The 286,388-nt window shown below is 48.8% G+C and overlaps 6 protein-coding genes across 14 annotated transcripts; 3 read left to right on the top strand and 3 right to left on the bottom strand.

Annotated features, from left to right (window-relative positions):
• Positions 1-3,831: 3,831 nt before the first annotated feature.
• On the bottom strand, positions 3,832-26,101 carry c20h10orf90 (chromosome 20 C10orf90 homolog). Of its 2 annotated transcripts, none has more exons than XM_023830844.2 (11): positions 25,890-26,101; positions 24,700-25,425; positions 21,751-21,823; positions 17,098-17,177; positions 15,434-16,352; positions 14,240-14,386; positions 11,927-12,066; positions 11,231-11,384; positions 9,273-9,336; positions 8,331-8,433; positions 3,832-5,160 (listed from the first exon to the last, which is right to left on the bottom strand). In XM_023830844.2, the coding sequence occupies exons 2-11, from the start codon at positions 25,264-25,266 to the stop codon at positions 5,122-5,124; spliced, it is 2,286 nt and encodes a 761-aa protein (XP_023686612.1). In that variant the 5' UTR covers positions 25,267-25,425; positions 25,890-26,101; the 3' UTR covers positions 3,832-5,121. The 2 variants fall into 2 exon arrangements, with proteins under 2 accessions (XP_023686612.1, XP_023686611.1); XM_023830843.2 differs by having other exon boundaries at positions 11,927-12,069.
• Positions 26,102-30,693: 4,592 nt separating this feature from the next.
• dock1 (dedicator of cytokinesis 1) lies at positions 30,694-164,795 on the top strand. 2 transcript variants are annotated; one of them, XM_023830845.2, is made up of 52 exons: positions 30,694-30,924; positions 46,610-46,693; positions 47,181-47,221; positions 48,243-48,298; positions 49,099-49,195; positions 49,460-49,608; positions 50,019-50,154; positions 51,443-51,600; positions 51,840-51,921; positions 52,643-52,778; positions 53,809-53,881; positions 54,955-55,094; positions 57,933-58,058; positions 58,149-58,273; positions 62,255-62,353; positions 62,806-62,878; positions 64,536-64,639; positions 64,722-64,905; positions 68,764-68,861; positions 70,377-70,466; positions 71,565-71,665; positions 73,456-73,584; positions 76,972-77,080; positions 80,650-80,720; positions 83,163-83,269; positions 86,217-86,344; positions 87,460-87,555; positions 118,671-118,772; positions 120,056-120,150; positions 134,073-134,151; positions 135,081-135,181; positions 137,236-137,294; positions 137,653-137,801; positions 138,888-138,973; positions 139,135-139,291; positions 140,486-140,526; positions 141,341-141,431; positions 142,835-142,954; positions 144,216-144,305; positions 144,622-144,726; positions 147,386-147,527; positions 148,105-148,186; positions 150,039-150,123; positions 150,643-150,729; positions 152,809-152,985; positions 153,693-153,776; positions 160,072-160,209; positions 160,669-160,820; positions 161,656-161,860; positions 162,341-162,509; positions 162,913-163,055; positions 164,018-164,795. In XM_023830845.2, the coding sequence occupies exons 1-52, from the start codon at positions 30,882-30,884 to the stop codon at positions 164,105-164,107; spliced, it is 5,664 nt and encodes a 1,887-aa protein (XP_023686613.1). In that variant the 5' UTR covers positions 30,694-30,881; the 3' UTR covers positions 164,108-164,795. The 2 variants fall into 2 exon arrangements, with proteins under 2 accessions (XP_023686613.1, XP_023686614.1); XM_023830846.2 differs by having other exon boundaries at positions 55,015-55,094.
• On the bottom strand, positions 90,336-110,182 carry LOC111853666 (inhibitory synaptic factor 2A-like). Its single transcript, XM_023830847.2, has 4 exons — positions 110,030-110,182; positions 101,446-102,505; positions 96,715-96,786; positions 90,336-91,816 (listed from the first exon to the last, which is right to left on the bottom strand). Exons 2-4 carry the CDS (start codon positions 102,498-102,500, stop codon positions 91,633-91,635), a joined length of 1,311 nt encoding a protein of 436 aa, XP_023686615.1. The 5' UTR covers positions 102,501-102,505; positions 110,030-110,182; the 3' UTR covers positions 90,336-91,632.
• Positions 164,796-188,636: 23,841 nt separating the features above from the next.
• foxi1 (forkhead box i1) lies at positions 188,637-190,406 on the top strand. The gene is made up of 2 exons (XM_023831027.2): positions 188,637-189,490; positions 189,727-190,406. The coding sequence occupies exons 1-2, from the start codon at positions 188,893-188,895 to the stop codon at positions 190,281-190,283; spliced, it is 1,155 nt and encodes a 384-aa protein (XP_023686795.1). The 5' UTR covers positions 188,637-188,892; the 3' UTR covers positions 190,284-190,406.
• A 27,135-nt stretch (positions 190,407-217,541) lies between these two features.
• On the bottom strand, positions 217,542-220,865 carry clrn3 (clarin 3). 2 transcript variants are annotated; one of them, XM_023831008.2, is made up of 3 exons: positions 220,473-220,865; positions 219,363-219,521; positions 217,542-218,632 (listed from the first exon to the last, which is right to left on the bottom strand). In XM_023831008.2, the coding sequence occupies exons 1-3, from the start codon at positions 220,720-220,722 to the stop codon at positions 218,364-218,366; spliced, it is 678 nt and encodes a 225-aa protein (XP_023686776.1). In that variant the 5' UTR covers positions 220,723-220,865; the 3' UTR covers positions 217,542-218,363. The 2 variants fall into 2 exon arrangements, with proteins under 2 accessions (XP_023686776.1, XP_023686775.1); XM_023831007.2 differs by having other exon boundaries at positions 217,544-218,632; positions 219,336-219,521; positions 220,473-220,860.
• Positions 220,866-224,482: 3,617 nt separating this feature from the next.
• On the top strand, positions 224,483-286,350 carry ptprea (protein tyrosine phosphatase receptor type Ea). 6 transcript variants are annotated; one of them, XM_072703371.1, is made up of 22 exons: positions 224,483-224,703; positions 253,146-253,463; positions 265,719-265,793; positions 266,259-266,355; positions 266,707-266,780; positions 267,718-267,780; positions 270,831-270,967; positions 271,467-271,557; positions 273,052-273,128; positions 274,199-274,235; positions 274,327-274,424; positions 275,213-275,332; positions 275,907-276,070; positions 276,387-276,522; positions 276,788-276,937; positions 277,207-277,300; positions 277,928-278,004; positions 278,921-279,055; positions 279,808-279,933; positions 280,402-280,553; positions 284,073-284,208; positions 284,643-286,350. In XM_072703371.1, the coding sequence occupies exons 3-22, from the start codon at positions 265,724-265,726 to the stop codon at positions 284,715-284,717; spliced, it is 2,109 nt and encodes a 702-aa protein (XP_072559472.1). In that variant the 5' UTR covers positions 224,483-224,703; positions 253,146-253,463; positions 265,719-265,723; the 3' UTR covers positions 284,718-286,350. The 6 variants fall into 6 exon arrangements, with proteins under 6 accessions (XP_072559472.1, XP_072559475.1, XP_072559474.1 ...); XM_072703373.1 differs by lacking the exon at positions 224,483-224,703 and adding an exon at positions 224,754-224,868; XM_072703372.1 differs by lacking the exon at positions 224,483-224,703 and adding an exon at positions 251,963-252,327.
• The last annotated feature ends 38 nt before the right edge of the window (positions 286,351-286,388 follow it).

Here is a 286,388-nt window from a genome sequence, read left to right on the forward strand (position 1 = left end):
TGATTATTAGAGTCTATCCCTCAATTATTACTCCATCCATCCATCCATCGTCCAAACACTTATCCCGGCCAGGGCTGTAGTTGGGCCTGGTGTCTACTGCAGGCACTACAGCGATCAAGCCTGGGGTACACCTTGGTCCGGATGCCAATGAATCACAGAATCACACTCACACACACAGCGATGCACCACAGGCGAGTTAGAGGTGTTAATTCACCAGACTGCATGTCTTTGGCCGGCTAGAGGGTACTGGGTTACCTGGAGGACAGGAAACTTGCGCTACATGAATCATTTACCCATATTTCAACGGTTTATCATGGATAGGGTCACGGGTATTCATCTTTCACATTCAATTAAAAAACGCTTTCATAAAGCATGAAGCAGCTTCCTGTTTGAACTAACCAGCCACTGCAAACGTGCAGAAGTGCTGCGGAGCTCCTGGTGTGCTCAGGAGCAGCTAGCCGGCGCCCCATGCAGTGCACCTCCACAGGCCAGCAGATGCTGTGGTTCCACTCTGTTTAATACAGAGCTGCGTGACGTGACGACCGCATGGCTGCCCATTCTCCCACGTCTGGGGCTGAGCTCACACCTGAGGCACCTTGGAAATGGTGAAGATGGAGCGATTCCAGGGAGTATTGATTAACTCAAGCTTAAGCCACAAGTTAATTCACAACGTGACATCAAGTAAAAATTAATCACTTTATAACATTTTTTAATCAATTATATTAGAGTACTGCCCTGTGCCGGGTACCCCGTCCTGAATTATTCACTGCCTTGCGCCCAAACACTGCCAGGAAAAAGGGTACAGCCCTGGTACAAACAGCGTTAATGCAGCCCAAAGGTACAAGAATGTTCCTCACAGTCCATTTCTGAACCTTAAATTAGACTAAAAGGCACATTTACCTACAGCTATGGTACAACTGGCTGACCCTTGAGGGTACAGCCCCAGTGACAAGTAATTGTACCCTCGAAGAGCAGTGGGGTGGCACAGTGAGTAATGCTGCTGCCTTACACCTCCAGGAGGGGGCGCCAGAGGGGGGGGGGGGGGATACTCTGGCAGATTTAGGCTGCTGCAAAGGTTGCCTCTGCTCAGCAAATCGTACCCATGCTAGACCTCATATTTCTTTATATTGAAAGTGCCAACCTTGCTTTGGGGGGGTCAAAGGTGATATTTTGTCCTGGGGGGGGGGGTTCTAGGTTACCCCCTGAGTCACAGGCCACTTTGAACACTGCGGTAAGAGGTTCGAATCCCACCCCGGCTCAGTGTGTGTGCAGTTTGCATGTTCTCACCCTGTTCAGTGGGCTTCCTGCCGGCAGTCTGATTTCCTCTCACACTCCGGAGACTGGCATCTCTAAACTGCCTGTGTGTGTGTGTGAGTGTGACGCCCGGCCATGGACTGGCATACTTGTGGAAGATGGGAGGACTAGCTTTCGGTCCACGTGATTTGTGGGCGACTAGGGACACCATTTTAATGATTTCCAGCAAATTACCTCTAAAAGGAGGCGCAGATGGTTGAAACAACACAGACTCCTATCTATCCCCCGCAGTTCCTCTCCCATCCTCTAGGGGGACTTACAGAGTCTTTATGTCAAGAAGAAACTGACAGGTGGTAAGAAACAGCCACCCATTCAGTCTGGGTACGTCCATGAGAATCCAGTGAAAGCCTCAGCGGCCGCCACATGGACTGCCCCGGAGGGGGCTGCACCTCCCAGATGGTCAGTTTTGGCTGCTTTGGGTACCTGGGGGGCCAGTGACTGCCTGGAATGCTGTGGTCATTCATCTGACTCCACTGCAAATGCCAGGATGTAAATACCTGCTCTTCTATTCATAATATGCACATGCAGTATATAATACGTTGATGCTTCGTTACCACATGTACTTAGTTAGGGTACAACATCAGGCCACAGTCCTGATTAAAGATATAATTTAGTCTTACAATCAGAACCTAATGCACCTTCTTACAATCAGAACCTGTCTTATTTGTGACCGTTCCTGTAAACTTTGGCTATTTCCAGTTACAAGGTTGTCTTTCTGAAAGTTATTTGCCCTTTGGTGCAAACAGAAATTTGGTACAGGGGATATTTCATGGCTAACCTCCACTTTTGAGCTATTTGATGCTTGATTTCCTCCGTAATGGGCTGTATGAATGGCTTTCACATTCCCCTACTCCAAGATGGATGGACCAAGGGTAAAGGGTCAAGCCTTAGGTTAAGTCAGCTGCATGTTCCAATCATGTAGGCTGATGGTATCGCCCACCCAGGATGCCCCACTGCTTTAAGAACCTCATTGCAAACAATCATTGGCTGTTGCCTTAAGAATCACTCCAGAGGACACCAATCGATGTGGAAAAGTGAAACGCATGTCAGCGTGCGAAGCATCGGCTATGAAAGTTCTGCAGTTTGATCCTAACAGGAAGTGACATCGTTGAGTCTGTGTTTTTTCACAGGTCACTCTAGCAGCAGAGATGAAAAGCATCATAAATAAACCCGCAGCAGAAATTCGCCTCTCTTTTAATGAACATGAACTCTCGCTTTACATTTGGGCAGCGCTGAAACCTGACATCTTTGGGGAAACAATCGGGGAAGGGCATGACGGCGTATGCGGGCCGCGAATGTACCCAAGTCAGCAACCGTTTGAAGCTGGAGCGGCTGGTGAAAAGAGGAAATGGCAGCACGCCGTCTTGGGCGGTGATTACGGCAGTGAGGCACGGACTGGGGGGATGTCTGCTTTTAAACATGCAAATTAAAAGAGAACAAATTCCTTCTTCTGGGTCAAATCTTATTACTGGCCAACAGAGCGGCCAAAATGATCCACTCGTCAGGAGCGTTTGTGGTCATTGTAAATCTTTCCTTGTGGTATAAGTGGACTCTTGTGACCTCAAACGCCTCTTTATTGGCTCTAAACAATTGGTCATTTATCCCCCTCACAATTAAATCCGTTCATGCAAAGTAACGACCTGCGGTTTCACTTTATTGACATATAGGGACTCATTCCGACGTCACCAAAAGGCAAACGATTGGACCGTTTGCATAGAAGTAGGAAAATTGCATCTGTTTGGAGCGTACAGATGTCTTACGTTTTCTGCATGAAAATGTTACTTTTTCACAGAGTGAAATTGCTTCTGTGTTCAATCTGAAATGTCTATCTGAAAGTACAACCTTATTTAATTAGCTGTCTGCTAATATTTAGGGTTATATTTTGATAACTGCAGGTTGACTTGTATCTTCAGGCAACAAATTCAGCGCAGTTCCTCTTTCTACAGGAATGGCTTTGAGTCGCACAGAACGAGGACAGAAACGGCTCGACTAAAAATCCCGCTGTAGACCATCACGCCGAGCCCGTCACGCCAAACGCCGCATGTGCAGCAACCAGTAAAGAATGGATTTGAAGAGTCAACACCGTCACATCGTCTGAAATATCTCTGACAGTGTCCATGCAAACCATGGGTCTCCTGAGCGTCATTAACTGGGATTTCCTGCTCAAAAGAACAGAGCCCTGGAACTCCAGGGGGTGTGATAACATTGACTAGGTGATGGTGGCAATGCAACATGGCTTGTTTTGTTACCAATTTAACCAAGAAATAACCTCATAGAACCTATTCCTGAGTGTCAAAGTTTATTTTAAACGGCGTCAAACATGGTTTATTAACTCTAGAGGACATGTTACAGTAAATATACAAGTGTTCATCCATCCATCCCTCCATCCTTCCATCCCTCTATCCATCCGTCCTTCTACCCATCTTTCAGAACCCCTAAGCCCAGGATACACAGGCCATGAAGCAGGGGACCCCTTAGCTGAGAAGCCAGTCCGGCAAAGGAATCTGCAACCAGAGATTTGTCAAAGCAAACTTTAATACAGATACATCTGAAAGGACCACATTTTTTTGTGTAAGTTTGTTGACATGCTACACTCTCATAAGATCAACATTAGGAAGTAATCTTTGAACAGTATGAAGCACAAAAGCGCTATGCAACGTGGAGCGGATTTCTAGCAGATATCTGTGTATATTGACTTATTTCATCACCTTATAAACATCAAGAACCTTGCGTTGCTGAGCCTAGAAACCCAACCGTTCTAATCTGGCTGAACCCAAGTTGGTTACATTCTTTGCCATTACGAAATCACGGTGTTGTAACACAGCACTGATAAGCCAGACGTTTTAAATTTCATTCATCTGACCCCTTCATCCAGAGTAATTTACAGTTGAAGGAAGGGTCATCATTTATGTGTGCTCTGCTGGACTTGACCCCACAACCTTTGCATTATTAGTGCAATGTGCTCCTTGCGGAGCGACAAGGGCAAGTACAAACTATCCATCCACGTATTTTCTATAACCCATCACAGGACAAACTCACATACCATTCACTCACTCCTACAGGCAATTTGGTAACTCCAATAGCCTCAGCACGTTTTTTGAGCAGGAGCGGAGCACCCAGAGGAAACCTCACGCTGATACAGGGAGAACATGCAAACTCCGGACGTGTGGAACCATAGCCAAGACTCGAACCCTGGCCTCAGCAGGTGTGAGGCAACAATGCCAACCACTGCACCACCGTGCCACCTCTAATGACTAGCTATTACACAGCATTACATTAAGGTGGCAGCACTGGGCTTGCAGAGCTGCAGGCAGCATGACTTTGGGGACGCTGGCCCGCTGGTCTGATGCTTCTCCGTGGCCACGCTCCCCTAAAACTCCCCTTGATCTGCCTGTATCTAAACCCACAGGCGCCTCCTCATAATGAATGCACAACTCCTCAGTTGAATGGCAAGCGAGCGGCGACACAAAGGGAGTGACGGGATTGGCTGATAAAGTGCCATTAGCTCTATGCGGGCCTTAATGTCCCCTCATGAGTGCGTCTCCCTCTGCACGCGCCCACCGGTGTCTCACCCCTAATAACGCGAAATGACTCCTCAAAGGGAAAAGCGATCGAGGAACTGCGGCTGGCTGAGAGCCAGGTGAATGTGGCGCATCTTAAGGCCGGGTTTTCAAAGGGAATCCTGAATGGCTTGCAGGTGAAACCGGTCTGATCTGAGCGGGGGTGGGATGGAATGGGATGGGGGGACAGAGCTGAATCGGCTCTTTGGGGAGGGTGTTCGTAGCAGCAGTCCGTCCCCAGGTCCTTTCAGTCAGTCTTCCTCCGAAGAATCTGATCCAGTAACTTCTGCAAAAAAAAAGAAAAAAGAAAAACCTATTAAAACAGATTGTAGTTGAGAGCATGTTTTATGGCAGTTCAAACCTATTTCATATCCATGGCTCCATCAGGAAGCTCAGTTTTACGGTAATGGATCTGATTGCTAGCTGGCTGTCAGTGATATTTATGCCTGTTACTATAATATCAGGCGAAGGATGGCCATGGTTTTTTAGCGCGTCCTGTGGAATTATGTCGGTATAACTAGAGGATGAAGGAAAATACTGCGTACAGATGGCCGCCCAGGGGCTGAGCTGAGATTGGGGTTGATGAGCTGCCCATTGACCCGTCCTTCAGGCTGGGCTATTTTATTTTCTCTCTTGAAAATGCCTCCACCCCGAATCTGCTTCCTGGATAAATCTGCCCCCAGACGTCCAGTCTCAGATCCTGGCGTCCTGCCCCCCCCCCTTCTCATTCCCCCGCCCCCCCCGGCCAGTCCACCTGTCCAGTCAGATCCCCGTTCTGACGTCAGAAGGCCTGATGTCTGCCTCCACAAATCCCGGCTCCTCCCCTCCAAATGTCTCGGTACGACCAGGTGCGGATGCCGTGGGGGGGCTTGGGGCAGTTTTGCTGGGGGTGAGGGGTCGGACCCTGGCTAACCTGCCAGCAACGGTCCTCCAAGCTCCTGTGTGGGTACCCACCGCAACTTGGCAGCAGAGGGCGAGGGCTGGGGGCCAACATAGCCACAAAAAAAACCCACCTTCACGCAAATATTGAGCTTATATTTAGCATTAGCCCCCCCACCCCCCCACCCCCGGGTGCCTGTTTCAAGGCGAGCCAAGCTCACGGAATTCGGAACGACGTGTGTCTTTGAAAAAAGTCCGCTTGGCGGATAGATTCCCCTGGAGGCTGTCTCAGATTAGACACATCCTTCATCACAATTTATAAACACTGCGTCGTCTGTGGACAATTTCTCCGTGAGGATTCTTTCTGGTGTCAAACGCAGCATCAGGTGACGGGGTCAGGGGATTATGTCAAATCCTGGGTTTATCCCTCCATACATTTTCTATCCATTTATCCTTGTCGGGGTCATAGGGGAGCTGGACTCTGTCCCAGGCAGCATAGGGCACGGGGCTAGAGTCTGCCTTGGACGGGAAACCAGTCAACAACCGGGCACAAACACACACACAGACTCAGCACACACACTACAGGCAATTCAGAGATGCCAATTAGCCTAGCTGCGTGCCTTTTTACTGCAGCAGGAAGCCAGAGTCGCAGGGAAAACCTGAGTGATGCAGGACGAACATGCAAACTCCAGACACAGAGGAGGGACTCGAATGCACAACCCACAGTATATCCTCCTGAGACCCAAGGGAAAAAGTGTCCTTCAATTGTAGGTTATTTGTCTTTGGAGGAAATAAGACATCTTATAATTTTGATTTTTTCAAATTTATTCTTATTTTAATTTCACAGCATGTCCTCTTTAGTGCACAACGAGAATAAATACGTTTCCCAACATCAGTGAAAAAATAAATGCAAAAATACAATGTCCACTACAATGGACATAAATGAATAGGTCGGGTCTCAGGAGGATATCAAAATATAGCGAATACAATAATTGCAATGACAATACAAGCCTGTAATTACCATATCAACAGGACAAGGTCAAAATGACAGTAGAGGTATAATGTATAGGCAAAATAAGTCACGAATATGTAATTTTACACATTTGACATCCTTTCAGTATTTCACTCAGTAAGTGTGGGTTCTAAGAGGTAGCTGTGGGAGCCTCAGGGGGTCCAGAGATTGCCAAAGGATATCTCCAGTTCTGCCAGTTTGTCAGCCTGTCACAGGCTGCAGCCATGAAATCTTACAAGAAACCCTCCTCAAGAAGCTCAACAGTGACCTCTGCTGGACAGAAAGGTAATAAACGAATTATATGTGCCTCACTATCCAAACGTTCTTAATCCCTAAATAATTTGACTACTTGCCATTTTATGCATTAAATGTCCATGAATTATTTTTAAAAATATCAGGAATGGGGGTGTGGTGAATTCCAGCATACCTTGCGATGTAAATGGAAAAGTAATGAATGAATATATTTTAAATGACCAGATGGGGGCGACACCAGTTATAGGCAGCGACACAGCAGAGTTCACGGCCAGCCAGCTGAAGGCCAATCAGATGGTCATTCGGTCACATGATGAGCGGACAGGGACAGTGCACACTCACAACTGTTGGGAATGACGGCTCTCCTACCTCCTCTACAACCTGATTGGTTATCCCTCTGAAACAATCATTTTTCATTCTGCCCTCAGAATATTTTTGTGTAATTAAAACGCCCATGAGTTGGTCCCAGAGCTGTGATTCAACAGTGCTAATCCCTGCGCAACCATTGCGCCCCCCTCTGTATAAAATGTGTTATGTAAATAAAGTTGCCTTACCTTGAATGCAATTCATGCAACACTTAATATTTGAAAACTTTTCGTTGGCACAAATCCTGCTCATTCTGCCCGAAAGGAACCTAACGCAAGAAAGTCTACCTCTTGTGCCTGGTTGGCTGTTACTGTTCACGTGAAACGGAGTGGAATGGATTTACAGTAGGCAGTGAAATATAGACACAAAGATAAAAAAAAAGAACGGCTCTCAAGTACAACTTGACTCCTTTCATCATTAATGCCAATGAGCTCGGAGAATTGGATCGTAGGCGAGCGTGACATCACTACCCTGCAGCGGGCGCAGGTAGCCCTCTGCGCAGGAAACACGGAAATCACCAAAACTCCCGTATGTCCCACTGCTTCAAACTAACTGTGGGCTTTTCACATCCGACCATTTATTTAATAGTCCTATTTCTAACAGACAATTTAAAGTGTAGAGAAAATACTTTAAATATAACTATAAAAATGTATGGCTTTTTACTTAAATTGTAAGACCAATATAAAGGATATTGCTAATCTAAGCTTGTATTGTTTTATTACAACTGATGCTACTATAGAAAACATAGTTCGCCTGTAGAGATGCATTATAATAAATGTTCATAATGTTTATAAGTAACACACAAAGTGTCTGTGGATTCAACAAGATAAACAACACAAATTATAATTATTAACGAGGACAAGACTGTCAGCTCCACTCGGACCAGACGGTCTGATTCCCGGATCCACGCCGCTTATTTGGACCCTGATGGGCTGAGACGATCTTACCTTTTTAAAAATCTCTGCTCTCATCCTGTTGGTCTGCGTCATCACTCTCTTTTTTTCCTCCTCCTCTCCCTTCTTCTTGGTTTCAGACGGGCGTCTGTCATTCCTGTTAACGTTTGGAATCAGCGCAGAAGACTTCGTTTTGGAGGGAAAAGCTAAGGGTCTCTGTTTAGGGATGCTGACACTGTTCACTCTGACAGCAGCCAGGAGATTCTGATTTTCAGTTTCAGGTTCTCATACTGGTCAATCGTCTGGCACTTTCACCCTTTGAGGTGACCTAAGATTAGGAAGTTCCCCAACTTTCCTACTTGTTCTCCCAAGGTAGTAGACCTGGTCGCATGCCACAGCCAATGAGGTGTCATGCATGTGAGTAGACTTTCAGCCAGTGTTAAAACATTAGCAATTTTGGATGCAATACTATGTGCATTAGGATGTTAGTTGGCTTTGCAACTAAGGAGAAAAAAAACTGTTAGGAAAAAGATGATTGTGGGTTATAGTCTCATGTAGAGCTCTGATGTTGTACCCTTGAGAAATGTGCTAGATCTGAATTGCTTAACTTGTGAAACTGTGAATATGTAACTGGCTTTGCATAAAAGTATGTGCTGAGGAATTATATAAATGCAATTTGATTCAGGTCACTCAGAATACAGTCACAATTATACATTTCCTGATATTTTTGACAACAGTAGAGTATATTTATACCATGGCATTACTTTCCTCAGGGGTATAAAAGCAGGTTGCTTTGGGGACCTGATCCCATAACCTTCCGGTTCCAAGTGCAGGTCTCTGCGATAACAGCTACCTGTTGGAGTCACTGTTCAGGAATTTCATAGGAGAGGTGGTCCACATCTGGGACTCCAAAACCAAGCCTGTTTGGTGTGTGTGTGTGTGTGGGGGGGGGGGGGGGGGTATTGTCATTCAGCATTCATCTGCCATGACACTCACCTTCTGCATGAATGAAGCACCTTCTCGCCGCCGATGGCTCCTTGCTTGGGCTTTCGAGGGTTACCTGCCAACACACGCAGCTACGCAATCACACCCGAGGTCATGGAGATGCTGATTTCAAACCCCACCCTCTACATCGGAACAGAAAGCCTGTCTGATCATTATCAACAAGTGGCACATATGAACTTGTACTATGAACTTCCACAGTTGCTGTGCTTGTATTTTGTATATTTTGATACCACAAATAGTTAATTACAGGAAAAAAATAATTAAAAAAAAATCAGTGTAGCTTCTGGGATAGGCTCCAGACCCCTGCAACCCAGCATAGGATGGACAGGTACAGAAAATGGATGGATGGATGGTCCATTATCTGATGTTCTCAGTTACCTGTCACCCTATAGATGGTAAAACACATCAGAATATTTTTGCACCTTTTAAAGATTTAGGGAGCCAGATGGCAAAGGGGTTTGGTAAAGCAGAATCGTTTAATTTACGGCTAAATGAGGCCGATGGCACCAGGAGAGCAAAGATGCCAGATGACACTCAGCATTCAGCAGCTGCATGTTCAAAGATTCTGTCCCTGCTGCATTTAATCAAGCCTAATTACGCAGATTTTTTTATAGAAGACTTAATCAAAAATGATATTTCATAGCGAGCCTCATCATTTAACGTTGATTATTGGGGAACTGCTATCGGAAAATGGTGTTTGGCAATAACTTTTCATAGGACACGCTTGCAGTTGTGTGAGAAACAACAAAGCATTTGCTGAAATTAAGTCATCAGGGAGACACAATGCCGCTGAATTAGAGGTGTGGATGCAATAATACAGGCACTTAAATTTGGGTTTGATTGCAATTCTTTTTTTTTGTTTCACCCAATTCATTCGCTAAGTATATCTCAAGGATTCATAATTGCCCAACTTAGGCAGAGTAGAACGTCGTATTAGTCACAAAGGACTGAACACAGAGAAAATCACAGCTACATCAGACTTTCACACATTTAAATAGGATCTTCAGTCCTACGCTGGTTGGGCTATTTAAAGGAAAAGCGCCCAGGTTTTCACATAAGTGGCTTGTAATTCTCAAATTACATGTTTATTAGATACAGTTCTGGCTAATTTTCTATCACATCCTTGACTTGTTTTCCCAGTCTGTCTTTTGTGGATATGTAAAACTGTTGTAAGTTTAATAAACTGCATAATAAACAAATATATATATATAATATAAGTGTATGAATACATCATATAAATTTTTTTATCTAATTATAAAATTGAGATAATTGATGTTGAAATACTAGAGAATAGCATCACTTTGAAATGTTGTTTTCATTTAAATGAAAATTAGTTTAAATATAGTAAATCTACATTTACTAATGTATGATGTGCAGTTAAGTTATTGGAGATTGTAAAATCTATACAATAATGAAAATAAAAGTAATTTTACTGACTAACAGAGTGACTTGAATAATGCGTAATTTTACTAGAATAATGCAAAATATCCTCTTGAGCTGTCTAATAACTAAAATTTTAGACAGGTGCAGTTCAACACTATTCCAGCAGAGGGCAGGAAACACTACAAAATAACAATTTTTGACCACGATATACTAATGCTTGTATAGGAGTTGCTTTCCATCTTGGAGAAAGGCAAATTACATTATCAACTCACTTTAAAACCATCATGGTAAATGTCCTAATTGGCAGTATATATTGGTGACGTCTTAACCGCTAATATTTCTTTCCCCGAAAATGAATTTTAAGCTGGAACGCTGCCGGAAGCCGACACAAACGTCCATTTTAACTCGCGTTTTGTCCATTTAGACAGACAGCCACGGCTTTGTGCTGCGTCGCACACAACAGGCCAGACAGTGGCATGCTGCCACTGCAGCTGCAGGTGGACAATGGGGGCCGGAGCAGAAACGGGGGAGGGGCGGACATGCGCGGACAGGACAGGGGGCCTTACTGCGGAGCGGACTGCTTCTGGTGCCACCGCGGCCCAAGGTCTGAGCGGGGTCTGGACCTCGCTGAGCCCGTCTCTCCAGCGCACGCTGCTCCAGCTCCTTCTGCCGGCCACGGGAGCGACGGATGAAATCGGGCCGGAAACGCTGCAGGGCCTCCTGCAAATCGATTGGCCGGTCCGTCAACCAATCAGGCGACAAATCAACTAATTAACCAATCAATCTTATCTATAAAATTCAACCATCAAATCAATCATACCAAGTGTGCAAATTGTCAAGGGGGTATAAACCAAACAAGCCAGTTTGAAAATAAATGAAGACAAAAGAATAATAAGAACTATATAAATGTGGGAAAGACTTGCTGGCGTTAGTCCCAGCGCCGAGGCGTGGTAGAGATGCCCCCCCACACCACCCCCACAGAATAATCACACAGTCTTCAGCAGCTGAACTCACAGACACGGTTAATTTTGTGCTGGGGCTGGGTAATCTGCATCCCAGTATTATTTTAACCATATCCTCCGCAGAGCGTTTGAGGCTGAATCACAATCTAATAGGACACATGCAGCACATCACATTACTACTCACTTATAAAAGCATGAATAAATCGAAGGTCGGATCGTAACTCCTTACTGCAGAACTCTTACATAAAGACAGGATTTGTTTTTATAGTCATGGAGGCCGAGCAAGAGCCCAAATCGTACTTGCAGGGTGAGGTCTTTCTGAGGGCTGTCCCGCACCTCAGGGTGGGAAGGGACAGGCACCTCCTCAGTCATCCGGTCACTCCCAGCATCCTCCACTTCTGGGCAGGGTCCAGAGTGGTCTGCTCCAGGGAGCCCCAGACCTGCTGGACAGAGAACATCATTTGGTACAACTAAGCTCTCCCAGTATGACCAGAAGCAACCCACTCTTTCTTTAATGAAATATGATTTGCCATTTGCACAAGTACATTAAAAATATTTAGTTGTCACATACGCCATCATGCTCTTCTCTGAGACACATACACACACAGCCAAGCTGGGAGCAAAGCTGAGCATCCAAGCATACAGTCAGCCATTCATCTGACACCCCCAGAATCTTTTTGGGGGAGTTAAAGGCCCAACAGACACTATTCTGCCGACGATGGGATTCAAACTGACAACCTTCCGGTCACAATCACAGAGGCCACATGCCACCATTTTCAAAGCGGGTTTTGGTCATATCCTTAACTCTACAAAGCAAACTTTTCACCCGTTTGCCAGTTTAAAGTCCTGTCCTGTCCATGCCTGCCACCTTTACCATTCTAATCAGCTTCTGTTTAAAGGCTTGTGGCTCCTGTCGGTTTTACAGTTCGGAATGGCCCTCTGCCCCAGTCTTTGAGATAATAACTTTAATTCACACTTATGCATGGAGCCCGGGGGGAGACGTGACCAAAAAAATGTGAGAACAATGTCATATATTAAAGGGACGATTTAATAAGTCAGGAAACATTTTATGATCTCTGAGAACATTTTTATAAATCGGGGGAATGTTTCATCGTCTTACGGGAAAAGCCACTGTTTCTGCAGAATATTTCATCAACGTAACTATCTCCTTATGAAGGATCTCCTGTCCTCCAGTCATGGAGGATCAAGCTGGTCTGGGAATATGAAGCCATTACCTCACTATGGAGTATATTTCTCTGTCTGATGTCACTGATCAGCCAGTGTATAATAAAGTACTTAAGTGAGCCATTTATAGCTGTCTTACCTCTTACGCTGCTTCTCTTTCCTCTGAGTCGCTTCTCATTAGTATGAATTCTTCTGTCTTTAGCAGAAAACCAGCATAGAATCACCTGATTTTAACTGGGAGCTGTTTGGATGTCCACCATATACCCACATGCCTACTGCTACTAGGTAATGCAGACCAGATCATATCAGCTACCAACGGCTCAGTCTGCTAAATGTAGAGTTTCCAAGGTCCTCTGTACAGGGTGGGAAGGGTTGTGCCAATCAGAGCAACCAGAACAAAACGAGAGCCTAAGGCGGGATTGAAACCCAAGCAGCAGCTGCAACACAAATTTAGCAGACCAGCCCAATTGCCTGCAACCTGCTCAGACATCCTGCCTTAGGCATTTTCACAGGGGGGAGGGGGGGGGGGTTTGGTGGCTAGGCCAGGGTGTTATTACAGTGATACCACATATCATCAGTGTTGGGGAAGTTATTCACAAAAGTAATCCAGGTGGGAAGTTCAGGTCCAGAAAGTACAAATCCAGACCAAGGTTTTGTTTCAACCAACCAGTTGAATATAAAGAGTCACAGTCACAGAGTATTCAACTGGCTGGTTGAACCAAAACCTTGGTCTGGATTTGTACTTTCTGGACCTGAACTTTACACCTCTTCCCCAACGCTGTGTATATCATGGCATTTTTGCGAACACCCCTCCAATAGCATTAGCAGAATAGCATTGCTTTTAACATAATGTCCAAAATACCATATGCCACATTATAACAGCTGGACAGGAACAGTATTTAAAATCTGATGGCAAATTTTGCCAGTCAGGGCTAGAGGGAGGTGGCAAATACTGCCAAGCAGGTGGGACGGGATTGAGGTTCTTGCTGGCTGCTGAAAACGCAGCGACAGACTTCCACTCCCTGCCCATCATTCACAGGTGGCAGGGTGCTGCCGTCAGCTTCCGGGAGACGTCCAGAACGTCCAGGAGAGCTGGGAGCTAGGAAGCCTGCTTGCTAGGTTAGGCTGTAGCTAATTGCCAAGAATACAGTATTTACCACCAGGATGTCAGATATAGGAAATCAGTTACTGTAATACATTTAGGTTGTATATTAATATACAATGTTAACTCTAGTAAGGAAGTATTCACCTTGGGGTGAGTTAATTATACATTTAACACCGAGCTGCAATATTTGATGAGTATGGGTACGAGTATGGGTACGAGTATGGGCACGAGTATGGGTACGAGTATGGGTACTCCCTCGAATCAACCAATGAGTTTGCAGATCTGATGTCAGCAGGTTTTTGGCGAGGCATGCGGAGCGTTACCCAGAGTGCAGGCGGCGTGGGGGGGCACCTCCGAGCCCTCGGCCTGGGCACCAGCTACCATCTTCCTCAGCCGACTCTGCCATTTTATATTAGCTATAACCACAGCAGCACTCAAGGCGACATCCGGACTTTGGTATGCGCCACGATCTGGGGGGGGGGGAGAGAAGAGCAGAACCTGCTAGCAAACAGAAAGGACGGAGAATATCTCATCCGACATCCGGCTTTTAGAACATTGTGGTGGAATCTCTGCATGCTTTAAACGCCAGAATGATATGAAGAGAACATGAGTCACAAAAAAGAGAGACTGTCTCACTCTCCTGCAACCATGAAGAACCTCCATGTCGCTTCAAGGTCACCTGTGAGTCCTCTCTGCCTAAATCAATGTTGATCTAAGCGACCTGGAGCCAATGGGAATCCGGGCCAATCTTCTGATGGTATAACTGGGCCTGACCAGCGTCACACCTGGACTGGTCACCTGCTGACCTTAAGAACCAACAGCCACCGCACTTGTGTAAAGGGGGTGTCCGTAACACAGTCTGCCCGTCTGTTTCCCTTCATTTCAGAGATGCATCTTTATTTACTAATTATTAAACATTCATTTCAATGGTATTTGCACTGAACCTCTAACATTTATGCCGAGAATGACAGGCAGCCAAAACATTTTGGAGGGAGAGAGCTGGAGCCTTGCGAGACATTTACCAACGAGAAAAGGACTTTTATTAAAGTTTGAAGTTAAGAACCTTTAAGTGAGTCACTCATTTTCTTTAAAGTGGCACCTTCAGCTCCGACCTGGTTATTGAAAGCTGGATCCAAGTCGCCTCTCACGCCCGCTTTGTTCTCAGTACTCTAAAACGGTTTTGCTTCCCCAGTGGCTGCACGTGAGAGAGGCGTGTGACACATTGCATGCTGGGAAATGCACAGGGATGAGAAGCATGCAGGTGGCAGCACGTTGCTGCTCCAGTGCAGCGCTGCGGCATTTATCAACCGGGGGGGGGGGGGGGGGGTCAACACTGCACGTGGGGTCAAAGAGAGAATGCAGCACCGGGCACCAGAATCAGGGAGCAAGGCACGCGACAAAACCTGCGGCCAGTTAGTTAAGTAAGGGACGCAACAAAACCTGCAGCCAGTTATGAGAGTAGTGCAAACAGGTGGAGATGAGAGCGTGTGCTTGAGGAGAGTGTCCACAGCACGTACCTCGGGCTTCAGCGAGAGCCTTTTCAGCAGAGCTGTGGGGTTGCATGGGAGTGCAGGCCGCATTGCTGCATGACAGGCCTGCCGCAGAAGCGAGTGTGTCCATACTGCAGCCTGTCCCGCCGTGCCCAGGAAGCTGGAGGCTGGCTCGCCTCGGATGCAGCATTTCTGCCTCATACGGGCCTCCGAGTCCGAGGCCTCCGGCAAAGCTCAGGGGCCTCCTGGGGCGAACTGAGGCCTCCGTCTCCTTCCCTTCCAGGGCTGACCCTCTACCAACAGGGCTTTTTAGGTAAAGGCATAAGGTGGACCTGTGTACCGTCGGTTTGCCCTCCTGCGAGACGTCTGGGTTACTCAGGAACAGGGTGGGGCGGGCAGGGGGCTCCAACGCCTCTGGAGGGGCACCGGCCCAAACACCATGCCAGGGTGACGAGTCGTTTTGTTCATCTCCCCACCCGGCGCGGCCGTGCCAGAAAGCGGGCGGGCGCATGGCGGCGAGCGGCTGCGCCGCAGGGAGACTCTGCCTGCGACCGGTCACCTTGATGATAGTCGCCTTTCTCTGACTGGTGACCGGTTGCCTTGAGGGGTCCACAGGGGTGTCGCATCGCGCTCCGGTGCGGATGGACCTTGCAGACATGACGGGCTGGCTTGTGCCCGGGGTGCCAGTTGAAAGGGGCACCTTCCGTGAGGCGATCGTGATGGAGGAGAAGCCTGACCTTGACTTGGGGCGATTCGCAGCGCCGACAGCAGGTGGCGCCACGACGGCTGATTGCCCAGGTGAGCTCGCCATTCCATGGAGAGAGTAGCCACCTGAGAGCGCTTCCTGCCCCGCCCTGAGGGAGGCGCCCTGCCAAATTCTCTGCCGCTCCTTCAGCTGACCGGGTGGAGAATGATTTGCCACCGAAGCAGGACTCCCCTCCCGTACCTACATGACGAAAACACCGATTCAGCGACGCAGGCTCATTACCGCGGAAATTCTCCGCCACCCCCGCCATTCGGACAAAAGCCCCCTCCCTCAGTGATATCAGAAAACGACGGCCGGGAACAATCAGCACTTCTCTGTCACTGTTTAGGATTCCGGCGGTTAGATCGTAATGGGATGTTGTTACCATGGTAATGTATAATCCGCCAGGGAACACTTGGGCGCTGTGCAAATTAACCCGGAGAACGATGTCTTGGGGGGGGGGGGGGGGGGCATTTCTACGATAGTTAGCAGAACGTCTGCAGTTAAATGACAATATGCTCATGCAGGCGTTTCCATCTGGGTTGACAAACCATAAACAAGATGGGCCCTTTAAAAGCAGGACAAACACTCCATTATGAGAATAGGTGCATCTTTCTCTCCTAATCATTCAGAACAGAGAATACACCACTTTGATGGTTACCACAGTACTGGTATTTAAAAACAGTTTAAAAACCAGTTCACGTGCAACGACTGACCTACTTGCATTTGCGGCCACGTCAGTCTGGGACTGTATTATTTGATCTGACTTCAAAAAGGCAATAAATAAGTAAACGAACAGAAATACACACCAGAAATGTACTTAATGTAAAATCCTGTTGACCGTTTCAGGAAAAAAAAGACTTGATCACGTAATATAGGTGTAGATTTTTTTAGGTTAGGCGTAGATAGTGAAGCGTTACATATTCATGAATTACAGAGCGTCTACCTGGTCGGTTCGGACTGGAGCCGGACCCGGCGTACTGGCCGGCCCGCGCCAGCGGGGGCACGATCCCACCATCTCTTCACCTGCGTGAAAAACGGGAGAGGCGGGGGGGTTCATGGTGACACCATAGCCGTGCTGTGACATTCGAGTAGGTGCTCTCAGATATACAGCAAGCGACCCCCCCCTTCCACCCACCCCCTGCTAAGGCCTGTGATCTGGGTTTTTCGTTGTTTTCTCCTTCCTTTGCTGTCAATCATGCGGGATGTCGAGTCCCTGTTGCCATGGCGACGCGTCGCGATACTTCGGATTAAAGCGCGCGCCGCCGGTGCGCGGCGAGGTAGGAGCTGCACATGGCTGAATATACTCCAGACCAAAATAAAGAGAAAAGCTAGACAAACAGATCACACTCTCCACCCCTATGACAAACAACCACCATCCGCGAGAATGATGAATATGGTGCCTTTGTTTTGCAGCTAGGGCATTCACTCCTTTATAATACATACCGGAATACCGCGAAGACTTTATACATCTCTCTGGCTGTTTATTTGATTTTATAATACATTCCCACCATCTATGCACAAAGAGCACCTACTTACCAGACAGAGTTCCTTTGAATTTCACTTCCTCCGCAGCTGAGATGTACTCATTACGGTATCCGTATACCCCCCCCCCCCCCTTTACTGAGACACTGAGGCTTTTTCTCTGTACAAACACTGACCCGCCCGACTATTGCTGCGAATCGGCACCGTGACACCGCAGGTACCCGCGGCTCGGCACCGCCCCGCACCTGTCAGGTGCCCGGGGATCAGCCCGCGTCCGGCCGTAATCTAACCCCAGAACTCCTCCCCCCAAGATCATAAAGTCGCCCTCTTCTTTCTCAAGCCTTTCCTCGCATCCTATTGTCTTAATAATATGCAAACTGCCTTGAGAAACGTAACATGCATAAATTAATCGCCGCATGTTGTTTAATAAACGAATTCACTTATTCACCCATTAATTGGAGTAATTTTGCAGCGGGACCCGGGAGAAGCGAAGCTGCGCTCCTGGCGTTGATTTTTAACTAAACAAGTTAAACGTATATGAAGTAAATATAAATATATGGCGCAGGAATATTAATATAAAGTGCTTCATAAGTATTAGGGCTACCTTTTGCCTTCAGATCAGAGCCAATCCTTCTCGGAACACTGTCATATATGTCCTGAACTGCAGTGAGTGAGATGTTAGAGCATTCATCTAGGACAGAGTTCTTCAAATCTGGACATCGATTCCAAATCCAGGCTTTGTTTTCAGTTCACCAAGGTAGTTAGTTTAATAATTACTGATTCTGATTGGTTAGAGGCTTCCCACCTGGCTCACAGGTAAAGGAAGGCTGGAAAAACGGCAGTGCTCCAACCTCGAGGACCGTGATTTGAATAATAGGGCTCTAGGAGAATAGCAGTTCTGAAAGAGCCAGGAAATGGAAATGTACTTTACATTCTGTGCTGTCGAACTCCCCATAAAGGTCCAGTAATGTGCACATGGGGGAGCTGGGGGCACCATGGAAGGCGTGTGACCAGGGTGCGAAATACGGGCGGGTCCTGGGGGGGGGGGGTTCCGACACCCCTGATTAACCCATGAGATCCCCTGTAAGCCTCAAAAGCAAAATTTTAAGGGGGTCTCAAAATCGGTATTGCACGACAATAAGGAGATGGGGACCCCTCCCCCGAATATTGACAGGTATTTCACACACTGCGTGTGACATCATCGGGGACTCTAAGAAGCTGCTCTTCAGTCTGTTTGGGGGGGGGGGGTTTATGGTGCAGTGGATATAGCCTGTAAAATGACCTCATATTCGTGGGATGACCGTCCTCCACTGCAGCTGACAGCTGACATTGTGAAGTGAAGGCGTCCTTTTTGTTTTTTTCTCAAAACAATAAAAAAAAAAAAGGGTGAAAAGTGACTCAGCAGATCATATTACTCTTTGCTCCAGGGTCCTGGATCTGTGCTCCTTCATCTTTGTACATTAGCCTTGGATGCAAGTAATTTCTCAGTTCCAGTCCTGCCGTTAGCAACTGCTCTGCTATTTGGTGGCAGCTCTTTGGCCTCTTGGTGCTCAGTTAGCTGCCACATTGAGGTTTTGATTGTCAGGCCTCATTCCTAGCTGACACACATGCTGCTAACTGACATTCATCCCAAAATGACTCTGCCTTTGCGGTTGTGATTTACATACATCAGGGTTAAATTCCTTTTTCTGATATATTGCTCACCCCATTATATAGTCATCAAACAAGTCTAACATCAGGCAAGTGCTGATAATTGGCTGGTCGAATTGTGACAATTATTTTTACTATAAAGACCCAAACTCTACAGGAAGTTGCATGATACGTTAAACAAAGCTAATCTGTAAAAGTATTACAGGACAAACTATTTAACTGCATTTTTAAATTCCATTCATTCTGAACGCTCCCTTTAATTAGCAGACATATGCTTTTGAAATGCAGTTGCTTAACACCTTTACATGTGCCATGGGAAAATCGTGGTGAAAAACATTTCATACAAATTAATTGTTTTGTTTTGCTTTTGATCGTGAAATACCTTTCCTTTTGGCTTTCATTTAGTGTAAAAACTGGATTTGCAATTCTCTATTAAATCAGTTTGTCCCTTGTTACCCTTCTTTTGCATTTGAATTACTTTGGCCTATTCTGTTAGGAAAGGAGGGACACAAACAGCATATAATATTTTTGAAGTTATGATACTATATTTGGGCACCATTCCAAGTTATCCAAGAGCTCATGGAACAGAGAGTGTTGTTTTTCATTTAATCGTGTGGTACCTTCCAGTTATAGTACATTTCAAAACTGCTCTCTGTATCAGTGAAGACTATTCTGGACTGCAGGAAAACCTGTTTTTAATATTAAAACTCCAAATCGTCTTTACTGTATAATCCAATTGCTAAAACCTCTACATTTGTTACCATGACTACTGGAGCATAGACAAAAATCTATCTCTGCAATAAGCACGCTCCTTTTCCTAATCCATTGCTGGCGGATGGGCCGGGCTACACTGCAGAATTCCATTTGTGGTATTAAGAAGACTGTCAGGTGACGGCTGTGGAGCTTAGGGGTCTTGGAAGTGGAAGTCTTCGGGGGGGGGGGGGCATTCTTGGTTGTAACATAGGCCAAATTGCATTATTATATATCTGCCTGTACATCTATGCCTGAGAGGACTGAATATAACTGTGACTGGTGCTAGTTAAGACCACAGTCTGCCGTCCCTCAGGACTTGATTCTCTCCCCCCCTGTTAAGACAGGGAAGCCAAGTAGTAGCATATTATATGGCTACTATTCCTCATTTACCACGTTAAGTATGTATGCAAGGTAGTTATTTGGATGTTTACAGCCTGAAGTAGCTCAGATCCTGGAGGGAGTGTAAGATTTGTTCAATACCAAAATAATTCTGAGGTCAGATGGGGTCAGATCGGCGTCTGCTCGGCAATGCGGAGGAACTCGTGGATAAGGGCTACGCAGAGACCGTGGCACGGATAATGAAAGCAGGGAGGATTTACAAAGATTCACCTGGAGAAGCAGCACATAAGGTCTGTGTGTCTATTGTAGGTGTTACAACGGCGCCAGGTGTGGCGCAGGTCAGGAGGACATCTGGGGCTCCTGGTACCAGAGAAGTTCTGTAATACACCAGACTTACCGCCCAGGGTTTCGCTGCAGCAGATAATCACAGCAATATATTCAAGACTCCTGTCCCCCACCCGACCCCCCACTCTTGAATTTGGACTAACAGCTGGCTGTCCCTGTTGCAAACACAAAGTGTTTGTTTACAGGCTCTGGGGGGGCTGCCGGCCTCCAGGTCACCAGTGTTTTCCGTCAGCACCCAAGGTCTCAGCTTGGCAATTACTATGGGGGAGGGGGGGGCACAGGCAAAGAAATGCAGTCTGTTAGACCACTTAGATGCCCATGGTGTTCTACTCACTTTGGTGAATTTCAGTCCTGAAGTAACGTGTAACGTGCCTTCAAGGAACCGTGCATGAAACCTTTGGTGACTGGTACCTGTCAATATACACTTGTCTGTTTCTCTCCGTTTCCAAACATTTGACATGGACATTCAGGGAGGGGGGTGAATCATATACAGCTACAGCTGTCCCAGCAGTGTTATTATTCAGAGCAGACATATCGAGCTGTCGGTAATTACATGCCAATATTAGATCTATAAATACTATCCCTCTGTCCATCCATCCATATCACAGGGTTAGGGTTAGGGACATCGCAGAGCACACAGTCACATACATACCACCTCTATTTAGAGAAGGTAACTGCAAGTCTTTGGATTCCAGCGGGAAACTGGAGAGCGTGGAGATAATCTGTGCAAAGACAGAGAGAATATGCAAGCTCCCCCCACGACGAGCTGGGGGTTTGAAACCTCAGCACTACCCACTGAGACACCATGCTGATTATGCATCAAACAATGCATAATGTTCTCACGAATGCATAATACATTCATATATACTGTACAGGCATAGCTTCCGCAGGGAACAGGCGACACCAATATTCAATGTGGATAAAGACGGAGCTGATTTTTCACAGCAGTGCGAAATGTTACACCGTTCCCAGATATTTTTTCTGCTCCAGTCAGTAGCATTTTTGGCAGAGAACATTAGGTGCCTACCTGTATGTCCAAAAGCATTCTTTCTTGGGAGAGCTTCAGGGATTCCTGAGGCAGTGTTAGGATTCAATGTGGCCTGAAAGTCAGAAGGTTAAACAGTAAGTTGGTGGAAGTTCTGCTAATTACAAGACTTATCAGCCTAAATAGAATATTGAATTCATACTTGATGCATAAAATAGCATACAAAATTGTTTTAGCTAAAAAATTCCAAGAGGCCGTTCTCTTCTTTGATGAATCCTCAGGCCATTTTAAACAAAGGACTGGGTTTGTTTCTTTTGCGTTTATTTAATTTAGCACCTATTAGCAGGTGTAGGGTTCAGGGTACTGTTCACCTTTGATCACATGTGAGAAAGCCATGGGGATAGCGCCTAGCCGCTAGCTCGTTAAAATAGAAGGCTGGTTAGCGACGTGCTAACGCTAACCGCACACCTCCGCAGGTTCTCTCAGGTGGGTACCCAAACCCTTGCTTTGTTGGCAGCTTTCCCCTACATCACCATAACCGGTTGCCAAAGTACCATCTCTACGTGAGTGAGCAGTTCCCGGACTGTACCAAAGGACACCTTTCCCGGGGGGAGTGGCAGCAGCTGAGCAATGGTTTTGACCAAAGCAAGAGCATTTCAAATAAAGTGCTAACTGTATTGTCCTGAAATTAAACCCCATACATGTGGTACATGCTGGAAAGAGGAGCATAACAAACAACCGTTTGAAGGACATGCTAGATGAACAGTAGAATGTACCAAATCACACCATAATTCTGAGGAGGGTGGAGATACGTTGAATGGACTTGCCCTTTCCCCTCCTCTTGCATTTTTACATTTAGTTTCGTGATGCTGCACAGGGAGTCCAACACCCAAGCTCCTGAGATGACCAGCAGGTCATGCTGGCAGCCTGAAAATCTCAGACTCTGCTGTAACACAACACAGTTAGCTGGGCGAATGGTAAGAACTCAGGCTTTCTGTCCTTTCAGTTACTGGGGGGCTCTGCTGTCGAAACATAGTCAGGCTTATCTGTGCCAACAACGTTACTGGGAAGTTTTAAACTGCATCATAAGCAAAAGGCCTTCATTTATTTTTCAGGCACTATAGCCTGGAGCAATTGGGGGTTGAGGGCCTTGCTTAGGGGTTCAACAGTGAAATCATTCTGCCAACCCTATGCTTTGAACCTGCAACCTTCTGTTCACAGGAATGGTGTCCTGACCTGCTGAGCCACACACCTCCCTATTTAACAAAAAAGTGAGGATACTACCTGAAAGGCTTGTGTGGTGGCTCAGTGTAGCACCAGTGATATCACACCGCTAGGGTTGTGGGTTCAAATCCCATCCCAGGCTCCATGTGTGTTGTCCTCATAGCTGTGTGGGCTTCTATTGGGTGATATGGTGTCTTCCCACAATCCAAAGATGCCCAATTATGTGAACAGGCCTTTCCAAATTCTCCTCCAACTGTGTCCTGTGATGGATTTGCACCCCTGCTATGGTATCTTGTGCCCTATGCTTCCCAGGCTAACCTATGTCATACAAATGCTTGTTCAGGTGCTGCATTTCTTGATATGGCTTACAGATTTTATCCATTTATACAGGCTTGTTACTTTGAAGGGTCGATGGAGGTTAAGTACTTTAGAGATGCAGGGAGACCCTTGCATGATCTGGCCGTGATGGAGTTACAGTCTTTGCCTGCAGAATTCCTTCAGAGCCCGCCTGGGAATTGAACCCAACCCTCGGGGTATTGCTGGTTTTTCACTACTGCTGACCCACTATGAATGATAAAAATCCGTTATTATAAAACGCCACATGGGAGAATGAGCTTAGTGGATTTAAATATATTAAGAATAAATAACAGATACATGTCAGAGCCGCCTAGCAGGCTGGCCTGAAACAAATGCAGCCCTCACACACCAATGGGGTGTATAAAGTATTGTAAGCTGCTTTTATTATAGCTCATAGACCACACCCCCTACAGGCCACATGTTTGACGATCGGCGTCATGTGACCCGTTTAACACAGAAAATGTTTTACCCTTTCACATTTCTATCTCTCTGTGAACATTAGTGGTGGAAAACACCACAGTTGGGTTTCTGAGGATAAAAAATCTCTTGTTTTTTTGGTTGCTGTGATCCTGTGCTAGAGAGGCAGTAATGGAAAATCTTCAAATTGCTAATCTAGTCTGGGCATGGACATTTTGGAGCCTTTCCCAGACAGCTTAGGGCACAAGGCAGGGTAACACCCTGGATGGGACATCAGTCCATCATGACAGACACACACACACACACACACACACACACACACACGGGTTTGTAATTATATGTTTGTGGGGACTCTCCATTCATGTCTATGGGAAAAACCCTAATCCCATCAATGACAACCATAACCCCTACCCAGCCCTAACCTTAAGTAACCAAACTAAGTATGAGACTTTTGGCATTGTTACTTTTTTGATTGCATTCACAGATCTTTGCGGGGACATAAAAAACAGGTTTTTATTACATTTTTTGGGATATCTTGACCCTACAATGTAATATAAACCTAATCCACATACACACACACACACACAGCCACGAACTGTACAGTCACACTCCAAGGGCAGTTTAGAAAAGCCAATCTTTGTTTTCAATGTAAATGTCAAGCCCTTGATTTGATATAATGCACTGGTTAGCTAATACATACACATTTATCTAGTATCTTGTAACAGAACAAGAAACTAAATCTGGTTTCATTCAGAATCATGGGTGTGACAGTGGACAAATGTCTGATTATTATTTTAGCAGAGTTTTTGTAGCTAATAATAGCAACTTAATTATAGAAAACTGTAGCAATTAGTATTTAGCGGAAAAGCTTACATTTTGCAAGACTAAGGGTCACTCGGCTGGGAACGGCTGCAGTGACACAGCAAGCTCAGCTCGGATGGCAGGAACACGGCCAGATGGGCCTTTTAGCCTGGCGTGGCTCTGCACTCTTACCCAGCAGTGCGGCTCCTCGGCGGGGGCGGGGCGGCCGGGGACACTGCACACCGCCACCCTCTTCTGGCTGGGTAGCCAGCCGCTCTTAATGGCGGTCATGGAGCAGGGCCTGGCCGTCTGGCTGCTGGGGAGATCCTTCACGCGGGCGGTCTCCCAGCGCCCTAAGGCCTCCAAATTCCTGCGCTGCCTCCCAGCCAATAGGAACTCTGTGTCACATGGGCTGGGTGGCCGGCGGCTCGTGGCTCTCCAGGCGCCTGTCGACTTGGGTGCCAAATCCAGGACTGGCATGGACACGGTTTTTTCAGAGAGGAACTGCCCGACACTTTGAAGGGAGGTACTGTTCCCCCTCCCTGGGGGCTGTAGCCACCCTTCCAGCCCCCCTACAGCCCCCTCTATGCAGCTTTGTGGCCTCGAACCCCGGACCCGGGCCTTGACCTGGCTCTTCAGGTACTCCCTGTACCCCTCATCCCCAGATCTTCTCCGACCCTGTGCTTCTCCACGGTGATGCCCCGCCCAGGCCCAAAGATTGGGTGACTTCCACCAGCTCTCCCAATCCAGCGCCGCCATGCTGGGCTTTCAGGCAACCAGCCAATGAGATTAAAGGAGGTGTCCCCTTGGTTACCGTGTGAAATGTCAAAAATGTCCTGTTGGCAGGGTGGTACCTTCCAGGCTGCGGTGGACGGCTCGTTTTCAACCTAATAAACCTGCAAGTTACCTACCACATATCTCAAAAGAGTAAAAAAAAAAATACAGAAAGAAGAGTTAAAACGTTAAAACATTTACAGGCAAAAGGTGTTGCAGTCCAACACATTTCCCTGTAATCCCAAGTCTAAATCTGACATGTATATTCATCTGCTAAATTGCAGAATCGTTCACTTTTTGGCCTTATGAGATTTTATATTTTTGCAAACTCACACTGTATAATTAAGATGTATATTTGAATGCTGAAAGATATTCAGAGGTTTAACATTTTTCATAGTTAGTTTTTCATAGTTAGTTTTTAACCAAAGCTTATGCCTAGATCTCTAAAGCAACATGATTTGAAACACTAACATTATATTCATTATTCATCCAACAATAAGCTAATCATCTAGGAATACATGACTTCCACACATACATTGGCATCTTTATTCATAACACTATTTAGCTGAATTCTGTGCTATCCAGGAAACAGGTCGATGTTGACTTACCAGTTAATTGCAAATGAGTATCCACTAGCTTCAGATGCAACAAAGTAATTACGTAAAAAGCTTTTTTTGAGATCATGCTAAAGCGATCCACGTACTGAGTCTTGTGTGGAAGTCGCTCCTGGTACTTCCATCTCCAGTCAAGCAAGAAAATAGCTTTGCAGCCCCCCCTGAATGAACAAAAGAGCCACAGTGGGGAGAGGGCAGGAGAAAAAGTCAGCGAAGAGGGAGCGTGTGTTTAAGGCCTTGGGGTGTTTCCTTAGATTAAATGCCCCGTTTAGATGCTTTGGTCGCTTGCCCTTCCTCTCCAACAAAAGAAAACATTCTGAAAGTTACTGCCCCCCTTCTAAACTGTAGGTCGCACTTAAACACGGCAACAAAACCTGTGACTTGTTTTCAGATGCATTACGCATTTGTGTAATAGGTTTGTGTTCTCTTTCCGTTTTTCCGCAGATGGTTCGTGTTTTCTGTCAGCTCTTGTTTCTTTTGAGCCGTAAAAGCTTGTGGCTGCCCTCCACTTGCTTACTCGCAATTCTGACTTCAGTCAGATGTAAGACATCTAAACAAAAAAAAGAGAGAAAGAGAGATAATTATGTCACTTTTAGGGGTGCTAAAATAAAGGTGCCAGAAAAGCATCACTGGAAATCAGCAGAGATATTCACGTTTAGAAAAATAACAACACAAGGAAGACTGTTACACAAAGTAGCAACATGAGTAACACTGTAACATAATGTAACAACATGAAAAGGACTGTTACAGAAAGTGACAACACAAAGAGGACTTTTACAAAAAGACAGAAGACAGGGAAGACTATTGCAAAAAGTAAAAGCACTATGAGGAATGTTTGATAAATTCTGAACAGAATGATTAATGATATATAAATTACCAACAGTGAAAGTTTAACTGTTTAATTTAACTACGCTAAGGCCGTCATTGCATGAATTAAGGTCATAAAGAGTAAGATAGCGTTGGTATGGTGACTCTATAGGTTGTGCAAAGGATTACCGGTTCAAACTATTTACATGCACATGTTCATGAGTTTCTTCATCAGTCCAAATGTGGTTTTCAGGTTCCCCTGATTTCCCTCTCTAGATGTGTGTATGCATGATTACCCTGGGGGAACCACACCTCATGTTCTCCTCCAAGGGACTTTAGATCATTATGACCCTGTTGGAATAAGCAGTCAATGGATAGATGGAACAGTATTTATAAAATAAATTAGTGGAACATAGTATAAAAGGCTTGTTGCTTTTTTGGGTCTTGTTTTTTTCCCTTTAAGTCTTGTGACTCGTGCAAGACCTGTCATTTTCAGTCCTTGCCTCAGTCTCTGGCATGTGATACAGGCAGTGACTTGTTTGGGGAGCCTGTGCAGCATTAACTTCCCTTGTTTTTGCTGGTATTGGGACGACCCCCACGGTGTCCTGAGGCTTGGCTTGGTATGCAGATGGGGAGACGCCACTCATCCGTGGGCCCCGCCCCCCTACCCCACACCTCAGACACGCTCCACAACACATCCTCTCAGTCATGCAATTTGTCACACTATCCGCCGTTTAATTTGCTCATGGAAGGAGAACAAAAACCACCCCTTGTGTTTAAACAGGCTAATGTACTGGCTTATACTTAAAGCTGGATCAACTTTGAAAAGCCCTCTTTCCCAAATCAAAATGTCAACATTCATTCACTGGCATAAACAGAATGCACTCATGCATTAATAATCCTGCAAAGGCTGGATAATTATCAGCTATCTCTGTTTAAAATAAAATAACTTTTCCCTTTTTTTTTTTGTTTTGTTGTTCTAAGAAGATGTTTTCCAAATGAATATATCTTCAGACACTCCTTGTGTCGACTGGATCACGGGTCAGGCGGCGCTGAGAGCCAAACACGCGGTCCAGACGGCGACCTCAGAGTTAGAGAGCACCCTCCAGCGTGACTGTCTCACATCGCAAAAAACTTAATGTCATTTCTATAGGCAATCACTGAAGTAGCAAAGGTGTTTGTTCTGGCACTTCTGTACTAATTAAACTGATTTTCTATTCTAATTAAACTGATATAGGGAAAGCGACATAATTAACGGCCACAGATTCACCTTATACTGTTCCTTGGTCTGCGGGCCATTGATGGTCAAAGAATTAATATTGTGCAATACCATCACATGCATAATAGCTCAATTTAAATAGTGTCTGGTCTTATAGGAATTGCATCAGTGCACTGTATTTACTATCAGAGAAAAACAAATGATTTTAGACATTTCTCACTGTGATACCTGAAAGTCTGTGACCTACATAAATGTATGGCTTCACTGTAAGGACACTCTGTATGTGTAGGCCAGGTGAATATCATTTACAGAAATGTATGAAGTGCAATATTGTGAAAAGACATTGTTACCTTTGAGAATACTGGGTCTCAACCCAATATTCAGACCTCAGCCAGTTCACGTTTTTTGTTCAGTTCCACCACCTACACACCAGATTTTATGAAGCAAATAATTATCAAGTCCTTAATTACCTGCTTCAGGTGCAGGTAGTGGGCTGGAGCAAAATAATGTATTGAAAAAGAAATTTCTTCATTGAAGGTAACTGTATAAATATATCTGTATAAAATGGTAATACTGTGAATAACTTTGGGCAAATATATAATAATAATGCTGTGAAAAGGGGATTAAAATACTTCAGTAAATAATGGCCGTAAATAATGTCATTTTTAAGGGGCACAGTGAGCAGTGGTCTCTCCAGGCTTTTCCCATAAATAAGAAAAATCGGATGTATCAGACGAAAGACTTTTCTTACAGTCTTAAGGGGGTGAGAGAAATGGTTTAATCATGAGAAATGTAAGCAGCTTCAGTTGGGTCGAACTGTTCACGGTACTGGAAATATTAATAAAAGTCAAGTTTAGCAACGCCCTCTGGTGGCCGTAGTACTGAACCATGTAACCCTGGCGCTGCCCTCAGTCATTCTACGGCAAATGTTTCATTTTACTACACTGCAACCTTGATGAAAACCCTACTGTTTTTACAAAAGAAAAATACGCAGCAAAAGGCAGCCTTAATCTGAAAAGACTGTCATTTCACTGAAGGTTCATTACAGCTTTTTTATATTACTACTAAAATCAGCAGATCTCATGGTTCAGAGACAGAAACAATTGTGGTAGTAATACATGCATGCATGCGTCCATCAATCCATCCATCCATCCATCCACCTTTCACTGCTTATTCTGGTCGTGGAGGTGGGGGGGGGATAATGCCATATATACTATACAGGTGTTGAAACAGAAATGTATTTATTTAATACATATCTATTTTGCTTGGAAAATCCTATTAAGAGTGCAGATACTCTAAAAATACACACATACACAGACACCCACATATACACACACACAGATACGGATACACAAGGGCACCAAAAAGTGTGTGTGTGTGTGGCGGGGGGGGGGGGGCACAGCAATATTCTTTCATGGGGCCCAAATCCCTAGTGCTGCTCCTGTGTATGTATTTCCTTGGTTTGTGGTTTGTGCATCTGGAGCCTTTCTTGGTTTTTTCATTGTATATATCTTTTTTTATATACTGATGTAAAAATAATCTGGTATGAGAAAATAGGCAATAATGCATGTTATTCTCCACGGTTTGAAAAACAGTCAAGGCCAACAGTCCTCATGGTTTGCGCTCAAAAAGAATATTTATGATTTATAACAATTTCTTGATAGAAAGGACATTGACTTGATGGAGAGGTTTAAAAATATACATTACAAACCTCAATGCTGCTTCAAAGCCGGCTTGATGAAAACAGCAGAACACCATTAGTTAGAAAGATCATAGTGAGAATAGTGTCAAAACATGCAGCAGATGGTGGCGAATGAAATGGAAGAAATCATTACCCTTTTTATTATTAAAGAGTGTATTCTGAAGGAAGTACTTCGATATGCTACATGTAAACGATGTATTAAGTTCAGTCACATTCAGTTGTACAAGATAGCTGTCTCGATCTTTTTTTTGGGTTTTCTTTCGGGGGAAAATGGTTTGGCTTCATGTGATACATGAAATTATGACTCAGTAGACATTGTTTTGGTGCATTCCAGCACAACAACGCGGAGACTTTAGGGAATGGAGAACTTCTGTAAATAAGCAGCCCCGCGAGCCACATTTCCGCTCAACCCTGTGAAGGCGACGTCAGCCTGATGCCGCTTCTGATATCGGTGAACGTCCTTCACCGTGGGAAGCAGTCAGACGACGTGAAAGAGGCGCCCTCTGCCTACCCTGAAACTCCGTTCCGTGCTATTTGATATGAGTATATTCGAGCCACGGATAATAATTGTCTGGGGGTGGAGTCCAGCATCCCACAGTCTTCCATTTAACCCACTATGAGTCCATCATGCATCCAGCCATGGATAGACATACCAGGCCCTAACTACTTAATGATATTGTTTCCAGAGCGAACTCATGGTCTTCGGACAGAATAGAAGAACCTGAATCGCATTACACATTTTCTATTAACATTTACACAAATTAAAATAAAATGAAATAAAATAGTATGAAGCGGAATATCTGTACTGTGACTACATCTATGATATTTTATTTTATTTTACTTGCATTTGAATGATTACACTAACTTTTGAGCTGATCGGGTTATTGTAGAAAGGGTTTTGGTGTTTTTAGGAGTAAAATAGTACTCAGAAGTTATGGATGTAAGTACAGGTGTGTGCTTAGGTAATGCATGCACGTGAAGCAGCGGCCGGGACCGGGGCCGGGAGCGCGAGCCGCCGGCTGCGAGGCTCGCGGCCGCCGCGTGACGCCCCGAGGCCACATGACACAAACTTTTCTTTTGCGCTCATTCGGGGCTTTGCTGCTACTCGCGGAAAATGGCGGCGCGGTGAGCTCCGGCCAGGCAGGAAAAAAGTGGGAAAATAAAGGGAAACAAGTAAAAGAACGGGGGAAAACGCGGCGGCTTTGTCCAGCGGACTCAGCGTATAAGAGAGAGAAGTTTTCTTTGGTAGTTTGCGAGGATGTCCCGGTGGGTCCCCACTAAGAAGGAAAAGTACGGCGTCGGTGAGTAACTTGGGCGTCCCAGCTCTCCGGCCGCGGCGGAGCTCCGCTTTGCGACGCTCTTCTCCCAAACTTCGCAAGCAGTCGGCGGACAGCTTCCGCTGCGTTTTATCCTCACTTTCTTAGCAGTTCGGCATTTTCTCCCTTCGCACGGGCAGCACCAAGCGACGGCTGCAGAATGGGGTGCGGCGAAGCCCGGCGCTTTGTAGCGGGACGGCGGGGGTCCGGGACGCCGGTGGGGGCGCGCCTGGCCGCTACCCCGTATCCACAGTCACCGGGCCCGCGGCCGGGCCGCCCGGAACGCGCAGCTCCCCGAGCACAATTAGATGGCAGGACTGAAGCGGACGGGCAAGACGGTCCGTTCGCCTTATTAACCGAACGGATGCCCCCGGTGTAGGGGCTTATGAATAAGTGCGGCACTCTGATTTTTTTTGGTCTATTACGTGTTATTTATTTTGTTTTATTCTGCAAAAAACTAAGAAAACGGTTTGTTTGTTTTTTTGCGCTTTTATCTGAGTGTAAATCCTGCTGACGGGAATCAGCCTGATCCTGGCGCGTATTATCGATCAGTTGGACGCACTAACTCAGCGCTGCTCCAGGAAAGTCCCAGCGCCGCTTGGAGAGCGAGCCGGGGCCGCATTCTCGCAGCCGCCCGCCCGGGCTGCAAACGGAGCTTTAAACTAACCAGTGTGCCGAAATTTAGTTCAAACATTTTTGTCAGACTTACTAACTAGTCCATACTGTGCAAATGGACTGTACGCTGTGCTTCAAGTCATGCAGGTGGTGTTGGTGGACTGGACAGCATGCGTAACTAGCCCAGACAGCGCCGGCAGAATGAAACCAAGCTTAAAGCAGTCCTGGGGGTGCCAGTGGGCTGGACACCATTCTTTAACCCAGGGGTCTCCAGCTCCATTCCTGGATGAGCCCCAGCACTTCTCATGTTTGGGTTTCATCTCATTTTCAGGTTCTCTGCTAATCAGCACACAGTTCTTGTGAATCAGGTGTGGTGGAACAGGGAGAGAACTAAGCTGTGCGGGGCTGTGGTTCTCCAGGACTGTTGCCGGAGACCCCTGGTTTAACTAGCCCAGGTGGTGCTGTTGCTCATGTTGTGCATCGATGGGTGGTGGTGTTGTGCTGCTTTACCACAAATTATTTGCACTTCCTCCCCTGTCCCCTGTCCCAGCCTTGGCAGCCGGTTGGGGGAGAATGTCACAGACGCTATATTCCCACAGACAGCTCAGTCTGCTAAGATACCTGCACATATTTTGCTATGAAGATGGGAGGCACTCTGACTTTGCAGGCAGGATGGGGTGCGGTAACGTGACGGGCGCCTGACGACAGGGCTGAACGCCGACTCATTTTAAAAATAAGGCCTCTGTGGTCATCCTGTACGCATCAGTGGCCTTTGAAGTCACGTTGAGGTGAAGCTGAGCCGAAGCCGCTGCGTGTGAGATATGTCAGGCTCCTGCCATAGACTTTTTACAGTACTTTGCACCTCTGGCTACACTTAATTCATCCTGTGCGTCTGCCCTCATTGGCCTGGAAGCCACCCGTGGTTCCAGCTGTCAGCAGCTACGTGTTGGAGACGTCCCCTCGTGTCTAAGCGTTTGTTCGAGGTGTCCTGCGGAGACGCTCGAGCCTCATTTGCAGCCGTGGCTGAGGAGCCAGTGTTTTCTCTAATGCTAAAAGGAGAACATTATTCTCCCCAGGAAGTGTTTCCCGGGCTTTTCAGATGGGTTTTCTCCTTGTTAGTAATGGATGATTTTTGCCTCCTGGTTGAAATTTAACTGCATTGTAGGATATTTTGCACAGAAAAAAGGTCGTTGGACATTAGAAAACTGTGACAATACATTGTTCCTCAAACAATTTTTATTTCCCCTCTCAAATATTTTGTTCTCGCTTCTTCAAAAGGGGGATAATAGTTCCTCACAAACTGACAGACTACAGGCAAAAATACATATAATTTGCTAAGATCCTTAGCTTTGTCTTAGTTGTGGTAGTTGAGAATATTTCTTCATCTGTCCCAGTTGTTCCCTCGATTTAGAAAATCTTTCTTGTGTTGTGGATTTTCAGTTGTCAGTATAAAGTTGGTGTGTTTTTGAAGTTGAGAGTGATCTTGTTAATTTAATTTGGGAACCAGACTGAGGGGATATTACACTCAGTGTTTAAGTTCCTACAGTAATTGTACGGTAGTTTATTGAAGCTCCCAAACAATGTGACAATGTTATTAGCCGTTTCATAGCTGCTGCTGTTAGTTCTGTGCGTTTGTCTGAGGTTTCTATCCCGTCTCAGTTTGCCTAAAGCACTTCCATCATCGCATTGCTACACTTTTGGGATATTTTGGGATTTTACTATCATGGAAATGCAGTGATACCATAAGAGTTGTTTTGTAAATCAGAGGAATTTACACCTCAGTTTCCAATCATTCCCCGGCGAAAATTCTGCTGTTTTGAAACGAGGATAGTAGCAGATATGCCGCTTGTGCATTCAGGCCCTTGCCAGAAATGCTTCTGAGCCGTGACTTTAAAGGGTGACTGCTTCTAGAGGGACTTTGCATCATCTGCACGACAAGCAGAACCAGAGGAAGGACTGGAATTCTACTCCCCCCGCCCCCTCCAGGGCAAAAAGCACTTCCTGTTACTTTGTATGTAGTAAATTCCACTAGCATATTTAAGATTTTGCCTGCGGACTGGATTTCCCTGCTTCCAACCCTGTATGTCCACCAGGGTCCCATTGTGATCTGTCCTAGTTGTGCACAGGCCAACTTGGGTATTAAAGGCTGTATGTCGAAACACGTGGGTTTTGGTGTTTGGCTGTCCTGCCCCGTAATATAACGGTGTGGTCGTGCGTAGGTTACGCCGTTTCTCCCGTCTGTCTGGCTGTCAGATGTTTGCAAACATGTTTATGTACGATTGCTCGTAATGCACTGAACAAAAGAGAAATCACTCAAGCAAACAAACCTTTTGTAAGCACCATGCTTCAGACATTTACTGTGGGTGATGAATTAATTTAATCTGCATTGATAAGCTTTTTTGTGCTGTGTTTTTTCCTGCAGTGTGTAATGCCTTGTCAGTAATGCCCTTGCCTAATACAGTTGAGGCTACTTTGAAGAGAATGGTAGATTCTCATGGAAGATAACTTTTAAAAGCCATTTGTCTGGGAGCCTTGACGGCTGCAGGAGAGCCTGTCTGCCCTGAGACTCTCATATGTTCCGTGGTGCAGAACGCCGTAGCGATTACAGCCATGGTTTTGTGGCCCAGTGCTGCAGTTTCACAGGAGATAAATAGCCCTGTGTAATGCGTGCTACTTTCATTTAAAAGTGAAAAAGTCACTGCACATTAGGTGAGCCGGCGAATGGATGAGAATATGACGGGAAACTGCACTGCACTGAGCAGCGGTTTGTGAGTGCCGGCAGACCTGCACGTACTCTTGGCCAGCATGTTTTGGTTTTTTTTTTTTTATGTTTTGAGGTTTGCAAGATAAGGAAATGCCTCTTCCTGCGGTTGTGTTTGCCACTTCCCTGGTCACTGGGACATTGTCACAAAACTGGGCCATTGTTATGAAGTCATTAATATCCTTACCTCTCTGCTGCTGTTGACTGTTGTGCTCTGAAGGGGTGGGCAGTTGTGCTGCCTTTGCAGGAGGTACAAATGTACACAAAAGGACTTGGGGTTGGGAGGGGTGGTGGAACACTGTGATTGGCTGATTCCGTCTGGTGACGACCTGTGCTTTTGGGCCAGTTAGACGGCTCTGGAAAACCATCCACACCCAGGCAATCTCCAAAATACTGCTGAAATTGTTTTTGGTTATTAAAATGTATTTCTTTAATTTGCTTTTTCATGTTGAATAAAGATGAAACTGCTTAGTATAAAAATATGAAAGGCAGAACACATCATACTATTGTACTCGGTATACGATACGTCTGTTGTCTTTGTTCCGGTTTTTCCCTCCATTCACGTTTTTGGCACTTTTTTCTTTTTTGCATCTTCTCCAAGGTCTTAAATTGAAATTTTTCACGAAATTCGAAAGCTAGTGACTGTTTAGTGAAACCCTTAATATAGACACCTAAGGAAGGATTAAGGAAGATTAACTCTTCGGAGAAAAAAGGTCAAATTCACAGAAATTCTTTTTCCTGTCGAGGTACCTGGTAGGAGGACGTGTATAAATAACAAAGGACTCAACATTTCTATCGGGGGGGGGGGGGAGTGGTTTGATTAGCCTGAATTCTCTGTTAAGCTCATCAAAAGCTCCTAGCTTTATGGTAGGGCTCCGCAGACCCAGTCCTGCAGGGCCAGGTTGCAACACGGTTTGCAGAGTTCCCTACTCAGACACGTTATTCGGCTCACCAGCAAATTGCCAGGTTTAGCAGGTTTGTTTCAGCACTGAAATCTGCAAACTGTCTCAAACTGGCCCTCCTGGACTGGATTTGGGAGCCGCTGGCCTATGGTAGCCGGGGGAATGTGTTATCCTTTATAAGAAAACACGCCGACCATTCTCTCATTTTTGTTCGCCCAGTGTCATTTAGTCAGCCCACATTCACTACTAGCCTTTTGCCGTGTGCTGTCATTCATGCAAATATGGTGGCATTTGTAGTGGCTGATAGAGCTGATATCTGCAGAGCCGATCTGCGTGATTGAGATTACGGGGGTCGCGGCCCCTGCTGGTGGTGCGAGAGATGCGCATACAAGGGCATTAGCCGGCCGCATGGTTTCGCTTGTTGCTGTGACTAAGCTGCTTTGCCGATGAAATTCTGGTTTTACCTGTGATGCTGGGTGGTCAGACTTTGTGAAAATTGGTGTGTGGCTAACAGTGACGCTACTGGAGTGCTGCCTTTGGGGCACAGAACAGCTGAACTATAAACCCGTAACCCACTTGTTCATGCTTGTACCTGTATCTGGTAACCTGTTTGACCCTATTTTAACCCGAAGCGATTAGGCGTCTAATTATGGGACATGGTGTACATATGTAGAAGGAAGCCTTTAGAGGAGGGCTTTTGAAGATTTTACTGGGGTTCTTTTCTCTTAGGTTGCAAGCTCGAGACGGCAGGTAGTACAGCCTTTGGGGAGCTGGGCATCTGACCCGAGGCTTGTCGATTACGCTCTCGTGTGGGACACTGCTGTTGTACCGTTGAGCAGAGTACTTGGCCTGAATTTCTGTAATAAGATATTTGTCTAATTTAAAATATTTGCTTGTTTTAAAGAGTAAAAATAGTAAGTTGCTTTGGATAAAAGTTAACACCTAATGAAAAGCATTGGATTGTTGTGGCTGTAGCCTTAAACGGTTTTGTTTAATACAAACACAAGACTGCAGGGAAGTTATTTTCTGAGTAATCTGCAGGCTAGCTCTTCTTCATAGTCTTCCTAGATACTCTGCTACGGAACATGTAGCCTTTGTACTTTGTAGCAGGCGGATGTGTTACTGCATGCAGCTTATCTTGCTGGGTGCCTGCAACTTTTTAATCAGGTTCTGTGCCGGCCTCCCATGACACATGGGAGGTGTTGGGTTGTTTTAATAGCAGTGCTTATTGTGTATTCCTCAAATGGGGCATTTGGGCTTGCCTCGCTCTGGTTGCCAGTCTGCTAGACCTATTTGTGTGTATTTTGTGTTTTGAGAAGGAAGTACAGTGACAGTGACATTCTGTTTATTAAATTTCCTAGATTACCTTTTAGGGGTGAAATACAAATTGGTTGACTCTGGTCTTGTTGTCCAGGTGCCCTGTCCAGTCTGACCAACAAACCAGTAGTTAGTGTGGTCCTCCTGGTTCCTCTTCATTGTCCCTTGCATGTGCGTTCTGCCAGCTGGCTCCTGTGCCGTTAAAGACTCTGCCCGTCGTTCTTCAACCACGGGGCAGATGGCTGGACCGGTGTTCAGAGTCAGTGTGGACACAAAAGAGCGTGACGCTGGAGCATCTTTCAACTCGCACATCAGTTATCCTTTATTTGGATAGCTTTCTTATGTCAAGTTGTATAGTGCTCATGCTGTGTAGACCTTCTCTCTTTTTCTCCCTCCCACCATGTCTTCCAAAGGTCTTTGTCGGTAAGGTGAACCATCTGTTTCTCTCCAAGGCCTACGAAGGGCTTTTCTTTATCCGTATGCGCTGCTCTGTGCTCCTGGCTCAGCCTTTCCGCTGCAATTGGCCTCTGCGGGACAGGCCTGTGCTCCCAGTGGATCTCACTTTGGCTGTCCATGCAGTCGCCCTCAAGCATCGCCACATCCAAGAGCCGCAGTTGCCTTCTGTTTATGCTGCATCCCAGTGCCATGCATTGTTGCAGCAGTTCACGCAGCATACATCTCTTCTTTCTTTATACGATTACTACGTTGCATCTGTAGATGTCATCATAATGTGACGTACAGATGTTTCCTGGGGCAGAACAATATAGAAGAATTTCAGATTTACTTGAATTATAATATCTGCAAGACCGCATTTATTCCTTCTGTAGACAATGCATTTAGTCACTGTGATTGTCTGCATCTTGTTCACTTGATTTGCTGTTTAAGTTCACAGAACAATGACATTTTAAAATCTATATTTGTGTGAGGAACACGTGTGACTCTTTAGAGTGGTGGTGTGAGGGGATTTAAATTGAATTCTTATGGAAACGGTGAAATTGTGGGTAATAAGCAGGAATACGGAGTGCAAGATACTGGAAGGATGCACTGCTATCTTTTCATTTAAAAAGTCTCTGTTTTTGCCTTTCATCCACACTACCCTGGAGTTTTCAGCCCCCAAAAATGGAGACTTCTGTAAAAACCACTCACAGCCATCTACTTCTGAAAACTTTGTTTTAGCCTTGCAGTATGGATGAGTGACAACGGAGACTTTTGGAAACGGAGACACTATGAGTGTCCTAATTGGTCCTTACTCATCACGTGACCCAACTCTGATTTGATCCCACTAGCTATGACCTCTCATTGTCATATTTATATTGTTGCTGGCATACCTAATGTAGGCTTTTAGCAGCGTCATGCACATTTTTGCTCGTCTTAGTGTGCATGGAAATACTTTCTTAAACGATGTGAAAATGCCCGTGTGGATGGAGATTGTTTTTGATTGAAAACAAAGACGTAGCAGCGTGGACGTAACCTTACGCAGCCCGTGATTATGCAACGGTGGTGAAGTGGTGTTTACAGCCAGCAGACGGGGAGTGCACTGGTTAAGGTTAGAAAACCCAGCCGAATGACAATTTGATGGTGGTGGAGGGCTGTCAGCATGTTGTCCAGGGTGTTGAAGCCACAGGAAGAGAGAGTCACTAACAAAATGGGTTTTTCAAAAAAAAAAAAAAAAAACAAACAAAAAATTGTCACCCACTGTGCTCACCAAGTCTAAACAGAGCTCCGTTTCCTGCATTCCATCGTGCTGAATGTCTTCCGCAGGTGTTGCCGTGGAGACGGGTGAGGCTCTCTCACTCAGTCCTGGCCGACAGGGGAATCGTGAGGTGTCTGCAATGAGCTCTGCCCCCGCGACACTAGGGAGATATCTGTATTAAGTACCTTTCTTCACACCTCCCCTCCCCCCCCCACTCCAAATGTGGTTAGCGCTGGGACTTTGCCCCCCCCCCCCTCGTCGCTGTGCTAAGACGAGCCAAGATGGTTTGGAGGGAATGGGATTGGGTTAGTTCATGCTGTGTTTAAAAAGCAATGCACGGCCTGGTCTGTGAAGCAGGCTGGTCTTGTTTCCACCCCTTTTCTCGTGATATATATGTATGCAAAGACCTTAAGAGTGTATTGGCAGTGGGGACAGGGGCTCACACGACATACCCCAGTATCTTTCCTTTGGCACGAAACGCTCTTCACATGGATTGCTTCTGACCAAAAGCCTCTTCTGCTCCTGATGAGATAAGGTGTAAAAACTCCCGTGACAGTGAAGAAACCAGAGTGAGATGGATGTGATTTCTCTAGGAATGGCTTAGGCGTGCACCACTCGCGCGAAAAAGCTGCAGAAATGAATGTCTGGCGCCCGCAGATCTCTGCGCCTGGACTTCTGTGTCCGCCCCGCGGAGATTTGTGGTTCGGCGGCCTTTTGTTTGCATGAAGCTGTCGTTGGATGCTGGAGTTGACAGCGTGGACAGTTCTAAACACCAGGGATGCTTTACTCTGATTGTGTCCTGAACTATAGCGGTGAATCTGGTGTTTTTGTATACGCAGTTCGCAAAGTCCAGTCTTTTTCCTCGCTCTTTGACGTAGGTTGACAGGTTTTTTTGCCATTTACACATGGTGCATTCGTTGCATCTACTCTGTGTGAGATCTTTGTTCCTACAATTTGTTGGTGTTTTCTTATGTTTCACGGTTCTGCGTCACCCCCACGCTCCTGTTCCTGTTCTCTGTGTGCGTTGTTAAGGGCGTTAAGGCTAACGCTGCTAACTTCATACTTCGTAGCTCTGTGAAGCGTGAGTTTGCCTTCAGGTTGTGTCCTGCCCGGATCGTGCTCATCACAGAGCTGGATTTGGAAGCTGCGCGTGATGCTGGTTGCTCGGCCGGTATGAAGTTATGTGGAATTTTTTTCGTATGCGATTTTTGCATGTTATATCAGATCTTGGATGTTTACTTTTAAAGCCATTGTTCCTTCTGTGTTATCAGGAGAGACTGCGTACATCATGCTGCTCTATCATCCCGAAGGCCATCATACTGGCTATTTTGCTGAGATTCTGCCCGGGATTGCAGCAGTGAGGGACCCGCGGGCTCTGAACCCACAACCTTTTTGTTTATACTTTCAGTTAGTGCTTTTGTGTGTGTTTGGGCCTGACTGGGTCTGGCATGTGACCCTACTCAAGGTTGTGAGCCTTTTTTGGCACCTTGTTACTTCACTGGATTGCATCACTCATGGATCAATCCATGATCGACTATATCAACACATTTGACAGTACTTTGACAGCTTTTTTTTTTCTATTATTTTTATTATGTTTTAAAGTAATTTTCCATCTGTCCACACATCTGTCTCTTGTGGTCCAGTGACTCAGTGCCTCACACCATAATATAGGCGGTTCCAAACCCACCCCTCGTGCTGGGTTCTTGTGGGTTTGGTGACTTCCTTCAGCTGCACTGCTCACCTGCAGACTTGGAGGCTGAAAAAGCATGCAGTTAAGCCAATTGCCATCTCTGAATTGCCCCAGCCTTAGTCTTCCTGGGACTCCTACCCCACAACCCAGACCAGGATAAGTGGGTGGAAGGTGGATGGATGAATGAATTAACATGCATACATAATTGAAAGCTGTGATCTACTGCATTGCTTCAAGCATGAATACATCGAAGTTTGTCCTCACAATGCATGTAAGACATGTATTTATGTTCATTGTAGCAGATTGAAACTGCTGTAGGCCTGCTGCTCCTCCCTTCCTATGGCAGGTACTGTACCTCTCATGTTGGTATCTTGCACTGAGAATCGCTAATTGGCAGGTGTCAATCTAAATAATCTAAATCAGGACCAGTGAAGAGTGCAGCGGCGTTCGTGCTATAAGTTTGCACCGTAAATCGTGGAGAGGGAAAAAAAAAGAATGACCCGTCTGTTTTTGTGCTTTTCAGTCATAGTCACTTTTACGGCATGCATGATGGACTGCTTCCCGACTCCCATCTGTGTGAGGAAGGCTAATCCCTTATATCCATTGATCCGCCTTTAATTACTGCACTGACTTCTGGGAAGGCAGCGTAAAGCACCTCAGTCAGGCTTCTTTATTGCAGGCCAGTGGCAGAAGTGCCCCGTGGGGCCTCTGTGCCCAGTATCGCTCTGCTTTTCGTGGCGTTTCGGCTGATTATCACAGTTGCGCTGCAGTCATTATGATTCCAAAGCCAGTTGCACGGCTCACCTGCAGACAAACTTTTTTCTGTTGGAAGTAAATAAACTGGGTCTCCCTCTGCTGTGTTGGGGGTTCGGCAAGAAGAGTGAGTGAGTCCGCGTGTTTGTACGAATGGTGTCTCATGCAGATTGGCCGTATAGCATGTAGGCTCAGTGGTGACCAGTTGCATCTTGGGGTGCTGGCTTTTGCATTAAAACGCATGGAATTTTCATCTCTTGCCTGGGTGTTTTGATGCCCCCCTTCCTGACCTTTCTTTTGGGCATGGGGGGTGGGTGAAGCCCTGCATATCCAGTGCTGATTCTCTGCCCAATGTCCCCCTACGGGTGATGAGATCTTTGCTGCCTGTGAACTGACCCAAGTTGGTTGTGTGTTGCTGGGAGATTTAATCAGTTGCGTTTTTTCCCCCCAGATGTTTTCCTACCTTGTGTGGTAGTGTAGCGATTTATATTTGCGGTGGAGTCTGCATATAGTATTGAAATAAGGCAGTGAATTGGACCGTGTTTTTCCGGATGAAAGTGAGGGAGTGTCATTTTAAAAAAAAAAAAAAAAAATGTTTTGTGTCCTCTATTGAACGGTCTGATAACAGGAAAAGGCCTTTGTCAAAACAAAGGGGACACACCTTTGGGTCCTGAGAAAGCCAGGCTATATGGAGAGTGGGTTAGACAGCTGCCTGTCTGCATTTTTGGCTTTCTGGGGACTTGGGAGCATTGAATAAAATTGTGCTTTTCTGGTCTTAGCATTGGGCTGGGGGTGTTGTGTCACACAGAGATACATCCAGGAGTGTGCAGTCCTGAAACTGACTAAATATCAACAGCCTGGTCATTAATGATTGATTGAGTGTCCAGAAATTGTTTTGAAATGACCTGCTTAAGTGGATCCTGTTTGAAGTTTGATACCTCATGCACCTCATATTGACATGTATGGCTGTTTTTTTGTTGCTGCTGCTGCTGTTTTCGCCCCTCCCATTCATAAAGCTGTACACGCATGAATCTGTGTGTGGGCATTAAACTTTGGTGGTTCCTTTTTCATGTGAAGCTTTCTGCATCTGTCCGGGAGATTTGCTGGTAAAACCGGACTCCAGCAGATACTTTCTGATGAATTAGAGTGTCTGCATGCGTGTGTGTTCTTTTGTGGGTGGGGGGTGCATCACTGTTCTCATGGCCTACTAGACTCTGCAAAGCTCTAAACACTCCGTCGCCCCCCAGTGGGGAGGCACTGCCAGCGTACTTTTTTTTTTCCCCCTCTGCCCCGCTAGCTCCCTTGCTCTTTCTCCTCCCTCTTCTGTTATCTTCTCCCCCTGTTCCTCCTCTTGTCTCCCACCTCTAACGTGCTAGTATCCTGGATCAGCTCTGGCCCTCACTGCCCATGCCACAGAGCACGCCGGCGTGCCATGTGCCGGTGCTGTTGAACCATCCGGAAGTCTCCTTTTGGTGCTTCTCCTTACAGTCCCGTCGGGGCTGTGGCCTGTTTAATTTTGGGTTAATTGCCGTGGCCCTGTCTGCACTCTTTAGGAATAAACAAACAGGCGGGTCTGCTATATGTAATAGATTTCAGAGAGACAGTATGGCAGTCTTTTAGTGTGTGTGGCCCTTTTGTTCCTGTACTGTTCCTAATTAAAATAATCAGACCTCTATCTCAGTTGTAAAGCCTCTGATTAAACCCATTAGAAAAGGACTCAAAATTAATTATAAGTTCCTCATACTGTTTTCCCAGCAGGGCTGCTTCCGCACTGCTGTGTGGGTTGAGTAACTGTACAGTCCTCTCTGGGGGCCTTAGGGCTGGTGCTCTGCTTGCTGCTGTGTTGGGGTGTGGGGGGGGGGGTCTTGTGGACAATGAGGGAAGACCTTAACTGGGAGCTGGGTTCGACGGCCGCGCTTCATTTTTGTGGTTCTGTTGGTGAGCTGGGTTGTGATCTTCCTGTAAGCACTTTGCTTCTGTTGCCTTAGCAACCGTTAGCTGGTCTGTATAAAGGGCACTTGTGAGGACCTGTTTGCACATACTGCCTTGTCCTAGATGGTCTCGGCAGTTGTCTGCCTTCACCTGAATAATGCCGGGTGGTTTACGTCTTTCTTCCTATAAATCCTGCCTCAGAATTCCTGCCTCGTCCCAGAGCCCCCAGTCTAGTTGCGCAGAAAGTAGATTGGACTCTGTTATGACAGAACATGGTCGACGCCCCGGCTCTCGCTCAGACAGTCACATGGGTGAATGTGCGTGTTTCTTCATGCCGCTGCCACCTTCACAGAAGCTGTTATCAGGGTAGGAAGTCAACTCGAGCTGAATTGACACAGCAGAGTTTGCACTTAGTCCAAGTGGGCCAATGTGGGCCAATGTGATCTCTGTCCCAGCACAGTCCAGCGGGCTGTCGTGTTGTTCACTGCTGAAGTCAGCCAGTCTACATGAAAATGAGAGGCCTACCCTTGGATCAGATGACGGCCGCATGTTGCAGAAGCGAACAGGACTTTGGGATTCAGGGTAGGAAAGGCTGAGCTGCAGTCTGGCTTCCTGTTTGTTGTCCTCATACTGCGGTGAGCAAGCTGTGGCACATGCCATATGGGCCACGCCCCTACAAGTCAGTGTCCAATCAGATGCCAGAGGCTGCTGAATGTTCCTCTGGAGCCCTTTCTACGGTATTCCGCTCACTTCCTCTTCTGAGGGTCGTGTTTCAGTAAATCTCTGAGGAGTTGAGCCGAGGACTTCTTGGTCCTCCTGGTTTTGAAAAGGAGCTTCCCGATTCTATTGTGGCTGATGAACTCTGGCCCTTCATTTGCTTGTATTTCTAAATGATGACTCACGTTGCTGTTAATTCTTCTAATGTAGTGTCATTTGTCTCCCTACTGCAAGACGTCCCCCACAATTACAAGCCATCCTCTAATACTGATGGCTGGCGGTAAATCTGTGTGGATATTGAATTACCGTGCTTTTGCATATTTACATATTTAATAGACACTTTTGTCCAGAGACATACAGAGTAAAGGTCCTTGCCAGCGGGCCCAGCGATGAAATCACTATGGCAACCTCAGATTTTGAAGCAACAACCTTCTGATGGTGGCTGAGGTATCTTAACCTGCTGAGTCGTGCACCAATCCATCACTGTGTTTACCTGCCTGGTGGATTCTGTTTGCTGTTTATGTTCATGGCACAGGAAGCGGATGCTCTGAATTCTTGGCGCTCTTTCAGTCGTGCCTTTACATGCACGTTCAGATATGGCTGTTTTTGCCGCTGTCCGTCGAAGTCCCTCCCACTCCACTTGGCTTGTCTGCTGAAGCTGTCTGCGGTTGCCGAGTCGGTGCCGCTTGGTCGGTGCTCCTGGACATCGGACCACTTCTTTCTTCTGTGGTCATTAGTCAAAGCCTGCTGTCGCCGGTGACCCCGTTATACCGACGTGCAGGAAATGTATGATTTCCGAGATCCTTAATCAGTGCAGTGATCTATAGATAGACGGGATGTGTTTAATCTACAGTGTTTCAGCACGGTTAATCAGATTGGAATGCAGCGTTTTTGGCCATTTCTTGGAAATTAATCACAGTTATGAAATAATTAAATTTCAGGCCGTATGAAGTGGGTGAGAACTGCATGTTATGTACTCTGTCTTCAACAAACAAACTATTTTCTTGGAAAGGGTTTTTTTTCCCCTCTTTTTAATGAAGAAATGATTGTCACGGCCGGCTGCCTTAGATAGTATTAGACTTTTTTTTTTTTTGGTTATGAATTTTCATTAAACTGATACAATGGTTTTACATATATCACCGCTTAAGCATTATTCTTAATATTCCATTTCAAATCTCTAATATCTGAGGTACAAGCTCACTCCTCTAGCTGACAGACAGCAGGAGGGATTTTTCCAAGGAGTGCTAAAGCTACAGGGCCAATTCTGGTTAATTATGAATCTCAAGCCACTGGATGCTGTTGCCGAGGGACGGAATCTTATTGCCTCTGATTTTGTGATGAGCCGTCTGGGTGAGGAGTTCATCCCTGGCACTGAGGAGGGCCAGCTCTCCTGGAGAACACTGCTTTGCTGCCGTGTTTTTTTTATAGGCTTGCTAGATGCATGAAATAGCTGCTGATATGCTCTCACAAAGCTTTTCAATTTTATTTTAAGAGTTTGATCTGAATAACTTGGTGTGTAGGCCGCGTGTCGGAAGATGATAATTAAGATTTCACTGCTAAGCCCATACTGTTGTGAAGTCGGGCCTTTTTTGGTCATGAGTGACCATTGTGTTATTGCCATTTTTGGTATTTCTTTGGTGCCTGGTTTGGTGCGTATCGAGTGACTCTTGTGAACTGTGATGAATGCACGCATATCTTACATCAGCACACAAACACGTGCTTTTCTCCCAGGCACTCTCCCCAATTTTCAAGCAGGAAATGGGTGCATTACCCACTCGACTTACTGGGCGTGTGTGTGTGTGTGCGTGCGTGCGTGCGTGCGTGCGTGCGTGCGTGCGTGCGTGCGTGCGTGCGCGCGCGCGTTTGCCTGGAATGGACTGGCGTAGCAGGTTACACCTGCTAAGTGTCTTGCTCAATCTGGTCAAAGCTAGAACACTTGTCATGCTGTACAGTGCAGACCCGCTGCCGTCCACTAGGTGACGATGTTCTGCTTCTGCCACCGAAACAACATCCGGGCTGAGAGGAAACGCCACAGTGAGTGATTAATGGGCTTTATTTGATCGGCCTGGCACTTTTCTTTATGAATTTTTAATCGCTTGGGTGACGGTGGCTTCTGATGGAGATTAGGTCATGTTTGAGTGCGGTTGTCAGTTTAGGCTGCTGTCTCACTGGCTTCCCGGATACCTGCTGCTTCCACTGGCACCTCGGTGCCCCTGCTGTGTGCCCAGTGCCTGTTATTAGGTATGTGACTTAATGAGTGGCATCTGGACTGGCGGTTAATTCGGTCAAGACCACGCGCGCCACACTGTGGGCGTAGGTGAGTAATGGTACCATAGTAACAAGAGCTGTTGTTTAATTGGCATCTGAGATCATGTCCATAGAAGCTTCTAGAAATAAATTGATATATATTGATAGTTCACCTGGCTGCACATGTGGTTCTCCAGCTGTCATCTGGCTGAACGGTGCCTCTAAAACCCTTCTGATTGGGTCCGGCCGTTTGTCATTTGGATTCCAAACAAAACCCTGAGGTGGATGGGCGTGATCAGTCAGACGTGTGCCAGCTGGGGGCTCCCTCTCCGCTGTGGGCGAGTCAGATCACATGAGTCCTGCCAGGCAGCTCCCAACCCCCCCCCCCCCCATGCCACCAACTGCTCAAAGTAAGGGGGGTTGCCATTGTGGACAAATCAGCCCACAGCCCACGGGTGAAGCAGTTTATCGGCAGCTGAAAGTGTTAGCTCATGGGAGTTTGACTTGCACAAACGTTCTGAGAGGAGAATGAAAAATGATTGGTTCACAGAGGCGACGAATCAGATTACTCGGACCCACCTCCTCTACAATCTAATTGGTCATCTCTCTGAACCAATCATTTTTCATTCTGCCCTAAGAACATTGTTGTGCAAGTAAAACTGCCATGAGCAAGGTGTTAAATTGGCGCAGTTCCCATTCGTGATGCACGTAAGAACCAAAAAGAGGTCTATTGTAGTTAAGTTCTGAGTCACAAAGCACATTCTGCCATTGCTTAGGGTGCCCAGCTAACCCATGAGCTTACCACCTTGGGTATGAACAGCTGTGGTTAAATGGACTACTCTGGCCTCTGCGGACATGCTGGGTCTGTCCGGAGCTGGCATTCCCCTTATGAAGGTTTCCCCTTCCCTGTTTGATAGGAGTGTGACTCTTAGCTTTAAGCTAATGAGCACACGGCAGGCTAATTGGGTGCCATGGTAATAGCCCTAAAAGACCACCTGCATCATTGTCCCGTGTTTCAGTCGTGTCTCCTTATCACCCACCAGCAATCTACAACTATGACGCCAAGGGACCCGAGGAGCTCTCCTTACAGATTGGGGACACCGTACACATTCTGGAGACGTATGAAGGTGAGTGAGGAGACGTCCCCTCTCTCGTCATCCCGTCAAGGGACCGCATGCGATATTCCAGAAGGCCACTGGTGGGAGGCATAGATTGGGTATTGATACCTGTGGCCTGTGTGCTGGGTGTAGCTGTGAAGCTACTTTGGTTTGTGACGTTTGTGACGTACTCCCCCCTTCTGGATTAATCACAGCAGTAAGTAACTAGTGCTCATACTCCATATTTAGCACGGCAGTGATCTGGATGGCCGGTTATGCAGTGGCCGCCCTTATTGGATATCCTCCCTCGACAAGGTCGCTGATCAAATGAAGTTAATTAACTGCATATAATGAAAATTTTTCAGTGCCCCCCCCCACCATCCAGCCATGTGGAACAATAGGCATTTTCCAGCCATATGTAAATAATGACTTTAAAGGGCTCTAATGGTCCAGCTTCTTCACAGATTGCTGCCCCCCCACCGCTCATTAATGATGAGTGTTTCCTCTGATTTCTTAGGCTGGTACAGAGGGCACCGCCTGCGTAGGAAGACAAAAAAGGTGAGTGAGGAGGATGAATGGAGTGAGTGAGGAGGATGAATGGAGTGAGTGAGGAGGATGAATGGAGTGAGTGAGGAGGATGAATGGAGTGAGTGAGGAGGATGAATGGAGTGAGTGAGGAGGATGAATGGAGTGAGAGAGGGAGATGAGTGAGTGTGGTGGAGTAAGAGAGGGAGATGAGTGAGTGTGGTGGAGTAAGAGAGGGAGATGAGTGAGTGTGGTGGAGTAAGAGAGGGAGATGAGTGAGTGCGGTGCAGTAAGAGAGGGGGATGAGTGAGTGCGGTGGAGTAAGAGAGGGGGATGAGTGAGTGCGGTGGAGTAAGAGAGGGGGATGAGTGAGTGCGGTGGAGTAAGAGAGGGGGATGAGTGAGTGCGGTGGAGTAAGAGAGGGGGATGAGTGAGTGCGGTGGAGTAAGAGAGGGGGGTGAGTGAATGGGGTGGAGTAAGAGAAGGGGATGAGTGAATGGGGTGGAGTAAGAGAAGGGGATGAGTGAGTGCGGTGGAGTAAGAGAGGGGGATGAGTGAGTGGGGTGGAGTAAGAGAGGGGGATGAGTGAGTGCGGTGGAGTAAGAGAGGGGGATGAGTGAATGGGGTGGAGTAAGAGAAGGGGATGAGTGAATGGGGTGGAGTAAGAGAGGGGGATGAGTGAGTGCGGTGGAGTAAGAGAGGGGGATGAGTGAGTGCGGTGGAGTAAGAGAGGGGGATGAGTGAGTGCGGTGGAGTAAGAGAGGGGGGTGAGTGAATGGGGTGGAGTAAGAGAAGGGGATGAGTGAGGGGTGAATGAGGTGGATTAGTGATGCGAGTGAGTGAGTGGGGTGGGTGATTGTGAGTGACGTATGACGATAGGAGCACCAGGCTGGTGTAAAATGAACACAAGTTGTTTCCTCGTGCTGTGTGGGTTTATCTTGCATGGTGATGTTGATGTTTTTTTTATTATTGGAAGCGGTGTCACAGCGTGAGTGTCTTTGGATCTGGGCGACAGGCAGACGATTATCTTTAATCACTCGATTTCTCTTTGCAGGGCATTTTCCCCGTGGGTTACATTCACCTGAAGGACGCCGCCATCGAAGGCAGCGGGTTAGTCCTCTTTAAACCCTGTCGCCTGCTTGCTCTCTGCTTCCTGCCAAAGGGACTGTTTTTATAGCCCCAGTTGACATGTGATCGATGTTTGTGAGGCCAGGACCTCGTTACTTAGCAGGACGGACCCCCTTTTCTCTCCGTCATAAAGCTCAGCGCATCGTTCCCCCAAACCCTCAGAGGGCGTGATTAATGGACACATGAGCCCCCCCCCCACCTCACTCCCACTCACACCCCCGCCTGGCTGATCTCGCCACGCCAGGCTCCGTGTCCTTGGCTGTGAAAGCTTCTGTCTCCCGCCGCTTTACGTGCATCTTCCTCGAGATGAGTACGGATATCCAGCTAAGTCTGCACATCTGAAAGCCGGAGATCAGGAGATGGGGCCGGCGTTTTGGGGGGGGGGTGGTGGTAGTGGGGTTTTTTTTCCTCAAGGTGTCAGATTGTCATGCTCTGTCATAGTCCTCATGCTGTGCATCCATGAAATGACACAATCGAGGCAGCCTCACTTGTTATAAAAGGTGAAATTAAACTAAAATTTCATCGATGGAGAAAAAGTATCTGGACAGTTAAGGGCAGCGATAATGGGGGAAAAAAATTGCTCTCTTTGGCAGGAGAGCAGATCTTGATGGGTTGTGTGTGCGCACACGTGTGTGTGCACCCGCCTTCTCTGCACTTCCCACCTTTCTGGTCCGTACCCCTCAGTCCTGTCTCTGAGCCTAGTCACCTGATATCCCCACTGCCTGTTTGATGGACGCGTGAGACGGACCCCAGGGCAGTCAGTGCGAACCATCTCCCCACAGGCAGAAGGAGACCGTCATCCCCATCGAGCAGCCCCTGGTCCACGAGGTCACCACCACGTTACGAGAATGGGCTGCCATCTGGAGGGAGCTCTTTGTGGTGGGTGTCACCGTCCCCGTGGCGACCACACAGATCGGGACATGTTTGCAGGCACCCTACTTAAGCAGGCATGCTAACACACGAGCACACAGACACAGGCTTTCAGGTACAAGTACGAATAAACAAGGTAGATCTTACCATTAGGGGATCTCGTCAGCTTAAACAAGTTCTGCTTCTTTATCAGATGGTCCAAATGAACCTAAGGTACATCAGCCTGGCCTAGTTCAGTCTGTGTCAAACTGAGGCCCAATTCCCATCCGCTAGGGGGACAAGCGGGAGACCTTCAACAACGTCCGCGACATGATCTACGACCTCATCGAGTGGCGGTCCCAGATCCTGTCCGGCACCCTTCCTCAAGACGAGCTGACGGAGCTCAAGCAGAAGGTCACCTCGAAGATAGATTACGGGAACAAGTGAGTGTGGGGGGCACACCCATCCCGTGTAGCGAGCCACAGCCCCACCCATGGGCTGCTTTGTCACCCTGTACTCCCTGAACAGAGATGCATTAGTCTGCGATCGTGGTGACCGCGATTCAGGCCATCACAGCGACCAATATACAGCAGAGAGGGACAAATGCATTGTGCTCAGGGCTGAAAGCCCGTTCGGGAACAGGAGGGAAGTAGAGTGGCATTTACTTTTGGGTCTCGAAATATTGCCTTTTGAGAGGTCAGGGACATTATCTCTCCTTTGAGGTACATGCTGGTACGTCATTTTTTTTTTTTACGCTGCATTACATTTTACTTAATGGTAGTCTTACCTCCCACAGTCGGGCTTTTCCGTAACAGCACTCGCTCAAAGAAAAAAACATCTTAAACTTTGTCAGGTACCTGGGCCTGGACCTGGTGGTTCGGGATAAGGACGGGAATATCCTGGACCCAGACCTGACCAGCACCATCAGCCTGTTCCGAGCCCATGAAGCGGCCTCCAAGCAAATAGAGGAGAGGATACAGGAGGAGAAGGTAGTCTCTGCCTGTCCTGACAGCCTTTTTCTGAAGTGAAGTGAAGGCTGAAGTTCAGCTTGAGTACACTGCTCCCTTTATAGGAACCGACTCCAGCCTGTTCTCACGTATCCTGTTAGATATGATGGACGTTTTGCTGCCAAAGCCTAGGAATGGAGGTGAAGAGTGTTTCCTCCCGGAGAATTGTGTGGGCCGAGGTTACATAAGAGAACTTTCCTCAGTTCAGAGAGCTGAAGCTCGCCGCTCGGTGCCGTGGCTCTGACTTGGTCCGGCTGCTGGATGGAGCCCAGATGAGCACCGAAGCCCTTGAGCCAGACTAAATCTCGAGGGTTTTTATCAGCCGCTCACTGCGCCGTTTTCTGTGCCTGTTAGAAACGTTCAGTCAGCCTCCCGGTTCTGTCCGGACCCCGGCGAGCCGTGGGCCATCGTTTGTTTCCCTCAAGGTCACTTAGCCCTGCTGTCAATCATATGTTTCAGGGAAACTGTAGTTTTTGTACAAAGACAAGTTTTCAATCAGTGTGGGGGTGTCAGATGTTACAGCAGATGTTCTTGCATCGAGGCAGGATGAGGCCTTATCTCGTTTCGGTTCATTCCGAGTGTCAGAGGTAAGTCATTTTTAGGGACTTCACTGGGCTGCCAGGAAGTTTGAGGCTGGTGGTGAGTTACCTTTCAGACCAGGGGCCTGTTTCACAAAGCAGGATTACTTGCTTAGCCAGATAATTTGCCAGATTTAAGGTAGTCTGGGCTAAATGTAAGTTGATGAAAATAAGGTCTATTTAGCCCAGACTACCTTAAATCTGGCAAATTATCTGGCTAAGCAAGAAATCCTGCTTTGTGAAACGGACCCCAGCTGTCCATGTACATGTGGGCTTTTATTTTTAATTCCCCCCCCACCCCACCCCACCCCACCCTGAGATAACAGCACAGGGGAATCACAAAGAGCTGGCATTGACGGCATCACAAAGAGACTCGCCTCTTTCTTTAATGTCTCTCGACTGGCCTTTGTGCCCTTTGTTTCCTGTGTACGGCTGCAGTTCGCATCTGCACCCGACAGTCATCTTCTGTGATAGCGGCGAGTTCAGGTATCCTGATTATCTGATACACATGCGGATCGTCGCAGTTGTGTCACAATCAATGGCAGCACTAGCCTGGCCTATTGCTTCACCAGTTATGTAATGTTTGGCCCTTTGTTGGCATCTGCCTGGAGGAGAATCTTCTGTTTTTGGGAAGGCCCGTATGCACCGGCCGTGAGCTTGAACGCGATGGCTGCGTCTGCTTGCTCCGACAGTCCCAGAAGCAGAACCTGGACCTCAGCCGGCAAGAGAAGTTTGCCTCCACGCCTTCCTTTGCCTTGTTCATCACCCTGAAGAATGTGGTGTGTAAGATCGGCGAGGATGCGGAGGTGCTCATGTCTCTGTACGACCCCGTGAAGTTCAATTTTATCAGGTAGCCTGGTCCCGTTAGCCTCGCAGCTTCACGCAGCTGCAGAAGCTTTGATTCTCGTCTTCTGTGACGTCTGTTTGTGTGACCTGTGTGTGTGACACTTGATGAACACCCATTCCTGCCTATCCACTTGGAACTTGACTGTCTGTTAGTTATGCTTTGATGTGGTGTCTCATTTTGTGGTTCAGTAATATTATTTAACTTTTAAGATGAAATTCGCCTCCCCCTCCCCCCCCCCATAGTGAGAATTACCTGGTGCGATGGTCAAGCTCCGGATTGGTGAAAGACATCGACCAGCTGCACAACCTGCGAGCCGTCTTCACTGTGAGTGTTTGGCCAGCTGTGCCTGATTTCCAGCTCGCGTGTGGATCTTCACCCTCCCCTCTGCCAGTGTGATTAAAACCAGGCCATCCATCCATGGCCTCAAATGGGAGTTTGAAGCTCTTCTCCCGAGGCCTCCTATCATTAAGCACCTGCTGCTGAGTGTGTCCGCTTTATGGAGTGCATTATGAGGGTGCAGCCTGGAGTCAGACTGGTGTTTAGCTTGAAGCTGTGCTTCCCAGTCCAGTCTTCGGGGTCCCACTGGCAGTCCACGTTTTTGCAGAGCTGGGAGGGAGCAAAAATGTGGACTGTCTGGCAGGGAGCTCGGAGGGAGCAAAAACACGGACGGACTGTCGGTCCCCAAGGATTGGTTTGGGAAACTCTGGTTTAAAGCACCTGTAATATGGCCTTGCCCTGTCTTGGCAGTCAGTCCCGCATAAGCATCTGCCATCTGTGGACTGTTAAATGATGTCCAGCCTTGGACATGGTGACTGATGAGAGCCTTGAAGCAGAGGTGAAAACTTCAGGTCCAGAAAGCAAAAATCTAGATCAAGATTTTGTTTCAACCAACCAGTTAAGTGTGAATATGATGTTTTTATTCTAATCTGATTGGTTGAAATAAAATCTGGATTATTACGTTCTGGACCTGAACTTTCCACCTCTGAGTGACTGGATCCACGGCCCGTCTATGGTTCTGACCCTCACCTTCTCTTCGTCTGCTCAGGACCTGGGCAGCGAGGACCTTAAGAGGGAGAAGATCTGCTTCGTCTGTCAGATCGTGAGGGTCGGTCGCATGGAGCTGAGGGACAACAATGCGCGCCGGTTGACCTCAGGGCTCCGCCGGCCTTTTGGAGTTGCCGGTAATCCTTCTGTTCAGTCACACTTCGACCTAGAGTGGCACTCTAAATGAATACCCTAACAAAAAAAAATCTTCCCAGATGCATTTTTTTTTTAAGAATTGTAATATTCTGTATTGCTAAAGAAATAGCTGTACCCTCAACTGGAAGGTTGTGGGTTCGAATCCCCTGGCCAGTAGAGTAACCGTATCACCATTGGGGTCTTCAGAAGCTGCTCTAGGGACACTGGCTGGTTCTGCTCTCCGATCCTCACTTGCATGTTGCTTTGTCCCACACTCGATAAATAAAAGTGGATGTTTTTCTTTGCAATTAATTTTTTTTTTGAGTTGAAAAGATTATTTATGTTTTTGTTCAGGCAGCTTGGCGGACGAGTCGTTTGTCTGCCTCGTTGAGTAGCCTCATCTTGGACAGAAACCAAAGGGTTTTAGCTCAGGTTAATTCAGAGGAATCGTCGTCTGATCGGCCCCTGCAGGCGGAATGCTGGCTGTGTAGAAAACTAATTAGGCTGGCTCGGTGCCCGGGGTGTGCCAAGATCTACGGCTTGCTCCAACCCCCCTCCCCTTGTGTTCTGGCTCACATGAGAGATCAAACCAGCTTCCTGATGCATGATACTTTATCATACTGGATTTTTTTTTTGTCATCTATTCTGGAATGGGCCCCATTTTTGCATAGACCTGCACAACGTATTCGCTTCCGAATTACGTGATGGTCGCTTACACAGCCGGGTGAATGTACGTTTTAAGTTGGGTCGCGTGCTTCCTTGACTCGCAGAAGTGCCCTTGTGTGTCGGCCAGGAGGAATCGAAGCAGGTGTTGCGTGGAATCCGCCGTAAACGCGCCCGTCGGCATCCCGTAGGCTGTCTGAGGGCTCACCCATAAAGTCGATTTCCAGCTCCGCTCCGGATCAACCTCTCTGTGAACGACCAGCTGTTTAGTTTTCTTATTTATGAAACAGGAAGATGGCGGAAAAAATGACCGCGGTCCATTTGCGAGAGACCCACAGCCCGCTGATTCACCGCTGTATTGTTTCCTAGTGATGGACGTCACCGACATCATCACGGGTAAAATGGACGACGAAGACAAACAGCATTTCATTCCGTTCCAGCCGTAAGTTGACACCAACGTTGTAATATCAATCATCTCCTAGCTGTATTTTAAGGTTTGCTTTAGTATGAGGGGGAGTGAGAAACTACACATGAGTAACTTTGAGTAGCATCACATCACTGGTTGTATTTGAATATGTTCCCCTTTGCCCATGTGAACAGGGAGCGGTGAGCAGGAAGTTGTCATTTCCAAAGAGGAAGTGAGCCCTAATGACATAATTGATTAAATGTTTTTTTTTTTTTTTTTAAAGTGCCTTTAGGGTACGAACTGCATCGCCCCAGACGTCTGCAGTAATTTGACTTCTCTGTCATTCTGAGCTGGGCCTGGTTTCCCCTGTAGACCTCCCCTAGAGATGAGTGTGATAGGAGCCCCCCCCACACTGCATCCGCGCACTGTAATCACATTCATCCAGGCTGCATTGTTGATGTTATGTGATACATCTCAATGTATTTCACTAATGCCTTAAGATCTGTACTGGAATTAAATCTCGAGAGGTTACTCGCCGGTCAATAAATGATTTGCTATTGTTTCTAATATAAAAAAAAAAAAACATTTAAAGCTAATTTTGGCCGATTTATTTCATACTTGATTGGTTAGTCTTCATCTTCGGCTTCCAACGGGAACCTGGACACGGTGAAGGGGGTGTGGTCAGTGCCAGCCGCACAGGGCATTTCCTGCGTGTTCCTGTCGCTCTTCTGGTTGGCGCGCTCGGTGATTTGGGTCTCTGATGCTCGTCGTTGAGGAAACGTTCCAGGATGGGGGGGTGAAGGGGCTTCCTAAGCTTCTCTTGCTATAGCGTAAAAGTGAAAACAAGCTTCCAGACTCTGGGGTTCGACCTGGCATCACTCACTTAAACGTTCTTCTCTCTCTCTCTCGTTACCCTTCCTGCCCCACTGTTGGCTAACAACCACTTTGTCTTTGTCATGGAATTTGCATCACTGTTTTGGTACGTTTCCCTCCCTGTCTCGTCTACCGCCACCCCCCAACCCCCACCCACATGCCCATGACCTTCTGCTTCTCTGTGCCCCCACCCCCTGTCTGCCCCTGTGCTGGCACCCATCACGTACATCCTCCAGGCTTGCCTTGGATGACGCCATTCGCCACAGGCAGCTGAACATCTCCCGTTTTTCACCCAGGGTGGCAGGGGAGAACGACTTCCTCCAGACAGTCATCAACAAGGTCATCGCTGCCAAAGAGGTCAACCACAAGGGACAAGGTACCGAGGGTCGCGTGGGGACGTGCTGGCTTTCCCGCTTTTCCCGTCAGCGCTCGCCCGTCATTATGCCATGTCCATGTGTCTCCTCCATTCCATTCTGACTGCTCTACTCCGCTAAAATTGCTTAGCATTGCTACCTTGAGTTGCCTTGATTTAAAACCCAGACTTCCGACCCTCCATCCTGGTCACGGTCACCGGGGGAAGGGCAAGATCCTATCCCACAATGCACAGGGCACAAAGTAGGAATGCACTCCGAATGGGATGCTTCTCCATCACGGGCCCACGTAGCCGACCACCCGCTACGGGCAGTGTTTAGAGTAAGCCTAATTGCATGTGTTTGGACTACAGGAGGAACCCACTGGCAACCCCGAAATCTCAAGGGCAGCTTGCAAAGCCTACACACACAGAGCATGAGATCCTCCAGTGCTGGAGGTACAATGGGAACTGCAGCACCACCCACAGGCCACGGTTCCAAGTAACACGGGGGCTTTTTAAAGTTTAAGACGTTTCTTTACGTCTTTAAATGTGCCTCCACATCTTATTTAGATAAAGGAGGTTATATCATTTTTACAGCTGTTCTTCTGTAATTAAATCTGAATCGAAGCACACGACTATCAACTTACCATTAACCTTTAAGATCTTTCACCCACCGTTTATGAGGGGCGTTCATCTTTCTTGAAACTTGCAGGGGCTTTGACTAATCATTTAGCTCATGCTGTTCGGGAACTGGGTAAATTTGCAGACTGTCCCCGACATACGACTGGCTTGTCAGTGATTATTTATTTCCCCTCTAGACTGCGGTTGTATGTGCGAGCCGTCATAATTCGGGGACGGTCTGTAACAGGGAAATAAATTAAGTGATAATGGCTTTTTCACATCAGTGGGGATTTCAGGCAGCTCGCTTCTGCTGGATGTGTGGAACGTTTCTCTGTTAAATGCTGTCGCTGTTTGAATTTCCATAATATTTACCATCTGATGGCAGCTGACAGGCGACTGTCAATGACTGCTGTCTGTCTTTTGAGGCTTCTGCACATGATACCAGCAGGAGCTCTTATTAGCAGCGTGTGTGTGTGTGTGTGCGTGTGTGTGTGCGTGCACGTGCAGGACTCGCGTGCAGAAACTACAGGGACCTTAGACGAGGGCCATATTCACACTTGTCCCAGTTGTCCCCAGTCCCCCACTGGTCTGCACTCACATTGCGCTTAACGTTCCGGGCCTGAGCACACGCTCGTCGTCACCGTGCAACTTTCCGGGTTACAGAAAACGTCGGAAGAAAAGTACAAACCCGCAGCACATGGAGTTTATAATTAATATCCTTATTTTGTGGCTTATTTGGAGTCGTTTTGGGCGCGATGACACGCGGCCCACTTATAGATTTATTGACTATGCAGCGATTTTTTTTATTTATTCTTGCTGCGTGTATAAGAAGGTAACTCCATATATTACCTGATGTCTGAGTTTTTGTTTTGTGTATCTAGTTGTTCCCGGATACTATCATCAGCCCAGATTTCCAGCAAACACTGCACCTCTGCCGCAGAACAAAGTAATCCCTGACCTCCATGTTTATTAAATGTTAGCTGAGACCCGATCTGCATGCAACACTTGTTTTTGCAACACAGTTTTGCAGGGGGGGGGGGGGGGGAAATCTGTACAGCCTACGCCATCAGTTCCTTCCCGTTCCGCTTCATTTATAATGTGCATGCGTGCGTCTGTAGTATCGCTGAGGTCATGTCTGTGTTCCATGCCCAAAGCACGGTTAACAGTCACGCTAGTTGTGTCCCACGTCCGAGTACAGCTAACCGTGGCTGGTCCCAGCTACACTACTCCAACGAAGTAGACTTTGGGGGTTAAACGTGCCCGGGCACGATGCGGATCACCCGGTGTGAGTGCACCCAAAGATGTCGCCGTGCCGCAGGGTGTGTGTATGGGATTGTGGGGACGGGATCACTGAGGCCCAGAGAACGACGCATACAGATGTCAGCGTTGTAAAAATGGTAGATGGCGTCATTGAGCCTGGAAGGAGCCCCTTTTAGACAGACTCTTCAAAGTTCTGCGGTGTGATGTATCTTCACCTTGGGTCGAACGTGACGAAAGGAGGGAGTCTGCAGTTCTGTCCCTGCCTCTTCATCTTCCCGCTCACACGAGTACCCTTTTCATTGCTCCGTTGTCCCTTTGTAGGTCCACTGTGCTGATGCTCTTTTTTTCTTCTCTTTTAAAGAGAGGACTCTTTAGAGAAAATACACTTCTGTACCTTTTCTGTCCTTTTAATATTTCTCCCTCATTCCTGGCCTCACTCTGAAGATGGTTTTTAAAGCCTGAACCTCTTGGGTTCAGACACTGGAATTTTCTCTTCCTCCACACGCCACTCCTGTCTCTTTTTTTACAGGTGCTGGTTTATTTGGGCAATTCTAGTATTGTGGAAGTGGCCTTTAGACTCGTATCGGTAAACAAAGTGCTTCAGAGCAAGGATGAGCTTAGTATCAGCGAGTCAGTTTGCGTATCTATGCATGTAACCTCTTGGGTTGAATATAGAAATCCTGAAATTGACATATTAATTTACATGTTGGAAATACTTGGCCAAAAGGGTTATGGATGTGACATCAAACTGACCTTTGCATGGAATTGCCCATTTAAGTACCAGCAAACTGTATGCTGTCATCCATAATGAAATGATGTGGTGTTACTCAGTTCCAGATTTTACTTCACACATAGCAGACCGTTCATGATGTCCTCACAGTGTTGGGTTGCGATCGCTTAGCTGATGGCCCTCACCAGCTAAACAGCTTAGCTGGCCATAGTGGATAAATGCAGTTTTCACCATGATAATGTCCCTGGCAGGGTTGTGGGTGACTCTGAAACTGCTTCCTGGAGACATCCATCAGATCCGCAAAGATTTCCCTCACCTAGTGGATCGGTCAACGGCTGTGGCCCGGAAGATGGGATTCCCCGAAATCATCATGCCAGGTGGGTCTCATGAAGCCAGAGTTGTAAGCGCTCTTGAACTTGCGCCGTTTAAGCTCATTGACCAACTGTGGGGCCCTGCGGTTCTTCAAGGTGACGTCCGCAACGACATATATGTGACGTTGGTCCAGGGAGACTTCGAAAAGGGCAATAAGACCGCATGGAAAAATGTGGAGGTCACCATGTCTGTTCACGATGAAGATGGCAAGAAACTGGAGGTAACTGTCCTGGGCTGCCTTCTCAAATGTGAGTTTAGTGGTGCATCATAATGTGTGTGTGTGTGGGGGGGGGGGGGGGTTGCATAGATCACACTTGAGGACCAAATTCTCCCCAAACCTGAAATTAAATTAAGTAAAACCTGAAATTTCCCTACTTTTGGGGACATCTTTGGAGGTCCCCATTTGGATAACCTCAGTTTTATAAAAATCTGTGAATGCAATCAAAAAAGTAAAAATGCCAAAAGTCTTGTATTTTGGTTGTTTACTTATGGTTAAGGTTAGGGATGGGTAGAGGTTAAGGGTGTCGTCATTGGGATTAGGGTTTTTCCCATAGAAATGAACGGACGGTCCCCATTTAGATAGGAAGACTAACTTGTGTGTGTGTGTGTGTGTTTTAACGCTTTAACATGAGGAGCAGTAGCAATATCACATTAGGAATCCAGCTCAGACATTTCTCGCACAAACATGCGTTGGATGCTTTGTAGAGTGTACACTGACCTTGCTTGTCTAGTGAGCTGAAGGTAACTGTTATGTTAGTTACCCTCTCGCAGAATAGATTGGAGCAGCTTTAGTGCTGTGAACTTCATTTTAGTCATTAGTGGCAGAAGTGCTTTTTCTGACTGTCCTTTAATCAGTGTGGGAAAGATCAGATAGCCAATATCTTGAAAGCTTCAGAGTAAGATTAATGCCCTAATACTCATCTGTGAATCTGAGGCATCGTGGAAGCGCTTGCAGAATCCGTGATTTATGACATGACACTGGTGATGATGTCGGAATCACTGTCCCTTTAATTCCTCTCCTTGCTGACAAGCTGGAATGTGTGTCCGTTAATGAATACGGTGCTATATGTAGTCATTTAGCCCAGACTTGGATCCGGGACGTGAATACAAAGCTCTGAACTGCGAGTGGCAATCGTTAAGGTGTGTTCTCTGCTGAAACATAGGGGTGGCTTTTCAAACCTCCTCTAATCTGAGCTGATGAACTTTCTGAGACTCCCTGATGTCCCTTTGGATTGATTAAACTCAACTTATGGGTCTGTAGGAGTTTCACTTTAATCTTCCTGTTTTATTCTTAGCAGCAGCTGTATAATTTAGGGAGGGTTTAGTTTTTTGCTGAGAGTATTTATGTCCGGGACACATCTCTGTGCCGATCTTCAGGGAACTGCTTTGTCCTTGATGATTTGCTGCTGTTTGTTCTTCCTAATGGTCCCTTACAGGTTTCAGGTACAGCATCGTGTCTTGATTGCTGTCTTTATTAATGTTACTGTTTTAATTTTTTTTTGCGCTCACTAGTCGTCCCCCCCCCCTTGGTCCTCTTGCTCTAGGGAGTCACTCGGCATCCAGCAATTGTACACAGAGAAATGTGCAGGATTCATGTTCCGTTTTTGTTGGAGGTCATCCCAGAAAACCATTCACCTTGTCCTAAGCAGCTCAAACACCAGCGGACCTGCTGTCATGCGTGTCCTGCAGCCTTAACATGGGTCACAGGATCCTAACATCAGCCTTGTTATAGTATAATAATTCCTACAGCTTTGTCAGTGAACTTCCTCTTCTGGATGCTGGATAGCGTTCTGGACAGAGGCTGATGCTTTCCCTGTTCCTGCTACTGACTTATTTTCTTTGAATATCCTCTTTTACGTTTGCATCCTCAACTCCATTAAGTGAATGTGGTTTGATTGTAACAGGTGCACAAAAGCGTCACAGCACACTGTGATATTATATGCACTGTAATAGTGATACAGTGGTTCAGCACAGTTACAGGATTATATACAGAAATAAACATTAGGTAAACAAAGGCACCAATTCGCAGAGGTGCCCTTTCAGACACGGTTCAGGTTCAGTTTTAGGAATCAGCCAACCAACTGTGTCCGAGGCAAAAAGGATAGAAACGGTACAAAGAATGTGAATAGAGGGGCGAATGTGCGGATGGTTCCCCTTTCTTTTAAATGTGTACCATAAAGGAGGACACATCTTAATTTTACAGCATGTTTGTGGGCATAAAAAGTAACAGCGACCCCAGTGGTTTGGAGGGTGCATTACACCCCATGGGTTCAGGTTGCCTCTTCCTGTGTGGCTTTTTGTTTGAGGTATTGGCGGATTTTACGATGGAATCTAATTTCCTGTTAGTGGCCTGGAATAGGTTTCTTTATAACAGTCAACAGGACCAAGTGTGGTCTTCAGTGCTGGAAGGGTTTGCCAGAGCGGTAATGAACATCACGGATGCTGCTGTGTCACATTATATTGTCGTGAGGCTCCGGGAAAATCATCATCGTCGGAGGAATTATTTATTGGTGAAATCTTTTTAAAATTGAATGCCCCTGGAGATGTTCAATATGACAGACTTTCCTCGAGGCCCGTCCTCTGAATCTTAAGTGCGTATAGTTGGTTATTGGTGTCTTCAGTCTCCTGCTAGCTTCTCATTAGCATTCATCGTCCAGCTGTGCTGCTCTACATTAGAATGAAGACCAGGGGGCTGAACCTGGTTGAATGGATGCATTCCGGCTTTTGGGCCCATTGAACGAAACGCATGATTGTAAATCCGTCCCTCATAATGACTAAACTTGGTAATTATCTTTCATGTCAGTTTCACTGGTCACTCGTTGAGTCAATGAATTCTTCCCCAGAGCGTACACGTACACGTCAACCATCGTGGCGGCGATAGGCCTTCCATAGTGAATGTCTGCCTGGTCTCCCGCTCCCAGGGTGCGATTAAAAGCACACTTCACTCCCTCTACAGGGAGGGACATCTTCCGGACCGCCGGCTTGGCTCGCCTCCAAGCATCGCTGTCTTAATTACACATCTCTTCAGAGCAGGTTCTCTCTGGGGGGGCTGTATGTAGAGGAGAAATGCAAGTGCTGGATATGCGCCCCCCTACCTGAGAAGCGCTGGCCGTGTTGACCTGAACTTCCTCTCGTAGAAGGACCCTCCACATCTTTTGGATTTTATGTTCACTACGTCATAAATGTGTGTGGTTTGTGGTTCACGGCCCACGTGTCCCAGGGATCCAGGTCTCCTCCAGGGACTAAACGACATGAGTACATTTTAGCTGGAATGCTGCTTCGAAGTGCTGGGACTCCATAGTGCTAGAAGGCAGGATCTTGTCCTTTCTAGTCGAGACTAATTGAGTCCTATCCCGAATCATCCCGGAGCTGTCCCTAACGTCCCGGAGCTGTCCCTAACGTCCCGGAGCTGTCCCTAACGTCCCTAACGTCCCGGTCTGTCCCAACACTTTCCCTAGCTTGTTTTTCCATAATTTAGAGGTGTCAGAAATAGTTATCTTAGTTAGCCCAGAGAGGGCAGCATGTGTGCATCTGCATGTGCCCCTCTGTGGGGGTGGGGGGCACTTGTTTCACATCGAGACCTAGACCTGCTACACAGCTTGGTGGGGAGTACTAATTGCCTCTTTAGCCAGGCAAGTGATCAGCCCATTTTTTGTCGGGGGGGGTGTGTGCCTGTGTGTTTTTATTCAGTAGCTTGTGGGAGGTGTGGGCACAGCCTTCAGAAATTCGAGCTTTTATATTTAGGAAGCTTATTCCATGGAGTACTACACTGCATTATTTCATCGTTCCCCTGAGTGGGACTTGCAGCACAAAATCTAAGGCTGGATTTTTTTCATGAAGGCATTGAGGCTGACCGTCTTGCATGGGAATTCATTTATACATTTTGTTTTCGAATTGACTCATGCTTCCAGGTGCCTTAAACACGGACAGAAGGTCATCAGCCAGCACAGCCTTATGCCTCAGGTTGATCTGCCTGTGAATTAACAGGATGATCACATGCAGTCAGCAGTAATTGGATTCTCTTTAACCAACTATCTGAGGAGTCTGACATTTTAAACGTGAAAAACTGAACGTCCCTTAGGTTTGGCGGACAGTTCTGGGAAGGTTACTGCACAAGGCAAATGGAGATAAATTCACAGGTTTTCTTGAGTGCCTGCAAATGTTCAGGCCTATCACCTGTTCCCCATCCTACCGTCTCTAGAACGTCATTTTTCCTGGTGCTGGCGATGATGGGATCATGGACTACAAGTCTGTGATCTACTACCAAGTGAAACAATCACGCTGGTTTGAAACGGTCAAGGTGAGTCTTGAGAATTTTCCATCTGAAGATGCGTCTTATGCATTGTTTACCAGACGGGGCCTTAAAGTGCAGATGAATAAATGAATCGGAATTCGCTCTAAATATAAATGATTTGGGTCTAGTACGCTCTGACGAGCACGTTAGCTTAAGGCTTTGAACTCGCGTGTCATCTGTGAGTAGGAAAATTGGTTAGAGGACATTGCTGTCAGGAGGCTAAGTAATGAATTATTCAGAGCTATTTACTTAGTCTAGGTTTGTTTCAAGGGTTGGTGACCTGTTATAGGTCATGCAAGGAGAAATTATCATCCCACTGTCTTAAATAAATATTCATTGAGATTTAGTGCCTTCCACTGCTCACAGGCCGTCCTGATTTTGGTGCTGATATGTGATGCCTGTGAGCTGTCTGTAGGGGGCGCCCTTAAAGCGCCTCTCTTTTTTTTTTTCGTTTCCAGGTGGCTATTCCCATCGAGGACGTGAACCGCAGCCACCTACGCTTCACCTTCCGCCACAGGTCGTCTACGGACTGTGAGTACAATAATCGGCCTCGACATTGCCGTCCTGTGGAGGGTCGTCCTGCTTGTGTCTCGGTCAGGAGTTACCATGTGCGCTGGGTCACAGGAATCGTGCTGGGGAGGGAGGGTGGATGGTGGCCCTGCGGGAGGCGCCGTTCCCCGGGAAAGGTCACAGCGGCCCTGAATTGCTGTCCCTCTAGGACATTCCTCACCGCTGTAGGTCTATGCTGACCTGGCAGGCTGGGGGGGGGCGTAAAGGGCAGCATTCCCTGTCACGCTCCGCTTCCCGCCGGATTATGCTGCACACCCACTCCGAGGGGGCAGTGCCAGCGACATGAGGTCATCCCACAGCTTTAAACCCCCCCCCCCCCCCCCCCCCCAAGTCGGTGGGTGGGGCCTTTAGTGTTAAGTGATGAAGATATTACGTGTCAGTCTCCAAGAGACTTTGGGGTGTTCAGACCGGGGGGGGGGTCAGTTTAATCTGGACCCCCCCCCCCCCTCACTTTTTAGAACACGCCTGTCACATGCTTTACTCATACACAGCCGGGACGTGTGTAAATGGGACGGCTGCTACTCGCCCTTCAGCGTGGCTGCATGCTGCTCTTCCGGGGGCTGTGGGCTGAGGAGGATATAAGCCCTATTCTCCTGGGCAGCTGCTGTGCTAACGATCCGGGCCCCTTGTGCAGCGTGATTCTGTGCCCCCCCACCCTGCCAGGGGGGCCTCTAGGTATTGATGACGACATGGTGTGAGGTTTTACTTGTGCCGTTTGGTCGGAACGGTCCGCGGTAAACAAACCGCATCCCCCGGGGGGCGCGTTTCCTGCGAGTGTCCGAGCCGGATTTCGTTAGATAAACAAAGCGGCCTGTATCTCGCTGGCTCCCTCCTCCCCGCCCCCCCACCCTGACTCCCACCGCTCTCCTCCTATCTACAGCCACTCGCTCCCCGTCAAGCTGAATGATTATTCAGCTAGCTGGGCCTGCCGGTAGAACCCGCGCGTTCGGATGCACCTCTTCGTCCGCGGCCCGTGCCACTCCGTCGGGCCTCTAACTCATCGTCTTGCCGGGCCCATCGGGTTCTGGTTCCGCCTGATCCTCTGTGAGCCCCCCACCGCCCTGCTCCTAGCTGTTTCCCCCCCCTTGCTGTGCTCCGGCGCTTTGAAGTGTGTTTATCTAAAATGAGCATTTCCTGCCCTCCAGCCCCCTCCCGGTGCCCCTCGTTATCTACCCCCCCCCCCAGGAGATAGGTTGCCGTCTCCTGGTAATGGAGTATAACTGAGGACCCCACTTGTTTCTGTGTCACGTGACTGGAGTGGAAGGGGGTTGTGGTAGTCTGCATACATATGTGGAAGGGGGGGTTGTGGTAGTCTGCATACATATGTGCACAGGGTCTCCACCCCCTTCCGGCAGGGCAGTCATGTTGCTTGTGGTGACCCTCGCTCAAGCTGGACCAGCTCTGTTGGCTGAACCTATATCAGGCCCCAGTCATTTATCTTCAGTAAATTAGAAGCTCTCAATTTAATTCTTCATTTTTTTTTGTACGTGCTGAGTGGAATCAATGGTTGAAGTCTGTTTCCGTCTGGGTCCCAGATGGGGACATCCAGGGACCGAAGAGTGGCCCCCACCATGACAGTTGCCCTAATCATCTCACCACCTCTTTGTCGCCTATGCAGCAAAGGACAAGTCGGAGAAAATATTTGCCCTGTCATTCGTCAAACTGATGCGGTACGACGGCACGACACTGCGGGATGGGGAGCACGATCTCATCGTCTACAAGGTAAAAAGTCTGTGGAATCTTCCAGAAAGGTTTATCCCGGGAGAGTCGTGCGGCCACCTCCCTGAGCGTCCCGGTGTTGCAGGCGGAGGCGAAGAAGATGGAGGACTCTTCGCTCTACCTGAACCTCCCTGCCACCAAGATGGAGATGGAGGAGAAGGGCTATGCCACAACCAGCAGGAGCATGCTGAACCTGAGCAGCTGCACCATCAGCAAGGACTGCTTCCAGATCTCCACCCTGGTGTGCTCCACCAAGCTCACGCAGAACGGTAGGGGATGTGCGTTTGAAAGTATGCAGATGTCATTGGTCTGTGTGTTGGAGGTATTTCGGATGATGTCACTGCTATTTGTTTTGGAGGTGGGGCTTGTTGGCAACAAAAATCATTGGTCTGTATTTTGGAGGTATTTCGGATGATGTCATTGCTATTTGTTGTGGAGGTGGGGCTTTTTAGCTGGCTCACCGTAGCGAGGGCGCAGGAGGGCACTGTTTGGCATTTTATATCTCAATCTGCTCCACACCAGGCCCCAACTGAGGCCTTGCGGTCGCTCGTGCTTTTCAGGACAGGCTGCGTACATGTCCTCTCCAGCCTTAAGAGGATTAAGGAGTTTCCCGGCAAGAGAAAGTGACATGAAATCCTGGCCTCGGCGTGCGGCCACTTTCCCGTGCCCGTCTCGGCCGGCTAATGTGCTTTGCTCCAGTCCAAATCACATTACACTGTTTATTGTTTGTAATGCCGGCTCTCTTACCTATTTTTACGGCAGGATAAATATCGTGGTGGTTCAAAAATAAGTACCGTCCTCCGCTTATAGTTTTTGATGGCGGGGGGCCGGTGGAGGAAGTCACTTCAGTTACTCCGCCGATGGCAGCGTCTCCGGCTCTGCGTGACAGTTAGCGCAGATGTCCCCAGACAGTCACATCTCAGTCCCTCCCCTACGTTGGGAGGGACAGCAATAAAAGATAAATAGCAGGATGAAGTGACAGTGCAAATGGCTGTGCGTGACGTGAACATTATTTTACAGGGAGAGGCCTGTTTACTGCAGGTTACTTGGGTGGGATCTCTGAGTGTAGATGGCAGCGTGTGGCTCGGCAGGTTCGGGCGCCGTGCCTGCGATGGGAAGGTCGCTGGTTCGAGTCCCAGACTCGGCAGCGTAACTTCACTGCCGTGCCCCTGAGCGAAACCCTCAAGCCGCAGTAACTCCAGGGATTGACTGACCCTGCATTTTCTCAAAAAAGAATCTCATTGCATAATAGTATCGGCTAAGTAAATATGATGTAGATAGATAAATGCAGATGGTATTTTAGTATCATAATTGACATTTTAGCAGCTGACCGGAGGGAAGAGCGAAGTGGGAGACCTTGCATGCATTCTTATTCACGCAGATACGCAGGAGTCCCCTGCCACAACTGAGCATTCTGCTCTGCTCTCCAATCCGACGTTGTTTTTCAGATCACAGATCTGTAGTCTTTTGGCTGAGCGTGACGGGAAGCGGTCTGGTTTTGTTTGCGTGTTTGTCAACGTGACTCACACATCGACTCCGTGCTCGGGAGCGGAGGGATTTGGCTTTATGAAGCTGGCAGATCTGTGCAAAATCTGTCTAATGTAGCGCGATTAGCTGAGGCTTAAGGACCAACCGGTGCATTAGTGTCATCTTCAGTTTTTCCTAAAAGGGCAGACAGAAAGCCCCTTTCATTGTCATGGAAAATTACTGCTAATGCAGAGGTATATCGTCAGGTGACATGCAGCTCCTTGCTGCTGTTCACCTGGGTTTCAGTGAGACGTGTGCTGACTGCTGTCTTTTAAAAGCCGGTAATGAGACTGAGGATTCCGCATTGGCTCCTGCGATGTTTGGCATGAAGCAGGCAGTTTCCGTCCTTTGGAAAGTCATTTCCACCGCAGCTTGACACGCATGTGCACGAGCATTTGTGTGAGTCAGGTGACTTACTGATGAGAACTGGAATCTTATGTACGTTTTGTTTTACTGTGGTATATATACTAAGTATTGTTTTGTTTCTTTTACATCTTCGATTTTACTGGGCACCTTTATTCATCCATTTATAGTGTGTGTCCAAATTTTTCTGCTTCCTGTCGCTAAATGACGACCTTGATTTTGGTGTGACATGGCCATAGACACTACTTGATATGACATTAAACTTTCAAATTACCTACCTTCTTAATCAATGGAGGTCCGCTGCCCCCAAGGTTTCGAGGAATCCTCAGCTGGACGGGCGTCCAGGGGAACTGGCTGGATGACAGGCTGGAATCGACCACTTTGCTCCTTTGTGTGACTTTGAGCGAAGTATCTTAGTATTTTTTTTGTTCAGTTTGTTCGTTCGATGACTTTTGGCAGTTGGGACTTAGACTCACATCCACTGCCACAGGTTTATCGTACTAAGCGGTGGCTCGGCTTAAGCGGGGGCGGGGACTGGGAGGGGGGGGTGCCCTGCAGCTCGCGGGGGCTGCGATTCTCCACCCCACTGCGGGGAATCGATATTTGCACTTCTGTTCGAGGCGGTAATTTGTGGATCCCTGGAAACCCCCCCCCCCCCTCCCGCTACATAAAGCTTTGATTAAACAGACAGCCTGGGGAGTCTCTCCTGCCATCGCTGCAGAAAAGGCCAGGTTCCTTTTAGCAGAGGGGGGTCACCGCTTGTCCACTCTCGCAGCTGACTGGGTGCGACTCCAGCCTCGCTACAGCTCGGTTCGGCGTATATGTCAGTGTCCAGAGCAAAGCTTTTACTTCCATAGTGAACTGACACTTTTCATAGGCTTGATGCAAGATCCTCAGGAATCAGTGACGCCGAATAACATGAGGTTGCAATAGTTGATGATCTTTGTTTATGCGTAACAAGCCAGTGACACATGATTCTGCTTTTTGTCATTGTCACTTGTGGGCAATCAAGGTTGACGAATTATGCTTCTGGTGTTCCCCAGAGCTCTGTCCCATCTCGCCAGTATTACTTTAGCAGTTAATTTATTGTTTACAAAACTAGGCTGCAGGATACCTGCCTTTAGTACTATGGAAATTGACTTCTGAGAAATCTGGGAAATGTCACTGTTGACTGAGAGGTAAGATGCGATGTCGTGGATGGCTTTTTGCAAGGGCATGTGTTGTACTGTAGATGCCAGTATAGATGCTGGTCAGCACGGTGCAGCACCTGTTCTTCCGTCCCTCTTCTGTGGATAGGTGGTGCAGCGTATGGCTCTCTGCATGTTTTCCCAGGAACACAGAGCCTAAGAACGAGAACGAGAACGGCCCTTTCATCTTTTATTGTATGTTATCCAGCGCAGAGGTAGACAACATTGTTAAAGGCATTACATTTGTTTCTGCTGGCTGCATGTGACAGAAGATGTATAGCGCTTGCAGATTCGTGCTGTGCTCGTGCCCTTTTGTCTGGTTGTCATGGAGCACGCCGCCCTGAAGGGGGCAGTACTGTTAATTTTCCCCTGCATCCGGCACCACCCGGCCTCCCCCCCACCCTTCAGCGTGCAGATGCGTGCTGTATTCTACCGTGCCGCGTCTTGTGATTTTATTTTCAATGTACTTCATTTGTCTTGCTATGGTGAAGCCGTACATCTAAAAAAAAATAAAAATAAAAATCTTTATAACTGTTGACTGATCTCTGGTCTGCAGAGTCTGTAAATTCTGTGCAGGTCGCCAACACGGCAATCAGTCCGGAACGTTCTTGACTCCTTCAGTCTTTCCACTTTGAACTTCTAACGTACGTATAAATGTATTTAAGGAAGGCTTGAGTGATTCTGTTAAGTCCCTGATTCGTAAAGGCTGCCTGAATTAAAGGAGGTATTTCCTGGTGTCCCGCTGTACCAATTAAAGTAAAATGACTTTGATCCCAATGCCATAGTGGCAGATTCCTGGGCTACGGCTGGGTTTGGGTAGCATCCAGCCTAAATTATACCTGAACTCCCAGTTAGGGAGCCCTGTTTTTAAGTGAGGATTTATTCAAGAAAATCAATTAACAAGATGGCTAATTTGCCCTTAAACACGGCGGCTGAGGTGTTTACTTTGATATTTCCCCGCAGCCACTTGCTGCTTTTCCAATCGCCACGGTAATTAACTCCATGCTAACTCTCCTTCTCCCCGCTGTCCCGTCTGCTCCGGCCTGCCAGTGGACCTGCTGGGTCTCCTCAAGTGGCGCTCCAACATCAGTCTCCTGCAGCAGAACCTCCGGCAGCTCATGAAGGTGGATGGAGGGGAGGTGGTGAAGGTGCGTACCGACCCCCCCCCCCCAGTGGGAGGCAGCTGGAGTCCACACGAGGGAGGGAGGAGGGGTACTTCAAACATGAAGGGGCTGGATATTCCTGTATGTAATTCCAGCTTTTATTTTCCTGAAGCGGTTCTTGCCTGAAACGCTTTCTTCATAGTATAATTGGCCTGGGGAATGAAGCGATACGATGAAAGCTCTCGGCCTGGCGGGAGAGAGACCCCCAGAAAAAGGAAAGGGGGGGGGCACGAAAGTTAGCCAGCGGTGTGAGGTGGCCAGTGTTGGTGGGTGATCGATTCGCGCGCAGTCCGGCTTTGCTCTGGGATTAATTACTCGTAACGAAGTCTCTCAGCGTTCCGGCAGCCTGAGACCTGCACTGAAGAAATCAAAATTACGTGCCGAGGTTTTGAGGTGCGGTGGCGGAGTAGAGACGTCCGGCTCTTTCTCCAGCGGCTCAGGAGCCGAAGCTGAACCAGCACATGTCCGGACTGAGAGTTCGGAGTTCATTACAGGGGGCTTTGGCGGGTGGATGTGCAGAGATCGCCCCCTGCAGGACAGGAATCAGGACAGCCAGAACAGGCTAAGCCTTTCGTGTTTGACAGGAGCAGGAAAAAGCGGGAAATGTGAAAAGCAGAACCGCAGAGCTGTAATTGGACTAAAAATCTAGTTCCCCCCCCCCCCCCCCCAAGTGTAACAAAATCATTACATTTTCTGTGTAATGCAGGTATTGATTTAATTTTTAGTGCTAAATAAGTAGATTGAATTTGAGATTGTTGTGGTGTAGTTTGGTGTTTATAAGGAGTTTTGATTGGGTGATCATTTGTAAAGCATTAAAAAGCTTAAAAAGAATTATATGACATTATTGTGCCTAGTGTGGCGTGCATGAGACATAGATCTGTTCAATTTAGTGGTGCTGGAGATGACCCACTGCTGTGTGTGTGTGTGTGTGTGTGTGTGTGTGTGTGTGTGTGTGTGTGTGTGTGTGTGTGTGTGTGTGTGTGTGCATGCATATAAAAACATAAGGTGAGGGTTTGAGGAGGGGTATCTGTCTCCCTGCTGTGTGGTAAATTGTTAATTTTATCCATGTATGTGTAGCAGGAAGGGTTTGGGAGAGTTGGTTTTTGTTAACAGGAGGGTTTTCGGTTTTTACGAAGGAAGTGTTAGTTTAGTCTTTCTGTAATTGTGTGCGAGAGCAGAGGCGGCCTGTCCGGTGACCGCTGACCGGTGTCTGGTGACGCGGGGGATTACTTCAGCTCTGCTTGGCTCTTTCTGCTGTCCCTCTCACTGCGAGCTTTATCATTTGACGGGAGCTGAGTTTTTGACAGCTCGCCGTTGGGTCATCATTTAGAGTTTTTTTTTTTTTAATGCTGTGTGGTGCAGCACTTGAACGGGGGATGGGTTTGGGGGGGGGGGTGCAGGTATGGAACATTCCGGCTCCAGTGCACGTCACCGGTGGCCTTCTGAAGTCCTCGCATCCTCTTGCTCTGTTCCTTAAAGCCACGTCTAAATCTCTTCCAGTTTCTGCAAGACACACTGGATGCTCTCTTCAACATCATGATGGAGAATTCGGACAGCGACACGTTCGATACTCTGGTGTTTGATGCCCTGGTGAGGAGGAGACACATTTATGATGTTAAATGTTTATATTTCAATCTCAGCTGCGTTCTATCTGTCCTGTAAGACCCTGGGGTTACTGTTCCCTCCCTACCCCCCCTACGAAAATGCTTCAAAGGGTCTGACAGTGTCCCTACTGGTTCTGTAGGGGGCACTCATGTGTAAGACAGACAAGGCCCTTTTTAGCGAATGCCGGTGGCAGTGCGGGTAGTTGTACTCCAGCATTCTAAAAAATATCTGTAGAAGGATACCAAGTAAGGGGTTTTTTTTTAATACTGTTGTGAAAGTGACCTGGGCTAGAATTACTTATGTGAACTGATGTCCCAGTTATCAAATATTGTTTTTAATTCAATTTAAATATCATTTTCAAATACTAAGTGTACCTGTGGAATGTTGAAGTGACCTTAGTGCAGTAATTAACTGCTGTTAATGTACTGGTAATTATATTGTGAATGAAGCATTCATCAACTGGCCTCACATGACAGCCCCCAAAACCACCGTCACATGATCATAGTTGCACCAAGGAGTGATTTGTCGCTAAAGAATCTCCCACGCAGCCTCTGTACTGCAGCGCTTGCTCATTTTATCCCCCGCAGTTCACTCGAGATATTGTGAAAAATTGGATAATTTGACTTCTGATTAAGTAAAATGATGTTTTGTTAAACCAGCAAGCCCTAATTAACATCATAATGTGTTACCTGCATTCCCCGTTTCCCTGTCTGGTGCAGCCCGCTGTCAGTAATGCAGGGTTCCCCAGTTCCGGTCCTGGAAATCCAGTCTGCACCACAGTTTACACATTTCCCTGCTCTAACACACCTGCTGCTGAGCTGAAAAGGCTGTGCTTGAGCAGGGAAATATGCAAACTGTGGTGCGGACCAGCGCTGCAAGACCGGAACTGGGGAACCTTGCCTTGGTACTTTTGCTGCTTTTTTCTGCTGTGAGTCTTTCCCTGAGCAGATCCACCGCCCTGCATGTCTATCAGTGTCGCCTCCCGTTGGTCCTTCCCCGGCGTCCCTTTCTAAGCTGGCTGCGGAGATGGCCTTGTGTCTGACCCCCCTGCAGCTAATGAGTGCCTCTGCTTCCTTCTGACAGGTATTCATCATTGGGCTCATTGCCGACAGGAAATTCCAGCACTTTAACCCTGTCCTGGAGACCTACATTCGCAAGCATTTTAGTGCCACTCTGGCCTACACGTGAGTATGCTTTTTATTTAATTATGAGTTTACTACACTTTTCACATGCTAAGAGCAACAACCTTTCCCTATAAGTAATATAAAAATTTATAAATGCATATATTTACATGTGTATATATGTATGTATATATGTATGTGTGTGTGTATATGTATATATATGTGTATGTGTGTGTGTGTATATATATATATATATATATATATATATATATATATATATATATATATATATATATATATATATATATATATATATATATATATATAATGCATATGTAAATAAATTCATCCACAGATTTAGTATATATAAACATATACAAGAAATATTTTATGATGGAGTCCTTTTCTCTACTTTTCTGGGAGTCTGTTCATGAATGACGCATCATGCATTTTAACACACTTGCTGAAACTGTCCCTTGTCTCTGGCTGGATAAATGAATGGCTTTCAGGGACTGCCTGCACCCCCCTCCATACCTAATTGCGTAGCTGTGTGCTGGGAAGGCTATTAAATCATGTATAAAAGTCACAGAAAGCGGGAAATGGGGTGTTTATGAGTGTGTTGGCTGCGGGTTTGCGTTTATCATTGTGAAACGCAGACCGTAGGCCAACAATGTTATACGGCATATGGCTGCCCTTTGACAGTGAGCTGAAATTGAAGCGTACAAGCTGACCAGAGGCGGACATGCTAGCTGTTTATGGGCACGGCGAAGGGACTGCCTGCGGTTTCGTTTTGTCAGAAGACTGGTAATGCTGCACCTAAACAACATTGTGTAATGTTTTCCAGCCTGCAATGGCTATACAGTGTCGAATATGGGCAGATAAAACAAGAAACTAGGCTTTAACCCCTTTAAAGGGTAAAAAAAAAAAGAGAGAAAATAACTTTCAGCAAAGAGCATGGCTTTGTGTAACATTGTCACTGATCATAGGGGCTGATCAGGAGGCCCCAGACAGAGAAGATGAACACAGAAGCCACAGTGCTGTCCCTTCCAGTTTTGCTTATTGCGTTATGGTTTTATTGGCTGGATAATAGGCTTCACACCAGCTGCTGCCAAAGTGTGGAGAAATGGCTGCGATTCAGGCTTGATCATCATTTCACCAGGATAATATCGCACCCAGCCTGCTTACCCATATGCTAGTAACATTTTGCACATGAGGTGTGGCAAACAAACCCCTGTATGAGCAAACAACCTGTCAGATTCTTATTTCCTTATTGCGCAAGAGCCTTTTCTAGCCCTGAGAGGAAAAAGCCGAACTCTGGCCATCAAAATAAATGCACGCGTGGGTAAGGCAGCGTTCCCAGCGCAGCTCGTATTTTCAGTGGGTGTGTCTATATTTACTGCATGGCCAGGATCACAGCTGACGCTCACATTAAATAAGCGTAGGAAAGCATCCAGGGCTCAAGGGGTAGTGTTAGGGCAATTTACCTGTGATTGGAAGGTCCCTAGTTCAAGTCCCATGGCGGCCAGAATTATGGGGCCCAGTTACTCCAGAGACTGGCTGACCTGACTTTGAATAAATGTAGACGGGTATGGGGACACTGAAGTCTCCAGTCGATGGAAATTTTAGCAGCAGACTGCATTGGTGCTGGTTGCCGTGCATTGATTTATATGCCTGCAGTGTTCAGATCAACCACACCTCGCAGTATAGCTGTCGTTATAAAGGATGCTTATTTTCACGGGATGTAACTGCAGGTCATTTCTGGTGGCCGGTCTTCAGACCTTGCATCCCCAGTGTGGCGTGGAATGTTTCCCCGGCCTTGCGGTGTGGGAGCTGAGGGTGTTTTCCCTGTGCAGGAAGCTGACCAAGGTCCTGAAGAACTACGTGGAAAATGCGGAGAAACTAAGCGACCAGCTGCTGAAGGCCATGAAGGCCATGGAGTACATCTTCAAGTTCATCGTCCGCTCCAGGGTGCTCTTCAACCAGTGAGTGCCGAGTGGTTGTGGCAAGGCCATGGGGCTTGTCTTCCGGGGGGGAGGGGGATGTGCTGGTAGAAGCTTGGTCTCCATTAGAGCCTGGGAAGAGGGGGAACGGACTGACATACTCCTGCTGACCCATGAGTAAGTGATGCCTCTTAAACATTGAAGTCGTTTTGAACTCACCATGAGACCCACATGCTTTTCTTTCACAGAAAAACATAGTAAATTAAAATGATGCAGTTAAATCTCCCACTGCATGATCCTGTTGGTGTTGTGCGTACGTATCTCCCTATCGTTCGTAAGCTGTTAGCAGGTTATTCTGGTTGCTGTTAATAAGTAGCTTGTCAGGTGAGCGGATTCTGTGTCCTGCCTCCTTGTTTAATAAGCAGTGTTAATGCCACTGTTTTCCGGCTCTACAAATCTTGAACGTGACGTCTCTAAGTGCTCCTGGAGCAATCTAAGGTGATGGAAGGGGTCACATTTGCATACGCACTGGGTCTGAGTGCATTCTTGTTGCGGGGATGAGAGCGGTCGCATTTCTGAAGTGTATTTTGCATAACGGTGTTTAATGCGAAGATGCGGCGGCGTCCACGACTGCCGGCGATGTCACCCATAGCTCGATTTATCTCCCGTCTGTCTTCTGTTTACTTGTTTATTTATTTATTTGGATTTACCGCGTCTTCAAATCACCGACAGAGCTGCCGGCAGGACACTTCTTTACAGCCGTAATTACTCATAATTTCGCTGGTTTCTGAATATTTTAGTCATTCGAATGCAGGAATTTTAAATATTCATGCCGATGTACGTCTTGCGATAATTATGACAGAGAGCTGAGTGAAGGTAGCTAAAGCTAGGAGCCCCGTGTTATCTCACGCTGCGCTGGAACTCATGGCAATTAGATGCTGTAGATACGGCAGATATGGCCTAGTGATCAGTAATTAGCTTTTTAATTAATTTGGTTGTTGCTTAGCTGCCAGCCCCAGTTGAGACGTGAGTCTTTCAGCACGTTCATTCAGGCTGTCTTTCTCAGAACTGGAGAAACGGGTTATGTTTTTTTATTTTTGATGGATTTGCTTTCATAATCAGTGACTTTAGTGAGTAGCAGAGGTCAGTAGCTTGGTTGTTCCCTCTGTAATCCTGGGTTACCGATTATTGGAGACATTAGCTGAGGCCTACTTGCGCGTGACGGACAGGTGTAATAGCTTCTCCGGCAGAGGGGTGCTTATAACGGACGCTAGGTTAGTAAACCTGCAGAGATCCCAGGCAGATGAATGGCAAAGCTCGATTTGGGGTGATTAACGATCGGGGCTGTTGCCGTGGTAGAGAGACGGCTTCTCTGCTGGAGTGGAGAACAGCCTGTCGTGACCGTGACAGTGCTCCTTACTCCCGCAGCACTCGGCAAAGAGGAACGCCGGTGGTTTCATGCGCTCCCGTCATTGTCCGGACACCACCTTGGGTCCGCAGGTCTGTGGAGATCCCCGACCGCCTTTTGCCGCCTCACAGGAGACGCGTCTGCTGTTGAGGGTGGTAATCGCTAAACATGGCTGCCTCCTCCCCCGGGAGTCAGAGTGGTTGCTTCGGCGTCTCCACCGAAGCTTGATGGACCATTAGGTGCAGCGCTCTGCAGGAGCCCCTCGCCATGCCCAGTTAGCGGAGATTCATGAGCGTCTTTGTAATCTCAGGCCTCTGCGTTGTCTCGTCTGTGTTTTTGGCAGGAGGCCAGTTTTGTGCCATTTTAAAAAGAAAATGTTTTCCTAATTGTTTTCTGTTCAGCGTTCTCCAGTTTCTGACTACAGCGGTCGTTCCTCAAGGAGAAACGTGTCACGTTTTGCCGATAGCAAGGGTCACACCGGTGTTGGCATGTGAATGTGTTTTGTTTTTCTGTCTTTAGGCTCTCACCTTGGTTACGTTTCCCAAAAGCTCCCGTTACATAGTTTGACCCATTCAGTCGCATGGTTCCAACTATATATGTTTGTAACATAGTTATCAGCTGTGCTTTTTGGCAATGCGCCCCTGCACCGCGATCGTGTTCCGCGGTTCTTATCCCAGCAGGAAGCATTGCTGCCTCTAGCATATTAACATGGTCATAGTCCCCTGGGCTATTTTCCAACACGATAAAAGTTGTTGACCTTGTGGGGGGGGTTTAAAATTTAATTAAACATGGTTAGTAGAGGCCCCAGGGCATCAGCCTGTGCATTAAAGCACCCCCCTAGCTGCAGGCTTCATGCAATGACGTCTGTGTCACTGATGTGTGGCATTTGTTTCCCTGCCATTGCTGCCCTCAGGGTTCTTCATCCACCTCGTACTGATCAGGAGTCCTTTCTTTGAAGTGGATGTTGGGTCAGTGTTATGGTGCGTTCGTTTTTCTCTCGGAACTCGGAAATTCCGAGTTGAGTGACATCACGTCCGACAATCTCCCGTTCGAGCTACCCACATCTCGGAACAAACATGGCTGCTTCCATGAACACGTTGCTGTGTGTTGTTGCTTTATATTTTAGCAGATTTGGAGTTTTCCAAATGGAGAAAATGGAGATTTTTCCGAGAGACAAACAAGAAACACGAACCAGTCAAACCACATTAAAAGCTTTTATAAAATATTTTAGTACATTCATAGCGATATTCTTTTTTCGATCGGTAAACAAACTACTAACAAACCAAGTCGCCAGGTTGAAATTACGTCACAGGGGCAACTCGGGCAACAAAATCTGGTCTGACTTCAACGTCATAAAAGGGGCGTGTTTCCGACGGGAAGTGACGTTTTTCGTGACGCTTCGTGACGTTTTCATCCGAGTTCCGACTTGGAGAGAAATAATCGAACGCACCATAAGTCTCCCCACCCCCCCCCCCAGCTGAACATTCATCCGGCAGCAATCTGGCTGAGGAGGGGCGTGTCCGTGTGCCTCGAACCCTGTGCCGCGCACAGCTGTGGTGGATGTTTGCCGGGCATTTCTCCTATGGAAGCTGCTTTGTTCCTCAGGGCTGCACATCTCTGTTCCTTCAGCTCGATCTGTGTGTGTTTTTTTTTTTTTCCCTTTTTTTTCCTTTTTTTTAAACCTCTGCTGTTTCTGAAGTTGGTCCATTAAGCAGAAGCTGGGTAGTTCTTTTTTACTGCATTATTTAAACATTATCTATAGCTGAGTTTGAGCCTATGATTACATACTTGTGTAAGGTTTTCCTATTCCTGTAAGCCCATTGTGATTCTGCCTGAGTATTGTACAGTGTGGTTCTTCTGTGCCGTGTGAAAACGGCCCGTGGGTTCCGGCGCTGGTACCAGTGCCATTTTGCTCGCTCTCTGATCGTCGCTGCGGCAAAGCCGATCTCCCGTGGCCTCACGGTGAGAACCACGGTGCCGTGTCGCATGCCATAAAGCCGATGTGTGTTTTCTCCCCGCAGGCTGTACGAGAACAAGGGAGAGGCCGACTTTGTGGAGTCCCTGCGCAGCCTCTTCACGTCCTTCAGCGACATGATGAGCGACGGCTCGGAGAGCATCGACACAGTCAAGGTGCGACGGTCTGCCGTCTTCATCACCGCCCCGGCCCAGTGAAGATGATGGACTTCACGTAGCGATGCCTTTATTTGTCCTGGGATGTTTGGTGATCTGTGACCTACTTAACCGCAAGGCGCCAAGATTAGCTTGGTCGCGATCTTGGTTGCCGCATTGTTTTCTCGACAGTGGTTAACCACACCTTTCCCTTTTAGTTCTCCTCTCTTTTTTTTCCTGCTGAACTTCCTCATTCTGTGTCCTCATCTGTTCCTTTCTCATTGTCTCTTCACCATGCAGCCTGGAAGGGAACTTCTGTGTTCTTCCTGTTTAGCTTCTTCTCAAAGAATCAAAGCCGCTTTCCTGTCCTGTGCTGTGCGTCCTTCTCCTGATCCTTCCTGCCTCCTCCAACTCCCTTCTACTCCTGATCTTGTCTGTGTCCCATTTGTTATTTATTAATTTTTTTTTAAGGTGGGCGGCATAGGAGGGGCTATAATTTATGTAGAGGAGCCAACCACATTGTTAGCCAATAACATGTTCTGTATTGGTGAGTGACAGGGGATGGGGAATGCTGCTGGCCAATCAGCTTTCAGCTCTGGCCAGTGTTCCTGTGGCCCTGCCCCTGTTCCTTGTTACCTTAATGTTTACGTCTTTCGCATCATTATCACCCCTCGGAAGGTTGGGCATAGGGCTCCGGGTTTCGGTTTAATTAGCAGACAGCTGCTATGCTATTTGGTTCATTATTAGCAGACCAGCGCGTGAAATCTGACCTTGTGGAATGGTTCTGGGAGACGGGCCTGGGTGCTGAGCCGGTCTCCTCCGCCGGAGACGTTAACCGGTGCCAAGGAAATGCTCCGCGTCCCATTGTGTCCCCTACAGCTGTCCCTCCCTCAGCAGGCTAGGCTTATGGTCGTGCAAATGGCACTCCGCGTTCCCTCCGTCCATCCGGCGGAGATCTGCTGGACAGCTGTCGGGGACAGTTGCTCCATAAATATTAATGGTGCAGAAAAGCAAACTTTCTGGGCTGAGGAGTCGAGCAGATGAAGTGCTGACGAGAGTAGATACTCGCACCCGGTAAATTAATTCATTTTGCCTCGCTGAACTCGTCCTGAGGTATCGAGTATAATCACCGGCAGGCAAATATTTGGGCCTGTGGGGTGTCTTGTGATGTGCCGGTGCCCTTCAAATCTCCCAAAGATCCACAAATTCATACGAAGTCTTAGTTCAATAGAAGCAGGACTGCTCCAGCCGTCCCTGGGAGTTATGGGCCAGATCGTGAGGCCTCACTTAACCAGCAGTTTGAAGGACAAGGAGTGAAGCCGCCATTATCTGACAAACAAGCTTCAACAGGATGGGATAAATGACTGTTGGGGAGCCGCTAGTGTTTTCAGGAAGGCTACACCGCACCGTTACCCTAGCGATAAACAATCCAGGGCAACCCCATCTGACCCTAACTTGAACAATCCAATAGCTGTACAAACAATTAAGGAAAGGACGTCTGAGTGCTGGAAGAGAGTGGCTATATTAACGGCTGATGTCGGACTGGAAACGAATTAACAGCTCATTAGGAAAACGTAACAAATCTAGTTTTGCAATTAAATAAATGCACTGCTTAATTAGGCCCAATCTATTGGGTTAAGATAGAGTGGGAGGCATCTGGGGTTTATTTTAGTGACGCCAAGGACTGCCGCGCGTGAGTCATGTTTCCTAAACGCAACATCCGACTCGTTTGACATTCCAGCCGCGTTAAGCCCAGGCTGCTAGGTGTGCATCTGGAAACACACGCCGTGCCCTCATGCGGCCTGGTCCCGCGAGGCAACGGGCCGCCGTCGTGTCCCATCTGGCGCCGGCGCTCCATCCCAGAGCCGCTCCTCCGGCGCATTGGGACTCCTGATAAACGCATTTCTGCCTGGAGGGCGGCCAGAAGTGTTAGTCTGGCAAAATTCAGGCGTCTGTGACCCCAAGGCTATGCCTGATGAATCAGGCCGGCGGACAGAGTGGAGCGCACGAACCGGCGTCATCCATTAAACTTGGACTCGGGGGTGTCGTGGCTTGCTTGCGACAAAAGTGTCTCCACATTAAACCCAAAGCAGAAGCGTTCCCTGTTAAAAAGGCAAAAATGGCAGCCGTCTCCCATGTTACTTAACACCCCAGGCCTGAACTTTGGATGATTTGTGGCTCCTTATAATCCAGAGTGGGAGTAAAGGTTGTTCTTTCTGTGACCCGCTCTTCTCTGCTGGCTCACTGTGCACAAGCCCTCCTTGACCCTCTGCGCTCCTTGACCCCCTGCGCTGGTTCGGTGCTGGTCTCTGCGGTGCCCTGGCTCTCGATTGATCGGCTGTCATCGGTAGCACAAGCACTCTAAACATCACCCTCTAACGGGGGAGGCGGTTTCAAACAGTAAATGATTGACACTGACGAAAGCCAGATGCCATTTTTCTGACACTTGCTGTAATTAACCCTCATGGAGTGTCAGGAACCACATACCCTGCAGTTGTTATAGTTCTGGGATTTAATCCTTAATATTTAATAACAAAGTGTAAAGTCAAAGCCCTTCTCCGGAAATGGCTGTCGCTGTGGATTGCGGCTTTCTGAGAAACACTGCGCTGCCTGAAATCTGACGATGCTACTGATATTCACCGATCTCCAGTGTCTCTCCTTGCAGCAGACTAATAGACGTGTCAAGTCACTGCATTGTGTCAGCTGGCACCAAATAGCACATTTCTTCTCCGCGTGGCCCTGGCTCCAGGCACAGAGTAATTAATCGTCATTATTAATGGTTTTAATCAGCCGGGCAGACTGCTGATGTGCTGCTGATTTCATCTCCCTCTGGGTGCAGCCGTTGGTGGGATACGTAGCAGCGTCCTGCTGCAAGTGTGGATCACCGTGCACTTCTGAGGCGCAGTTCATTATCGCCTTGCCACCGATCAGCCTGATTACTTTAATGTTGTGTTTTAAAGTGTGTATTTAGTGTTTGTTGGTCATATGTCCTTTATATTGTGGTGCCATATTAAAGACCCCCTTTTCTATCCCTGAACTGACCTTCAGAAGTTGCTGACTCCGTGGTCACTATTAATTGTCGTTCATTGTTCAACCGCGGAAGGCTGGTTCTGGAACACTTTTGATTAAACCTCATTCTAGAAACTGCTCTCCATAGCACTGCTGCATTGACTGTAGCTTCTCAGTTGATTTTTTAACCCACTGTATTTCTTGAAAGCTTCTCTTTTTAAGGAATAAAAACGGGAAAAATTAGGGGCTTCGCCTGAGCCTAATAAGAGCTGGAGGTGTGTGAAATGGAACTAAGATAGACGTGCAGTCAGATCCAGGAGACCCAAATGACTGAATGGGCTTCAAACCCGGACATTTGATTGTATTCCGTATGTAGGCTGGCTCTGTTAAAGAGGAGCGTGTGATGTCACATCCTGTTTGGATGAAGTCGTTTCCTGCTCTTGTTTACATTACATTAATTATGGTTAGAAATACTCAATGTGGACCATTGCTTTTTTTTGTGCTGGATGGTACCTTTTCATCTTCAGTGGGCTGCAGCTGTTCTTCTGTGATTCAGATCTCTCTCTCTCTCTCCCCTCCAGAATGCTGCCCTGAAGTACGTTCCCACCATCGTCAATGACGTCAAACTGGTTTTCGATCCGAAGGAGCTCAGGTGATATCTTTGTTTCTCTGTTTTTGCGCCTGTCATCCCTCGATCTGTGCGACGCTGTTCCTTAGTAGCGTTTTCCCTCTGAGTAACCGTAAGGCTGTCACTATTAATTGTCGTTCATTGTTGTTGTTAATTGCCAACCCCCACCTGCGTCAGTCTTGAAAAGGCCTGACGCGCGTGTTAGGCCCCGCGGAAGGTTCTGGAACACTGATTAAACCTCATTCTAGAAACGGCTCTCTGTAGATGCGGTTAATATAAAACTAGGTGCAGTGCTTAAAAGGAAGGGGTGGAAGCCCCTCTTTAACATTTTGGGGGGGTGGTAAATTAGCCTATTGAATGAAAATGAACGGCTGCTTGACTCTTAGGTTGTGCTCCTTGAAAGTCATTACCATGTGCCTCTAGCGCTGGTAAACAGCCGATATGACCACGTCTTCCCGTGGAGCGCCTGCTGGTTAATTACCGCGGTTGTCTCATTCGGAGACCTTTATAGTTCAGTCTCCCGGATCAGGGATTGGCCGAAAGCTATTGGGTTGCCTTGGAAACCCGATGAAGCTGCCCCACAAATGTGTCTCATCTGCTCGTTAATTTTCTTTGACATGAATATGATTATCGTGCAATTACATTTGCTTTGTAATTACAGTAGATTACGTTTCAGATCATAGACGTGTCTGTTAAGTCGTGGGTTGCTCGTGATTACTTCAGTGGCCCTGCCGGTTTGAAAACCATGTAGATTATAAATTCTTGGTAATTCCCAAATAATTGCGTTTGTCTCCCTTACACGCACTTGTCTTTCTGCTTTGTTTGCCACATTTTATTAATTCGGATAGATTTGTTCCAGTTTTAGTGGTAGTAATGAGCGCCGTCATTTTGAGGGTGATGAGTTTGTTGACCGCGCCGTTTCTTCAGCGCCGCTTAAAGGATGCCGGCTTCGCGGGCTCATCTGCATGTTTCCGTTTCCCAAAACTGATCTCATGGGGTTGGGGGGGGTTTGTTTCTGCCAGTCAGTCTGGCTGACTTTCGGATTCATTTCTGTGCCAGTTTGTAAGCGGTTTTGGAATATGCCCAGCGCTTCATGCAGCAATGCGCATCACATCCTGGAATCTTTCTGACAAAGTTCGTTGAGCTTTTGTAAGGTTTACGAGTCCCGAATGCAAAAGATTTGAATTTGTGTAAGGATGTGCAAGGCCTGCAATGACTTAAAAGTGGCTTCTATAGAAAGGCAGATGCATAAAGGTAACAGGTTACCCATGTGAGTAGTTTTCAATATTTTTTTGTTTGTTTATGCCGCTAATTGGCGCATCAACAAAGCAATTTCGTCCATCAGATATCCCTGTTGAGAACCCGTCATCTCCGTAATCATGGAGAAGCCTCAGTTTAAGTGGAATGAGGTGAATTTTAGCTGCTTTATGCTGGATGTTGTGCTGGATGTGCCTCGATTGTGATCCGTGCAGCGTGATGGGCCAAGCTCAGGCAGAGAGTAGCTCGTACCCCACAGCCCCTCTCTGCACTGGGAGGAGGAGAGGGGGAGGGAAAATGGAATATTTTTTGGGAGTAAGGCATGGCAGAACTTCCGTGCGACGGTTCAGAGCTGTCAGCGAGAATGCTGCACATACCAGCAGTGACCAGAGGGGGGAGTAGTGTCTGTCCGGTGGGAAGCAGCGGGGGGGGAAGCCCTATGCGGTACTGTGGGGGGGGAAGCCCTATGCGGTACTGTGGGGGGGGGGGGGGGGGGTGGGGAGTATAAACTGGCTACTTTTTCTTTATTTTAGCATTTTTTTTTGTTTGAGTTAGCAGGGTCAGCCAGTCCCTAGAGCGATTAGGGGTTAAGGTCCTTGCTCTGCATCCCAACGGTGACATCACTCAGCTGACCCCGGGATTCGCACCGGCAACCTTCCGATGGCAAACCGCTGAGCCTCGCACCGCCCCCGCCATCCACTTTCTCCGTGCCCTCCTGTGTGATGAGGACGTCCAGTGCTGATGGAGGCCTGATTCCTCAGTCTCAGCTTCCCTGGGGGGGGGGGGGGTCGGGTCACATGGTACGCTGGTACATTTCTGACCGCATCTGCCGTGGACTCGCAGGCCGGAAGGTCGGAACAGGCAGCCACTGGCGTCGTCGGGGACCTCGTCCTCTTACGAGACACCTTCAGCCCCCCCCCCCCCGCCCGAGCGGGGAAATGCCGCGATCTGCCGACACACAGCTTTGCCCTCGATTCTGAAGCTGTATTTGCGTTTTGTTTTTGCGTTATGTGTTTGTAAGACATGGCTGCACACACGTGTTTGGAACACGGATGGGTGATCACACCGCTCCCTATGAAGTGTCTGTCAGCCCAGAGCAGTGCGTCGTGTGGGATGTTCTGGGGGGGGGCTGGGGTGGGGGGCTGTTAGGATGCTGCTCTCGTCTTCCTGGGACTCACATCCTTTCTCTCTCTCCCCCTGCTACATCAGCAAGCTGTTCATTGAGTTCATCCTCAAAGTTCCTCTGGGTCGCCTGGTCAAGGAGAAGCTGTACTGCATGATCGACATCGTCCACAGTGACCTCTTCACTCAGCATGGTAAGATTACCCCCCCGTCCTTCATTCCTGGGATGTGCGTGTCAGAGGTCAGGTGACTGAGCTGCCATGGCAACGTGATGGTCATCGCTTAGGAAGGCTGCTGTGTAAGTGTGTCTCAGCAGTCCCATGTAATTTACACTCGGTGTAATTCTGCAGTGGTTGGGGGGGTGGGGAGGGGGGCGGTTGTGGATGGGGGGGATGTTGTTAAGAATGGTCTCCTAAAGGTATGTTTCTGTTTGAGGGACCTTTGTTCCTGCGTTTAGTGGAGCAGTAAGGTTGCTCCTTTCCATGATTGAGTTTGTCACGTCAGTCACAGTAGAGCTGTGAAGGAGAGCGGCTTTGCCGTGGGCTCTGGACCTTCCTGTCCCTTTCAGGCAGCTCAGCTTCACTCCTCACGTGTGCGAGAGAGCAGTAACTGTCAGTCGACCTGAAAGCTCACATTTGAGGCTCGTGGGAGTTTTATTTACACAAAAATGTTCTGAGGGCAGGACGAAAAGTGATTGGTTCAGAGAGATCATCAATCTGACTCGAGGAGGTGGGTCCAAGCAACTAGAGGAGGTGGGGTCAGATATCTGATTGGTTGGTCCCACCTCCTCCAGTTGCTCGGACCCACCTCCTGTACGATCTGATTGGTTCAGTCAGTTTTCGTTCTGGCCTCCAAACGTTTTTGTGTAAGTAAAACTCCCACGAGCATGAAGTTGGCGAGAGCCACGTTGGAGCTGGTGGACGACTCGGTCCACAGCAGACATTTGCATTTAATTGGCAGACACTTGCTAAAGCAACGTACCTGTCAGGCAAATTAGTCTACCACGTAACCAAGATAATGTAGCGTGCTAGCCGGCTGTAGAGTGAGTTTTGGGCCTGATTGACAGAGGCTCATCGTAATAATACAGACGCATTCAGGCAGGACTGGCATCGGCTCTCTAAGTTTTAGGATGTTTTTTGTGTGTTCTGTCATTGATTTATTAAGAATAAGGAAATTAACAATTGATTTATTGACAATAAGTTTGTCCCCATTGGTGGGCTTCTGCATTACCTGCACACCGATCATTAAAGATTGATTCAGCAGTTTTAATTGCACTTCCTCCTCTAGCTGCTTGATGAGCGTCCTGGCGCCCGTTGTCGGCGCCGGGGGGGGGGTGGCTTGAGGCTCCCTATAACCGTCGATATTCGCTGCCTTCACAAGCTCTCAGCCAATGCTTTGCTCAACAGGATTCTGTGTTGGACCTGCTTGGTCTCTGAAATCCAAGTCCCACAAACTTAAGAAATACTAATGAGGCAGAGTATTAATTTGTGAACTTCTGTATGAGCAGCTCTGAGGTTCTGCATAGGGAATATGTGCATCTAAGAAAAAACAACCGTGGTCAGGTTGAACGGTCTCGGTGAATCTTTTAACCTGTATGACGTTTCTGGAGTTAGACGTCTGCCAGTCGAACTGAGCCGTGAATCGACCGTTGCCCTGGGTGAGGCACATCAGGTGTGGGTTTCTCCCCAGGGAAGAGCTCATATGATTCTGATTCCGTGACCCTGTCTATGTTTATCGCCATAAGGCCTTTTTCATTGCACTATGCCCCCCCCCCCTCCACCCCAGCTGTTCCAGATGTGAGCCTTTTCACTCGGCAGGCCTAAGGAGAAATGTGACTCGAATCTCAGAGCATGTGATGCCCAGAGTGGCTTCCAGCTTAATGTGCATCTTTCACGTGAGATAATCATCTTTTGCTCTAATGCTATTTTCAGATAATAAAATCAATCAATAGTGTGTAGCTCTAGTGTGTCCAAGTTTCCCCTTTTTTGGCATTTATAATAATATACTGCAGAATTAGGACCTGCTTGTGGGGTGTAAGGATATCATGCAGACCAAATCTATGAAGCTTTGAATTATTTACAGACTTTTTTTTTTCCATATAACCTTTCAATTCCAAGACTCTGCAGGAGCAGCCTGGATAATTTCAGCGGAGAGTAAGTGCAGGCTGGCAAACTGGAAGAAAGATTTCATTTTTTCCCTCTTTTGGTTTGACAGTCACTTTCTGTGTTTTTTTGTTTCGTGACATTCCGCTGGTGGGGTTGCTGCGTCGCGTGTCGGTGGGGAGGCTCCCTCTCGTATCACAATGTACCAAACAGATCTGTGTTTTCTTCCAGTTGGGGTTGAGAGATGGAAGCATCTTTGCATAATTTGCTCTCTTAGTGCTTAGAGAGCTTTCAGGGCAGCGGCAGACCAGCCCGGCAGTCTCTGGCTTTGCTGGGGGGGGGGGGCAGGGCTGCCCCCCGCCCTCCAGGTTGTGTCCTTTAGGTGGGGTGATGTTGATCTCCATCGGGGGGGGGGGAGCTTCTCCGACTCGCTCTCCTCCGCGGCCCACGTTCAGGCATACGGTTGGGGGTAACTCGTGGTGCCCACGCTAATATAACCCCCCCCCCCCACGGTGAGATATACAGCCAAGTGTGGCCGCCGCTTCCCCTGCTGAGCCATATTGATGGTCACTTCCCTGGCCTTCGGCTCCCTGTGGGTTTAATGAAAGCGCGGTAATATGCCGTTGGCTGCAGTGGGCTCTCTGTTATTACTTTCCTGCCTAACCCACCCCCCCACCCCACCCCATACTCATCCCGTCTATAACGACTGCAGTGATTTCAGTGTCCTCTCTGCTGCTCTTGCTTGAATATTAGGCTAATTATCTAGACACAGCCAGGGGGCTCATTTTGGGAAGATCCCAGATGAGGATTAATGATACGTGGATGCACTGGTTCTGCGTCTGCTGCGTGGCCCAGTTCCCCGTGGGGTCGAGTCCCGCTCTGTCCTCTCTCAATCTTCCGCTGTGTTCTTTTGGCTTTTTGCCACTGAGCGCCTGCTCGCCGACTCCTAGAAGTTGGGGAGTGACTTCCTGTGGAATTTCACTGGGAATATTCCGCGGCGGCGGTGCCATTAAGCCTTTTGTTCCCCCCCCGGTCGCAGATTGCCGTGAGATCCTGCTCCCCCTCGTGACCGAGCAGCTGAAGTTCCACTTGGAGGAGCGGGAGGAGTTCGAGGCTTGCTGTCAGCTCCTCAGCAACATCCTGGAGGTGCTCAACAGGAAGGATGTGGTAAGTGCACGCTCCCCCCCCCCCCCCCCCCACCACCACCACCACCTCCAACAGCTCATCAAAGCTTTCATTAACGAATTAAAGGCACTTAGCCTTGGATATTTGACGTCTCTGATTGGCTAAGCTCCAGCTGGACACTGTGTGATCTGGGCTCTAATGTCAACGTCGTGTCCCCCGGATCTGATGAAATCCCACCCCCTCCGTGTCCCGCTAATGGCCTCTCCGCTTTACGGCCAGCCCAGCCCCACCCTCTCGCTCGCTTGCTCTCAAACTGCACCGTGTAGATCCCCTCCGTGCCAATTTCTTGGCTGGGGAGGATCCTGGGGAGGTTTCTGTGCCGCCAGTCGCTCCCTCGCCGTGGAATCTGTCTGCCCTTCTGTGCCGTTAACAGATGCTGTTCTGGGTGCTTAAAAATACAGCGTGTGGTGCCATTTTTCTGAAGTGTCTGTGGATCATTAAGCCGTTTGGTGACACTGTACGCTGTGATTCCCAATTCTGTGTGGGGAACTGCGTTGCGTTTGAGTTTTTTTTCTTTTTGTGTCTTTTACAGGTATTTACATAAATGTTTTTATCAGACGCTTTTATCCAAAGCGCCATACATTTGAGAAGACAGGGTCAGCCAATCCCTGGAGCTGCTACTTAAGGGCCATACTCAAGGTCCTACTTTGATGGTTTCTTGCTGAATAGCTATGCAGCTCTTTAAAGAAACACCTTGCTATCCCGACTCGGGGCCTGCATCACGAAAGTAGGATTTCATGCTAAGCCGTGTTAACTTGTCGGAATTAAGGTACCCCAGTTTAAATAGACTTTATCTTTTGTTCACGTACGTTTGGCCCAGGCTACCTTAAATCCAACGTTATCATGGCTTAGCATGAAATCCTGCTTCATGATTCACGCCCCTGGGTACATGTTAGGACAGTGTTGCGTAACGTAATCATCACACGTGTCCTTGTGATGTAGACAAGTGTGGCAGTTAGGGCACGTACCCAGAAGGGGGAGGTTTAGGAGGACGGGGGACTGGGAGACGCACACTGGCAGGTCTGTGACGGCCTTTTCTGAGCGGCTAAGCAGGCCTGCCCTCATGACGATGTCGTTGTCGTCCCCGTATCCCACAGGGCCCCTCGCAGTGGCACATTCAGATCATCACCGAGAAGCTCCTGCGCACAGTCAACAGGACGGTCATCTGTATGGGTCGCGAGTCCCAGCTCATCGTAAGTGCCGGGGGGGGAGTGGGGGGAGCACATGGCTTTTAGGGACGCCCTCTGTCAGCCCTGATTATTGGACCCTGTCTCGCTGCTGTAGTCCAATCCTCTCCCACCTTGTATAAAGTCTGATTGGTCACCTGAGCGTGCGCTTCTCCCATGATGTGTAAATTTTCCACGTCCGCTCCATGCAATCGGCCAGAACCGCTTCATCTGGAGTCTGATCGCAATTAATGCGCCGGTCGCTCCCTCCGTAAGTTTGCCGTCACGTTGAGTCCCTCGTGAGCGGCTACAGTGAACAGAGACCTGTTTTGCCTCCTGCAGCCGCCGCGTCGTGCTTTAGTTGTGTGTCACAGGGTTTGTGTGGAGCGGAGGATGTCACTGCACTCTTCCCTCTACTTCCTATGTGAACCTTTTCAGCTTTATAATGTGGGGGGGCTGCTTTGCTGGATTCATGTGCCTGCCACTCTTATTTTGCCACTACATGCCATGCTCAGGTTTGGGGGGTGGACCCCCTGACCTTCTCCTCCCCCCCCATTCCTGGCCCTGATCTGTGGTGGGGGAGTGACAGGATCATTTAAATAAGGTGCCACATTTTTCCCATCTCTGGCACATCGAGGATCCAGCGCTTAATTAAGTTTCTGTGTCTCGTGTCACGCGGCCGGAGTGACCCGTACTCTGTGGCCCCGGTCAGACCTCCTCTGCACGGTGGCCGCACTGTCCCTTCGGGGGTCCCTTCCCGTGTCCTGCCTCTGTGAAAGCGCTCCGTCTGGGCCGGCCCCTTGTCACTGGATGATCTGTGAGGCCATGGTTGGACTTTTAAAGGAACTCCGACGCAGTTAGGATGCGGGCGGGGGGCACGGCGTAAGCGGCCCTGATGATGAGGGGGCTCCACGCTCAGCGCCCCCCACCCCAGGCCCCCGCTGCCGCCACCACATACCAGCCACTGATTGAGATTTATGCACTGACTGCTGTCCAACTCCCCTGCCCCCCCCTTTGGCTGGCGTGAGGAATTCCGATGCGGAGTTGCTGTCGGTGTTCACGTCATCAGCACCCCGCTTCATACACTTTCCATCACCCCCACCCTCCAATTAGGCCCGGTCAGCTTCGCCGGTCTTGTGTCAGTGAGACAGAGAGACTTAGGCATGGACGTATATGGGGTGCTGATCCCAGCTGCAGAGGTGTTTTGTTTTAATGTCCCCTGCCTCCCCTTAACTGTGGTTTGGACAAGAACCCAGAATCTGCAGTAGTTCTGCCCCCGCACCCCCTCCCCCCACCCACATGTTTGTGGAGGCGGAGTTCTGTCACTGCTCATTTGGTGTGTGTGCAGCGGCAGCCCTTTAAGCCCCACCTTGACAGCAAGCCGATATTTATCATTAATCCCCCCCCCCAAAAAAAAATCTTATTGCCGCATCCATTCTGCCTCCCCCCCAAACCTGATTAGCATGCTGTACTGCAGATGTCCCTGTGCTGAATCCCTTCCCCCACCCCCACTCTGGGCCAGGTTAATGGCAGTGGTGTGTGTGTGGCGGAGGGGGGGGGGAGCCGTGTGATTCCCCTGCTTCCCTTTTATCTTGCACATCTGTTGCCTTTCACCTGCCTGCTTTGCTGGGGGTGTGGTTCTGGAGCCTCTGTGTCCTGAATGACACGTGGCAGTGATGGGATGCTCATGTCAGGCGGGGCGGGGGCTCTCGTCGGGGCGGGGGCGCTGGCCGGAGCGACGCTGGCCTGTTTGCTATCGGCTCAGTGTTCAAAGTGCCCTGGCAATGGTTGGATCCGACGCCATTAGTTTAGGGGCTCATCCCCTCTCCTCCCCAAGACACAGTGACCTTGAGATGTTCTGAAATGTTGAAGCAGATGTTTTTCCTCACGCTGGAAGGCGTAAAGCCCCTGAATGCTCAGCTTTGTGTGGCAGTGGTGCGTCTTGCGGCCGCCCGCTCGTGTCCCCACTAATGGGGGCCTCGTGGAGTCCGGCCTGCCGACGGGGCTCGTGCCGCCGGTGACGCTGCAGTCTTATTCACTTCGGCTGCTTAGCCGTCCCAATTTAATCAGTTTCGCTCACAGGGGAACATTTAGAGGGAGATCCTGTCTTTCTGTGAGTGCACCACCCCTGCCCCTGGGGGGGGGCGTGTGACCAAGGCTGGCCTGACTTTTGGCTCACTCTGAGGGACTCACCGGGGGGGTTCTGATGTGGCTCCGCCTCCCCGCCAGAACTCACCCGCCCCCCACTTTTGGATAATGCACTCGATCGCAAGCTACATCTGATGGAAGGTTTTATTTTTGTTTTAATAAATGCTTTAGTCTCGACTTATAAACTGTAAAAAATACACAATATTGCACATATTAAATCAATGGCACTTCTTTAAGGTATAGATAAATATCTACATCTCTTTATGCTACAGCAGTCTCGCCAGGATTCCAAACCCCTCACGTACGGGAAGCGTGACAGTCTAATGATGTCATGTACAGAAAGCCAGGGCCCATTGTTAAATTGTGACTTCATAACAAACTGCTGTTGCCAGGATACGTCTCTGGTTCGTGCTGGACAAGAATGCGTTTGGCTCCGGCCTCCGTGAAGCTTTGGCTCGCCGCGTCGTTCCTGTGGCGGCGCCTTCGATTTGATCAGTTGTCTGGGTGGTCGGGCCGGCTGGTGACGGATTGCTGATGGATGCAGACACTTATTCACCTTCTGCAATGGAATTAGCCCTCTTAGGATGTCTTCGATGCTCAACTCTTACGTTGCCGATGGTGTATTAAGACTATGATGCTGGGGGGGGGGGGGGGGGGTTTAATCATGTCTTTCACTGGGGTGGGGGTTTCTAGGGTTCTTCCCGGCCCACACCCCCGTTGTAACGGACGCTTAACCCTTTTAGATTCATGGGTTTAAAATTCCGCATTACTGAGCGTGGTTTCTGCAGTGTGCAGCAGAAGCATCCCTGTTTGCTGGATTTGCACGATCAAATCCAGTAATTGATAGCAAACTCTGCTTAAAGGATAACAAAGTTGATAGTGGTAACAGACAGATGTACCAGTCAGTGTTCTAAATGGTAGAAGTGTAGTGTGCAGTCTTATGCCCTGGTTACTTACCCTTGGCCTTTATATTCTACTTAAATATCCCACCCCCCCCAAAAAAAAAACAAAAAAAAACTTATGCACCATTTTCAGCGCTTCCATAACACCACTCAAGTCCTTTTCACCAAAATACTGTGCCGTTTAAAAACGGGACGAGTAATCTAATTAATCATTATGTCTGTATAGTCCTCTAAAAAAAAAAGAATCACGTTGAGATGCCTAGCTTAACAAATATTCCTAGAAAAATATCTGCCTCATTATTTGTTTTGCAAAGTGGTGCCAGAAGCGATAAAGTCCATAGTGCTTGGCGATGCGCAGAGAAGATCAATGCTGAATTCCGCTTGGGTTTCCTCTCTCTCCGATCCGTCACGCACACGCTGCAGGGGGGCGTCCCCGTCTATCATATATGTATATCCGTCACGTAGCGGGAATGCCGTCCTGCGTGGAGCAGTAAAAAAATGCATCGTGATCATTTTAGAAAAGGTGTTGTGCTTTGCCAGTTTGCGCTTTTGCCTCCTAAAAGCACTTCATGCTCTCTGCTGTATCCGAGGAGGATCCCGTCATGGGTGGAGCAGGGCTGGGGTTGGGGGTGGCAGGAGAATCCAAAAAATGTAAAAAAAAAAAAAATCCAAGTCACTTGTACAAAGGTGACTGAAATGTCTCAAGTAAATAAATAATGAAATGATCCTTTTTCGACTTGGGTGAACGGAGCTGACCATGGATGAGTAAATCCAATTTCCTCGCTTACCTCGTTCATCCACAAATAAATCAGCATGGTCGCAATTTCATGCCCCGTTTCTGCAGATCAGTCTGAAATGTGTTTGAATCCTTTTCGGCGACGGTGACAAAAAAATAAAATAGAATCACTCTGCTGGTTATCGGCTTCCGGCGTAGATCACAAGGGACGTTTCGATATCCAGGGATACTGCAGCGTCGGGTCATATTGGTCCATACAGGTGTATAAAAGAGCTGATTGGCTTTAAGGTCCTCGAAGGCATGGGGGAAATCGATGTATCATAGAAACCAGAGTTTCCAGCGGGCGTGCTTTTTGGACTCTGTTTTGGACTTGCGTTTGGGGGTGGAAGTGAAGACTTCCTGGGCGTAAGGCAGCAACGGAAACTGAGCCTCCTCGTCGGGACACAGTCTCTTCATCAGGGGTAGGAGCTTATCCTCCTGCTGCTTGAAGTCCAGCTCCACACTGAAACAGGGGGAGGACACAGTTAGGGTCCCGGTTAGTGCCCCCCAGAGGTCGTCAGGAGCACCGCAGTCGTGTGTGATGTTAAGGCTGCATACCCGGCACTTTATTCGCTCTGTGTGTTTGATACACTACAAATGTTACTGCAGAAGACATTAAAAACACACATTAATAAATTCTGAGAGTTCGCCTTTTTTGGGAAGGTTTAAGGTGCCTTATTACTTTGGAAATAGGTGAATGAAAGACTGCAAATGGTTATCACATCTTAACAAGCGTGATAATGGAAATTGTGGAGCTTGATTCTGGTTGGTTTGCTGTTCTGCTGCCTTATATGTCTATTGGGTTATGAGGTTTTTTCCCTTTAATTTCAAGAGATTTAAATGAAATTTCTACATGTTTGGGGATTCGCTCACTACTTTGTCGTTAAGGACTGTTCTGAAGCTGTGTTTGGTGGCGCCTGACTGTTTATTACCCTGCTGTGTGTTCCCGGGGAAGGTGAAGTCTGGACTGGCCGTGTGCAGGAAAGCTCAACGTCTTTAGATTACGCTGATTCTGCTGCTTTCAGACAATGAGAAATGGTTGCAATAATGCGTGTTTAGCCCCATTGTGACCCTGCCCTTTAATTAGCCAGACTACAGTGTTTTTAAATTATAGCTGTTTTTTCCTGGAGGTTAAAAAAAAGCAACATTGGGGTTACTAAAGATGTGCCTTAAAGGTGCGAGGTTTGCGTCTCCACATTCGTCAGCGAGGGCCTTTTGTGTTGACATTTGTGCTGTGATTAATTAGTGCTCCCAGCTTACCAGTGCTTATCTTCTTAAACTGTACAGTAATTTCTTGCCGCCGATTATAGCGCACAGGCTGTCTGCTCTGCTGGCCTGCTTAGTCCCGGCTGTGTGCACAGAGCGATTTCTCTGTGTCGAGTAAATAATCAGAGTTCCGCTTCCTCCACATCTCGCACAGACATCAAATATTTAAACCAATCTGGCGAGAACCAATGGAAGCTGGACAAGCCTGGAATCTTTGCATTGCCCATATTCTATGCCGTGTGTGTGTGTGTGTGTGTGTGTGTGTGTGTGTGTGTGTGTGTGTGTGTGTGTGTGTGTGTGTGTGTGTGTGTGTGTGTGTGTGTGTGTGTGAGAAAAGGAGAGCATGATGGGATATGTGAAAACAAACATTCTGACTACATGTGACTTATTGCACAGAGGCTTAGTCAGCTGTCATGCCCCCCGCCCCCCCAAAACTGTAATTCACTCTCTGATGCTTTCATTCCCTAGCAGTGCTGGAAACATCTTCAGCTTCCACTCATAATGTATCAACAACCGTCCTCTTTCTGGTCTCCAAACTACGTTTTGTTACAAAAACACACACGAGAAGTGACACGGAACTGTAACTTTTGTTAAATACCTCTACCCCAAATGCTCCGAACAATTGAACTTCTTGCACCTTTTTAAACTCCTCTCCCAGGGTTTCCCCTCACCCTGTGTCTTGCACTCTCATCGCCTGTAAGTCATCACTGCATTCATTGTCTGTCACAACTGCGTAGGTAGCCTGCGAGATATCTGACAGGCATCTGCGATGTATCGGTGACTGTCCGGTCACGTCCTGGAACGGTTCACAAATAGCGATCGAGTGCTGATTTTGTCAGCGCCAAGTGAATACGATATGCATCTGATCTGGTGCTTTTGTTGCCGATCTCCACAAACTGTCGGTGAGCAGAACATCAGGCCTAAAATTGTGTAGTGTGGAATTAGTGCAACCCGCTTCTTTGTTTTGAAAGATAGGAGTGTTAGCCCGTGAGGGCTTTTCGCTGATCATAAAATGCACGTAACGGCTGTCTGCGCTAATGGCTAATTATTTTGTTTTCAGTAATTCCCCAGTTCATTATTTCTTCCCCATTTAGGGGCAGCAGGTGGCCCTGTGTTTAAAGATGCCGTCTCCTGCCGTCTGAAGTTCCCGGAGGGGGGAGCACTTCTCGGAGACGTTTCTGAGCGTCTGAATGCTAACGCCTTCTGTGGCTCGTTAAACAGAGTGCCGTTTTATGCTGCTTCTCCTTACCCGTCGCAGAGCGACTTTGCAGGCTGCCTGTCTGCAGTGTTGATGGGTAAATGAGAGCAGTGTTATGCAATGAAGGAATTTCTTTGCCTTCCCTCATAACGGACGGGTGTCTGTCTGAAAATTAGGGCCTCAGCACAGGTGTTTCAACACGTCTGCGGCCCCAAAATATTTGTGTTTATATTAGTGCTTGGAATGATCTCAAAAAGTAAGTGTTTGCAGGTGATGACCCACTGCTTTGGGGTCCTTTTGAATGTGTGTCTGTATTGTGCAGTTTAAGGCTCATTTTGCTCTCTGAAAGCTGCTCGCTCCCGTTAAAGACCATTAAAAATCGACACGTTCTCCCCTTTCACCTGGGGGGTGAGAGTCGGAGGTGTCCGGTCGCGGCCTCATTAAAACGGGACACGGTGAAGAGGTGGCCGTCGTGCCTTTTGTAAGCTCACCAGCGGCCTTTAATGAAAGGCTCGTTATCCTCACGGATGGGTTATCGGGGTCTCCTTGCCGCGGTTATCAGCCCCTCTCGGCGCCCCGGCTGCCGTTTCTGCTTCCCGCGGCTGCGAGCCTTGCCCGTTAAGGACGGCCGATTGAGACCCTCGTCTTTGTTAAAGGGACGGAGTTAGCAGCTCGTGCCAACCTTCTGGGCCATGGCGCAGAGCCGTGCTCTTGTCCTCGCCTTCATCTCTGTGCGCGGGTTCGAATTGCTGGCCCCTGACTGTCACCGCACTCAGAAGTTTAACGTGGTTCCATCTTTTTGACGTTGTGGGATTGACATTTCTGATGGACCAAAGCCAACAGCGGAATCAAAGATGGCTCGTGATGTGACACAGCTCCCCTTGTTACCTACTCTCCACCAAAATGAAAGGCCCTCGCTGCCCTTCTGACGGCGAGACACAGAGAATGCCGTACCGTATCCGCGCTCCCCTCCCCTGGCGACTCGTATACTCAGCCTGTCTGACTAAGAGCAGCCGTCGCATGTAAATAAGAGCGATTCGCTGAGGGAATGTATGTACTTCGCCTGCTCCCTCCTCCAGCCCCGTACCCCATCTGCGCCTCCTGTTTAGCACCTTTGCCGAAAGCGGCCTCTGACCTCTGCTGCGCCCCCTGTCTGCGAAAGGTGCTGTATGACGCCGGCTTGGTGCGACATAATTGGATTGCAGGCTTTCCAGGACGTGGCGCTGCAGCTCTAGTGTGTCTGCCTGGGCCGAGGGTGTTTACCTCGTCTATCCTCTTCCGCGCTGAGGATATACTAGCCGGCGGGGGGAGACTGACAGTAAAGCTTTCTGCATGTCCCGCCCCGTGTCCCGTGTCCCATGTCCCGTGTCATGGGTCTTTGGGTGGACTGAGTTGGCAGCCATTTTACTCGTGTCACAGGAGGTAGTGTTTTGGTTTCGCAGCACGGGGGTGGTTCACGCTGGCACTCTTGGGAGAACGGCTTTCGTGCAGCTAGGTGTAATTTAATTGCTCGCCCCGAGGCTAGCGTGGGAACCGAGCGGCTTGATTTGATGCTGAAGTGTTAGCTTGTGTGCTATATGCAAATGAGCTCACTTAACGCTTTGAAGAGAGGGCGCTCTTAGCTGATTGGTAGGGGAGGCAGGTGGGGGTGGGGAGGGGTGTTTAACGTAGGTCACGTGACCTGTAGAGGTCACCTGTACGAAGCCTGGGCTCAGCTGTTATACCACTGGACATGTTACCCACAGTGCTGTGATATATAGGTCCATCTGCATAAATGCATCGTCAGCTTTCTGTATAACGCACATGCTGGCCTGATGAATAGTGTCAGCCTATATGCCGCGTGGGTCACATGCTCACACACGTGATCTAAGGTTCCCGTGTGTTCTCTCTGCATTCCGTCGTCATGATTCAAGCTGTGCAGGAAAGTAATGGAAGATCATCTGGTCCTGGGGAGGCAGCGTGAGCAAAATGAGAATCGCTTCTCTTATCGAGCAGCTTGGTGTGGAGCCTTTGCCAGCCCTGTAGGGGGCACTGTTGCGGTCTCACAGAAAGGGGAGGTGCTAAAACCATGGTGGTGGTTGTTATGGCTCTTTCAACCATTTGTCTCGCTCGATAATTTATAGGAGCAGCTGAGTGCCTCTCGGTTAGAGGTGGAGTTGCTGCTAGTGTTGGTGCATCTTGGTGCATCTTGGCGCATCTTGGTGCATGCCATGTCGTGTGTGTGTGTGCATTAGGTGTGTCTGACTTTTGAGGCTTCAAAGTGAGTGTGAAAGTGAGGGGGGGGATGGTGGAAATATCTGCGACTGGATTCCTAATGATTTTTTAAAGTGCTTGAAGCAAGAATGTTGTTGGATTAGGGCCGGCTATTTTAATAGCATCTTTTAGTCTGTGACCACTTTATAGTTCTGATTATTGCAGCATATGATCAGTTTTTGGCTCTAATGTTTGAGAGGGGTTCTGGGTGTGATCCTGAAAATCCGCGCCGTGCCGCAAGCCCCAGCGGTAAGTGCAGTCACGCTTCCCTCCTGCCGAGGCACTGCATTTTTCATCAGTGAGTGCTGATCACGGATGGGGGGAGAAAAAGCTATCATTCTCCCGGCAGTCTTCCTGCCATGGGCTCTGGGGGGGCATCATCCATTTAGCCCTGCCCGGGAGCCTCCGTGCATTTGTGATACTCATCTACCTCCCCCTCTAAAGCCCCCATCTCTGTGCCAGTCCCCCACCTCCCCAAAGGCTGCACCCCCACCCCCCCCCCGAAGAACAGTAACCTCGATGAGTGGGACGGCGGATCCATGTGTCACGGTTCTAGGTTTCGGCCGGTTGGGTTGCTCCCCCGAACCCAGAGTACGGCGTCACGTAACGTTCGTTTGTCACGACGGCAGTGAGGCGGGACTGACCTGTAAATAATGCAAGCGCTGTTTCGACAGGTGTCGCAGTTGGCCGTGTCCTGTCCGGTCCGGTACGAGAGGCTGGAAAGACAAAGAGCACGGATGAGTGATTGAGGGAAGCCTCTTGGGCGCCCCCTCTGGTCATGTCTCCTTAGCGTGGCCTGAATCAGGATAAATGTTGTTTCCTGAACGTGAATATATACACCCTGCCCCATCTCCTTCCTCCACTTCTCCAGAGCTTGTGTGCAATAGCGATGTCTCTGGATTTTGTGGTATTATTCTGATTTAGCTCACAGGCATGGACAGATTCTCTCATCCTAGTGTTCACTGCCATGAACAACAAGGTGATGATATTTTGGAAGCCATGCTTAGCCTGGGTCCTGCTTCTAAATGATCTACCGAAAAGTTTGCTTTGCGTCCTCCTCTTGTTTGGGGCTCGTTGTGTATTCTAGATCAGCGATTGGAGTCTGGCAAGCTGTAAATATTGCATCTCCAGGCAATTCTTTTATATCGTCCTTTAAAAGGACGTAATCTATGCCGGGACTGAATTGTGCAGTCAGCAACCTGCACTTCTCTGCCGCTGACTGTTGAGTGCGCCGATGTTTTGCCCTTATAATTAAAACCCATGAAAGTGGATTTTTTTTTTTAAACCAGATCAGACTTGCGTGGGTCTTGTGATTTTGTGTCTTGGCTCTTTATATGTTTTTCTTTTTAAACTTTTAATCAGATTGAGGTTTGTTTGGCTGCTGTGCTTGGTCGTTTTTGTGTGTGACATGCCCAAGCATGATTCTTGAAGCTGATGGATGAGCCACACGCGTTTCATCCTGCCGAGATGGAGAGCGCCCCGTGACTGGTCATCTTCTGGGCACTTACCGCCTCTGAAATGTATTGCGTATGCTCCGAGACTAGTCACGCTCCACCTGTTGTGGATCAGACGTCAGTCGCGTGATCATTTGACATATTAGTACAGCAGAGTGGTTGTGGTTGATCTCAGTGGGGTTCCCTACTTGGGTATGAGAATTAGCAGGGGGAGCTAATCCCAGCGAGAAACGGGACCGAAGCCGGCAAAGTAAAAATGAACTGGGTGGGAGACCTATGTCAGGTGGGCTGAAGAGTGCCCCCTGCTGGCGTGCTGGCCAAGCGCGCCGCCTAGCCCCCTCCTTCCTGAAGGCTCGGCCCCTCTCGAGTCTCTGCCCCTGCGGTCTCATCTACACCAGACGGCATCGCTGTGGCTGGTATCAACACGGTTGTCCTCCATCATGTTGGGTTTGCGACCGGTCCCTGCCGGTGTGTAATTACCGGCTGTCGCCGACTCCCTGATGAATGATGGGAAGGTGCGGTGACCCCCTCGCGTCACCGACGAGTGATGGGCCACCTCAGCCCTGGGGCGCCTGCAGGCACGAATCGATATCCGACGGGAGGGTGTTTGGGATGCCCTCTGCTTCCCCCTCATCCCCCCCCCTCATCCCCATAGCTAAAAACAAACCTGGGGGGCGTCTACATGTAACTTTCCTACAGCCTGCTGTGTCCCTAAGTGCCCGAATCAGGGTTAGGGTTAGAAAGATTACGGCTTTCTGAGATATCAGACGACATCTGATTAGCTAATGGAACCAGCGAAGCCACAGTTATTTGCCAGTGACACCCCCTCCTGATAATAGAGCAGCCAGGGGGGTGTTTCTGAAGGGCAGACTAGCTGAATGCTTGTTGTGTGATGAGTGAGGGGAGAGTACACTTAGAAAAGTAGAAATTGCACTTGAATTTTTAAATATTTGAGAAAAAAAACAAAATACCGTGTTTCTCTTCTCACAATATCGGTCATTGACTGATATTGGCTGACCTTTTGTGGTCTTTGTCATCATTCTCCGTTAACAGGTGTGTGGTCTTGCTCTTATCAGCTGAATCGCTTCTGTCCTGCGACAGGAGGTCCGGGCTGAGGTGGTGGGTGCGTCTGTCATCCAGACCTCTCAGTGCCGTGTCTGGGGCCGACGTGTGAGCCCCTTGTGTCACGGGGGAGGGCAACGATCACACTGGGTCACGCATCTTCTGACATCTCTGCCCTGAACCTCTCCACGTAGCAGACGGGGATCTGTCGCGTTCTAGGCGTGGCACAGACCTCGCGAGCCTCTACTCGAGATTCTCCTCTGACTTTAAAGCGGTGTTTCTCAAACCAGTTTTTGGGGACCCACACACAGTCCACATTTTTGTTCTGGAGCAAAGATGTAGGCTGCCTTGCAGGGGGCCTTGGGGGGGGGGGGCATCTGGGGGTCTCCAAGGAAGGGGTTGGGAAACGCTGCAATAACGGATTGTTGTCCTTTTCCTTTTTTTTTCATTTTCAAATCTATAACGTTTTTCCTTCGCTTAAATCTGTGCAGCCAGCCGCGTATCAAGTTTCACATCAACAAAAGCTGTGAGGAAATTACTGACAGTGTGAGTGAGGCACCCGCGACGCTAACTGGCTCTTGTGGTCTGAATGGAAACCGTGCCGTTGTGTTCTACCACCACGCTGCTTTGTGTGTCGGCAAGCAAAGCTAACTCAGGGAAATCGGCTGTACAACGCAGCCTTTGTGATACAATGCCGATAACATTATTGCCATTTTGGACACCCCCTCCCACGCCCCACCTGTCAGCGCTCCATGCTTATTAAAGGTTGAATGTCTTCCGAAACGGAAATGAAATTCCGATGTTGACACGGGATTCAGTACCTTCGCAGAGACCCCTGCGCTGTTTTCGGATTCAGATTTGAAACCGGAAAGGATCTGCCATCGAAAGCCCAGCCAAAAAGGTAATTATCCAGTATGGCGGAACGAAAAGGTTTTATTTCATCCGGAATGTTGTTGTTTAATCTTCCCCAGCGTGTTTCGCAAAGTGTGAATCTGCATGAATCGAGGGTTACGGCGTGGATTCGAAATCCCAGGCATGCCGTTTTGGGCCTTGTTTTGAGATGCTGCTTTGGGTGGAGGACCCGGCATGTCCTTCACGGTGCCAGCGAGGTTCTGATTGGTCCCTGCATGTGCTTCACGGAGCCGGCGAGGTTTTGATTGGTCTCTGGCGACCAAGTGGGGAAACGGATTCCCAATCCTGGTCGTGAATGCCCCTCTGAGCCGCAGATGAAAGTATTGCACAAGCAAATGTGTTTCCTCTTTTAGAAAGGAAGACCGAGTTCTGCTTGCACCCTGTTTATGTGCTGAGCCGCTGTGCTCGTCTGCAGGACAGCAGCGCCTGGCTCGAAATCGGGATCAGAATTCACCTAAACGTGAAGTAGGTCAGTGTAGTTTAAAGCTGGAAGGGGTGCATGAGACTGTAAAACACTCCCAGCTAAATCAGCACCCCCCCCCCCCCCCCCCCCCTTCTGGCTGCTCCCCCCCCCCCCCCCGACAGATGCTCATCAGGAACCGAACATCTGCTCACAAGCAGGGCTTTCACCTGGCAGCCAAGGTCCAGTCCCTCTTTTTGTGGACTTTAGTTCTATTTTTAATGATATGTTAATGGCTTTTAAGGGGGTGTGGGGGTGGCAAGGCGCACAAGGCTGAAAGCCCCCCATGGTGGATGGATGGACTGTTCTGCTTCGCAAAGTGATTCTAATTTGGATTGGGTTGTGATTTTGAGCAGCGCCCCCTAGTGACTGGCCCCTTAATGGGTGGTGGGGGACACATAGATAACGCAGCCCAGCGGCACCTCGCAGCCGTTTGCTGGAGTGCATCTGTTTATCCGCCCTGACATACGGCTTGTGGCTGTGTAATACTTAACCATTGGCGAGATTAGAGAAACATCATCTGTGTTTACATTCCGTGTTATTAATCACATCCAACGTGAAGAATCGCGTGTCGGTAGCAGCCTGCCAACCAGTATGTTCAGCGATGGCAAGACACTCCGATTAAAAATGGCTAAATGTTGAGAAGATCTGTGCTTCCTGTGCCGAAGTCCAGAGTAGCTGGGGGGGGGGAGACATAGTCACACGGCGGCTTAATCGCACACACAGACGCCGGTCTGAAATTCAGCCACCATTTTCAGTGCAGTTGAGTGTGGCTGCGGGGGTGTGTGTTTTTATTTAATGTAAGGCCTTCATCTTCATAACACCCCAGCCAGCTGGAGCAGATGCTGGCGCTGGCTGCTTAGGCAGAGAGCAATAGCCAATGTGACCCCCCCCCCCCCCCACATCCTGAATATTCCTGTTTACCTCCTGCACGGAAGCGTGAAACAAAGCAGATTCCGAATGAGAGGCGTGTTGGACGAGCTGGAAACGGCGTGCGTGAGCTACTCGCGCGGGAATCGCTCGGCGCGTAAACGGACAGACATCTATCTGGGGGAAGTTGCTGCTCGCTGCGCTGCCCCTCAGAGGCGAAGCATGGGAACTGCGCTGACACAGACTGACACGTACTGCACGCCCGTGTGTGCATTAGTTGGATAAATGGGAGTGTATTTGTCCAAAACTGAGCACGTATAGATAGGGAAATTAGTCACGAGAGAAAACAGTGCCTTAGAGACCCAGATTTCGTCATTAGTCAGTTTTGATGAGATAATAGTTATTGAGACTTATGTTGGACCCACATGTTTCGGTGCCCAGAGAGCTGGGGGGGGGATTAAGGGCCTTGCTCAAGGAGCCGCAGACATGGCGAGGCTGGGCTCGAACCGGCGACCTTCTGATCACCTGCACAGAGGTTTAGCCGCCTGAGCCACATGCTGCCCTAGTTACGGTGTTTTGCAGTTGTGGGGTGGGGGAGTCGGGCAGGCTTCCCTTACCCTTCTCGGTGAGCTTCTCCCTTCTCCAGCTCCTGGATGACGCCCAGTAGGACTTTGATGGTCTCCTGGCTGGAGCTTATCAAGCTCTCCATCACCTGCAGCTGCGCCTTGAGGTCGCCGTCCTGAGCCACGGGTACGATCTGCCGGCAGGCCTGCGGGGCGGCGCCCCCTGCTGGCTTTGCCGCATTCCCGACGGGGCGGCGAGCAGTGTGGCACTGCGCTGGCAGTCCGTTGATGCGCGCCCCCTTCTTGCGCTTGCCGCGTGCAGACGGACTCTCGACGCACTCCACCTGCGTCAGCGAGTTCCAAGTGATGGGCCCCGTCACCCTGGAGCCTGAGTCCTGTGGGGCACTGGCCGGGGGCGGCCCCTCCGGGCCGGGCAGCTGCCGCTTGGCCGGCGGGGTAGAGTGAACCTCCCCAGCGGGGAGCCGCACCTCCTTTACGCTGCAGATCTGGAAGTCGGCCTCCACACTGCAGTTGGAGGCACAGGTGCGGCTGGCGACGCAGCCGGGGAGCAGTGCATCGTCCAGGCAGTTCCGGGCCGGGTGGGGCTCTACGGTGGCGACGCACTGCGCAGTGTGCAGCAGGGCGCGCGTCTTCTCCACTGCCTTCCCGCCACACCGCGCCTCTGCCGCCTTCTCGAACCCGCCGTCGCCGTGCCCATCGCAGGCCTCCGCTAAGGCCGCATGCCCCTTGGCACTGTGCCCCTTCTTGCGCTCAAACGGGAAGGTCTGGTAGCGCCTGCACAGGTGTGGTGACGTTTGCACGCCGGTGCTTCGCGTCACGTTGGGGATGGAGCGGCGTGCCGGCACCGTCATGTATTTGCGGTACGCCGCTCTGCGGGCCGCCGGCCGCCTGCCTCGGCCGGCCGCCTCGCGCTGCTCGTTCTGCGCCTCGCAGATGTCCTTGAAGCGCACCTGCAGGGCCTTGTTCCGCTTCCTCACCTGCCGGCCCGGCTCCGCGCCGCACCGGGCATCCAGGGCCAGTGTCGGGCCGCCCTCGGAGTCGGACTCGGAGTTGGCGATGGCGCCCTTGCTAGCCTCTTTGCTCCCCATGGTTCCTGGAAACAAAGGAGGGGGGATTTCAGTGGGGGGTGGGGGGGCAGAGCCACACACACATGCAAGCACAGCCTCAGCCGCCAGGTACGCTGAGAGCCGCCTGGCGGTTTCGGATGACGAGCAGCTTGCGTGACGCTTACGTTTGTCCCATTTGCTCTGAGCAGTAATAAACCATGATGATGATAAATAAATGGTAACAAATGGTGTGGCTGCCAGATATTTACCGAGCTGGTTTTTTTTTGGGATTTTATCCTCGAGCCCAAGCCCAGCAAATTCTCTGCTCTGCTCTGTACGTAATTTAAACGGTCTGGTAATCGAGTGTAATTGTTTGAAATGCACAGTGCCTTTTAATGCAGTTCTAGTGCAGCATTCTGAAGTGTTCCTCTTTCGAAGGCATTTTGATGCGATCCGAGTCGAAACAGGAAGTGCCTGGCCGACTTCCTGCGTGCCGTTGACCGCATGCCGAATGCAGGGCTGATGCCTGCGACCCGGTTCCCTTGCGCACTGCTGTCGGTGACCGTGCAGAATGTCACCGCCCTAGGGGTCAGTTGTCAAGGGCATGTTTAGAAATGCGTTTAATGCGCTACGTTTAGCAGTGACAAAGGTGCCTTGGTGACGGGGGCACGCCCCTCTGCATTTCGCCAGTGTATCCTTGGTTACCTGCCTGACGTGCATTTGCTCTGCCTGAATCTCTGTGCTGTGATTCCCGCACGTACAGCTCAACCGTAGGTGGCATTTGCCTGACCATTTTGTGCCTGCAGCTGTTTATTCCCTGGGGGGCTCCGGTCTGGGGGGAGGGGATGAGGGCATTTGACCATCAGGGGGGTTTCTCCTCACTTATGTAAGTCGTCTGGCTAAGGCCGTCTGCCAAATGCCGTGAATGTAAATGTCCTCGGTTCTGTGCTGCCGTCGTGTGTGTATGTGCGTGTATGAAAATGGGCTTGCATGATGAAGGTTGTGCTTTAGCGTGATTTAAACATCGCTACAGCACATGCGGTCACACATCTGATGTCGTGACACAGACCCCCGTACATAGACCGCCAGGTCAGCACCTCCAGAGCCCCATTCAGCCTCATCTAAACTGCAGGAGCCGGTGATACTGAAACTCTTTATGAAGGCCTTATCCTGCTTTTTGTGACATCCAGGATCCAGAACCGCTTTTGGTTCATTTTGCTGTGTTAGTAAAGTTTGTCTCAGTCACTCGACAGCAGGCCTGGCAGCAGGCCTACCCGCAGGCCGCGAAATCACATTAGGCAGCGCAAGGATAACACAGCTGCACGCATCCAAAAGCAGAATCTGCGCGCAGTGCGGCATTTCATGCGTGAGACCCTCCGGCATTGCGCGTGTTGTGGCTGCTTCATCGTCTGCATCGTGGTCGGGATCTTGAACCCTCGACCCAGACGGCGCGCATCGTCGTATGCGGGACCCACACAGAGAAGGTGCCGTTTCACTCGCGTGTCGCAGCCGTTCCTTCTCATTTCAGGATGATTTCACGTTCGTGGTCAGACTCTGGAGTGGGTTTGACCGGGCAGTTCTGGATAAGAGCTGCCGTTGCGATCAGACGTATCAGACGGGCTGTGAATATTCTGAACTGTGGTGCCACAAAGTGAATTTTGCAGATTTATTTATTTTTTTCCCCTTTTCGGTGTCAGGGTGGTAAATGGGTCTCGGTGCACGGTTCTGTGATCTGCAGCAGAGTGCGGGGAACGCTACATTCAGACAGTGATTCCCGACAGGGGTGGAGGTTCTAAGTGTCTGTCAAGTTGCCGCGGTGCTGTGTGGCCCCTGTCGTGATGATCTGCGAGAAGCCGTTACACGACGGCGTCGGGCTCTGCAGTGGCAGCCAGGCAGGGTGCCGGTGCTCGTCTGCTTCCGCGGAGACGGGGGCCCGTGTTACCCCGGGAAACGGTGACACTGAGAGCGCGTCTGCGTGTCTGTAGGGTTGTGATGAAGTGGCCTGCGAGAGCAGCCCTAGTCCAGACGCTCTCGCTGCGAGTGTTTGTTTACTGAACAGCTCATAAGCCTCCGGAATCAATAATATCAGAAACCGGAGCCCAAAGCCGCACTGATGGTTGTAAATTTCATTTCTCCCTCCTGAGATTCTCTGAATTTGGGGTTTCTTAGCAACGCCTGGGATGCCTTCCCTCCATCAAACTGCACTGCTTTTTTTTTTTTTTTTTTTAAGGTAATTAACGGAACGATCTTGCAGTTATCGTACCAGTATCGATTCCAGCCGAGTTCTTTGTGGCGCATTTTTCAGGGTTCCTTCTCTCGGCCGACGCCGATACCAGCCGCAGACGCGCAGGCAGAGAATGCAGTCAGCTGAAACACTCGGCGAGATCTATAAAATCAGGCTGCGCTCTAATGGTCTCTACCCTGGTGGCTTTCTTGGGATAAAAGCATTAAACGCTCAATGCGAGTGAGTAAAATGCAGCCCTGTTGTGAAAACAGGTCAGGACGCGATTTACCGTCAGCTCCGCGGCGATCGCCATGTTCAGACGCCGCCTTGATTAATTTTTTCCTCGAGCTGAATTATGCCTCAGCTCTGATTAATAAATGCCTAAGCTTTATTGATTATTTCTATTTGGGAATGCGGTCCTCCACATGAGGGGATTGAGCTTGTGGGAGGTACCATACGCTTCACTGTGGCCAGTGTGGATATCACAGCGAGCCCCAGAGCCCCCCCCACACACACACACACACACACACACACACACACACACACACACATCACATGGCTCCCTGCCTGCCACAGCCCAGGTAAATTTCTCCGTCTCTGGTGATAATGCCCCCAGGGTCCGCTGACCTCTGCAGTGCCCCTCGGCTGAGGAATGGGGGCGCTGTCCTCGGGAGACGCCGCTGCCCGGTGAGAGCGCTGTCCTCGGGAGACGCCGCTGCCCGGTGAGAGCGCTGTCCTCGGGAGACGCCGCTGCCCGGTGAGAGCGCTGTCCTCGGGAGACGCCGCTGTCCTCGGGAGACGCCGCTGTCCTCGGGAGACGCCGCTGCCCGGTGAGAGCGCTGTCCTCGGGAGACGCCGCTGCCCGGTGAGAGCGCTGTCCTCGGGAGACGCCGCTGTCCTCGGGAGACGCCGCTGTCCTCGGGAGACGCCGCTGCCCGGTGAGAGCGCTGTCCTCGGGAGACGCCGCTGCCCGGTGAGAGCGCTGTCCTCGGGAGACGCCTCTGCCCGGTGAGAGCGCTGTCCTCGGGAGACGCCTCTGCCCGGTGAGAGCGCTGTCCTCGGGAGACGCCGCTGCCCGGTGAGAGCGCTGTCCTCGGGAGACGCCGCTGCCCGGTGAGAGCGCTGTCCTCGGGAGACGCCGCTGCCCGGTGAGAGCGCTGTGCTCTGTGGCTCGGGAGTCGAGCTTCCGGCTGACCGCTCAGACATGGCGATTACGAGTCAAACTGCTTCTTAAGACGTCCAGGGTTCGTTCGGGGCTCCTGACTGCCTTCACGGTGTGGTCTCTGCCATTCATCCGCCTGTGTACGCCTGGCCCGCCCCCGCCCTCTCAGACCGACTGAGCCTCATCTGGAGGTACAGTATGGGAGGGGGTGCAGCCAGGATTATCTGCATCTGCGTCACTGGGAAGTCACTCGGCCGCAGCACTTCGGAGCGCGTTCACACTATTCTGGGGAAGCTGAAGGATTTTTATAGGTGTTCGTGTCCAGGGCTGGTGTTTTTCTGGAGAGCTCGGCAGAGCAGGATCTGACCTTGTGAGAGTTACACAATCGCGGTTCATACTCCATCTCCAAGGCCGTGTTGTGTCCCTCACTTTTTTCATTCTTACACTGTGAACGTGCCCCTCCCCCTCCCGGCTGCTCCGGCTGCTCTGAGTCAGATCATCTCCCCCCAGGTCGTGGCGGCCTGCTTCCCCATCGCCTCCTCAGAATATGTGTTAATTTGTGCCTGACTGATAGCTGCCTTTGTGCAGGGAGTGGGGGGGGGGGGGGGGGGAGACTCACTGTTTGTGTAATTAAAGTGAGAGCCAGTGCTGCGGGGTAGTCGGCATGGAGTGCCGCCCTCAGGGTCGGGGGCTGGGCATGGCCGCGACAGGCATGCCAACCCGCCGGAGTGCCCTTGGATCCGGGTCTCCTCGCAGGGCCACGTGTCAGATTAATGTCATCTGCCGTCTTCCCTCACGCCGCTTCCAGATGCTCTGCTCGCCCAGCGGAGCTCACGTCCGTGAATCAGACAATGGGCTCTGAGATCCTATTTCCCCCCCCAGAGGTCTGGTGGTCACAGACACAGTGCCCCCCCCCCCCCACTAGCTGACCACTAAATAATCAGAGAATCTTCCCTGACCATTTGGTGCTTAGGGAGCTGAAGGATTACGGACGATGCATCGGCTCAAATCGCGGCGGTAATCCGGCAAAATCTCCTTATACACTCAGGAGTGGATCGGCGTGCCGCCGGACATGGGCGACACTGTCCTCATGCCTGACCTCCGGCAGATCCGGTGGGGGCGTCCGCCGGTTCAGAGACTAATGCATTTCGACTGTAGCAAAGTTGTTTGGACTGCCACAGCCGAATGTGGCTCTTAAGGGTTCCCGTTTGTTTATTTATAACCCCTTCCATCCCCCGCCCCCTTGAACCCCCCACGCTTGAAGCTGGGGCTTAGTGGATTATCCTCCGCGTCTGCCAGGGTCCCCAGCATGCATGCTCCACCGATGCCTGTCTTTCTGGCGGGGCAGCTGTGGTGCACTGCAAGGCGGGCTTTTTTGGAACGGAGCGGGTTGCCGGAGAAGCACTCGCCCTCTATCTGCCTGCGTACGCATGGCCAGAACGTGCCGTAGCGGCGAGGACAGCGTGACATGGGAGGCGTGAAGCCGTCTGCGGATTTTCCTCACTCTGGCGGCCCAGCTGCTGCGTCGTCACATGCGTCTGCATCTGAGCGGGACCCTTGGGGATGCCGTCCCTAAATAACAGCCTGGAAAATCAGGCCTCGCATCCAAACCGCCACCTTCCCCCAGAGAGCGGAATCCACCTCTCCACGTACAGACGGTGTCTTTTTTTGGGCCAGGTGGTGAACCGGCAGCCGTCCGTGTCCCACCCTCCCGTTGCATCTCCACCGTCTGCGCGAACGTCATCCGGCCTCTACGCTTTGACGCTCCTTTTTCCGAGATGTGTATCTCGCACCTGGCGCGTCGGAAAGGTCGCGCAGCAAGGTGACGCGCGGCCCGCGGCCGCCGGCCCGGTTCCCTGATGGGGGTGCACGAAGCACCCGGTGACTTGTGAAGCCACACCTGTGTGTTCACGAACAAGAACCAGGCTCATTTTATCCTCCGTGCTCCCCAAGCTTGTATGACGGCCTTATCTAAGCGGCGAGGTCTGATCCCGGTGACCGATATGGCCTCCATCTTAGCGAGGCACTGGCCACAGATCCCCGCTTTTGTACCCGGGACCGCAGACACACATCAGGGACCCGTGTCCTCGTGCGGGGGGATGCCACTTGCCTCGCCTTCTCCTTGAGGAATTACCAGACGCCATAACAAGGCATGACCCAGAAAACAAATTAGTCCCTAATTCCGCTGACGGAAATCCCCCCTCCCCTAGAGCATGGCTGCTTGCGTGTGACGTTTGTGGTTTCGTTATACGTTCGTTTAATATTCACTCCTGTGCAAAGAGTGTTTCTCGCTCGTTTGGCTTTTTCTGTAGATCTACAAGCAAATCCAGCGACTCATATGATGGAAGACCCATCATTAATGTCGTCATAAGGCATTACAATTCTAAAACATGACGAACAAGGACATTAGTGCCATAGCATGCGAGTAATTGCACTGTAATCTAAGTGCTGTGTGTCAGTTCTAAGGTATGCGTTGCAAAAAGGCTTTTGTTTATGTTTTGTTTGCATGGTACCATTGATTGTTTAACAAATTATGACCGTTCCATCTCTGTGGTCACTGCCAGTAACACTGCCATTGTTTTTGAATGTTTTACTTTGTAAACGGGAGAGTGAGAAATGGTTTCAGTGACTGGTTTGTTTGGTATGTGTGTTGTCATTTTCTCAAAAGAGATGTGAGTTTTTGTCTTTGTGAATGTGGAATGTTTCTCTGTGGATGTAGATTAGATGGCCTAGTCGCAGTGTCTTGTTTTTATTCTAATACTCATGCTAATAAAGTCGTGCAATTAGCCCTTGTAAAACAAAGCCCCCCCAATTAGAGCTCCATTGCAGTGAGCCTTAGTGGGCCCTGATGGTGCCCCTCAATGAAAGCTCTCTTACCAGGGGTCCGCGGGGGTTCTAAGTCCACTGTAATGACAGAGCCCCCTGCTGGAGGTTTTTTTCTTTGCATGCAGCAATACTGAGCTATGCTATTAATGTGAAGTCACACATCGGGCTCAGTACATCATTCTGTGAAAATCACTAGCCTAGAGAGGGCGAATAAACCCCCCCCCCCCACCCCCCCCTCAGCCTTTCATGTTTGTTTCATTTCGTCTAGTGATTATGATAGTCACGCTGTCATTTCAGTGCCTGCCCTGTTACGGCTCCGTGACCCCGTGACCTCGCGCCTGTGTTTAAAGGAGCCCTCAGCTCTCCCCAGGCCTCCCCACCCTCTGCTCCACGGGACCTATAGCGCTGGGGTCCCAGGTACGGGAGAGAGAGTGGGGGGGGGGGGCTTTACCAGGTGTCTCTGCGTGCCTTGTCTGCGGCGGCCATTTCCACAAGGGGCTGGGATACAGATAAGCAATGGCATCGCAGCACCTTGTACCCGGGCGCCGCCCCCAGAGCATCCGTTGCTTTCTTTGAGAGCGCCCCAAGAGGATGAGCCCTGAGTTTTGGGTTTGAAGTTGCCCCCCCCCCCCCCCCCATGCGCTCTCTGCATACAGAGCCCGACTGCCTTTGAATGTTAAGTGTTCTCCTGCAGTAGCTCACGTCAGTCTCGCATCCTTGCCGTCCCTGTGCGTCTCCCATGTGTCTGTGGACTGGCCGGTCTGGTTCGGCTTCTCACAGGGACTCTGCGCGTCACGCCACGAGCCTGTCCCCGATCTCTGCGTCCCCATCCCCGTGCCAACAGCATACACGCGAACCGCTCTGGACAGAGCCGGCGTGACGTGCGTCAAGCCGGCAGCTGCGTGTAAAAATGCAGCATCACGCTGCGTGGATCATTACCACCAAAGCAGCCCCCCGCCGGCTCATCTCACCGCCGCCCAAACCCCCTCCTTAAAGCCGCCACAAACTTCAGCATTTTTTCCTCAAACTTCTTAACCGTAGCCCCCCCACCCCTCTTGAAACTTAGCGATTCTACTGCGTAACTGCGCCTCAGCCTTGCGTGAGATGGACAGCACATGCGTCACAGATGCTTCCTGATTCTTCTCATGCCTGAGCATTGATAACCTTCCCCCACCCCCCCCCCCCCCTCACCGAGCTCCCATCTGGGACGCTGCACTACAAACTCCTGCCCCCCCCCCCGGCCCCCAAATTTGCTGGAGAACAACACACTTTAAAGCCACCTACGTATCAGGGAGTCTCTCCCCTCCTGCCCGAATTCACCTCGCACTCCGTCAGAGAGCCAAAGTCACAGCGACTTACCTTCAAAGGGGTGGGGGGGGGAGGATTCACCGGATCACTGACAGGAAGGACGAGACCCCCACCTCTGCCGGCGCATGTCCGTCGCTTCAGCAGCGTAGAGCGCTGCGCGGCTCTGCCATGCTGGTGGCAGTTCCAATAGTTGTCTCTTGTTGGGAGCGCTGTTACGGAGAGAGAGGAACGAGCGAGCGGGGGGGGGGGGGAGAGAGAGAGAGAAAGAGAGAGAGCGCGCACCGGAGCCCCAGTGAGCCTCAGGCTGCCCGTTCTGCCCCCCGTGTCGGTGCCCGTCCGTCTGGCGCCGCTCTGAAAGCGCTCAGCCGAGGCAGCCGGGTGCATGGAGCATCCCCACAGTGCAGCTGCAGTCCCTGCGCGCAAATGTGCATGTGTGCGAGCATGAGGTGTGTGTGTGTCTGAGTGTGTGTTAGTGTGTGGGAGATGGGGAGGAGGGGGTGGGAGAGAGAGGAGGAGGGAGGGAGGAGGCTGGGCGGGAGGGGGCTGCCGGGGATATCCAGCGCGTACGGACTGCAGCCGCCGCTCTCACTCGCACGCTAGCTCGCACATGCCAGCGGCAACGGCGGCAGCTGAGAAGCCCCTCATCCCGTCAGCTGAGCCGGTATCCTTGGTGACTCCATCGCCGTGGAGACGTTATGTAAGCCGTACGGCTGGGGTCCTTGAAGGGGAAGCTGTGAAGCTGTAATAATGCATCAAAGTCTCTTAACCGGATGCCGGCTGCCCACGTCGAGCGGCGAGTAGGAGAGCGGCTGTGTGTGTGTGTGTGTGTGTGTGTGAGGAACTCCTCGCTCAGCGGCGCCACCGCGAGACGCGTCCCAGCTTAACTTCCACCCCCCAGCAGGCGTGTCCCAGAGATGGTGGGGGCGCTATGCCCCACACCCATCCTAACTAATATTCTCTTTCTCTCTGAGTCCCCTGACAGCCAGCATCTGTCCAGGTGCCCCCCACCCCCCCCAAAAAAATGACTGCTGTATGCTTTTAACCTTCCCTTGGTGGGTTTTACTCCTGGGCTACACCTGCAGTGTGTTCTTTCTAACTCACTGGCTTAACTCGCACCTTATTATGAATGAAAACATCACCACACCTGCCCCCCTCCCCCATTATGTTACATACTGTCCCTGTCCTGTAGGGGGGCGGCAATTGCGTCTCGGGGCACCTTCCCTCATAGTCCTTCGTAGGACAGCCAGTGAGAATTAAATAAACCCCGCCCCATGTGTCATTCCGGTTCGCCAGCAGGTCACCGCGCTGCCGTGAGGAGGGGGGGCACGTCGTCAGGCTGCCCGGTGGCTGCCAGCCTGAGGGTTGCCACCTGCCGGGTCCTGACACCCCATCCTCGACGCTACAGGCAGCGGCACGGACACCTGCTGTCCGTAGCTCCCGGGTCCTTAATTTCCCTGCTCTCCCGCTGAGGTTTTAATGTGTCAGCTCTGACAGCCTGAGATGTCTCCCGGACCACGTGAGGGTAACTTCCCCTCATTCACCGTGCTTCATGACTGTGCCGTTTTTCTGGCCACACGGGTCACGGTGTGTGCAGCTCGTCAGTGTTCGTGTTCCCCAAATGTCCCCAGCAGTCCCTCCATCAAGCTTTCGGATGGGACCCCAGAACAATCTGCTGAACGTTCTTATTGATTTTTATTTATTTATTTATTCGTTTGGGTGTTTCGTGTGCCACGTACTAATGCTCAGGCCCCGCATCCTGTGATGCCTTTTGCTTTATGCCCTCCCCATTATGATTCATATCCACGTTCTCGCCTGCTGGTCATAGTGTTCCAGACGTTTACAGAAGGAACAGAGCGACGAGTAGGAGTAGGTTTTGTGGTCACTGTGTCCTCGCAGCTTTGAGGAGCCCAGAAGATGCTGAGATCTTTGCTCTTTGTGGAGGAATCCTGTGTGTAATCATCCCCCGCAAAGCCTGCTGGTGATTTGCATTTCCGGAGCTCCTCAGGAGAGACACCCTTATGTTTTAAAAAAAATACTGGACTACTTTCTTTCTTGACGAGATGCATTGTTTATGCGGGATCCCTGCCCTTTCATCACTCCAATCAGGTGAGGTTTTTGATGGCACTCTCGTCGTTCCGCCAATCTCCATCATGGATCCAAGACCGTAAGGCGATCCCTCATTGGCTGGCTGGTGCTATGGAGATGGCAGCCCTGCTCTGTCTCCTCCCGATTTCAGAATCACGTTTCCCCTACTCCATCCCAAGTCGGTGTGTAAATACAGCGCCTTCCCCACGTCTGTGTACGGGGGGGGTCCCAACCCTTAGCATGTGTACCTTTGTGCGCTGAGCCTCCTCCAGTGAAATGATGTTCGTCGAGCAGTAAAATCTATTTCCTCCTCCTGAATAATGGATGTCCTTGTTAATAGAGATGTAATGTTTCAGACAAATGGAGTATGGAGAGGTTTCTGCAGCTTGCGTAAGGAGCCGAGGAACTGGCCGATGCCGGGCCTCCTCATCCACGGCCTCAGACCTCCAATCCAGACGGCGGTCGTACTGTCGTTTTACGGTATTTTCTCTGATAATTCTGCACATAGTTTCAGTGAAAATCAGATTTGTTTGTTGAACTGCATGGGAAGATATTTCTCAGCAGCTTCCCTGATTTCAGAGCGCTGTGGTCAGTCGTGTCCATACATGCCGTGCTAATGTCTACAGTGTCTCTGATGGGGGGGCAGAGCATGTGTGCGTCTGTTTGCATGCATATGTGGCTGATGCAGGTCTCCCTGTCTGCATGCAGGACACATCATCCATGTTTTAGAATTGGAATCCCCCTCATATTTGGGCATATTTGTCATGCTCTAAAATGTCTCTCATGCAGAAGGTGTGTCACATGCTTCTTTACCACCTTACATGCCAGCCTCCTGTTCATTATGGCCGTCGCGCTCAGGCTCTGCGTTCCCGGCACGGACCATTTCGGGTGCCGTTCCGTGCGGGGGCGCGGAATCTGAGCCGCTCGGATCCAGGAGGGAATCTCATAGGAGAAACGCCATTAATCGGGCGTGCCATCTGACCCCTGCCCATCTGACCTCAGCTCCCCTTAAATGGAAGCTTAACATGGCACCTACCCCCTGCGATGAAAGGGGGTGTTATTAACATGATTATTATTATTATTATTATTATTATGCAAAGGTACATGTCTAATGGGATGCTTCAGAGGGGTATCAGCTGGTTGGGGGGGGGGGGGGCAGATACAGCTGAAATCTGTTTACATGTCTCCTTGTAAACTGTCAGCAGCTTTAAATGTGTCCTCTTAAGCCCCCCCCCACCGCTGCACGTCTTGCTAGAGCTCAGTGTAAAGTGTAATTAGATGTCTAAGTCTCTGGCGACACGGCGGATCAACACGAGTCACTCACGCTGCCTCAGCTGCCGGCGGAGGTTAATGTCACCGCGGCTTCGCAGAGATCCTATCTGAGCACGGCGGCCGCCGGGCCGTTCATCGATCGCTTCTCATTGGCCTCGTATTTTTATTTTGATAGCGTTCTCTCGGTTGAGAGGTTGGTTATGGATTCCAGATGCATTGATAAGCCCTTCATTTCCCTCACTGCGGACCGAAACCTCGTCTGTCTGGTTTTTAAATGTGAGCAGGAAAGCTGGTTGCGCGCTCAATGTGCATTTCGTTTTTTTTTTTTTTACCGTTGCCGTGTAAATATTACAGCTCCTTGAGTCACCCCATCCGCACCAACCGCTCAGATAATGATTTGTATTCATTCAGAGTTTTGGCATGTAAGGGTGCACTTGTGATGCTGCTTGACCGTCCAGTAGTGCTTTCACGAGGAGTGCTATGTATGAATAATTACCTTTTTATGTCGTATTCTCAGCAGCTTACCCTCTACCTTCCATAGCGTTTGCTTCCTCTGTACAATGCGATTGAGTTTAGTGAATGAATTGTCCTTCCTTCAGCAGCATGCCTGGGCATTGTAGCAGTTGAAATAGACATGTCGTCTCCTGTGGTGATTCATGGTGCTTTGCAACACTGGCCAGATTTGAGCCGATTGAAGTGTCCCCAAACTTCATGGAGTAAAGCAGGCATGTAATCAACATTGTCCGAAAAATGATATGGATGGAGATGCTTCTGACTGGCCTGTTTGCTCCCTGTTTTCTTTACAGTGTGTCTTTACAAGTCATTTGGCTGTGGTCTGCTCTGTAATTAAATGTAATTTTGTATATAAACTGTTCCATCTGCAGTGTACCTGCTTCAGTCAACATCTCGATGGATGTTTGACAGATCGGTGTGTGCGTCTGCTGCTGGAATGGCATAGATGTGTGGAAGTGGCTGAAGGAGAGGTTTGAAAAGCTCTGTCCTGCCAGCTTCTGTGTGCGAAGACCAGAACCTGGCTGGGGTGCTGGACGAGCCAAGCAGAGATACCTGAGTGTTCAAATACTCGGTCCCAGTCGGCTTAATTACAGCCTAAAAGCTGGACTCTGTCTATCTCTGTGTCTCTGAAGAGCAGATGCCAATTTTGTCTGTCATTAGCCTGAGACTATTGCTAATCCATGCAGAGGAACAGTGTGCCGTCTGTGCATGGCGAGTAACATGATCCTTTGTTCCATCATATTTGCATTGAAAATCTCATGGCTGATTGCATTAACCAGTCGGAATTGTGCAGTCTGCATTTATTTAACCCTTCAGTTTTGCAGGGGTCTGCATTTTTTTAACCCTCCAGTTTTGCAATGGTCTGCATTTATTTGTCTCTTCGGTTAGGTAATGGTCTGCATTTATTTGACCCTTTGGTTAGATGGCGGTCTGCATTTATTTGACCCTTTGGTTAGATGGCGGTCTGCATTTATTTGACCCTTTGGTTAGATGGCGGTCTGCATTTATTTGACCCTTTCGTTCAACGGTCACCATTACTCACTGCTAGTCAGTTTTTTTTTGTTGTTTTTTTTTTCCCCTCCCAGATAGATTTTTTTGGCTGCTTTCTGCATTTTCCTATTTTGAAATGTTTATTTTGTTTATGACCTTTCCCTGTACAACACAGGGGCAACAGGATGAATGCAAACAGACAGGTTTGCTGGTGTCGCATCTGAAGGAGGAGCTCAACTAGCCTGAAGTCAGTGCTAAATATGAGCCTGTACTGTATGTGTGGGCTGGGAAGATGCGTCCTTTCAGGGTAATGAACTAATCTGTCAAATTATCAGTAGCGGCCGCCGTGATTGGCAAGCAAATGGAACCGGGCCGTGATAAGACTTTTATTATGATTTTTTTCCCCCCAGTGACATATGAAGTGAATCTGGGGCAGCTGCAGGGCTTCAGCCACCGGTCAGGCAGTTTCCTTTTACTGGTGTCCTCAGGCACACGATGGGGGGGTGGCCGTATGGATGTGACCACATCGAGGGGCATAAGATTTATTACGATTCATTTTGATGTTTACAACCCCGCTGTGAGCGGACGCCCATCCTCCAACACGCATGCCCTTCAGCTGCCCCCGGAAACCACTGTAGCAGTGACTTTGTAGCGATATGATCAGGGGCGGGGCCACAGGCGCACTGGTCCCAGCTGAAAGCTGATTGGCCCTTGGAGTGCTACCGCCTCTGTCACTCACCCATTCAAAACATATCGTTGGCTAATAAGGGTGGCTTGTCTGTTAGAATTATGTTCTCACCTATGCGCCCTACTTTAAAAAAAATCCTACAACCCCCCCCCTGCAAGATGGAGTACTGTTGGATCATGCAGCTCTGTGGCATGGGGTGGGGGCCTTCATAATGCCCTGTTACCTATCCTGGTGACATTTCCTGACCGAAGCAGAATAACAGGAAACAGAAACACTAATTCATTGCTTCGTTTGTCATTCCGGCTCTGAAAGGCCACTTTAAATGTGCCCCTAGTTCTTTTCCGGAAGCCTGTTCCTGTCTTTCTCTTTATTTAATATCCCGCCTGTTACATATACTTCTGTCCCGCACAGTGACATTAATAAGGTAAATGCCACGGGACCGGAACGCGGCGCACTGAGTCGGGATGCCGGCGAGCGATGGATCTCTGCTGGCTCTTCTAGGGAGGCATTGCTGGGTCTGCACAGAGGCAGTGTGTTGTAAGCTGCCTGTTTGTTTCCTTCGCTGCCGTTTCTATGGCAACGTTCCCTGGTCCATCGCTAAGTGAAAGTGAAGAGATCAGGCCTTTGAGGACAGGAGGCGTAATCTACTATCATGCAGGACGGCGTTTAAAAAACTTATATGTGTGTAAGTTATATATATGTGGTGTGGGCTCTGCCCTCTTGCTTCTGCCTGCCCAGTGGTTCTGTTCAGACTGGGTAAACCCCATCCCAGTATTGGAGATTGACCCGACCCGACCAGCTGGTGTGCACCAGAGCCCCCAGTCCTGCTCGCCGCATGGTAATCGTGATGAGGCGGCAGCCTCTCTCAGCTTTAATTCATCCTAATGGGTTTTTTTCCCTCCATTAAGGAGCAAATTGGTAAAATAGCAATTACTTGTGTTTGGCGGCATAAATATCATTCCAAGCTGGGCCTAATGCTTCGTGAGTAAAATTAACATTTTTGGCTTTTGGTGGATGTTATTGCAGCTGGCTATCGTTGGGCTTTGAGCTCCTCAGCTGGCTATCGTTTGGCTTTGAGCTCCTCAGATGGCTATCGTTTGGCTTTGAGCTCCTCAGCTGGCTATCGTTTGGCTTTGAGCTCCTCAGCTGGCTATCGTTTGGCTTTGTGCTCCTCAGATGGCTATCATTTGGCTTTGAGCTCCTCAGCTGGCTATCGTTTGGCTTTGAGCTCCTCAGATGGCTATCGTTTGGCTTTCAGCTGCTCTGCTGGCTATCGTTGGGCTTTTAGCTCAGTTGATTATCGTTGGGCTTTTAGCTCCTTCGCTGGCAATCATTGGGCTTGTAGCTCCTTCGCTGGCAATCATTGGGCTTGTAGCTGCTCAGCTGGCTATCGTTGCCCTTTTTGCTGCTATCGTTGGGCTTTTTTGTGTTTGGGGACCAATCTGCTTCGAAAAAATTTTAGTCAGGATTTGTACTTTCTAAACCTGAACTTTTCTCCTCTGGTTAATTGGGTGAGCTACCATTAATGTTTTATCGGGTTACGGGACTCATATAACTGGACCGTTATCTGAGTGAATGCAAGCCTTAGCGAGCTTTAGCTGTGCGAGCGGCATGCATGCAGCTCATCCCCAGTTTGAGCTTACGATTCATCTTTCTCAAAGAAGCTCGCATCAGATAAGGACGCGACTGAGAGAGACCGGCGCCAGGTCATTGTTCCTTCGGAGCTGCCGCTTCCCAAGCCGCTTCAGATTACTGCTCCGAATAGAGACTTCGCCGCTTTGTCTTATGTCTTGTTTGCTCCTCTTCTCTCTGCCAGGCGGTTCTTTGCGCTCCCCGAGTGCCGTAATTGGGAGGATTTGTGGCGATTTTCAGACAGCTCAGGGTTTTCAGCAAGCTGTGTGGATCGTGTCTGGTGGTCACAGATCTCCAGATACCTCAAACTTATGTCCGCGCCTCACAGCGCCTTTTCACACAGCAGTTCCCCCCCCCCCCCCCACCTCCCTGAGCTACGCTCTGTCGCCCCTCCGTTATCGACTGACTTGTTTTAGCTGGGAAAATTTTGGCTAGTGATTCTGGGGTTACAGGTGCAAATCCTGGGTCTGAGTCTGGGGGTGGGGGGTCAGGGGCAGGGAGTCCATATTAATCTCCCAGTTGTGCTGCCTTGGATAAATGTTGTTTTGAGGCAAAGGTGCTTCTTGGCAAATAGTAAATCTGAATATAATGAGAGGGTAGTGTGATGCAGTGACCTTTTCCTGCATAAATTGGAAGGGCTTTTAGCCTGGCTTGCTAGCATTTAAGGTGCATGCAGATTATCTTAAATCACCAACGCAATTAATCAATTAATATTAATAACGCTTTTGGCTCTACACGCTCCCCTGGTCAAATGAGGAATGTCTTTTAAATTAAAAGGGCCAATTTTATCATTAGCCAATGATAGTTGTGAATTATGAGTGACAGGGGGCGGGCACACTCCGGAGGCCAATCAGCTTTCAGTGCCCCTGTGGCCCCGCTCCCTGTATTCGGCATTGATACGATGGCTTCTTTAATAAATAAGCGATGGTAATTATTTTTTTTTGTGCTCAGTTCACGCTGCTAGTGAGTCCTTTTGCTGACACGTTTGCCGGAGACGCACGTAATCCCGACGTGCATTCTCGCCTGCATTGTCCCCATCAACGCGCCCGATTTGGTTTATGTCGGCGTCCCTCCTCCCCCTTATTGCGCCGCAGCTGCCGTGACTCCCGCCCGGTCCGAGGCCACAGGAGTCTGTTTCTGTACCATTAGTTTGCAGTAAGTCTCCAGCTATTAGTGATTATCAGATGCTGGTTCAAACCACGGGATGCATTTCCTGTTTTTTTTTGTTTTAACACCCTGCCACCTTTAATCACCCCGCTTGGCATACGGTACCTGCTGTTAAAGAGAGGGACCTCTTGTGGCGAGTATAAAATAGAACAACCGTGAAGGCCACATTCAGCCTGCGAGTGAGTCCGAATGCGGGGCCCCCGTTCCTCCACTCCTCTCTGCTTTGACGCAATCTGTTCCTTTGGGGCCTTGGCACAGATGTCGAGCAGAGTTATTGATTTTAGTTACAGCGTTTGTTTGTCTGTTCTCCCTCTCCCCCCTCCCCCCTCTGTCCCCGTCCCCTAGGGCAGCTTCGTGGCCTGTATGACAGCCATGCTGCGGCAGATGGAGGATTACCACTACACACACCTGATCGGCGCTTTCGGCAAGATGAGGACGGACGTGGTGGTGAGTGAGCGCCGCCCCATGCCGCTGCTTCTCTTGTTCCCCTCTGGATCAGCAGCCCGCGCAGTAAATCGCTCAGCTGGCTATGGGATTTTCTTACCTGCACGAAAATGTTCTGAGGGCAGAATGAAAAATGATTGGTTATCTCTGAATCAATCAGATTGTAGAATTTAGTTTTAGGATTTAGTGATCAATTGTCATTGTTGACACACCACAGCACACAGTGCACGACGACGAAATATGTCCTCTGCATTTAACCCATATGTGACAATGTGACATAGCAGGGGGCAGCTAATTCAGCACCCGGGGAGCAGTGCTTGGGGGCGGTGCTTTGCTCGGGTTGGTTCTGTCTTCTCTGGTCGATTTGACCCACCTCCTCTACAATCTGATTGGTTCAGAGAGAGAACCAATCATTTTCCATTCTGCCCTCAGAACATTTTTGTGTAAGGAAAACCCCGATGAGCCAGTAACTTGCTCACTCGCAAGCCCACCAGCCTTATTTTTCTACACATTAACTCAAATTAACGTTCCCGCTCCACTCCTTAATCGCATCTACGAGCCCCCTCCCCCAGTCGAGATGCCGGTGCTGGGGAGCCACCTTACCTTCCGGTGAGGGGGCGCACCTGTCGATCTCCTCCCCGGGCACCTCATCTTGGGTTCATGGCACATGGTTACCCCTGACAACCGGTCCCATGGCAGCACCCCCACTTTAATGAAACACAGACTTATTACCCTCACAGTGCTGGCTGGGTCAGGGCACGCCAGCGCGAACCCCTGGACACTGTGGCTGTAGGTATCCTACAGCTAGATCTTTCTGGTCGGGGGCTGCAGGGACGTTAGGGCCCCCAGACCTGGGCTTGTCCTGATTGGCGTGCCTAAAGTAGCCAGACTGGCTGCGGCTGAGTGGCCGGTTCCGTAATGCTCTGCTGCAGCGGAAGAGTGCAGGTGATTACCATGCTGACTGGGGAATTTCGCTGTTCTGCGCGGTTTTGTGTGTGGGTGTTTCACGGATCGGAAGGCCGCCGGTTTAAATGCCAGGGTCGGCAGAGTGATGTCACTGTTGGGTCCTTGATCCAAGGCCTTTAGCACTCAGTTACTCCAAGGATCGTCTCACCCTGCTTTCTCATGTTTTTCCAGTATGTAAATATGTAGAGGCATGATCCTCCCACAGGGTGGCGCCGGTTCTGATTCCCTCCGAATAAACCCGTTACCCACTCCAGGCTCCGAGATCAGGATCCAAAGCTGCCACCATCATCTGAAACGGTTCCCCCTCATTTCTACTGCAGGACTTCCTGATGGAGACCTTCATCATGTTCAAGGATCTCATCGGCAAGAACGTTTACCCTGCTGACTGGGTGATAATGAACACCATGCAGAACAAGTAAGTGTGGGCCTTCTCTTGCCCTGCACCCCCCCACGCCTCCGCGTTGCCTAGAAACGACAGATGGGTGGCACGCTGTGACGCTCCCGCCCTCATGATGCCGGCACGTTCTCCCGCTCCGCATCCCCTGCCATCGCCCAGAGAGCTTCTCCTTCGGCGGCTGGCAGCCGTTCCAGCCTCCAAATGTAGCGAGGGGGGCCGGCGGGGGCCGGGGGCCGCGACTCTGTCCCCCGCAGCCTCCAGCTCCCTCGCTCTCTGAAGGATGCTCCTGCTCTCTGCATTCATTCAAAGGCTCGTAGCTGCAAGATTTGTTCTGGTGATGCGTGCGTGAAGCTTCTAGGCAGTTTGGGATCATTTCAAATGCGCAAGAACATTTAAAGTGCGTAAATGCATAATTATTATACGGCTAAAAGTGTTTTAAGAAAATGCTGTGGACGCACCTGGAGGGAAGGGGGGGGGGGGGGGGGTATATAGAGGGGCCCCAAATTCTGTCCACTGTGTGTGATTTCTGCTGGGGGTGGGAGCATGGCTTTTGTTTGCCTGTAATACCCCTCTATATGCGCATTGATAACAGTTTCTTGATGGAAATATGTTTTTCTTGGTCATGAGTTAATGAGATGGCTGCGGGCTGCGCGGAACTGGGTTGTTTGGTATTGGAATTCGGAGAACCGGCGATTCTGGAGCTCCGCACCCGGATGGCCTGGCGTGTCCCATGTCTAGGGCCGGCTATGAGTGGCCGTGGCCTTCCTGGAGCAGGAAATGGGTCAAACACAGTATCACCCAGGTTCTTCACTTTGTCCTCCTCTTATGTGTTTGTCTTTCACCCGTCAAACAGTAGGGGGCGCACTCTACATGTCAGCCCTCTATTGGGTTTGTCTGAGGAGCTGTGGGGGTGCTTCACAGCATGTTGGCTGGAGGGGGGGGTGGCATATGCCGGCAGGTGTCTTGACCTGCATCTCTGCCCCTTGTCATCAGCTCAGCCTGGTGGCAACCAATTAGCTCACAATAACAAACGGCCAAGGGTCCTTTTGTGTCTCTGGGATTGGGGGGCGGGGCAGGGGTGATAAGGGCGCCATAAGGGAGCCCAGACCATCTGGGGGTGTGGTGAGGCCGGCTGATTGGCTGAGGATCAACGGTCAGGCACCGCGATGGTCTGTCCTATCATGCAGACACCCTGGTGCCAGAGGTGGGAAACTGAGATCTTCTGCGTCTGACATCACCCCCCGTGTGATGAGTCATAAGCTGGGGAGGTGTGATGTTGGGAAGCGATAAATATGTTCCTGTTTGTCTGGCCGATCAGTTGAAACAGCTTGATGTTTCAGCCGGAGGATCAGAGACACGTACGGTGTTGTTGTATTTATGGGCTTTTCTGCTGTTGGTGGGTTAATGCTGTTCTTGATCACACAGTTGTAGGTTGTGTGTCTGCACATGCACAACTGTATGACAACTGTATGTGTGCATGTCTGTGTGTGTGTGTGTGCTTGCGCATGCGTACATGCGTGCGTGGGTGTGTGTGTATATTGGTGTTTGCATGCATGTGCGCATGTTTACGTGCGTGGGTGTGTGTGTTTTTGTGCGTATGGGTGTGTGTGTCCCAGGGTCCCACAGGTATATATTACGAATGTATTCCCGTACTTAATCAATCCTTGATACCCTTTGCGGTCACACTGTGACCAAATCGCTCCCCATGTGTGTCACGCAACTCGCTGTGCCGAGCGGTGCCGCATCCCAGAGCCGGCCATTTGTGTAGCCAGTCTGACCCCAGCCCGGGGCCCAGGGGGGACACCCAGGCCATTCTGCTGTGGCACAGCATACAGACTAATGGCCCTTTATTGGCTTTCAATGTCTTGCACCGTCGTTTTTCTGCTTCGTATTGAGTGCTTTGTCCTTTCGTGGGTACAGCATATCTCACCCACTCGAGATTCTGAGATTCGTTCTCCAGTGTTTGTCCAAAGCTTCACCCGCTGCTGCTGGGATCATGGGGGTGTACTGTAGGTAGGTGTGCCCCCCCCATCCCCCCCCCGGTCAGTAGGCTTATTCTGCTTGTTTTCCAGACTTACCAGACTTAACACTTACACTCCATTTTATATCCATCAGACAAAATCCTGCTAAGTTGCGTCTGAGTATTTCTACACGGGGAGTCCTTGCGCGATTTAGTTTTGGATTTTAATTCTTCTCTTTAATTAGCTTGCACATCATGAGAGGCTCCCTTTTAGGTAACAGGAACAAGGGACACCGAGGAGACCGTCTGAAACAGGACACCTGTAGATATCCCTGGAGCCGCTTTGGTGGCTCAGGGAAGGTCTTTGAGCTTCACTTTATTGCCTGGCCTCCTGTGCCATGAGTATTAAAACACGACATCATCAGGTCTGCTATGATTCCGGGAGCCTGTTAATAAGAAGCCAGTGTCACTCACAAAGATAGAGATGGCACTGTGGAGACTGACACAAACCCTCTCCGAGCCGTGATGCACATGTACAGTAGCTGTGCCTGACCGCCGTGTTTGATCAGAAGCTGCTTCCCTGACCGCGGAACCAGAGTCATGGTTCTCATTTAATGGGCGTCTGGACCTCACGACTCGGTCCGGCTTGTATTGGTGTGCGGGGCCGTGGTCATGTGGAGGTTTGGGGAGGAGAGTGTATGAGCACCAGTCCTTTGTGCACCACAGCAAAAGAGAGAGCACTGCATTACCTGTTTGTGAATGCTTACAGAATAATTATCTGAAGGAAGAAGGGGTATTTGTGTATGAATATATGAATACAGATGATGGTTTTCTAAAACGAGAGATTCTTTAAAGATTTTGTAATTAACTGTGCGGAGTCTGAGATGGTAGAAAATGGTAGACTTATTCAGAATAGAAGCATTCATTAACACAGGAGTGTGATGGTGGGATTATTGTGTGGTGTTTGGGGGGGGGGGGTGGGCACTGTGGTCCACTGATCAGTTTAATTAATCATTGCGCGTGTGCGTGCGTGAGCACACGTCTCCGTATTCGGCTGATTGACAGCCTAATAATCAGTGTATCTGCAGGAATGTGCCACATCCCTCAATTACCACTCGCAGGTTTTCCGTGGGACGCACTCCCATTCCTGCTACAGGAATTATTTTGCATCATTTGCAGATCCCTCCCTAGTGTACTTCAGATGCATTTATAACCTGTAATTTATCGTTTGGATTTAGAAAAAAAATACTTTAATTGGACGCTTACTTGGATGAGCATTAGAGTGCAGAGCTCCCTCTCTTTGGCGTGTTGGGCTGATGGTCTCTGCCTGGTCCTGCTTGCCAACACTTCGCGCTTCACATGGACCTGTCCCGTTACCCTAATCCTTCAACGCCAATTACAGCTTCATTTGGTTCCTTGAGGCTGCAGTAAATGCAAACCGTTTAATTGTCCTGCAAACAATGGCTGCCTTACTTGCCCCCACTGGCCTGCTGGACTTTGATCTTAGCTTCATGCCTGTAGCGTTTGTGGTTTCAGTCACACATTCAAATTAGTATTTATTTTCTTTTTTTGCTTCTGACCGGAGAGATCTGTCCAGGTCAGACAAGTTTTACATTGCAGAGCAGTATAAGCATGTGTTTCGGGATGTTTATAGATTGTCTCTTGTTCTTAAATGACACCCGCACGTTATTAGCAGTTAGCATTACCAACGAATTGCTGTCGACATCCTGGGGAATCGATTTGTGTTTTTGAACCGTGTCTGCGGGGGATAACGGGCAGGCGTCGACACCCATGGAGCGGTACGACATATCCCCATATGCCGCTAAGGCTATTCGCACTCTCTTACCGCCATTTAAACGCTTACAGCATTCCGCTTGGGGCGCGCCATCGCCGTAATTTTGACGAATGGGGTTTCCGGAGGAGAATTCCCAAAGCTCATTAACTGATGAACTCCCGTTGCCGACTCCGTCTAACCAGTCCACCCAAGCGCCCCCATGCCCGTCTAATCGTGACTCTGACGTCTTAGCGCCTCCTAGTGATGGCTGGTGACTGCAATGTGTTTATCACGCTTTTCTTAAACGGTAAGGAGGGCTCTGTTCGCTGTTAGTGCTCCTTTATCTGTGATCCGCGTTTCTGTGATTTATGTCCCTTATTTGTGCTGTAACCCGACTGGTTCATCATAGAAGAATGCCAGCTAACCACTGACCACCCGTTAGGAGAGACTCCCCCAGACATTGGGGTTTTTATTATTATATAGCTTCCCATGGTGGCATTAACTACAACCCGCCCCTGTGGCTGCTCTTCGTAGAGCAGCTGTCCTCAGACCTCTTTGCACTCTGCACCATCAGCAGGATGTGAATCTGCTTGTAGCTGCAGCTCTGAGTGCCGTCACCGTCCCTGGAGTCAAACCCGGGACCCGAGCCGTTCCTGACCGAAGGCCGTGCCGGGCTTTACTCTGTGCCGGTACGCATGGAGACTCTGTAGCAGGCTGTGGCACCTTGGCCCCCATCCATTTGAACTGAACATTTGGGTCAGCTTCATAAAACCGTCCCCCCCCCCCCCACCCTTTAAAAGACAGCTACGACTTAGACGTGATGGTCAGGTGGTCCTGTAGCCGTGTGGCATTTAGAAATGATTTGGGATTGATTCGCTTATGGAACAAAAACCGCAGTGACTTGATCTCTCCAGGTTACTCTTGTGTGTTGCCCCCTCTGGTCTCGTGCTGCCTACCCACTCTTGTGTCGCCTCCTCGCGTCATGTGACTTTCATCCTCCGCAAGCTATTGGCCGAACCCCATCTGTTCTTGGGGTCCATTTTACCACGTGAGTCATATGCTGTCTGCAATATGTTTGTGTATCCCGATGTGATGCGGCTGCATGCATGGGAATGCGAGTGTGCCATTAATTCCGCAGTGGGCTGAACATGCAAGTAAACGGCTTGCATCATGTTACTGTAACGAGGCTTAATGACCTCAGATGATAGTTTAGGGCTAGCGAATAGTGTGTAGATGGAGCTGGTAATGCTCTGCAGCCTGGGCCACCTGCACAGTCACCTATTAAATGCACCCCTCCCCCCACCTAACTAATTGGAGCCCTGGGGATCCATGTTTCCTTCATGAGGGGCGGACAGGTTGCATTTTGATGCAAGTCGCATGCAGCTGAAATGGCAGGGGGGACAGTGGCACAGCGGACTCACAGAGAATTTTTCAGCAGATACGATGTATCTGTGTGGAACCGGTGTGTGACTCAGCAGGTTTGGACACTGATTAGAAGGTTGCCAGTTCATGGTCCCTGGGTCAAGAGAGTGATGTCACCGTTTGGCCCCTAAGCAAGGCCCTTAACCCCCAGTCACTCCAGGGACTGACCCTCCATTTCTTAATTGTACATCACTTTGGATAAAGGCATCTTTTAAATGAACGGGATGTGTGTCAGAGGGAAAGCTGTAGGAGAGAGAGGGGTTGATGAGAGATTGAAGGGTGGTGGACATGATGAACCATGCAGAGAGCTATCGGAGCATGTGTCCGGTGATCTCACCAGCCCAAAGCATTCAGCAATCTGATTGGTTCATTTATGTATGTAAGCCACGCTTACCCCTGAGCTTTGCCAGGGATCACGCTGAGCAATTTGGGTTCCTCTCATTCAGGCAGGTGGCCCTCTGACCTCGCTGAGCACAGTTCTTCCCAGTTCCGTAATGTATGTTGTTTTTGCTTCGTGAGACAGAAACCATTGATCTTGATCTTGATCTTGATCGTGATCTTGATTAAATTCTTGATCTGTCCTATACAATCCCTGTTTAAAACACAGCCGTAATGTGTGACTCACTTTACAGTGATTAGTGCTTTTATGATGCTTCCTGCTATATGAGTGCTTCACAGGTTATTTCCTGCCTCTAACTGCCAGAAATTCTTCTTCTTGAAAATGGCATCTTAACATTCGGATTCAATTGCTTCACTTTCCTGTTGGTCTGAGTGCAGTAGTTTACATCTGAGAAATGCTTCCCGTTCCTTTACCTGGGATTTAAACATCAGCAGTATGGGGGAAGGTGACTGTCATGTGACGAGCATGGCTGGTTAAAGCCTGAATAAAGTGCGTCATGGTGGGAGCAATTCATCAGTAGTTTCTCTTGCTGGTGTCATTCTAAAAGTTCACGTCTGCCTTTAATTACCCTGTGTGGACGTGCATGACATCCAAGGGATGTGATAGAGGAATGCTGCCAAGAAGGTCTGAGAGAGTGCAGGTATAGACCATGAGAGGCCTGCCTCTCTAAAAGCATGCAGGTACAGACTGCTGGGGACCTGCCTCACTGAGAGTGTGTGGGTGCAGACTGTGTGAGGATTCTGATAGTGTGCAGGTACAGTCCACGGAAGGCCTGCCTCTATCAGAGGGTGCAGGTGCAGACCATGGGAGGCCTGCCTCGCTGAGAGTGTGTGGGTGCAGACTGTGTGAGGATTCTGATAGTGTGCAGGTACAGTCCACAGAAGGCCTGCCTCTATCAGAGGGTGCAGGTGCAGACCATGAGAGGCCTGCCTCTCTAAAAGCATGCAGGTACAGACTGCTGGGGACCTGCTTTTCTGAGAGCATGCAGGTACAGACTGCTGGGGACCTGCTTTTCTGAGAGCATGTGGGTACAGACTGCTGGGGACCTGCTTTTCTGAGAGCATGTGGGTACAGACTGCTGGGGACCTGCTTTTCTGAGAGCATGTGGGTACAGACTGCTGGGGACCTGCTTTTCTGAGAGCATGTGGGTACAGACTGCAGGAGGCCTGCCTCACTCTGAGTGTGTGGGTGCAGACTGTGTGAGGATTCGAATAGTGTGCAGGTACAGTCCACGGAAGGCCTGCCTCTATCAGAGGGTGCAGGTGCAGACCATGGGAGGCCTGCCTCGCTGAGAGTGTGTGGGTGCAGACTGTGTGAGGATTCTGATAGTGTGCAGGTACAGTCCACGGAAGGCCTGCCTCTATCAGAGGGTGCAGGTGCAGACCATGGGAGGCCTGCCTCGCTGAGAGTGTGCGGGTACAGACTGTAGGAAGCCTGATTCTCTGAGAATGTGCAGGCACAGACTATAGGAAGCCTGAGCCTCAGAGCCTGTGGGTGCAGACTGCAGGAAGCCTGCCTCTCAGAATGTGTGGGATCAGTCCATGGAAGGCCTGCCTCTATCAGAGGCTGCAGGTCCAGACCATGGGAGGCCTGCCTCGCTGAGAGTGTGCGGGTACAGACTGTAGGAAGCCTGATTCTCTGAGAATGTGCAGGCACAGACTATAGGAAGCCTGAGCCTCAGAGCCTGTGGGTGCAGACTGCAGGAAGCCTGCCTCTCAGAATGTGTGGGATCAGTCCATGGAAGGCCTGCCTCTATCAGAGGCTGCAGGTCCAGACCATGGGAGGCCTGCCTCACTGAAAGCGTGATGGTACAGACTACAGGATGGCCTGCCTCTATCAGAGGGTACAGGTACAGACCGCAGAAAGCTTGCCTCTCTGAGAACATGCAGTAAAGCCTGAAGCTCAGTGAGCTCCCCCCCTCCCCCACTGGCATTTACACGTTAGTACAGATGGTCTGTATTGTAATTTTTGCACAAAAAAAGCTAAAGTGGCAACTCAATTACGCCTCTTTCTCTCCCTCCATCCATCAGAAGCTTAATTAAAGCTCACTGTGCGCATAAGAAAGCAGCCATTCTCCTCCGCTAAGCCGCTAAGCGTGTCACATGCCCCGGGAGCGAGGGCTCCTGAAAGCGAGCGCCTTACACTCACTAATGCTACACGGAGGGACCACAGGCAGGCCTGTTCAGCCCGATGCCGCGGGCAACGGCCTACACCTGCACTGATGCCACTGAGTGCGAGAGATTAATCCTGTTTATGGGTAATTAACGGGGCCGGTCAGTTTGATATGACTTATGACGAGATTAACGTGTTGCGGTGCTTAAGGTACGTGGTGCCGGGGTTTACATGGCTGGATTTTATCTTAATTAGCTGTCTTTCAAAGCAGTGCTTCTCAATCCAGCCCTCAGGGACTCCCCGTCTCCCCCCCCCCCCCCCCCCCCCCCCACACCTGTACCAGGTATTCGGTGTTCTTGATTGGCGGGAAGCTGGGAGGGAGCATAAATGCGGACCGGCTAGGAGTCCTCACGGACTGGGATGAGAAACGCTGTTTTAAACTAAAGCAGGAGGGTATAAAAACTGGACCCAGTGGGATTTAACTGGTGCCCTTGTGCCTCATGTCCTGTTTCATCCTTTTTCCTCTGCTGTCTGTTTATTCTCCTGAGATCCCGCAGTTCTTTTTTTGTCCTCTACAGAGGACATCATTTTAGCTCATATCTCTCATATGTACATGCTGTTTGGTTAAGTCCTGCTGCTCCTTAAAGTGGACGCTTAGAACTTTAAGATGCTATCGCATGTGGGGGTGTGTTCTGGCCAACTTCCTCTCCATGTCAAATCAAAACTGTAATCGATATAAATTTTTATTTATTTAGCCCCTGGGTCTCAGGAGGATCATTCAGTTGCTGAGCTCTGCTGTAAAGCCTGCTTGTGTCCCAAAGATTCTCTGTATCTTCTCTCTCTCCTCATCCTTTAATTCTACCTCTGCCTGGCGATGTGTGCCGGGCCCTTGTCCATGACGAGCCCGCTGTCAGGTAGCCATTAAGGTGAAATGCAGCCAGAGTCCAATTACAAGGTGTTTTTTTAAAAGAGGAGAAATCTTGCCTCATTGTCATTATTGTTTGGGTTCGGTTTCCGCTTCATTTCCCAGTTAAGTGGCTGACAGTGGCGGTGACGTATGGCCAGGCTCGTTTGCATGAGCTTAATGGCACGGCCATTCTTTACTGTGATTCACTGCTGTCCCGTAACGCGCTGCCTTGTATTGCCGCTCGCGTGTGTCTGACGCTGACGAGCAGGACGCTAACAGCGAGAACCTCTGCTGTCACGTGCCAACCATCAGCAACAGGTTGTGGATCTGCATTATCAGATCTGCTGGAAAGACCCACCTTCTGGGAAGTGAGTCAATCTGCCATTGAAAGTTGCCAGTTAATGGCCTCAGTATTTAGAGTCCAACTTGTCTTCAAATGACTGAGTTTGAGTGGCTTCGGGACAGATTTATGATTCAGATGTGGATGCACACCCCTCTATCCCGCCGAAGGAAACGGCCTATCCTGGATCTTCTGTCTTGACTCCTGGACTATACACTGTTATACTTTATAAATCAGGACTTCCTTTCCCGGCCCAGGAGGTTAGGCTCCCCGTATGAGTCTGGTTCCTCCTAAAGTTTTTCTGCCCGCTGTCACCTGACTTGATCTCATGGGGCTTTGGGGAGGGACGATGTAAAGCACTTTGAGACAGTGTAATATTGTGAAAATGCACTATTTAAATAAATTGAATGGAAAGGAATGTGGTGTGCAGGGGAAAAGCAGGTCTACATGGTGCTTATTGAAGGGTAACCACCTTCAGAGCCAGACTTAAAGGCCGATGATCTGATGTATTAGGGGTGGATGGCGGGGCAGTGCAGAATGGGGAGGCCTGTTCCGGCGAGGCTGCCTCCCTTCCCAGGGCCATTATCGGCGGGGAGCTGTCCAAGGTGGCGAGCGTCTGGCCGCTGCCCTGCTGCCGCTCCGATTCTGCAATCTGCCCCCATCTTCTCATTAAGACCCATCCGCTCCTTGCCTCTTGTCTTCTCCGGTGCCTCTGAAGCCTGTTTCTTATATCTCTGCCAGATCAATTGGATTAAATGCCGTTTCACCCCCCTAAACCCCCCCCACCCCCCCCCGCCTCCCCCCAGCGCTCCCAACCAAGATGGGGGCTGCCTGACAGCTTCTGAGTCCCTCAGCATTGCAGAACCCTTTTAACAGTGGCTTCTAATTCTCCGGAGTGTTTCTCTGTGTATTGAAATGTTGCATGCATGAACTTCAATTGTACAAGATAACCGCAAATTTAAAAATAGGTCTTTCTGGCTGGTTGCGATGATCTTTGAATGGCTACGTTACATTTAAAGACCCCCCCGTCCTTTTGTTTAATGTCCCATGGCGCTGATCCCTTTCTTCCTGTTACCGCCCGCCCCCCCCCCAAGAACTTCCCATCCTCGACCTCGAGCAGCTCTGCTTTCTCCCTGCCAGCAAGCAGTATGGAAACTTCGAGCCTGTGAGTGAGTCTGTTTGAGCGGGAATTCTCTGTGAAACTCGAGCACTGCCCAGGGAGGCTGTCGGAATGTCGCCGGCCTCCGCTGCGACCCTGCGGGACAGCTTGCATAAGTTCATGCATGGGTGCAGAAATCGTACAATGGACCGCGGCACTGGAGATGTAGAATGCAAATTATAGCCTTGGAAGGGAACACATTTAAATGAGGCTTATCCTCCCCACCTTGATCTTGGTAAGAAGCTTTTCTGGGCTTGTATACAACCTCTTCGGACCCCCAGGTCCATCTGGGGGCCTCACCTGACCACAGACCCTGTAGGCATCACGCTCAATCCGAAACCCCGCCAGTGGACCATAAACCTTCCCCAAAAACACCCCAGTCCCCTTTTATCAAGCGTTTTACCTCTGGCCCAATCTATTCGACGGACAGACACCCAGACAATCTGTAGATCCCTTTAATCGGATCAGCAGGTGATGCAGGAAGAGGTGAGTGGCTGGCAGTCTGGTCCAGTCCAGGTCAGTGAGGTGCAGGAATCCCGGTCCAGTCCAGGTCAGTGAGGTGCAGGAATCCCCATCTCTAATGACGCTGCCACGGCGATGGTCAGAGTCCCGCAGCTTCGCCCCCCTGCTCGCTCGCCTCCACATTAGTATTCGCCGTAAGGGGCTCACGTGGAAGACGAGGGGGGATGTTCCGGAACGGTCCAACGGGAGAAAATTGCTTTGAAACACACGGATCAGCAGTCAGGTCAAGGTCAGAATTAAACATGCGTAGCCTGGTGCGAGGAGGGAAGCAGTTTCAGATGTGAATAGATAGAGCAGGAGCCGAGAATACTGGCGATCAGCAGCGTGATCAGCACCTGTTCTTGTTTCATACTTAGGTCACTCCGCCGACTGGCCGCGCGCATGAGAATCAGGACAGAATATAGGATCCACACCTTTTTTTTTTTAGCTCAATCAGTTAAACTGTCGTCATGTATCCAATCAGACTAAAAATCTTCTTGTGATTTTCTTTGTGACAAGCCATCAGCCGCGAAGGTGAGTGTGATGTGGCAGAAAGAGACGGATGATCGCGGACATGCCCTGCCCGTACAGCAAGCCTCAAGTTATATTAGCAGTTCAGGAGTGTGACCGACCTGCCTCTGTCTCCTCATTTTCCCCATTATTAAAAAATTAAGGTATAAAAACGTAAGTTGGTGTAGTACGATGTGTGCCAGTCGTGTTTTCACCTGAAAGTGTGTATAATGTCATATAGAGCCATGCAGTAGGTAACCAAAGGCGTGTCGGTCTCTTGTGGGGTTATCAATATTCAGTATTAAATCAATGTTAAATATTCATATAAATGTTACACGGTTCCGGTGATTAATGTTGCAGGGAGTGTGTCGTTCAGGGTAGGAGCCTCCCCAAGCTGAGAGGGGGGGCGGTCTTCCCATAATCCGCCGAAACAACTCAGAACCGTAGGATTTCCCAGCCGCATTGCACCAGAAAAGCCCCCCGCCCCCCCGCCATCAAAAGCATTAGCATTGAAGTATTGACCTCTAACCTTAAACGCAGGCTGTTGCCTTACTCGCCCCATGAGAAGCCGGTTAATAATTCAGCTAGCGTGACCCTTAGCGCAAACTCTCACGGAAACGCTGAGTGTGAAAGGTGTGCTACGGAGCAGCTGAAAAGTGACTGGAGGCTTCCTGTATGATGATTACCCAGAATGCCACGGGTACCCGTCACCTCAGACGGCTCCAAATACATTTCCACATTGGGGTTTTTATTGTAAAAATCGCGTCCTGCAGCCGCCTGCCCCTGGGTGCTTAGGTCTGTCTCACCATCGTTTAGTTAGCCCGCCCCGCTAATCGCGCCCCGCTAATCGCACTCCGCATACGGCTGTCGCTGGCATGCATCTAGTCAGGAGCTGAGCTGTACGCCCCCTTCGCCCTCCCACTGAATGGACCTCCTCTTCACTCATCTTTTGTATTTATTTTTTTCCCTTGCAGGATTCCTTTTCATCGCCAAATCGCTCATTACCACCATCTGTGTTCGCTGTATTTGGCCTGGCAGGTGGGGCAGGCGCTATACCTTCTCTGCCCCCCCCCCCCCCCCCGGCGAGCCAGGCTTTGTCTCAGAACCAAACGCGGTGGGGGTGTTTCTTTGGCCAGAGGACTTTTTCCCGCCTGCTTTAATCTGCCAGTTATCTGCAGCGCCGTCAGAGCCGACGTGTCGCGCATCAATCCTCGTAGCCGTCACTTGGTGGGAATGTTCGACGGCTCCAAGGGCCCAGGGACACCCAGCCTGCTACAATGGAGCCATGCATCCTAGTGGCCTGATTGATGCCTGCTGTGATGTAATAACACAGGTCACCTGATACTGCCTCGCCGAGACACTATTAAACGATAACAGAGCTGCTGGGGGCGGGGAGCAGTTCTGTTAAACCTCTTCTTGCCAAAGTAAACGACTAACGGCTTTGCCAATGAACCATCTGGAGACCCTCGCTTGCTTGCATCGCAGCCCATCCCTGTTTACCGTGTGCTGCCCGGCCGCATCCTGGCTGTAAGATGGGTAACGCCCCAAGTGAACGTCCCCTTGGGAGCGTTTTAGAGGCATTAGCCGTCAGAGGGGGCCACGTGCCCCTGTCTGATTCGAAGGCGAGGCATTCAGGTGCTGTTGCTAAATCTGTGGACTGAGCGCGCCTCTTTGTTCCAGCATGTTTATTGTCGTGGTTGTCAGGACCTCTCCAGAGTTTGTCGTAAACGCCGTGATCTCAGTCAGTGAATACGATACACCATTCTGTACCTTGTTGTGTGCTTATTATGGATCCAGGTGTGTTCCCAGTGTCCCTCCCAATATGGGCCTTTCGGGCGACGTGTTATCACAAACTAATTAAGAAAGTACCTACGTTCGAACAGAGACATTACCCGCGCATCTGTTTATCTGTCCTGTGTGCCTCCACAGGTGTGTGTGAGTAAAGCCACTCTAGAAATCGTATAAGAGAAAATCAATGTCTGGGTTTTGGCTCTCCACCAATAGAGCATAAGCGGGCTTTGGTGGCGACAAATCAAAAAGCCTTCTCATCGGTGCATGCCCCGCCCCCACCTCCCTACCTGCTTAATCAGTTGTGGTCCAAACTCATTCATCACTTAGTTAATGCCTGCCCACTGTCAGAGCGGCAATTAAGTTTATTATCTGTGTCTTGTTCAAATCGACTGCGTAGATGCCCTTTGCGCAAAAGGGGCTGTTTTAAGGAAGCCCGGGTCGACTGCGACACATTGTTTTGGAGTTAATTAAGTGTGTTCCACTTGTTCGGCGCGTAACGCTCAGTGGCCCCTGTTTTTAGGGAGGTGGTAAACGCAGTTAATGCGGGGCTGCGGTTTCCTGCACCATTCGTGGATGCAACGAAGATGCAGATGCCAGGCGAACGCCGCCTGCCGTCGCTTGTTTCCTGTCAATACTTCAGTTGTATTGTAGCTTAGGGTGGGTCTTCTGGCAGGCTGTATTGATGGCATTCACCTCCGCAGGCATTCCGTTGCATTCTGCTGGCCCCCTTCCCAGCTTTTTTGATCGCTGTTTGTTGAGTCTTCCTATCTGTTGGAGTTTTAAGGTGATCTGAGGATGTCTTGTGCGGTGATGAATAAACATGATCGTACGCGGATTCATACCCTCCCTGGGCTTATCATGGGGTTCCTGGAGAGCCTGGCAAACTTTAATTTCCGAAGCGTACCTCTGAAGCGAGCAGGAAGCCCTTGTGGATTCCTTGGATCAGTACATTAAGCAGGGAATTAGACTGAGACAGGTGTCCGTCTTTATGCTGGATAACGGCTCTCAAGCTGCCAGAGGACTGGAAAGGGTCTAAATCCAGCCACCCCCCCACTGTCTTCCAGAGTCTTCCTGCGGGCCATCAATCAGTATGCAGCCGTCCTGAACAAGAGGTTCTTGGATCAGACCAGCTTTGAGCTCCAGGTAAGCTCCAGGTGCCTCCCTGCTCCTGTGCTTCTGTTGGAACGATGGGCCTGGGTTTCTCACGGAGACATGATGCTTTGCGGTTTTAGTCATTAGATCAGTGGAAACCTGTGAAAGACACATTTGTCTCACTTTCATATGGATCTGCACGTTCTTTCAGGTAGAATCAGCCTGTAGAGCCTTGTGGCTCTTCTGGGTCTCTAGGGGAGTTTTCCTCCTCGTCTGCTGGTGGGTTGAAGTGATTAAGGCTAGTGCTGCTGATACAGTATGTGCAACGGCTGGTTTCTACACTGTAGTTACCCAGGATCCCTTGTCCTCTTCCCTTTTCTGAGGGAAACACAATATCACAAATGTCATTTTTGCGTCCCTGGCAACGGTACACGTCACCAAGGGACTCGGAATGGAGTTCCCAACAATAAAACGTAACCTAAAGTTCAGCTGAAGTTTTATGGATTATATTGAAGGAACCGGCCGTAGAGAGGAATGTGAGGTTTAAATGCCTTGGGGCCGATATTTTCCTACTCCAGTGCGTCCCCAGAGGGCGCCGTGGTGTCCCGAGGCCCCAGGGTTTGAAGTTCATTCTCTGCTCCATCTTCTTACCTGCCTGCTATAGTATGGATAAGGCCAAGCCTCAGCAGAAGAGAAGAGACAGTACGCAGTTTATGGTTTTATATGCCAGTTTTTGTTTTGCCCATTCATGGACAGTGTAACTAGTCCCTTGTTCGCAGTTTCAGTAGGTGCCAGGATCCCTGTAGTCATTGTGATATTTGCTGCTTGCTCTTAATAGCCCTGGGTAGTGTGTGTGTGAGAGACGGCGAGAGGCAGAGCTGTGTGAAAGGCACGATAGCAGGGCATTATGGGTAAGTAAGTGTGCCTGTCATTCTGAAGTCCCCCTCTTCACCCTCCCCGTGCCTCCTGCCTCTCCTCAGCTCTGGAACAACTACTTCCACCTGGCGGTGGCCTTCCTCACCCAGGAGTCCCTGCAGCTGGAGAACTTCTCCAGTGCCAAGAGGGCCAAGATCTTCCACAAGTGAGTGTGGTCGCCGCCTCCTCTTGGTCTCCGCGCTGGCCGCTAGCCGCTCGCCGCCTTCCTCAGCCCGCTGCCGTTCCCTGTCGCAGCCCTGCTGCGGCGCTCGTGTTAAGGTCACAGCTGTGTGTGAAGCTTTCTGCTCTGGGGGTGCTGCTCCTCGTTCTGTTAGCTTTGGGGAGCTCCCGTATTGGGCACTCCGACCCGCGACCCGGCCGACCATGATAAACGGGGGCCGATTGCGCCTCGCTGGCTGCGCGGTCACGTGCGATGTCGCATTCTGCATCTATGCAGCACTGCCATGCGTCGGAACCAGACCAGCCTCCTTATTGACTCATCTGAAGCCTCGGCTTTTCCACCTACTTCAATTTATCGTGGTACGGTGCACCCGCTTCCCCCCGACGCCCGTCGCTAAGGACCCGTCACCGTGTAACACACCTCCCTTCGGTGGTCTAGGTCCCTCCCGCCGACCACAACCCATGGTTCTTGTCGCACACCCCTCCTGTCGCCCAGCTTCAAAGCGGCCATCAAAACGGCCATTAAGATGTGAGAAGGTCACCTTCTTTCGGTTTATCCCCCCCGTTATTAGCGTACACCCTCAGGGCGCGGGGCGCTGTGGCCCCTAGCCAGCTGCGAGGCTGCTTTCCCAGCGCCGCTACACGCCTTACTGGCCGGAGTAGAGCACTTGCATGCTGCTGCTTAAGGTGAGATCCCAGGTGCCGTTTGAGATATCGTTTCTGTGCACTACGCTGTTGGGCTTCTTTGTTCAGTGTGGAATTTTAATTTCATTTTCATCCTTCGGAATCGCTAATTTTTGTTTTTGTATAAGTAAAGTCTGTTAGTGTGAGCGTTATAATTATTCCCCCCCCCCTAAAATGCACATGGAGTGCATAATTTAAAGACAGCCATGTGCTGGGTGCATGCAGATGACACACAGAGGGAGCCACGCCCCCGCCTTCAGCTGTCATGGATTTCAAACACGTCACCATCATGTCAGCTTCTTGCTATTTATATAAAGCACAAACATGTGCCAGCCCAGTCCAGCCAGCCCAAGACATCAGCGAGGTTCTCACATGCAGTAAGGCCCAGTGGCCATCCTATGCATTGCAGTGCATTTAACACTGCATGCGCTTGTCATTGACACCTTTTACAGGGGACCCCCCCCCCCCTCTCACACACACCCAGCTCACTTATTGAAAGGGACCCGACAGAGAGTAATTACGCTAAAATGAATAAGGCAAGGAGATGGCTTTTAATATCCCTGTCAAATCGTGTGCCATATTGGCTGAGAAGCATAATGGGGTCGTATCAATTCATTATTAATTTGTTTGTTTTGAATGTACGCGAGTGTCAGTGAATGCACAAAAGCACCCGTCTGTCGGCCATTATTATTATTGCTATACGTGTTTCAGGGCCAGATTGCTACAGAGTTAGCTTCCTCTCAGCGAAATTAAGTTTAATGTGCTCCTCGCCATCCATCTGACCGGATCCCAGCATTGTTCTGGGGACAGGAATCATCTGAGGTGTCAGGATGCAGCTGTGGGTCTCAATTGGGAGCGGGGGGTCAGGGGTTATTTATAAAAGTGATGGGGGGGGGTGTCATTTAAATTCCCACATATCATTCTTTTAGTATTTTTTTTTTTCTCTCCTCAACCGAGCTGGGTGCAGCTGAAGTGCTTTGACTGGTATTGGGCTGTCATCTGAGTGATGCGTAGGGGAGCCGATTGCCGGGTGGGTGGGGCCATCTGCCCCCTGGGGCCTGTACTACGAAGCGGGGTTACTGGCTTATCATGGTAACTTGTCGGATTTAAGGTAGTCTGGGCAAAATGTAAGTGAACAAATATGAAGTCCATTTAAACTGTGGTACCTTAAATCCGACAAGTTACCCCGATAAGCCAGTAACCCCGCTTCGTAGTACTGGCCACTGGGCTCCAGGAGGATTCTTAAGCTGGGGGGGGCTGATCGTGTGAGCCTGCGAGAATAACATTCACACTCGCCCCCCCCCACTCAGCACTCCACGCTCTTTTATTCACTTACGTGATTCTTTCATCTTTTAGGTACCAAGACATGAGGCGGCAGATCGGGTTTGAAATCCGAGACATGTGGTATAACCTGGGTAAGCCTGGTCGTCCTCGGCCTCATCAGTATCCGCTGTTACGGTATCAGGAAATGTCCGTCCACTACTCTTCCATCTGCTTTTTTGTTTTTTGTAATCAGTTTTTCTCACGTGGGATTTGAGGTAAGCTAAAAACTGATATATATAAAGAATTAATAGGGTCCAAACCATATTTGTACCTGCAGCAAAGGGCTGAGCATGTCAGAGAGAGAGAGGCGTGTCATGCTAAGGTTCCTGGGAGGGCCGGGCCGCCGTTTCACCAGCGGCTTCTCCTGTGTGGGCAGGGAGGGGGGGCCTAAGGGGGGGCTCCCTCCAGCTGCATGATCCATCTCATGGTCGTGGCTTTGCTCTCACACAGGTCCCCACAAGATCAAGTTCATCCCGGAGATGGTGGGGCCCATCTTGGAGATGACACTGGTGCCGGAAATGGAGCTGCGCAAGGCCACCATTCCCATCTTCTTCGACATGATGCAGTGCGAGTTCCTCATCACCCGCAGCTTCCAGCGGGTCGGTTTCGGCGTCACCTTCACGCCCTTGCTGTCCTGGGGCCCCAAGACAGCTGCTTAAGGGGGTTCTGCTGGCGTGGCGGTTTGTTTGGGTCACGTCCCCTGAAACGAAATCAGTCAGATGACCTGCAGTTGGAGGTTGTGCTGCACGCTCTGCAGTGTTCTTCAGGGAAGCCAAATCCCCATGATATTGGCCGTTTTCTCTGTGCTTATTTCCCCCGTTCAGCTGCCTGCACGTGAGATGCCGTCTGATTGGTCAAAGCCCTTCTGTTATTGAAGTGCATCCCGGGCCATTAATGCTCTTTGCGGCATCTGGTAAAATTAATTCCAGCCCGCCGCCTTTACCGTGCGGATCCTGTAGTCGGCGAGGCCCCGCGCGGTTAATTTTGAGCGCAGGCCGGCCCCTGGGACCCGTCCGTCTTCCTCTCAAAGGCAGGATTCCGGATCTCGGCATTCCGGAGCCAGCAGGAGAGAGTCTTTGTTGTGCGATTGCACTGTATCCCTGAGGCGGCCTTAGTGGGTTTCCCCCGCAGTCGCATGCAGTTGGTTTTTCATTGGATTGACCTCCTTTCTGTTACAGACAAGCCTGTGCCACCTCCTTCACCCCCCCCCCCCCCACCATGCAAAATCCACAGCTTGCCGGATACGGCACTGCAGCCATCTCAGCACGATGCACCAGCATAGTGGGAGGGGTGTTCAGGAGGGGGGCGTAAAATGCTTTATTTTATCCAGCTTACCACTACTGGGCTTTCACAAATGTGCTTAATAATTGGTTCATTAAGTGGTGGAGGGACACGGCCCCATCACCTTGGCAAAGGCGGGGAATCACAGCTGGTTGTGGCCTACTGTCCTGCCCACCCCCCCGCCACCTCGCTAATTCACTGACCCAGTGGGTACCCATAAGTGGAAATTAATAGATTAGCCAGAGCTCGTGGTCGTGGCACCTTAAAATGAAGCGGAGCTGATCCCATCCCCGTCTGCCTGAACCCAACGCTGCCCCAGAGACACGGGCAGCGGGTAGCTGCTCTGCCAATGAAACGGATAACGAGCCCGGCTGATCATTTGCACTCGCTCCTCCTAATTGCAGTTCGAGAACGAGATCATCACCAAGCTGGATCACGAGGTGGAGGGTGGCCGCGGGGACGAGCAGTACAAGGTCCTCTTCCAGAAGATGTGAGTGTCACTTAATGGCTACGAACGGGAGGTGGCGTGCCACATCATTATAATTGCGCCATGGTGCCCCTTGGAATAATTAGTGTAGTAATGAGCTACAGGAGTGTACCCCCCCCCCCCCCCCCCCCCGATTTGTGTTGATGTGGCGCCATATTCCCCAGCCTTCAGGAACATTGTCGCAAGCACAAGTACCTGGCCAAGAACGGGGAGACCTTCGTCACACTGGTGGTGAGGCTGCTGGAACGTCTGCTGGACTACAGGACCATCATGCACGACGAGAACAAGGAGAATCGCATGAGCTGCACCGTCAACGTGCTGGTGAGGCCGCGACCAGAGGCCGTCGGCACCCGCACACACCTCAGCCGACTTCTGTGCGTCTGCCCGACTGCCCGGACGAGCACTCGGCTCTGTCCTGTGTGAGGCTCTGTGTTCCTGCCTGAGGTCTTCAGTTGTTTAAGCACCACCGGATCTGAAAATCGAAACAGTCTGTTTTCTCTTGGAATTTGGTTCCGTCATGAGTATGTGGGCAGTGAAGCTTTTGGCAGGATTGAGTTGGTTTCCATTGTTTACCATAGTATTCACTATCTTGTTTACCCTCCTTTTGGTCAGCTTCCTTACATTTCACTTTTGTATATTGTGCATTAACACTCTAATACTAAAAGGTGTGTAAAATTCCACACATTCGCACCTTTCACCTCCTGGTTTCTAAACTTGTATCCATGCCGTTGCACTCTTCTTCTTGCACAGATGCACTGGTGCCCTTTGTACCCGCTTCATAACCCTGGGGACTGAGACTCCTGTTCCTCTCAGCCTGGTCCTCGGGAACCCCAAGACAGTCCACATTTTTGCTGCCTCCCAGCACAAGTGAAACCAAACCAATGTGAATGAACCAAACAGGGCTCTGAATACCTGGTAGAGGCAGCTGGGAGGGAACAAAAACGTGGACTGACTCGGGCCTCATGAGGACCGGGCTGAGAAACACTGCTGTATATCTCAGTGTGTGAGCAGAGCTGACCGCAGCCTCCGTGCCCCGCCTCCGTCCCCTGCCTCCGTGCCCCTTCCTGATTTGCCTGTCCTCACTCTGGGCATTCCCCATTGTCCCTGGGCGAAATTAATTTTCTGTTCCTCACAGTAAGCGCCGTGCTACAAGGTAATCAGATCTGTAAGAGGTCCATCTCGCCAGCCGCCGACATTGATTCTCTTTTGTGGAAGCTGTTCTCTGGAGCGAGCTTTTGGACTCGCGTCTGCGTTTAATGGCCCCTTTTTCCCGTACTGCAGTATAACCGATTCGGGGAAATGCCCAGAAAGGCGGAGTTCTTGGCATTAAGAATCAATGTAAAAGACTGGGTGTGGGGGAAGACTGTGGGGTTTTAAGTAGATTTTTGGTCAGTAACCAGTGGTTTGGATTAATTCTGTTATGCTTTGTTTACTGCAAAAATCCAATAGAGATTTAAACAATAATCATGTTAAAATACTTGTCATGTGTGGTGATGAGTTTTGTTCTTTCTCCAGAACTTCTACAAAGAGATTGAAAGGGAGGAGATGTACATAAGGTATGAAAACTTCCCAATCTGTTTATCATTGACGATCGTTCATTTCCTTTTGGACGGCTGTGCTGTGTGTGGCCACAGGGTGGTGCCCTCTTTAGTGTGGGCAGGCACCTGTTAATCTGCCCGTGTCCATGTGTTTGATCAGTAAATGGTCGGCACTAGTCTGTAGTCAGCCAGGTGATTTCACACTCGGCTGTGATTGGCTGCCTCTGCTCAGAGAGAGGAATGCTTTGTCGACAATTACGCATCACTGTTACCGAATGGCCAGTTATTCAGCATAAGCCAGGTGCTTTAATTGGACTGCCAAAAGCAGTGCTTCCCAATCGGGTCTTCGGGGACCCGCAGACGGTCCACGTTTTTGCTCCCTCCCAGATCGGTCCCCGGTGTGGACTGTCTGGCAAGGAGTTGGGAGGGAGCAAAAACGTGGACCGGATTTGGAAGCACTGGATTAAAGGAATCCGGGCTGGTGTCTCTCTATCCTCCACTATTGCTGGTACAGTTCATACTTTGTTTTAGCCTCTCCTGAATTTCTGTGATTGATCTTAGTAAAAATAGGTGACCGTTGTAGAGGAATCGCCTGCAAATTTAAATGTGATATCAGAGGGACCATCTAAGGAGTGAACTAACACCATGTTGCACCACAAGACACACTCAGTATTAGTCTTGCTTGTCACACCTCTAGCTGTTAAAAAGAAATAGTGGGGCGGAGTTATTAAATGCAGTCGGTATTTCTGCATGCCTGCTGCAGTTATTTCTGAAAACACTCGGGCATTCCAGGCGAATCTTGGCTCCTTAATTTTTTCTTTCTCGCTCTCAGGTACTTGTACAAACTGTGTGACCTCCACAGAGAGTGTGACAACTACACAGAGGCTGCCTACACGCTGCTTCTGCACGCCAAGCTTCTCAAGGTCAGCCCTCGTGGGGTCCTCACCGTGCCGTCCGCGGCGCTGCCCGCGTCCCACTCTCGCTGCCTTCCTATCCACTCCCTTGACCAATGCATGTCTCTTCGGCGTCACCGCGACCTCCGCTGTTCGCAGTGTGCATTTGCGCGGCGCAGTTACACATCCAGATGTGCGTGGGCCGTTCCAGCTGTGGTGTCCCCCTTGTCATTCCCGGCGGGAGTTGTCGGGGGGGGTTGTTTTGCACAGCCCCGTCACCTGCCGAGACATGCTCATGGAGATGTGGGACACCGCTTCATCGTAAACAACAAGAGCAAGTCGTAAGAAAAAAAAACTTAATTAGGAAGTGGGTTTGAAATATAAGAAAAGCAAAGAACTGATGAGAATTAACTTTCTCTGATGTCTTTGGGGGAAGACTGCTATAAAAAGGTCCCTCCTGGATCTCAACACCCACAGCCTCTGCGTCCGTCTCCCCTCTGGAGCAGGAAGCTGGGAGGGGGGCAGGCTGGGCCCGAGTCGCTGCCGCCCTGCCGGAGCCCAGTGTCCTGCAGCGAGCGCTTCGGAGTGTAAGCATGGCCTATTTTTAGCTCTGGTCCATGGTGGCGCCGGGATTCCTTGATGGAAGCTGCTCTCCACTCCCAGGGAGACGTGCGGCCTTATTATACTGTAAAATTAGATCAGTTGAGGAGTGAGCTCGGGGTGTGATCTCCCCGTTGCGGGCCGGCTTCACGGAGGGCCACCAAGACCGCTCCCCACGGCGGGATTTAGGCGGCCCGTCGGAAGGGTTACGTGACATACTGCAGAAATACTGTGTGTCAGTTTAATCTCCCTCCTTCTAATATTGTTTTCCAGAATGTTATTGATGACTTTATCCTGTGTGGGAAAATAAATTAAGAACGGCAAAGCAAAACCCTGCATGTGTTCCGGATGATTCCTTTGCTTGTTTTACACCCCCCCCCCCCCCCATACAGCTCACTGTCAGTCTCCGTTCATCATTTTCAGAGGTGCTTTTTCTCGCACCACCCTAATTACCGGCTCATTTCTGCACGTCCATGTCTTTTATAGCGTTTCATAGCTCCCACAAAAGATGGAAATGTTAATTATGTGCGCTGGGAAATGAGCTTGCATTGATTTCATACGGATATGTGTCCTCTGGGTCGGCTGGGGCACAGGGCACAGGGCACAGGGACGCCAAGTCACCCCCACTGTCCCCTCGCCTCTTCCCTGAGATTTGCCATTGATGTCCACTGCTTGACCGCATGGTCACATGACCTCACGATCACGTGATTGGTTCATGCGGTTCCATTTCGATGTGCGACTGCACGTGTGGTTTCCCCCGTGCGAGGAGGCGTGGCCGGGCCACGGGCCGCCTTCCCATTGGCTCACCGCCACCCTTCTCGGTGTGTCACTAGTGGTCCGAGGTTCCGTGTGCCGCCCACTTGACGCAGAGGGATGGCTATCAGGCGGCTACGCAGGGACAGCTGAAGGAGCAGCTCTACCAAGAGATCATCAGCTACTTTGACAAGGGCAAGGTCAGTGCTATCGGTGGGGGCCCTGGGGGTGTTGGGGCCACTGGGTGAGGGCTGGGGAGGGGGGGGCCTGTTTGGGTTGAGCCCCGTAAGTAGGGGAATATGGGCTTAATTGACAAAGGCAGGTTGTTCATCATCCAAAATCAGAACGTGAGCATAACCCATGCAGCTCGTTGTAATCCCCCCCGCCCCCACGCGCAATGGTAGACGAGGGGGCCGGGGAATGGCGAATGGCTCTTTAATGCGACACCCCCCCCCCCCCCCACGGTCCTTTCTGACAGCCTCTCCTTGCTGCGTCTGACTCGCGCTCCCCACCTTCTGTGCGGTGCGTGGCTCCCTGATGCCGTGTTCCTGATTCACAGGCGGATACTGCGGATGGGGGGGGGGGGTGCGGAGTGCAGAGATGTCTCCATCTACAGGGAGATCTCCCATCCAGTGGGGGCTTTGTACTCTCTAGGCTTCCCCATGGGGGCTGTCATCTCACGGCTGACGCAAAGGTGCTTAGCCAGCCGGGGGCCACTCTGGGAGCTGAGGACAGGGTGGGGTGAGCTCCGGAGTAGACCCCCATGCCGGTGGCAGCTGTTCTGAGAACAGCGTGTCGCAGACACTGCCAGATAGAATCCGCTGCCAGACAGATGTGAGGTCATGTTACCTCATCTTAGATCGTTTTCCCTTAAACCCCCCCACCCCCTCCCAAATTGGCCTCTGTAGAACCGCCGATCGAGGGCCGTTCCTGTTTTCCTCCACCCACTCACGTCATGTGATCTCTTATAACCTTGTTATTAATAAGCGCGATTCTGAAGACCATCTTGCGGGAATAACTGATGCACCCAGGTAACAGGGAGTAACGACAGTGTATTAAGGTAAATTAAATTTGGGTCTGGAGTTCGCAGCTCCGACGGGGGGGCATTTCCCCCTCACGATGCCGGGAACAGACGTGATTCCCAGCAAAAATCCGATAAACAAATGCAGGCGAAACATTAACATTCGCTCCCGTCTTAGGCGGCACCTCCGTTCCCGTGAAAAGCCTCGAGAATCTGTGAGAATACATCAGCACGCGCCGATCCAGAAAGCATCTGCTCTCTGCCATCAGCATTTTAACATCTTTTATTTATCTTCGCTTTAGTGCGGAATAAGGGAATGTTTTTGTTTTTTTCCCCCCCGTCTGCAGTTCTTTGTCGCGCACAAAGTGGCTTTTGCCTGAGAACACGTTGTCTTTCGGAAATGTAACGCCGGGATTCGTGCTGTCCTTTCCGCCGAGCAGATGTGGGAGGAGGCCATCATTCTGGGGAAGGAGCTGGCGGAGCAGTACGAGAACGAGATGTTCGACTTCGAGCAGCTCAGCGCCTTGCTGGTGAGTGACGACTCCCTAGACAGCCGGGGCTCCGTTTGTTGTTTTCCGGTGCCCCCACTCAAGAATTATATTGGGGCCCCCATTCCCCCTTCAGATGTTTCAAAAACTAAATAAATAGCTAGTGGGTGTATTTAGTGTAATATATATTATTGAGTGTAGTGACTGCTTGTGGCCAACAGGGGGCCCCCAAGGCACAAATGCGTGCTTTGAGTGATGGTAAACACGGTCACTCTGGAGGTAAATGTGGCGGCGCAACGTGCCACTTCAGCTTCCGGATGTGCCTGCTCACTCCAGGCTGGTGCCCCTGTTCCTACAGCGCAAGCAGGCCCAGTTCTACGAGAACATTGTCAAGGTGATCAGGCCCAAGCCAGACTACTTCGCCGTCGGCTACTACAGCCAGGGATTCCCCTCCTTCCTCAGGGTAAGACTGGGCCTCGCAGGACTGGAATGAAAATGTATGCAATAGGATGTCATTAAAAATGGGCGTTTAACATCAGACACAGCACTACCAGTCATCAGGAAGTAGCTTTAATTACATTTGCTTTTTTGCTTTTATATGGTTGCTTATATGTTTTTTTTTTTTTTTTTGCATATATACACACGGGGAAGATGGGCCGTCGGTTGTTTGTGTGGCTGTTGGTGTCTTGGTGCTATAGAAAACCGCAAAAACAAATTATGTAAAAACCCATAAATGAGGAAATGTGCCTCCCACTCACAGCATGACTGTTTTTAATGGGGCCTTTATTTGCCAGCGGGGGCTAATTCGGGGTCAGCACCCACGCACAGAGCTCTCACATGTGGCAGACATGCATTAGGGCACTGGCTGGTTTGAGGACTGGGGAGATTTCAGGGCAGAAGGCTTCAGTTGTTCAGGTGAAAATGAGTTTACTGCAGCTAGCCCAGGATGCACAGCGGGACAGGTGTGGCAGTGTTCATCTTCATACTGTCTGTGCTCGTCAGAGTACTGAGGATTGTTTAAATATTATACATTAATGACACATAATGCCCCAGAGAGGAGGGACTAGACTCCTTATCTCATGGGGCTTTCTTGAATGAGACTGAGGACTCCTGATATTCTTTTATGCACTCAAGATACTTAATTTTATTGAAATTAATCTGTAAAGTTAATTAGGGGGACGCACTTCTCCTTTGGAGAGCAAACCCACCCGCCAACCCCCCCCATGGAGTGTCCAGTGTGATGGCCCGGGCGCAGTGTGATGGCCCGGGCGCAGTGTGATGGCCCGGGCGCAGTGTGATGGCCCGGGTGCAGTGCCATGCTGGGCTCCCTGTGGTTTGTAGGGGTAAAATGGGGACCAGAAGCTTGTCACTGCTCCCCTAAGCCATGCAGTGATGCACATGCAGTTAATGTTCTAATTCCACGCTCTGAATCCCATCGCGACACTAAACATTACAGTCATCGTCAGCAGTGGACCGACCTACTGCGGCTCGTTCGGTCTTTATTTTAAGATATATACTGTATGTTATGACATAAGTATCAGCTCTGAGAGAAATCGCTGTAGCTCTCTGATTTATAAGCTCTGGGTTTTCAAATTAATTGGCATGGTGGCACATAGCTGGTGTTTTCCTAAGAAAATAATAGATTATATGAATAAATCCTTAACACAGCTTGAGAAACTATTTTTGTTCCCCCTGTTCAAACTGATTCGCAGAGAAAGTGCCTTATTCAGCTACCAACATCTACTTACCGGTATTTTCCCAAATCTGTCCGCATATGTTATGGCAGCAAAGTGCCTCGTTCCTACTTTACACGTCCCAGTTTCGAGGGCTCCCTGATTTGATATGCTTCTGTCAGTGTGTCTGTGCAGCTACAGCTGCCTGAATGCGGACAGTAATCCAGGATTAGTGCTGCACTGCCAGGTATTACGGTTCAGTGTGAAAAGCGAGTGAGATCCATCAGTGCGGAGCCAGTGTCATGCATGTGACTAATAATTCCTCATGAACACGGACTCAACAAACACCGTGCCGCCAAAATACAACCTCTTTGCAGCCTGACTGTCACTGAACACAGTGACGCAAGTATAAGGAGCCTTCAAATCCTGGAAGGGGAACTTCTGTTGAACCTTTGATGAAAATTTGCTGTGAAATCCCAGGTAAATTGCCTGGGGTGACAGTACCTGTAGATGCTTCTTCCAAGCCGTAATTTAATTCCACACGTAGCTGTGCAAGTTATGCTGTCTGAGAGAGATGCTGTGAAATTACATCTCATAAAATTTGCCTCGGAAACTTTAAATAACATTAAGATCCCTAATGTGATCCGTAAGAACAGACGCGTGGCTCTCACACTGTAAGTTCAGTCTATTACTATGAAAGCAGGCTGTACGAATGCAGCAGTTCTCATATTTAATCTGTGAACCAGAGTTAATTGTTTAAAGTGTAGTCATAAATTCAGGATCGGGCACTTTGGAGAGCCTTGTCCTTTAAGGCAACAGTTAACCGAACGGATAGCGCAATAACTGCAAATATTCCCGTATAGCTGTGATGCATATTAATTGTAGCTTTATCTGCGTGACTCGACTAGCCAGTTTTGCGAGGGCCTTACGCATTTCATTACGCATGCAGTGTCATACGCATTTCAGGTGATGACGGTAAATACTAAATGCCCACTGCTGCCATCTGGGTATTCAGATGTGCTCATTTTATTTCCAAGGCCTTCCTACTCGCTACTGATTTTATTTGTGTCCAGATGGATTATTAGTGTGGAGTCCTGCCTCCTGGTGGACGGTTAATGACGGGTCAGTCCGGGCTGGGTCCCCCTTTTTGTAAAAAGGCATCCCCTTTGCTCTCCAAGTAGCTCTTCCTACCAGTGCCAGGCCCCGCCCCCTTTGTACCATGTGACTTGGGGTGTGATTTCACATTCGTCAGTCAAGATGGGTGAGGGTGGAGTTAGAGATGTTGGTAGAACATGGTGAAGGCTTGAGTTTGCTTTGAGATCGTTATGAAGGAACAGGACGGGAACTTGGGAAACAGCCATTACACAATGCCGTCCAGCCTTAATGGTCTCAGCAACCACAGGGGGGCACTCTCACTGGCTTTGAACGCACCTCGTCCCTCCGTTCCAGAACAAGATGTTCATCTACAGAGGAAAGGAGTATGAACGTCGGGAAGACTTTGAGGCAAGGCTGCTGACCCAGTTCCCGAACGCGGAGAAGATGAAGACGACCACGCCGCCCACGGAGGACATCAAGAACTCCTCTGGACAGTGTATCCTGCACTGTCGCATAGTGCACTCTCAGGCAGTCCCTGTGGGCGGGGCCTTACAGTGAGCCGTGCCCATGTGGGCGGGGCCTTTGTGTGCCGTGCCCATGTGGGCGGGGCCTTTGTGTGCCATGCCCATGTGGGTGGGGCCTTACAGTGTGCCACGCCCATGTGGATGGGGCCTTACAGTTCGCTGTGCCCATGTGGGCGGGGCCTTACAGTTTGCCTTGCCCATGTGGGTGGGGCCTTAGTTTGCCTTGCCCATGTGGGTGGGGCCTTAGTTTGCCTTGCCCATGTGGGCGGGGCCTTACAGTTCGCCATGCCCATGTGGGCGGGGCCTTACTGTGTGCCGTGCCCATGTGGGCGGGGCCCATGTGATCATTTCAGCTGTAACTTAAAGAGCTATTTACCTGCAATTTCATTACATATACAGAATCATTTTATTTCTTTATTTTACAGAAACGTGAAAATATCTTTGCCTCCCCCTGATAATTTATTTAGGTTTCCAGTCTTTAGCTGTTTCACTTGCTTCAGTGTTTGTATTCTTAAACGAAACAGAAAAATCCTTAACTTTCTCTAACAGACATCCAGTGTTTCACCGTGAAGCCCAAACTGGAGCTGCCGTCTAAGTTTCAGAACAAGTCGGTGTCAGAACAGATCGTCAGGTGGGCTGTCTTCTCTGCTACGACTGTTTGCCTGTGTGGCGACTAAGCTTGAGGCTGAAAAATCCATTCCTTCGATCTGAATGTTTCCTTTTGAGAATCCACTGTAATGTTAACATTTATTTTAACCTGGTACTTTAAATGTTTATTTTGTCATAAGGAGCGTAACATAAGCCACTAACGGGTAAGCTAGCCTTTAAGGTGTGAGACGGGGCATAATGATATGAATATCGGTATCGGCGATAACCACCGTGGTATTGGTTTGAATCAGATGAAAACGAAAATCAGTGGTAGACCTATTGCCCACTCCAGTGATCAGCATGCAGCGCGAACCTCGCAGCCAGGGTCCTCAGACAATCAGTGCTCCTTCCACAGATGATGTAATGCGAATGCTTTGTTTATCTGGGGTGTTAAGTGTATTAAGAACCTCTGTATTTCTCTACTTAGTATAGGAACTGTTCTAGTAAGATGACATAGGACAGATACACAAGAACACAAGTACGGTCACATATGAGTATTGAGAGACACCCCCTGACCTTATTAGTGAAATCACAACCCAAGAGAGATAAAATCTGCACATTGTAGGAAAATAAGTGAATACTAATATAATTTTAAATTTGGATTCTCTCCTTTAGTCATTTAAATCGTGCGTGAGTGGTAAAATTTTCTTTATGTTAAGTGGCACTTAAATTTGAAGATGGGCTAGCATGGGATTGTGGATGATGGAGTTTATGTGAAGTAGTTAATACGACAGGGAGGCGCCTAAATGATCAGCATGTAAATAAACACGGCTGCTATGAAACACGGGAATGGCGAAACGCCGTCATGGGCCGGTTTGTACTGGTTCGGAGCTCCAGCAAACAGCCGTGTACCGGGGTCGATGATGTCCGGCTCGGCGGCTCACGGTCCAGTCTGACCGGCCGGGCGCTTGTGTAAACAGTGGACGGTGTTTGCTCCGAGATTAAAACGCCGGAAGAGTATCAACAGCTGCTGTTTACCTGTGCGATTATGTGAATTTGCCGTCGTTTTAATAGCCTGGATTAAGCGAGTCTGCGCGGGGAGACGTGAAGGGCGCGCGGGGAAACTCCGCCTCTCCAAATCACAGGATTATATCTCAGTAGCTAATTGGAGTGCAAACAGCAAGCTTAAAAGAAAAAGTCATTAAACCTATGTCTGGCTCACACCTCGGCCTCTGCTCCTATGAGTATTCTTCGGAAATGTCACGTTTAGAATACGTTTAAAAAGTGGTCGTGCGTAATGGGAGCAGTGTTGCCAATTTAGCGACTTTGTTGCTATATTTAGTGAGTTTTTAGACCTCTTTGGCGACTAGTTTTCAAAAAAGCGACTAGCGACAAATCTAGCGACTTTTTCTGGTGTTATTGGAGACTTTTTGGAGACTTATAGTATAATATATAAGCGCATCGGCTGTATTTATGATGATGCATTACTGATGCGGCTCAGCAGTTACGCCGTCTTTTAAACGGAAGTGACGCATCTGTAAAATGCGATGGTTGTAGATCGTCAGAAGGACCAGTGCCCCGTGATCGAAGTGCAGAAGGAATGCTGGATGCAGACCGACGACCTACAGGGCCGCAGTGCTGATGCGCGGATTTGTGGCGCCCGACCTTGAGCCTCCGCACCCCGCTCAGCCTGCTCTTGTGTCCTTTCTAACTGTCCTTTTGCACTGGTCTGGTGTAGAGTAAATTATCTTGCCTGTTTTGTTAAAGCAGGGGTAAAACCAAAGGACCGCCAACCCTGTGTACGTTCTGGCGCTAAATGATGCTGTGTGATCCGGTTTATAAAGCATGTTGTGTATTTCATTTTTGGCTTATTTTATTGTTCTTTTTCCTTATAGCTTTTATACGGTGAATGAAGTCCAAAAGTTCCAGTACTCCAGGCCCTTTAGGAAGGGAGAGAAAGATCCGGAGAATGAGTTTGCAGTAATTATTATTTTTTTATTTGTTTGTTTTATGTCTATATGCCATAGACTTGTGATGCATATTTGTTTTGCAGATATTTTGGTTCGACCTCAGTTCGCATTGTAAGATTTTTTAAATATTTGTAAATTGCCGAATTATTTTTATGCTTTGCTTTGTTGTTTTTCGTGTAAAAATTAATTGCTCAGTAGCAATAGTATCAAAAATATAAATTTGCATTCAAAAAAACTCTGCCAAGTGAGACCACGAAATGTAGGGTTGTATTTGAGGGTGGGTTTCATTGTGGTCCATCTGTGGGCTTCTCGCTGGCCTTGTGTCCCTCATTGTGCGCTATGGGCTGCTAAGGGGGTTATATTCTAATAACCTGAGCACTCGTCACCAGGGTAATAAACCTGCAGCCCATAATAAGCAGAAGCAGGAAAGGGCTACATTGAAAAAGAGACTTTTGGAAATCTACTGTTTCTGGCTGAGTCCCTTCCTCTCTCTCTCTCTCTCTCTCTCTCTCTCTCCCAACCCCCCCAGAATATGTGGATCGAGAGGACCACGTACGTGACGGCGTACAGACTGCCAGGAATCCTGCGCTGGTTCGAGGTGCATTCCTCCTTCACGGTAAGCGTGCCGTGCACAAGTGGGGGATGGGCTTCTTCATCATTCCCCTGTCTGGTTGGGTTGGCGGCGGGGGGGGGACCCGGGGATCAATGGGATTTGCCCACTTAAATGCTACGCGGGCAGGCTCATTAATGAGCCTCACGCCGGGCTCTCTGCAAACACGCGGCTCGAGCAGAGTGGTGGGGGCCAGTGGGTGGGGTCTAACAGCCTACTTGACTCATTGATTAATGCCTCACTGTGGATTCCATGCGGCTGCAGCCGGTGGAAGCAGGTTGAACAGCCTGGCCGAGGCGCATGTTTCCACGGGTGCATTTTAATTTGGAGGATCTGGCCCCTTATGCGTTTCTGTATGGGGTCACAGTGTAGGGGTGTAGATTCAGTGTGTCCCAGTTCCTTAGTATCGTCCTAAGTTAGGATCATTGTTTCTGGTAGGTAACTGTTATATCAGCTGCAGTCAAAAAACTAAAAATGTCAAAAGACTTGTATTTTGTTTGGCTGCTTAAGGTTAGGGCTGGGGAAGGATTTCCCACAGAACTGAATGGAAGGTCCCCACAAATACAAACATGTGTTTGCTTGTCTGTGTGCGTGTATACCGTTAGTTGAAATGCTGTTAAATTACCTTCTTGTGTTCTTATGAAACCAAACATAATGAGAAATATCTTTCAGTTTGACCAAACTCAATAATAACTATGATAAAGAATTGGCAGAGGAGAATATTTCTGGAAAATCCAAGTTGCTTTATGCTGTTCTCATGAATATTAAAAACAGAATTACTGTCTAACATTATACAAGGGCTTGTTGTATTGTTTATAGGTAGGCTTTTGAAACCATATGCAAAATTTATGAACAGAAACACAATTTAAGTGTCTTTGCCCAGTAACAAGAAACAATCACTTGTACCTGTTTATATAATGACCCTTTTTCTGGAGTTCCGGCTTGGGCTGCAGTGTGCAGAACTTCCCACTGCTCTTGGTTTGCTTCCCACCCTTGTGAAGCTCGGTAAAATGGCACATGGGGTTTGCACACGGGAATATGTCGGTGTGCTGACTCGGCGTTAACGTGAGTTTAATCTCCAGGTCCTGCGACCTTATACAGTCCAACGGGTCAGCAATTGGCACCCGTCGGCCAGACCTCGTGTATCACAGGTTACCCAGATGGTTACTAAATTATACCGGCAACCTGGTAATTAAAAAAAAAAAGCTGGCCAGTAATGAGAGGATTAATCGCTGAAACTGACTAGGCTGGTCCATTGTGGTGCCGGCTGCTGGAGGGCATCTGTTTCGGGCTCCGTGCCCAGACAGGGACGGTCAGCCTTCCAGGGTGCGAGTGGGCTCCGATCCGCTCTGCTGCTGGGTGTGAGCTCTGCTTCCCGAATCCCCAGCTTAGCTCTTTTAGCCTCAGCCCCTGAGGGAATCTGCCGTAGGTTGCATTCAGTTCAGGGGATGCAGGTAACATTGTTTATGGATGGTTCATGCTCGTTTTTATTAAGTCTGCCCAAGTTAACCAGGTTAAAGGGCCAAAGATTCTCAGGAGGTCTCTGAACAGCAACCTCCATATTATTGACATATTTGTGTGTGTGTGTGTGTGTGTGTATATGTATATCCATAAAGCACACCGACATCAAGTGTTCAGTTTTACTGCTGGTGTTCCTTTAAGGCATTCTGTTGCATTACCCAAGAGTCGCCTTGCCTTTGAAAACATGCAGGCTTTTGCATTTCATTAAGTTTGGTCTTCTGGAGATGAGTTGTACTCCACTCCCCTGGCATTACGCAGTCAATTATAGTCCTGCTGCCAGAGATCCTGTGCGGCCCAGGATATTAATATTACCCTGTCCCGCACCTTACTGTTAATATGCTGCACTTGCTTGGTGTCGCTTTCCTCGCTGAAGGTCACCCAGGCTGCCCATCGCGGGATTGACATGCTGTAATTATCTCGTTTGCGGGTGTCTCTCCCATCTGTGGGAACATCTTGCTCTGAAGCACGAGGACAAAAGAACTGAACATTTCTGCTGACCAGAACCGTGCTGTGATGCCTGTTCTGTGTCCTCACGTGATCTTGTTTGTCCCTCTTTGTGTGCAGGAGGAGGTGAGTCCTCTGGAGAACGCCATGGAAACCATGCAGCTGACGAACGAGAAGATCAACAACATGGTGCAGAGGCATCTGAATGACCCCAACCTTCCTATCAACCCCCTCTCTATGCTGCTGAACGGCGTCGTGGATCCAGCCGTCATGGGAGGCCTGACCAACTACGAGAAGGTGCTCGCCTTGTGAAACTTCTCCAGAACATCTTCCAAAAGTAAACACGAGTGGCAGTGTGTATGGGCTTACAGCCAGAAGGCTGCGTGCTCAAGCCCCAAGAAGGGTCGTGCTCTAGGTCTCCTGCTGAGGTGTTCCTCAAGAACTTTGGTCCAGCCCACAGATACCAAAAGTGCTTTAGACAAATGTCCTGGGTCATTATCACGTAGACCATGCTGGTGAGTGCAGTCAGCATCAACTTACGCTCCCAATTATAATCTCTACGAAGCTTTGATCGGAGTGTGGCCTCTGGGTCTGCTCCCTGAGAGGAGCAGGGATGTCTCCCATCCTGCTGCGTCATAACGTTTCCTCTCTGCTTCCGCCTCCCGTTTTGAATGTGAGGATCTCCACATCTTGCATTCCTTTCCCTGGTGATCATGACCGTCCACTGGTCCTACAGGCTTGTGTGAATCTTTCCATCACTGTTCACCAAAGGTGGACATTTCAGGTTCAGAACGTTAAAATCCAGACCAAGATTTTGTTTAGACCAACCATATGAGGACCCTGTGAATGTGACTCTTTATACTCAACTGGCCGGTTGAAACAAAGTCCTGGTCTGGATTTTTGCTTTCTGGGCCTGAAATGTCCAGCTCTGCCGTGGCGAGAGGGGGGTGTTGGGGATGAAGGGCTGTCACTTACAGCTGTCTCTCTTATTTCCTCTCCTCCAGGCTTTCTTCACAGAGAAGTACACGCAGGAGCACCCTGAGGACCTGGAGAAGATCGAGAAGCTGAAGGACCTGATCGCCTGGCAGGTAAGGACGGCCGTGCGTGTTGGTTTTGCCGAGCTGTGTGGCCTGTCACACACGCTGTCATTATTGGCCGTCAAGGCGACGTCAGCGCTTGACAGCCACAGTGCTTTCCATCTCAGCGTCCCCGCTTTGCACTGGGTCGCCCGCTTTCCCAGTGCCATGTTCTTTGTTGTGATGATTGTCTATCTCGTAGATGGCCGGCAGCCGCCTCATCTACTTTTTACTTCTCCAAAGCAGCATGGTCTCCTGCAGTTCTGCACTGGGTCTTCTCACAATCTGTCCAGAAGGGGATGGCTTCCGTCCGGTTGTTTGTGCTTCAAGTGAAAGTACTTGACCGTGTAGCCGTATGTAATTTGGCGATGAAAACTACTCCATGCTTTTTGCCAGAAGACGGTAGAAATAATGATTATCTGAAGATGAAACCAATCAATGAGGACTGAGAATGGAGAGTGTGGGGACCCCTGACCCAGATTGCTTCAGTGAGCATCCTGACCACTCAGATGGGGAAAGGGTTAAGCTGTAACCTGGCTGTCAGATGCAGTCCTGCCCCTCAGCGCCACACTGGGCTCCACAGAACACTGAGTGTGAGGGTCCGGGTCTGTATGCAAATGCCGTTCCATTCGAGGCGTTAGACATAAGAGTGCGCTGATGTGTCTGCCTTTGGCTGCGCTCTGAATGATTTGTTTATGCAGACAGTTATGTGGGTAAGCATTATATTTGATTAGACCATCAATTTAACCTGGCTCTGGTGGCTTTTTTGTATTTCATGTGTGTGATTTAACGCTTGTATTAGATGAGTTTCCAAGCCGGATCGTTCCAGGAGACCTGAAACAGGTAATCCGTCTGCGTTCAGAGCTGCAGCCACTAAATGGGTTTAAGGCCGAAACTGGCACGGCTTACGTCCTGGAAGGCGGCCAGGTCACGCACGTATGTGGAGGAGCCTCCGGAATCTCTCCCATAATACATCTAGTTGCATACGTTTACTTTTTAATTCATTTATCTGATTTGTCTACTCCCTGCGATTTGAACCCGCGACCTTTGCGTCGTTAGCGCTGTGCTCTACTTGTTGAGCTACACGGCGTCAGTGTGCTTACCGGTAGCTTGAGAGTCACTGTGGATAGAATCGGTAACCAAATGAAGGTTAAATGCTGGCATTGATGTGGCAGGTTGCTCAACTTCCTGCTGATATAACCAGGTCGGCTGCAGTACGAGTCGCAGCCTATTTGCATGTTTAGTGCTGTTAAATTCAGCGTAGCACGACGTTCCACTTCATGTTTGCCCCATGTCACTCCTCAGGGCTCAGCAACCATTGGTTTCTGCCTCGTACCAAGCCCCACCTCCAAGCCAATCAAAGGAACGCAGTACATTGTGGGCGGGGTCACATGAAACAAGAAGTGACATCGCTCGTTATTAAACTCCGCCCCCGGTTGTCTGATTGGATAGGAGCGTGACCCCTGTGCTTCCTGATTGGCTCGGCTCAGAGGCAGCCCCGGCTGAGGTGGTCCCTCTCCTCTCATGCAGCAGCGCGGCTTATGGGTAACCGCCAGTCCTCCACGTTTAACCCCGCCCAGGCAGCTTCCTGGGTCAGCTGACTCCTTGGATTCATTTCAGTCAGCTGTGGGTAGCAGCGTGTGAAGGTCTTTTTGCAGTGATGTTTTTGGTGGGGGAATGCGCCAACTGAATCTCTCTCTCTCTCTCTCTCTCTCTCCCCCTCCGCTTTAATCAGAAGTGCATGTTTACCTCGTCCGTCTGAGTGGCGGGTCAGAGACGCGTCACAGCGGGCCGGAAACAGGCCACGAGGACACCTACTCTCCTCCCACACATTAACCAAAGAGATGTTTAATAATTTAATGATTAATTCCACCTTGGCCTTGGGGGTCTTTTGGGTAACAGTAGGGGGCGCTCTGCTACTGACCAAGTGCTTGTGAAACTGCACTCCAAACAGTGTTCTTGTATTAAATAATGAAATCATCATTATTCAAAAAAAATGCAGCTTTTACATCAGCTGCTTTCATGATGTGACTATTGTGCTTGTGGACACAAAATACACTGCACACACCCTCCATCTCACCCCCCACCTGCTACCAGGGCAAATTTGGTCCCCCTCCCAGTGTCAGACTCCTTCTGATGCCACTGTCTGTGGTTCATCTGGGCTGACACACCCCCCACCAGAAGCACGTGTGTCACTGCCTCACTAGTCAGGCAGTTGACGGCACCATGTCACCATTCAGTCTGAGTGAGCCCCTCTGGTTGTGACACGCGTTAAAAAGAACGTTTAACGGGGGATGGTGCTGACCGACCCACCAGTGACAACACCGACGGGCGGCTTTAAGGAGGGATTCCACCTGGAAAGGGAGACGGCTGCTTGCTGTTGACCACCCTGTAGCTCGCGGCTTTGTGAACAGGCAAGGGCGCCCCTGCTTTAAGGGAGCTTGTGGGAGTTTTTCTTACGTAGATATGTTCTGTGGGCCGAAGGAAAACTGGTTCAGAGAGATGACCAGTCAGATTAGAGGAGGCAGGACCAAGACATCTGTTGATCCTGACTCCTCTGGTTGCTTGGACCCACATCCTCCTCTATAATCTGATTGGTTATCTCTCTGAACCAATCATTTTTTACTTCGGCCCTCAGAACATTTTCATTTAAGTAAAACTCCCAAGCAGAGGAGGATCTGCAGCCCAGAAAAACAGCAGAATCGATGTGCGCCAGGCCTGTGGGCTCCCATTCGCAGCTCTGGAGTGCAGAACTCTCTTTGGAATCACTAATGTTAACGTTCTTTGTCAGAGTGGAGACGGGAAACTGCCTTGTCATCGCTGTCAGCTCTGAAATTATTTGCCACTGGGTTCAGTAATTATGACAAAGGTTTTGAGGTCATTGCTCTCATTCCCCAACAGCTCCTGATCCCTCTAACCGGATTTGCCGGGGCAGTACAGGCCATGACATTGGCTCATTGTGACCGGCGACCCCTAGTGGCTGAGAGACTGTTTCGTTCCGCCGAAGGTGGGCTTGGTGTCGGATGGGCACCCAGCCGCCTCAGATCTCAGGAGCCTTTTGGTTAGCGGTCAGCGGGGGTTGGAGTGGGGAGGGGATGTTCCCCCTTCACGCTTAACTCTGTAAAAAGCCGTCGCTGGGGGGCAGATACTGAACCGGAGATGAAAAACGGGCCGTAAAATTGGGCCGAAAATAGGAGCGAGCACGGATGAGCAGATCGTTGTGGGATTGACTCGCTCTGCCTCTCGACACCGCGCCGTGAGACGGCACCTCTGAAGGCGCATTCCGAAATCGCCCCTGACACCATAGTGACGCTTCGGAATAAACCGCTTTGGACTGATTTGGGACAGACGATCGGTGCCGTTTTTTAACCCTGTCACGCCATTACTGGGAAAAATCATCTCCTGATGTGGAGATGAGCACAGCAACAGCTTAGCCTGTCGACGTCACGCAGTTCCCCTTTAAAGTCAAACAGCTGGAGGTCTTTCCAGGTGGCCTTTCAGAAAGCAGTAAGGACCCCCCCGTCTGTGGCACCGCCCCCCCCCCCCCCTTCCCAGTTAGGCTGCCGATATTCAGCTCGTCAGAGTAACACTGCATCATCCCCAGGTCTTTGGCATTATTTTTATTTCGTAACTATAAGTATTGAATCTGCGCATGCTGCGAACTTTGCCTGCTGCGTTTTCCAGTCACACTGCCTCGCGTGGGTTCAGTGCCGCTCTTAACGCACTTAATGTGTTTTTGGATCCACATTAATATTTTCTGAACTATTGCTAATACATCCTTTATTTACTGCAAATAGGCCATGGAATTGGAAGATTAATCCACTAGATTCAGAATTAGCCGCTGTTATTCCTCTGCTGCTCGTCAGTCTCCTTAATCATCTTCCTCCTGCTTCAGCAATTTGCGCAGTGGAGCTGTGACAGTCTGCGTTTGAGGGAGGGGCCGCTAGCGGGCGGTGTAGGGGGCTGGTGAACCCCGGGCCCCTCTACGCTCCCCACCGGAGCCGTATCGGGTGCGAACGGGGCTTCTTAGGTTCTGCCTGCCAGGTGAAAGCTACCCGGTGCTTAACGAGCAGCAGGCTGCCTCTTACTCGCACGGAGCCCGCATCCTTGATGTCTCCCAGGAGACAGGATACCCGTCGGAGGCCCAGCTCCTCCTGACGGAAATCCTCCTGCGTGTGGGAGATGGTTACAAACCGCTCCTTCACCTCCTGTTACAGCAACGCGAAGTTCAGCTCGCCGCTCTCGCGCATGTCAGCTGTCGGAGGTGTCGCTGTATCTTACTCCCCGCACCCTGATTCTCCCCCCCGCCTTGCCCCTGCTCTTGCTTTCTTCCCTCCCATTTGTCGGCCCGGTTCTGGATATCTGCTCACCCGCCGGATCCCCACGCTGCGGCCCGGTCTCTCAGACTCGTCACGGCGGCGTTGCCCCTTGTTGCGTCAGTCGGAGCCGCGTGCAGGCGAGCGGCGTTCTGACGGCAGGGGGGTGTGGGCGTGAGCGGGGGGGTGCGGGCGTGAGCGGGGAGGCGGCCTTACTGCCCCCACTTGCCTGCCTGTCTCACCATTACCAGCTGCCTTCTGGCCATACAGTTCGGGGGTGTTTTAGCCCAGTTGTGGGACCGCATCAGATGGTACAATGGCTGGACTGGAGGATGTTCAGCAGGTACTGGGGAGTCCCCCCCCCCCCCCCCCCCACTCACACTCCATAACTCTCTCTATCCCTTTCTCCATCCCTCTCCCTTCCTCTCTGCCTCGCTCTCTCCATTCCTCTTTCTCTCTCTCTCTCCCTCCATCCCATTCTCCACCCCCCTACCCCCCCCCCCCCCCCCCCAGCATTACTGAAAGTGGAACCGTCAGAGTCTTTTCATGGTGCCCTTTTTTTGGTGAGGCTTTTCAGGGACTCTTTCTGAGTCACAGCTTTTCAAAAAAAAAAAAAAAAAACCCAGTGTCTGAACTGAGTCTCCTCTGCACTGATCTCTGCTAAATTGAGATCGGCAGGTCGTGGTTCCGGTGCGGCTCTGTTGCCAGGGGTAACGGTTGGGGGTGGGTGGGGGTGCTGTTCTTCAGTGTTGGCTGTGTTCGGAGTGCCTCTCTCGGGCATAAATAAGCGTGATTGGTTTTTGCCAAGCATCTCGCTGCTGCCTCTTTGCCTGCCGGGGCAGCCCGGCGTTGTGCAGAGTAACCGCAGATTTAGTGGCGTCTCGAGCAGTCAGGCCTTTCCTGTGGGAACTGGGATAAACGTCTTTATTGATTCCCCCGCCCCCCGCGGATTACAGCTGTGTGGACTGGGCTTGTGAATTCATAAATATCACTTCATCTCTCATTTTCTGCATGTGGTGTGAAACCACTGTTGCCTTTGATCGTCCTTCCATAACGCTGGCTTCAATGAATGGGCTGCGAACACAAACAGGCCTGGTTAAGGGCTCTGAGGGGATGCTGGTTGTTGGGTCGTACCTGACTAACGAGGCTGAGTGCTAATGAGTGGATTTGTTAGAGTAAATCTCATTTGCATGTGTGGCTTTGGACTGAGACCGCCAGCATCTGAGCCTGTACAGTCAAGCGTGTGGAGTTAGTGGATAAGCATCTCGATCTGGAAAGCGGATCAATCTTCGCTCTTCCGTCCTGCGTGCCGAAATCTGGGCTCCCCTCTGCCGGCTGGGCCGTTTAATCGAACGCCGCATGTAAACGATTTAGGGAAATTACATGCTGATTCGGTAGACGACCTTGTGTGGTGCATGTGATTGTTGTCTCTCTTTCCCCAGATTGCCCCGTTTTCCCAAAGTTCATAAATATATTTAAAAATACCTACATACATTTTAATGCCCCCCCACCGTGGGGCAGGACCTCGATTAGCGACTGGGCTCCCGTGCGTCAGCGTTCCATCTACAGTCTGCCAGAGCTCCATGGCCTTCTGGTCTCTGTCACTGAGCTCCATCTGTACACCTTTGACTTCCCTTCTCATCCCTCTGCCCTGCACCTCCTCTGCCCTCCCCCTCCTCTGCCCTCCCCGTCCGGCAGAGATGCAGGCCCACTCGTGCCCCCTCAGCCAGCCTGTCCCTCCCGCTTCACCCGCACGATCCTCCTCCTGTCACCTTCATCGTCCAGACTCCTTTTGAGAAGCGGCGCTTGTGCCTCCTGATCTGGCTCTGACCTGACACCCATCTGTTCTGTTCACTCTGTCCCCAAAATAAGTCCCCGTGCTGTCTTCCGGTCCTGCTGGGTCTCTCTGCCGCCCCCTGGAGGCCACTGCCCCCTGATGCAGGCGGGGGCGTGTCTCCCGGGAGAGGTGCTGATGCCGTGTGTGCTTACAGATCCCGTACCTGGCGGAGGGCGTGCGCATCCACGGCGAGAAGGTGACGGAGGCACTGCGGCCGTTCCACGAGCGGCTGGAGGCCTGCTTCAAGCAGCTGCGCGAGAAGATCGAGAAGCAGTACGGTGTCAAGACCCTGGTGAGATTCCCCACGGCGCCCCCTACAGGCTGGCCCCACAAACTGCTCCCTCAACCCACCCCCCCCCACCCCAAACACCCTGCTGCTACTGGGGAGTCTTCTGGCAGCTTCCACGTCAACAGCTTCATCCTTCCTTGATTTAAAACGCTCCAGTCTCAAAAATAGTAACGGTGAGGAGTGAGCTGTGTACCTGAGTGAAGATCTCCGGGGGAGGGGTGGGGGCCCCCGCTAACGAGCAGGCTGATAGCACCCCACCGACGCTCTTAAATGCCAGCGGGGGCCACGCTGCCTCTGTCAGCCTGCACGCAGTTAAGATGTTTATCTGTGATTTTCCCCACTTTGAGTTGCCTTGTTTGCTCGCTCTACCATGTGGGTGGGCAAGCAGGCTGTGCTGAGCGGGGAGGGGGGGCACAGAACTCTGTGACACCCCTCCCCTCCCCCGTGCGTTCGTTTCCACAGCCGGTGGTGGAGGAGCGGCGAGGCAGCCGGCCGCGCTCTATGGTGCGCTCCTTCACCATGCCCTCCTCACAGCGCCCCCTGTCTGTGGCCTCCGTGGCGTCCGTCACCTCCCTGTCCTCCGACAACTCCCCCTCCAGGCCGGGCTCCGACGGGTACGTCACACCGCCCGCATCCTTCCTCAGTCCTGCATCAACGGCAGCAAACATGGCTGCCCGTTTCCCAGCCGATGACTTTGATGTGAAGTGGAATGATCAGCTGGGCTGCCCCCCACTGGATTCTGGTGGCAGCAATTCAAAATCCAAATAATAGAAAGATTTAAATGAAATATTTATAGGCCCCGAAAAGTATAATTTCATTTCAGCGACATGTCCTGATTTCCTCGCCTTATAAACCCGGTTTTCTTGTGCTGTAACCGACTACAAACACATCTAGCGATTTTTTCCATTCTCCTGCATTTTCTGCTCTGATTAATCTCATTATGATATTAACAGGAATGTTCCTCTGAAACAGCTTCCGCAGACTTTTTGACTGACTTGTTCAGTAATGCTTCCAAAAGCACTTCACGGTGCGTTGTCTTTGGGCGTTTGGTGTGTTAGTCGTGCCGTTGCGAGGTATCGTGCCTCCCGCACCGCCCATAGCCCAGCCATGTGCCCCTTTAACACACTACGTTCCCAATACTGCCTCCTAGAGGTGGATAGTAACATGGTACATTTACTCAAGTTACTCATAGAGGAAAAAGTACTTGTTTGAATCGTACTCAGGAGAGTTACTTTTTCAGGAAATTACTGTTACACTGAAACATTTTCCCACCTTTACACTTTTTATTTTTGTTTTGTATCTGTCTCAAAATCCCAAGCCTAGGTGTCTTGCACACGCGCATGTCTCCACTGCCAGTCACGCTCTCAGAGATGGTAGAAGTAACGAACGAGCCAGTGTGAGGTTATGGGAGGGGATTCACGCTGTTTCCATGTGAACACCCCCCACCAGCTTCGCCCTGGAGCCCCTCCTGCCGAAGAAACTGTACTACAAGTCCCAGGACAAGCTGGACCGCGATGAGCCCGAAAAGGAGCGCAAGGAGAAGGACAAGAAGAAGGACAAGAGGCAAAGCAAACACCAGGAGGCTTTCGAGAAGGACCTGCGGGTCCCGGAGGCCCCGGCCCCAGCCCCCGAGGCCGTCATCCTGTCTGAGACGGTGAGAGCCCGGAGCGCGCCGTTAGCGCTTTAGCGCGCTAACGCTACTGCTGTGCGCTTACGATCAGGTGCCAGAGTACAGTCTATAGAGGTGGGTCTCCAGGAAAAGAGCAAAGGGGCAGCTTAGCAAGCCTTGCTAACCTGCTAAAGGAGTGTGTCTGAAGCGAGGCCTTAGCATTAGCGTTAGCGACCGTGGCGGGCAGCAGCCAGGCTACCGCTGCCGCGGGGTCCTTCTGGGGGAAGAGCGCCTTGGCTGGTCACAGCAAGTGCAGAGTGATCCGATTGCTGTACTGTGTCACTGTGCTACAGCTGCTTGATGATGATGGCGGTGGATTTTTACATCTCTGCGTCTGTCTGGTTAGCCTTGGTCTTTCACAGCTTCCAGTTTACAGTGAAACTTCAATGTCGTGCCATTATGTATCTGTTGCAAAATGCCCGTCGGATAGAGTGTAACTCGATTCCCCCGCCACGCTGCCTTCAGATCAGCCCCCTCAGGCCTCAGAGACCAAAGAGTCAGCTGATCAACGTGTTGCAGGGAGACCGCCGCCTCTCTGTGTCCCCGGCGCCCTCGGCGACCCAGGCCTCCTCCGCAGCGCCGCCGGCCATCGCTCCCCGGGCCAAGCAGGGCTGCAGCCTGCTGTCGGCCTCCAGTGAGTAAGCGCTCCTCTCTGGCCCACCTGCCAGCAGAGGAAGCGTGTTCATGTACAGATGTGGGCCCTGGGTGTCCTGAGAAGCGTCTGAAGCTCCTGTGACAGAGGCCCCAGACCTTCTGCCTGAAACCACATCATAGTGAATACAAACAAAACAGCTGAACTTCTAGATCTGCACAAATAAAATTTTGGAATGAAATATCTTCAGGCATCACCACTGTATGGACAAGAAGCACATTTGCCTTGGATCAGAACCAGCATAAGCATTATATTAATTGAATAGCATGGCCTTTATGTAAATTGCATCTCTCTTTCTTGTTGGAACAAATAGCAACAATACTCATAACCCCCCCCCCCCCACTCCCTAAACCGCCTGTGACGTATCCTTCTCCTCTGGCCACAGATCTGGAGCTGAACGGGACCGCCGCCTTGGAGAAAGGAGAGACACCCCCTCCGCTACCAGTCAAGGGCAGCATGGCTGACTACAGCAACCTGGAGAGCCAGGATCCAGGCAGCCCCACCCTGCCGCAGGCCCCCTCTCAGCGGGTACGTCTGGAGAAATGCGGCTTCTGCGTCCCATGGCAGAGGGGGTGTCTGGCCGGCATTATTTAAGCTGCGGCACATCAGAGTTTTACCTCTCGCCCCCCCAGTATTAATCAGACCATGTGGGCCCGTCTCGCAGCAGGGAGACCTTGCCCCCCCCCTGCGCCGTCCTCCTCCTCCCCAGTCCGCCACCACATCTCATTTATCCTCAGTCTCTGGTGCGGGACGGGTTGGGAGATGGAAACAGACGTGCGTGTCGCCACGGTGATTTAACCGGAGCAGATGTTCACCCCCCCCACCCCTGCCCTGCGGGGCTTCCCTTCACAGCCCCGTGGGGGGCGGAGGTGGCCGTCTGCAATCCTGGGGTGACAATTAGCTCTGACCATTTGTAAACATGTCAGCCCAGGTCCCTTTATGGCACTCAGTTCCCGGTGGATGTCTAGAGCGTTTGGCACCTTCTGACTGAACGGCCGACCGCACCGAGCTTCCTGACCGCGCCCGCTACCCGCTGAAGGGCGCTCAGTGATAAGGGATCAGACCTGCGGCCTTCAGAGTGGCAACGCAATGCTGCTTGAAGTGTGGGATGGCAGATGGTACGGGGGGGCACAGGGTAGCAGTGAAAAGTGGCAAGCCAGTCGCTTGTCGGACGTACGAATGAAACCCGTCAAAAAAAGCAGTTATCAGGTTGGTTCCTGGTCTTACCGCCAGGGGCAGATTAATTCATCTAGAGGCGCTACACTGGCATCAGCATGGGCACTCAGGTGTTGCCATTTCTCCTGAGGTGGGGGCAGAGCCCAAATGTCTGCTCGGGCTATAGCCTATGCATTAATCCACCCCCTGCTCGCCAGCCAATCAGAAAAGTGTATGCCCCGCCTCTTCCTGTTCCACCGCAGACCGTTTTAAAGTAACGGGACAAGAAAAATCGCTCCGTGAAATTAGGATGTTTTTGTTTTGTTTTGTTGCAGCATGTGCCCCCACCTTTGCCCAGCAAGACTCCGCCGCCCCCCCCACCTAAGAGGAAGCAGCCGTCAGTCGATTCGGGAATCGTACAATGAGCGACGGCCGAGAGCGGCGCTGTGACGGTCTCGTCCTGCCAGCCCCTTACTTTCCTTCCTCCTTGGCGACTAGATGAATACCTCATTCAGTACTTTTACGTGCTTTTTTTTTTTTTTAAGTTTATTCCCTCCCTCCCTTGGCCCCCCGCGACCTCCCCGGAAGGGGAACCCCTCCTGCTGCTGCAGATCGCAGGATCGTGGCCCGTTGGGACGCCACTCGCCCATCCCGCGCCGGACGAGTTCCAGCTGACTGGGATAGGAGGCTGCAGCCGGATCGGCAGTGACCGCGTTTTATCATAGTGCGGACTGTTGAGGAGACGACTTCTCTGCCTTCCCACCCTGTACAGATGTCTGTATATATGATTTTAAGAGTCTGTGGGTTTTATTTCTGTGCGGTGTTTAGAGAAGCAGATTTTTAACTGTCGTTTTTTAATTAACACTGCATTGGAGTAATTGGCAAATACTCTGGAAAATGGCCACTGGGCTATGAAATGACAGGGAGCATAAAAAGGTGTCTGTGTACCGTTACTGTTCCATGCTGAGTAATATCCCGGAAGCGCAGTGTACCAAGCTAGTTCCTCATAGTATCTTTGTATAGGATTTTATATCTGAAAGCTATAACCTCGGACTTCACTCTTCCAGATCCACTACTGACTTTCAAATAAACTCAGTACTTGTGTATTTTTAAGCTTGTTTTCGGGCTGCTTCAGACCGGTGCTTTGTAGACTGGGGAGGGGACAAACCAGCCAGTGAAAAGCTGTCACCAGATCTCACACCCCAGTGTCCAAAGACTCCTCAGTGTGGCGGGTTCATTAATTTCCCGTTTTGCAGGGGAATTGGGAAGAAGGTGCTTTTAAGTTCTGGCAGCTGTTCTGCTTTTATTGATCACTCTTTGCATGCCATGATGTCTGTTAAATTTTATCCGAAACTCTCCCTCTCCCCCCAACCAACGTTCTCAAAGGCTTCTTGCTAGTAGTTAAAGAACAGTAGTTATTCATGTTGAGACTTTGCTGGAATCTGCTGAATTTCATCCACTGTCTGAACTCCCGGTTTAATGCACCATGTGTGTCTGTTGTACGTGGAAAGACGGCAAATTAATCCTCACCGCAGAAACCGTGTGTTTTTGCAGGGAGAGTGTTTGAAACACTCAAAACAGTGCGCACCCCCTCCTGCCCTGCACCTCCCATCCGTCTGCTCTTTTCCCCGGGAGAACAGCACAGTCACATCATGACACGTCATTAGGCATCGGGCTCTAAATGAATCCATCTCTCTGCTCTCCTCACATCAGCGTGCCACTTTATACCACCGATAAATCACCCGCTAACCTGTTGGTCTGGATGCATGAGGGCCTACACTCCATCACATCACCTCACCTCACCTGCTCTGGCTCCCGGTCGCCCCCGGATACCCAAACGATTAAGAAAAAGCATGCTGAGACCCAGAAAAACTAGGGTGTGCAATTTTAGTTGTCCAGCCCAGAGTAATGATCATTCATTGCCGCATGCCTTCAGTTTTGTGAATGAAACAGGATTATGTCTGTCTGTCTATCAGTCCATCTATCAATCCATCAAAGTTCTGTATAAGTCATTAAAACATGTCACATAATGATCCCAGCTGCACTGGAGATGGACCCCTATGCCTGCCACTGTGTGGGACGTGACCCCCCCCCCCCCCCCCCCCCCTTCAGCAGCAAGGTCCATCCCTTGGTTCTCATTTCCCCGTCGCACGTGACTATTCCAGGTACGACTACAGCCAAGCTCACCAGGTACCCCAAGCATTATTCTCACCTGTGTGTATGCGTGTGTCTGAAAGGAGAGCATGATGGGATATGTGAAAAGAGTCAGTGTCACTAGTCAGACTTGTACAAATGGCAAATAAAGCAAAAAAAAAAAGTCATCGAAGGTGGCCTGGGCTCTGCCGGCCGGTGCCTGGGCTCTGCCGGCCGGTGCCTGGGCTCTGCCGGCCGGTGCCTGGGCACTGCGACTGAAAGCTCCAGGTCCTCGTTTAAAGGCGCCGTGATCTTTTCAACAGTGTCAGTGTCTTGCCTTTAATCCTCCGAGGCTCTTCTTGGATCCCTAGACTCTGCTAACTCCGGCTCTCCGGGAGACTGTTGAATGCTAATATGGTCTTACAGGAAGCTAATTAAAACACGGCTAATGAGTCTAACTGTGATACTGAGCCATTATTGAGCAGTGTAAAGCAACTTTATATTTAATTCTGCTTTTTAATTAATTGCAAATTGTCCTTGACTGACGAGAAATAGATATATACTTATCAATTAAGCTTTTAATAGTGTTGTAGTAATTTAGTTATTCTTGACTCAAACTTAATTTTCATGAGAATGTGAATGTCTTCTGTTGATGTGCTGTGTGTAATGTGTCCCCTGAGAAATGCTGTATTTGAGAAGCAGGAACAGATCTCGGTTTAAACCCACAGCACTGACAAACAAGTGGCTTGTACTGGTTTTGAGTATTTTTCCTTTGTGCTCCCGCGATCCTTCATTTTCAGGCTTGTCTCACGAAAACGCTGTGTTCTGACTTTCTGAGAGGACAGAAACCCGGGCGGGAGCTTGTCAGGTAAGATGAAGGGCTGCTGGAACAAAGTGGCTGGCACGCCGACGTGGGGAAGCGCTTGGCCGCGGCCGCCGCGTGGAGGCGTGGGTGTGAGCCAGCGTGAGCTCCGGGTGCATGGAGAAGCCGCCTTTCTGAAGGCCTGAGTCACAGGCGGGTGGCGCACGGCACCGTAAGAGCCGCCGCACTTCATGCTCGTTCATGATGACGTCGTGTATAATGTGTCTGCCCAGAAACGTGGCAAGACTCCGCTGCCGGACATTTTTTTAGAATCCGCTTAGCAGCAAGGTACAGCTGCTGGGATTGGAACTTGCAACCTATTGCTCAAGCAGTTTTTCACCTGCTAATACCTGATTGGATAACTTACCTTCACAATATCTCCCAATGGGAACTGAATACTTGGCTGCTATTTGCACCAAGGTGTCAGCAGGCCACGCCCTGCAGTCCTTGTCAGAGGCTCTGTTTGCTTTGGAATGCTAGCTGGTCTCTGCACTTGGGGGGTGGGGAGGATCGCAGTTGTCTTTTTTTTTTCCCAGAAGCCAGTTTGTATTCAAGGGTCAAGATGGAAGGTCCCATCCAGTCAGAGGTCCTTCTAGCAGAAAACCTGTCCATTTATCAGTGTCTGCCAATCCAGCCCTCGAGGATCCACGGAGGGTCCTCCTCCAATAATGTGGACTGTCTGCCACGGAGCTGGGAGGGAGCAAAAACGTGGACCGGCTGTGGGTCCCGGAGGACCGGATTGGGAAGCACTGCATTTACTGCTCTAAACCTGATATGTACAACCTCTGTCGCTGATGCGTTTATCTCGTTCTTCCTTAACAATCTTTAATCCTTAATCTCCTGACGTAGTTTGGAATACTCCAGGGATTTATTGCTATCCGTTGGCTGCTGAGGACATTTTGACCTACATTCCTTAGTACGATGACGTGGAAAAGCAGAAATCCTGAAAATATAGCCAACCTGCCTGTACCACGGCGGCTTTTGCCAGCCCTGTGACCAAACAAATTAAAGTGTAATTGGAGTTTATCAGTGTCTTAATGCTTTGGCGATAATGGTAGTTTCTGCCATTTTTTTTTCTCATATATTGGTGGGTTAATGAACTGGTTGTAAAAACTTTAGAAAAGCCTTATTAATGGGGGGGGGAGGGGCGGTTTCACAGCAGTGCGACGCATCTAATGAAGCACGGGAAGGTGAGCATCTCGATTGTTAATCGTCAGGATATGAAACACGATGAAGGCCGTTTCCCATCAGCACTGTCAGTGGTGATGTACTGCGGCTGTCCAGTAAAGCTCCACGGTCCGGCCTCCTGGCCCACTGCCTTCCCAGTAACCTTGGTCCCAGAGGCCGCTGATATCTTCTCTCTCCACTGTGGGCATTTTATCTTGCACACAGATTTTTTTTTTCGCCCGGCCAATCTCGGAGGCAGCAGCCTTGATCTTCACAGGCTTTTATCACGCAGTTTGAGGCGGAGGGTCGGGCGCACCGTGATGGTGTTCGTAGCATCTGTATGCGCGCGTCTGCGCACCGTGATGGTGTTCGTAGCTTCTGTATGCGCGCGTCTGCGCACCGTGATGGTGTTCGTAGCATCTGTATGCGCGCGTCTGCGCACGCACTGGGAAGCTTGTATGTCTGCATGTGCCCCTGCGCACATTTAGTATTTACATACTAAAAGTAAAAGCTCTATTCAGAGATGCTGCTGGCCAAAAACAGGGTCGGGGGGGGGGGGGGGGTCATCCATTTGCACTGTCTGCTTGGCGACAGCTGAAATTTCCTGTGACCGACCAAATGAGGCTTTGTCCTTCCCCAAACATTTATCTGTAAATGATACATATAACGCTACTCAGTCAGGTTTGTCGGGAGAAGCTTCTTCAGAGGTCTGGTATCTACTTTCTGGGACAAGCAGAAGAGCAGTGAGGCTTACATATTTATGATGTTTTGCCTCCTTTGCAATATATTTATTTTATTTAAAAAAAAAACAAAAAAAACATAGGACTTCAGTTGTCCATTATTCATGCTTTATCTGCTTCTATGCATCACCACGACGTGCCAACTCCCAGTAACAGCCTCACACTGAGCATATGGACCAACGATAAAAGCAAGCTTTGAAATACGATATTACACGCACCTCTTCGAAATCTGTGAGCTTGGGCCCTTTCTCCAGTCCAATAGCCTTTGAGTCCATGTCAATCGCTATACTACCTGCTGCCCATCGCCCCCTAGTGTCTGAAAATCTGTAAAGCTTATGGAGCCAAATGCACCTGTACGATTCCACTAGCAGCCAGCGCCTGGGAATTCTGCTCATCCAGTGCCTGATCCCTAAGGGGAAAAGCGTCCGGTGACTGATTACCGCTCCCAGGCTTATCACTGACTGATGACTCATAGCGAAACACAAAGGAGGCACCAAACAGCTCATGACTGGGAAACACAGGGCGCTTACTGCGACGAAGCAGCGTTGCTCAAAGCTACGGAATATTTACACGGAATAAGACGAACCGAGAGAGAATAGTCGATGAAGCGGTCAGGCTATCCGAGGAAGAGCACATTGCATGGAAAGGCACCAGGAACTTGGCGTGTTGCAATATTTACATGCGAATTTGCGGCGCACCTCAAAGGGCTCTGTCTGTCGATGTGTCATGTTCCTCTTCTCGACATGACAGCTACTGCTACTTTTCAGACATCGGAATCTCTCCGTACGTCTGCGATGTGTTTTCTGTGCTTTTCTCAGTTGGCGGTCACAGGCTGTATGAATTCGTTTTTTTCGAGGGAAAAATGAAAAGGGCGTTCAGATCAATTACTCCAGTGAAACGTGTTCTGAGGACCTTAGCGGCTGCCTGCCTGGGAGCTGGGGGCTGTGCACCATCACCACGCCTTCTGTCACGCAATTACACCCTAAGACGCCTAAGAAGGCCCGCTGGCTCACCATGATTACCCCCCACCCCTAATTTCATGTTTGTGCGGTGAGTGAGAGTTAAACACAAAATGATTATTTGACCAAAATCACACACAATAAATCAAACATAAACAAGTAAAACACAAGAAAAATCTACATGTGCAGTTTTCCCGGAGCCTGTTGCTCAATCCAGAGTGACGGCAAGCTTTGTGCCGCCTCATGAAGTGTAGGGTTCGAGACCAGGCACTGAGTGAATGGTTACCCAGCCCGCCACTGGGGGGCGCACATATGCACACAAAGAGCAATTTGGGAAGAACGGAGAACCTAAATCGGAGGAAACACAGGGAGAACAGGCCGACCCCATCTATCTAATCAGCCTCCATTCCACCCATCACCAAGTCAATATACAGAGCTGGGCCAAAACACTATGACCGCCACCACATGACGTGAATAGCATTGAGTATTTAGTAAAAACATGCACGCCAGGGTTCTAGATAGTAAGCCAACATTTGGTGCCTGACTTGATGAGATTTGGCCACCTCACGCGCTGCTGGCAGATTGCGGTTCTTCCCTCCTCAGAACCCTCAGAGGTTCTCCCTGTGGCTGATCGTGAGGTGCTTCGAGCATAGTGATATGGACTTTGTCAAGGTCACTCAGATCTATCCCTGCCTATTTCTTCTGCATTCAACATGTCGACTATGAGTACTGAATGTTAGCATACTGTCTAATATATCCCAGACCATGACACGCACCATTTTTACTAGATAGTCAATATTATTCAGAGGTCATAGTCATAAAACTTTGGCTAGGAGAATATATATACAATATATGGACAAGTATTGGGATCACCTCTTAATCACAGAATTCAGGTGTTTCATTCAGACCCATTGCCACAGGTGCATATAATCAGCTTCATGCAAGCCTCACATTGGCGGGAGTCGGAGGGAGTGGTGTACAGGTGGAAGCATGTTCTGCGGAGTGACGGATCACACTTCTCTGTCTGGCAGTCTGATGGACGAGTCTGGGTTTGGCGGATGCCAGGAGAACGTTACCTGCCTGTCGGCATTGTGCCAGCTGTGAAGTTTGGTGGAGGAGGGATTATGGTATGCGGCTGTTTTTCAGCCCCTTAGTTCCAGTGAAGAGAATTCCTAATGATTCAGCATACCAAGACATTTCATACAATTCTATGCTTCCAGCATTCTGAGAAGAGTCTGGGGAAGGCCCTCTCCTGTTCTAGCATGACAGTGTCCCAGTGCACAAAGCACGGTCCATAGAGACATATTTAGGTGGAAGAACTTGATTGGCCCACATAGAGCCCTGACCTCAACTCAATCAAACACCTTTGGGATGAACTAGAACAGAGATTCTGAGCCAGGCCTTCACATCCAGCATCAGTGCCTGACCTCACAAATGTTATTCCGGATCAATTGGCAAAAATTCCCACAGACACTCTCCAGAACCTTGTGGAAAGCCTCCCCAGAAGAGTGGGAGCTCTTATAGCTACAGATGAGGGACCGACTCCATATTGATGCCTATGGATTTAGAATGGGATGCTATAAAAGTTCCTGTGGGTATAATGGCAAGGTGTCCCAGTACTTTTGTCCATGAGTACTGTATAAAACATTCAGGAGAGGAGATGCTGGGGCATTGACCTTCTACTGAGCAAGACATTCATGTGTCTAAGAGGTTAGAAGATGAAGACTGAATGAGCCCCTGTGAATTACGTTCTGCTTTAGGTCTTGCTCTTGTCATCACCGAGTGAGCAAGCAAGTCTAATGTAATGGAGACCTTAATGCAAGGCCACACCTGCTCCCTGGGGGGGAAACGAAGTCGCTTTTCCTCAGATGATGGGAAGAGATATTCAAGGTCACATGTGCTTATGGGAAACAAGACCGGCGGTTGCCATTCATCCACCAGGTCACTGGCAAACAGAGAACACAGAGGCTCAATCAGCAATCAGAGCTACTTTCTCCAGCTGGATTAGGCCCTTCTGTTGTAGTACTGAACAGGTATTTCCCAGTTTAATAAACTGGGATGACCTTGTAAAACACTTTATGTATACTGCAATTCGGTGATTAAAATATAGGCATAAACTAGCAGTTAGATTTACACGGTGCCTTTGAATAGCCCATATCTCACTAATCGTAGCAGATGTGCGTTTTGAAAAGGATGAGCTGCATAAAAATGGAAAATCTTTTTTGTATTGTTTGTTGTGCCATTTATATTTCTTGCTTTAAAGGATCAAATCTGATAAATTAAATTTTTGTTTTCCAAGACCGGATAGGCAGATATAACCGTGTTGAGACATCCTTGTTGAAATTTCGCAGACAAATTGAGCCGGGGTGATTCGATTTTGGTGCCCCGGTTTGATATGAGATTTCGGCGTGTCAGAGTTACTTATCTCCACCTGCTGGAGGAGAACCCCGGCGATTCTCTGCTCAAGGTCACTTATTTCCCGGTGGTGTGAGCGCTCCGCCGCCGCACTAATGAATTTCTCTGACGGCTCTAGGGGGCGCCAGGCATTCAGCGCCGCGGGGCTTCACGGCTGATTTACCCGCGTCTGCGGGCTGGAAAGCACAGTGGGGGTGCCCTCTTAGACGGGTTGCTGACACGCCATGAGAGCTCTCCAGCACTCCCACGGGTATCGGTGTCTGTAATCTGTCCTCCAACATGAAACTAGCTCCCTCTACGCTCCGCAAAACGTCTGACGACAAATTCTATACGTTTTATTCCGTATGCCACTTAAAAAAAAATCATAGGGAAAACAAGCGGAATTTTACATTTTAAGACTATTTGGGCCGTTAACATTTTAACATCTAAGACAGTTAATAATTTCCTCATCCAGCAGGACTTTTTGTAATGTTGAGCAATCTAGAAAATTGGGGGGAAAAAATCAAACACAAATGTTTCTTAGATATTCCTTATAAGCTTACTGTAATTTTAGTCTCTGCCCCCTGAATCCGCGAGGAAGCAGTGATATCGTTTGAAGACCTGCAGCTCTGTATTCTGGAAACTGCCGAGAAAAAGAAGACTTGACAATAATAGATGCAGACTGACCTGCAGGGGGCGCCTGATCGGGTCACCAACCTTTTTGAAACTGAGAGCTACTTCAAGGGAAACTGAGCCATACGAAGGGCTACCAGAACAGATTTTACCTAAACTTATCTAAACTTCATGTATAATAAACATGTTTGAAATGCTTTTTTTTTGTATTAGATATTGTCATTTTCTAATCTATATAAATGCAAATGTGATTAAAGAAGAATAGCAACAGGATAAAATTTTTATTTTTTATTTTTTTAAATAAGCCAAGAACAGACGATGTTTGGCCATTTATTAGAAACCATAATTGCTTTGGAGTAAATCTTTTTTCCATGATTTTTTTGAGTATTTTTTTTCGTATGAAATTAGACGTAAACAAAAGGCTACAAACAGGAAGTCCAGCCTACTTCTCGGATTTTGCCCTCCCTTATCCCGTGTGTTGAACAAGGTCCAGGTTGTTCGTTTTCCCTGGAGCTGCCTGGCCGCCTATGCACCGGGTCCCACGCTGTCACCCGCCTGCCAGTAGCCCTTTGCTGAGGCAGCCGAGCCCTTAGGGCCCGAACGCGGGAACAGAGAAGTCGGCGGTACTTAGACGGCATGACCACTACTGCTACTGACGGATCAAAACCGGGCAGAGATTCAGCCAGCATCCCAGTGGCGCTTTTAGTGTCACTGGGCATCGCTGCAATAAATGCACCGCATAAAATATGGAATGACTACTGTTCGCGGAACCGGGTTTTGCTGAGTCAGCTATTCGCCCAGCAGACCAGTACATCACCACCGGATTGATCGCTGCGCGTCACAGCCCCACGCGGGGGTGCTGCATGGCGTGACACCTCATCTCAATCTCCCACTTAATCTATAATCTTCCAAATGGAAAACAGAGAAGTTCGCCAAACAGCTGCATCGACCCAAATGTGTGTAAATATGCACTAAAATCATTTGAAAGATTTGTATTTTAGAAAATTAGTTTCGATGTATCAAAAATTTTTAAACTCAAACACTGTTTAGGCTTGTAAAATGGTGCTGTTTTTGGATCACTGATAGAGCTTTCCCTGGACATCATCGTAAAATAACATGGATCTGTCAATTACATGGTAAAAGCGACTCATAAACATGCATCATTTGATCTGTATCTAAACAGTTGTGCATCGCCAAAGAATTTTTTTTTATAATTCCCCTTTATGATTTGTTTTCAAAACATATAATTATGTGTATTAACCCACACGTTAACATATGTTCTTTCACGCTAAATACATGGTAAATTATCCCATTCAAGCCCGTTCCCACCACATACATCTGCAGTCTTGTATCTCATCTCCACTCATCCAGCTAAACAGAGCGTATCCTAGCAACCACCCCCTGCTGCTGGGGAAACACCTGCAGCGTATGATGATCCTGCCAAAGGGGGTCACCCTCACGTTATTTTATGCAACTTTTATACAGTGCGAAATGTCCCATCTGGGCACAGCGGAGAAGTCCCGCTTGTGATGGCGAGCAGGGTGCGCGCTTGTGGAGCCCTGGTAGCGGGGGTACCCATGCGCGCGCAGGGAAGACGGACACGCGCACCGTGTTGAGGAGCGTGAACGCGATGTGCGTTAAAATCCCCATTTAAGCGCGTCCTTCTGGACAGAGCGAACACCTGCGCATCCAGCACCGGCGGCTGTGGGAGTGATGTGTCGGGCTGAGCTGTACAAGACGTCGTATCTCAATGTCCGGACTGTAATTAAAATGAAACACATTCAGAGTGTTGAATGAGGGTGTATTTAAATGTTTGCTTTTGTAGAGGCGGAGCTGGAGCATTGCTGCCCCCTGCTGGTTAAGATTGAATAAAGCCCTCTCTTGTACTTCATCACGCCCACAGGTCCAGACTCCATATATTTTGAGTTGCAGTGCTTGATCGGGAAAGCAATTTTTATGTATTGTATATCACATCTAGAGCCAGACGCAGTGCGTATATCTATTTTATTTCTAGGTCTTACGTGGGGGGGAGTGCCATGTAAATGAGAGGGGTGTGCAACTAAGGAATATGAGATGTTAAAATGAAGATTCCGGGCACCTTTGATCAATAGCAGAAAATGGGCTAGACGCAAGAACATCTGAAGTGTGATAATCAGCATATTTTTCATTTTAAGAAGTCACTGATGTTGACATTAGATGTTGAATATCATTGCAACTGCCTTAGCACCATCGTAATATGAATTTCCTTAAATCCAGTGCTTAATGGTAATAGCTACAGAACAGTCCTCTGCAATGACATACTTCTCCGTTATAGGGCTATGGAGAAGGCAGAAGGTATAGGGTTTTGGATCCGCAAGTAAGCGTTTTTTCCCCCCTTAAGAGCTCTGCAAATTATAAGCCTGAAAATAATTTGTCAGTCTTTAATTATTTAAGTAATCAGCCCCAGTGGCCGATGGGGGTAAAGTATCGAACTACAGGCCAGCGTCAAAGCGATCTTTGCCGGAGCACAGAACGGATTAAACATTTGACGTGAATATAAACGCAACAACTCCTGAAGACGGGTCACGGGGTCTGTCCATGTCTCTTAAAAAGCTCCCCAACAGATGTACAGTTACGTCATTGGGGCATAATGCGTCACAGTTCCGGAAACGCTGAGACTGAACGCATGTTGTCCTGCCTGTGACGCTCTCCGCGAGCATGCATGTCATATCTGTGCAGACAGTTGTATTTATGATACTCCACACTTGGTTAGAAGGAAAAAATAGAAACCATGACAACAAAAATTGAGCTCTTGGAGGGAAAGCCTTTAAGTAACATTTATACCAGACATCAGAGATGGATTCCCAACCCATTCCCAAAACCATCACAAAGGGTTTTCTTTTTGTGACTTACATACCAACAGTTTATAAATGGGGTGCCAGTAGTTATTTGGGTAAATAAGTTATTTATTTACGTTTTCTTACTTTATTAACTATGACTTGAACTTTTCACTTGTGGTTGTATTTTTGCAGAAAACACGGAGCACAGAAGAAGAGTAAAGGAGGATATGAATTCAGAAGCAGAGATTATAGGATTCATTCAAGAGGTATAAATAACTCCCCTGGGAATTGGGGTGCTCCTATCTGCACACTGACCGCTGCTCTCCTAGATTGAAATGCCATTTAAAGTCTTCCCAGCCATAGTAATAAATGTTCGTGTTGACAAAGGATGATCAGTGTAGACAGTAGGCCTATGCACCCAAAGATTCACCATAATCGCCATTCAGCTCTGAATCCAGCAACTAGGACCGTGTAGAATCAGATTGTACTATGTCTTTTTGTCTCTGTCACAGCATAATGTTCTCATAAGGTCCACAACACAAAATACACAGAATCCATCCATCTTCCATAATTGCTTATCTGGCATGGGGTCATGGCAGGTCTAAAGCCATTTCCGGAATCACAGGACATGAGGTAGGGGGCACTGGAGTGGATGCCAGTCCATCACAGGACGTGAGGTAGGGGGCACTGGAGTGGATGCCAGTCCATCACAGGACGTGAGGTAGGGGGCACTGGAGTGAATGCCAGTCCATCACAGGACGTGAGGTAGGGGGCACTGGAGTGGATGCCAGTCCATCACAGGACGTGAGGTAGGGGGCACTGGAGTGGATGCCAGTCCATCACAGGACGTTAGGTAGGGGACACTGGAGTGGATGCCAGTCCATCACAGGACGTGAGGTAGGGGGCACTGGAGTGGATGCCAGTCCATCACAGGACGTGAGGTAGGGTGCACTGGAGTGGATGGCAGTCCATCACAGGACGTGAGGTAGGGGGCACTGGAGTGGATGGCAGTCCATCACAGGACGTGAGGTAGGGGGCACTGGAGTGGATGGCAGTCCATCACAGGACTGAGGTAGGGGACACTGGAGTGGATGCCAGTCCATCACAGGACGTGAGGTAGGGGGCACTGGAGTGGATACCAGTCCATCACAGGACGTTAGGTAGGGGACACTGGAGTGGATGCCAGTCCATCACAGGACGTGAGGTAGGGGGCACTGGAGTGGATGCCAGTCCATCACAGGACGTTAGGTAGGGGACACTGGAGTGGATGCCAGTCCATCACAGGACGTGAGGTAGGGGGCACTGGAGTGGATGCCAGTCCATCACAGGACGTGAGGTAGGGGGCACTGGAGTGGATGCCAGCCCATCACAGGACGTGAGGTAGGGGACACTGGAGTGGATGCCAGCCCATCACAGGACGTGAGGTAGGGGACACTGGAGTGGATGCCAGTCCATCACAGGACGTGAGGTAGGGGACACTGGAGTGGATGCCAGTCCATCACAGGACGTGAGGTAGGGGGCACTGGAGTGGATGCCAGCCCATCACAGGACGTGAGGTAGGGGACACTGGAGTGGATGCCAGTCCATCACAGGACGTGAGGTAGGGGACACTGGAGTGGATGCCAGCCCATCACAGGACGTGAGGTAGGGGACACTGGAGTGGATGCCAGTCCATCACAGGACGTGAGGTAGGGGACACTGGAGTGGATGCCAGTCCATCACAGGACGTGAGGTAGGGGGCACTGGAGTGGATGCCAGTCCATCACAGGACGTGAGGTAGGAGGCACTGGAGTGGATGCCAGTCCATCACAGGACGTGAGGTAGGGGGCACTGGAGTGGATGCCAGCCCATCACAGGACGTGAGGTAGGGGGCACTGGAGTGGATGCCAGTCCATCACAGGACGTTAGGTAGGGGACACTGGAGTGGATGCCAGTCCATCACAGGACGTGAGGTAGGGGGCACTGGAGTGGATGCCAGTCCATCACAGGACGTGAGGTAGGGGACACTGGAGTGGATGCCAGTCCATCACAGGACGTGAGGTAGGGGGCACTGGAGTGGATGCCAGCCCATCACAGGACGTGAGGTAGGGGACACTGGAGTGGATGCCAGCCCATCACAGGACACACATCTGGCTGTATAAGAAAAGCCTGTCGTTATATTACACTGCTGTCATACAGTAGGTAGCCAGATTGTGCCGGACGCTTCCATACGGACAATTAACGTGTTTCTTTCGGCTGTTTGGCTGCTTACTGTCTTAGAGGCAGCTACGCTGCGATAGTACACTTATCCCATTTCGTAAATTAATAAATAGCATCATTTTTCAAAAGTATGTTTACACGGGCCATTTAACAGAGATGCAATGAATAAATCACCTAGAACGGCACATTCTACAAACACTCAACTGAATACGACTAAGTAAGAGCATTCATAAATAATGAAAGGATGCAGCTCCTTGTGAGTATGGCGTCTTATCAGGGAGAGGAGACTTGTCTTCCTGGATTTTTTTTTTCACCTCCTGTCAGGGTAGCCCATGGCAAACAGGTCCCAAAAGAGGTGCCAGACAAAACCAGCCACCTATATTATTGGCTGGCAGTGAGCCGACGGTCATTGTGGTGACAACGACAAGGGCCCTATTTCAGACTGTGTGGAAGAATGCGACGGTAATTCACTGGAGGACCATACAGAGAAGGTCTTACGGATGGAGATGCTGAATCAAGTACAGTGCGGGAAGATGGGTCCTCAGGTCCCTAAATGTGCCTCTGAGACTCCTCAGAGTTTGGCCCAGGAGTGTGACATAGGTCAGTCAAAGCCGTGTAGATATCTGGCTGCCTGTCTCGGAATATGGGATGGATGGAGCGTAAACCAAGGAATGCTGGACAGGGCTGTCAATGACTGACTAACGGCAGATTTCACGGATGCTCCTTCCATATGAACGTTATACAGGCCTATGGTCTAACAACTAATGCTGGGAACTGAAAAATCTAACGGCCTGGTTCAGGCTAAAGAAGAGAAGACGGGCAAGAAAAACAGTGTGGAACTGCAAAGCTGGAAGTAATGATATTGGTGGACAGTCGGCCAGTAGCGACTTGGAAGCAGAAGCGATGCAGCACTAATCAGCATCTGTGAATCCGACAACCTCTTCGTTGCCAATACATCCTTCAAGCAAGCAGAACGTCCTTTTTACACCTGGACATTACCAGATGGAGTTCACAGAAATCAAATACACTGCACTCTCTGTGCCAAATGCTGGGACAGCTCATTCCTAATAGCTAATACTTGGCTTGGAACAGATTGTGGAACAGATCACGAACAGATTAGAGCCCTACATAGAGAGCGAACTGCCAGATGTCCCAGCTGGATTGAGGAAAGGCCGAGGAACAAGAGACATCATTGCAGACGCACGGTGTACAATTCAAAGATACCAAGGAATATCAGAAGGAGGTCGTTGTGTGTGTTATTGACCACAACGAGGCTTTTGACTCTATTGACCTGTGCACCAGAGCATCGCATCATCATTATGAATAATCTCCACACTGGAGAGGAAGCCAGTCAGAGGGGAGCATTCAGGAGTGAAAGCTGATTGGCCCTTGAAAAGGCACCCTAGCACGCTCAAGTTGGAATATGGAGAAAGTGATTGGTTGTTTAAATGTAATTAAAAAAGGCGGCAAACTATCACCATATCTATTGAAATATATGCATCAGGACCAGAAGGAGATGACTATAGACTCAGCAGTGTTGGAAGACACATCCACAACTTTCAATATGCTGACGACACATTGTGAAGAAACCAATGGATACAGCCCCAGAATCGGCAGCCAAATTTAGTCTTGGCCGTGAAAACATAATTGCCTATAGACAGATTTCGCCTTCTTGGAACAAGCATCAAACAAACAAACAAAGGATTCAGCAGTCGAGTAACACGTCTCAGGCTGACACTTGTCAGAGTTTTGAAGAAGACAAATGTGGATTTTTCAAAATTAAACTTTCATTTGAGTCACAAATGACAAGAAACAGTCTTTCTTTTGGCAAAATATGACAGGAGCTTGAAAGTCCGGGACAAATGCTGTCTGTATGGTTGCCAGCAATTGACATTGACTTGATAGCATAGAAGAAGAAGAAGAACAACAACAACAACAATAACAACAACAACAATAATAATAATAGATTGGTAACATTTTACTTGAGGGGGCACAAGTAACTTAGTAACTCAGTTACTACTCAAGTACAAATCATGAACAGATGTAGCATCTGCATGAAATACACGAATCATAATGACTGATTAATGATGAGCGAACATGTAATCAGCGTGTAACAAACACTTAAATTCTGGTCAATTAGAACATTAAGTAAGAAAGTACCATTATATTATTTGTGCCCTGTCAAGTGTCACCAATAAATTACTCTAAAAGCTAACAAAAATCATAATAACTAATGAGGCAATAAATAACTGATTCAGTTACCTGGACAGGGTACTGGGCAGCTAAGCTCAAGGCTTTTCTCTTCTGGACTGTATGATATAACCGGATACATTTATTCCAGAAGCTTCAGTGAAAGATAGGGAAGGTGCCGGGTGGGCATTTTTATTACGGGGGTGTAAGATGGGGGGGTGTGACGCTTTCACCCAACACACAAGGTAACCCTAGCAACCGACTCCCATATTTACTGATCGTTTTTATCAGACCATTTAAAAGAACTAGATTTGTTCAATATAATAAACCAGTAAGTCCTTCCAATAAGACACGGGTGTCAAACTCCAGTCCTGGGGGGCCGGAGCCCTGTGTAGCTTAGTTCTTCCCCTGTTCCACCACAAATGATTCAGCTTATGAGCTGTGTGGTAATTAGCACAAGGAGTTGAATCAGGCGTGTTAAATGAAGGTAAACCCAAAACTGGGCAGGGCTCCGGCCCCCCAGGACTGGAGTTTGACTCCCCTGCAATAAGATGTGAGCATGCATCCATTAGAATCACAGTCCAGATGCAAACTGAGAATAAAAAAAGCTACTCGGATACTTAATCCTTCCTCGAAACAGAGTGTGAAGATCAAACACCAAGATCATGCCACTATAAAGGAAAATAGGCACCGTAAAAATGTTTTACTAGTCTTATTAAACGTTAAAACATTTCAGCTAGCAGTAATGAACTGAAACCGTAAATGTTTTATCATCCAGTTGTGTGAAATAGGCCAGTCATCAGCATTACTGTGTGCGTGTGTGTGTGTGTGTGTGTGTGTGTGTGTGTGTGTGTTTCACCTTTTTTAACTGACCTAAAAACTTTGCATCCAAGAATGCAATAAACCCCCCAGGACTGTGTTTACGAGAATAACCTCAATACAAACAGAAGTCACAGCGAGAGCCAAACAATTCACATTTCGCGTTATTTAATGTGAGGGAAGCAGGACGCCAAGAGGAGTTACTTCAGTCCCGACTATTTTTATCGTAACGCTGTTTAATCTTCCCTTCATATTTTCAGGACTGGTGGGAAACAAATATTGAGGCCGGGTTGCCAAGAGACACCTTTCCCTGGCATACATTTGGCACGGCCAGGTTTCTGGGAAATATGAAAGCGGCCTCACAGTCAACGGCAAACAATATGCGATTCGAGTAAATAAACAGGAAGCTTTTGTAGTTGTTGTGTCTATTGCAACCTCCAATAAGCAGAAACACACAAACATAAACCAAAGAGAGGAAAACCTTGCTGACTCCCTAGCTGTCTACAAACATGATCAAAGCTAAACCCAGGGAAAAAAAAAAGAAGGAAAACGTGGCTCACAGAGATAAACATTCTCTCCATTCCAAAAAGAATGTCCCATTTTGACGAAAATGATTTGTGCGATTCGGCCAAGTGTTTTTTTGGGATGGATGTTAAAGTTGTGAAATGTGAAACAAGAACGAATCCTTGCAAATGTGTCTATTATGCTGATAATTAAGCGACCTTTTGTTGTGTGTCTTTTTCCCACCGGTGGACGCAATGGGGATGCAAATTAATTTTGAATGCTGCTTGTGAAATGACCAGCTGGATTCGTTTCCCGTTCTCATATGTAAATACCATTATTGAATATTCATTCAGGAAGATTATCATTGATGCTACGGAGCGAAACATTCTGGATGAGTTCTGCCAAAATCAGGAGCAAACAAAGACTGAGGATATTAATGGAGTCTACTGGCACGCTCCTTGCTGGAAAATAACATCTGTACAGATAGCATAGATGTATAGTGAGCAGATTAGCACATTTCCCAGAATTCTCAGTAAGCATGTAGCGAAGCCAGCTGATAATAACAATAGCTACAAAGTTTTCAGAATCAGATTGTGTTATGCATCCAATGAATTTTTTTTTTTTTGTTACAGAACACAATAAATACAATCCTATATGAAATCAAATGGATACATCTCAGCATTGCACTAATACATTGTACTAACAGAGATTAGTGTCCAGTTCTGATGAATTAGAGCTACGTCCTGCAGAAAGAAGCTATTTGAGTGGCAAGTTGATTTCATTATTATGGGCTAAACGAGGGGGTGGCATGGTGGTGCAGTGGTTAGTGCTGTTGCCTGACACTGCTGGGCCAGGGTTCGAGTCTCTCCCGGGATCCTGTGTGTGACGTTTGTTCTCCCAGTGTCATCGTACAGTTTCTTCCAGGTATTTAGGTTTCTCCTCACAGTCCAAAAACATGCAATAATTAAGTTGCCCAAAAACACAGTGAGGTTCACTGGAGTTGCCAAATTGCCCATTGTGTGTGTGTGTGAGAGAGTGAGTGAGTGTATGAATGGGGTGTGCCCTGTGATGGGTTGGCACCTCATCCTGGGTTGTTCCCTGCCTTCAACCCATAGGCTTGGGATCCCCTGTGACCCAGAAAGGACAAGCAGTTATGGATGGATGGTCCAAAAATGTTTGCAAATGGGGAGCTTTTGGAGCAGGTCATGTCTGGGGTAGGAGGAATCATGATTTTCCCAGAATGCTTCCTTTCCCTGGATTCATGCTGCACCGACAATCCTTTCCGCAGATCGATGACACGCTGCAGTTTCCCTCTGGCCTGGGTTGAGTCAGCACTGACTCAGTGCCTGAGAAATGCAGCTTGGGCTCGGTGATCGCAGTGCAGGATTAATAATCCTCTTAAAAGGCTTTTGATGAAGTTCCACATAAATGAGCAGCATTAAAAATCCACCTCGCCTGCCTAGGCCACGCCTACCTGTGCTGTCCCACCATCTGACTGCATCCCCCCCCCCCCACTAATTTATGTGAACTTGCACTGTCAGGTGCCCACCAGATGAGGGCGCACTTCCCCCTTGAGAATGCTTTCTCTCAAAGTTTCCTCCTGGCTTCTCCGTGCCACTGTGGCCTCAGGACTGGGACTCCTAATATAAATAAAATAACTTCAACTTGCCCTTCATTCGGTGCCAGTGTGATCAACAAAAAAAATCACAGGGATCTATTCTTAGACCATTGTTCTTCTTACTATTTAATGGCATAAATTCCAGCATATCTAATAAGATTGGTAAATTTGGTAGGCACTGTGGGATAAAAAGAGCTGGGATGATACAAGAAAATGAAGCCTGGATCCTTCCGGAAACTAATGTTCCGCATGTGGACAAATCAACTCAGAAATATTAATGCAGGAGGTTCCTACTGGAGAGGAGATACCCACCATGTTTAAGAACAACATCCATGTCGATTCGTCATGGCAGCGGGAGGAAAACACGATCGTTCGACAAACCGAGAGGTGCGGAGAGTGGAAGCCAGAGAGGGGGGGGGGGGGGGGGTCACCCTGACGCTGAGTGGGACTCATGTGAAATGTAATCTAACAGCTCAGGTCACTCAAGAAAGCCTGAAGAATGACCTCCAGCTTGGAATGAAATAAAGTGCAGGATCCCGAAAACTATTTAATCCCAAACAGCACTGAGCAAGGAGGCAAATAGGCCAACCCTAACATGAACAGGTAAGGTCACCCCCCCCCCCCCCCACTGAGCCCCCCACACACCATACAGGTTCGAAAACCATACACCAGTGACATCACAAACCAAGAACAGATTTACCCAATTCAGCTGAGAATAAGAGTGCCTTGGATTTTCAACAAATTTGTATTGTGATGTTTCAGAACTTAAATGAAATCCATCCATCTTTCAGCTGCATATCCAGTATGGGGTCTCAGGGGTGTGTGGGAAACCCCACAAAAATAATATTCATATTTTTTATGTTGAACTTTGTATACTGTAAATATAGTAATGACCTATTTTAAAAACATTGTACATGCTACTCTTTTTATAATAATCATTATTATTATTCAAGAACCTTACGTATATATTTCACACTTGCTAAACCAAGCAAGATCAGTTATTTTAGCTATGGAGGCATTTCAGATATTTATCTCTGCTCATCATCAGAATTACATCCTTGATTGCAAGAGTCTAGGTTTTCCAGACGTTAATTTGTGCCTTGCATCAGTAGAGTGATTTGTAATTAGCTCTGCAGTGTCGAATGCTCAATAGGTTGTGTCCACGCAGTACAAGAAAAAAAAAGCAATTTCCTTTCCGAAAGGTTTACTGATTGCCCGTGGTGCACAGGCTAGTGTCCTCAGTGTTTTGCCATGGAACCGCACAATTAAACCAAGGTCATGCTGAAGAGGAATTTTCTGCTGATTAGCTGGGATGAGATGAACGTGTCTCACAGGTCTGGTTATGGTGCGATTTACCGCGTCCGGGAAGCGTGGCACGCACCTGCTTTTGAGATGGGAATCGATAGATCCTATTGAACTCCTAAGCAAGCCCTTGACATATACAGTACATCCCTGGGCATTTGGCTAATGTTACCAAATTAAAGCAAGTGGTTCCTGTAATATAGAACTATACAAAAATATTCTGCAGGCTGAAACATTAAGAAAATAAGACCAGACACAAAGACATGCATTCAACCAGATATTAAGTCAACAAACAAGAGGTACTTGATCTGCTGCAGGAGTACCCATGTGAGCCATACAGCTTTAGTTAACTTCATAACTTTTGGTTATGTTGGTTATGTTATAATATGGGGTTATAATAAAACTCACAGACCTTTGAAAGACAATGAATACTGAACATAAGTACATTTCATTCAAAGAATAAACACGCAGCACTAAATCTTAATTCTACCATTTTCAAAGTCTACTATAACCCTGTAAAATCCTCATTTAAATCCAGAATTGCTCCCAAAAGTTTCTTTTCACCAGCATCTGACATAAAGTAACAAGATGTAATATATAGACGACCTGTTACATCCCTCTTTGGCCTTGTGGTGACACTGTTTCCTGTTTTACTTTGGGTTAGGCTGCATTTTGGGTTCTTTCAGTCTGCCGGTGGTGGTTTGTTTCTCCGAGTGACTTTATCCGTAACACGACCCTACATGATAAGGATAATACTAAGCGTGGTGATGTTTGTGTGCTTTGTGATAAATAGATCTACATCGCTGAGTTTAATACAATATTTACCAATATTTATAAATAAAAAATGAACAACTGACGAGAGGTGGAAAGTTCAGGACCAGAAAGTACAAATCCAGACCAAGGTTTTGTTTCAACCAACCAGTTGAGTACTCTGTGAATATGACTCCTTATGCTCAACTGGTTGGTTGAAACAAAACCTTGGTCTGGATTTGTACTCTCTGGACCTGAACTTTCCACCTCTGCAACTGACTAATGTGTCATGATTTATCGGTCTGCCGTCAATACAGCGAATGACTTTAGCTGAATATCGCTTCATGATTGCTTCAGTTGGCCTACGTATAATTCTGACCTGCGCTGATTGTTCCAGAAATTTCAGAAGACGCCATTATAAAGCACACAGGTTTGGAAAGTTCTGGTCCAGAAGGTACAAATCCAGACCAAGATATTGTTTCAACCAACCAGTTGAGTACTCTGTGAATATGAGTTTTTATATTCAACTGGTTGGTTAAAGCAAAATCTTGGTCTGGATTTGTACTTTCTGGACCAGAACTTTCCAAATCTGAAAGCTCACGCAGCCCAATGTCTAATGTTCACTGGATAAATCGTCCTTCACTCGATTATCTGCTGCGACCTGGAGATTTGCATTCTGTATTTATCTGAATTTGCCATTACGGGACCGTGTCCAGAGCGTCAGCAGGCAAACGTTTGTGATTCAACTATGCAGGAGAATAATGAAGGTATCTTGCGTTCAGATATTGACCATTACAAACAATCACTGTCTAAGACAATAAATTATTGAGGCATAGCAGCCTGAACGATAGATTCAGTCTGCCGTATAAAATTATGCCTTATAATATGATTTGGAGTTTGGGCTGCTTAGTTATTTCATGCTTCAGTGTATCAAGGCAACTACAAAATCGAAATGTGAGCTCATATAATTACAGATTTTGTCATTTAAATATTGATAGGCCGCATAACGTGTTTTGGACAGTAAACAATAGCAATTAGATTCCATAGACTACTTGAATGAAACAAAACCGAGACTGGAAAGGTTATACCGTCGAAAGGATTGAGTACGAATGCCTTTATTTATTGTGCGCCATTTTAACACCACAGCGCAATGCGTGTATCTGGAAGAAGGAGACAGACGTCGACTGCTCGCCCACTGAAACAGAGCATCGATGAACTCAACGCAATTTTCAAAAACAACCACTAGAGGTCAGTCTACGACTCTATGGTATTGTAGCCTTCGATTTCCTTTTACTATGAAGTATGCAATTTATAAACGAAACATTTATTTCTGCAAATAATAATAAGAAGAATAGATAATTTTACTGTAACCGCCTACAACGTCATTTAAATACAAACGCCTCGAAATCCACAAGGAGTTTTTAAATAGTTTATAACCGGTCAGGTATACTTAACTATAGGCTGCTTTCCCAGGTACACGTAGGGAAAAAACAAAACTTCAGTGCAGTGAACTTTGAAACTTGGTGAGTTGTTATTAATTTGTCTATACCGAATTTCACACTTGGGATCAAACACAGGTACCTATCTATCTGCCCCCGCGCTATTAAAAATCTTTCTGTCAATCTAATTACAATTACCATAATTTTGGATCTTTGGTACTTGATATAAATGGGCATATCTTTGATTGTCCACAAGGTGGCGGTGTATGATAGAAGCTGAATGCGCTGTGTTGGTTGGAAGGAAAAGTGCAAGAAATGATCAGGAGAGAGATCGATAGTGATACGAAGGGGAACGTAACATATTAGTGATGAAATGCCTTTACAGTCTCAGCAATACAACTCCACAACTTTTACGTCGGTAAATGACTTTTAGTGCTTTTCATATCTGGGTAAATTATGTTGATTCATTCAAAATTCCACATATGAAGCGCAGAACTAGACCCATAAATTAAAAAATAATAATAACATATTGAAGCGACACCACACTAAACACACGTGCTAACCTGTTAAAAAAAAAGGTTTTTGTTTTCATCACGTAGTTCTTCTAAAATATCTAGCCAATTTTTATTTGATTTTTTATCTATTTGTTCATTCGTCATTCATTCATTTTCTATACCCGCTCGTCCTATTCAGGGTCTGGGGGGTCTGGAGTCTGTCCCGGAGGCTGGGAATAACCCAGGATGGGGCGCCGAGCCATCGCAGGGCACACTCACACACCAATCACTCACACTCACACACCAATCACTCACACTCACACACCTACGGGCAATTTGGTAACTCCCATGAGCCTCAGCGTGTTTTTCGACTGTGGGGGGGGAACCTCCACGACAACATGGGGAGAACATGCACATTCCACACACATGGAGCCAGGGAGACTCGAACCCAGGTCCCAGGGTGTGAGGCACATCCATTCATTGATTGATTTGACTATTTATTTATTTGCTTCCAGCACTATCAGAAAAAAGAGTAAAAATTTGTACCTTTTCTTGTCACCCTTGTAATTGTACCTTTTATGGTACAGAAATGGACTCTGAGGAACATTCCAAAGGTACAAACAGCATTAATGTACCATCAATGGTACAGAAATGTTCCCCAGAGTCCATTTCTGTACCTTAAAAGGCAAAATTATTTACAGTTAAGGGTACATTTGACAGACCCTTGAGGGTACAGCACCAGTGACAAGCAAAGGTACAAATTGGTACGCTTTTTTCTGAGAGTGCAGAGGTGTGAGGCACTTCAATTAATTAATTGATTAATTAATCAATCAATTGCTTAATTAATTAATTAGAGTGTTTATTTGTTTAGTTGATTGATTGATTTGGATTAATTATGTATAACTGGATTACAATTACGCTATGTAGTATAGTTCAGTATAGTGTTCATTTTAGGCGTCCAATATGCCAAAACCAACTATTGTAATAATTAATAACTACTACATACGACTATATTAATTGATTAAAAGTCACATTTTTTGTTGTCAATATTGAATAAATGTCTTTTAAAATAGTTTTCTATCATAACTTGTAAATTGCTTGCTCCATTTTGAAGTTGGTGGCTGTTTTCGTAATGTTTTCGTCGCTAGGTTTCTTGTGTGTCTTTTTTAAAACTTATGACAAACGTTGATGTAGATGCTGGTATTTATTTTTTAGTTTTTTTTATTGTTACTAAATTGAGGTGTAATTAGTTGTATTAAAATACAACTAAACACAAGTAAATAGTAAGTTGCTTATATTTTTCCACAGAAAATCTAATTCCGATTATTTCGTCTTCCACTAATGCACCTGTGCTTTACCTTTGTTCATCTGTGCGAATGAAACAAAACGCTTTTTTTTATAATAAGTGTAAAGCAATTGCATAGTCGATATTTTAGCAGTACCCAGTCAAGTAGATAATATTTGCCTTGTGTTTATAGGTTACTCCTGATAAGTATATTCAAGAGAATACCGCTGTGTTGTTTTAATTTTATGTTTTGAATTGAAGCTATCAATTAAAACAACCCACACTGACCCCGCGGCATGTTTTTAAGCATTAATTTCTTTTTTAAGAAATTAAGTATTAACTGATTGTAGGATGCAGTTTAAATTATTAATGTTAAAGAACACTTTTAAATTGTGACTTGCTTAGACCGACTGTCAATGACATGAACAACAAGTTTAAACATGAACAACAAGTATAACTGTACTTCACATTTGATATATGAATCTTTACACCTCGTTCCAAAAAGTATTTGAAAGTAAATATCATATGTGGAGCACTGCCAACTGGAACAATATTCTCTAGATTACCACCCGAACACAGTATTGAAATGTAGTATACCTTCAAAAACAGGAGGGGAGACCCTTTCATGCGCTCGCGGGGGGAATCCCCTCTTTTAAACCCTGCTTAAGACAATACGAATGGAGCGTGACTTCGGGAAAAGGGGTGTTGCCCAAGAGCCCATTGAGCACAAGGTACTTAGCTGGAGGCTCTCTCTCGGTCTTCAGAGCCATTAGCTACCTTAAATACTCCCCTGCAAGCCTTCAGACTTCAGTCTTCGGTGAGAAACGGAGATAGAAACACCGAGCGCCGCCAAATGTGGATAATCCTGCGCTGCTCCGCATTCGTCACCGATCAGAGCGGATTATGAACGGATTTGGACAGCAGCCATCTAACCCTCAGTCTAGCCCCGTTCAGCATCACAGCGCGCAGGAGCTCCTGGACATGGCCGTGTACTGCGACAACCTCAGCATGTACCAGCAGAACCTGCATCACCACCACGGCCAGAGGCCGGCCGCCCACCCTCCCGCGTACGGGCTGGGGGAGTACAACTCCCCGAGCAGCAACCCCTACCTGTGGCTCAACAACCCGGGCATCAACTCATCTCCTTATCTCGCTGGATCCAACAGCACGTCGTACATCTCGTCGGGATACGGGGCGAACCAGAGGCAGTTCCTGCCGCCGCACGCGGGATTTGGAGGGGCCGACCTCGGGTGGCTCTCCCTCTCCAGTCAGCAGGAACTTTTCAAGATGGTTAGACCTCCGTACTCGTACTCTGCTCTCATAGCTATGGCAATCCAGAACGCGCAAGATAAGAAGCTGACTCTCAGTCAGATCTACCAGTACGTGGCCGAGAACTTCCCCTTTTACAAGAAGAGCAAAGCCGGCTGGCAGAACTCCATTCGCCATAATCTGTCTTTGAATGACTGCTTCAAGAAGGTCGCAAGAGACGAGGATGACCCCGGTAAGTCACCGGCATAGTCGCGTGCAGGGTGCATGCATGCAGCCACCTGCAATACAGGCTTATAAAATTCAGCAACAGGTGACAAGCAGGAAACTGCAGGAGTGTAAAACCAGATGGGACATATTCCCTGTCTGTAATACATCCAGTATCGCTTATATAGTTCCGGAGTTAGAGGCACGAGCGGTCGGTCTGTTTTGTCGTATTTTTAATTTATCTGATTTTCTTTCGTGCATCAGGGAAAGGAAACTACTGGACTCTGGACCCAAACTGCGAAAAGATGTTCGATAACGGTAACTTCAGAAGGAAAAGGAAAAGGAGGGCGGATGCTAGTCAAGGCAACGTGTTATCGGCCAAGTCTGAAGAGGACAGCGGCGGGATAAAGCTCTCCGACACCGGCAGCATGCTGAGCTCGCCGCCGCAGAGCCTGCAGGGCTCCCCGGTGGGCGGCGACACCAAGCCCTCGCCGTCCCCCTCGCTGGAGCACAATCCCTGCTTCAGCAGCTTCATCTCCAACATGAACTCCGTACTTGCCGGGCACCACAACGGCGTCGGCGGCGGCAGGCAGTACGGATCAGGACTTTTGGCGGATCTGACGCAGAACAGGGAGAACCTGCCCGGACTTGGCTCCTACTCGCCCACGAACGGGGCGCTCGTGAACTCTGACTCCGGCCAGCATCCCAGCCGCCTCGGCTACTATTCAGCCAGTCAGAATACCAGCAATCTGGCCAGTTCGCTGACGAACCATTTCAGTGTAAACAATTTAATATATAATCGTGAAGGAACCGAGGTCTGAAATGAATTAAAACACGACCAACAAGAAACTACACACAACCTTATGTCATTGTAACGCCTAAGTGCCAGAATATATTGGTATCAAATAATATCCTTACTTATAAACGTTTTTCCTCTGGCTTAATTGACTTGGCCTATTAAATTAGATCATTTGAACTATTTGTTCAAACTTTGCATAACTTTGTACGCACAATGTGTTTAAATAATACATCTCTGTTGATCAGCTGTAGCCCCGTCGTGCAGTAGGTGACCCAGATATCACAAATACGGTGAAATGACATTGATTCCATATCAGACAAAAAGGTTGAAACAACGCTGATATTCAATCTTTCACTTTATATCAACATTGAATCAAGGTTTTGCCACCATCAATGTTTCAGTATTGAAAATCTGACCAAAAATCAATTCAGTTTCAACGTTGATAATGTAACACTGACCATATTTCAACGCATTTAACTATAATTAACGTTGAAACAGTAACATGATGCTGTCTGGGGAACCTGCGACCTGACGGCGCCTTGGAATTAGCGTGTCACACATAACGCACCTGTTAAGCAATAATTTCGTGATATTTGAAAAACGATACTTTGTTAAAGTGCCTTAACATGTCTGCTTATAAACATGTTTTTTTTTTTTATTTAAAGTGCACTCCTTTTTTTAGGATGTTTTAAATAAATTGTCTTATTTGAAATCAAACAATGGAATATATCAATTTGTAGGCCTCTTGTAAAATTATCTGTATTTTGGCGGCGTTCAATTGCAGAAAATATTAACTGTTGAGGATGTGAGCATCACAAATGAATGAAAAAAATCACGTGAAACATTTTCAGTAACAATTCACCCCTCGATACAGGACTTCCTTTAAGAGAGAAAAACTTTTTCGATTATCCTACATTTTTTCCCCCGCAGTCTTTTTTTGGTTAATTATGTATAGGTTTTACCTTACGAACTGTACATTAAACACTTTCGGGTATATGAGGATCGCCTTACATAGCGATTTTAACAGCAAGACTAATCTGTCCTTTGTTGAGTTTATATATAGATGCAAAAATCTCAAGCGAATTCGTAACTGGATCTTTATCCATAAAGCTGTCAAAACTTACTAGATAATAAAAATGCATCGTACAAGGAGATACTCCCAAAACACCAATTAACCATCTGTTTTATGTCTTTTCTCTGATTTCCAAAAAAAAATGAGTAAAACTGACAAGTTTCATCACAAGCTTTTTATTTAGATACGAATAAAACACAATTTACAATGTTATAAGTCGGTTACTAATTTGTATGACGAACTTCAAGTTTAACCGAGCGTTTGAAATAATCCGCCCCCCTCCGTGCGCCCCCTTAATTAAATTGTTCAGACAGTCAGGGCCACAGATATTTAACTCTTCATATTCACCCTCAGATTACGTGAGGAGTCTTATAAACCTGTATTGGATATTTAGCATTTACCCTAAGAATATTTAAACCGCGATTCAGAAAGATGGGAAAAGTTTGGACCTTGCGCCCCCCCGCCAGCGCTGATCTGGGTCCTTCGTCCATTAACTCCGGAGTCTCTCCTCAGCTGCGTGAAAACACTATAGGTGAGACTGAGACATTTTCCGCTTGTCACTTCAAATAAGCCTGATTTCAAAGAGTCATCGCCGCTGTATTTCCACCAGGTTCAAGAGTTCAGCTTTTCGTCTGGGGCGCTTTGCTTATACTCCGCTTATTTTACGGTGTATGAAAATGTGTCTTTTCGGACGATTTCTCCGTTTCTCTCAGGTCTCCAGGTTATACGCTGCAGCTGTTTTCTTATATTGATTGGTAAAGCTGGGGAGGATTTTACGACGACGTGCGAGGATGTTTTTCGTTTCGATTTATTTTACCTATGAGCGGTGAAACGCCCCGGAATAAAGGCGGGCGATTTATCAGAGCGCAAACCGGCACGCAGCATATCTGTCCTGCAAGTGCAGATAATCCCCCATCGAGGGCAGAAACAAACGTAATGTTGTTCCCGCTCTGATTTAGAAAGAAAAAAAGTACTAAATAGATAGAACCTACTCATAAAAACGCTTAAGTGCTTCACGTATTCGGAAATATAATTTTGTTATAGTTGAATGCATTTTTGCCTCCCGTCGTCTGGGACAAAGTAAAGTAGGTGAGATTTAGGTAACCGTGCCCTGACACAGAGGGTGCTGCCATTATGTGGGGTCCCCCCCCCCCCCAACTGTGACCTAAGATCTAGGGCAAATTATATCACTCGGAGCACATTTTCCTCTTATTATCTATGTGGCTGGGCCCGTGGTGTAACAAAGACTGTATTTTGGGATAGGGCAGACACTAAGACAGTCAGGCCATTGACTGGGATCACTAGAGCCTAAGTATAGTATTTGTAAACTCAAATAGTGCAGTTATGTCAGTCTCAGTCACAAACCTGAACCATCACGATTGGGGAATGGGTTGAACTTTGTTTCCCAGTTAGGGGCAGTAAAGCTGTTTCCCCGCACGTAATCAACATGTGTTGGATCAGTGTCTGTTGCAGATGCCTTCCAACAGAGAGAAGTTTTGCAAAGCTACTCTACCTGGGATCTGTATTTATATCGAAATGAATAACAGCAGAGCTGCTGCCTCAAGACGATGGCATATTTGTAGCATCTTGTCCGGTGTTTCCCAGTCCAGTCCTCGGTGACCGACAGACAGTCCATGTTTTTGCTCCCTCTCAACTACCAGTCAGGGGGGGAGCAAAAATGTGAGCTGTAGGCAGGAAGCTGGGAGGGAGCAAAAATGTGGACTGTCTCTGGGTCTCGGAGGACCGGGTTGGGAAACACAGATCTAGACCAACAATTGTAGAAAAAACACTTCATTTATTGAGCAGATACATTTATCCCAAGAGGCTTCTTTTTGAGGAAACTGCAGGGCAGACAGTCCCTTGAACAGTGGGAGCTCAGGTCCTTGCTCAGTGGCCCAATGGTTAGATGACTCTTTTAACCCTGGGTTTTGAACCGGTGACCTTCCGCTCACAGTCCTAACGCGCCAAGCTACACAATACCTCCTGTTTTTCTAAATAAGAAGTAATTTGTACATGAAATATTTTAATATAATTAATTACAAGATTTCTCCTTAGATAAGTTATAAGTCCTGTGATTGGGTAAGTTTACTTAAACTTTATTTGGAGTTTTAATGTTTAAATTCTCCAAAAACAAAACAAAAAAAAGTTTAACCAGGAATTGAAATGGAACAATTCCCACAGAGTAATTCCATGATTACAGGTGATGTGGTATAAATTTCTGGATATATATATATGAACTGTCAGTCTTCCACTATGTGCTGCTATAAGCAACGTTGCCCTTTTGTCATTTCCAATGACAAGAAGCAAAAGAAACAATGACAGCCTTGTTATCTGTGTGATCTGGACAGTGAGGTGTTAATGGAAATAACCAGTGGCTGCACCTGGTCCTGGACTGAAGAAGAATATCTGTGGTATTGGGTTCCTCTGTGCTGCATCATGGCAGGATGCCTGATTGTCACACGCCCGGCTCCCATCGACACGCTGCGATTGCGATCGCGCCGCGCTTTGTCACGACGGCTGGGTCCGGCCTCCATTAGAGACGGGCCGGGTTTCCGTACAGTAATTCATCAGTCCCACTTAAGTCTTCAGCGGCACCACGCACCAGTACCCAAAGCTGGCCTCAGGCGCTGGTTCACCTCAGCGGCCCCGGGTGTCAGCTGGGCCCGGCCAGCTTTTGGTGACAGACCCCCAGGGGCAGGGACTGGCCCCTTATGGCCCCCCTCTTCCCCTCGCATCCCCTGGCCACTGCTGCCTAAGATCTTAATGAGGGGTTTCACACTCGCTTGGGGTCGCGACTCAAAGGGAACCAGCTCCAGTAATTAGAAGATCCAGACTGGGCCTGAGTTTGGAGTTGGATTAACTTAATCCCGTTTTCCCACGATACCGGAAGAGGAAGCATCGCTCCCCCTCCGTCAACGGACACCCGATCTGGTGTCTTTAAGACCTTGGAAAACAAAAGGAGTTAGGGGGTGGGGGGGGGCGTGTTTGTCAACAGCGCTGGGGAAGTGGCCTTTCCTAGTGCCCCCCCCCCTGCGTGAAGACAGGGTGTCAGTCTTCAGTCACATCTCCCTCGAGCCAAAGACACCCAGCATATTTTGCTAATGAGGCGACTGGCAGAACCATAAAAAAATTGTGTACCGGCCTTTTAAAGGCCAATCAATCCGAGACCAAACCATTTTCACCCTAAAATCACAAGCTGTTTATGAGCCTAGTTAACAACATCGTTATTAATCTCTCATTAATCTGGCCAGACGCACAGAAATATTCAAACCGGGCATTTCATTCCGAGCTCTGTTGTGTCTGCGTGTAGAACCTTAGCAGCGGTAAGCGTTTGGAGAAGGGGGACGCCGCGGAAACCTCGGAACCCCAGGGGATCATGTTGCCTGGAAACGGCGGCAAAGCCCTGGGGCAGAGCGGCCGCTCACTGAGTGACACGGCAGCAGTGATGAATTACTGCCGTATAAAGTTGCACTCAGCAAGGTGTGAAACATTACTTCCTTTAGCCATTAGGAGATCCTCTTACCTGACGGTGGCAGGAAAAGCTGCTCTGTCGCGGCCAGGAGCCTGCGGTCCGGTGAGAGAATACTCGGAGAATGTGGATGTGGGGCTATCCCGCTGTGCTCAGTCTTCTCCCACAGCCGGAACCCCAGGTTTTACGTTAGCTCCTGTATGCTAATTATCCCACGGTTATGGGAAACGCTCTTTCAGAAGTGAAGGTTAGTAACCTGTCGATTGTCGTTTCTGGTGCCTGGAAGCTCCCTGTTGTTTTTCTATTTTATGTTGGGTCAGATATTTCATCCAAACTAGAATCTTTAGCTGTATAAACTGTTTCAGATGCGAATGGTGTGTGGCTCAGTGGCTTAGGCCTCTTTGTCTGTTAGCGGAAGGTGACTGGCTCGAATCCCATTCTCTGCAAAATACTCTCACGTCTTCCCGGGCCCCTTGACCTCCCAAAATTTTCATGTGGCGCCCAATAAATGGCTTGGCCCTATGTCCGCACCCGAAGCTACGTCATAGACTGTAGCTGTGTCCAAATTCGGGTGCTGGATCCTTTGAAGCACGTTGCTTAGGATGATGTTCTTCAAAGGTCAGATGGAAAGTGTCAAAACGGACGATCTGGCCTACGGATGATTTCCTATTTGCGTCACCAGCTGTTCCCGTCGTTATCCTTGTTTCACAAAGTGCCCTTACTATTGTCTAGCCGCGTCACGCCCGACTTTACCTCTGCGCAATGAATTTTGGGATATGTTTGACTGCTAAGGATCCACTGGCTGCGTCCTCCGTGACGTGGTGAAGGGAGCCTCGCATACAGGACGGGCTTGTCAGGCCGCTGTGGCGCGTTCCGTCTTTGAATGCGACCTTGGAAGAGCGCAGTACCTGAATTCGCACACAGTTGGTGTGTGTGGGTCATGTGTGTATTAATTTTATGGAGAACAATGTAATACATCACAGTGATGACCTCAGTTTTATTTAAATCTGTGAATGCAATCAAAAATACTAAAAATGAGGTAAGTCTTGTATTTTGTTTGGTTACTTATGGTTATGGTTAGGGCTGGTCGTCATTGATGGGATTATGGATTTTCCCATAGAAATGAATGGAGAGTCCCCATAAAGATAGAAACACAAGTGTGTGTGTGTGTGTGTGTATTTTGAAGGAGTGCATTATGGGATTTGTGAAAAGTAGTATTCTGAAGTGCCTGTGCAAATGCCAAAATAAAGCAGCGTTACATTTTTGTGGCTAAGATAATTAAGCAGAAGGTGGTGGGGGGGCATGGTCAGCCCCCTCAGTGAGCGCTGATCCGCCACCTAAGGGGTCCATTCCCAGGGTACGGGAGGTACCAGAACTGGAGGCACAACGTAAACACCAGCAAACCGACTCTATTAGAGTCAATGAGGTTTTTGTTGTTTGTTTGCCATAACGATTTCTCAACGATGATGCGAGATCATTTTTGAAGGCTCTTAATATCAGCGCTGATCTTTGATGATGTCTGCATATTTACTGTACATTTGTAGAGTGTTTAGCCAAAATAGGTATCGATACGTCTGGCTATGACTGAGCTTGACTGCACGTTGCAGGAGGTCCAGTTGTCATGCCTGGTGTACTGAAGGATTATTTCACTAGTATATTTTTAATACCATGGGTAGACTAAAATAAAAAGGAATAAATGGCTGTACCACAAACAAAAAACAGAAGCTGGCCAGCTTCATACAAGGCTGGATTAGCTGTGTGAATTGTCAGAATTACCCCTGAGATTTGGGCAGCAATGACTGAAATGATCATTAAGTCACCACTGTAAACACTGCAGCATCTTTGGTAAATTAACTGGAAAATGGCCCTTTCAATTAATTTTTAAAAGGACTGAAATTTCATGCATCTTGTCCACTCGCATTGCTGAGGAACTTGGCGAAGATCCTGCAAATCAGCTTCCAGGCGATGCAGGGCCCCTGAAATCTTTACATCTGTCTGTGCCGGTCAACTAGGAAACTACAGGCACACGGCTAGTGTTACACTTCAGTCTCACGTGGAAGTTAAATATTAAAGCGTACAGTTAGATGACAGCCACACTGTAAAAAGATTAAGCATACATTCGATAGCTGAGGCTAATGTCCGTCTATTGGCATGACCCAGGTAACTTTCATCGGCCTGCGTACTGGGCGTGAAGACTGAGCGTGTAACGCATGCAATGATAAGTGAGCATGATCTCAGACCAGGGGATGGCCGTTACGATGATTTACATTCGTGGCTATCCTACCGCTCTCTGACAATCGTCCACAGACTACTCCGAACCGTTTCCAAAGCAACCGATTGTGTCCCAGTCACATCAAATTAAATGAAGTCACTTTGTCACACTTGGTAAGTGCAGATGAGTGAAGAACCTGCCTGCAAATTCTCACAGCAGCAATGCAAATAAAATAGTAGGAAGTATACAAAAAATGGTAATATGCTGCACTGTATTAATAAATAGTGTGTAAATTAGAACCTCTCGCTGGGCACGCACACAATTTGGGAACTCCAGTTTGCCTCAGTATGTTATTGGAGGGGAAGCCAGAGCATTCAGAGGAAACCCCATGACAACATGTGGAGAACATGCAAAGTCCGCAAACATGGAGCCACGGCGGAAACCCAAATGCAGGTCTCAGAAGCGTGAGGCAACGATGCTAATCACTGCTCCACCATGCCCCTCGGTCAATGCTTTTTGCTAATTGCTGATTAGCAAAGTCATAAATGGATTTTCTTCTTGCAGATCCATTAATATGCTGCAGAAGAGACATAACCTTATACGGCTATGAAGTCAGCTGTAAATAGTCTGTGACTCTTTTTGGTCTCGTGATCATTTGATAAAGAAGGAATATGGCCGACAGGTGCTTGAGTAATGATCGCAAACAAAGGGCACTTTACCCCTCGTCAGGGATTAAGCGACCTGAACGGCGCGGTGAATCCAAAGTCGTAACCTGTCTTCACTTGGGTCCCACTGGGAGACTCATCCCCGCAGCGATGTAGCATATCCTCGGGCAGTCTGGTGCCGGAATATTATTTTGACAGTTTTTGAGAAGGAAATAGCCATTTTCCCACAATGCCAACTGTGGGCAGATCATCCTTTATCTATGGTTTTTGTCCACACTCATGGTGCTGTGGTTTCATGGCGCGCCAGAGACCCCGCTGAGGTGAATCAGGAGGCCGGACCGTCACTTGAGGCTCAGCGCTAAGCAACAGGCCGTCTGTCTCCGTGGCTTTGAACCCTTTGAGGTTTGTGATGGGAAAACGGCTGGCTAGTGTTTCATCAAAGTCCACGCGGAAGTCGTACCATTTGACCGGGGCGTATTTCTGCGGGGGTGCCCTTGCCGGGAGATACCACGGGAAACAAAGAAGGGGATTCTCTATGACTGACTTGACCTCATTTCTCTGTGCACTGCAGCAGAACGTATGTTCAAGCAGCAGAGCGATTTCTAATTATAAGAGGAGCCTGGATTGAAGAGGGTGGAGGGGAGTGTTGTGCTGTCACATGACTGTCCTGTGTTGGGGGGGGGGGCATCATGAGGAGCACTTTGGGCCGATGGCCTTGGCAGGGGAGATTGTGGTACTCACTGTCACATGACTGCACATCGGTCAATGGGAGGCTGGCAGGATGAGGTCAGGGGAAGCCATCCGACTCAACTGCGTTGACGGCCGCTCAGCATCCCAGCTAGGGTGGCCGGAGCCTGGCGAACAACATCCTGCCAGGAACACCTGGGCGCTGTCATTACCCTGCCATTACGGACAGGAAGTGATGACAGACGCCAGAGGAAGTCACCACCCCGGGGAGCCCAGTCTCTCAGCTTCTCAAAAGTCAACATAGAGGCTTTGAAGGAACGTGGTGCGACTTGTAGATCCTTCGCACCTTTAAATGGGCCACAGATTGTAATTAAAGTGCGTCAGGTAGCTGACGGACAGCTTTCAGCGGTATGATGGTTCTGGAAATCCGGAGGGTTCATAGGACATCATCTCAGGGTGACACTTGGCAGGTTTGCCTGAGAGAGGACAATGACAAAGGGACCGTGGGGTTAATCTGAGTCCCAGGAACAGTGGTGTCAGGGTGTCATGGAGCAGGGATCAGCCGATAGATCCCAGGTGCCCCCCCCTGAAGCCCAGGAACCCATGAGCTCAGATCTGGGGGGGCTGTACTTTCGCCTACGGCTCCAGGCGCGGTGCCGAGGGGGGGGGGTGCTTTCAGTGACTCTCTCTGCGGTGTGTGTAACGCCGGTGAATGTGTGTGTAAACCACCCCCCCCCCCCCCCTCACCACCACCTCCCCTGGGGCTTTAATGAAGCTTAGTGCCTTTTGTGTGAGACGCATACCTGTAGTGGGCTTCAACCCCCCCCCCCCCGTCCCGTTCCTTCACACACACACACACGCTCGCTCTCCCCCTGCGCCGGCAGACGGGCTTGCAGAGGTAGCCCACCGCCCTGCCCTGCCCTGCCCTGAGTGTCCTGTGTCCCCCCCCCCCATCAAACAGTGGCCCTGGGAGCAGGAGGGCGACGGCCCTGATAGGAATCTCCAGGCCGCCAGCCTGCTCTGCAAGCCGCGGATGATCCACGGCTGAAGGCACTGAATGATAGGCCTTCAAAAGGCCTGACATTCACTCCGAAACCTGCCTTTGTGCTCCTCGCTAATCCTGCCTGCGCTTTAAGGCCCGAACCTGCTCTGGGAAAAGCTCCCCCCCCCCCCCCCCCCCCATTTTAGAAAAGATGACTTTCTTCTCAAGGAACTGCCCCCCCCCAGTACCACCTTGTAAAAATGACGTCTCAATAAGATTACCATCCCCTACATGTCGTCGTGCTGGGTCCAATTCCAGCGTCACACATCAAAGGAGGGCGCCGGGCGCTAATTTTCACGTCGGCCTCCGCGCAGGTGCTAATCAGGCGGCTTTCCGTGCGCCTGCTCCTGCTCGCATTTCAGCCTTTAGCATGCGTGCGGGGGATTCCTGAAACGCCAGCGGCCGTGTGGCGGACGTTAATCCGAGGGCCAGACCACGTTCTTGACAGCTGGCGGTGAGACAGAGGCGAGGCAAGGCCCAAAATGAAGCCAGGGAGAGGGGGAGAGAGAGAGAGACAGGGAGAGAGAGAGAGACAGGGAGAGAGAGAGAGACAGGGAGAGAGGGAGAGAGAGACAGGGAGAGGGGGAGAGAGAGAGAGACAGGGAGAGAGAGAGAGAGGGGGAGAGAGAGAGACAGGGAGAGGGGGAGAGAGAGAGACAGGGAGAGGGGGAGAGAGAGAGAGACAGGGAGAGAGAGAGAGACGGGGAGAGAGAGAGAGACAGGGAGAGAGAGAGAGACAGGGAGAGAGAGAGAGACGGGAGAGAGAGAGAGGGGGAGAGAGAGAGAGACAGGGAGAGGGGGAGAGAGAGAGACAGGGAGAGGGGGAGAGAGAGAGAGACAGGGAGAGGGGGAGAGAGAGAGACAGGGAGAGAGAGAGAGGGGGGGAGAGAGAGATACAGGGAGAGGGGGAGAGAGAGAGACAGGGAGAGGGGGAGAGAGAGAGACAGGGAGAGAGAGAGAGACAGGGAGAGGGGGAGAGAGAGAGAGACAGGAGAGAGAGAGAGACAAGGAGAGGGGGAGAGAGAGAGAGACAGGGAGAGGGGGAGAGAGAGAGAGACAGGGAGAGGGGGAGAGAGAGAGACAGGGAGAGAGAGAGAGACAGGGAGAGAGAGACAAGGAGAGGGGGAGAGACAGGGAGAGGGAGAGAGAGAGAGACAGGGAGAGAGAGAGAGACAAGGAGAGGGGGAGAGACAGGGAGAGAGAGAGAGAGACAGGGAGAGAGAGAGAGACAGGGAGAGGGGGAGAGAGAGAGAGACAGGGAGAGAGAGAGAGAGACAGGGAGAGGGAGAGAGAGACAGGGAGAGGGGGAGAGAGAGAGAGACAGGGAGACTTTTTTTTTTACTTTTAACCCCCCTTTATTTATGCATCATTAATAACACAGGCACAATCACCAGTTCACATGTAGCACACCTGTTTGAACAGAAACAAAGTCTGCATTAACACACCACTTCTTCTCAAAAGCAGTCACATTTTTTGTGCTTTCATAAAACACAAACTCAGCTCTTATACGAGTTTCCACCAGAGCTTTGAACAGCCGAATCAGATCTGTATCCTGCCCCTCCGACTTCAGTCTGAAAGACTTCCACACAGCCAGCTTCGCCTGCCCCACTAAAAAATTAACCAAGACGCACTTAGAGCGGTGAGTCTTAGAGTATTTACAGCCGAAGACAAACACAATCACGTTAAAACACAGGTTGAAACCTCTCAGAACTCGGCTCAGGAGCTGGAAGAGTGGGAGCAGTCTAGGACAATCAGAAAAAGCATGTACCACAGTATCAACATTATGACAGAAAACACAAAAAGGGGTCACATCAGGGTTGAATTTTGACACGAAAGCATTAGTACCCAACACACAGTGCAGAATCCTCCACTGCAGGTCTCCCGAGCGCTTGGGTAAAGGAGCTTTATAAAAGAGTCTCCAGGAAGGCCGTAGGCCCTCAGGAACAGAGAGGTGAAACCTCCACCTGGTATCAGGCCTACCTCTCAATTCATTAAAAACCAGGGATCTCAAACAGCTCTGGTACAACACCGTTTTACCGGCTTCCGAAAAGGCCACGCCCTGCAGCCCCCTAAATGAGAGGAGGTGCCCCTCAGCGCCTAAACTGGCAACAAATGGGGTGATCTGCAGTTCTGGGAAGGGGACACACGCAGAATTACCGGACAGAGTACCACTAATAAACCCCATTAAAACCGGGGAAAAGGAAGATCTGAGCTTGCCAATTATACTCTGCACCGTTCTTTCAGATCGCATCCCAACCCGAGCCGTTAGCTCCACCTCTGAGCGCCACTGGCCCGTGCCCAGATCTATCAGATCCCTGACTGTCGTCACCCCTGCTCGAGCAAAGGCAGATACTGTGCTATTACAGAAATTGGTCTGTCGTGAAAAATAGACATGTAAAGGTTCATCCAACCCATAGTGAGCCTCATCTTTCCTCACCGCATGCAGCAGCCCCCATGCCTTAAGCACCGAGCCATAGAACCCAGCCACTGCTATCCCGTTCATGGCACCCTGGCCCAGTAAAAAAAGCTGTCTATCATAGCCAAGTCCACTAAGGGACCTGAGAGCAGCCAACCCAAAATGTACCCATGGGGGGGGGGCCTCTTGGAAGAGCAGCTTCTGTGCCGCCAGCAGTCTCATGGCCTTCACCTTAGCACCTTAGAGACAGGGAGAGAGAGAGAGAGAGAAAGAGGGAGAGGGGGAGAGAGAGAGAGACAGGGAGAGAGAGAGAAAGAGAGATACAGGGAGAGACTTGACTTTGCACCAGCCTTTATTTTGTCAGTCAACAACAGAAAAAAACCTTACTGCGACTTCAAATCACAAAATGGGTCGTTATCACAAACTCAATCAAAACAAAAACAAAATTAAACAATCAACCAAAAGAAAAAACACAAAAGAAATTAGCCAGGGCAACCAACATAGAAACACAACCAATACAATGGGCCCCAACAAAAAACCATATGGCGGGTCAAACAATCGACACCATCAACACCAATACTAAAACTTCAAGAGTAAGTCTCTCCCGGGGGAGAGAGAAGGGGAGAGAGAGCTGGCGTTCTGCCTCCGAGTCCCGATAAATATGGGACTGAAAGAGCAGTGAAGTGGCACAGGAGTAGCGTAAACAGCGGTAAACGGCGGCGGGGGAGGGGGGGATGTGACCAGCTGGCCGGACTGTAACACCAAAACAGCACCTATGTGTCAAGCCCAAACAAAAACAACCGCGCACGGCGCTGGGACCCGTGTATAGCCTTTCGTTTTGCGGTCCGCTCACGTTTTTGGCCAGAAGTGCTCCCGGCCAATCACACGCACCTGACATCATCTGGCACCTGACATCACCAAACGTGTGATATCAAAGCATGTGACTGCTCAGCACCTTCACCAGTGTTTGGGGGGGGGGGGTCTTGCTCTGGGGTCCACATACATGTCCGGCTATAATTAAGGACCCTGGTTTGTCAGGGTGGGGGGTGAGGGGGGGGGGGCGTTTCTCATCACAGTCAGACACCCTGTGATTTACCAGGGTACAAATATGCAAACCTGGGTGGTCTCCACTCACACAAACACGTTTCAAATGGAAGTTATACCCTTGTAAGACGAGTGTGTGATTCAGTCATTTTGACGGCTGGGGCAGCCAAGATTTTTTGACGGGACATTTTTCTGGGGGGATGTGGAGGGTGGGGGGGGTTCAGCAAAGAGCCGCAGTTTCCCTGATAATCCCTTTGATGCCGGCTGCCTTTGTCAGCCTGAATGCCACAAGCTGACCCCACCTCCCTGTCAAGCTGACCCGGGGACTCGACAGGGACAGCCAGCTCAACTGCGGCCTCCTCGTCTCCATGCCGTACAGCTGCATCGTCCTCCTGAGGCGTCGGCAAAACATACAGCTACTTGCAGTTATGTTGCTTTTTAAAATTCACATGAAAGGAGAAAAGTTGTAGATCGGCTGTTTTTCTCTTGATACTAAACCCTTATCTAGCTATCCGGTACGGCCTGAACGGGCAGCTTACCCCAGACAGCGTAGGGCACAGGGCAGGGTGGCATCTTAGACGGGGTGCCCAGTCCATGACAGACCTCATGCCTTCACGCTTTGAGTAATTTAGTAATGCCAGTTTGCCAAACCGCATGTCTCTGTAGGAAACTGGAGAAGCTGGAGTAAATCCACACGAAACTGGGCCAAACTCCGCACACATACCGAGCGAGGGATTCAAACCCAAACACTGGAGGTGTGAGGCGACATCGCTGCCCACTGGGTCACTGCATTGCCCTAAAATGCATTTTGTCCGTGTATAAAAATGAAAAAGCTCACAGAGGCCACGAGGAAAAATGAAGGGGACTGAACAATTCCAGGTTCAGAATTACGATAAACGTGGATGCGGGCGTAGATGGAGACTTCTGGGTGGGTCCTGGGTTCCTGGATGACATTTGCAAATGTTAGTGCCCCTCCCTCCCTGCCTCTATAGATGCCCTAATTAGCCCTTTCATTGAGCAGCCCTCTCTGGCCCCCTAATGGAATTCCGAGGGAGGTGTCGCTGTCTTATCATTATGCAAATGCAGCCTGAGACCAGCAGTTAAATCACAAAAGGCGGTGAGATGGAAACCATCAGAGCAGCCTGCCTGTCTGCCGTGGGCCGCCGAGGACGCTCCAGCCTGTCTCCCGGCTAATTGGGGGGGACGCATCCCCAGAAGGGTGACTGCAGGGCCTGGGATGTGCTGCAGAACAAGTCCCCCGCCGCCCGGGAGAGCCCATTTATATACTAATGGGGCAGCAAGGCGGACATCTGCAAAATGACCGACACTTCCTAGGATGGCCAGTAGGGGGCATGAGGTGCTGTGCTGCGGTGCGTCAGCCCCACCATGCATTATAATCGATGGAGGGTACCTCCGACCTACTGATCACTCTGGTGGGAGATTCCTTGGAATTCCGGCAGCATTTTTAAGTGGTTCCAAATCGGTTTTTGGAAATTATGACTTTACTCTTCCGTTGTTTACCCCTTTACACTAGCAGGTCCAACAGATCAATTGGAAAGTATTATTTGTCCCATAACCACCAAGTAATGACTTTCCCTTTTCTCCCACCTGGTCTGTACTGCTTCTTACCTTGTAAATACTGATTACTGTCTCTCTCTTGTCTTTATGACTGAAAAGAATGGAAGAATCCCATAAATGCCCAGTACTGACTCTCTGCTCTCCTTACTTGTCCCATAAATACACAGTACTGACTCTCTGCTGTCCTTAGGGCTTCCCAGAATGGATTCCCGTCCCATAAATACAGATTATGACTCTCTGCTGTCCTTATGGCTGACCAGAATAGATTTTCTTCCCATAAATACCCAGAACTGACCCCCTATTGTCCTTACAGTGGAGCCGTACCTCATAACCGCTCAGTTCTGACCGCTCATTACAGCTGGCCTCTGAGTCAGACCAGGAATTTCAGGGGGGGGGGCACAATGGAACACCTGTTGAAGGCTTGGAATGACGCCGATGAAGGCGGTCGGGGGGGGCGGCCATTTAACATCAGTGGGCTCTCGCGTCTAATATAATATAATGATGAGACGTGGTGCGGGACGCAGCAATTAATGATATCAGCCCTGACAGCGTAATGGGGGGGGGCTCCTCGCTCTGTTATTACCAGATCGCGCTTTATGTAACGTCTCTGTACTTAACCTTCCTGCCGCAATCTTGTGACTCACAGATTACCGGCTGCCCTCCACTGGCCGTCGTTCCCGTTTAATGAAGAGGGCAATCAGCAGTCATTCATAGTTAATGAAACACTTACCTTCCAGGTGGGGGGGGGGGGTTGTATGGTATTATTATAGAAGTAAGGCAGATTTAAGAGTCACATGTTGTTATTGACCCATCAGTGTGAGGATTTAGATGCGGGGGGGGGGGGGGGGGGGGGGGGCGCTTGTGCTGAAAGAAGGTACTTAGATCGTATTGGAAACAGACCTCAATAATATTAATGCTTTATTTTTTTGTGTGAGTACAGGTACTTTGGAATGTATTTTCACAAACGAACTCACAGAAAAATGCAGAGTATGCTGGTTGTGAAGGACATAGAGAATATGGGGTGGGGGCAGATGGGCAGGAAGATTCACAGTTAGTGGTAGGGGGGCAAAAAAATAAGCTGAGTATAAAATAACGTAGCGACTGTGGTGGTGGGGAGCGGAGTGGGGGTGTGCATGGTTAAATTGCAGCGGCTGATCCGAGGAGGGCTGCGGTCATGGGACAATGCACCACTCATTATCACACTTCTGGAAGATTCCGTATCGTGTGACTGGAAATGTCCTGACAAAGGCCCCGGGCATGACGAATCCAAACAAGCAGCCATTTGCCAGTCGGGAGGCGATGTGGAAACGCGACTGAAATTCGAGTCCGGGCGCTGAGAGCTTTGCGTCGGGAATAATCCGACTGTCCGCCCCACCTCCTGTGAGGGTGGGAGGTGAATAGTCAGGAGAGCTTTCTGGAGCAGCTGAATTCACATGTGACAGATCAGTGGAGTCGTCCCTTTCGGTTTGAATCAGGTACCACCGTGTGCCAGCGCTGTATACGTGGCTCTCGATCCCGACGCGGCAGGATTAGCAGTTGGCACAGCAGCGGGGAAACTAAACGTCCGTCCAGGGGGTTGGATCTCCGAACGAGACCCCCAACACGGACCACTTCAACAAAGCACCTAACTGTATGAATAAAAAGCTGCACCAACCAAAAAATTTACCGGCGTTTCTGCGTTCGTTCAGACCAGGTGCATGAAGGGAGAGTCACTTGGGCTGGAAGCTTAATCTCTGGAAATTTACCAATCGCAGAGAGTGAGGTTTACTGAAGATGGATAGGAGGTAAAATTTCCCACTTTCAGCCACTTTCTCCATACAGCATGAGAGAAATAATAAACGGAGGCATGCATATTTGTTTTGCCCGCCCCGCGGTGCTACACCTGCCGTCCACGGCGAGCCCCGCGCCTGCTGTTTACTGTCAACATGCGCTGATGCAGGACGTGCGGGAGATCGGCTGCAGGCAGCTGCCCTTTCTGATATACAATAATAATAATATTTTGCCTGGTCAAACGCGGCCTGTGCGGGGAGCTGAGGGCCAGTGCAGGGATGCGGGTTCGAGGCCCGTGATCTGGGGGCCACGAGTCAAAGTCACGTAGCTAAATGCTAAAATTCCCCAACTCTGCCATTCTTTGATTCTTTTTCTGTCTGTACTGCACGTGTGAGACTCTCCTAGTGTGTTCAGGGCTCTGGGGGCATTCGGCCTTTCGTACGCAAGGCGACTCACAGTTCAGGGAGGTGTGGTGCATGATCGCTGACTGTCTGAGGCCTGCTTCCGGCCCAGAGAGATTCCAGCTCATTATTTTGGTGGCTGATGGTGACAGAAGGACCTTGTCTCAGCGGGGGACGGTCACCTCGCAGTGAAGGAGCCTTTGTTAAGCATATGTGTCACACGTCCAGGAATAAGGAGCATATGAAGAGATGCTGGAATGAAGTATGAAGTCAGTCACTGAGATGCCCCCCCCCTCAGTACAAACCCAGCAGTGAACCATAACTTGATTTATGAGATGAAATTAGCAGTGTTACTTCCACAGGGGCTGCTGTTACGGCAAAATGATCGCCTCAGGATTAATACCTGGGCAGTGAAATATCAGATCCTCTGGTTTGTCCTGCTAACAGTCCAGCAAGTGGTTTGAAGAGACTGCAACTGCTTTACCTGCAGAGTAGCTCGCTGTGCTAAGAAGCTGGAGTATCGTGAGAAGATTCTGGTAGCTGAAGGATAAGGATGTTTTTATTGTTATTCCGAACATGTTGTACATAAAGGGAACGAAATGAGGTCCTCTGGTCCAGTGTATAGAAGCAATAATAGACACTGGTAGCAGGATGACTCTCGTTCAGTTACCCTGTAAAAACCCCAGACTTCAGTCCTCTTGAAGGTCCCCTGCTGTCAGTAGGCATCAGAGAGCTCAGTGAACTCTGCCGGGATGGATGACAAGGCTAGGCGGACAAAGCAGGAGGAGATCTGCTCAACGCAGCCCCTGGCTGCAGCAACATCCAAAATGAAGTCTGCAGTCCTGAAAACTCCCAATGAAACTTTGTCTTGAGGGGAGCTTTTCTCATCAGCAGCGGGTTTGGGCCCTATGCCCTTGATGGGAAAGTCGTCAGTTCAAATCCCAGGGTTGGTTAGAGTGGTTTTACCCATGGACCTTTGAGCAAGGCCCTTAACCCCGAGTTGTGCCAGGGTAGGAGCAGACTGGCAACAAAAAGAAACCTGGAAATTTTGAAGTGTTGGGCACTTCAGGTCCAGAAGCTACAAATCCAGTCCAAAATTTTGTTTCTACCAACCAGTTGAGCATAAAGAGTCACAGTCACAGAGTGCTCAACTGGTTGGTAGAAACAAAATCCTGATCTGGATTTGTAGCTTCTGGACCTGAAATGCCCAACACTGTTTGCCGCTGACTGGGCTTGGTATATGTAGATGATCACAATCAGCCATTTGCCCACCAATGAAACCATTGTCCATTAATCTCCCGCGATCAACCTGGAGACACGCTGAGATTGCCCCCCCAGTATAATGGATATATAATGCTAGGGGTTGGGGAAGAAAGAAAGACTGATTCATTGGGAAAATTCCAGAACTTTCTAATGGCCAGTCTGCGCCTGTTCCAGTGAGCATCTGACCACGCTCAAAAAATTTACATAGCTTTGGATAATAGCATCTGACAAATAAATAAGATGTAATGTTTCGATATTCAGGTTTGTAACATTCAAGTGTGTGTAAATTCACTGCAGGAAAGATTGAAATATTTTAATACATTTAAAAATCTGAATGACATGAATGGATGGCTTCGGATGAGAGTGAATCCGTACGAGGTGTCATGACACGTCCACCTGTCTTCGCTGGACACGATGGAGGCCTGACTTGTTTGCAACGCTGTGTTGACGTCACCCTTGTAAAGTACAGAAATCTCCCAGATCGTGAGTGAAAAGTGCTGCCTTTTAAATGTCATGCTGAGCTATGCGGCTCCCTCTTCCGCAATGAATCCAGCTGTGCCGCAAAAGACAAACACGACAATGACAAAAGGACGTCACTAATTTCTCATCGGAGAGCAGAGACATCAACTCGTTCGGCATTGTATCGGGATTACTGACAGAAATGAAGAACTAAGCACCTTTCCCCGTTTATAAACTTCTTTGCTATTATTATGGTGTTTGTGTCATTTTTTTCCAAGTGATATTAGCCGAGTTTCTCTGCTGAAATGTCTGAAGAAACAACATCATTTTCCCCGCTTCCCATGGGACGTTTCCATTCGAATCCTTCCCGTTTGTGGCGGAAAGTGCTCTGTTTGGAAGGAGGTGAAGCGTGACAGGATAAATCACCTCCTGGCTCTCGGCAGGGACAGTTCCCATAATGTGCTTCCGATTCGTCCCTCGCTGTAGAGCCCGTGGCCAATTGTGTGGGGGGGCTTGTCGAAGAGGATTCTGGGAAACTGGTGGAGAAGAAGAGGAAGTCCTCAGTGGAAAAGCACCCATGTGGACAAAACAGGGAACAGCAAAACTATTCGGTTAGATTCATAAGGGCTCGGATGGTACTGTGCAAACACCGAGCAGAAAGGAGGCAGCTGGTCACTCGTGTGTCACACGTGAAACCTCGAGTCCCAGCACATGCGAGAGTCTGCTCTCACCACAGTCCAGAAACCAGAAAGAGAGAGAGAAAAGGCAGGTTAAGATGGAGGTGGATGGAGGGGCTGGGCGGCTTGTCCTCAGGGCAGAAATTCCTTCATGACTTAAAGTGTTTTCCTAGCGTATCAGGCTAAATAGGTCCCAATGCCATTCATTCCCGCCTTTAGCGTAAGTGCCGTTAAAAGGCATTCGGAATGCTGTGAGAAATACACTGAGATATATCACTGGCTAGGGAGAGACCAGTAAATCACTCACTAGGCAGGCAGCTTAAACACATAGCGATATAGCAAATAAAAAACTCCGAATTGTCATTATTTAACCGTGAGTGAGTAACATCACCCCAAGGTGGTGGATTTATTAATTTTTTTTTGTTTTGTGATCAACATCATTTTATTTCTTCAGAACACTGTAATCAGCTAAGTGAGAATGGGCTGCATTATCTCTTACTTAAAATGAAAGTTTTTACCATGATTATTCATGTGTTTTAGTCTTTGCATGCACCCTGTTGCATTTACTGAGATACGAGGGATAATTTCACTCACACCTGTTGGACTGTATTTCTTGATGCTACTTTTTAGTTCATTCACATAAGAAATTGAGTTTTGATATTTAATATTGCGCTGAAAGTGACAGGTTTCTACTATGGCATTGATTCATCATGCGTTACGGTAAATTCAGGCACCCATGTTAGGCGAAAATGTTTGGTTCATCCTAAATGCTTTCCACTTTCAGGCTAGGCCTACAGTACTTGCATTAATCTTAATTAGCTTAACAGAGGTGCAGCGTCAGAAGCCGTGTGATGTCATTAAAATGCCACGTGGTGATGTCATACACCTGGGGTGGCCAATCGTAAGCTGAAAGGGCCGGTGTGTGTGCGGGTTTTCGATTGGCTGAGGAGTCCTCACACCTGGGTTTGAGCAGCTGACCTAAAGGTTACCCCTAAAACCTGCGTACACACCGGCCCTTTGCGGGTAAGATTGCCCACCCCTGACCTAAACCCTGAAATGAGAATGGAAATTTGTGAGGTGGTTGCCCACTAGCAGACTTCGTACCGATGGCTCGTGGTGCCGTAACGTGCACTAATAGCACGTTCAGCTTGGCAATCGCAGGCCGTGTGTTTGATTGACATGTTGTGAATGTTTACCTGTGGCCCCTGTTTTGTCAGAAAAAAGACCTGAAACTCCTCTCTGTTCAGGTTCAGCTCCCTTATTTTTTCTGCACAGGTTGTGTTACTGCAGCCATGCATCACTCTGACAGGGGGGGCTCTCTCCTCTTTGGGTCAGTGTATTGCCACCCCCCCCCCCCTCGCCGAATCGCTCAACGTGCATCGGTAGTAAACAGCAGAGCTGCACGACTGAGATGGACCATCTGGCTTCACACGCCAGTCCTGGTCAGGAGAACCACGGTTCTATGAGAGGAAAATGTACAGTTATGTTTGGTTTGGCGACCCCCCCCCCCCTCCAAACGGGCATAGGGGATCCACCCATGACCTGGATGGTCCTGGAGTGAGGGTGAGAATCAGGAATGTCAAGGGAAGGGGCTTTCCCTAAGGCCAATTGCTCATTTGGTGGTGGGGGGGGGGGGGGTGCAGTTGGAGGAGATGACAATGGAGCTGAGGAGGCAGCAGCCTGGGGGCACTTTGGCCCCCACCAACGCACCAGCTCAGGTGGAGCGCTAAGTGCATTAAAAACTGATCCTCAGAACGGATTTAGCCAAGGAACCCCACCCCCCCCAGTCAAACCGACGTGCCATCGCACGGCACACTGATAGGTGATGAATGTTGGGGGGGGGGGTCGGGTCCTAGCTGCTTCAAGCCACGACTCGCAAACCGTCTTCTCCGATACCCTAGTGCAAGTTGGCAGTAATAAAAATCACCCCTTTGCTGCTTTGCCCCCCTATGTTTACCACCCCCCCCCCCCCCCCCCATCCCCAAAAAAAAACACTCTGCACAGTTACCCGAAAGCCAGCGTCTCCAGACTCCTGCTGACTGATGGTCCTCCTGTGTTTACGAGGCCAAATGCCGGCGGCCTACATTCATCTTGATGACGGGGCTGCCCATTCGGCACAAAAAACCGTTTTGTTCTTACTCACATGAACTGACATGTGCTTCATGCGTAGGAGGAGAGAAACCATCCCATCCATGTAAATAATGGCCCCTTTAATCATCATTTACCTGTTTGAGTATTTATAATGTTCAGGCACTGGGCTACAAAGTTTCATTACTGACTGATGGGATCGCTGTCGGAAAATATTTTTATTAAATCAAAAAATTCATTTATGACTTTTTTAAAAATGTGCATATTTCAGGTGTCGGAAATGTATGTTCTTGGCAAGAGGTCAAAGTTAGGGTGAAATTCCCTTTATAAGCACCACACGAGTTTTGGGCGTGAAATGGCACTATTTCCTGGTTTGTTAATTTTTTAAACAATATTGGATCGGCTGACGGGAGGTGAGATTATCGTTAAGGTTGTACGTTTCGTGTCTCACCGATGTCAGCGTTTGACAGCTTCATGGAGACGCGCTACAAATCCATTAATCAGCAGCCGTTCCGTGTTGCCTTTTTCTCTAACGCCATTAAAGTTTAGCTAATTAGGATTTGGGTAAAAACAACGTTGTTTATGTCCGAATACTTCACACTTAGTGCCGCTTATTTTTCTACGTATCCGACGTTTACTTTTTGAGAAGAATATTATGTATTTTCACTTAAATATGATCCTTTGCAGTCTTAAAACAAGAAAATATTGCACGAGAGGCTAATTGAAAACTGCTAGCCATCTTTACTGTGTAATTACTGCAAGTACGTGTAATTATTTATTTGTATTATTATTATTATTATTATTATTATTAATGACCAATGAGAAACTGATACTGAACAAATTTGTGTTTTTGTTTAAATAAGGTAGTTTATTTTATGCAAATTCATTCGGTGCACCTTAACTTCACAAGTCTTTTATAATCTGTCATAACTGCGGGCTGAGTTGCGTTTATTTTAAGGTTCCCTGAAAGTCCCTTTCAGTGCTCTTGTTTATAAGTGCGGGCCCGCAAACACTGCAACCTGTGTGACAGGCATAAGTTCGGATATTTTTCTGCTAGATATAGTTGAAAGAAAAACTGAGATTAATGGTACCACACAGTGCGCGCCCAGCCGGTCTCTGTATGCCGAAAACGACACAAGAACGAACGACACGAGTTTCACGTAGATACCGGTGGTTAAATCCTGCCACCACCTGGACAAGCAGTGTAAATACAGTCACCACAAACATTTGATCAGTCAGGAGTTCTGTTCGGTGGGGTATTCACTTTGCCAATAAATTACAATACAGATAAATAATTATTTTTGAGTTATTTATATAAATATAAAATACAGAAATGTTCTCCCCAGACCAATGAGTCCCAGTCATGTCAGTAACTTTGAAGAAGTATGTATTATAAAAAAATAATAAAAAAATGAGCATGTAAGCATACACCTTCAGAAAAAGCCCATGTGGGTTGATATACCAGGAAGCTTGGATGTGGAGCAGTTTGGCGGCAAGTTACTTTTTTCGTTTTAACTATTAGCTGGATGCAATCTGCAAGGAACTCAGCCGCGGCAGGCTGGACATTCAGTGAAAATTCGCCCCCCCCAGCAGGCCTCTGGGAGAAGGTGTCAGCCCCCAGAGTCACTCAGGCTTTCCTGGGTAGCTGCTTCATTAGAGCATTAAGGCCTGTGGGGTCCGGCTCACTGAATCTCTCACTGATTCGCTGAGCGGGCCCAACGTTTCGCTGGAGCCTCTGTGCTGTAGTTGTAAATTGATGATGGTGTTAGTGATCGCACAGCCCTCCCCGGCTGTCCACCCCCCCTCAGATTGATGGTGCGTCAGAGCTGACAGCCGGCCCTCCATCAATCAGCCGGATCCCAGACCGATTCCCCCCCCCCCGGGAGAAAGTGCCATGGAGTCTCCAGCGGACCCGCTGGCGTTTGGGCTGAATTCACCACCCCGTGTGGGGTTACTGAACTGGGTCCCAGTTTGGGGGGGGGGGGGGGGCAAACGAATGAGACGCCTGCAGGGGGGGCTCGGTGAAGATTTTATCACCTATTAAGGGAGGGATGGTGCTGTAATGGAGTGGTGGGGAGTAATTACCCCAGTCACCTCCCATCAGCTCTGGCTGACAAATTAAGATCAATGGCAGAGATAATTCTGGTCTCTGCCTGCCTTTTCAAAGTCAGGGGTGGGAGGGGGGGGGCTGAGGGATACCTGGACCAGAGAGACATGCTTGTGTTGGCGGGGGGGGGGTCGGGTGCCCGCTTCCTTTGATATGAGGGACCCCAAAAGATCAGCCATGTTGCCATAATGCTGACCGCCTAAACACGCCTGGCTCCCCCAGGTCTGTCAAGAAGGTTCCTGTGAAACTTCCTGTGCCTGTGATCGGAAGGTCGCCAGTTTGAACTCTGTCCTCGGAGGAATAGTCACATCTCCATTGGGCCCTGGTGCATAGCCCTTCAGACCCTGTGTGTGTGTGTGTCTCGTCTCCAGAAGGAGCACAGTTTCTGCACCTATGTGAGTTTTACATGCGTGTGTTTCTTGGGATATTATAAGATCCTTTTCCGGGCAGTTCCCTGCCCCGGATGCTCCTACGCACCCAGGAGGTTGCTGTCAGTGCAGCAGGTCCCTGACTTTTTATTTGCGACCATAGAGAACGTGCATTTTGAAACGGTCCCTTGTTTTATGGCGCTTAATAGGTGTGGGCTTATCGCCTCACTGCCAGTTACGTTAATGGTTTCCTTCCACAAATAAGTGACTCACTCTAGGAAACAGCCTGGACTCTTTATATATTTGCAATTTCCGCCGCAGCGTAATTTACAGGGATCGCATATTTAAAACCTGCAACCTTGCACATTACGGCTGTTGATTTGCAGCCAGAAATCATGTGATACAGTTCCCTCAGTGCACATGGCGTGTTATACTGGTGCAAAACTGGATTCTTCTACAAAGCTCAGAAATACCAGTCAGCCGTGGTGCACTCAGGATACAGACAGTCATGTGTGTTGGGCTCCCTGTGTTGTTCTGGGTCACACATGTGTGGAAATCCTCTGAATGATCTGACAGATAGCGTCGGCAGTTCTGCAAATTCCCGTTTTACACAATGAGTGACTTGAAAAGACACACAGCTACTTGCTGGAATTAAGACGAGAAATGCGGACGGAGAGCAAGTAAAGCATATTACTCATGTTGACTGTCTTGTTTGACCTTAACTGTTTTGCACCCCAAAGTAAATTCCTGATATGTAGAAGTACTTTGGGATAAATAAATGATTCTGATTCTGAAGAGGCAGACACTACCATGTAAACTAGATGAAACAGATTCCAGTAGTCAGGGATGGAACTTACTATGGAATTACTAAGAGTGACAATCGTTGTCATGGATACAGAACCTGAGCACGCCGGTGGGATGAAGGGCTACGGTGACTGAGATGGGAAGCTGTTACACTCCAGGGCGTGGAGGCCTGTCTCTCCTGTGGAGACCCAGCAGACTGCTGGGAAGATCTCCCACGTCGAGCTGTCAGCACTGGAAGCCTCACAACGCAGAGGTCGCTCCCTGCGCAGGTGTCAGGGAGGTGAGTAGGTGCCGGCGGCGAGGACGTGTGTGACACCCGGCCACCAAGGACGGCAATGTCTCTGGGCTGAAAGCCGTCCTTCGTCGCCGAACGAGAGGAGGAGAAATCAGGACCTGCCCACACCTGCTGTACGAAAGTGTCTGAGTAGATGGAAGGCGGCTCTCCACAGACGGAGGACGGGAGGGTCCCCTGGGGGGGCAGCATCACAGGACACGCCGGACACATCGCCACACGCAGCTGCCATGCAACGTCAGCTTCCGGGGACCACGTGTGTGGATCTGGGACCCTGTCGGTCTGTGTCCACCACTCCCTACCCCTTCACCCCCCCCACCCCACCCCAGGCTCTGGTCTCAGCACTGGAGTCCTGGAGTCACCCGAGTCACAGGTGTCCATTTCACAGTGTGCTGTAATGTGGACCTTAAAGGGATAGAGTTACCGGCGGACAAAGTCTCCCCTTTAACCCCGTAAGGCGGGACGAGGGCTGGGGCACCGGAGCTCGGACCTAATCCTAGTTTTATCTGCACCAGAGCTGGGGGAGAGGAAGAGATTAGTGTCTGCCCCGGACTTTATTCACTCTGTTGGCCAAACAAAACTTAACCAAAGCGGTAATTTTAACTTTTGCTGGTGTAGCTTGACTTGTCACTTAAATAACTGGCAAGGACACACACAGCTCATTTGCGTGTGGTTATGTGCTTGCTTGGCACTTGTTAATTTGCAGGTAGGCAGTATTCATTTATCGGTTTCTGCTAAATGCTATTTTTTTTTGGTTTTTGCTTGACCTGCCCTCCTGAGGAAGTCGACACTAGACACACAGTCGATATTGTAGCTGTTGAATAGCTATTAGCCCAAAGGGTTGACTTAAAAGCTATTTGTTTTTCAGTTTGGTTTTGTATTTTAATAGACTCGTGGGTGGTCCCCACAACCCTGAATTCATCTCGCATTAATGCTCGTCCTCACACTTTGCCTTCTCGTCTTTGGAGATGTCTGGACTTTGCTCGAATGCGGTTTGGATGTTGCGTGGTGAACTATCGATAGTTCGTGGCTCTAACGCTCATTGAAAGTCGCAAGTGAATATGCAAACGTGCGCAGGAGAAATGTATCACAACTATCTGACGGCCCTCAGCGCTATTGTGCAAAAGCTTGGTTTGAAAATGGATCACAAGCGAATGGGTTCCATCGGGTCGCTGTTGAGTGCTCTCTCCTCTCAATTGTCTTTTCTTGGGGGGGGGGGGGTGTCAATCACACAAAGAGTGCAGCTCATTCTGTCCCCCCCCTAGGCTCAGGTGGGTCACCCAGGCTTTTTGTCACTGCCCCCCCCCCCACCTTGTCACCACCCTTTAACAAGTCACTTCTGAAAAGGAGTGATCCCCCCCCCTGCCCCTATGGGAGGTAGGGCCATAGCTTTGTGTCACCACTGCAGGGCCTTGAGGTGCGGAAGAAGTTTGGGGTGGGGGGGGGGGGGTCAAATGGATTCCACAGGGTCATCGCTGAAAAGCCAAAGTGAATGGTATCTCATTCATGTCACCTGTCCTGCTGCCACCTATAGGGGTCCTGCAGTCCACTAGAGGGGTGCAGTGTAGTATATAAGACTCAAACCCTGCACCCCCCTGGAACTGCAAGAAGGGACACCTGAAGTCAGGGGCCAGGGCCGGCCACATGACCAATCACAGCCAATCAGAATCATGTCGCCACACATTGCAAATGACTAGAATGGTGAGAGAGGATTGAAACAATTTCATTGGTCAGATTGGGCAGGTGTCACACCATTAGGCTGTGAGTACTGACCACACACACATATACTAGCTAAAGTAACAGTGGAAAAAGGATCTTGGTCGAAAAATCGTTTTTAGTAACAAGATAAATCTTGGGATGCAGATAAGCACTGAAAATTAAGCTGGGGTGCGAACTTCCTGCATCGAGATTGAATGTCGGCTTGTGGCCTCTTATCTCAAGCAAAACGGGGCAAACAAGCGCTATTGCCAGCATTTCCTCTCATCTCACTGCCAAGGGGGGGTGGGGTGGGGGGGGGGGTATCATGCCTGAGTGATTCCTGCCGCGTTTCTTGTGGTGTCTGATTCCTTGGGGGGGGGGGGGGGGAGGAAAGTGGTTCTTTTGACAGGGAGCCATCGGGCGTCTCGGGCAGAAAGAGCCGTGAAGAAGGACGTCTGCAAACAGCCTGGCAGGGGCCCGGTGTTGAAACACAAGCCTGGAGAGAAAGCACCCCCCCCCCACCCCCACTCCACACGAGCCCCCACCGCGAAAGAGCCCAAGATGGTGATAAGCAGAGCCTATGAGAAAAGCACACCTCTCATTAACGAATTCTCCGTGCAGCAGTACTCCACATGCTGCACCCACTCACTGCCTAGCGCATTAAATGCGACGCAGAGACTATGATAGAGCCGGGCTGAACTTAGCACCTTGGTACCGGTCAAAAAACTCTTGGACCTGGCTCTATTCATCAGTCATGGGGCACCTATCCAGGTTGGTTTATTTCCTGGTGGTTCTGCTGGCTGTGTGTGTGACTCTGATTACTTTATTTTTTTTTATTGCGTCTGTTAAAATGCCTGGTCAGATAACAAGCTAATACTGCAGCGCATATTACTGATGCAGAGTAATGCAGATGACTGTCCATGGTGTTTGACTAATATGATCCACAGTATAGTACCACATCACACAACTAGCCAAATAAGTAATTATTTGGAGCGCAAAAGTCATTAGAAGAGATCATCTGTTGTAAAATTATAGTAATGTTACAGAAGGCAAAATGTGTTTGATAGAAACGGAGTCAAAATAAACCATTTGTACTAACGCACTTTAACCAATAGAGGGCGGAAAAGATTTAGATTGATAATATACTGGGTGTTTCACGGTATTTTATTGCATGCTCTCAGAAAATAAAACATAAATAAGAAAACAATCAGTGGAGCTAGCATGTCGATAAATATGGAGGGACGTATATAATTAATTACAACAAAGAACATATATAAAAATGAATATAGCATATAATTGGATACAGCATTAAAACTATATATATATAGTTCATATTGAAGATTCCAAATCATATAGCATTGCTTCAGCTCAAGATGTTGATATAATTCAATATAAAACAGAAGAGCTTTACAATGAGACTCTATGGTGAAGGTTTTGTGTGTTTTTACCGTGATTGCATAAACATTTGTGATCGTTTGCTTCACGCATCCGTGGTTAGGCAGGGCCGACTTAATCGATTTTCTGTTCAATAGACGCAAAATATAACATCTAAGTATAGCACAATTAAATTATTATTATTTTTATGCAGTTCCGCCTGGGTGGAAATTAATCTTAAAGGGGAATTTTGACACATCTGAAAAAACAGCCATATCTGCTTAAATATTTTCGGAAAATTGTACAGGTCCTGCTATGAATTTGTTTCCTTCACACACATTTTATACATCGCCGCTATAGCAATGCACGTAAAATATTCATTTATGTAGCTATACCTTTAAGGTCCCATTCCGTAATCTTGTACTGCTAATCTTAACGCTATAAACTTTACAAAGGATTCGGAAGTGGTTTTCTTCCTACATATCTGTCTCCATATCTGACAAGTGAGAAATGTGTTATATTTATCCAGAGGCGTTTTGTGGATTTAAATAACGCGCTTTACATCCTCAGAAACATTTGTACGCCTGCTCTGAAGCGTTACTTCGGGACATTGGCGCTAGTACATCATGATCTCCTTGGGCGCGTCCTCCGTGGGTCTCTGTTGCTCCTTTTGGTGTGTGTAGGCAACGTGCTGGTACAGGACGATCACCACTATGGCCAGGGATGACGTCACCAAGAAAGGGATCAGGAGGTAGAAGCCAAGCCGCATGGACACTGTCACATTCCGAAGGTTCACTTTCACCTCATTTAGGACGATGGCCTGCCACAGGTTTGTGGCGAAAACGTTCACCAGAAACAGGACGAGAGCCAGAAAAGCGAATATGACTGAGGGAACAACAAAGAAATGGTTAAATCCCCTTGTTAACACTTAACTAGAGCTGAGCTCTTAAGCAAAGCGACTTTTAATGTAACCATTCGGGTCATGATTTAAAACTGCGACGATTACGTGTTTTAAGCAACGCATAAAAGGTCGGTGCGTTTTCAAGGTTATTTTCCTGGTTCTGATGTCAACTATTATTACAGAGAAATTAGTAGTGCTGTCATACATGTTTGCATGATGGGGAATATTTTCGTTCTCAGACATGAAAATGAACTTAAACGTGTTTCCGTCCTAAATAGGCCTATGTAACTTAAATGTACCTACAACCCTATGTCTGAATTATATAACTTAAATGTCACTTCAACTGTCAGTCTAAAATGTTTAACTTAAATGCCCCAACAAACTCAATCTAGATAATGTAGGCTACCGTAAATGTTGCTAAATGTCTCCGAAATTAGACTTAAACAATTACATTACATCCCAGTTTTTGGTAGTTATCATAATGGTCAATATTGGTACATCAAGACTGCATGTAGGGTGAGTGCATATGGATGGCAGTCCGTCAGTAACTGGGATGTCCCGTCCAGAGTGGCTCCCTGTCCTGTGAAAAAGCCCACCATGACCCTACACTGACTAAACGGTCATGAAAGGATGGATGGATGGACGGATTGATGGATGGATGCATGTATTCATTTGCTAGAAACTCACCGCTGCAAGCACAACAGGTGTACACACCCGAGGGCCCCAAGTGTGTCTGGTAGGGGTTGCTGACACTGTTGTAGAAGGTGATGAAGATAGTCCCTGCAGAAGTGATCAAGCTAACGAGCAAGAGCGATATGACGAGGCTGTGCAGGATCAGCGGGGGTCCGCCTATGGCTTCTAATTTTTGGAAAGCTACAGAAAAACAAACAGGATTTAATGCCATTTCAGGAGCAGAAAACGTCACCTGAAATACTGAAATGTTGTTGGTATTAATATTGCACACTGTCCAGCCGTTTAAGGTATTACAGCCATTTTTTCAAATTCAGTACAAAATACCCGGCCTTGCATTGTGATGTCATCCAACACCAGTGTAAAACCAACACCTTGAAGTACTGTACTTTTGGTGCCTTCTTGAAGTACCAAAAGTACAGTACTTGGTGCAGCAGAAAAGTGCCCTTTAGTTGAGCGGTGAATTGGACAGCTTTACAGCGCTGTACATTTCGTACATGTTGTACATTAGGGGTCCAACTCCGGGCCTGGAGAGCTACTGTCCAGTACATTCTCTATCCTTACCTGGCTTCTGATGAGCCACACCTGTTCTCAGGTAAATACCAGAGCCAGGTGTGGCTCATCAGAAGCCAAGTGGGACAGAAAACCCACTGGATAGTAGCTCTCCAGGACCGGAGTTGGAGACCCCTGTTGTACATCCTCTGCTATGTTCCATGGTTCTTCTGTGTACTGGCTTCTTTTGTTAGAGTAGGAACTGGGCAGGGAACTGGGGCGCATGTGCAGAGCGCCTAGGCCAGTTTGAGTGCGATTGGACGTATACATCCAGCAGCAAATCGACTCCCAATCGCGTTATCTGGGTGTCTTAGTCCGACTAAGAGAAATTTGATTTAGTACAATTTCAGTCAGACAAACATGTTTACATTTACTTTATAAGTCCAATTTTAGTTGGACTAAAACAGTAATGTGATTTTATGTAAATGTACTGTTTCCATCACTGTACCAAATGAACCATGAAAAGCAAACTAAGACAATAAGATCAAGACAAGAAAGTGGTTTTCACTCTATTCTTATATAATATAAAATCATGTTCTGCAAGGTAGACGACGAGGTCAGAATAAAGGAGGAAGACCCTACTTGCATATGTATTGGTCGCCCCGAAGCTGGGGCAGCTGTCTCTGGACACCACCATGGAAAACAGTCCAAAGGAGATGTCAGCGGTGCCGTTGTAGAAGTCGGGGCTGTTGAGGTTGTTGCTGCCTTGCGATGCGCATTCCAGTTTGCTGGCAGCCCAGGGATCCGACATTCCGAACCCCGTCAGCCCGACTCCCAACATGGTGAACAGGCAACCACCCAAGAAGTGCAGAACCTTCTGTAGGGACGGCATCGTGAGTCTCGGGTCCAAATCTGAGCCTGGCGCCCAGGATTCACGCAAAGCGCTCTGCTCTTGGGAAGGGGAACTCTTCACGCCCAAGGCTTCTCGAACATAGGGGCCAGGAAGTGAGGCGGTGAGAGGTGGACGTTGAACCGAAAGCTATAAAAATTGGAGTCAATTGGAAGGGTGACCTTTGATCAGGGGAGTGAGAGCTGCTGTCGTCCCTGGCTACCTGAATGATACCGTTCTCATTCCCAGCTACAGTAGCAGTGTTTACCCTGCATCTGTGTGGGGCTCCTGAAGTTGTGGGCCCCCTGTGGCCAAAAAGGGTAAAATTGTCCCAATATGGGGTCCAGGATCTTCAGCTGCACCAGTGTCTTTGTCCAGCAGTGTGTAGGGAAAACACTATAGGGACAAAAGTATTGGGACACACCTCTCAATCATTGAATTCAGGCCCAGTGACACAGGTGTATAAAATGAAGCCCGTCGCCATGCAGTCAGGTTTACAAATATTTGTGAAATAATGGGTCATTCTGAAGAGCTCAGTGGATTCAAGCTTAGTACTGTCATAGGATGCCATCTTTGCAATAAATCAGTTTGTGAAATTGTTACCCTGCTAGATATTCCACAGTCAACTGTAGGTGGTATTACTGCAAAGTGGAAGCATTTAGGAACAACAGAAATTGACCCACAAGGTGGAAGATCATGTAAAGTAACAGAGCAGGGTCACCGAGTGCTGAGCTGCGTAGGGTGTAGAAGTCGCCAACGCTCTGTTGACTCAGTAACTGCAGAGTTACAGACTTCCTCTGGCATTAACTCCCACACAGAAACTGAGCACCGGGAGCTTCATGGAATGGGCTTCCATGGCCGAGCAGCTGCATGCAAGCCTCACATCACTAAGCCCAATGCCAAGCGTCGGATGGAGTGGTATAAAGCCCACTGCCACTGAATTCTGGGGCAGTGGAAATGTGTTCTGAGGAGTGACGAATCACGATTCTCTGTCTGGCAGTCTGATGGATGAGTCTGGGTTTGGCGGTTGCCAGGAGAACGTTACCTGCCTGACTGCATTGTGCCAGCTGATTGGTGTAGGAGGGATTATGGTATGGGGTTGTTTTTCAGGGGTTGGGCTAAGTCCCTTAGTTCCAGTGAAGGGAACTCTTAATGCTTCAGACATTTTGGTAAATTCTATGTTGTTTCTGTTCCTGCATGACTATGTCAGTACAGATATTTTTGGGTGAGTTTGGTGTGGAAGAACTTGACTGGCCTGCACAGAGCCCTGACCTCAACTCAATCAAACACCTTTGGGATGAACTAGGAAAGAGATTCTGAGCCAGGCCTTTGTGTCCAACACCAGTGTCTGACCTCACAATTGCTCTTCTGGATGAATGAGCAAAAATTCCCATAGACACACTCCAGAACCTTGTAGAAAGCCTCCCCAGAAGAGTGACAGCTGTTATAGCTGCAAAGGGGGGACCGGCTCCATATTGATGCCTATGGATTTAGAATGGGAGGCCATAAAAGTTCCTTTGGGTGTAATGGCCTGGTGTCCCAGTACTTTTGTCCATATGTTGTGTCACCAGGGAGTGTCTGCCTTGAGCTTCAGACCAATGATAAAACTGATTTTTAGATATTACTAAGATTCAGTTTCATTTCTCTGAATCAGATTCTTCATAAGACAAATTATATAGCCTACAAGTTTTCCATATTTGTGTCGTAAATTTTTATACCGTGGAAACAAAGTCCCGCTCTCACAGCTGTAAAGCGATTGCCATAAAGCGACGATAGAGATAAGACACAGTCTTGGTGGGAGGATTGACGTACTGCACACGTACTGACAGTGAAGGCTGTGAAAAATCCATTTTGCCGTATTGCAGCTGAAAATGATGTGTCGGACATGTACGTAATTCTTGTCATTTATGTTTACGGCGTTTTGCACAGCTCCCGACAAAGAAAGTGTGCAAAAGAGTGTGCACAACATCCTCTTTTCAACCCCTGTGTCTCCTGTCTGGCTAGTCTTTCTGCCAAAGCTATGCACCCCCCACCCCCCACCCCCACAACAGTCCAGGGTTTTTCTTTTTCTGATGTTTGTCAAATCCTACACCCTGCTCATCTCCTTCTACTGGCTTACAGCTTAAGACTTAACTACAAGACCTATACGTTTCTGACGGATAATCTCTGAAATGCAGGAGCAAGTTAATACAACTCAAAGAAACCGGGGAACTGTACCTTTAATCAGAAATGAGCAGGTTTAAGTCCAAACGTGTTATACCCCTTGTGCGGGATCTTTTAGCTTTAACTGCCGTAACACATGCGAACTCTTAGGGGCTGAATTTTTTCACGCTTCGAATCAACCACGCCCTGGGACGTTTTGCGCAGTAAAAAGATATCCGAAGGAAAAACATAGCAATCGGCTAAATCTTGTAACCAGGAAAACCTTGTTTTCAAACTTATGGTACATCATGAACATACATCTCCCTTAAATAGAATATTAACCACGAGCGCCTTTATAACTTCACACCTTCTCAATATTTTTTTTTTTTTTTAACACCTTCTCAATATTGAACATCATTCGTGCCTGACAGAATGACGTTCTGAGGTCAGGTGATTTGCTGATGCGGGTGTTTTCATGGTTCTAAGGAAGTAGAGTGCAAGGGTCAGTACTTTAGAGAATCCTGATGGACATTGTGATCAAAATGTATTTTTTTTTACTACGGACATTGTACAGTGTAATTCGTATGGTAAATTTTACAGTAACTTGTTGTTCTGTAAGTTTAGCTGTATATCGCAATGCATCGTCTGTCCAAAATAATTACAGTAGCTGACAGCATTTTCCCGCAGTAACATGTAAAAATGACTGACAAGTTTTGTTCTGACTGCAGGTGATGCGTATTACAGCGGTGTCTATCCACTCATATATACATAAGTTGAACGCAGATAGCCTACAAAATTAAAGTGTAATTCAGCTTGTTAGTTAATATAACCTAAGTTGACCGTGTATCAGGCTTATTTGTACGCTTTCAGATAAAGTAAATGAATTTTCAGTGAACAAGCATGGACCGCAGTAGAATTTACTGTAAATCATAGACCTATATAGTGTCATTTTTTTAAGTGTACGCTATTTAGGAAAGCCAGTCTACATAGTTCTTTAACTCTGTGAAAATATTTTGCCACCTACACGTTTGCCCGTTTACGGACAGGTTAACGATCCCTGAGAGAATATGCTGCCTTTCGGACGTCGGCGGATCCGCTGTATCTGCATGTGATACCAGCCGACGGCTGTTTTCCTCCCAGGCGTCATCACGAAATATATTGCGAGGGCGCACTAGGAACTCAAAAGTAGTATTTCATTTTTCCGTGGTAAGCCATTTGTCACAGAAACACATTGTCCCAAAAAGTGTGAAAATATACTGAATAAATCACACATGGGCACCTTCATATAGGTCTATAGAACGGCGAAACAACACGATTTAATAATCCGAAAAGACGTGAAGACTACTAAGAAACAGCAACTACTCACAGGTCTTAATTCCCGTTATATTTCAGTATGTAGATCTACTATGCAAAATAAGCTTGTAATATTTTACGGAACTAAGACAAGCTAGTTGTTATGGTTACAGAATAATGTAGTCAAAATTTAATTCTGGTGTAGGCCTATAAATATTGATATGTATAATGTTTGCGCATGCCGCCGTCTCCTGACGTGCCCCCAGCGCTCGGGGGTGCCGCCGGGGCGCGCTTGTCGTTTTAACCCGCAGCGCCAGGCGGCTCCCGTCTCCGCTGCACGGCCAGCAAAAACCTCCGACTGGCTTCTCATTCCCTGACAGCGCTGACAGGCGGACGAGCACGTATAGCCTCTCCTTTATTTTTTTAAACTTATTAGTATTAAAATCTGTTTGGATGCGGCGAGCGGGACGGCCGAGGAGTCCCGGTCGCCGGCTGCGATTCACGGGGCTTCCCTCGCACGGGCAGCGGACGCGGCGAGAGCAAAGCACGGTAAACAGGACGGGCACGCCGGCTGATCGGGATCGGGGGGGCGGTTCGCATAGAATGCGATGGTTTCCCGCACGCATCTAGCAGCGGAGTCTGCATTTTAATGTGTTTTCACGATGTTTTTTAAACAATTACGGCATATCAATAAACGCGATCCATCACATGCAGGTAAGAGGGGCTGCCAGTTCCGAGCTGACATGCCTCGGGGTTGCAGTGTCAAAAATCAAGTGCAAGCGCTGGGACGGGGCCGGGTAATTTACGATAGATTATATATTATTAAAAATAACCTTTCTGCTTCATCTGGGTATTAATATGGGAGTGCTGCGGGAGTGCTCGGTAGTCTCACGCCAGCGCCGCAATGGCCGGTGAAAATGTGGGTTAGTGGATCAGCTAGGCTCCTGGCTTTTGGCATGGCATGGCAGGGCTGGGAGCTGCTTTGGGATTTATAACGCCGGGACACAATCTGCGCATCCATGTATTCCGTCAACATAAATTATACGGAAAAAAACAACAAATTTAGCGACGTTCAAAAGAATAATTATAGTGAGGATTACGCACAGGGTAATTTCGGTTTAACGCGGCGATCGCGTATTAAACGGTAAAATCCAGCGGACCAAGTGGTGTGGTGAAAAACGGGGGTTAAAATGACACTCTTAGTCTTGCATGTGTGTTTCGCCCTTTGCATCCTTCTGCTTGGGTGCTGATCGCCTTCGCCGGTTCACTTTCTGTGGCGAAACATGTGTCCGGCGATGCGGTGAAGTTTTCCACGGCAAAGTAGCGCTGACGTCCAGAGGGGAAGCCGCTGTTACAAAATTTCCCTCGGTTTCCAGTCAGAGACTTTGACTATAGCCCCGGATAAAACTGATTTAGCAGGCGATTCCCTGCAACAGCACGCAATTTATGCAATTTACACAGACCCAGGTAAAGAAGCAGGCTACGATCCTCCCCCGCCCCTATAACCTGATGTAGTATAAGGTGTTTTGTCTCAAATTAAGCACTTGTCGGTAGTCAAACAAATTGTGTGATGATGCACCCAATTTCTTCAAAAATATAAGAAGTGCAAGCATAGTCAGAGCCTGCAGTCTTGTGCTTGCCTGTCGGCGTGGTTTTGTGGTCGATCTCACGCGATGTGTGTATCTTATTTCGAGATCCCTTTGGGTTGATGCTGTGGTGTTGCCTTTTCATTGGAAACAACGCAAACTGATAAGTATTTATTCTATGTGCATTAATCATATAACCTACTTAAAGTATCGCTTAAAGTAGAATTCCATTCCAAGTAATTTCATTTTTGCTTAGTATTTATCATTTTGTATTAGTTTACTTGGCAGATATTTAACTTTACTGCTACTTTTCACACAGGAAATTTTTTGCTGGAGCTGTTCAGGTTAATTTCCGTGTGCAAAGGCACCAGGGTTCGTTCTGGCTCACACAGCAAACCCCCTGCTGTAACTCTAACACTAACTGCCTTAGGTATCTGCTGTCCTGTTTATATATATATATATATATTTTGGCGCTTCGTTTCACTGTAGTGGGAGTTTAGATGAACAAAGCCATTATTTCAGTTTTATGAAACAAAGTTCTGTGTCATTTGTGCTGGTTTGTGGGTCATAAGCCTTGGTTTCATTCACAGTGAACATTGTGTTATTTCAAAATCTTTGTCCTCATTTCGCAGGTTGCGCTTACTCTGAGGATTCTTAGGAAACAGAGGAATTAGTATCTGAAACAGGGGCTGGGTTGTTGTTTTTAATCCATTGACTGGTAGAGGACATGTGACTATTATTAGTCACTGACTTCAGTATAACGTGGACTATTTACAGGCGGTGTAAGTCTTATTTGTTGACTTCCGGTAAAAATCAGAAAAGGGGAGTCTTCGCTACGGCAGATGTTTTGTGCGCTGTTCACGGGGCGTGTAATTCGTCTGGTGCTGGACGAATCCCAGCAGTGCTGGAGAGTTCCGTTTAAAACTCGCAGCCCGGATAATTGGTGTAAAATTTACTTTGTAGGGCAGCGGGTATCTTCGTGATTAAGGACGCGGTGTGGGGACTGTGTGCTGGCTCTGATTACAGGCTGCTTGAGATTCTTGGTGTACTGTTGGCCTGGCTGAGCTTTTCTCATTTAGACCCCAGCTTGGGGATATATAAGGAATTTGCTATGGGGGGGATCATGATGTAGGAATTTCACTGCAGCTGCAAAGAAGATTTTTTGGGTGGGGGTGGCAAAGCAGGTGAGGCTTTTGCTCAGATCTCGCAGACAGGCTCATGTCACTCAGAGCGTTTTCCTGTTTGTTGGTCGTTTGCATTGCCTGGTCGGCGGTTCTGTGCTCCTCGGTTACCAAACCACCCTCTGGGCTGAGGTTGCGGGACCTATGGGGCCAGTTGCTACACCAGGTCTGTGGGTGTTTCCGCATCTGAGCGAGAGGAAGGGCTTATCTGTTGCACCTTTGAACAGGGCCCTCAGTCTGCCGGGCTTAAGTAAAACAAGCAGGTCTGCAAGTGGTTGAATTTGAAGTACTGATTGAGAACTTTTCAAAAGAAACACAGTAATAATAATAAATAATAATGATGCTGATGTATAATTTCCTCTCTGCACCAGCTGATATATTTGCACTCTGGGGCTGTTGCACTCCTGAAACCCTGTTTAGCTCTTGTGTTTATCATACTGTTCTGAGTTTCATCAGGAGCAGGGAGATTATCTGATCACACGCACAGTTGTTTGGCTGTCAGGAGGTGTGGTCGACTTTGGGGGCACGTGGATCTTTGGGTCCTTCAACCAGGGTGGGTGTTACCTTACGGGGGCTGGGTTGCCCCGCTGCCGTGATGCCCTGCTTTTGAAGCGCTGCAGTGGTGTAAGAGTGTCGACACAAAAAGACACTGCAAGTGGAGCTGGCTGCCATTGCCCAGCTGGATTACCTCTGCGTTTCTGTTCTGAGCGGCGTGAGACTGTGGATTATATCTGAGTGTGAGCAATTTTGTGAAGGTGTGTTTTGTCGACACTTGGGCTAAAGGAAGACGTTGAGATTCGAGGTCTGGATGCAGTATTAATTGAATCAAGAATCAAGGCCTTTTTTTCCTAAAAAGAAAAAAAAAAAAAAGGTCTCGGGACGGCAGTTTGACGTGTTTCGGCACAGCTTGTTGGAATGTCTGCCGGCCATACGGCCTTTTATGAATGGGGCTCGCCGGGATCCGTGCGCCTGGCCTGTCCCGCTGGCGCTGAGATGGACAACGCAGAACGAAACTCAGGCCACTGCGCTTCCTGTTTCTGGGTCGAATTCAGGAAGTGCGATGCTTTCCATTCATGTCATGGGGGAAAAGTCCCCCCCCCCCCCCCCCCACTGTCTTGGAGGAGGCTCCAGTCCAGGAACTGTGTGATGGGGGTGGGGGGGGGGTTATTCTCTCCCACACCCAAAGCTGCATTAGAGCAGAAGAGCAGACCATTGTGTTCCAGCTCGTCACCGCAGGCTCTGCTCTGTCTGGCTGCTCTTATTCCATTAAAGGTCGTCCTGAGTGAGGTTTCCCCGTGTGTGGCCTGGAAAATCATCTTTGGGTTGCATTCAGTGTTGCCGTGCGTGCTCATGATGGCTTCGAGGACACCACACTGGCATGATTCCGACTGGTTTTCGCAGTGGCGGTTGTGGTATTCCAAATGAGGGCGCCCGATTTGGGGTCCTCCCCTCGACGGGCCGCCCGATTCGAGGTCCTCCCCTCGACGGGCCGCTCTTCCCAGCACCAGACAGGAAACACTCCAGCTGCGGTGGAGGAAGAGCAGCCTGAGCTGTTTAGACCTTGGGGGTGACCCCCCGCAACACCCAGAGGCAACGCGGATGTCCTCCCCTGTCCCTGCGTCACTCACAATGGGCCAGCATTTCACAAGGAAATTATGGGGGACGGACTAAGGCTCTTGTTGCACACTGTCATTATTCTCATCGCATGGCTCTTGAGCTTTTCTTGAGGCCAGATCAAAAAAAAGAAGTGTTATGGCAGAGTAAAGTGTGAAGACGTGAGGAATTTGGAGTCACGCCACTTATAAGGCAAACGCTTTGCCTCTGGGGGCCCGTTCTTTACTCCCGGCTGGTTAAAAACAACACAGAGCCGTACCATTGGACTCATTCTGGATCTTTTGTCTCCGCGGGTTGGTGAATTATTTATCATTTGGCGCGTGGCAATCATCCCAGGGCTTCCTGTCTCGTGATGGACACCCCAGGACATTCACCCTCCCCTGGAGGGTGTGCTGCTCGGTACTGGGACGGGAATTTAATTCCCGAATCTGCCTGGTTTAGGCCTCAGAGACACAGAGGGTTATTTTTCTTGGAGAGTCCTAGCCATCATCAACATATGTGCGTCTCAATCCCTGTTTGAGATTACCGGGTTGTCCATACTAACTGCCCCGTGCCCTGTGCTAACTGCTACAGGTTCCAGGGTTACCCCAAGTTTTCACGGATGGGTGACTGGTTTAATTCCGCTGTTTCTTGTGATTCACGATTAAGCAAAAGTAGCAGGCTACTCAACTCGCCTGGTGATTGGCCATATCCAGATTTTCCCAGCATTGCCAAATGCAGATCAGGTCAGTTTTCTTGCAATTCCTGAGGACTCAGAAATGCCCCCCACCCCCGGCCACCATGCCCCTCTGACGCATTTAAAGTGCTGAAAAAATGTGCGCAGAGAGGCGGATGGAGGACCCTTGGTGTCTTGCCCAATCGCTGGCACAGCTCAGGCGCGATAAAAGGCCGATCAGCAGCTGACCTGCTCTTGGCTACTGCTCAGCCTGCTCTGAATTTGTTGTGTGTCCCTTAATTCATCAGCCGGGCCTCACTCTGCTCGGCTTGGTGATTTTACTGCTGAGGGCACCTTCCGCTGGGCCCGGCCTGCAGCTGGCGTGAGCTTCCAGGCTGAATGGTTACCCACTTTACCCCCCCCCCCCCTTTAAAGCCTCCTTTCTTCTAGTCTTCCCTGAATGTGAACATTAAAGTTCACCCTTTCCTGTGTTTTAAAATGCCTCCCCCCTCGCGTAATAGGCAAGGCAGGTGTGGATTTGCGTAGCCTGGTACAGAGCGGCGACGGCCCGAAATCTCCACCTGCGCTGAGGGGGGGGGGGGGTGAGGGCCTCGGTTGGCGGTCCCACTGTCATGCCTCGGGGGCACCTGCTTTTTTGGGGCATGGCAAATGTCCTGGCCTGGGTAAAGGCAGGCAGTGTCCTTGTTGGTGTGTGTGTGTGTGTGTGTGTGTGTGTGTGTGTGTGTGTGTGTGAGAGAGGGGGGGGGGAGCGAAAAGAATGGCGGGCAGTCGTGGCCTCCTGAGCCGGCGTCTCCTGACAGATCGAGCCGGGGCCAGATAATGGGCCGGTTGTGTGGCTGCAGACACTGGAACCATAGAGGGAAGCCCGATGAATAATGCATGTTCTGCTGAAGCGCCCAGATGTTATGCTTCCAGAACATCAGCACCAAGCCGCTCTCTGAGGGCTGTTACCTGCCACCCCATGCGGGTGGGGTCCTTTTGACTTTCTGTCCCAAGACGGTGGCTTTTTCAACATCTGGCCTCAACCTGCTGAGCACAGCAGAAAAACAATCCCTCCACTCCTTCTAGAACATTTCTTGCTGTGAGGGGACTCCAGTAGAACATGGCGCCGTGAGATCGGCGGGGGCGGTTACCCGGCGCGCTAAACTGGCGGCTGCTTACCGCCACTGATGCTCTGTGCTGGCCGCCCAAATCGCCACGGCAACGAGGTTAAAGCGAGGCTCGAGATGACTGAATAATTTATTATGTTCATTATTTTTAATGTGAAACTTCACAAACAGCTTTCTGTGTTTGCCTTTTGATAGTTAAATAATTGAGGCGTTTCGATTTTAAAAAGCATTGGACGAAGACATAATCGAATGTTTCATGGTTAATTATCGATTGTCCGTAGCCATAGATCACTGTCACTTCAGGAGTCCTTGAGACTAGAGTGAGCAAACAGAGGATGGATGGATGGATGGAAGTTTAAATGTGAGGGTCAGGTGCTGTGATGCTTGGTGTTTCGGGATGTTGGGGGTGGAGGCCGTGGCCCCGAGAGCAGCCACAGGAGTCTGGGACGTGCACTTCTGTGCGTGGGCGACCTGCGGACCATGGGAAACCGCTAATGCCTGGAGTGAAGCGGGAATGAAGATGGAAAGCTGAAAGCCCCTGAAGGTCCCAGCCTGGGAGCAGATAAGAGACGGGCTATGCAGCTACATTCCATGAAAGTAAAGGACTCTCACACGCTGTATTGATCTGATAAGAGAGCTCGGGTCATATCGGGTCGTCCCGTGGCTCGGTTAGCCTCCTGGCACGCACATGACGCTCATGCGTCTGCCTTTTTTAGCACCTGCGTCAATAAATTAGCAGACCGCGGCCCTACTGCCCACTACCCACTAGCCACTGGTGATTCGTCCCAGTTCTCTTGCGATGTATGCGTGTGAACCCTTGACTGGCACCATTTCTTTTTTTACACTGTGGTTTCCTGCTCCGAGCTGATAGGTTCGATCTGTCTCAGGAGAACCTACAGGAGTGGCGTGTTTAGGGGTCACGGGTTCGAATATAGTGGGGAAGGCGTCGAGGCGAAACCTAAGCTCCCCCGCCACCCAGAGACGCTGTTGCTGTAGTTGTGGCTAGGTGTTTAACTGTCAAGGGGGCACCTTTGCACCCTCATGCTCTAAAATACCCTGAGTGTCCAAGCAGGGTTTTTTATGTGCCTCTGCGTTAGTGTGTGCATTTAGCATTCAGTAATGTCCGAACGTTACTCCTGCAGGTTTTATGCTAATCCGATCAGGTGATTAATAACACTTCTAACGTATGACAACTGTCCCCTAAGGTGCTTAGATTGATTTTCTTTTTTTAACCTCTCTCTGAATGCATAATCGGGGCCAGAAGTAACTATTCCTGTGGCTGCCATTTTAGTGCCATGTGACTGTTCCTTTGCCTGCCATTTCAGCCCCATGTGACTATTCCTGTGGTAGACATTTCATTTCCATTTTACTGGTTATATCAGTGCCATGTGTCTATTCCTGTACCTGCCATTTCATTGCCATGTTACTAGCCCTGTGGCTGCCACTTCAGTGCCTTGTGACTAATCCTGTGCCTGCCATTTCAGTGCCATGTGACTAGTTCCACACCTGCCATTTCAGTGTTATGTGGTTACTCCCCTGTCTGCCATCTTTTTTGTGTTTTTTTTTTTTAAATATCTTTATAGAAAGCTGTGTTATTGACAAACAGTAGGAATGTTTATGCATTTTGCACAATCGTTTTGTGGGGATCAGGAAGTGGGAGGGGCCTAATCAGGAACTCACCAATGCCTTGCTTCACTGTCGCCGGCCTGGAGTGTAGTATGAGACGCTGCAAGAGCGTTCCATGACCACTTCTGTTTCTCAGGGTGCAAAAAGATGAAGTGGTGACAGAATTTTTGTCTCAGAAGGGCCATTCTTTGTTTCCTGGTGTGCTTTCCAGTCTCTCTTCCGCCACCTGCAGGTTCATATGGCCCACTCAGGGTTAAGGATGCTGGTCATGTGACCTAGCATGGCCCTGTGTGCATTTCCCTGTAGCGTCGTGTAACCAGCTGAACCACCAGTAGCTAAATGGGGGATGGTTTGGAGTAAAGTCCTGTCACGTTCTGTATAATTACGCCTCCACCTTTGTGTTTCTGTGCCTGTTTCTGAATGTCTACAGGGTTTTCTTTTATTTTTTTTCCGCAAGCCAAATAATGTGTAATTACTGCGGAGGTGATATATTCCGGGCCCGGCAATTAAAGGTTTATAGAGTCATCCTAGGTGGGCGGCTTGGAGAATGGGCTTGCTCAGGACTCTGGGGTGCCTGTCGTCGTATTTGGGGCCAGTTAACGAGCCGCTGAAGCTGGTTGAGGACGGAGTGGTTTGCCAGTCTGGGACGTCGTCTTGTTTGTTTTTATGAGGGTGCTGGTAGGAAGGTGGAATGGTTTAGCCTATTGGCCTCATTCCAGGTTCATCACTCCAGTCGTCTGTGGCGCCCCCTGCAGGCGTGTGCAATATTAACAAGAATGACTATGCTGATCTGGTGTCGGATGAGTTGGATCATTCTAGAAGATTTTGCTAGAAAATCAGCAGCAGTGTCTTAATAATTATGCCGATGTCCTACTGTGGTTTAGTCCATAAGGGCCTCATCCTTACCGCATAACGGACCACGCCCCCCCCAATTGGCCTGGATGGTCCTTTTTCTTTCCCCCACGTGAGAATCTGCCGGATGATTCCGCCTCTTCTCTTTCCATTTCCATACCTTGTTACCGACGGCACTTGCTTGCCCTGGCGCCGGTCACGCAGAGACGTACTGAGCATGTGTGGGAATGCTGGCCTACTACATTCACGCTCCGCCGGAGTTGGAGTTCATTAAATAGGATGTGGGCTGGGGGGGGGGGGGGGCATCTGCAGGAGATGGCCAGAGGAGGAAGAGCCATTTTGTTTTAATGATCCCCCCACATCCTCTGGGCTTGGCGCGACATTTCTCTGCTACCCATCACCCCTCCCAAATCCCCCCTCTCCGCCTCGCCCTCCCAGGGGGGGGGGTTAAACCGGCAATGCCTATTCTGGGTCCCATTTGTTCCTGAGGTCGTTGGCAAACACAGGATTAGGGGGCATAGCCCAGGTGTTACCCTTTAATTAGGGGGTGGGGGGCACTTTTAACAGTGGGGCAAGGAAATCAGGATGGTCTGGCTGCCCTGATCCTGGGTCAGTTTCAAGCAGGAAGAAGTGAATTGTTGTGTCCTGCCAGCTGTACCCTCCTTGTGCGGCTGGAAGTGAAAAGGGCGTGAGTGTGAGCTTTGAGCCGTTCAGAAACGCCGCCGTGTGCCGCGCATTGAATTGCACACGCTTCGCTGCTGAGCTGTTAACCGTTAACCGGTCTGTAAGCAAATATTTACCGTGCTGTCGGCGCAAACGCGGAAGCCACTGTGTTTGCGGTCCTGCCAGGTCGCAGGCGGAGTCCCTGCTAATGTCAGGCCGCTTCATAGGCCGAGGCCCTTCACTCCTGCTGTGGCTGTGTACTCCATGCTGCCCTCACATTCAGGGTCGTCGTGCCTCTTTTCATCTTTCTTTTATCTGCTAGAGAGATGCCATTAACCTCCCCCCCCCCCGGCATGTTTAAAGGGTAGGGTGACAGGGCGTCTTTAAAAGACTCTGTCTTAAAGGCAAGCGGCCTGCAGCCACCCCCAGAGATCAAACAATGGCGACGCAGGCTGTGTGGCCAAAAAAAAATAAAAGTGTGGTCACATGACACACTGGAATGTCGAAAGCCTCTCATTTGCATGGCCCCAATTAGCCTGAACCCAATTCTGCTCGGGCTGTGAGTAGCGGCTTTGGTCGAAAAGAGGACTCAGGTGATCGATGATTAATTCGCTGTTATTTATTTTTAACCCGCCATTGCTATTGAGTGTGTATAATCAGAAAGTGTTCTTTTCTGTCCTTCGGAAAAATCATGTGGCATTCGCCCTGCATTTCCTGGAAGGAATTTAGAAAGATAAGGCGTTACGGGAACACGACGCAGAGACGCCCTGGATGAGACGGGTTATCGATATCCCAGCATTTCAGGTACAGCCCTGTCCTCGCCTCTGCGGTTTGGCGGCGGCAGGGGGGGGCCGCCACGCTTAGATTCCAGCCATCGAGTATCAGCCCGACTGCAGACTGTAATGCGACGATGCATCATAAACAAGAAGCGGGAAGGAGGATGCCTTGCTGTGCGCCTGATCGTGACCCTGCGGGCAATTTGAAACACAATAAACGGGAACGTGAGATAGTTTAACAGCTGCTCACACTCATTTCAGGTTTATGAGATATAAATAAGAGAAGGTTCTGCGTGAAATGGGGCTTCATTAAGGTGGGTGTGGGTGGGGGTGTGGGTGGGGGGTGGGGGGGGTGGAGCCAGGGTCAGCATGGGCCCCGGCGTGCGTCCCCTGGAAAACGCAGGGCTGCATGCGTGAAATGCAGAGAATGTGGCGCCAACGCCTCTCCCTGTCGCATTAATTCAGCAGGCCGCTGCATTATTAAGTAGAGCCCGTGTCTCGCTTAGACGAGATAATCGCAGCGTGTAGTGAATTTACCGCAGAGCTTTTTTTTGGGGGGGGGGCGGGGGGGCCGAGGGGGAGCATATGAATGGAATATGGAGAGTGGGCACTTTTTACTCGCCTTATGGGCCGCAGATTATGGTAAAAATTCCTTACGTTGAGCTTTTATGAGGCGACCGAAGCAGGCAGAAGCTTATTCTTTGGCTGGCTGGGCACAGCGTGACCTGGGTCTATATACCGGGCAATATTTCATGCGTCAAAATCGGGACAATTATTGAAATGCATTTTTCCTTCAGTTGTTCATGTATCCTGACCCTCTTTCATGTTGCTTTCTATTAAGTTAAGAACTCTGGGGGGGTTTCCTGTGCGTACAGCGACGAGTGCGGAGAAACGCATATGATGCAGAAGAAATAGCTCACACCGGTACAGACCAAAGTGACGCACAATCCACAACCTGAATATCCTGAAAAACAGAAATAAAGCGTTAATAATACCGATGATGGCGATCATTGTGGGCGGCGTGCATCAGGACAGCAGAGGATTGTAGGATCAGATGGTCCATTGCGGGGGGGCGGGGGGGGGGGGGGGGTTGGGCCGTGCTGTGGCTGGCTTTTGGGACCCGTCCAGCGGCCCTGTCGTGAGCCGGTCTGTCTCCAGGGTTGGCTGCAATGATGGGCCTCTGTCCTGTGCCCTGAGGTTGGGGGGGGGGGGGCATGTGTTTTATTTTTGTTTTTTTTGTCTCCCCGTTTTCGTGTAAAAATTGAGGGCAAAGTCTGTGACCCAGGAGCTCATGCGCTCCCCCCCCCCCCCAGGAGAGGGCCCCAAGAGGGACTCCGGGGCCCCATCCTGTTCCGCATCGGGCCCCATGTTCCTGTAAGGGTACCGACAACTTTACAGGCACTTAAATAAATCGGTTTGTTGTGCACTGCATACTACACTTCCGGACCCCACCAACCTCCCCCAGGGAAGGAGGGATTTAAAGGCACGGCGAGCTAAAGACTGTAATTTTTCCCTTGAAACGCTTCTTTGGCTGCATTGAATGGTCTTCAGAGGGCGGTCGCTGGTTCTGTATGGGTGCCTGACTGCCCCTCCGGCGCCTGATTTACCACCAGGGCTGTCTGGGGTGCATTCTGTGCGCGGGTGACAGAGGCGGCCCAGAAGTCGTCGATATCTCGGCGCACCGAGTTGCGTTTGACAGCTGTTAGGGAAGCTTGCTGGGACGGGGGCTCGACGCCGCGGAGCCGTCGTTTAAAGAAAGGCATCGGCTGAGTGTGGGGGAGATGCCGGTGTCTGATGGGGGCCCACACTGCCTGCGGGAGCCCCCCCCCAGGGGCCTGGCAGGCCTTGCCGTGGGGGTGGGTCTGTACTTCCACGCTAGACCTCTTGCTGCCACGGAAACTCGCCTTCTTACTTTAAGTCTTCGGATCAAACCTGCCCGTCCCCCCCCCCCCCATCTCACCGGCGAACAAGTGCCAAATACTTCCTCCTGAGGTTGCGGCATGTCTAATTTCACCTGGGACGTTAAGCGCGTGGTGATTAATGGCCCCACTGTCACTGTTAAATATTCATGAGAGACCCACCCTTAAGGCCTCGGCGTAGAGTCACCACTGCGGACGGTGCCGCTCGCCAGGTCGCCAGGGCCGTGCCGTGTGACCCCACCTGCTTCTGGACAACCCGGCTTGGCTGTACGCCACGGCGACGCAGTACCCGCCGTTATCGTAGGGGCGTTACGGCCGTGTGCTGTGCCTCCGCTCACTGAGGCATCCTTGGAATTTCCACTCCGAGCTGCCTGTGATTCATCACTCCAGAGGGTCCGGAATTCCGGCCGGGAAGCGGGGGGGAACACGGCAGGGCGGAGTCGCGTGTCATGTCATCCTGAGGCCCACAGACTGCGCAGAGTTGGTGGTTCTGATTCTGCGAAGGAACCGATTGCTGGATAAGGTTCTTCCTGTGCTGCTTCGTTGAAAAGATCTGTTTTGTACGGTTCTGTTGGGGTCGCCTATGCTTTATTCCTAATAATATAAAAGTGTCCCCTTTCTGCTCTTTGGCCCAGAGCACATACCCATGCCTGCCCCCGCCCTTCCTGAGCCCCTAAGCCCGTTTTGTTTTCCTGTGTTTCCTGTGTTCTCCTTCCACCTCCGCGTCTCGCCGTCCCGTCCGTATCGCGCTCATCGCTCTGGGCGCTGTAAATTGCTCCGGGGCGAATGCTGATAAATAATGTAGGGTCGTGTCTGTTACCGTGGTTACCGCCACGTTCCCGCCACGTACCTGATTAAGAGGCCGCAAAGGTCTTCCCGCGTAAAGTGAAGTCCCGTGTTACTCCTGGAGGGGCCCGGAATGGTGCCGGCACGGCGGCGGGTCAAGATAGCGACCGTATCCGCTGACCTTTTGACCCGTCGAGATCAAACGTGTGTCCGTTTTGGGACTTCCGTGGTTTCAAACTGCCGTATGACATTCTTCTCGGCCTTGCAGCACTGACCCGCTGTCCCCGGGGGGGCAAAGGAAACCACCGCCCCCCCCCCCTTTCCTCAATCCCCCACCCCCCAGCTTGTTTATATACAAGATTCCCTGGCTAGAAAGAAAACTGAAAGGGCTGTTTCCAAAACTCGCAGGCCACGCTGACGTACCACGGAAATGCCTAGAACATCTGAAATGACATCGTGCCACTTGACACTTTGGCCCACTGTGAGCCCTTTGATTTGACGCTGTTCAGAAAACGCTCCTGATCGCGAGTGCGCAACGCATCGAAGCAGGTCCCGCTCTCTCCGTCTTATTAAAGACTCCGCTAATGTTTAGCAGCCTGCCGACCATGCAAATTGCATTCATTTCATGTTTAATTAATTAGCGTTCCATTCGATTTCCATAACCTCTTATCTAGTACAGGGTCTTGGTGCAAAATGAATGTCGCACCTTCAGAATTCCAATTCAGACTGATGACATATTTAGATTAATGATTTTTTAAAATGCATCTTTAGGGGCCTGGATGTTTTTTAAATGGTCAGCTGAAACATTTAACACGGGAAATCTGTGAATCGCAATCGATGCAGAGGAGCCGCAAGCGTTTGATTGGTTCCTGATTTTTTTCATCTACCGCCCCCGGCTTGGGGCCCACGAGGCGCGACCGATCCGCTTTTTTCGGGCTGGCACAGAGAGACGGATTTTCATTCCGTGATTAGGGGCGTCACTTCTCTGGGGTAGCGAGTCCCTGCATGAACCGGGCCCTCACCCAATCAGAAATGAGAATCATGTGTGTGTGCAGCTTCCATGACTGTATATTTAACAGTGCAGGTCATGTGACCTTTCCCTTAGCTTCTTGGGTAATTACGGCGGTATATGAAGTGCTTCTCAGTTATGTGGCTTGGCAGCCTCGCAGTACCGGTACCAAATAGTAAATCGGGTCGAGCACTGAAATGGCCCTGGGGTCCAGCAGGCTATTGTGTTATGTCATGTCATTGTCCCCAATCCCTGTCTGATTCCAGGGGACCTGGCAGGCTTTTCTGTAGCCACAACCCTGCTGGAAATCAGTGGTCTTTGATAATGGCAGCGGTGGTCTTTGATAATGGCAGCGGTGGTCTTTGATAATGGCAGCGGGGGTCTTTGATAATGGCAGCGGGGGTCTTTGCACAGAAACAGAAATCTTTGTTGTTATTTCACATTCCTGGAGCCGTCGTGTCGGCACTCCAGATTGTGTCTGCGTTTTCCGTAATCCAGATTCCAAAATTATCACGCAGTAATCCCAGCGGCTCTGATTTGTTCAGCCGTCTCGGCCTTGTGTTTATGCATTCCTCACCTTCAGGGTTCGCACGGTCCTGTTTTCTGGTTTAACGACGGGATCGTTCATGCCCAGTTTACAAACCTGATCGTTCTGTACCCCAGCCTTGTGCCCTGTTCTGTGTGGGACGGGATCCAGCCCACCCCCCCAGGACCCTGACCTGGATATCAGCTTATCTGGTGAGCAGATGGATGGATTCACTTGGAGCCTCCTTCGGATGAGACGTAAAACCGAGGTTCTGACTCACTGAGGTCATAAAAGATCCCTGGGCATCTTTTGAAAGATTTTGGGTGGTACCCGATGTCCTGGCTAAAGCTGCCCACTCTGGCCCTATCTAATCCGGCCTCCTAATCATCCCTTATATTTTACTGGTGAATTCCCTCCTGCCCCTTCACCACCATAGCCGCAGTGTGGTGAGTGTACTGGTGCAGAATGGCTGCCGTCACATCATTCAGGTGGGGGCAACACAGTGGCGGTGGCTGGTTCTGTACAGCGCTTTGGCGGTATTGAAAAGTGCTATATAAATAAATATTCATTCATTCACCTGGACCAGTATCTACCAATAGTTTGGCCATTTTCTGTTTGGACGTGAGCAAGCCTGTGTCACTCGCGGGTAGAGGAACCGGAACATGTTATTTTACCCAGAATGCCTTGCACCTACTGACTGAGCAACAATGGTGTTATAACAAGACTTGGGTCTTAGTCAGCGCATGTCCTCTTTGTCAAGCCGTTAACAAATTTGTGCTGACCAGCCAACCATCTTGTAAGCCACAGGACCAGTAGGAATTACGGTGTAGTCACACCTCCCTCGGCTGGGTGCTGCGTGACAGTTCATAGGAGGCCATCAGACAGAATTATAGCCTGGTAAACTCCTGCGATACACCTTTTTATAGTGCAGTATATTTTTTATTAATCCCTTTTTGATAATTGGCATTTATCCTGGTTCTGAATGGATGGTATCCTTGCGTATTTTTGTACCGCAGTTACTTCAGCAGATGCTTCAGTCCGAAGCAGCGTACAGTGGCAGAGCCAGCCGATCCCTAGAGCGACCCTGGGATCTGAACCCGCAACCTTCCCATCACAGGCACAATGTCCTAACCCGCTGAGCTACACACTGCCTCCTACTGTCCAAATGTAACAATTTTCTGCAGTGAAATGAAGTGCTAAAATCCCAAGTAATTTATTTTAATAGTGCATTTGGAAATTGCCTAGATCCCCCCCCCCCCTCTGCCCCCAGGGATGCCATCTTCATCTTCAGGACCTTGTGCTAGATAGAGGCTTGCAAGATGAAGCAATGGGTGACTTTTGAAACTGATCATGAAAAATGCAGTAAAGCTGTTTTCTTTCTCTATTACTTTTTTATTGTAATATTACTGGAAAAAATATTTTACAGTCTGCCGTGACCCTGTTCTGGATAAACAATTATGGAAGATGGATAGGTGGTCATTTTACAGCCCCTGTGAGCACATCCTGCTTTGATTGTAAACGGAAACTGTACCCACAATGCACTGGTGCTGCTGTACTGTGCTAGTTACACTTCCTGCGCTTTGGACACTCTCTCCTAAGCTTGAGAGTGTTTATGTTTATGACTGTTAATGTGTTTAATGAGACTAAGAGGGTCAGCGGTTGGGGGCATGTAGTTTGCACACAGCGAGTGCGGAACTTGAGGAATTCTCCGAGGCTGCGGGAAGGGGCTGCCGCGATGCCTCCCTCCCGTCACAACAACGTGCCATTGTAGCTGCACCTGTGGGCCGTGCGCAGGAATTCCTGCAGTAGGTGGATGCGTCGGTGCTCTTGTTCCGGGCCGGCGGATAAAAATGGGCCCTTTGTCTCGTGTACGGCCACCCCGCCCCGTCGCATTTCTGGCTGCGGGGTTTTGGCGGTGCCCGCCGGACGGCTAAATCGGGACAGCAGGCCCCGCAGGGATGCCGTGGCCGGTCAGTGACGCCAGCACGTTAGCCCCGGTGGACTAGCAAGCCGCCGTTTCCGGTTTCCTGCCCCGGATGCATTCAGCTTTGCCGTGAGCCGCACAGTCACATGGCAGCTACTGGTTTGCACCTGACAAAACTGGGGGTCTTAGCTGGTCAGTGCCTTTAGTGGGTCTGTTCTGAAGCAGCATCAGTGGGGGCCTGCTGTGTGCATACCGCTGCCCCCTCCCTGCCATGATGAGGGGAGGGAATGTGGTTTGGTGCTTCTCAGAACTTCCTGTTACCACGGTAATCGGAGCATCTGCTGATTAAGCAGCGAGCTGCTGTAAGATGGCACCTGCTATCTGAAGAGTAAGAGAGAGATTTTTCAGGGCTCCAGCTCTCAGCTGTTCCCATGCCGACCCCCAAACACTCCTCCTGATTTAGCCAATTAAATACCTGATGGGTAGCGATGGGGTAAACGATACAGGGGAGTCATGTTGGATCATGCTGTCAGTCTCTGGCTGGTTTAACCCAGTCGGGTTTGCCCACCCCCCCCCCCCCAGCTCAACCCCTACTGCTAGTATAACGCAAAACATCAGGAATCTTCGTTTATTCATCCATGCCCCTCTCTCTCTGCAGAGCGGACTTTATTTGCCCTCCCCCGCCCCCCCAGGAGTGCTTTGTAAGATGTCAGATCTGTAAACAGTACCCTGCACTTCACCCTGAGCTGTGTTTATGTTTTCATTTGGTGCCAAGGACTGACTATAATATTTGTTGTGGCATCAGTTGTTTCTTCCCCCATCGTCATTGACAGTCACAGTCGGCACCGTTCATCGTCATTGACAGTCACAGTCGGCACCGTTCATCGTCATTGACAGTCACAGTCGGCACCGTTCATGGTCGTGGTGCATTTCAAGGCGGACGCACACAATCGCACACTTTGGCCAGTGCAGAGATGCTGGTTTGGCTTATTGTAGAGGCAGCTTTCAGCTGGGGCCACACAGGGCAGAGCTGGGATTTGAACACGCGACCTTGCAGGTGTGAGCCACAGTATCGCCCTTCATTCCCCGGTGTCACATGTTTAAAAAATGTGCTGGAATGCTGCCATCTCCCCACGCCGTTTTGTCGTCTTGTCACATGCTTTGGCTCTGCTGTGGTTTTCTGAGCGGGCCGCTAATGGGACCCAGTGTTTACTGGGCGGTTTCCTGATGGGTGGTCCTCACTGCGGGGAGGGTGGGGATCAACGGATTGTCATCGCCATCTGTAGATGAAGAAGCAGGTCCATGCCCCGTGGATCGGCGGCTCTGATTAGCCACGGGCCGGCCTGGTACCTGCCATGAGCCGGGACGTTGTGTGAAAATGTCTTTTCTGTCATCACTCCAGGATCTTCCTTGGGTGGGGGGTGACCCCGCATTCATTCATGGGGGATGTGTCGCAAAACACGTGTCACATCCTGTTCCTGGGTAATTTCATGTGTGCGTGCGTGTGTGTGTGGGGGGGGGGGTTTATGTACATATTACATTGTGGGGACATTTGCTCCCCACAGTGTGATGATAAACCTGTTGTTTTGACGTTTTGCTGGTCCCCACAAGGGGAAACTCAATTTTATAAAGATCTGTGACTACAATCAAAAAACTAAAAAAAAGTTTTGTATTATGTCTGATTACTTATGCAGAAGGTTAGAGCTTGGTAGGGGTTAAGGTTGTTATTATTGGTATTTACAGTTTTGCCCATAGTAATGAATAGAGAGTCCCCATAAACATATGAATACAAGCATGTATGTGTTTGCACAGTATCCATACATGTGTATGTATACTGTAATGACAAGGCAATGACAAATACAGTGCCAAGCCCATATTTGCTGTGTTACACAGGGTGGTTTTAGTTCAGCACTGCTTCTTCGGGTGTATTTAGGGATTTACGGCCAGGGCTGAGGTCAGTCTACGCATGGATCTAAGACACATCCATCTGTAAACTGCAAAGCTTCAGCTGTGTACAGACCTGTTCTCTTCATCCGTCTTTCCTGTATGCTCAACTTCTCGAAGCAAAATATTCTCTCCAGACCAGGAAGTGGATGTGGAAAAGGGTGATTGTTCACCCGCTGGTCCCAGGGAGCGCCCTGTCACACTGTCCCCATCCCATTCTCACCGGGCGGCTGACATAGACGCCCCACCCAGCCGTAGAGGGCAGCTCCCACAGAGGATGTGATCTCATTTGTTTCCCTTCCTCTTCTAGGACACGCTGTCTTCTGAGTCAGCTTTTAACAATGACTGAGACAGAAGATGGCCTTTGCCTAACATCTGATCGGTTTATTGCCTGGAAAACTTTTTGGGGCCAGATTCCTGGAATGGCACGATGCCCTTTAAGGATAACACAATATCTGCTTTTAACGTGCAGTGACGGCATTGTGCTTTTTTTATCCTCTGGGACTCAGTTTACACGCAGTACCCTGTTTGTCCTGTAGGGCATTTTGGCTTCACGCGCTGGTCATACAGCAGCCGGCAGTGTGAGCTTGATCGAGCATCAGCTGGTCATAAGCCCAATTTCTGAACAAGCCTGTCACCTGATTCTTGTCATATTCAAGTGAAATGCTAGTAGGCATGAATATGGAGGCCTCAGCATTAGTGGTAGATCCATGTGGAGGCTTTGACTGATACCGATAACCGATATGTCTCATATTACCGATACCAATAACAGCTGAGATGTTGGTGTCATTTCTTCTTAAGATTCTGTAAATGTTTGTAGAAACCAAATCATATAATGCAGGCAGTGAGACATCAGCAAAGCACCTCATTCTCCAGTACAGAAAAAGGCAAATTATCCAATGCAGTCAGCTCAGTTTTTTCTTAGTAGTTATGGCTTTAGCTCTGGTGCTGCTAACTTTCAGTATCGACTAAAGTTTAAATATTGGCCAGCAATATCGGCTGCGATTGACACATCAGACCAACGAGGACAAATCGATTTTTGACGAATATTTCCTGATACCGATATATTGAACGATATATCGTGCGTCTAGTTCTATACTGTAGATCTGCAGTTAGCATGCCAGTGTGTTTCGTTTGGCGCGTGTACCCGGGACCCGGGATTCGCTCTCTGTCCAGAAGGCGTCTCTAACAGGATGCGACCCGGACGGTCTGTCCCCTGGGTGTCGTCTCCTCGTCCCTGCATGTTGCAGGGACGTTGCGGTTCCCCCCTGCAGGAGTTGTGCAGATGGTCTGTCATCGTCTCCTGCTCCTTTCCTCCTCATCTACGGCCCGTGGCCTGACACATTTTGTCTTTTTGTAACACCTTCACCGTATCGCAAACTTCTCTGTGAATGAGTGTGACTTTCTCAGGATGCTCTGACTTCCCCCCCCCCCCCCCCCCCAAAGAAGCAAATTTTTTTTATTAATCTATTTTGCAGCTCTGCCTGCAGAGTTTGGTTGCAGTTTCTCCCCACAGAGTATCTATTTATCTATTCATATCTCGTTATTGTCGTCCCACACTGACCGCTGTAGCCCCCTGTTGATTGGGTGGGGGTGGGGTAACAACAGCCGGGATTGGCCGGTTTCCTCGAGCGTGTGCTCAGCTGATCCAATCCTCGGATGAGGAAGTAGGGTGTGCTGATAAGGCTGTCCCGCCCTGGGCCCGGGGCCGAACACACCCATTCAGAGGTTAAGGTCCCCTCCTGTGCTCTTTTGTGTGTGTGTGTGTGTGTGTGTGTTTGGGTTTTATTCCGTACATGAACAGTGGCTTTTTTGTGTGGCGAACATTCATGAATATGCACTGTCAAGTGCACTGAGTTCACATCGCGTCACGAGGAGTCGCTGCTCCCGCCGCCAGACTGAAGCAGCTCTGAAGCAGCGGCTTTCTCTGTGCTTAATAGCTTCAAAAAGAATATGGCAGCTTCTCACACACACAGCTGTACAGTGCCGTCGTTCGGGGTCGTCCGAGCCTCAGTGAGCGCCGTACTTGGGCTGGGCACACGCACAGGGATAAATTCAGGGTCAGCTGACTGGCGTGAGATTTGTAATTTGAGACAAGTCTTCGTACACTTGCATGTATGTAAGAGTTTATTAGCTTGTAAATAGTCTGTTGGATTTGCAAACTACCCCAACGCTTTAGATGTAGCTAATTTTAGGTTTATAATGGAATAATATAAATTTGCCGTAAGATTTCTTGTGTGAGCGTGAGAGTCTGAATGCATGAAAGCTGCCAGCCCTGGAAATTGGGGTCTTATTCTGAGGAGGAAAGCGGTCGATTGCCTTAGGATCTCATTCTGTTGGCCCTGTGATGGGCGTCTCCCCCACCGGGGGCAGGTTTGTTCTTTTTTTCCTCCGTCTCCCTCCCTCCGTTCGGTGGCCTGCCGCTCTCCGTCCTCATGTAGCCACTCTTGCTCACAGCCGGATGGCGCTGTGCTAATCCCAGGGCCGTCATTTAGCCTCTGGCACACGCACGGGCGTGAGGAAAATTGACTTGGCCGGAAAGTGGCAAAAAAAACGGGACCTTTTGACTCGATGGCGTTTCCGGTTCCTTCCGTGCATGTTTGCCATTTAAGTCAGAACTATTCCTACACTGAATCAAATATTATTCTTTTAGGTTTACTCTCAACTGTCTTAGCCTGATTTAAAATAACTCATTTTCTTCCTTTCCTATCACTGATTAGCTGATAATAGAAATTAACTAGATAAATGTAGACATACTAAACCACACCTTCGGCACAGTAATATCCAATCAGAAACAGCGGTATTGGTTAGACTGTGGGCCCAGGATCACTGCCTATTTTTACCGAATAAGAAGTTGTCAGAAAAAGCAAGCACAGGAAATTAATCACTGTGGCGTATTTAGAACTGACTCATCTCTGTGATTCAGTTTAGCATGATTTACAGTGTGGAGAGGTGAAGCCACATGTGGAGCAAGCCTGAATATCTCATACCGTCCACCATCAAGGTGGTTCACCCCCCTGGAACAGGTAGGCGTGGTACGGCCCGACAGACACGCAGACCAATCAGGGAGCAGCAGCAGGTCAGGGCAGTCCACTCTCCAGATGATGTGGAGCAACCACAGACCCCTAGTGAGAGTAACTGCCGGAAAGTTGGGTAGCCTGGGAATGCTGGGAAGGTAGCCCGGCATCCCTGGAAAGGTCACGGAGTAGGCGGCGTCTGGCCAAACTGTCTGCAGGCTCGATCCTGGAAAAGCCTGGCCTCCTGGCCGACATAGCTGCAGGTCGCTGGAAGAGGACAGCGGTACACTGGAAAAACCAGACATAATGGTTTTCTGACTTCATTCCACTGCCACGATGTTAGCGGCAGCGAGATAATTCTGCCGTTTTGCCGGTGTCTTCCGGCACAAATAAATAAAAGTCCACTGGGCCCAGAATGGCGTCTCTGTCCATAATGACCCCCCCACGTCTCTTCGTTTGTCATTAATATTTAACAACATCAATTTAGCATTTTAACTGCCCTGTTTATTGACTGATCGAGGAAAGTGGCGGTAACCCTCTGAATGGGGGGTTAGTGGGGGGGGGGGCATTTTTTTCTTACAGTGTCTAAACTGGAGTTTGAACCTGCAGTTCTGCTCTCTGCGGGCACCAAGCTTGAAGGAGAGTGTTTACCTTGTCGGAGATTACAGGCACACGGCATCCCCAGGAGAAGGGGGGCGAGGTGGGGTCCATTTCTACAGCGCTGTCACTTACGACTTCATCGGGAGCATATCTTCTGAATTGATTTTTTTTTCCGGGCGGGAGGGGGGGTATGAAGGTTTAGTGAAGGCTGTTAAGACAGGAAGGTTGAGTCTGCTTCCTTATAGCACCAGGAAGCATCGAGACGACCCAATTTAAAGCCAGCGACTCTTAAGGGAAACGTGTGAGGAGGGACGAAAGAAATATGGCAGGCTGGAGGAGACGAACAGCTGCGAAAGCCATCGCACCCGCTTTTCTGTTGCGTTTAATAATTTGGCCGTGTGGTGGAAGCTTGTAGCCACGAGTCGCTTTCCCGAGTTTGTATTTACGCGTCGCGTCTTAAGTGGATTGTCATTCTGCTCAGGCAGGTTAGCGGCCTTCTGCAAGAAGACAAGCATGAGAACCAAGCTGAGGCCCCTTAACCAGGTCTCGTACAAATGCAGTATAAAATTTAATTACAAATACATAAAATATATGCAACGCTAAAATGGCTACTGTCTCTGATATATGGATGCAGTGTAAAATTTTGCTGTGTGCTCCTAGTCGATATATCAATTCTAATTTAACAGTGTCATGTATTTTTTTTGTGTTAAGTTTCGCTTCTGTTTTTAAACTTGACTGAGTGCTCAGGGTTATGCATGGATTTATGGACGTGGTCAGTCGCACAAAGGGGGGGAAGTCTTGCATGACTTTCATGCTCAAGCTGCCCTCTGGAGCTGTTCTGTCAGCTGACCGCTTCCAGCCAATAGGGTTGCGCTTGGTTGGCACTCAGAAACATGCCACGGTAACCATTAGCCTGAGTGCTAATGAGTGTACAGGCTCGGATATGGAATTTGTCCCGCTCTTCTCTCTGTCAAACTGCGCAGGCTGCGCAGTTTTCATTCCGGATCCCAAAGAACGGTCTCTCGTGGTACCTGAACATCCGGCGTTTAATATTTAACTAGAGTCTGTGTTGTTCTGGACGTGCTTGTTGACCTGCCTGCTTGCCTTCTTGGGCTCATGGATATTTTAATGGACCATGGAGGCTGAGATGGAGCTAACATTTCAGACGGCCTACAATAACAGCATTTAATAACCGGCGCAGGAAGCAGTGCGGCCTACGCACTTGGCTTTTGGCTGCCCGTGAGCTCAGAGCGATCTGATAAGCGCGCAGAAGGGGGGAGCCGGTGGGGGAGGTGGAATGGGATTAATCGGGCTGTCCGACAGTTCCCCCCCACCTCCATAACACCTCGAGCCAGAACTCCACCCACACCGACGCTATGAATAGGGATCATTCCAGGAAGCTCCACCTTCTCGCATCCCCAAGACATGCACTTTATGGGCCAGATTAGGCCATAACTGGTTGTGTTTTGAAGGCCCTCCTGGTGAACCATTGAGCCATAAGCAAAGAGCTGTTTGCGCAAAATATCCAGGCTCCCCTGGCCTTGCCCCCCCCCCCATCCAATTTTATGTATAATTTTGTTTATTCAAGTGCCCCTATGAAGTACTGGATTTCCTGAATCTGCCAGGCTATCCTTGCCCCTCTGATGCTCCTCAAAATTTCGATTGGTTAAAAAAAGGAAGTTCCTTTGGATAAAAGCTTGGGCTAAATAAGTAAATAACAAAATGACTGCCTTACCCTTATTGATGTCGACCTGTCCCCCTCCCACACACAAAAGCTTTCTTCTTTTTGATAAAAAGAGTTTTATTCTGTTCCTTCAACGTTGCCTTTGATGTTCTGGTGATGTATGAATGCCTACTGAGCACGAAGCAGACAAAAACGCCCATTCTGTGGCGGAACGCAGGGCAGACTTTGTTTGTTTGTATCGATGGCTGGTGTTTCTAGGGCAAATGTTCTTTTTGAAGCTCTGTTTAAATTTTAATGTTTAATTTCTAGTTCTGGGCTACTTGCATTAAACCTTTGAAAGTCAGTGTTTCTAAACTAATCGCTTCCCTCTTTTCTTGTGTCTGAGTAAATGCTCCCGGTTCATTTGTCACATTACCCAGTAACTTTTATGTTTTCTGTTATTTGCTCTGAGCTGTGAGTCAAAAAAAACAAAAAACCCAAGGATATTCTGTATAGCAGTGAACCAAGCCTCAGTCATCAGACACTGGGGAGGTCCTTGTTTATTGCTGCTATTGTTAAAAGTGGATTGCGTTTTCTTTAAAGATTACAGTATATAAAAGCTAAATTGTTTTATGTTCAACCCACATTGAAACCGGGAGGGGTGTTGTTATAGTGGGCAGACAAATGGAACGGTGGGGGCTGCAATATATTTTGGTTGTAGGGCACTTTGTGTGCAAACCCACCCCAGACTGGACGCAGCTGAACATATGTGAGTGACTGTTAGCTATGGGGCAATATGTTTTCCTGGTAACCTGATGTTTTAGAGGAAACAGATGTTCAGCTGGGAAGTTTAAGAGAAGCGGCATTTTCAGGCGGACGGTAAATATTCAACGTGAACTCTAACACGTTCAGACGAGAGGTAACCGAAGGCCAACCGGGCGGATTGTCCCTGCGAAGTTCCTGCCCGAAATCCTTCTGGAAGTCATGTATTTTTAATGTCACTGGATCGCTGTGTGTGTTGGCGTGTCTTAAAAGCATGTCTAGAATGACAAACACATGTGTTGGTGCTTGGCCGCTGTTTGAACTACAGTGCTGTTGATATGGTGATGTAGCTTAGCAGTTAGCTCCATCCAAAGGGCCTTGTCTGGTTGAGTTCTCCTTGGGTCCAGAGACACAGATCCGTTTCGGGAAGTGGACCTGACGTTATTTTCGGCCTGAGCTCCACCGGCACGGTGCCGAGTCGCGACCTCGCAGGGCTCATGCGGCGCCCCCGTTTGTTCCGGAATACTTCCCCATCACGTGGAGTATCTGGGTCTCCGTCAGACCCGTTCGCCTGGGGAGTGGCACTTGATTAAATCCGGTATTTCTGGAGTTGCCGTGGGAGAACCCCCACCCCTCCTGCCAAGAACGAATTGAATCTTATAATATATGTGCTAAATTAATTTGTCCACCTATTATGAACAAACGCCCCCCCCATTGGGAGCCTAATGTGTGACTCCATTACGCAGTAGGTTCCTGTCTTTTGGAATGTTTGTTTTAACCTTTAGAATGAGCCATGCCAATGGGGGGGGGGGTGATGTGATCACATCAAATCCATGTCAGTGGGACTCTGAGCTACTTCATGTTTTCCAAGCTACTTTTAAGACTGAAAGCCTCCTGTGCTCGACTAATTAGTTCAATTCTTCTTGCGTTTTTACTAGTTTGTATCCTTTGATTGAAAGACTCATCCGGCTGTTTCGAATTAACATTAGTGACACATGCATGATTATAGGAAACTGACCAACCAGCACGCAGCAGTAATTTAAATTGTAGTTTACAAACCCTGTCCTAGCTCATGGTGCCCCCCCTGACATGGAGTAGGTGGTCACCCTTCTAGCCTCCTTGAGGAGAAGAGAGTGTTTGCTCAAATCAGCCCGGAGCTGCACAGGCACCCGGTCGCCTGTAGAGGTCACTGTTAAGTGGTGGCACTTAGTGTAACACGATGAAGCCCTTTCCCCACTGTAATGTCCACTTTGCTTCCTACTGGGTCCATTTCTTCTCCTTCTTTACCGTCCTTGTCTCCCCCTTCACGTCTTCACTTTCGGCACGACTCTCCGCTCACTGGCCCGGAGGATTATGCTTCCGGATGTCACCCGAGCTGGCTGAGGGGACAGCGGGCGGCAGGCTGAGTGCCTCATTGAGCGGGAGAGGCCACCACAGGAAGCCCCACACCTGAATCTCTGCCTGTTCTGTACACATAAGGAAGAAATCTGCCCGTGCTGGTTCAGTGATCTGCAGATGATCATTCATAAGGATGAGTTCATTTTCGGTCCCCATGTGGCTGGCTGGTCATGCCCATGCTTCCGTTTCCATCTGAGTAAAAAGTGATAAACAACCTTTTCAATATGTAAATGTATGAATATATTTCTGGATTGCTGGCAGGGTGACACACACAGGTGTCATGTCGTGCCCTTGCCTGACATGGTATAAGTCTCACTGTGGCTCCTCTTTGTCTCTCTTGCACTGTATATTCTTGAACTGTTGTAGAGATTAACCTGATCGCAGCGAGAGGGCAAGGTTTCGTTCAAGGTTAATAGAGCAAGGACGTCTTGTGCCTCGAGGTTTGCCTCGTTTGAAGCCTCCGAGGACTCCAGGTGACTGCTTGAGTTTACGTCGACTCCACCAGCTACCACACGGCTGTATCGGGGGAGGCTCGATCTTTCGTCACGACAGCTAGGGACGGCGTACTGCCACAGGAGGGCAGGCCGGTGTCATGCCATTCGCCCGTGTTGTGCCTGCTGCTTGCGGCCGATGTTCCGGGTGATTCTGTGCCAGCTCGGCCTTATGGACGGCTCTCCGGAGTCGGAGCTGGACCGACGCCTCGCTCTGCGGCCATCTGGAGCAGGTGCACGTATCTTCGCCGGAGAGCACTATCGAGAAACGTGCCGAACCTCCGGGCAGATCTCAATCTGTCCTTGATGATCTGCTTTAAATTGTTTTGGTGAATCGCAAAATACTGTACTTTGCAGAAAATGATGTTGATCTTCATGTTGGTGTAAAGCTATGCTCATCAAAGAGTGTCAGCTTAGCCATTTCCAAGCCTGTCCGAAAGTTACACCACGGTTTTCATTACCCACCCTATATTTTGACTACATCCTTAGGCTTCCATGTTTGGCTAATTGACACGTAATCCAGTTATTTGACAAATGAAGTTACTTAACTGAGCCTGGGGTAAAATTTGTAAATACACTGAATGGCTGGGGTTCCCGTTTGGGACCTGAAGCGGTGTTCATCTAGCCATGCAACTAGATATCAGTCATCTTTTTGGAGAACAGAAGAAATTCCTGTTAATATCTCTTGTGTTACTCTTAATTTGCATATATTCTAATGTTAAATAGTGTTTTTTTCTGAGCAGATATACCCTTACTACCCAGATAAATAGCCTTAAACATTTTCTTCGACTGCCTAAGACTTTTACACAGTCCTGGAGTACTGAATGTCTATATTTAGATATATAGTGGGGTATGCTACATAAAATCAGGATGGTGAAATGAACACAGACGCTACAACGGACGTGGAGGAGTACTACCGGCCGTGGTCGAATGCACATGACGTTTAGGGGGTCTTCCCACTTTGATTAGAGCATCAGTTATCATCTTTATCGTTAAAAGGTTCAGTTATCAGTGTGGTCAGTTATCTGCTTATTTTATTCCGTTATCACAGAATTTTTTTTTCAATTATTCTGATATGTAAATATAGCCCTGAGCTGGCAAGACAGAGTGAGGAAGCTAATTAATTTAGACATTAAGAAAGAAATTATTTCCAAGCGAGAAAGTGGAAAAACCGTGGGAGATCTAAGTGCTGAATATGGTTTGGTTAAATCATTGATCAGTACTGGGGTGGACGGTATAAACTGTGTATGTGTATGTATGTATGTATGTATGTATGTATATATGTATATATATATATATATATATAAATAAGTTTCCAGGTCCCCAAAAGGGAAAACTCTAATTCTGGGGTTATGGTTGTGGTAGTTAGCATCCCCACAAAATGTGTGTGTGTGTGTATCTGTGTATATATGCATGCATGTATGTATGTATGTATGTATGTATGTGTGTGTGTGTGTGTGTGTGTGTGTGTGTGTGTGTGTGTGTGTGTGTGTGTGTGTGTGTGTGTGTGTGTGTATGTATGTATAATATATGTATACACATACAAAAAAAGGAAGTATTTCTCATATTAGTTTTGGAAACGCTTCTCTTCATCCCTGCCTCTTTTCTGCTGTCTTGCTGATCCTGACTCTGTTGAGTCTGAGGACTTGATTTTCTTTCTCTTTTTCTTCCTTTTTTTTGGCTCTCACAAAGGCTTACGTGTGTTAAGCCCCAGACAGCCGTGTAATACGCTCCTCGGAGCACATCGAGGCGAGCGCGTAAATCAGGCGAGCGCGTTCGCTGACACCGCCAAGGTGCCCCGCGACTGTGTGTTACGCTCTTAAATCACCTTTATGTCGGCTGTCGGGGGTCACACCGCGGGGAATGTGAAGGCGCGACACCTCGTCTCCCAGCCGTCGCGGTGCTCTGCTGCCGGAACCCCGCGCTCGGAACCGCCGGGAATCCAGTCGCCGAGAAACCTGAGGCGGCCGCGGGGTCTGTTAGATCATCGCCATAGCAACCGCTCAGAACGCGCTTGGCCTTGGGATTCCTCCGCTGTGCAGCATTTCCAGGTAGATGAATCCTGGGCCTTTTTCCTCTGCTCTTCGATCAAAGGCACGGAGTGAGACTGACGCCGTCGTGAAAGAACCCACCGTCTGTTCCTCCTTGATGTGGCTTTAATATATGATCTATTTTACATGTAGCAACAAAACGCTGTCGGAACTTTCTAAATTAAATTATGTTAATGTATAATTTTTGTGGCTTTTGTGAAAATGGAATTTGTCTTCCAGATATTTTATGAATGAATTATAGTTTCACCTTCTCAGGTTATTAGTTATCTGTTAATTTCAGTGCTCACCATCATGTTGAACCAACAAGAAGTAGCTCTCAGTGTAAGAAACGTTGGAGAACCCTGATTTATTATTTAATAATCGGTACCTTTTACATATAACCTAGCTTTCACCACGAATAAGCATAAACACCCTGGTTTTGTAAAGGAAAACACGTCCCACTCCTCAGGTCACTCTGCCTTTTGACTGATTTGTTCTCTGATCCTGTTTGGGGGGGGGGGGGTCCACCCCTCTAGCTCATGTTGGTCACTAGCTGCATTCTGACCCAAATACAATTGAATCTGGACTGGATCCCCCCCCCCCACAGCTAGAGAAATTTTACCATTGGTGGATGCAGTGGACCTTGGCTTTATGTCACCGATGGAATTTGGCCCTCAGGAAGCGATTTCTCGGGGGCTGTACCCTAAATCGCACCCTGCCAGCTGCATGACTCCACACAGGAGCAGCGTTCCCTGCCCCCATAGCCCCCTTTTAAACCGCCCGCTAACGGCTCTCCAATCAGACGATCTGACCCGCTGCCTGTCTGTTCCCCTCCCCAGGTCAGCCTCGCATTTTAAGGCACCCGGGATCATCCCGCAGGAGAGGATGTTCTACCAGCGCTGATTCCTCACCCTACCTTGGCAGCCTGTGTCGTCTGAGTCTTCATCCCGGCTCATCTGGCTCATACCCAGCCCTGCCTGAGTGTCCCCCCCCCCCCACCGTGGGAATAAGCACGCGTGGGCCGAGCTATGTGAAGAGGCTGGGACCTCCGAGAGCCAAGCCCGCCTAGCACAGCACGGCACCGGACGAAACCCTGGTCACGGACTATTATGGGCCTGGAACTTCGCTCGTAGTGAATCGCGGCTCGTCCAGGAACTGTGAGTCAACCTCCCCTTCACCCTACCCCCCCACTCCCGCCAAAGCCGTGTCATGTGGGGATGTAAACAGGAAGAGCACAGGGTGGCAGCGCGGGCGGTAGACCCATTTCCCATAATGCTCAGCTTGCTCATTCCGAAAGCCCCTGAAACAGGAACTCTTAGAACGATCACAATAAGCAAATGGAAATCTGGCGACGTTTTCATGTTGTGTACGCCAGCGCTTTGATAAGTTATTTTCTTTCTGTAAACAGTGCAGTTGTCCCTAGCCAACGTGGTTTTGTTTTCTCGGTAACTCATGCTGTCAGAGTTTTTTTCTCCTTTTGTTAAAAAAAACACAAGGAATACGGTGCTGCCATTGTACGCCGGGGAAGTTCAGCCAGGTGTGGGGATGCTGGACGTGCCCTCAGCCTGGCACCCCCAGAACCCTGCCTTAATGGGGGGGGGGGATGGCCAACAAACACATCACATTAACATGTGTTCCACATACGGCGACCTCCTGTAATATCCCAGAGCTTCAGTTTGTGAGTTTGTGTTGAACACCAGGCCTGGTGTGTCAGTGTTGTAGCAAACACGTTTCAACCTCAGTAGCTGAATGGGCATGACCCCTGATGGTGCTATTATGTTAGTGGCCAGTCTCCATTTTGCTGCTTAGCGTATTGGTTCATTTGCAATGGGGGCGTATATCATGTAGTATACGGTCATCCCAGCTTATGTGATTTTCAGGGACATGTCCCGTGTATATAAGCCTGGATGAGGGATCTTTTTGTGACTAATGTTGAACGCTTGAGTCACATAATTAATGTAGCCCTGTAAGCTGTGTGAATGCTCGCTGCATATACTTGCATACGTCTGGACCACACTAAACACTGCCTTCTTCACGCAATGGGAGCTGCATTGCTGCGGTGAGAATGGGACGCCGGGGCTTTAAGGTTGTGGTGCTTTAAGGACCGGGGGGTGTCTGACACAGCTCTCTGCAGACTACATACAAGGCTCTGCCTTCTTTTTTTCCAGACCCTGCTGATTTCCGGAAGCATGAGGCGAAGGGCTCTGCATTGCGTTAATTAGCGTTCACATTTGCAGAGTATAAAAGCTTGTTTCAGACATGCGGCTATTGCACGTGGCTCGTGTTCAGGCTGATCTGCATACAGCCACCTGCATGTGTCAGATAGCAAAGCATGTAATTAATAACGTTCACAATGACGATTGTTTGCATTTGGGGAACAGGTGCCACAGTGGGTAGGGAATTCCAACCTGAAGTGGATTGTCCGCTCGGATTCTTCTGTTGAATCTTTTGGACACATTGAATGAATTTCCATTAGATTTGAAATTGTCCAGTTTGTAAGGATTATTTCCTTTTAAGGGAAAATAATATTTTGGGGGGAGTATAATTGGATTGCATTATTATGCTTGCATAGCTGCATGCATGAGCCTATGAGGGTGTGCATGTCTGTAAAATGCAGCCTCCGTCACTACAGCCAGGCTGCATGGGGCCCAGGAGTTCTGCTGGAATGCGTTCGTGTGTATTTGTCCCTGCCGAACACGGCACAGGAAGACCGCTGCCCCGACAAGCGCAGGAAACGGCCCCCGTCGCAGGGCAGATGGAGGACGACATGCTTCCTCTGCAGAAACCCGCAGGAAGGAGAACCTGGATGATGCAAATACCTAGAAGCACAGCAAGCTGAGGGGATGTCGTGCTTGCAGCGCCAGGGAGGGACACGGATACCTGCATTGGACTACTTAGCATAGCATGGTTACACTCACGTTGGATATCAGGCTTCAGCTGTGAGTGGCTGAAGGTGCTCTCTGAACAGACCGCGCTGCTGTGGATTGGCCACTCCTGTGAAACACACTTCAGCTCCAAAACTTTAGCGCCAATCACATTTAGAGTTGGATTTTACCCCCCCCCCCTTTTAGGGATCCTCCATTTCTCTGCACCAGCCATCCAACACAGTAATAGCTGCATGACACAACAAGAGGAAGCTGAGCTTTGCTTCCGTTCAATGAATCAGCTGCCATCATTCCTTTCCATCTGGGCCCAGATTGATTGATTTCTCCTCAGACCAATAAAATGCTGACAGGACCAAAATCCGACAAGGGATATCGAGTGATTATGCTCCTCTAAGCAGAGCCCTATGTCCTGGATTGCAGTCGACTCGACAGGATGGGGCTTTCTAACCTAGGGTGTCCCACCCACCACTTTGGCCCCATTATCGACTGCCCCTCCCCCACCCTCATCACCCTCAGAAATTTGTGGCCAATTGTTTGTGGCTGCCCGATCCAGGATGTGAGGACTGAGTGTTTCACTTCCTGTTTCTTAGGGGAACTCGGTCCCGACAGGCCCGTGTAGCCAAATGGCCCTGGGAACCGCAGTGTTATTTCACCTGCCGAGACAATCCAGCCCGGCACAGGGTAGATGATTATACAACTGCTCTCGAAGGTAAAGGCCTGAGGTACCCAGGTACAACCAAAAGACCGAAATGATTTATGGTCATACAGCCTTTTATTTTCAGCAACAGCTGTGGTCATTTCCTTAGAGATCCATAAATATGTACAAACAACAGTGCTGTTGTGCGTTTCCTGAGAATGGCAGTGGGCCCGCGGACCTGCCTGAGGATCTGGGGCATATCTGAAGCTTTACAAAAGACGTCATCTATTTCTCGGCCTCTCTTCTAGCCGCGTCGCTTGCGTCTCTGCGTAAAGCCGCCGGGGGCAGGGTCGCACATGGCCTGTGGTTCTTAGGGAGCACATTGTGTATTTTCTCAGTGGGGTGGGTAAATCCTCCTTCTGTTGGTTACGGTTGCCAGGACTCGGGATCTGCAGTTGTTTAGTGGTCCCAGTGTAGGCACAGGGATGAGAAAGCGAGCAGACACTTTGCAGAAATCGCAGCTCCTGTGGTTGACCTTGCTCGGTCAAAAGGTCCCGTAGCCAAGCCAATGTGGGATCGCCTAGCCAACTCTGCCGTGACAATTCTTAATCTGTCTGCTTGATCCGTTCACACTACAGACGGCGTCTGTTTAACCAGAAATTCATTTTCCTCCTTCTCAAAGTTCTCATGCTGTTGTGGCTCATTTCAGGAGCGGCGTGGGTCCGGTCATGCCTGCGATGGCGGCTGGTCCGCTAACATAAACCTCCCTCCAAGGAATGGAAATGTCTTCCTGTCATATCCGAAAGGAAGCATGTGGATTGATAGCACTTCCTTTTTTTGGGAGAGTCGGCCTCAATGAACCACGCATCTGCTTAAAATCCATGGCTGCCAGTCTGACACCCTCCCGCAAAGTCTGTCCACTTGCCAGACTGACCCTTTGTGCCAATACAGACGGGCTTCTTCCATTTGAGATGCATCCCGTTGCATGCGAGATGAGTTATAGCATGGGATCTCAGACATAGTCGAGCTTGCGTGTGTTCCTGGGGGTTTGGCTGTGATATACCGAGGTTTAAGACACTGGTGCAGGCTGTACACGTAATTGGCTTCCCACTTTGTCCTTGGCTGTACAGTTATTTTCTGGCAACTGTTAAAATTATATACATAAATAATGGCCTGTTCAGATTGCAGCCTGGAATCCATCTGTGTCTGTAATTGCAGCTGGGTTCATTGTACGCTGAAGGGATGAATAGCGATGATTTATTTGGAGGGGGGGGGGGGGGGGGGCAGGTGCGAAAAAGCTCCTGCTTCTGAGTGAGTGCTCAGAAACCAGCACCTCTCCCATCTGCAGCTTTTGGTTTGTCTTACTTCAATCCTGAACTCCCTGTTAGCTGTAAGGCTAATCTTCAGATTCAGTGTTGTCGAGCAGATTGCCTCACTTATTTGGGTGCTCCCCCCACTTACAAAACATTTATGAGACGTGCCAGATAGGCCACGTTTGATCTTTGTCCTGAAGGTGTCCCTCGTAGGGGGTTGGGAAGCGTCCCTCTGCTGTGGTTTCCCAAGCGTCAAACATCAAACAGCAAACAGACACACTGGAATTTTAAAAGATGATGTCAGTATGTGAGTAAGATTGCTTTTTGGTGCAGCACTGGTCCCCTCTGTTGCTAGGATGGTGGGGTTATTGTACCTTGTGCTATGCGGTATTTTGTAGTGAGTTTTTTTGTTTTTGTTTTTATTGTAATTCCATTTTGTGCTGAATGTGCACAACCTGGACAACAAATGCAGATGATCCACGTGCATTCCTAGAAATCACGCTCGGTGCGCCATAAATTTGCCGTGATTCCTCCCTGTAACGTCAACATCATTGAGTTGTCAGTGACAGTAGTCGTTGGCACGGTGCCAAAGCTCCTTCTTGAACCCAGGGCTTGGGAATTCCAAGCCTGCATCTGCTACGTGCTTGTGACGTTTGCACACTCTCCCTGCTTACGCCTGGGTTTCCTGCTGTTTAGAGGTATGCAGTTAAGCTAATTCCCATCGCTAAATAGTCCTTTGTGTATTATTGTGTGTGTGAGTGTATGTCCAGTGATGGACCAGCATCCCATCTGGGCTGGAGGATGTGCTCCAGGCTCTCGAGCTACTCTGTATAGGAAAAGCTACTGAAAGATAGATGGATAGTATTTGCATTAGCGAATGTTCTCTGGCAGCGGTATCGCATCAAAAGTGTCTTGCATGGTAGAGGTGCGTTGTAGCCAACGCTGATGAGCATCCTTCCCTCGTCTCAAGTGCCAGGTCACTGTCAGGGAGCTCTACTGCTCTTAAATCATTCGCTCAGTCGAGATGAGTAACGATAGTCAGGAATTAAATGGGTTCCCCCACCCCCCCTGGCACAGGTGTCCCGCAGGCGGCTTTGGATGGGCCCCATCTGTTCGATACGGGAGATGGCACCCATAGGACACCTCGCCGGGCCGTGGGCTGAGCTCTGTCTCACGGTGCTTCACGGTTTCCCTCGGCAACTGATTGATTTACGAGTGGACCTCATTCCCTGGTGGAGAGTCCGTTTGTGTCGCCTCATGGCTCACCGGGACGTGCTTGGTCCTATGATGAGCCGACTGGCCCGGAGAGACCCATCACCTTGGATGTGGGGGTGGGGCTACCTGAACCTCCAGCTGAGCCCGGGCCACCTGGCCCAAGTTCACTCCTGCTGGGGCTGGAAGGTTCCGAGCTGAAATAATGAATTGATTAATGACAACGTGTTTGACAGGACCGGTCTGGACCGGTCCAGACTGGCGTCAGGCTGCCTGCTGTAGTAGGTCACTAAATACAATAGCGGTGGGAAATGAAGCAAGGTAACGGGATGAGCAGAGCGCCGAGGTGCTCGTTACCGTTTAGTCAAGCGTGAACAATGGTTTCGTAGGCAGATACTCTGTTCTGTCTCGTTTATTTCCACGGCGGCGACGACTCTCGCTTCATCTCAGCTGCAGTCGGCTGAATAAGGTGGGAAAGTGACATGGCGATGAACTGCGTTGCTGAGAGTCTTGGATTAAGGCAGGCCGATTACATGAGCTTCAGTTCCGGTCATCGACGGAAATGTGAGACGTTAGGCGGATGATTGTGAGACAGTGTATCGGTCAGTGAGAGAGATTCGGTCCCACAGTGTTTTGTTTTTTTTTTTTTTGATCAAAGCCCGGCTCCCCGACATATTTTGTGCTCTGGAAGTGAAGTGTCCTCGATGACAGGCTGACCCGCGGGGGCGTATAAGTGTTATGGTTTAGTCAAAATCACTGTTCAGAGCAGGGGGTACATTTTGATTGTCAGCAGAGTGCGAGATGGCTGAGTCGGATCCCACTAACATCTAGAACCCTGGCAGATAACCACAGATAGAAAAGGAAGGATGTCTGGAACGAGAGTAAGATAGGCAGGACTGAGCACAGAGCTGAGACCGGCAATGGTGGGGGGGGGGGGGGTCAGGCTTTTAGAACTCACTTCCCTCTCTCTGTTGGCCTGCTCCCAGGGGAGGGGGGGCTGTCTGCTGGACACCCTTACCGTCTCTGCTGACCCCTCACCCTTGGCTGATCATTGAGAGCTCAGTGAGTCAGTGTACTGCTGACTTCAGCCAGCCCACCCAGCATGTAGACCACCAGACCCTCGCATTATGGCGCTGACTCAAGGGGTCAGCAGGAGGAGTCAGCTGACCCGAGAGGGCGGGGCTCTGGCAATGTCCAACGGGCGTTCCCGACACATGCTGAGCGTTGTGGAATGTACCAAGTGAGTCAAAAGTTTAAAAGATTATTAATATAAATACACCCTAAGTGAAATGGAAGACGGATGATGTAAATACATTAAAATGTTTCACTTTGGGAACGCAGCTGCTTGTTTGTTTATGAAAGTCTTTTCACGTTAATGGCTGCGTTAAGTGACTTTTTCCATATTTTGCGGGTGTCCTGAATAAGTGGTTTGTGCCAGATTAGGTTCATGAGATAATGATCAGTAGGAATTTCCACTCCATCAAGGTCCCAATGGGGACCCCACCACTCACCGTTGGGCTGGCGTCTGGCTTGGTGGGTCAGGACCCAGTTCCTGTGATCAGAAGTTCGTCAGTTCGAATCCCATGCTCAGTGGAGTAACCACATCTCTGTTGGGCCCTTCAGCAAGGTTCTTGATCCCCTGGTGCTGCTATATGGTGGCTGACCCGGTACTCAGAACACAGGCTTTGCTCCCACCTCAGCATGGCGTATGTTTTAATCAGAACCGTGATCCGTGAATCGCACGCGTGGCGGCTGAAGTGGGGGCGTCGAAATGTGGTTCACCGACTTCTAGATGGAAAGCCCAGCGCAGGTTCGTTCCAGACTTTTCCTCAAGGATTAGCAAAGAGGCTCTGTGACTAATAAGAATAATCAGGCCAAACCACAAAAAAAGCACAAGAACGAGCGGAAGAAAGCCGCCATCTGTCAGGCCTTTCCGCATTAATGAGGTTTTCTTTCCTCTAGGCTGGTCAGCTGAGGCGCTATAGAGGCTGCAAGCGGCATTTTGGCTGCAGGTATTTTTCTGGATCTTGCTTGATATTTGGCTTGTGTGATTTATTTGTTTTCTTTTCTCTCTGAACCCTGAGATGCCTTTTCAGCTGCCTTTAAGGTGACAGTCTCTGCTAATTCAGGCGCTCAGAGCCCCCAGACTTATTCCAGCAGTGTTTCTGGACTGAAATAACCAATCAGAGGAGAGGCAGGGGCCCTGCACGTGCGTTTCTTTTCGTGTGAGGTACTGCACCCTCCATCTCCACCTCGATCCATCATGCCTTTACTGCCAGATGCTCCCATTTGGCTGGATTCTAGTGATGATTTTCTTCTGTATCGTGTCTTGAAAACGAGCCATATGTGACCAAATGACACGCAGGCCATAAATCCTGGCTTGCGGATTTCTGTTTCAACGCGTCAGCGATTCTTTAACCTCCACGTCGCCGTGTTCATTAATGCCAAGTATGTCGTTCCTGCCTCTTTTCTGTCCACCTGAGTGATGGAGTGAAATGTTCACGTCGCTGTCGTTAAATCGTCCAGCTTTGGTCGGACATAACAACAGCGTGACTGAACTCTCAGCTTAACATCTTCTGCCTCTGTCTGGTTTAGGGGTGATTCTAGGTGGGGGGGGGAGGTGCATAATTCATGCAGACGGGCCAAATTCATCATTAGCCAATGATATGTTTTGAATCGGTGACTGACAGGAGGGTGGACCAATCAGCTTTCAGCCATGCCGCTGTATACACCCCTGCTGTTTTGCCGTGCGGTTCTGTCCTGATACATAGTCACACCGTTTCCAGGAAGAGCTTCGTCGAGTGTCAGGATTGACACCGTGATCCTCTCCCAGGTGGCAGTCCCCAGAATCAGTGGCTTCCAAAATTCTGTAGTCTGCAGGCCACTCAAACCCAACGAAAAGGTGCAGTGGACCAGCAGTGCCTGCGTCCACTGCACATCAAGCACATCCATTTTGCGTGTGGGATTTAAAATGCCAAAGCCAATGTTTTAAGTAGAAGGGAGGTGGTCACTATAACTCATGACCTTCATTAAAATACAGCTCCGTCCTTAACAGCTTCCAGAAGGAAGACTAAGTCATCCCAGGCGGTAGCATCACCCATCCATCTATCCATCCATCCATCCATCCACCCACCTACCTGGTCAGGGTCATTGGGTGCCTGGAGCTTGCCCCAGGTGTGGGTCGGCACGGTGATTGAGGACCGTGTTAGGTGCCCCCTGTTGCCATAGTAGCAGGTCCAATCCCAAAATGACCCGCCTCTATCCGCTCCGGCCCTGAGTCTCCCCCTCGGTCACCACTGGGGTTCCGTTCGTTTTGGGGCAGCTGGCAACTTCCTCGCACCCCCGCCGCGTTTACCGCCATGTTTAATACAGCCGGCTCCCCCTCCTGCGTCGCTAATGAGCCGTAGCTTATCTAAGGCTTTCCTTTTTAGTTCCTTTATTTCTTCATTTGCTTCATTTGCTTCGGTGTGTAACCCCCTAACCGCGAGTCTTTGCACGAGAACATTGAGTGCTGATGGTGCTCGTAGTCTGGCAAACACACTAATCCTTTTTTATTTATTTATTTTTTAAATAATTAGATTGTGGGCTAATTACTGCTCCTCTACATGTGTCTACATGTGGTTCAAGTCCACCCCTAGGAGAGAATTTTTTTAATCCCTTTTTTTTTATTTTTTATTTTTACACAAACAGGCAGTTTTCAGGACGGCCTGTTCTGAGGGCCAGCTGTGTGGTCCTCACCCTCGCCTTTCTCATAACGTCATACATGGTGCCACCGGCACACCGCAGACGCCCTGTGAATGTGTGGCATCCATGAGGCCCTCTCAGGAGCAGCAGCGCACTGTGTGAAATGATGATGCCCTGGGGCCTCTGGGACGGCGTCAGGCTGGCAGAGACCGTGTTCAGGTGGCCGGTCCTTGGGGCGTCAGGCTGGCAGAGACCGTGTTCAGGTGGCCAGTCCTCGGGCGTCAGGCTGGCAGAGACCGTGTTCAGGTGGCAAGTCCTCAGGGCGTCAGGCTGGCAGAGACCGTGTTCAGGTGGCCGGTCCTCGGGGGGGTCAGGCTGGCAGAGACCGTGTTCAGGTGGCCGGTCCTTAGGGCGTCAGGCTGGCAGAGACAGTGTTCAGGTGGCCGGTCCTCGGGGCGTCAGGCTGGCAGAGACCGTGTTCAGGTGGCCGGTCCTCGGGGCGTCAGGCTGGCAGAGACCGTGTTCAGGTGGCCGGTCCTCGGGATGTCAGGCTGGCAGAGACCGTGTTCAGGTGGCCGGTCCTCGGGGCGTCAGGCTGGCAGAGACCGTGTTCAGGTGGCCGGTCCTCGGGGTGTCAGGCTCTCGCTCATTACGCCATTGCACCTGGCGGGTGGGGGAGGGATCTGGGGCAGCTTGAGGGGTGGGGCCAGGTAAGCCTTTGGCTCCTGTGATGTCTGCGGGTGGGGAAAGGAGCAGAGCTATTTTGATATGGTGTACTGAAACGAATTACCATAATTAACGATCCCCTGCACCTTCCCAGAACATTGCAGGTCCAAAATTGTTTGTCTTTAGACCAAAAAAGGGGGAGATGGAAGCAGTCAGTGACAGTTTCAGGGCCATGTTGAGAGAGAGCCTCCTCTTCCTCTCACTGGTGCTCCCTCTCTCTCTCCCTCCCTTCCAGTACCGAGGTTCTTTATTTGGATGCCCACAGGGAGGTTGACTGCTGATGTGGAGCGGGTGACCAGGTCTGCTGAGTCCTTGGGTCCTTGTGCAGGGACTGCGAAGCTCCTCACAGCCTATAGAGGGCAGCAGAGACACACTTTCTAATTGTTGGGGTGTGATGCTGCAGATCGTACATACCCTGTACATACCCTTACTTGTGGTCTGAGGTCTCACTGGTACCAGCCCGATCTTCCTAATGGCATCTCCTCCCTGAGCAGACTCTGCTCCCCGTCAGCCGGGCCGGAGCGTGGTGTTTATTCACAGGGTCCCTCTTCCCATCCAGATGAGTTTTCTGCCATATTTACGCCCCCAAACCCCCCCCCCCCCCCATGTTCCCATACCCCCAGACGACCACATAATCTTTGTTTCTGTTTTCTTCACGTTACCCTCTTATTTTTGGAGTCCCTTATGACCTGCTCATGGCCTTCCAGCCCAGAGGAAAGCATGCCCAGTTCTGGAAAGCTCTGCAAGTGGATAGACGGCTCCGGTTAATGTTTCTGTACCATCATAACGTGACATCGTCACCGGAGGCACACGGATCCTGAGGGAGCCAGGAGAGAAACAAATTCCATACGGTGTCTAAAATAACATTTAAAATGAGGGGGTGGTCCAATTGTGTTGCTCTGGGGGGTGACTTGGCATGTTCACCTTAGATTGTAGGACCAGCTTGTCCAGTCAGCCTGGCTTCCATTGCACTCCCACACCCATCCTCATTGGATGAGATTGTCCATCTTATGCGGGGTTGTTGTGCATCTGGGGCAACATCAGCCAGATTTATGTACCAATGGGGGATCATTTCCCTGTGAGACGCATGTGGGTCTGTTCTGGCACTGCCTGCATTCATTGGCTCTGTGCTCCAAGTGGGCGTACACCAAAAGGGGAGTGGTTATGGGCGTGGCCCAAAGTCAATTTGCATATCTAGCTCCTCCTTAACATCTCTCTGACTCACAGCTGGTACTTTGGCCTCCTGTTTACTGGCAGTGATTTTTGTTGTTTTGTTTTTCTGGATATGGCTGTTTGAATGGTAGGTTAATTGGGGAAAGGTCTCGTAATTAGGAGGACATTATCAAAATCTTACTTTCCTCTTTTATAACAAATGTATTGAGATTTCCAGTGTTAGGACAGATGTTTTGAGATACAATATCGTTTTGTAAAATGCCAAGTGCACTTTTTATGCCAAATTGATTGTGATACGAAGTGACGAGAGTAGCGACACTCTGGTTCGTCTGTAGGGTTTGCGTGCCCTCTAGTGGGCCTTCTTGGTATTGCAACGTTTTATCTTTTGAGTTTAATATACCTCTATTGCTTACTTGTTTTATACACGTGTATATTGAGGTTAAACCGAAGCATAACTGCTGTGCTCAGTTCCATTCAAATAAACCTGTGGGAGATGCCGTGGAATTGAACTAAAATTCAAGAAAGACTTTGGCTTTGGTCATTTTTCATTCATAATTGGAATATTATGGGGATATCCACAGTTACTGTAACTTTTGTGTCATTCTGTCACGCTTCTCTCTGTTCTCGTTTCTGTATAATTACATCATTTTGTAGTTGCGCGTGGTCTAGTGTGATGGTTGCAGGACGGACAGAGTAACGGAAACTCCAACATGGAAAAAAGTTTCATTTCGAAGTGACCACGTGACATACAAATGCAGCTAAGAAGTGAGTCACATTAGGATGACTGTTAATTGGCAGGATGTGTGGGCTGTATAAGGCCTCCGACAATCAGCACTTTGATATATGAGATTCAAAAGCACCATAAGGCAGCGAACGGCGCTTCTAATAGGCCAGAGCTGGTTCCGAAATCGCAGGAGCGTCGGTCACAAAACCTTTATTTTCACCACTGTGAAAAATTACAACGGCCTACACTACAGACCAACAGCGCATCAACGAGGAGGAACAGCGCCCCCCGGGTTAGACAGACACTTAACGGGATAGCTGCTGAACACTACAAAAGCAGAACCTCAAATATGACCGTAGAACTGAATCAGCACCTTCGTGATCCAGTCTCATGAAAAACAGTACGTTATGAGTTTGAGGAGGATTCAAGACTGATGCATCATCACACGGTTTAAGGAGAACAAAACCAGACCCTTGACCTATGGAAAAAAAGGAATTTGGGCCCAGGAATCACCCTTAACCCTTTCTGAGATACGTTTAGCTTTGAGTAAAGTCATACGATGCCTTTGGACCATGATGTCGTTTGCTATGGACAGGCAACATTTGATCACATGACCACTCCACATGGTCATATAACAACCAAGGCAAGGCCGTTTTACAGGATTAGCTGCAGCCAGTGTTACAAACAATTGTTCTCCCCAGGCACCAGATACGGTAATCATTGAGCGTTCATGGGAAGTTCTGGGACACGGTGTGTGAAGTGGATTCCTGTTTCCTTCATCCTTCAGAAGAGAAGCTGATCTTCCAAAAGAATCGTCCAATATCGCACTACACATAGTTCAGGGGCTGTATGATAGGAGGACTGGGGGTCCTCTCCAGTCAAGGCTAAGGGTGGTCGTAATCCCAACTGAATACTTTATATTGTCACGTGTGTCCACTGTTTTCTACATATAGATAAAAAGATAGTTGAACATCCATATTTCTTTATTTATTCTTTGCTGTGATGCTGTGATTCGCCGTCTTTTATAACCACGATTTATTTTCCTTCTCTTTCTTCAGCCACAATGGTCCCCGTTCTCTTCCTCGTAGCCTCCACACCGTCGCAGAATATCTCCACAAGCCCCCCGACGAACAGTAAGCTCTCGCTTTCTCTGGGTCTGTGGGCAGGAGTGAGGGCTCATCCCGTCTGTTTTGGATGTAAACACAATTTCTGTATGGGGTGGGGGGGGGGGGGATTCATAACACGTCATGCTAAGCCATCAAAACAAACATAATTATTGTTATGGAAGACTATGCTAATTGGCTGTCTGCTGAGAGCCCCGATCTGTGGGCTGCCCGGATCTAAAATATCACTCTGCACCCTGTCATTTGGAAAAGTCTGCCCACTAAGGCTTTTTAAAGCCATTAGTTTGACTCAGAATGATATTTACTAGTGTACTGACAGGAAAGCAGATTCTCAGAGGAGCTTGTGAGGGGCTGGCATGTAAACACAAGCTAAAAACACCCCTTATCCATGAATGTAATGGCCTTATGACTCTGTCTGCGTTCGCTAGCTCCTCCCGTTCTTTTGTTGAAGTTCTCTTGCCCCCCCCTCCACAGCCCCTCCCCCTCCCCAGAGTCATCACATCCTAGCCATCGTGCTGGTGACCTCGCTGTTACTCATCATTGTCGCCCTTCTGGCATGGTACTTCCTCAGGTACGTGGTGGAGGGGGGGGGGGGGGGGGTGTGGGTGTGTGATGTCACTTCCCTCTCTGTGCCGGAGCAGGCGGGGCCGGCGGGGGTGGCAGAAATGCTGTAGTAGAAGTAGGGTTAGTGTAGACTGTGAATTGGAGCGGAGTGTGTCACAGACACCCTGGACCGCTGAGGGTCGTGTTGTCGCTCGTCTGGACTAGCCTGGGCTGCTCATGAACAGAATCTCACGCCTCACGTGGTAGGTTTTCACCTGGACCGGCACCGGTCCACTGGACCCGCTCACCCCCCCCACCACTGTCTCACGGGGGCTCCGGATTTCTTCCCCCCCCCCCCCCACCTCTGCCTGTCCTCCAGGTTAAGGAACCAGCGGAAGGCAGTCGTCACCACGGTGGACAAGAAGATCCCCAATGGAATCCTGGAAGAGCAAGGTAGCCGTCGCGTTGCACTTCCGCGGAACCGGGGCCCCTGTCGCCCCCTTTAGTCGTTTCTCTTCACTCAGGAGGCTCGACCGCGATTTCTGGTGCGTCTTCCTTCCTGTGGGCTCCGTCTCTTCTGTAGAGCTTTTGCTCTCGGGTCCTGTCAGAGAAACGGCGCAGAATGACGAGAAATCATCTGAGCCCTGTGATGCCCTTTATGGTATGGCGACTCCCTGAAGTCGCGGGGCGTTCGGGGAGGGTTGAAACGGGCTGAGCCCTGTTTTTTCTGAACGTGCATAGCCCGGCACATTCCGGTGGTGCTGCGCCAGGGACGTCTGGCGGTATTTTCCTTAATGTAGCGCTGTCGGTAGGCTTGTGACTTCGTGGAGGTGACGCTACATCACCCTCAAACCCCCACTTGCATTTTGGGAAACCGTGCTTTTTTTCTGGCTCCTACAAACAAACCGTCTCGAAATGTTGCAGCCACGTTGCATTTTTAATCAACTTGCCCTTCCTTCTGTGCGCGGAAGGAGTACATTATTAAATTTATTAAACTTTTTAACGCACTGACAGGTTGCGGTTCTGCCGTGCTTGTTTATCTGGTGGTTCCATCTGGCAGGAATGAAGCTCCGCTCGGTTCTGCAGGCACGAGTCGGCCGTTCGCCGCCTCCAGGACGCGTTCTCGCTCCAGGAACTCATAAACAGATTATCTGGTGTCGTGTTCTGACTTGCCTTTTGGATCTGTGCCGGGCTTGTGGCCCGGCACAGACTTTGGCCACGTCGTGTGGGGAACCACATTTTCTCACGCTTCCCTTTTTTCGAGACAGTGATCGCTTTGTTCCATTTCCCCGATTTGCGCAAAGTGACAAAATTAACGTGAATGACTCGTGAACGAGGTTAACACCGCCCCTCCCCCCGCACCCACACCCATATCTGTGTTACGTTCTAGACCCCAACAAAGCTCTCGGAGGGAGTACTGAAGCACCGAGTGCCCCCATCACTCAAGGAGAAGGTACAGCCAATCAGGAGGCCGGGACCTCTCTGTCTGCTAACGCTAATGCGGCATCGGATGCTAAGCCCCGCCAGTGTGGGGCACTGCAGCTGCCGCTGCTTCTGCTGCTACGCCTAGATAAGCTAATGTCCGCTAGCTGGAAAAAGGAGAAAGGGTTTCTGGTTGGGGGGTAACCCTAACACTGCAGCCACTGTCAGGACAGAGGGTGTTCAGTTAGGGTTAGCCATAGCACTGCAGCACACTGTCTGGCTGTATCAGGCCTGTCCTCTGTGGTTCCCCCCTTCCTGAGTGACCTCCTACCCATGTCTATCAGGCCTGTCCTCTGTGGTTCCCCCCTTCCTGAGTGACCTCCTCCCCATGTGTATCAGGCCTGTCCTCTGTGGTTCCCCCCTTCCTGAGTGACCTCCTCCCCATGTGTATCAGACCTGTCCTCTGTGGTTCCCCCTTCCTGAGTGACCTCCTCCCCATGTGTATCAGACCTGTCCTCTGTGGTTCCCCCCTTCCTGAGTGACCTCCTCCCCATGTGTATCAGACCTGTCCTCTGTGGTTCCCCCTTCCTGAGTGACCTCCTCCCCATGTGTATCAGGCCTGTCCTCTGTGGTTCCCCCCTTCCTGAGTGACCTCCTCCCCATGTGTATCAGGCCTGTCCTCTGTGGTTCCCCCCTTCCTGAGTGACCTCCTCCCCATGTCTATCAGGCCTGTCCTCTGTGGTTCCCCCTTCCTGAGTGACCTCCTCCCCATGTGTATCAGACCTGTCCTCTGTGTTTCCCCCTTCCTGAGTGACCTCCTCCCCATGTGTATCAGGCCTGTCCTCTGTGGTTCCCCCCTTCCTGAGTGACCTCCTTTCCCATGTGTATCAGACCTGTCCTCTGTGGTTCCCCCTTCCTGAGTGACCTCCTCCCCATGTGTATCAGACCTGTCCTCTGTGGTTCCCCCTTCCTGAGTGACCTCCTCCCCATGTGTATCAGGCCTGTCCTCTGTGGTTCCCCCCTTCCTGAGTGACCTCCTCCCCATGTGTATCAGGCCTGTCCTCTGTGGTTCCCCCTTCCTGAGTGACCTCCTACCCATGTCTATCAGGCCTGTCCTCTGTGGTTCCCCCTTCCTGAGTGACCTCCTACCCATGTCTATCAGGCCTGTCCTCTGTGGTTCCCCCTTCCTGAGTGACCTCCTACCCATGTCTATCAGGCCTGTCCTCTGTGGTTCCCCCCTTCCTGAGTGACCTCCTACCCATGTCTATCAGGCCTGTCCTCTGTGGTTCCCCCCTTCCTGAGTGACCTCCTTTCCCATGTGTATCAGACCTGTCCTCTGTGGTTCCCCCTTCCTGAGTGACCTCCTCCCCATGTGTATCAGACCTGTCCTCTGTGGTTCCCCCCTTCCTGAGTGACCTCCTCCCCATGTGTATCAGGCCTGTCCTCTGTGGTTCCCCCTTCCTGAGTGACCTCCTCCCCATGTGTATCAGACCTGTCCTCTGTGGTTCCCCCTTCCTGAGTGACCTCCTCCCCATGTGTATCAGGCCTGTCCTCTGTGGTTCCCCCCTTCCTGAGTGACCTCCTCCCCATGTGTATCAGGCCTGTCCTCTGTGGTTCCCCCCTTCCTGAGTGACCTCCTCCCCATGTCTATCAGGCCTGTCCTCTGTGGTTCCCCCTTCCTGAGTGACCTCCTACCCATGTGTATCAGGCCTGTCTCCTGTGGTTCTGTTCCTCCCCTGTTGCTCTATACTGCCTGTAGTTTATCTTTTACAGTTTTTATGAGAGAAACAAAAATGCTTATTTCGTGGGACACATCTTTTCTTAGGCATAATGATTGATTGCCATTTTTAAAGCAGTTCTATGTAATGTTTCGTGACCGTGGATATGTCACGTGAAATATTTGGCTCGCTGGTCTGTTCTATGCCAGGGTATGATTTTATCATCATTTTAAATTTTAAACATCTTCAATGCATTCCTAAAATTCTGTAAAGGTATTAAAGTTTTGTTTCTGAAAAAGATCTGTTAAAAAATATGGTTTCATCCAAAGAATTCACCCTTTGTTACTAGTATTTTGACAGCCGAGAAACAAATATAATCAAAGAAAAATAATAATGAAGTTGGTTTGGAGTCACTGAGGTTGTTGCCTGTCTGTGACTGAAAGTCTGTGCTTTTATTGGCTATTCAAAGTCAGGGACAGGACAGTATTTACCTGGTTACCAGTGAGGCAGCAAATTAGCCATTTTTTCTATTCTTTTATCTATTCATTTTCTCTAGTCTTGGTGGGAAGCAGGCAGAAACGTCAGCTTAGCTACTTATATGGCACTGATTCAGCGTCTGTAATGTGCCCCCCACCCCCGTACCCAAAGTCCACCTTGGATACAGACCTTGTCCACGGTTTCAGCACGTTGGCGTCCTCTTTGCTTGCTAGCCTGTGCTTTCTCGAGTCGCTCCTTCATGTCTTGAGATGCATTTGTTCCTGGTCGTAAGGACCGGGTACGCGGCCCGGGTGCGCGGCGATATGTCGGTGGATCCCGCTAGTTGTTGCCCGACGTTAGGAGCAGTGGCTCGGCTTGGCTGGCGGGTAGCTTGCGGGCTGCTGCGCTGGGTGCCGCTTGTCTGCTTGTGTTGGGTTCAGGAAGAGCTCAGCTTCAATGAAAGCCTTCAGATTGATATACTCATCAGATTTGAAAGTGCTCTAATGATGAGCATGGAATGGTTTTATTTTAAAATGCTATACAGATCAAACATGGACACTGTTACTCTATGCATTTGTTTTAAAGGATGTCAGTGTCTTTATTCTACAGTTTTTCTTAAGCTGCTGTTATAAATAGTTTAATTTGCCATTACTGATGCTAAATTACTTTGATACTTAAGTACTTCTCTCTGTTGGTGGTCTGGTCCCTGCCACCACCTGGCATGTGTATGTTAGCCGGACTATGCCTTAAAATATTCTCATGATATTTATGGTGAACACTGGGTTGTGATTACCGCTGTGCTGGCCTTTATGGGGGCGTATGTGAAAAGTGCCCCCTTGTAGGCAGCCTCTTATGTGCCCCCCTTTGCCCCCCCCCCCCCCCACAGAGCAACAGACGGTGGTCTTGCTTCCAAGGTCGTCCTCCGCTTCCAAGTCATACCCACCCATCCCGGTGGAATCCCTGGAAGAGGAATACAGGGTTCGGTCAGCTGATGACGGCAAGATGTTCCGCGAGGAGTACAACGTATGCTTCTATGTGCCACCCCCCCCCCCCCCCCCCCTGCATCTCCCCCTTGAGCTCACCCCTGTTAAAGTACCAGAAGTATGCCTGGTCTATTTTAGTACTATTTCAGTTCGACATTTAACGGAACACATGAAATGTAAATATATTCTTGATTTGAATTTCCGTAAATCAGTCTTAGTATCTGTTCTGTATCAGTGTCTAACAGTTTTAGCCCCTCTGTTCTGTCTTTATCTAGTTCTCAAACTGGAAATTTGTGCTGCCACGGGCTGCGCAATAACTGTATGCAGCTTCAGCCAGATAACAGATGTCTTCTTGAACTCTGCTTAGCTACACGTGTGAATCGAGAGTTCCTCCATCTCTCTTTAGGTCAGAAAGAGGAAATGCCAGTATAATGCATGCTGCAGAGTCATAGACCGCTGTGTGAAGACTGTACCTCCTCCCCCTCCCACCCTAAACGCAAGGTTCCTACGCTGACACGCTCCCACCTCCTCTCTTCCAGTCCCTGCCCAGCGGCTTCGCCCAGGGCACGTACGAGGAGGCTAACAAGGAGGAAAACAAGGAGAAGAACCGCTATCCCAACATCCTTCCATGTGAGTGGCGGAGCAAAATGCCCCCTTGCGATTAGCGGCTAGCTGTCCCAGGTTCATTAGCACTTCCTGACCGCTAAGTTTTCCGCTGTGACTCACACACATTGTTCCAAATAATGCGTGAGTAATTATGGGTCAACTTCCTGCCGCTAAAGTTCATTCGCTCACAGAAATGCCCTCACTCCAATGTCACTAACGTCTCCTGTACGACCACCCACTCTGCTGCTGTTTGCTGTGGGAGATCATGTGACTGTGTGTCTAATTATTCACCTGTATCAGCAATGGGTGTGGCTTAAGTAATTCCTCCAATTAATATGGGTGTCCACATACTTTTGGCCATATACTGTTCCTGCTAATACATTACTTGATGGGGCACAAATACCTAATAACTTAGTTACTTCTGAAGTACAGAACAAATATAGTAATTACGTGGGATGAAAGATGCATCATGATTCATTAATGATGAACAAACCTCAGATCAGTATTTCACTTGTGTTATTCACGACTTGTTCCTTCACTTGTTCTGTAGTAGTTTCTTGAGTAGTTCACAGAGGTTTACGGAAGTAACATGTATAGTGGAACCTTGGTTCTCGAACATCTCATGTCTGGTACAATTCGGTTCTTGACCATATTGTTTGGTGAAAAAATGTCTCGGTTGTCAAGCATATTTTCGGTTCTCGATCAACCAACCCTTTCGTGCTAAAACCTGTCTGATAAAGCACGTGTATCCTTACACATAAACAAAGGAGAGAATGCGTGCGTATGAGTCAGTCTACCGCTAGTACACTCGCATAGTGAACGTCTCCACTGAATCGTGCTGTGAATATTATGTTTCGTTTTACTTTTATTTTATTTAAGCCACCATGGGTCCTAAGAAGGTTAGGGTTAGCAGCAAATGAGAAAGGAATGTTGTGAGAACTACGATAGAGCTTAAAAAGGAAATAATTGCAAAGTATGACAGAGGTGTTCAGGTGTCTAATCTTTGGAATGGCTAAATCATTCCCCCCCCCATTTATTTCATGCAATTTTCAGTTTTAAGGGTTTTATTTACCATTAGTCATGTATTTTTACAGGTTTAAATAGGCAGTCACTTGGGGGTGTGCAATTGACTAGTCCAATGTACATTATTTCTTATGGGAACAGCTGCTGGAGATAAAACATGCATCACGATTCATTAATCATATATTAACATGAGATTAGTTTGTAACTAAGACTTAGTTTGTGGTTAATTAATACATAAGTAATAGCATAATACTGTACTATATTATTTGTGCCCCGTCACGTAAAGTGTTACCTTGTACGTTTCATTTGCAATAATTTCATTTCATTCACATAGTCTTCAGCTGTGCTCTGTGCAATAACAAGCATACAGCACCTCTTTAAATAGCTTAGAAAGATGCACATGTGATTATGTGTAATTGTGTGAACTCTTACATTCCATATTTGGTAGTCACATTTGATGTCTTCATATGTTTTTTTGCCATCTCTTTCTCGCAGTTGACCACTCGAGGGTGGTGCTCTCTCAGACAGACGGACATGGGAGCTCTGACTATATAAATGCTTCATATATCGATGTGAGTTTTGCTCATTTACAAAGTTTTTAACTGAATTTGGAATGAGTATCAGCTGTGGATATTTAGGCCGCTTTTCCACTGCAGCAGGTCCCGTATATTTGCTACTAAAAATTCAGTACTTTCCCTTTTCCACTGACTCCTGGTGAGGTTCTAGAACCAAAAGTACCAAACCAGTTGGAATACTTTGTTGGTACTTTGGGGCGGGACTTGCAAATGAGTTTATTGTTGATTGGCAATGCAAATCACCTGCCTTTAATTGTGATCTGGTTGGAATAACAGATTCAGCAAGATGTGGATGGCTTGACAAGAAATAAAGTATATAATATTCTAGATGTACGGTATATAATATTGTAGATGTAAACAATATTGGGAAAAAAATCAGAAGTTGGAATGTCTGATTTTGCAATAAATTTTGGGATATTTATGAAGCAAGAAAGGAGTTCAATTTCTTGCAAAACCAACTGGGAATGATTTAAACGGCAATGACATGAGTGACTGTGATTGGCTTGGTGATTGCATGCAGAGGTCATGCAAAAAGTAGCATTAACCTGACTTTTCAAAAACACATAATTTTGTATCAGATGGAGCAATCATTAAAATTGCAAATGTCCGGACAATATGAAAAGGCCTGAACTCAACCCATCTGACTGTTGCAGTCCTGGCGATGTGAGAATTGCATGTGCCTAACGTGCGATGTTTGTATTAATATCGGCACATCGCTCAGTCCTATATACTATTGCTAAAAACAACACAAAGAAGTGCCTTACTTTTGGTACTTTTTTGAAGTACCAAAAGTATGGTACCTGGTGTGGTGGAAAAGCATCCTTACAGAGTGTATTAGTAGTTCAGTACATATGGGAGTATATTGTAGCATAATAGAATATATTCATAGTAGACTATAGTTATAATTTGGTATAGTATTACCTGTATGTATAGGCACTGCTGAATGGTTTTAGCTACAAAACCTGATTGTTTCTCTACTTACTTACAGGATGGTAACCCCACCCCACCCCCCCTCCCCCAGCTTTGTGGTACCATTTTTCCCATTGTGTTTTCTGTCTTTTCATCAGGGTTACAAGGACACCAAAAAGTTCATCGCGGCACAAGGTACCGGCAGTTTACTCGCACCACATTAGCGGGACGCGGCGAAAATGCAGTGTGCGTTCGGCCCGGAATGGTGACGTTGGTGCCGTTTCAGGCCCCAAGCAGGAGACGGTCGCAGACTTCTGGAAGATGGTCTGGGAGCAGAAGGCAGCCACCATTGTGATGCTGACAAACCTGAAAGAGAGGAAAGAGGTGAGCGCGTCCGAGTCGGAGCACTCTGACGGACCTGCACGAGCTCCTCCGTCTGTCTCCCGAAACCCTCTGCAGGATCACAGTGGGCTTTTTCCAGGTTGCACAGCCCCCCCCCCGGCTGGCCTTTCACCCAATCACAGGGCAGTGAATAACGGTGGGCTGAGCTCTCCTAAGGCCCTGCTGTAATCATCCAGCAGCAGTCAGTAAATGGTTCTCTTCCAATTCTGACTGACTGATAGATTGTGGAAGCTTACTGCTCTTACAGCACGGACTGTAAAGGTCACAGTGGCCGCCCACACACAGACAGAGGCAGACAGACAGACAGACACACAGGCGAGCAGACACTTCACAGTTAATCGTGATCAGATAAAGTTGTCCGCTTACTACACTTAATCCATTAAGTGCAAAATTTAAATATGGGGGCAGTGTGGGGTTCAGCGGGTAAGGACGCTGCCTGTGAATGGAGGGTCGCCGATTCGAATTCCAGGGTCATTCAAGTGACTTCACTGTTGCCTTCTCAAGTATACAGCACTTTGCATAAAAGTGTCAACTCAATAAATAAAATGTAAATGTATTTACATTGTGGATTTATTATCATATACATTTTTGTTTTATGTGTTTTTAGGTCATATTTTTTTCTTTTTAATTAAACACACAGAGCCATTGCAATCTACAGCTGAAGAGAGATTCTAAGGCCGTAATATACCTCATGCAGTTTCTTGATGGTTGGTGTCAGCCTTTTTGGTTTTCAGTTCCTGTCACAGACCACCTGGTCCCTGTGTTTCCAGGATAAGTGTTACCAGTACTGGCCGGAGCAGGGCTGTTGGACGTACGGCAGCGTGCGTGTGGCGGTGGAGGACTTCACCGTGCTGGTGGACTATACCATCAGGAAGTTCTGCGTGCAACTTGTGAGTGACACCCTGGGGCTGCATCACCTCCCCTCCCCCCAAACTCACGCGCAACACCGTCCACATCCTGCGATGACCGCCACATAACAATTTATGTCCCATAACTATGTCCCCTTTCATCAGCCCTCATAAGGAAACAGCTCTTGGGGTCTGTGTGGTTTCTGAATATATTTTAGTAAGAGGCTTTGTTTAATGCGTTCCTGTAGTGACAGCGGTCTTGTTGCAGCTCGACCATAACGTTTAGCTTCTAAGCTTTTATATCTTGATCTGCGAACGATCTGTGAGTAGTCAGTTTTGGTCTGTGAATTCATGTGAAGGCTAATGCTGAAGCAATGCTAAAAATATGAGCGAAATGAATTTAGTGCTGTTCAGCTGCTTCATCTGCGGCTGTCATTCCGGGAGATCATAATAAGCATTCGTAGTTCTTTTGACTAGCCCAAACGAGTCTTTGCAGGGAGGAATGTGGGCCTCGTTGTCTCCTGTCGGGTATGTGCACATGAGCGTGGCAGGCAGGTGTGTGCGTATCCAGGGTGTCGGAGTTGCTTTAGAGCTGCGTTTCTGCCCCCACCCCCAGCAATCCACTGATGGCAGTAAGACCCCCCGATTGGTGACCCAGCTGCACTTCACCAGCTGGCCCGACTTCGGGGTCCCCTTCTCCCCTATTGGCATGCTCAAGTTCCTCAAAAAGGTCAAGTTGGTGAACCAGCCCTCCGGAGGACCCATCGTGGTGCACTGCAGGTAGGCGTGTCCCCCCACACGGCATCATGGGAAACGAGATTCTAGTCGGTCTAGAGCAGGGTTTCCCAACCCAGTCCTCAGGGACCCTCAGACAGTCCACATTTTCGCTCCCTCCCAGCTCACCTGTACCAGGTACTTGGTGTTCTTGATTCTCTGGGAGCTGGGGGGGAGCGAAAATGTGGACTGTCTGAGGGTCCCCATGGACTGGGTTGGGAAACTCTAGTCTAGAGTATGATACTGAAATATTTCTAGGTCACACATTGGTCACGTTCATCGCCTTGAAGCAACCCGCCCTCCATTTGTGGTCTCTCTGCAGTGCTGGTGTGGGTCGGACAGGGACCTTTATCGTTATCGATGCCATGATAGACATGATGTACGAGGAACAGAAGGTGGACGTCTTTGGCTTTGTCTCCCGGATACGGGACCAGCGCTCCCAGCTAGTGCAGACGGACGTGAGTACCGCCCTCTTGCTCGACATGCTGGGACACGTGCGTTCATCAACTGCCTTCACGCTCAGGGGGTCTGTTTCTGCCCCGAGTTATGCGCTGTTATCTTGAGGGTATCATAGCAAGGTTCACACATGGTTCATTCTCAGAGACCAAAGACTGCATTTGCTAAAAGACAAGCCGCAGAATGACTGACAGAACAGAAGAGAGATGTGCCACTTTGTCAGCAAACGGTTTCTGACCCGGTTCTGTGTGGGGTCCCGACTCACAGATGCAGTACGCCTTCATATACCAAGCCCTCCTAGAGTATTACCTGTATGGGGACACGGAGCTAGACGTGTCGTCCCTGGAGGGCCACCTGCAGAAGTTGCACAGCACGTCGGCGCCATTTGACAGGGTAGGGCTGGAGGAGGAGTTCAAGGTGAGCGTGACCGCTGGCTGGGGGTGGGGCTTCATTGGTGGTTAACCATGTTGCTTTCACTGAGAGCGCCCCCCCTACCTGTGATTTTATAGATCCTGTTTGTCTCTTTCTCCCAAAGTTGGCTAATCATTTTTTTTTTTATGTGAATGTATCTTAGCAGTGTTTATTCAAGAGTTATGATCAAAACTCTCAGTGAAAAAACAGACATTTCGTGATTTTTTTTGTTTGTTATAAACACCAGTCATTAACTTGAATGGCTTCCTGCACAGAAACTGACAAACATGAGGATAATGAAGGAGAACATGAGGACGGGGAACCTTCCAGTCAACATGAAGAAGAACCGCGTACTTCAGATTATTCCCTGTGAGTACCGTGTTTAAGAACCATCTGGGGCACTCATTTCAAAGATTACAGAGCACATCGTGGTAAGTTAGTGCAGAAGATCTGTTCCTAAATGTGGGCCTTCAGAGTGAAGCACCACTCAAAGAAATATGTGCCAGTTTCGTTTTCACTTGCGTCCCATCAGCTGTCTGCGAGTAAGAGAACGCAAATCAGTTCGCAGTGATACTGACGGATCGCTCTCACTCATTGTTCCTCGCTGCCCTCTGCTGGTGAAATTTAGCAACTAACACTTGTTTCCTAGCGCATTACACCCGCAGCAGCTAATGTGGAATGAAGCCAGTAGCTTAGAGCGCACACATAAGGAAAACTGGGGGGGGGGGGGGGTGTGAACTGGCTATTCCAAACGGCCAAAAATGGAGAAGAACGTTTATTAATAGTAAATCAATATTATCAAGAGACGGGAATAGCTGATGTGACAGTTCTTATCGAAAATATGACAACTGAAAATTCTCTTTAAATGTGAAGTATCTTGTGTGTTTATGTTCACCGACAGTGATTGGGAGCCTGTATCTCTTTGCAGTTCCATTGTAATCGTGTGGATCGCTGTACGGAAACGAAAGTAAATCCGAACCTTCTTTTAATTCGCAGATGACTTCAACAGAGTAATTCTGTCCATGAAACGGGGCCAGGAATTCACCGATTACATAAATGCATCATTCATAGATGTAGGTATTCAGTCTTAACTCCCCAACTCCCTTGTTTGTGTTTGTGTTTGTGTTTGTGTGTGTGTGTGTGTGTGTGTGTGTGTGTGTATGTATGTATGTATATGTGTATATATATATATATGAAGGCCCGGAGCTTTGGCTGCACTTTTCTCAGTAACCATGAGGTTGCTGGTTCTCGATCGACAGTCCACTCTCCTGTTTCCAGAGGGACGTGATGCTTCATTTATGTGTTTGCACGCAGCCTGCGTGCCGAGGGCATGTTTCGTCCTGCCCGGTCCCGCCTCCCCCTCATCTGGATGCTATCGGCTCTGGGTTCAGCCTGGAGCGGACAGCCCTTCCTGCTCTTCTTTCAGGGAGCTGTTATCATTGTTTTAATGGGTGTTTTTATTAGCGAATGTAGTTAATTTGCTCCAGACGTTGGCCGTGAAGGGTGACACATGGACAGACAGTGTAGGCGTCGTTTCGTGGCGGAACTGTAGCAGGTGGCATAAGTTCTTCTCATCTCAGTCGCCATGCCGCCTGTTACCACGGCGATCTGAGGTCCTGTGTTTCCACCAGTAAGATTCCTCACAGTTCGGTTCTTCGATGGTTTGGATACTTATCTGTACCAGTTCATCTGAAACCAGCAGGATGGTTCCACTCCATCGTCCCATTCACCATGGAGTAGAACAGGCAGACATCAATGTTGCACTGCTTTCGATCTTAAAACTTTATCGGACGTCTTTATACTACATACTTCAGAAATGTCTCTAGAGTCATTCATGGAAAGTACTGTTTTTGAGGCTGCAGTGCATTCTGGGAAATCACACCCGTGATTTCTCTTCTCAGAAGTCTGGCCTGCTAATCTGCAAGTTGATCACATAAAGCATACTGTATGGGTGCCACAGGGTTTTAATGTGCGATTCCCCTCCCCCAGGGCTACAGGCAGAAGGACTATTTCATTGCCACCCAGGGGCCCCTGTCCAGCACGGTGGAGGACTTCTGGAGGATGGTTTGGGAGTGGAAGAGTCACTCCATTGTCATGCTGACCGAGCTGCAGGAGCGGGAGCAGGTATGACCATGTGGCCTTGGGTGTGTGATACCCTACAAGGGGAAAGGTTGGGTGAATTCCTCAGAGTGTTAACTGGAAAGGTTGGGTGAATTCCTCAGAGTGTTAGCTGCCGTTTTAGAGGTGGAAACAGAAACTGAAAATGCCTTAATGTTTTGAAAATTACATTTTTAAGCTTTGTATTGTGAGGATAGATGGATGGATGGATGGATGGACTCGCCTCGACTAGAAAAATAGAAAAATAAAAAAAATTGACGGAAATGTTTAGTTGAACCAAACATCTATATCATGGGTCACCAACATGGTGCCCGCGGGCACCAGGATGCCCCCAAGGACCACATGAGTCGCCCGAGGACCTGTTCTAAAAATAGCACAACTCACCAGTGAGCAGCGTCTAAAATTTTATTTTATCCTGTTGCTATTCTTTAATCACATTTGCATTTATATAGATTTGAAAATGACAATATCTAAATAAAAAATTTAAAACACAAGTTTAAGAGGGCGTTTCAAACTGATAGCCCTTCATATGGCTCAGTCCCTTTGAAGTAGCCCTCAGTTTCAGTTTCAAAAAGGTTGGTGACCCCTGGGCTATATTGTTAATAAAGCAGGGAGAACAATCACTATGTAAATCAACACCTGAATCCATGCAGTACCGCTAATTACTCTACAGTCTTGATTCACATTTGTAGAATGACGCTTCTGTGAGTTATGAAGCTCTCATTCCCAACCCCCCCCCCCCCATTTTCTACATACAGGATAAGTGCTTCCAGTACTGGCCCTCAGAGCACAGCGTCACCTATGGGGACTATGCAGTGGAAATCAAAAGTGACACCCACTGTGACACCTTCAGTCTGAGGGATCTGGTGCTCACGTACAACCCGGTGAGTCTTCTCTTAGCAGAGAAAAAAATGTCAATGGATAGAGAAATCCTTACAGGCTGTGGCCAAATCTTAATCTGTGAAGTGTAAAGCTTTCTCACAGCCACAGGTTAGGGGCCCATTTCAGAATGCAGGCTTACATGCTTAGCCTGCATTGTCGGATTTAAGGTAGTCTGGGCTAAATGTAAGTGGAGAAAGATAAGGTCCATTTAAAGTGAAGGACCTTAAATCTGACAAGTTATCCGGCTAAGCAAGAAATCCCGCTTTCTGAAACCCCTGGTCACCATCCCACCATCGACAAAACTAGATACTTTTAAAACAATGAGGACCGCTGTTTTTTATTTTCCGTTTAAAATAACACTGAGCTAATGTGAAACCATAACCGGATCTGGAGGTGAAAGTGGTTGTGACGACATTAGAGACGCAGGACGGCATTACAGTGAGCACCCTGCCTCCCACGTTCACCCCCAGGACAAGCAGACACGCCTGGTCCGTCACTTTCACTTCCACGGCTGGCCGGAGATCGGCATCCCCGCCGAAGGCAAGGGCATGATCGAGATCATCGCCGCGGTCCAGAAGCAGCAGCAGCAGTCTGGCAATCACCCCATCATTGTTCACTGCAGGTACCTCCCACTTCAACATCACGGGCGTCCGTAGAGGTGCCGGTCACCACAGGACCTGAGTCAACCGTAGATTTGAGTTGCACATACGCCAGAGATGAAAGCCAAATACAAAAGCAACTCAAAATTAATGAAAACTACCTAAAAAATAACGAAAACTGTAAACTAATTAAAAGCAAGCCAAATTTTAAAAACGTATACGTGCAGTTGTTGTGAGGGCCTTTGCCAGTGCCGGTACAGACAAAGGTCATTAGCTATTTTATGAAAATGTATGCAAATATATGAGATGGGCCTTAACTTTTATAGTCGGTAAGAGTGTTGGTTTGGCAGATGGTGCAAAGTCCTTCGTTTCCTGAATAGTTTAATACGGTTCACTCAGATCGGCAGCACGTGTGACTCAAATCCACGGTTGACTGCAGTGACAGTGACAGAAGGCGTGAGCCATCTTTGAGAGGGGCCGATGGTGTCACGGTTATTCTGGTCACGTGGGGTGATTCTTCTCAGCCGGGATGCACAATCAGAGCTATACCTACAGACTTCCGAACACTACGCTACGCTGCCTCGTGAGATTAATAAGCTCCTCTGGTTCACAGTCAGTGTTAAATATACGTGAAATGGTTTAAACCTTCAATTAATTAGATTCAGTACACTAATAGCGAGAGTTGTGTTACTACCCTATTTTACCTGTTCATTACTGACTCCAGAGAAGCACTTAAAGATATCTGACATCCATAGGGACGTATATAAATTAATTTAAATTCTCCAAGTGCTTTAATAACAGACTCAACCCAAAGTTAAAGAAAATCACAAGACTACTTTAATTTCCCTCAGGCATATTGGTGGATTGCCCTTTATTCTGTATGTAAAACTCTTAAACGATCAGTCAAAGGACAATCTGTCGTTATTAAAAAAAACCGGAACTGAAAGCTGTAGTCTGAGTCCTGGGTATAGCTGAGAGGCTTATGTTTCGAGTGACACCACAAAGTGTTTATGTATGGTTAGGGTTGTTAGTCTGGCTGGCCATAATGCTGTTTTGATTATATGAACTCTGTGGTTAACTAAACTGGTTAGCATGGGGCCATATTTCTATAGGGACAAATGAGTGATCCTGTTCTCTTGGTAGGCGGGTAAAGTTAAAGTATTTTGCAAGAGCACATGGATGGATGGATGGATGGATGGACGGACGGACGCACATAAGAGTTTCGTGGAGATAATTCTTCCCCTCCTGGACCAATTAAATTTCTCCCTCAAACTGTTATCAGAGACTTTAAAAACCCACATACACCCCTGAGATTTTTACCTTGCTTCAAGCTGTCTCTGTGTTTTCCTCATTGTGTATTCTGAAAAGGTTGGTGCACTGGTAACCCTATGATCTCACACGTTTCGGGTCATCTGTTCCATTCCCACAGCCGGTTCCGTGTGTGTGGAAGTTGCATGTTCTCCCTGGGTTCATCTGGGTTCCCTGTGTTCCTGAGTCCTCACGAAGCCTAAAAACACACACTTTGGTGCCCATGGATTGCCTTTAGGGTGCGTGTGGGTACCCCGTGCTAGGCTGGCATCCGATCTTCTGCCTGGACAGATTCTCATGCGCTTGCGTATATGACATGGTATTTATGCCTACAGCACTTCACTGATTGTCTACATGATTCACTTTTTCATGTAGAAGACCCGGTTCCAGTTGGAGGACTAAGTAGGGCAGACTCTGGAGGTGGCAGCCACGGTTCTAGGTGCTCCTGTCCTGGTGTTCGCTTTGTGCAATAAATGCGCGCTTTACGTCGGCTTCAAGAATTTGCCCGCGAAGAGTTCATGTACATCGCGGAATCTCATCCTTCGGATCCCCGTCCCGTGATTTTGTGCAAAATGGAAGACTTTACCGGTAAAGATTTCAGTGACTGAGAGTAAGGATGCTGAGCGACAGAAGAGCTTCCACGGCAGGGGATGAGGAGCAGGCGTGCTGCTTCACTGGTGACTAAATCTTCCATAACTCCCTGCATGCAGGGTCCCAGGATGTTTTAGAGTGGCTACAGTCGTCCCAGTTCCCAAGAGACAAGATCACTGTACTAAACCACTACAGGCCACTTGCTCCATCGCAGACTCCCTCCTTGAACTTCTGCATACAGAGCAAATCTCCCAGTGAAGGATGCAGTTACACTGTCCCTCCGCTACGTTCTCTGACATTTGCGCTCCCCCAACACATATCTCAGGATCCTGTTTGTGGACTTCAGCTCAGCCTTCAGTAATATTGGCCCGTCGCTTCTCCGCAGCAATCTGACTGAACTAGCTGGACCCTCATCCGTCAGTGGATTACCAACTTGCTAACAAATGAGTAGCAGCATGTAAAGCTGGGGCCCCCACCTGTCTGACCTATGACCGTCAGTACAGTATCTCCGCAGGGCTGGGTTTTCTCACCCCTCCTGTTTTAACTTTACGCAAATGACTACACCTCTGCAGATAAGTCTGTAATATGTTAAAGTTTGCAGATGGCACTGCTGTAGTGGGACTGATCTGCATCAACGATGGGACCTCCTATCGCAGAGAAGTGGGCCATCTTGCCGCATGGAGTGCCAGCAACAACCTGTAACACCAAGTGGGCGAGACGGTGGAAATTAGTCGACTTCCACTGCCAAGCCCCTGCCTGCCTCCCCCTACAAATTAATAGCCAGGCCATTTCTATGGTCAAATCGTTCAAATTCCTAAGTGCCAGCATCACCAGAACATTGAACTGGGACATGCAAATCACCTCCATCACCGAAAAGCCCAGAAAAGGCTGCTCTTCCTACGCCAACTCAAGAAGCTCAACATCTCCCAATGCATCCTGCTTCTACTCTGCCATCATTGAGAGTCTCGTGAAGTCCATCCATCCATCTGGTTTCCTGCTGCCTCCACCCTCTTACAGCGTGAGGTCCGCTCAGCTGAGAAAATCATACGCCGTCAGCTGCCAACCCTAGAAGACCTGCTCACCGCCACGGCAAAGAGGAGAGCTGGGAAGATTGTTGCTGATCCCACCCACCCAGGCAGTCACCTATTCACCAAACTGCCATCAGAGAGGAGGTTCACGTGATCATGATACGAACCGCACACCATCTCCACCACTTCTTCCCCATAGCCATCCAGCTCCTAAATAAACTCGCTTAGTACCTCAGTAATCCATCACCCAGGGACAATTTCCCTCTTTCACTTGCCCGACATGGCAGACATCTGATATTGTTTCAACTTGCATTAAAATGTACATCCTCCTTCTTTTTTATTTACTTATTCATCTTGCAGTAGTTTAATTTATGGTTCTTGAACTGTTAATTTATTTTAACACGTCTTGCACTGTATATTCTTCTTTTATTCTTATTTGTATTCCTATCCTTAGTGTTCTATGAAGTGTTTCTCCTTTACGTCTTGTAACATTGTTATGTACTTCATGTTTGGCAGCGAGTCACAAAAAAAATCGGAGATGTTTCTACATAGTAGCAACCAAATGAGTCCAGTTCTGTTTCGCTGAATGCACTGTATCGTTCTTACCATCCGCAGTGCTGGGGCTGGCCGGACGGGTACATTCATCGCACTGAGCAACATCCTGGAGCGGGTCAAGGCTGAGGGCCTTCTGGATGTGTTTCAGACTGTGAAGAGCTTGAGGATGCAGAGACCACACATGGTGCAGACTGTGGTACGTAGCCCGGTGCGGGGAGCCCTGGGGGGGGGGGGCTCATGAGCTGGCAGTGCACGAGCACCTGAGATCCTTTTTTGGGAATTCCTTTTGGGGAGCTGACTGGATCGAATCAGTGTAGGGGATGATCAGCAGAAGAGACCACTGCAGATGCAGTGCAACTTGTCTTAACTCCTGGTATAGAGCCTGTAATGGTCCAAAAGACAATGGTGTTCCTCTGTTTTAACAAATATGTGGTAGGTCAGGGCGTACAGACTTGTAGGTTCTCAGGGGCAGGGGTTAAAGGTGCAGAAAACTACACAGCAATGTTCATTTGATGTAAATTTCTGATATGAAGTAACAGTGCCTAATAAGCAGCTAAGGAGAGAATCTGTGCAGTGGCGTCCACTGGCTACCATAACATGCACTGATAGATCCTCTGTTTCCTTTCTCAGGAACAATACGACTTCTGCTACAGAGTGGTACAAGACTTTGTTGACATTTTCTCTGACTATGCCAATTTCAAATGAAGGAATCTGCCTTAAACCCTTTGAGTTGTTCAGTTTTGTTTTGTTTTTGTTTTGTTTTGTTTTGTTAATTAAAAAATGCAAGTTGGCCAAGATGTATTTTTTCTTAACTGGATTAAATGATCATATATTTTGCTATGCACTTGTTATTAATGTACCTTAAATGCATTACAAATTGTATCATACTGTGTCATAGGCCGACTTATGTTCTTCAATTGATAAAAGTTGTAAAAGCACAAAAAATTTGAAAATGTAAATGTTATATTATTTTGCAATGCAGTCATTATACACCCTTCCACTGTAGTCTTTGTATAAAACATTACTATTTGCTTTTATTGTCTATTTGTTTTGTTTATCATGCTTTAAAATTTGATTATGCCAGATTTATTTCAAAGCAAATTTACTACAAATGTACTTTTTATGATGTAGGTATTGTAAATGTATTTATTTACGGTTTCGCGCAACATGATGTTGCGTTTTTGATTTTCTTTCACTTTTATTTGTGTAGGGGCAAATTATTGAGTTGGAGGATTCTGCTTGAAAAAGCAAGATTCGGGGTCTTTTGTTTTAATGCCAAACATAAGCAACGCCATTACCTTTCCTGGTTGACAATTTTTAATTTTGATATACATTCTGATTAAATGTAGAACATAAAATACATAGTTATGCATTTTCAGTTAGTAAAAAATTTGTGCACACATTAGTGTAAAAGCAACAGTAAAGATAAAATGTGAGAGGAATAGAAAATCGGCACTGTAGGTAAGCAGAGATATTTAAAACTGTTTAAGAATGTTAAACTTACATTTAGTTAGTAGGGTACTTAGGTATGATAACTGTACATACAGATGGATCTCCTGAGCACGAAAATGGAACATTTATTTATGAAAATGTTAATTTGTACATATTTTATTATAATGCAAGGCAGCCAGAATTAAGTTGTGCAGCTCCTAAGTATATCTGTGTTTCTAAACCGTTGTGTTTATGTTAACATTTGTGAGGTCGCATGAAGCAATGCCCGAATATTGGTCGGAAAATGTTTCTGATCAAACGATATTGGTCACCGAGTGACTTCAGCCGATGCACATATTTGTAGCAGAAACGCAAAAGCTGAATTATTTAATTACTAAACCAAACGGGAGAAGCACAAGCGCTAGCGAAAACCGAGACGCAGACGTGATTTAGCACAAGGAATCATCGCTTTTACAGCGTTCCGTGCCAGTCCCTCTTCATAAAACCATTAGTTTTTCTAAATGAATTTAACTGTTTACTGGCATTCTTATTCCAAGTGAACGAAATGCCAGTCATAAAATACAACAGTTCATAGAAATGGTATTTTTTTGATTCGTACTATATGGGTTATGAAGGGGGTATCTATACGCCGCTTTGATAATTTTTTTTTTACATTTCTAAAAATATCTACTTTCCAAGAGACGTTCACTGTAGCTGGTAACCAACGCAAAGCTGATTTCGGCGAAGGTTCCAGATCACGGTTATGTTTCAGATATTATTTGCATTGCTGATTTTGGCTGCAGCAACATGTTTACGGTTTTATTTTGCTCATTTTTTACGTTGTCATCGGATGTCATTAGATTTACAGTGTCTTTGTACATGCAATATTAAATACATTGGAGAAAAACGCCTGTATTTGCTGTGTGTTCCTGCTTCTTGCATTCT

The sequence above is a fragment of the Paramormyrops kingsleyae genome, chromosome 20 (genome assembly GCF_048594095.1).
Source record: "Paramormyrops kingsleyae isolate MSU_618 chromosome 20, PKINGS_0.4, whole genome shotgun sequence".
Lineage (NCBI taxonomy): Eukaryota > Metazoa > Chordata > Actinopteri > Osteoglossiformes > Mormyridae > Paramormyrops > Paramormyrops kingsleyae.

Bases quoted from the DNA above. Each gene is read 5' to 3' on its own strand.
- c20h10orf90 (XM_023830843.2), bottom strand. From the start codon at position 25,266: ATGGCGGCGCTGGATTGGGAGAGCTGGTGGAAGTCACCCAATCTTTGG. The intron at 16,353-17,097 runs GTAGACGCTCTG...TTCGTCATGTAG, and splicing joins CTCCAGTCCGAACCGACCAG to GTACGGGAGGGGAGTCCTGC. The intron at 5,161-8,330 runs GTAAGATCGTCT...TTTTTTTTGCAG, and splicing joins GAGCAGAGATTTTTAAAAAG to AAGTTACTGGATCAGATTCT.
- dock1 (XM_023830845.2), top strand. From the start codon at position 30,882: ATGTCCCGGTGGGTCCCCACTAAGAAGGAAAAGTACGGCGTCG. The intron at 137,295-137,652 runs GTAAGCCTGGTC...GCTCTCACACAG, and splicing joins AGACATGTGGTATAACCTGG to GTCCCCACAAGATCAAGTTC. The intron at 144,727-147,385 runs GTAAGACTGGGC...CCTCCGTTCCAG, and splicing joins GATTCCCCTCCTTCCTCAGG to AACAAGATGTTCATCTACAG.
- LOC111853666 (XM_023830847.2), bottom strand. From the start codon at position 102,500: ATGGGGAGCAAAGAGGCTAGCAAGGGCGCCATCGCCAACTCCGAGTCC. The intron at 96,787-101,445 runs GTAAGGGAAGCC...TTGTCTTTCCAG, and splicing joins GGAGAAGCTCACCGAGAAGG to CCTCTCGTACCGGACCGGAC. The intron at 91,817-96,714 runs GTCAGTCCCGCC...CCCCTGTTTCAG, and splicing joins AGCGCTTGCATTATTTACAG to TGTGGAGCTGGACTTCAAGC.
- foxi1 (XM_023831027.2), top strand. From the start codon at position 188,893: ATGAACGGATTTGGACAGCAGCCATCTAACCCTCAGTCTAGCCCCGTT. The intron at 189,491-189,726 runs GTAAGTCACCGG...TTCGTGCATCAG, and splicing joins AAGAGACGAGGATGACCCCG to GGAAAGGAAACTACTGGACT.
- clrn3 (XM_023831007.2), bottom strand. From the start codon at position 220,722: ATGCCGTCCCTACAGAAGGTTCTGCACTTCTTGGGTGGTTGCCTGTTC. The intron at 219,522-220,472 runs GTAGGGTCTTCC...GTTTTTCTGTAG, and splicing joins GGCGACCAATACATATGCAA to CTTTCCAAAAATTAGAAGCC. The intron at 218,633-219,335 runs GTGAGTTTCTAG...TTGTTCCCTCAG, and splicing joins CACCTGTTGTGCTTGCAGCG to TCATATTCGCTTTTCTGGCT.
- ptprea (XM_072703371.1), top strand. From the start codon at position 265,724: ATGGTCCCCGTTCTCTTCCTCGTAGCCTCCACACCGTCGCAGAATATC. The intron at 276,071-276,386 runs GTAGGCGTGTCC...GTCTCTCTGCAG, and splicing joins CCCATCGTGGTGCACTGCAG to TGCTGGTGTGGGTCGGACAG. The intron at 278,005-278,920 runs GTAGGTATTCAG...CCCCTCCCCCAG, and splicing joins TAAATGCATCATTCATAGAT to GGCTACAGGCAGAAGGACTA.